This window comes from Haliotis rufescens, unplaced genomic scaffold, assembly GCF_023055435.1.
Source record: "Haliotis rufescens isolate VD_foot unplaced genomic scaffold, xgHalRufe1.0.p SCAF_11, whole genome shotgun sequence".
In the NCBI taxonomy this organism is placed as follows: Eukaryota; Metazoa; Mollusca; class Gastropoda; order Lepetellida; family Haliotidae; genus Haliotis; species Haliotis rufescens.
The window spans coordinates 1,868,985-2,148,544 of NW_025963791.1; the positions used below are offsets into that span (position 1 = coordinate 1,868,985).

The 279,560-nt window shown below is 40.2% G+C and overlaps 11 protein-coding genes, 2 long non-coding RNA genes and 3 other non-coding genes across 29 annotated transcripts; 7 read left to right on the forward strand and 9 right to left on the reverse strand.

Moving 5' to 3' along the window:
• Positions 1-2,463: 2,463 nt before the first annotated feature.
• Positions 2,464-23,649, reverse strand: LOC124144563 (eukaryotic peptide chain release factor GTP-binding subunit ERF3A-like). Its single transcript, XM_046514030.2, has 14 exons — positions 23,348-23,649; positions 18,692-18,766; positions 18,132-18,161; positions 17,614-17,775; positions 16,608-16,719; positions 16,274-16,454; positions 15,366-15,520; positions 14,779-14,925; positions 11,433-11,607; positions 10,098-10,199; positions 7,989-8,060; positions 7,199-7,288; positions 6,157-6,328; positions 2,464-5,884 (listed from the first exon to the last, which is right to left on the reverse strand). Exons 1-14 carry the CDS (start codon positions 23,544-23,546, stop codon positions 5,841-5,843), a joined length of 1,716 nt encoding a protein of 571 aa, XP_046369986.1. The 5' UTR covers positions 23,547-23,649; the 3' UTR covers positions 2,464-5,840.
• On the reverse strand, positions 8,404-8,473 carry LOC124144613. Its single transcript, XR_006862442.1, has one exon. It is a non-coding gene; the product is annotated as a small nucleolar RNA R38 (small nucleolar RNA).
• On the reverse strand, positions 9,732-9,801 carry LOC124144614. The gene has a single exon (XR_006862443.1). It is a non-coding gene; the product is annotated as a small nucleolar RNA R38 (small nucleolar RNA).
• LOC124144615 lies at positions 10,578-10,645 on the reverse strand. The gene has a single exon (XR_006862444.1). It is a non-coding gene; the product is annotated as a small nucleolar RNA R38 (small nucleolar RNA).
• A 209-nt stretch (positions 23,650-23,858) lies between the features above and the next one.
• On the forward strand, positions 23,859-40,148 carry LOC124144564 (luc7-like protein 3). 7 transcript variants are annotated; one of them, XR_006862433.1, is made up of 12 exons: positions 23,859-24,010; positions 25,653-25,719; positions 25,869-25,908; positions 27,481-27,619; positions 28,006-28,083; positions 30,332-30,427; positions 34,761-34,931; positions 35,202-35,464; positions 35,621-35,910; positions 37,776-38,014; positions 39,610-39,712; positions 39,830-40,148. XR_006862433.1 is itself a non-coding variant. In XM_046514034.1 (11 exons), the coding sequence occupies exons 1-10, from the start codon at positions 23,906-23,908 to the stop codon at positions 37,991-37,993; spliced, it is 1,467 nt and encodes a 488-aa protein (XP_046369990.1). In that variant the 5' UTR covers positions 23,859-23,905; the 3' UTR covers positions 37,994-38,014; positions 39,610-40,148. The 7 variants fall into 7 exon arrangements, 5 of the variants coding, with proteins under 5 accessions (XP_046369990.1, XP_046369989.1, XP_046369991.1 ...); XR_006862432.2 differs by having other exon boundaries at positions 37,776-39,712; XM_046514034.1 differs by having other exon boundaries at positions 39,610-40,148.
• Positions 40,149-43,186: 3,038 nt separating this feature from the next.
• LOC124144611 lies at positions 43,187-45,459 on the reverse strand. Its single transcript, XR_006862441.2, has 2 exons — positions 45,336-45,459; positions 43,187-44,508 (listed from the first exon to the last, which is right to left on the reverse strand). It is a non-coding gene; the product is annotated as an uncharacterized LOC124144611 (long non-coding RNA).
• A 16,144-nt stretch (positions 45,460-61,603) lies between these two features.
• Positions 61,604-66,014, forward strand: LOC124144562 (glutamic acid-rich protein-like). The gene is made up of 4 exons (XM_046514029.2): positions 61,604-61,739; positions 62,360-63,113; positions 64,517-64,817; positions 65,885-66,014. Exons 2-4 carry the CDS (start codon positions 62,412-62,414, stop codon positions 65,941-65,943), a joined length of 1,062 nt encoding a protein of 353 aa, XP_046369985.1. The 5' UTR covers positions 61,604-61,739; positions 62,360-62,411; the 3' UTR covers positions 65,944-66,014.
• Positions 66,015-81,065: 15,051 nt separating this feature from the next.
• LOC124144560 (L-threonine ammonia-lyase-like) lies at positions 81,066-88,548 on the forward strand. The gene is made up of 4 exons (XM_046514028.2): positions 81,066-81,369; positions 82,815-82,974; positions 86,263-86,611; positions 87,528-88,548. Exons 2-4 carry the CDS (start codon positions 82,855-82,857, stop codon positions 88,022-88,024), a joined length of 966 nt encoding a protein of 321 aa, XP_046369984.1. The 5' UTR covers positions 81,066-81,369; positions 82,815-82,854; the 3' UTR covers positions 88,025-88,548.
• Positions 88,549-89,774: 1,226 nt separating this feature from the next.
• LOC124144559 lies at positions 89,775-110,203 on the reverse strand. Its single transcript, XM_048392116.1, has 9 exons — positions 110,152-110,203; positions 105,064-105,736; positions 104,309-104,504; positions 103,336-103,362; positions 102,896-102,987; positions 101,489-101,559; positions 100,042-100,144; positions 94,183-94,213; positions 89,775-93,376 (listed from the first exon to the last, which is right to left on the reverse strand). The coding sequence occupies exons 1-9, from the start codon at positions 110,195-110,197 to the stop codon at positions 93,209-93,211; spliced, it is 1,407 nt and encodes a 468-aa protein (XP_048248073.1). The 5' UTR covers positions 110,198-110,203; the 3' UTR covers positions 89,775-93,208.
• A 167-nt stretch (positions 110,204-110,370) lies between these two features.
• Positions 110,371-132,889, forward strand: LOC124144558 (nuclear protein localization protein 4 homolog). The gene is made up of 15 exons (XM_046514026.2): positions 110,371-110,466; positions 111,913-111,996; positions 113,678-113,790; positions 117,742-117,915; positions 118,356-118,404; positions 119,519-119,613; positions 120,453-120,576; positions 120,739-120,918; positions 123,759-123,920; positions 124,592-124,718; positions 125,451-125,611; positions 127,100-127,273; positions 127,714-127,830; positions 128,761-128,872; positions 130,105-132,889. Exons 1-15 carry the CDS (start codon positions 110,452-110,454, stop codon positions 130,263-130,265), a joined length of 1,848 nt encoding a protein of 615 aa, XP_046369982.1. The 5' UTR covers positions 110,371-110,451; the 3' UTR covers positions 130,266-132,889.
• An 11,608-nt stretch (positions 132,890-144,497) lies between these two features.
• On the reverse strand, positions 144,498-152,047 carry LOC124144610. Its single transcript, XM_046514098.2, has 2 exons — positions 151,376-152,047; positions 144,498-144,758 (listed from the first exon to the last, which is right to left on the reverse strand). The coding sequence occupies exons 1-2, from the start codon at positions 151,650-151,652 to the stop codon at positions 144,595-144,597; spliced, it is 441 nt and encodes a 146-aa protein (XP_046370054.1). The 5' UTR covers positions 151,653-152,047; the 3' UTR covers positions 144,498-144,594.
• Positions 152,048-155,535: 3,488 nt separating this feature from the next.
• LOC124144555 (zinc finger CCHC domain-containing protein 7-like) lies at positions 155,536-168,416 on the reverse strand. 2 transcript variants are annotated; one of them, XM_046514021.2, is made up of 9 exons: positions 168,359-168,416; positions 166,699-167,527; positions 161,833-162,038; positions 161,029-161,202; positions 160,699-160,734; positions 159,654-159,752; positions 157,529-157,628; positions 156,508-156,873; positions 155,536-155,726 (listed from the first exon to the last, which is right to left on the reverse strand). In XM_046514021.2, exons 2-9 carry the CDS (start codon positions 167,516-167,518, stop codon positions 155,644-155,646), a joined length of 1,884 nt encoding a protein of 627 aa, XP_046369977.2. In that variant the 5' UTR covers positions 167,519-167,527; positions 168,359-168,416; the 3' UTR covers positions 155,536-155,643. The 2 variants fall into 2 exon arrangements, with proteins under 2 accessions (XP_046369977.2, XP_046369976.2); XM_046514020.2 differs by having other exon boundaries at positions 168,339-168,415.
• On the forward strand, positions 168,328-176,780 carry LOC124144556 (p53 and DNA damage-regulated protein 1-like). 2 transcript variants are annotated; one of them, XM_048392120.1, is made up of 4 exons: positions 168,328-168,487; positions 171,904-172,387; positions 173,098-173,198; positions 175,217-176,780. In XM_048392120.1, exons 2-4 carry the CDS (start codon positions 172,254-172,256, stop codon positions 175,372-175,374), a joined length of 393 nt encoding a protein of 130 aa, XP_048248077.1. In that variant the 5' UTR covers positions 168,328-168,487; positions 171,904-172,253; the 3' UTR covers positions 175,375-176,780. The 2 variants fall into 2 exon arrangements, with proteins under 2 accessions (XP_048248077.1, XP_048248076.1); XM_048392119.1 differs by having other exon boundaries at positions 168,329-168,471.
• LOC124144553 (85/88 kDa calcium-independent phospholipase A2-like) lies at positions 176,777-208,052 on the reverse strand. 2 transcript variants are annotated; one of them, XM_048392118.1, is made up of 17 exons: positions 207,965-208,052; positions 205,040-205,202; positions 203,753-203,851; positions 202,712-202,927; positions 201,589-201,766; positions 199,176-199,366; positions 198,276-198,372; positions 196,166-196,348; positions 195,450-195,565; positions 193,718-193,866; positions 192,920-193,029; positions 191,894-192,047; positions 189,995-190,145; positions 189,679-189,812; positions 188,907-189,061; positions 187,901-188,068; positions 176,777-186,086 (listed from the first exon to the last, which is right to left on the reverse strand). In XM_048392118.1, the coding sequence occupies exons 2-17, from the start codon at positions 205,141-205,143 to the stop codon at positions 185,871-185,873; spliced, it is 2,421 nt and encodes an 806-aa protein (XP_048248075.1). In that variant the 5' UTR covers positions 205,144-205,202; positions 207,965-208,052; the 3' UTR covers positions 176,777-185,870. The 2 variants fall into 2 exon arrangements, with proteins under 2 accessions (XP_048248075.1, XP_048248074.1); XM_048392117.1 differs by having other exon boundaries at positions 207,887-208,021.
• Positions 208,053-209,457: 1,405 nt separating this feature from the next.
• LOC124144609 lies at positions 209,458-214,363 on the forward strand. Its single transcript, XR_006862440.2, has 3 exons — positions 209,458-209,560; positions 212,562-212,647; positions 213,202-214,363. It is a non-coding gene; the product is annotated as an uncharacterized LOC124144609 (long non-coding RNA).
• Positions 214,364-218,625: 4,262 nt separating this feature from the next.
• Positions 218,626-243,207, forward strand: LOC124144552. Of its 5 annotated transcripts, none has more exons than XM_046514011.2 (12): positions 218,626-218,886; positions 230,096-230,197; positions 232,625-233,004; positions 233,534-233,598; positions 233,958-234,014; positions 237,135-237,185; positions 238,055-238,094; positions 238,612-238,649; positions 239,719-239,800; positions 240,194-240,298; positions 240,876-240,923; positions 241,584-243,207. In XM_046514011.2, exons 2-12 carry the CDS (start codon positions 230,101-230,103, stop codon positions 241,731-241,733), a joined length of 1,113 nt encoding a protein of 370 aa, XP_046369967.2. In that variant the 5' UTR covers positions 218,626-218,886; positions 230,096-230,100; the 3' UTR covers positions 241,734-243,207. The 5 variants fall into 5 exon arrangements, with proteins under 5 accessions (XP_046369967.2, XP_046369969.2, XP_046369971.2 ...); XM_046514013.2 differs by having other exon boundaries at positions 232,628-233,004; XM_046514015.2 differs by having other exon boundaries at positions 232,634-233,004.
• The last annotated feature ends 36,353 nt before the right edge of the window (positions 243,208-279,560 follow it).

The following is a 279,560-nucleotide window of genomic DNA, read 5'->3' on the forward strand; positions in this document are numbered from 1 at the left end:
GTCATTGTCGTCTATTCTCACTGGTTTTGTAGCATCACTCCCATTGCAGTTTTTTTTCTTTTTTTGGTGACATATTTATTTTGCTGGGAGACAGAATTTACCCAGAAACATTAGGTTGACCTATCCTGCTGATGTATTTAGTACATGACTAAGTACGGTTGTCTAATAGGGGTGTCCATGACTTGGTATCGTATCAGTTTTACAAACCATTCTGAATAAATCATTTTTGCTGGTCTTCCTTCTGCAAACTTTTTCGCTCATATCTCATTTTGTACTGGTTGTATATTTCCTGGAGTATTTATGCAAAGAAAATGTTCCATTGTGTTTGGGGCAATGATGGCTGCGAAGGGTTTATGTTCTATGTACAGAGCAGTATGAAATTCATGTTGCAATCATAACTGCAGTCATTTTAGTTGTAGGGTGATGTGTGACAAATGATCAGAATAAACACATTTTATAAATGACGGTATTTTATTGTCTTTTCATGTATACTTTTCTGGATCAGTGATAACCAAAAACTCTTTTAGTTGTATGTCATGCAAGAGCTTTGTTTTCAGGCTTGTCAACACCATACCCATGCTCATGGGTTTCACGTAGTGGTAAATGTTGAAGACCTGCATGATCACCTGGAGTACTATTCTAAGCAGCGTTAGAGCAATAAAACTCACTCATGCTAGACCTATTACGGAGAAAGATCTTTATGTATTGTTTTGATGTGAACACTGCCAATCTTATCGCAAAAGAGTAGAGTTCCTTACTCCATCTGTGCTGCTGGAAGTACCCTAGTGGATCAGTAACTCTCGTCATGCTGAATAATAGAGATGGGACTCGGGTCTGGTGGGTCCTGAGTAGGACCTGGGTACCCACAGGACAACCTGGACCCGTGGTTAATCGTGATACATTGTTATTTTCATTAGTCTGTAGTTACACCACAAGTCGCTAAAGTTTGCATTTCTTTATAGTTAATTACTCACTGTGTGCCACTCTCATGAGTATCGTATGCCAAGATAGGCAGGTCATGATTTGGGTGTGGCTGTGCACTAGTATAGTCAGGTCATGGTTTGGTAGTCCAGCCAAAATGTAACTCCATAATACCAGCCTAGTTCGGCAAGGGTGGAAACTGGACTTTTATAGTCAGTGAACTCACTTGCGATGGGTATGGCTGTGCACTAGTATAGCCAGGTCATGGTTTGGGTGTGGCTGTGTCCTGGTATAGCCAGGCCATGGTTTGGGTGTGGCTTTGCACTGGTATAGCCAGGTCATGGTTTGGGTGTGGCTGTGTCCACTGGTATAGCCAGGCCATGGTTTGGGTGTGGCTGTGCACTGGTATAGTCAGGTCTTCACCCCAGGTTGTAGCATACCAACAGTCGAGGTATGAGCGAGAAATCTTGTGTAACGTGAAGATATGTTAAAACATGACTGACATTATTCATAAGGTGCATTTTTTTAAACGTGAATCAGAAAGAGAAAAACGCTTGATAGCTCTGTTTCAGCAAGAGAACATTGCATGCAATTAACACATCTCTTATGAATGTATTCCGAATTATATCCCCTGATAAGCCTGTGCAACCTACAGATGATGTACCTAAGGGGGCACTCCCAAACCAAGTAGGCAAATTTCAACAAGAGGGCATTGAGAAATGAGATGCATAGATTTCTCTGGAAAAATGAACCTATTTCTTCTAGAAAGCTTAAGAAAATCCTGAAATAAGAGCATGACTAGGCAAAATAAGGTTTTCATATGCTAAGATATTTTTCATTATCTCATGTCAAAAATCATTTTAACATGTTTATGTTTTGGAGACATTCCCTCATCATTGGGCTTGATATTAAGTGAGTGAGAATGGCTTTACGCCCGTTTTTAGCAATATCACGGCAGGGGACACCAGAAATGGGCTTCACACATTGTACCCATGTCTGGAATCGAACCCGGGTTTTTGGCATGATGAGCGGTCGCTTTAACCACTAGGCTACCCGACTGCCCCATCTGGATATTAAGACGACCTAGCATTGTGCATTGTCACTGAAGCAAGACGTTAAATCGTCTGTTCTTACCCCCACTACAGGGCCATTTTTGGCGGTCACAAAATTACATAACAATGAAGAATATTTTTTCTTTTGACTTGAAATATTACAAAACTGGTAATTCTAGTTTGGTCAATGATTATTATTTGATAATAAACAACTTTGATCGCGTGATAGTGTGGTTCATGGAACATAGTTGTGAAAAGCTGGGTGCAAAAATGATGGTTGACTGACTATTGGGAGGAAACACTAAGGTGACAAAGGTTGAAGGCATCACCTCATCAAACCCACAAGCACAGGTGTGGCGCCAGCTGACCATAAACGAGGTAGAATCTGGGATTCCGTGAGAACAGTTCCTTGCAAACACAGACAGCTTTACACAGCACCTTTATTTAAACCCCCGAAACAAACTTTGAAACACAAAACTACACACTTCCAAAGGGTGTGGACAGATTCTTTATTCATGATCAATTAAAAATGCTTATAACACTCTTTCAGCAGATTGAGAAGCATTCCATTACAAGAAGGCCAGTGTCAAAGAATCAAACTGGCTGCCAGTTTCATGGCAAAACATGGCCTTGGTTGACACCATTGGAAAGCCTTGACCTGACTGTTGAAAAATGTTCCAGCTAGAATCAAAACATGACCTCACTTTGGTAATATCACTGGATAGTTAATCATGGGGACATCAGTCCGTTCCCAGTGTTGATGTGTACTGGCCAAGGAAAAATAGCTCACCAGGAATTCCATCAGGTCAAAGTCCGCAACAGTAAGCAACATTTTGCCAAAAATGAGTCTATTACAGCATAATGGAAAGACAATAGTTTGTAAATGTTTTGTTTAACGAAAGTCACACAGAATCATACACCCAATGTTAAATAAAATATAATAGATTTGACAATCGTCTCAGTGTCCACTCTAGAAACAGGCTTGCAAATCCAAAAAATTGAACAGCTTAACGTCCAAAATGCCCATTTCACAGAGAAAAGGAATAAATATTGTTCTTGTAAGCTGTCCAGATGTTTCAAGATGTTAATATAATACTTTTCTTAACCGCCTTAAGTTTCAAACCCAACATGAATCGTAAATTCAGCTGGCCTGTTCTGAGGTGGACACTGAAGAGAGAGCATGCAGATTGTGACAGTTACTTCACAATCTGGGCTCAGGGCCTCATATACATAGTAATACTTATAAAATGAATGATGTAACTTGTACACTTTCTCCCTTCTTGAATGATGGAATTCGCTCAATGTGAGCTATTGCCATATTTACTATGCAGAATGTACAAAGCTTCAAAACAAAACAACCAACACCGTTTGAACGTGGCATGTAGAAGGCAATCTATCCAAGTTATATGCACTGAGAGTGAAAAGTGGTAGACAGTGGAATCAAGAGCCAGACGTAACTACTATTGTATTTTTGGCATTTGTGTTTAATTACTTAACACTGCCTGGTAGTGATACCAGTAATAAAAGGTCTGACTAGAGGAAATTGATGCACTGAAATATGGTGTCTTAACACATCTTTCAACACCAAACTTGACTTAAACCCCTTGCTTTCAAGCACAACCATTTTCAGTAAATTAAAAATAAGTACTTGGAATAAAATCCCTGAGAGCTAATTGGTATCTAGATCTAGAATATGTTAATTGTTTACATGAAATGAAAATGGTCCAAATGGTGCCACAGTCTTATTTTCCTTATCTTTAGTTGAATATTTGCTGACTGACATCAAACTATATAAATTCAGTATAACTTCACACAAAAAATGTTACAGCAAAATCAATAATTATTTTGTGATCACATTTAATGTGAGAGAACTAGAAAATTTGGTCAACAGATATAAATGTATATATATCAATGATGGCAACTGTATGACAGTGGGTCATTGGGTAAACAGTTTTGAAGCAAATAGAACATTGTGAAATCAACAGAGCTTTGACTGAACCAATTCTTACTTATGGTTGTATAAAGATAACGGAGCCCATGAAATATTTTGGAGTCATACTGCTAAACATAGTGTTGAGTTATACTTCAAAATTTACAAAAACTGTATGCCCAAGATAAATCTTCAGCTCTTCACAAACTAGGCTGAAAATTCAGGGCTCAATAGAACTCGCAACAATGAGCATTTTTAGACAAAATTACCATCTATGCCCTACAAAATATGGTTTTGATGAATAAGTTTCATGAAACAAATTTGAGTTTACCCGGTATACTTACTAACAACCCTTACTAATCCTCTGTCCTAATGCAAGCAATGTATTAATGCTTTTTACATCAAGATTTCACATGCTATTATTACAAGGCAGGAAAGATTGTTGGAATATTGGTGGCACTTTGTACCTGGCGTAGTGGGAAAAAAAGAGGTTTTAAAACATGGCATCAGAACAAGCGAATAAACGACTAACATTAAATCAGCCACTTCAAAACTGGACAGTAGTTCAAGATATATGAGTATCTGGTCTACATATGGAAGAGGCAAATCTACAGCACATGGTTTAAGAAAAACTCAAAGCCACGTTTGTTCATGGAAATTCTTTTTAATTTGCAATATTCTTTATTTACACTTGCATTTATAAGCAAATTGTAAAGATTTCATGAAGTTTCATACATTGCCCTGTGAATGTACATCAACATAACCCAAGAAGCTTGTAACATTAGATGGGGTATGTACATTATATCCTACAACTGCTTCCCACACTATGAAACTTCAACACCTCATAATGGTTATGTATCAATGGACAGGTCCAAACTTTGCTGTTCAAAGGGGTTGTTGGGCTATAGGACAACTGTATTTCAACAGGTAATTTGAAAATCTGCACTGCTGATGACTGAATCACAGATTACTTAGAATAAAACTTCAAACCATCACCATATAAAAAATCAAAACACTGACTTAATCACACAACAGTCCTCATTCTGTTTTGGTACATTTAGACTGATATATGACAGCAGTTTGGCATTAGTCAACTTAAATTTCTCACTTTTCACCTAGTTCAAATCAACAGAAAAAAACCGGCACAGGAATGTCCTTGAACAAACAGTGGCATGTGACCACCAAAACCCCATATCTACCAGCTCAGAATAATAAACAAAATGTGTAACAACTGTGCACTATTATAGATATACTACTATGCTCTTAGTGTACATATTTTACAGGGCACAAAGAAAACAGCATCAACAGAATCATTATGTACAAGTAGGACTTCTTAAAACAGATTGCAAAAATATATTTTGATTGTACACTTTGTGTGTATCCTTCAGTAGTCAGTCTTTTGCTGTTGTGAAGAACTGTATGGCATCATACAGTCAGATCTCAAAACACATCTGCATCAAACTGTCCCTGGTTCCATTAGAGATGGTCGACCAAGATTGCTCATCTGCTTCAGAAAGGTGTAAGTTTTAACTGTCGCAGTGATCAACATCTGCTATTATCTCGAGATAGAGAGATACTGAAGATATCACTGAATTTATCAAGTTGCAGTTATGAACACGCCTCTGCGATTTTGTACAGCAGACATAAAAATGCATGTATTTCACAGACAACAAATAACCTTTATCATCCATGTGACAAACTTTGGAGTATACTGCAAATACCAAGCTGAGCCAGTCGGGGAACCAAAGTGATGAGGAAGCAATCCAAGTATAGCACAAATTAGCTCAAGAAGTCACAATGGCAGGCCTAGGAGCAGGCTCGGATAGAGAAAGACACGCTTGACATTTCAATGAAACATGTTGCATAATGCAGTGGAGTGTCAGTCTTTGTTTTGGTCACCAATTTCATGGAATATGTCTGGTGTCCTTGGAAACAAATTATTCTCTGATTTTGAGCACCTTTCCAATAGCAATTGTTTTACCTGAAAAGAAAGAAATGTAAAGGTTATTTTTTATGGATCTATCAACATGGCTTGAACAATAATAAACAACTCTAATGATAAGTTTATAATGAACACCTCACTCAACAATATTCCAGATATATGCTGTCCAAAGAAAAGTGATAAATTATAAGACCTGCTTCTAAAGCAGCACCTGCCTCTGTTAATACATCACCGTAAGACAGCTTCAATATTTCAGCCATTCACCATCAGCAAAAACATAAATGAGCCACAATTATTAAGACACAACATACCTTCATCTCTTAGTGTAAATCTCCCCATTTGTGGAAAATCTTTGAAAGACTCTAAGCAAATCATTCCACCATTAACCTCAAATCTAGCAATGCCAACTTGGTCCTGCTTGATGTAGCGTGGTTTTATTTGAGTCTTTTCTCCTGACTTCTTGTCCAAAAGACAAATCAGTGACTGAAACAAGATCACCATAATTAAACATCTAATACAAAAATTGTATTTTTAAGAGTAAAAATATCATTTATACTTATCCTGACTCATACTTATTACTCATGTAATTTTACAAGATAAAATGGGGAATATGTCAGTTTATCTACCTTTTAATATATTGCCTCCCCCACCCCCCGTAATTTTCCCAGCTATATGTTGACAGTCCCTTCACTCAATTTACCACAGTTGACAACATTTTCAAATGACAATCTTTTTAAAATATGTAATGCATCTGCCTCAGTCTGACGTGCGTTATCAACACTGTGTGTTGTCTGACAGGGATAATAATCCTCATTGGCAATGCTGGAGATCATAGAACAAATAGTATCAATTAAGGTCCAAGTTATTGACATGATCATCGAGCTATGCAATTGGGAAACGACATGCATCAACCAAGTCAGTTAGCCTGACAACCAGATCTTGTTAGTCGCCTCTTCCGACAAAACATCCATCAAATTGTAGCTAAGTACATGACAAAATCTCTCAGGCCTTGTTTTCTGAGCACCAAAAGGTAAACTAGTAGTCCTTGCAGTGTTCAAGTGCTTGTCTTCTGTTAAACGCCAGACTCAGCAATATTCCAGCTATATGACAGCAGTCTGTAGATTTTGAGTCTGGAACAGTGATTTACATAACGAGCATCTATCTACGCAATTCGGATACCATGATATGCAGCAACCAAGTCAGCAAACCTGACCAAACGATCCTGTCAGTTGCCTTTTACGACAAGCATAGTCACCTCCTACGGCAAGCATGGATAGCAAAAGACCTATCCTGAACCGGATCTTCACTGGTCAACAAAACATGCAACATGGTGAGTATGATAAGCTGCCTTACTTTGATGGTGACCTCCTCTGACGCTGAGTGGATGTGTAGAACACAGCTGTAGCCTGCACACACAATTGACTTGAGTTCCAGCATTACAATCTGTAAGAGCCAATTTATTTCTGTGACTAGTCATCAAAATGTCCATCACATCAAAATAATGGTGTTTGGATACTGAGTTTGGTTTAACAACTCTTTGCTAGCAGGGGCAGGGGGGAAGGAGAGAATGGGGAAAGTGGAGGAAGCTTGGGGTGACCCATATCTTAGGTATGTACCAGTTTGGTGAAACACACAAGCAAGGGAATGGTACTGTCAAACCAAACCAAACCGAACACAACAATTATCACAGGATTTTGGCACTGGGTGATACAGCCTTGAACAGTGGAATGAGACAACTGGAACACCCACAGTGAGTGAGTTGGGTTTTACAGTATTCCAGTTATATCACGGAGTATTAGCTATAATGTGGCAGGAAAGGCTGAAGTGCTGCAGGTCTTAGAAGTTGACAACTCTGGTTAAACTATTGAGCACAGGTACAGTATTGACAAACTTAATTACATCAGGGTGAACCGGGATTCAAACCCACAATCAGTTTCTGGAGTACCAAACTCTTCATAGCAAATCGCAGAAGATTAGAGGACCGGGCCTACTGTGTCCTCAGACCACCAAAGAGTATAGAAGTAATTAAGGTATTCAACAATTCTGAGTATGATAACCAGGGATATCCCAGGGATAACAATCCTCATTGGCAAACCTGGTGACATATATATTCTCCATAGACCTGAGAGGGACGTGAATTTACCTGAGCATCAAATGTCCTTCCTGTATGACATGGGTTGTCAGGTGGGCACAGGACAAAGCCAGGCGACACATCCTGAAATATTAATAATGCATCATGTTTAAAGGAGTTGTGTTTAGAAACATCCCTTGTTTACAGGCTAGCCTAATTCACTAGATGACAGACACCAGATTTCAATTGAAACCAATTCTAACAGCTTGCGTTTGATCTAATGTTGGAATCAATTCACTGGTTGTCAATATGTAAATATGTTATACTAGTCATAAATTATTCTGAGGTGCCACGGTGTGCGCCTGTGTGAGAAGCATAAATCACTGGCCACTATCCCTTTGAAGCTTTTATATGACATGGGCTGGGAGACAAGCATTCATTTCTAACAGTTTTTCCATGCATGTTGATCTAAGCCTTGATGTCAATATTTTGCCTCAGTTTACCTATTGTCACCAGTCTTAATCTGACAGGGATAACTTTCATCATCATTGGCAAAGTTACACCATACACAAAACTAATCCACAACAAAACTTATACTGACAAAGTTATTACAATATTAGCAAAATAATTGCACATATAATAATATACACAAAATAAAGTTGCAAATAGTGTATTCATGAAACTAATCGTTGCAGAGTTTACAAAATATTTTGCTGATATTAACATAAACATACATACAGAGAAACCTCTTTAAATTGGGATCATATAGAAAACATCAATTATCTTCAGTTTGAGACAAGCACTACAGTCATGGAGAAAATATTAAAACTTCTGGTATGTTTTCAAATCACAATCTTCCAATTTCAAATATCAATATTTACATAGCTAGGTTACTATTTGTAATTTATTATCCTTTTTACCATGTAAACAACATAATATAATTAACAAGTGTTCACATCAAAAAAAGGCTCAGATATGGTAATCCCAATAAAATGATACCATATTTCATAATTTGTTAATTCTACATGGTAGATATTTTAGAATTAGTTCCTTTAATGTCTTAATGACACAATTTTGGTTTTCACTGCCTCAACCTAAAAAATGTTTTGTTCTTTATTATTTTTAATTACCGGACATAGTGCATAATTTTGAAAAAGATATTTGCCTCAGTTTATCATTGTCACCAGTCTAGTCTGACAGGGATAACTTGCATCATCAAAGGCAAACACTCATTAAATGACATAAGTTTATGGGTTTCAAATGAAATAATTTCAAATCATATGCAGGATTTATTGACAAAAAAAAGTAAATTATTGGTGGACAAAACATATACTGGCATGTGAAAATTTGAAATTGCAAATGAGAATCCCCAACCTGACACCAACCTCTTCACCCTCGAGGTAACCAAATGGTCAAATGAACACTTAACACATTTAATTTGTAAAATCACAAGTTGATTTGTATGTAAAATGAGTGAATCAATCTGTGACAGAACAATATGAAAAATCCCACATGAACAGCTCCACACACTGGATAGGATTCACTTTCATGATACAGTAAACTTGGAACTCTGGACACCAGTGTTTACGATTATCTAAGCTGCTTCCCCTTACTTGCTGCATGTTGTGAACAAACATCACACATGCCCCTGAAAAATGTATTGCATTTTTAGATTTATCTCCAAAATGCCCAAAATGGAGACAAAATCCCAGAAATACACAAACTCAAGGAAAATTCACTTCAGGAAAACTTTGAAGAATGCCACAATAAAGGATGTTACGTTAACAGTAAGGCCACAACTGCGCAAATTTGATCATTTGCCTCAGATAAAACATTTCAACAGTCCATAATCTGACAGGGATAACTTTCATCATCACAGGCAAAATTAAATGTTGATGTTATGGTTGCTATTAACATGGGAGTCAAAGCATGTCGAGAGAAATACCAGAGAACTGGTGAAAGACATTAGTCAAAATATGATGCAACACTACTACAACCATGTCACTTTGCAATATGGCTGAAATAATGCTGATAAGACATTAAATGTTTACTCAACCAAGTCACTGTAAACCTCCATTTAACTTCACCTACACACAAAAATATCACCATGGAAGTTCCAGCACAATTGTTCCTGTTTTGAGAAAAGAGAACATTTTTTTTGTTTCTGGCAGAACATCATACCTCTTCTTCCACACCAGCCAACTTCAGTTTGACGTTTTCACCAGGCATTGCATCATCAACATCATATTCGTCCGACCAGATCTGCATTACCTTTACAGTTTGCTGCAAAACAAAGTTTGGAAGTAAGTGAATGTCAGGCAGATTCAATAAAAAATCACAGCAGTGTTTAAATGATCATAACTGGGCAGAAAATCTAGTGCTGTATAGATCTACACTGTCATGGTACCATAAACCACCAGATCTTCACTTCAGGTGATGCTTTAGGGAACCCAACATAGGGTAAATTATAGAACTACTCACACTCCAAAGTATTTAATGGCTGATGGAAAAATATGGGATGACACAGACAGTAAATTTCACTGATATCTCAGAAAAATAACAGGAGTCACCATGGCCAATGTTTACAATGTTTTGTCCTGACCTTTTAAGTGAGTGATTTGTGTGTAATCCTTCTTTCAATGTTATTGAGCTTAGATCATCATTTGCCTCAGATAATCTATGTCAACATCTTTATCTGACAGGGATAACTTTAATCATCACAGGCAAAACTGGAAATATTTAAGGGTTAATACTATTTTAATCATTTGTAGTTTTTAACTTGTTTTAACTTGTTTTCCCCAATCACACTGTTACTCTTAGTAGCATTACAGTAAATGAATCTTGACATGTTGTTCACATAGAAAAATCATATTTTGAACAATAAAACAACGCTATTTATCTAAGAAATATCCAACATGATGCAATTTTAACTCAAGCCACTCGTCAGAAGCCTCAATATGAAAATCTTTCATTACGATAGACTTAATCAATCTACCTGTTCACTAATTATGAGCATTAAATATATTAAATGGTTCAAATCAACATGTTTAACATGTGATATGACTCAATACTACTTTGCATCCATCAGACATTCAATACATTACTCTTAGCAGCTGCTTCCACTAAACCTAGAGCCGTTCATGTTACATTGTAACAATGTCTTATCATAATCTGTTATGCATCTGCCTCAGTCTGACGTGCATTTTCAACACTGTGTGTTGTCTGACAGGGATAACAATCCTCATTGGCAATGCTGGAGATGAAAGACCGTTCATTATCTATACATAAGGTCCATACTCGACCTTTTCCTCTATGTTTCAGGAGGAAGAAAATAACAACTTGTCCCAGGAATCCCTGGACTTGTATCTTTTCAGAAATGTACCACTGGAATGTTACTATCATTAACCAGACCAACTATTTTTGTTGGCTCTTTCACCAACATGGGACGCTGGGGTTGTATTCTGACCCTGAATCACCACAGGGACAGACACAAAAAAGACAGTCTTACTGAAATACCTTATTTGGCATCATGGCTAATGTCATATTCTTCGTTATTGATCCAGATTCAATTTTGCCCAAGACAATAGTTCCCATGTCCCTGTATCTGTCTACAACTGGCAGGCGCAATGGGGCGTCCATTGACCGGTCTAGTGACGGCATGGCATCAAGGTAGTCCAATAATGAGGGACCGCTGAAAACATGAGTACAAACATGTAGTTCATATCCAAAGGAGGTCAATTTCAAAGTCCATATCACAACCAAGCTTCAAACAATGAAACACTATATAGAATTAAACAAGAGTCATCAGAAAGATGACATATCCCCCAGGCAGCTGTCCGTAAAGTAACCACAAGTAAATGTGCTATTCTGTGGGTTTTTTTTAATGCAGACAAATGACAAATTACAAGAAACAATGACTAAACAAGCGTACAGTCACGAAGTCATCTATATCCCCCGCCCGTTTTAACACATTATGGTCCCAAACCAGGTAAGTGACCCAACATTTCTTTTAGCCCATTTCAAAATAGCTGCAATGGAAATTCTAAAATAAATATTTCTAAAACTTATTAACTTCCTTAATATCAAATGGCACCAGTTCAGTATGTGCTTTATATATATATATAGACATGCAATGTTTGGCAAGGAAATATTTAAGATTATTTGTTTTACTCCATAAGTGAACCCACCCTATATTAAAACTTAAATTCATCTTGTTGCCATGGGAACGTAAAAAATAAAAATTTAAAAAATTCCTAAATAGCAAAAGGCGCTAGTTCAGCAAGAGTCTGATAGACATGCAAAGTTTTGTTAGAAAGTTTTGAATAGGTTTTGAGTTATGCTCTGGAAACCAACTCTACCCTATAGAACCTAAGTCCAACTTCATTCCATAAAAATTTCAAAAAATAAAAATTAGAAAAACCCCAAAATATCAAAAGGCACCACTTCAGTATGTGCCTGATATCTTTGCCAAGTTTCGATCAAATACACTGAATGGTTTTCGAATTCTGCCGCGGAAATGAACCACATCCCCAATTGAGTCTATGTCTATGGCATTATATGCCGGGGGGATAAAAAGAATTTATATAAATACAGATCTGTAATTCACATAATTTGTCATTTAGTTGATATAGAAATTGCTATTCATGGCACATCCTAAAAACAAAATCTGAATATAACAGCTGCTTATAGTCAACATTTATCTATAGACACATGAAACTTCTTAATTAAGGCTCCAAGCAAGAATGGCCAAAAGCCCATTTGTAATCGTCATCTATTTATACATGTATTATTATTTTTGTTATTATTATTCCCACTTTTTACCTGAGATAGCTCCAATAACAAGTGGCATGTGTATGTTGTGTGGGTAAAGTAAGGCCATAGGCCCTATGACCAAGGGCAGATAATAAAAACAATAATTCCTTTGAAAGACATATTTTGCCTATTGCCATAGATTACATTATCAGAGTATTTTGTCTATTTTATATACTTATCCTGCATTACATATTGCTTCCTTGGTGTTCAATCTGGGTTTTATGAATGTGTTAGCTTCCATTATATATTTAATTAAGTTGTAAATGCATAATTTAAATAATGTGATAAACATAACTTTCATATTCATAAACAGTAGGATTAGACCTTTCGAATGGTGCAGAAAACTTCGTAGCAAAGCTGTTTTACAAGCAGATGGTTTCCTTGATAAATTTAGGCTTCATCTTTCACCCCAGAGTCTTTAAAGCTTCTGGTTGACTGGTGTTGAAAGAGTTAACTCCTACTTCTCAGCATTGATCAGCATGATTTTTTTTAATTGTTTGTTTGTTGTTTTACGACGAACTCAGCAATATTCCAGCTATATGACGTAGGTCTTTAAATAATCAAGCCTGGACCAGAGAATCCAGTGATTGATATCATGAGCATCGATCCACGCAATTGGGATACGATGACATGCATCAACCAAGTCAGCGAGCCTGACCACCTGGTCCAGTTAGTGTAATGCAGGATAAGTTAAAAATATGACTTCTAAGCTTAGTGATATATATTATTTCTGGATCAAACTTTGCACAAACATCAGTCTAGCCATGAACTGGTGATTTTTTTCTTTTTAGGAAAACTGGGGTAGGGTTTGGTTCCAGAGCATGGTACAAACCAGAAGTACAAATAACTATCTTTAAAAAAGGAACGTGAACCACCAGACTTTCTGGTTTTATCATCTAATAAGCACTTGTGTTTTCGAAAACTGCATGTTAATAAGACAAGATGTATAAATGTCGGAATGTTTAGTGGGCTGAAGCCATGATGTAAATTGGTTCACTGCTTTTCTTTTCTGAAAAGCTAAATGATATACAACATAAATTGACATATGTGAAATGGGATAATTCAAAACATGAAGTACTGCTTGGGGCCCGAAATTGCTGATTGCAGCTGTATTTCAAAATGTAATGCATCTGCCTCAGTCTGACGTGCGTTTTCAACACTGTGTGTTGTCTGACAGGGATAACAATCCTCATTGGCAATGCTTATGATATAATCACATGTAAAATGCATGTTACATAACAGCTATCAGCTTAAAATTTAAAAACTGAGAAATAATAACAGTTAAAAGGATAGCGCCTGCCCCTATTTTCAATCAGTTGCTTATGCACTTTGTCTGCAACCTTAGCCACAAGTCTGGAGCCTTAACATTAAAGTAAAATTACTTGGAGAATAGTTAGTGTCATCATAGAAACCTTTTACATCTAAAATCTGAAAATGACGTCAAAGGACTGACATTGTCTCATGACATTTTTGAGTAGAAGAATGCCTAAGTTCAGACTGAAAGTGCAATTATTAGTTAAATAATGAAAAAGGTATCAGCATGATTAACTATTATCGTCTTGATTGAATGTAGCTGCACCATGATCACCTCAAACAAATAATAAACATAACACTCCTGATAACTCCCTTCACTCAACCTACCACAGCTGAAAACATTTTCATATGACCATCCATTAAATTCAATATGAGATGCATCTGCCTCAGTCTGACGTGCGTTTTCAACACTGTGTGTTGTCTGACAGGGATAACAATCCTCATTGGCAATGCTGGAGATTATAGAACAATATGTATCAATTAAGGTCCAAATTCCGGCGGCAAGAGTGTCCACTAGCCTATATATAAAGTCTGGCCATTCGAAATAAGAAAAGCGATCTGATTCTATTTAAATCTTTTCATAACAGGGGGCACAATTTGCGCTTTTTACTTAGGATGGTGCCAAGCTGATTGTGCCAAAAAAAGTCAGCATGAAAGGGCAAGGGTGAAAACTTGATTTTGATGTAGGCTAGTTGGCATTATTTACCCCATGAGGACTGGTATCTACAGTACTTACCTGTACCATGGACACAAACTGTCATCCACAACATATCTGAGGAAAGCTCCTGTTAAGCCAGAGCAGGGCATAAAATAAATATCAGTCTTTGGGTTGAAGCCACACTTTTTTAAATAGGGCAGTAACTTCTCTTTACATTCATTGTATCTGAAAAAGAACAAAAAAGTATCAACAACATTACAGATCATGTCATGTATCATGAAGTTCAGTTATTGAATGAAGTACACATGTAATGTTTATCTTTCTAGAAGAATCAAAGCAGGGTTTGACATTCCTTGTATGTTAGTGCCACATAAAGTAAGTAACCTTGTGACAGTGTTTATTATATCAAACCACACAAAACTGTGACAGATGGAAAATGATAAACATGCTTAAAGCTTAGGGTATCAATATCAATGAAAAGGAAGGCGGCACAGTTTCAACACGACAACAGCTCACTACCATCCTTTGGTGAAAGGGCACCTGTGTCGCTCTTGAAAATACAAAACTTCCTACACCTGTATGGATAGAGATATGTCAAATGATCTTGAGTAACTGCAACGTAAAACGTAAACTCTAGTACTACTCAAACAATTTAGTGTCCTCACCTTACTTCTGACCATTCCACTGTAGGATCATCCATTTTGTTTATCAGAACCACTAAATGCTTAACACCAGCTGTTTTCACCAACATAGCATGTTCTCTTGTCTGTCCTCCACGTTCAAACCCAGTTTCAAACTCTCCCTTTCTGGCTGATATTACCTGGAGAATTACAAAACATTCCATCACATCCCAGATATTTATTCTATCAATCATGAACAAGAAAGATATAATATGAACATAATACAACTGAATTTTGTTACATGTTTAACTAACAACCAACACATTCGAGAATGTAGACAATATGTACAAGTGAATCACTTCTGTACAACAAAACATCCATCAAATTGTAGCTAACTACATGACAAAATTTCTCAGGCCTTGTTTTCTGAGCACCAAAAGGTAAACCAGTAGTCCTTGCAGTGTTCAAGTGCTTGTCTGTTGTTTAACACCACACTTGGCAATATTCCAGCTATATGACAGCAGTCTGTAAAAGTCTTGAACAGTGATTTACATCATGAGCATCTATCTACGCAATTAGGATACCATGATATGCAGCAACCAAGTCAGCAAGTCTGACCAAACGATCCCGTCAGTTGCCTTTTACGACAAGCATAGTCGCCTCTTATGACCAGCAGGGGTTGCTGAAAACCTATTCTTACCCGATATTCATGGTTAAAGAAACTATAGTGAGTTCAAATACAGCACTGCATCAAGTATTAACATGTATCGTAGATGTTTACCAATTTGGTAAATGCTCATGAGAATGGATGGGATGCTGAAAAACCAAGGATTGTACTTGGGGGATTAGAACCTACCATCAGCATATCCTGGTATGGCTAGGGGACAACTCTTCATGGTGGCCGTCTGATCCCATAGGGTACTAAGAATACTGAGCTTATCTGTTGAACTCACCAATATTGCTAAGTCTGCCTGAGAAGCTCCTCCTATCATGTTGGGAACAAAACTCTTGTGACCTGGGGCATCCAAAACAGTGAAGTGTTTCTTCTCTGTTTCAAAGAAAGCACGTCCAACTTCTACTGTTTTCCCTTTCTCCCTCTCCTCAAGATTAGTGTCTAATGCCCACGACAGATACCTATTGGATGATACAAATAAATTCTTGTCTTAAATATGCTGAATATATATAAAAACATTCAGCTCTCACAAATGTAGAAACTTTGCTGTCCCAGTTCCAGTGGGATATTTATGAATTGTGTTTTACTTTGAAATGACTCTTATGCCTTCCTACCATGTTTCTCTGTTCTTTTCCTTGGCCTCTCTCTCATACTTCTCCAGTGTTCTTTTGTCCACCATACCTGTGAGATACAGTAGATGGCCTCCGATTGTTGACTTGCCAGCATCTGAATAACGCAGTTTTAAGATGTATATGCATGACATCACACCCAGACAAAGACTGTTGCATGAAATAACCTTAGTTGAGGTACTGCTATGTTTAATCAGTTCAGGAAATGATGAACAACACTTTATTTTTACTTCCATATTTAAAACAATATCAAATTCAAAATTTTCCATACTACATACACTACATTTAGGGCTGTCATTCAATGTAAACATCTGTGTTGACAAATGAACTGAAGAATATCCCTATTGTATTTGCCATAACATGTGACCTGGGCACTTAGAAACATTACAATGGGGGATGTAGTTGAGTGGTTGAGAATATATTTAGTTTAAACATCTGTGAAACTAAAACTTTATTCAAACTAGCTTCTAGGCAATTTCGTACCTCTTGTGCTGTTTTCTGTTAAAACAAATCTGTAATATACACCAAGAAAGATCAGCCTGTTAAGTAATTCTCAGGCTTGGTACTGTAGACCACGCTGATTACTTACATTACAAGAGGTTGATCAGGGGTTCTGTTCTGTTCGTTGTTGAACGCGGCACTCAGCAATATTCCAGCTATATGATGGCGGTCTGTAAAGTAATCTAGTCTGGACCAGACAATCCAGTGATTGAAATTATGAGCATCAATCAACGCAATTGGGATCGATGACATGTATCAACCAAGACCACCCAATCCCGTTAGTCGCCTTTTATGGCAAGTATTGGTTGCAGAAGACCTATTCTACTCCAGAATCTTCACGGGTCTGGAGCTCATTGGAGCATGGTCCTTAATACGGCGAATACTGTACACATATTTATTAGTGAATCTCACTGAAAACAGACCCATCACTTTTGTATCAAGATGAAGCTATGTATTTCCTTACATGGCAGTTTCACATGGCACCACTCACCAACATGTCCTATGAATACAACATTGACATGTTCCTTCTTGGGTTCCAGGGAGGACACAGAAGGGGGTTTCTTCTTTGGTTTGGGGGCAACTGGTACCTCAGGTTCCATGTCTTTGTCTGTAGTCTGTTCAGAATCTTCTTCACTATTCTCCCACTCATCAGCTGAATACAAAGACATTCATTGTGAAAATACATCAAGTACTCTCATAAGGTTTTGTGCAGCTTCTGGTAATATTCCCAGAACAAGATCAAGTGACAACAAGATCAAGTGACAACAAGAATAAGCTCCACAAAATGTACCCATGTGATGAAAATAAAGTTTCTCCAAACCATCCCGATCAAAAAAGGTTCGCAATGTACAGATTGTCTGATATCTAGCTTCATAGTATTAAGTCTATGTACAAAAATTACATTCTGAAAAGTGCTGTCAGGTAATCAACTCAAAGTAAATATGAACCATAGAAAAACATAGAAATTCAGATGTCTGATTTTCTAATTCAATATCAACAAAATCATACCTATATTTCCATCAGCATCTGCTCCTTTATCTGAAAAACAAAGAAATTGAATAAACCCAACTGTTACTATGTTGCCACTTGAAGTTAAAATCCTTAATACCACTATGAACAGGACCTATTTTGGAAACAGCTAAACTGGTTCACTTTTCACGTGCATGTTTATACTACAAATGCCTTTGCTTGAACTTATACATAATTGGGAACAAATCACTGATCCACTTGAAGGCTGAAGATGTGCTGGTTGTTTTGCACCAGTCAGAAATATTCAAGTGAGTGAGTGAGTGAGAGAGAGAGTGAGAGAGAGAATGGTTTTACGCCGCTTTTAGCAATATTCCAGCAATATCACGGCGGGGGACACCAGAAATGGGCTTCACACATTGTACCCATGTCGGGAATTGAACACAGGTCTTTCGGCTTGACGAGTGAATGCTTTAACCACTAGGCTATGCGACCGCCCCTCAAGCACAATGACACATGGTCAGGTCGTCAATGTGTCACACATTGTAACTACCCACAAATAATGAACATTCTACCCTGTGATCAATACACATGAGTCTCACCTTGTGCATCTGTCTCCATCTTTTCTGTAACCTCTTCTGCCTCTTCCTCATTCAGGTCTGGGCCCTGGGAGTCACCTGGAAGGTCATTGTAAGATAATAAACTGATGTAAAGAAAAAAAACACCTGACAACCTACTACTTGGTGACACAACTCTCCAAGAATCTTTAACCAAGTATCGCACAAGAATTCATGGGTGACAAATGAGCCCTTTTCTGTGCATGAACTTGGTGCGAATCTGATCATTGCCCGTCATTAGAGCAATGTGTAGTGTAGGCAGACAAGTTGTCAAATCTTTTTTACCAAATCATGACATAGAGGCTAATGATAATCGTTAAAATCCAATCACATTTTTAGTCAAATGAATTTTATTTCGATTCTAGAGTAGTAGTCATTACCCATAGTTAACATGGTCAAGATTCCTTGGAAATTCTAGTAAAATCAAGATTTTTTTTATATTTGTATACTTATCCTGCCTTACTCCTTAATGCAATCACTGATTACCTTTTGACTGTAGTGAAGCTGTGAAGAATGCTGAAGAATTAGTGAGTGTGTATGGTTTTACACCGCTTTTAGCAATATTCCATCAATATCACAGTGGGGGACACCAGAAATGGGCTTCACACAGTGTACCCATGTCGGGAATTGAACCCTGGTCTTCAGCATGACGAGCAACGCTTTAACCACTACGCTACCCCACCTGCTGAAGAATTAAAAAGTGCTGTTCTATTCAGAAGCAGGAACCCCTGCACGTCATACTGGAAATGGTAGATGTATGATGTCTATATATTACCCATGGTCACAAGAAATGTGTCTGAAGATAGTGTTGGGCGGCAGGTCTGTGACAGGTGGGCCCTCAGACCTAGTCATGCAGGATAAGTAGACAAACATAAAAAAACCATCTAGATTTTACTAGAATATATAACTTATCCTGCATTACTCATTAATGCATCTGTATCCGACAGTATAGAGGCAGGAATACCTTCAAATGCGTATTCAATAAAAACTCTACTGACTTAAAGTCATGTTAGCTGCACAGGGCAAATCGTATGCGCAGATTGGGAACTGATCAGCCAATCCTGTTCACGGAAAGGTAACGAGACTAGAGAACATCCAGGTAAACAAACAGTAAAAGACAATAGCATGCACTACGGTCTGAAAGTGGGTAACCAAGCCATGATAGCGGATTGATTACCTGCTGTGCTTCAACCAGCAGTCCAAAACTGTGCATACCCTCGACGTCTTCTGAAGTCACATTCCGCGAAGACTGAGCCAGGCAAGAAATGTCTCTAATAGAACAATTACTGTGTAGAGCCATTGTCAAGGCAAACACCTGAATTTCTTGGGGGTTATTATGTCTCGGTGGCAAAGCCTGAAGGCTGACTTCGGTAGTTGATCTCTCCGAAACAGGGATAAATAACCGTTTCTGCGTACCATGCCTAGTCTTGGAGCGGCGGATGAAAACTTGTAGTGCATACACTGGGTATAGTAAGAGTTCATCCTCGTATTCCCCTCCCACGATGGATGATAATGGTGGGATAGTGAAAGAACAATTGGGTTGTCTTGGCAACTGTTTTTTGTTGCTATAAAATCCCAGCATAACCCGAGGTGGACCCGCTTCATGCATACCCCACTCAAAAGTGCACGAGTGATGTCGAGCACATGAATCTCACTCATTCTTGCCGCCATGGCAAGCGCCAAGAGAAAAATTGTCTTCTTGGTGAGGTTGAAAAACAATGATGTGTGGAGAGGCTCGAATGTTCCACGCAAACATCGAAGTACCACAATCCCATGCAGGGGGTAGAAATTTGGTCTTCAGATTTTCAAGCCAAAATGAGCGTAATAAAGCTTGCAGGTTCGGAATCTTGGTCATTTTATGATCTTCCAGTACTGCCAACACTGATTTAAAGCTACCAAATACACAGTGATGGTGCTGCCTTTGAAGTATCATTTGGTACGCAAGTGTAGGAGATACTCGGCCTAGAATTGAGGCAAGGATTTAGTGGAATCTTGATCCCTTTATTTACAATAGGTCTCAAATGATAACAACTTATCCTAAAGGCCTCGAGTCGAGAGGAAATGTTTTTTTCATGTATTATGTACAGAAAAAAATTACATCATATCTCTTCAGCAAATTCAGGTTAACAACGCAGTCAGTAGAAATTTGAAAGAAAACATCACTAGATATGATTTACTGTTTAAATTGTATTTCCTGTTCTGTAAGGCATTGCTTTACACACACAGATTAAGACAAACTAAGCCAGAAACAGCAATCAGCTGTACACACGTTTTGATCGGAAGAGTTGTATCTCAAACTATTATTTTATCAGGAATACTATTTTGTTTTATTTTAGTTGCAGCTTCTACCATACATGTTAAATTGTGTACTTCAAGGCAGATTTGCTGACATGGTATTTCCATTGTTACGTGCTCACATGTCAAAGCAAAAGTGAATGCTTTTGTGAGGCCAATGGCTGATGTACGAGTTTTTTAATCGAGGACAAGAGAGCATGATTTGATTACAGTTCGGAAAAATGAATTTTTCTCTATAACAGTATGACTAAGTCGCGTGGTTGATGGTTAGACAGCAGTGACAGAATTATTTTGTATTGTCTGTCATAAATATCCTCAACTATCAGATTCAAAGTCTGGACTTGTGATTTGTTAAAAGCATAACTTCAGAAAGAAAGGACTTTAAAAGTAACTTAAGAAAGGAAACATTAAAATTTTCCAGGAAAAGTAGGAAACATGTTAAATGCTTTGAACATGAAAAAAGAAGAAGTTATGTATAAACCTCAGGCAGCACAATATGTAAAAATAATGTATATATTTGTGGTTTGTTTTATTTCATTAACTTCAATTACAAAAGGAAATGTAATAACTGAGAACATAAAATTTATAAAACATTAAAGGAGTGCAAAATATTATCTACTTGCCCTGCAAGGACAAGCTGAGTTTATGAAATTTTTCGAGACCTGGAATAGCCTTTCTTGCTTCATAAATGAACCAGGTGTGTAGATCAAACCTGCCTGGCATAGGTTGTGGTCGCCTGCCGTGTGGATGCACCAGTAGGTTGGGTCACCCCGGTGGAGGTATTGGTTCGCTTCCTGCAAGGTTTCTTAGGTCCATGAACCACCCTATTGCTGACCGCCAAGGCTTGATCAAATTCAGAGTGATGCTCCTGGTTAACCATATCTTTTGTATCACCTTGGGAAGACGTAGTGGGAGGTGGAAAAGCATATGCTCTTAACCCCTCCCAAGGGGCAGGCATCGACTGCCCAGGACTGCGGATCCAGAATCAGAGAAACGTACGTTCGGAACTGTTAATTTTGACACGTGGCAAATAGGTTTAAGTTGGGTTGACCTAGGATCTGACATACAAGATGGAATGCCTCTGGTCGCAGCTTGCACTTTGTGGGCGCTACTCTGTCTGACCTGGATAGGACGTCTGCCTGCACATTCCGACAACTAGGTATGTGATGGACCAGGAAACTTATGGGAGAAAGTGGAGCACAAAAATTACACTTCTGTGTCTAAGTGCAAAGTATAGTACAGTTTAAACACCTCAGCAATTAGTGCACCATGCAAGCATACAAAGCAAGCAAGCCAAATTAAATGAAAATAGTAAACGAGTTGGTTGTCCTTTAATGAAGAGCAAGCCAACAGATTTTATTCCCCACAAAACAAATTTATGTGATAGTAAATTAATGTTTAACAATGTAATAACCGTACAACAGTTTAAAGTGTGTGTAAAAAGCGCTAAAGGTTACATATATTTTAAAAATAAATATAAAAACATATGTAGTAGTATTTATGCTTGTAGATGTTCTCTGCTCGGTGCTTTACCAAAACAATCAATAGTCAATACAGCTAAATCAGTCAAACTCATAACTGTACTTGTAACAACATGTGTTATGCACAACTAATGAATTCCATCTAATAAACCACAGGGTTTCTTCCGGACTGTTGTTTCAAATACAACACATCAAAAGGGTCAGTTTCAATCTCACATGGACTTAAAATCAAGTGAAGGTAATTAAACTTTTAAATGTGTGATATTTTCACAATAAGTTCAGTTGTCTTCAGAGTCTGCAAGGATAATTTCTAATGTAAAACATATTTTTAGGCGATTAATATATCAATTATTTGTGTTCGCTGTGAGTTCAATTTCATTTATAGCTTAAAAAGATTGTTTTTAAAAAACCACAGTAAATATATATGGTGCCGTTTTCACCTTACAATGGTAACCATTTCAGCTTTGGGCAAGGTTTCGTTTTGCCAATCAGCACCATTTTCATTCTGTGACTTTTTGTTGGTGCCGTTTTAGCTATAACCTGTTACAATCAGACAGCTGAGCTGACCATGTGTGCAATAAATTTCAGACATTCTAGTGAAATAAGCATAAAATTCCATTGTTAATAGCCCTCAGTATGTTGAGTTTGCCACAGCTGAAAAGTGTTTTTCATAAAAAGTTCATTATTTGATCATTTGTACAGTATGTTAGGTGGCATTCCTGTGCTATTCGATGAAATGATGAGCCATATGAAATAAAAATTTCATATTAGCTCAAGAAAATTAACGGAGTAACGTTCAATATTTACAACTGAACAAATTGCATGAGATTAAAAGCGGTTTGATATTACACTAAAATTGATATACCTTGTTCGTCTGAACCAGGACCAGTTGGTACAAATGTTGGTGCAAACACATTTTTGCCAGGCACGAATGCAGGTGCGTTAACATTGAGACTTGATAGTGGTTTCGTTAAGTCATTGACGGCATCATTTCCGGAGTCCCCAGCAGCCACGTTTTCATCCCAAGCATCTGGGATACCGTCCTGACCGTTTTGAGAGGCCATGTGGATTTAACTAGACGAAATTATCTGTTTTCTTTACTTATCTTACACCACCGCGTGGAACACCAATCGTGACGTCACACCCTGTTCGCATGCGCTGGTTGAAATCTCGCACTTTCCCGACGCCTTATTTTTGCATATTTCTACAAACAAGCTTTAAATATAGCATTTAAAAAACTATATTTAGCAGTTAATAGTACTAATATATGTTTTTACAAGTATGAAATAAATTAATATTATTAGCTACATTCAGTAACCCGAGCAGTTACTTCCCTTGGAAGAGTCAATCAAAAGTTATAATTCATTGTTAGGACGTGAGGACATTATGCAGGTTGTCTTCATCCTGTAGAAAATATTCAATCATGGCGGCTGGCGCGGCTGCGGCCCTGTTGGATGAATTGATGGGGCGAGATCGGAATCTCGCCCCGTCAGAACAGAGAAGTGAGACACATTGGAGTGATCCTGAGGTATACTTTATCATTTTTATATGTGTTTGAAAACGATTCTAGATCTGTCTTGTGCGTTATCGCATGTCGAAAATAAGCGAGAGTGCCGTAACAACCATAATCACATGACTTGACTACTGCAACAAAAATACAGAGGGTATCAAATAAAGTATATCTACTTGTATGTTTGGTGGTACTGAATACATCTATGTGTGCTATATTTTCTAATGCAACCGTTTATGTCGGTATCAAGTTACTTTCAACAAACTTAGACCCAATGGCGAGCGAGTTTTTGTAATCTAAACACTGAGAACACGTGCTTGCAATAGCCTGATGGCCACACAATCATAAAATGATTGTTTGTATTTCTTAGATATGCAAGTCATTCGTCGTTGAACTTGTGACACAAATTAATATCTTTTGTCAGTAACGTACATTTATGCACATGTGCCTTCTATGTTAACAACAAAGCTAATAATGCAAGAGTAAGGATCAGGAATTGAAAGATTAATAACAAAAAAGGCAATCCAAATAAAGGATGGTAATGTCATTCACAATATATAACAGCTTGTCACCTGTGACAATGGTTATCATCAGTAATGACTTTAGTCATTGTAATGTAATATGTTTTCATCTGTATGAAAACCGTACAAAAGTAATTATGGTGAGAAATAGGATTGTTACTTGAGTGCATATCAGTGTGTATCATGAGCCTAGAATGAGCAACTTCTCTATGCTCATGGAGGAAAATTCCATATGACTTGCTGGCATATTTTGAAAGACCAGTTAAAGCGTGCACATGATCGCATCTCAATTTACTTTTGCGCGTTTTCATTAGAAGAGAGAAATATTTCTTCGAAAATGGTGAACAAGACAGACTCTTTCAAACACCAAAATCACCTTGCTCAAATTACAACTTAAGATAAGACACGCAGGTGGTGACTAATTCATGCAAAAATATAACTCAAACAACATTTTATCAGTATATCATATGATCAGTAACACGTATGACAATATCACTATCATGTCCTATGTTTATGATAGGGGCGGTCGGGTAGAGTAGAGGTTAAGGTGTTAGCTCGTCACATACATGGGTACAAAGTGTGAAGCCTCACTATGTTTATGATACATTAATTAAGAACATTACACCATGTACCATATTGTGAATGTGATATGATTTATAAAAAGACAAATACAATTGTAGCAATCTAGGGCAAATATTGCCCATCATCATTTCTTTCTTTTTGACCCTATGGTTTTCTTTGTTGTGCATATATATGATGTTAACAGTTTGGCAGGACAGTAACACTCTGTGTTCAAATTAAGGAGAAAAGCCCAGTGATCCTGTTCATAAACTTCAATATATATGGTGTAATAGAAATCCTTACGAACACAATGACCCCTCTCTATTTTTATCATTACCCAGTGCTGATCCATAACCACAGAAATGTGTGAACATCCATTTGAAAGCTACAACAAAATAATTTTGGGAGATTATCTTCTTCTGTTGCATGTTACCATGGTTACTTGAACCGAATAGTTCTTCTTTTGTTTGGCCCGTGAATTGTTCTGAATAAGATGATGTGGTGGAGTAAATGTAATGAGATGAATCCAGTAGAGCTGACATACTCTTTCTGTCATAAAATCTATTTCTGTTCCACAGGTATGCAAGTATTTTTTGTGTGGATTTTGCCCACATGAGCTGTTTGTCAACACCCGTGCAGATTTAGGTATGTATTGTTGGTAACATACATTTTTGTGTTGACAAAAAGAAGTCCATGAAGAGATGAATTTATTAGAAACCTTTTTTTTGGCATGTTTGTTTGGAAATTAGTTGTATGGGGAGCATTTCTTGAACATATCATTATCTGTGTTTCAGGTCCCTGTGATAAGATTCATGATGATCTTTTGCGGAAAGAGTAAGTAATGTAAAAGGCAAATAAGCCTAATGTTTATGATGACAGATACTTATGCACACACTGAAAGGAAAGCAGAATGTGTAAAACGCGATGATCAGTACTTGAGAGCTTAAAGGGCAAGTTCACACGGAAATGAAACTATTTTTCTTGTACTTTTTCCACATTAAAAGTGTTAACCTAGAAGTGTCAAAGACAAAAATATAAAAATATCACAATTAATTAACATATTTTTCGCATTAAAACGATTTATATTTTTCACATTTACCAAGTGTTCTATTTCCACAACAAAAACACCATGGCTTATGCCCCTTGCAATATGACGTCATTGGTGCCAATTGATATACATTATGACGTCATCATGCTTTGTTAGAGCCGCTTCACGTGGTGTAGGTCCAGGTGTGTGATTCTAGCGTCTCAGATGCCAGCCAGCATAGTGTTATGCCGAGTCACCACTGCGCCGGAGTGTGTCGTAGGCCATGGTGTTTTACCGCAAACTGGTACTTGATATCTTTTGCGTTGAGAATAGACAGGGACCCAGTTGAATTGGCACCAATTACGTCATAATCTAAGGGGGATAACTCAGGCCTGTTTAGCTCGAAAAACGAAGGCCTCATAACGGCATATCATTTTCACACTATTGTGAGCTTCCTACGTTCACTGTGAAAAAAATGAGTGTATATTTTCAAACACAGATACTAATTAATTCTAAAATTACGTTTTGTTTAGAAAAAGAAAGAAAGTGATTTTTGCGTGTACACTTCCCCTTTAAGGTTACATGTTACTGAATCTATTTCATAACACATTGGATATCAAGTAGAAACATGGTTAAGACAGATGACTGCTGATAAAACAGCTGTATTGTACGAATGTTTCATTCAGATTCTGTCATCTGTTCACATTTACTTTCCTTGCACGATCCAGGGAAATATATAAACTTTGTGAGGAGCCTATTTTAAATCTTGGATAGGATGTCTTGCTGAAAATTTGAAATCATACTTTTTATCAGAGTACACTGTAGTTCATGCTATTTACAAACACATTCATGTCAACATGGTCAAGTCACATGAACTATTCTGCAAGGAAACACATTTTCTAAATCATCTTGCCACAGGCATCAGTCCCACTTCTGCATTAGCTCCTGTGTAGTAACATTCATGCATGAGAATAGTGGAGTCTACTTGCAGTCAATGTTTGAAATATTTATAAACTCAACAAGACAGTTGGCCAGGTGACCAATATGTATTGCCTGCCCATCTTCAAAGTTACCTGCCTACATTCAGACATTATTGATATTGAAAAATAGCAACAACAAAACTTGAGACAAATTAAGTCTTAATTTAGTTGAAATAATGCAAACAATCACTTGAGAATCTACAAGAAGTTAAAATATAACTGAATACATAAGTAGTCTAATGTCATATCCCAGACAGTTGGGCAGGAGGAACATTTCATGCAGCCTGACAGAAAAGTTACCATCCGCAGGCAAGTGGGCAGCCAGTTATTTCACTGTTTCCAGTGGACATGATAAGGGTTCGATAGTAGTTTAACCTGACCCATTGTTCATCCTTCCAGATATGTGAAGAGTACACGGTTTGAGAGGATGGGTTATGAGGATGATTTCATGAGGTTCTTACAAGGTCTTATATCTGATGTTGAGAAGCGAATACGCAGAGGACATATGCGGCTTGCATTGAACAGCACACAGGGATCTGTAAGTGTTTCTGTGAACTTATGACCTGGCAGATTGTTTGTTATCACTCAAAGGCAAGTGTAGTGATCATACTATCACGAATTTGTGTTTGTCCCAGACAAGATCTAAAGGCCATTGTGATACATGGTGATATAGCCTGAATATTGCATGTGGCACAAAACAGCATTCACTCACTCTGTATCCTGTCATATTTGTTGATCAGATAGGAGTATTTTGTAGATATACATATTGTTTGTGAGACCCTTCATGAAATGGAACAATAAAGATTGAAGGGGGGAAATATGTACGTCTTAATTAAATGTTAACCATTGAAATCACAAGAATAAATGGGAGTATTTGAGATTTCTTAGAAAAAACAAGGCCTATTGCTTTTTTTTATCTTTCAGCTCAATGGTAACTTACCATCTCAGAAAGAAGAAAAAATAACCATGCTTACAGAGAAAATAAATGAACTTGTCAATCAGGTAAGTTTGTCATTTTTTATTCATCACACACTCCTGTCATCAGTGCCAGTGTACATGTGACCTTTGTTCTCATAAATATCATGCTGACAACCTCAAAGATGTTAGGTTCACATCTGGGTTATGAGATATCCATGTGATTTAGAGGTATCAGTGTTTGAAACCAGGGAGGAAAATAATGGATCCTTGCCATAACTCTAATGTGTAAAACTGAATATTAAGGGGATCCTTACATCGAGATACTATGACAAAATTTGTCAAATCCCAAGATTACTAACATTAGATACATTCACCCCATCACAAGTGTAATCGCATGATTGGTTCCACTTAGATACTGGAAAATATCATTCCTTCTTCCTTCATTTCGAAGTGTTTTATCATTTATATCTCCATTCTGTTATAACAAATATCCTGTACCCTTTCGGTACAGTTTCATCAAATGACAATTGCCAAAATTAGCTGTCAAAAGAAACAGCATTTTTTTAAATTTCAAATCTATCAACATAAGTCAATGAAAGTTTATAACTCTGAGGCTTGATATGAAAAGACATGATGGAAAATTTCTTTTCAATCTCATTAAAATCATATTTAAGTGCTCGCTTCCAAAACAAAAATCTGAGGACATCCCATTATAGGTCACATCAGAACGCCCTTTCTTCCAACCAATCAGAACGTCGCTTACCACATCAGGGTACCAACAGTTGGAGTGTGACACATGAGACTGTCATCAAAGATCTGAGATTACATTTATTTGGACTAATTTATACATGTATGTTTCAACTTTGATAAATTTTTGGGTCTAGGGGGCAATTGGGTTTAGTTAGGTGCAACTAGCTTTTCACGTCAACATACTCCTGGTACAAGTTAAATCAAGTTCCTTAAATCAAGCCTTGTGATGTCATTTGATTGTGACATCATGGGAACCAATGATGTCACAATGGTCTACAAAGTATTGTGATGCAATTTTATTGTAGCAATATCTCCTAATTTGAGCGATATCACCTGAGGAAGCCAGTTTGGGATGGCAGATTAGATTACATGCTTCTTTCATTATTAACATAAGACAATTGCTTGCCCTGGACTCATATGTTTACATACCGTATATCGCTGTGTATAAGACAAGTATTTTGTACCTAGAATTAGGGGGCTTTCAAGGGGGGTCGTCTTATACACAGAGTGAAGAGTTTTGATGTTTTTTTCCCCCAAACACAAAGACATTACTGTGAGCACGTATGACCGGAAATACCATGGCAACAAATCCGTACTGAAGTATGCAAACTTATGTAACTACACTGTCTTGTTATAAAAAGAGTTCATAATATATCTGGACTTATGTCTGTAATCTATTTTATAGATTTTATTCAAAATTTCATTCAACATTGTTTATATTCATTTTAGTTTACGGGAAAATACACACAGTAATCTTAATCTCTGCATATAAAACAATGCCTATCAGAACAGGAAATACAATTTGATCGGTAAATCATCATGTCTAGTGTTATTTAATCTCAAATTTTAAATTTGTATTGACCAAGTTTAATTGTTATGATCTGTTGGTTTCCCTGAATTCGCTGAAGTGATATGATGTAATTCTTTTCTGCAGAAGACAAACATCTTTTTATTGCAAATGTAGGGATTGTGTATGCGCTGGTGACGTGCTTCATTCCGATTCGCTTTATAGACGGGGTATATAAGTTAGCATCAATTTTAAAGGCTTGTACAGGGAATTCACCTTTTACTTGGGATCGCTTTATTGTCAGACTGCCTATGTGGTCGAGTGGCAGAGCGTCCGCCCAGAGCTGAAGGTCAGGGTTTCGATCCCCAGCCAGGTCAAACCAAAAGATGTCAAAAGATGGTACTTGTTACCCTGCCTGGTGTTCGGCATTAAGGGGCTAAAACAAAGACTGGTCAGCTCAGAGTCAGTATAGTTTGGGGTATTCATGTTAAACTGTGGCATGGTATCTTAGTGGGCTAGCACATATAAAATCGGCCAGACTAGAACAAACAGACAGACGTGCGCACACACATGTGCACATTCTATATAAGCGCAATAATCTTGCTCTTTTCACCTCACACTTGAAACTTGTGGTCAAGAGAAATTCTGTGAAGATGTTTGAATTCATTTCCCAAATAATATCTATGGCGCAAATTTGTTGATTGTATTTATCATAATAGACTGAATATGGATAATAATAACTTTTCAAAAGCCAGCTCCTCTTTTGTCAGAGTAAACAAGTTTGTTATGTTGCAGGCTGAACAGCTGGGCTGTGAGGGAAAGGTGGAAGAGGCACAAGGGGTGATGAAACTCTGTGATCAGCTCAGAGAAGAACGAAGACAGTTGGAAAATGTGAGTACTTTGCTATAGCGTTTCCTACCATTTCCTTTTCCTGTGCAAGCATGCAACATATATTGAAATATGATTTGCATTAATATAATATACATTTATACACATTAATTTCAATCATGCACAAGATGCTAGATTCTGTATTGATACACCGTCTTGTGACTGGCTGGCAGTTGATAACACTTTGGCTATATTATTGATTCAGATATATTGGTATTGACTTTCACTAATATGAATGGTAGGCACAAGTGATTTTTTGAGAGAATAAAATGTCTTTTTTTCCTGTTGTATGACAATTATAATATAATTTAGGTGCATTATTCTGAAATAGTGACCAGGGGTAGAAACTAACATATTTAGTCCACTAGTCCTTATCAATGATAACTTATACTAGCAAAACACTTAAAAATGGCAAATTTCTACTAGTCCTTATGATACCTTAAGTTATGGGCAGTTTGGCAAGGACTACAGCACTAGAACCAATTTCTAACGCTGGTGACATGTGTAAGCTCATGAACAAGATATCAAGATACATATGTCATGACTTAAGCATGTTTAGTAAATCATTTCAACCCAGTGAAACATGTGGTTTTGATGTCATTATAAGGTTTTATCGACTTTTGTCATTTCAAACACATAATCATGGGAATAAATTCTCAATATACTCAATGTCTAATTTGACTTGTGTTAAGTAAGTTGGTCAGGGACCAGTTCAAAGGTTGGATGTGGGGGATAGAAGGGAGGGGTGGGGTTGGGGTCGGATGGCCCTGCAAGTTTTCTCTCTTTCAAAATCCACTTACCTGATTTCTCAATGTCTAATATAGTAACTAAACTAAACTGATTCTTTTTCATTCATATTCTGTTAAGAGTTGTTATTAAATACATCCAGTCTGTCCACAAGGTCGGGGTTTATTACCACCGGCAGTAGTGGTAAGACCCATCTAGTGCAATGTGTAATGTATGATGACCGATTTGATTTGATTTATACACTATATAAATTTTAAAATTCATGGAATAACATAGTGAAAAAATATTGGGCAAAATATGAGAATGGGTGACGAAAAAGGCTACTAAACTAGGAAATTCAACATTTTCACAGATAAGTTTTTTGGTGGGTAGGGGGCATGTCTCTAAGCTTAAGGAATTAATTTGTTTTATCATACATCAAACTTTTGAACTGGTCACTAATTGAATCCACATACTGCTAGTTTCATGAAAAATCTACACTATTAATGTTTAACTGGGGATTTAATTTGTTTTAATCTATTATGTTATCCTGAACCTTTTTGAATATTTTCAGAATTGGAAATTAAGCATTAAATTGAAAGTCAACAGGTCTTTGTCCTTTGTTGAATATTTTAGATTAATGGAGTACTTAACTTCAAATACTAGAGGAGAAAACCTCAAGGATCTCAGCACACCAGGACCCCCTTTAATTTTGAACACTGATTTTTTTAATATCAAAACCATTTTGTCATTAATCTATGTTTTCATATATTTGGGTTTATCCCTAGGAATGGTGTTCTTATACATACAAGTATCCCTGTGTGTTGATCATTGTTGATAGCTAACGAGGCTCAATGTTTTAGCTATATAAAACATCCATCATTGCAACCTTTTCTTGAAAAATGCAACCAAGTACAAGTCACAAACAGCATCAATCTTTGAACAACTCAGTGTAGTTTTATTTACCATACTATGTCACTAATCCCTGTGTGTCAGTTTCATGATATGTAACAGCCATCAGAGATTTTGATATTTTACTTTATATTTAGTCTAGTTTATGCAACTGTGTTTCAACTTTGATAAATTTATGGAACAGAGGTGCAATCTGGTTTAGTCTGGCGCAACTACCTTTTCACGTCAACATGCACCTGGTACAGTTTAAATGGAGTTCCTTAAATCGAGCCCTGGCTGACAAAATTCATGCCATGAATATGACTTGTTTAGTGGTACAAATTATCATGATGCATATATACTAAGTATCCCTTGAAGTTCTACTTTTGGTGATCATGATTTAATCATTTATCATAAATTCGCCATGTGGCTATCTCAAAGCCTATTTATGACCATACTTATTTCATGTTTGGCACGGCGACACGGTTGACCTAGTCATCGTAGGTGTTGCAGTTGGCTGTGCCAATGGAACCATGTTGATCATAGATGCGACCAAATGGATCGGTTGATCATGCCCGGTGACAAGGTTGTGTGTCATCGTACCCTGACAATGTGGATCATTGCTCATACTCAATCATTGGAATGTCTGGTCCAGACTTGTTTATTTACAGACCATCGTCATATAGCTGGAATATTGCGGAGTGTGGCGATAAACAACAAACAAGGAATATTTCTTGAAACTCACTGTGTAGGCATGGAGTCAATTCTCCAGACATGGATACTATCCTCATAATCCATCTTAGCTAGACAATGAAACATGGGTCTTGGAAACTCGGCTCTTGCCTCATTATATACTGCTCAAAAGATGTTAAGGGCCGTCCGATTCATTCATATTACAATAGTTAATAAGTGTGTGCAATATTATCTGTATATCTGTATTTTGAGGTTAATTCCTTCAATGATACATATCCCAATATCATTATTCCATGCCCAATATATCGGGTCATTTGAAATAGCGATTTTTATGATGTATGTAATGTTATGTACTTGCCAAATACCTGTGTCTTGTTTTGTTCCATTTATGAACTTCAATTCATACCTTAATGTATCAGATTGCTTCTGAATTCAAAATTTAGAATTACCCTTGTATACAATATATCTTTAAACATATTGCGATAAGGCCTTGTGCATCCCATAATATTGTGGAACACTTAAACCTCCATTACCCATCCCTCCATGACATTGTTTTCCCTGATGCAGAAATCCTGAAACCCAGAATATATAAGTTTGTGATCAGCATGATCAGTTGGTTTGCTCCAATATTATTTGAATCTATTATTTCCCTAAAATATTAACTTTTAACATTGTTAAACATCACAGTTATGAGAATTACTGCTTCATTCTCAGGCTTAATTTGGAAGACTGGCTTCAAGATATTTTAATAAAATATAAACAGATGAATTCTGTAAATGCTCCCCCATGGTATGTTAGAGAATCCTCTGCTTAATGAGGGCTATTTAGGAGTTTATAAAAGTGTGTGTTTTTTCTCCATTTTCCATGAGACAGGTTGAAATGAGTGTAGGGTCTGTTTCCAGGGCATAATTCAAGACCGATCAATATTTCTTTATCAAACTTTGTGGATATATTAGTCACCATGAACTGGTGCCTGTTTCTATTTAGGAATATTTGAAATATTTATGTTTTTCCAGTTTTCAGGACAACAAATTCAAGTCAGTGAATCACTGAAAACTATTTGTATTTCCTCACTAATCAATGAAGCATTCAAATTCGTATTTCATATTTTTGGACTTCATTCATCTTTCTTATTTTTTTCTAAGTCCACCGAAACAAATTATTGGTCACAGCACTTGCTGGTTTTCCTCTCTCTGTAACCTGGCATCTGCTTGATTCGATGCATAAAACAGCTGCTACACTGCAAAATGGCCATATAGCCACATATGTAAACAACCCCATGGAGTATTGACAATACGTGTTGATGCTGGTCTGTACCTCCATGGAGTTTCCTGGGGCGGTCGGTAAGCCTTGTGGTTAAAGCGTTCACTCGTCAAGCTGAAGACCCAGGTTTGATTCCTGACATGGGTACAATGTGTGAAGCCCATTTCTGGTATCCCCCTCTATGATATTGCTGGAATAGTGCTAAAAGAGGCATAAAACCATACCCACTCACTCACACTCCCATACAGTTTCCTCGAAATAAATTTCAAAGCACATATGCAAATTTAAGATTAATATATTGAAACGGATGACATCAATAGCTTCTTGGATGATTTTGTGCATATTCCTGGCCTATTGGCATTTGGGGGGAGGGGGGGGGGGGGGGTTGTCCTTTGCCTTACAGAAAGCTACAGGATTTCTAAATAAAGAGGTAGTATTTGATGGAAATTGAGTTTGTTTCATCAAGACAACACTGATGATGGTTCCACAGCACAAATGCTCAGTCTTTCCAAAAGAGCTTCTTCAGACAGTGGTGTTGTATTTTTTGACAGAATCCAAATGCAGAGCTGCCTCAGCTCAAACAGATGGAGGTGTGTGACACATGTGGGGCATTCCTCATTGTGGGTGACATGCCACAGCGCCTGGATGAGCACCTGCTGGGGAAGCAGCATGCGGGATATGCACAGGTCCGAGCCACAGTTGACAAGATTAAGGTGAGGGAAAAGTCCGACAGGGCCTAATTGTGTGTCCTTTCATCTTGTAGAACGAGACGGGTGCGTATTACACTGATCCTGAGAAGACCCTGGAAGTGTGTGGATGTTGCTCTGCTTTGTTAGTTGTTGGGGATGCCCAACAGCGCATCGATGAACACTTAATGGGGAAACAACATATGGGGTATGCCAGAATCCGTGCCTTTTTAGAAGAACACAAACAGGTATGCTTTGGCAGACATTGTCTTTCGGTTCTTTCCTTCTGTTTTTTTTTTCCTCACGAAATTTCAAATACTTGAAAAAAAGAGCATTGGTGCCATGTTCTGAGAAGTTTTTAGTCTGGTGTAAATGAAATCAGAATAAATGTATTGATTAAATGAAGATCTTGCTTCTGTACCTGGCATCCCCATATTATAAATAATGCACTTGGTCTTTTTGAGGTTTATTCATTTGTATCATGCTGGATATTTAAAATGAAGATGTTTCACTTTCAGAAAAAAATACAAGCAGATATGGATGAGAGAGAAGCCAAAGAGGCTAAACTGGCACAGGAACGAGAAGAAAGGGAAAAAGAGAGGGAAAAAGAAAGGGAAGATAGACGTAAAAAGGAAAAAGAGAAAGAAGATGAAAAGAAGCGTGAACGGGAAAAGGAGCGAGAGAAAAGGAGGAAGCGAAGCAGGTCTCGCAGTAGGCGGTCACGAAGTAGAGAAAGAAGATCACGTAGCCGTGACAGAAGAAGAAGCTCAAGTCGAGACAGGTTAAATACTTAACGTGTCAATAAACATTACATGATAAGTAAATGACATTGTGATTCACTATGATTACTTTTAAAGTTCTGTTCAAATGCCTGTTAAGTAAGGTGAAGAAATGGCTAGTACCTTAGATTTCATGAGTGATCATTTATTCATTACAGAAAAAGAAGATCTCGTAGTCGTAGCCGACATCGTCACAGGTCTCGAAGTCGAGACCGTCATAAGTCTAGCCGTCACCGATCCAGATCAAGAAGTAGAGGTCGCAGGTCAAGAAGCAGAGATCGGAGGTCAAGGAGTAGAGGCCACAGGTCACGTAGCAGGGATCGCAGGTCACGTAGCAGAGGAAAGAGTCGACGTTCACGAAGTAGAGATAAACGTTCTCGCAGTAGGGACAAGAGCTCGAGGAAACGCTCAAGAAGCCGAGACAAAAACCGTAAGAGCAGAGAAAAAGGTAGGAATACTACCTGCTGTATTTAGTATTTTATGAGTCTGTTCTGAATTACAATAGCAGTTTCCTTGTGTAGCTATATTTCATGTTTGATCGCATATTATTAGCATATTGGAAAAGAGAAACATATCCTTGATTAAATCACTTTAATAATGTCCATATTATAAGATGTGACAGAATAGGTCTATTAACAACGTGGCAAAAACAAGATGACGGATGTAACAACACATGCACAAAGTAAAGTGTGGCAAAAAGCCAAAATCAGGCGTAAATGACGCTATTTGTAAACCTGAAATGACCACAATAACGCACCAGACTATGATAAATACCATTATGAGTGAAAACCCACACCGTTTACATTACTTTTTCCCACATAAAATTAAGCTTTTTTATCACACTTATTTTCCAAAGTGTCAATTAGGGTTGGCACCTCTGTACGGGTTGTATTGCATAAGTTAAATAGCATAGATTTATCACTTAGATGTACATTTCAATATTGTCAACCCAGATAAGTTATATCATTGTGTACTTGATGTGTCGGCATTCTCAAAAGTCATAGATTTAGATGGTATTTTGTACGGGATATATTTGCATACCCGAATTGACATAGGTTGTTATTCATGTTTTCACTCAATGGTTTGTGTGGACCAGTCTTGATTACAAACAATTATGCTACAGCTTGAGTATTGCTGACTATGGTGTAAAATAGGGCTGGGACAATACACAAACTGTTTGATCCAATACGCTTCACGATACCTTGCTCACGATCCAAAACATAGCATGATACTTGCATGTGCTGTCATCTTTGGTTCATAAGCCATCTTTTTCGTAGACCCGATGGCCAAATACCTTGCACTTGGTTGGCAGTGTCAAGTAGGGCACAATGGATGAACATACTTACGTTTTTACACTACTAATTACAGTCAAGTCACGTTAATCAGTTAATCCGACATCGTTGGTTGCATATGATTATGTCAGATGATCGAGTATGTCGGTTAAACGAAATTAAGTAGTATCAACGTTCGTGATCGAAAATCGGACAACTACACGATAGGTAACGATACAAACACGTAATAAAAAATGAAATATTCATATTGTTTTATTACATTGTTAGTGGAATATGTTTTCTAATCATGCAACCTTTAAAGCTTAGCACAAAACAAATGTTACGGACTGTATGACTCTTTTAAAATAATTTTAAAAGGATAGTCTGGAATGGAAGTCGCCTGTTTGAAACTGGTACTGCAAAGCTTGAGAAAGCTGCTTTCTTAGTGGCTAACGTTGACGTCCTGTTAGTCATTTCATTGGTCGGTCATAGTTCACAAAAGGTTTTTCTGTTGTGACTTGTAACGGGATGTCCTCGGCGATAGCGAGAACTTGTATCTGATTTAAATGAGAATGAGGTAATCTAAGCATGTGATTAATCCTGTATTTAAAGCATTAATTGTTTATTGTTAAGCAAGTTTATCTCTGCATCCGTACGCTGATCACTGTGTCGGATCAACGAGACTAATGAGTGATTTCGTTAATTCGTTGCAAATTTGGTGTGTCGGAGTCAGAGTGCGAGACTGTTGGATTAACAGGTCTAAATAGCACTGATTTAATCGGTTCCCATCATTAGTGTCGGATAAAGCCGATTGTAGGATTAACGAGTGTCGGATTAAGGAGACTAGTGAATAAGTTATTAAAGCAAACACTGAAGGTAAGAATCAATATGTTTTGCTTAGTGTGTGCGACTGCAATCGATACTTGTATCGAGAAGTAAAAAAATCGGTGTACCGTCCCACCACTAGTTAAAACAACAATCACTCTCGCACCTCTACCTTATGTATTAGACTGACCTGTTACCCACATCAACTTGTCCCTAGGGAAGAAGAGTGAAGAGAAGGATTACAACGGGAGGCAGTCCACCGAGAAAGACAGGGAGGAAGAGCGGGAGAAGGTGAACGAGAAAGACACTAACACCAAGATCAGTGAAACCAAGACACCGAGTGAAAATGACAAGACAGAGGAGACACCCATGGAGCAGGAGACAAAAACACCAGCAGCCATTGAATCAGAAGGTGACTCAAAATATGATGCTTGAGGTACCTTGAAGACATCACAGGTAAGTGAAAACAATGACGGCATACCTTGCTGCTGTTAGTGTAAACGCCTTTCACTTTCCAGCTCAACAGGTGAGTGAACGTTTGACATAACCTCTCCTTCTATGGAGCCTGCTGAAATTTGTACTGTTATTGAAGATCTTTTCATTCATGTTTGTGAAAGTATTTGATATTTTGTCATTGGAAAAATACAGAACATTGTGATTTTAGCAGGTTTCATTTGTGGTGATATCTTGTGTGCATGTGCCTACACATGTGAATCTGTATGCTTTAAGTCTTTCACAACTTAGTTTAAATATGCATTTTAAATGTGTGAGGCTGCTAACATAAGATTTTACCTCAATAGTAGGAACGAGAGGTTATGAATGTGAACACAAATATTTTCTGGTATGTACAAAATATTAATTAGCATGTTTTCTTCACATATTTTAAAGTGTAAATTAAGAGTCTTATATAATGGTTGAATGGCATAAAGCAGGTCTCATGTACATATAAAATGTAGGCCATATCTTAAAGGACAAAGAAGCACTTAATATCTGCTTTTCTTTCAACCATTTTTATCAACCAGAAAATATTTTATGTTGATTTCTTTGAAATCAAATAATTTTAACGAAAGTTTAACTCAATATCATTTCATTTATTTTGAAGTATGTCTAAACTGGAAAAGATTTTTTTTTTTTTTATCGATTAAAATTTATTTCTAATAATATCAGTTTAAGTATTTTGACATGTAATTGCGCATGAAGTAGTCTGAGTTTGCTTTAATGGCCACCTAAGATGGAGCGCCTGCTACTCTTGTAGCATCAACTATGTAGTGTTAATGCCTCTCTCGCCCCAAGTGATGCCACTAGCGTAAGACGATGTAGCGAGAGCCAGTCAGATGAAGGAACCACATCACCGCTGTTCATTTCACAATTACGGAATAACAAAGTTATATCTCACCAGGTATTTCATGTGGTGACAGATTAATATTTAGAACAATTTGCCTTTAATAACAACTTGTGACCCTTTGTGGTGATTCTAAAAGCTTCATTTTAAAAACACCAAGTTGTTATCATGGGCAATAACATCAATGCATGTTCCTGTTTTGAGCTGAAGTATTGGGTAATTGTATTCCACATTTTGTAGTCACTGCTAATGTTGTTTTATTCAGGGAAGGGGTCATTTCATAATTTGGAGGTGAACAAAATCAAAGGAACAGTTTTCTGTGTAGTGCAAATGTTATTTCTATGACAATTCACATTCATATAAAACCACAGGAAAAAGCTTCCAAGTATAGTCGTCAATGAATAAGTTTTTTACAATATTATCTTTCTTTTGGCAGTGAACTCATCACATAATATACAGTAATTATTTTACTTATTTTAAGACTCAGAGCAAGTTATGCCTCAACAGATCACTGTTCCAAGAATAGGATGTATTTGGCATATAAATATGGGCTTAAAATGATAATTTCATTTATCATTATACCCTTGATCCATTTCAAATTTCAAAATTGAAAAGTCTACAGAAATATGTGGGTAGGCTGACATAAGGAAGCACGAGATACCAAGCTATGTGTGACTGGTTTAAATATAAGGTTTCTGTTGCACTCAAGCCAAGATGGGAGAAATGAGGAGAGTCTGCGCTCATCCTCCATGAGAATAGCCATGGGACATCGGAGCTGCGCTTTCATCTCTCGTCTTATTACGTTCAGAGAGGTGGGTCGTATCTACACTGATTGTACTCTATCACAAGCTATGCATTAGGCTGTAGTAAACCCACAAACAGTTATGAACCGCTTTTCATTTTGTTGTTTTGTCTGGTTGTCTTTGCAGCTTGCTCCAAGATGCCTGTGGAGGACGAAGTCTTTCCAGAGTCGTGGAACTACCTAAAACAGAAAGATTGTACTGGTTACATCTGTTTACAACTTAAATTTGGATTATATGTAATTGGGATTTGAAAGGTTAGATCTTTTCTGTCGATAAGTAGAATGTCCTCGTCTCCATAATTCATTTTATTGCCATTTTCCACTGTAGAGATTCATTTCTTGTACATTTTGTAAGTTTTTAAAGCCCACTATTGCAGGTTCTGGATCAGGCTACTGCATAAAGGATATTATGTTTGCTGTCCATGAATAAATTTGCTGAAGTATGACAAAAGGGTTTGTTTTCTCTTGTTGTTTGTGACCGTGAGTGACGATATTGGGATCAGAAACGGTTCTTTAGATTCTTGTACAATGTATGAATAGAGTTCTGTGTGAAAGAATAATGTTGTCATTATAAAACCTGTTTCTGGATGTTCTGTAAGTAATCAATTATGGATCAAGCAAACCAGTCCACACCATCGGGCTATGATAACACACAATCAGCCAGGTCACACATCATGACCACCTAGTCCTGTTTTTAGTCAACTCTTGTTAACATCCGAGACCTGCAATACTTTGAGATTTCCTTCCATATTTAGCTGATTCCATGATTTAACTGGAATACTGTTCAAAGTTGTGTTAAACCCCACTCACTCAAGTCAAATCTTATAACTGGGCACTCTCCTACCCTGGTATTTTTAAGAATCTCAGAAGCAGAAACTGGAACAGCTGGACTATGGACAAGGATTCTCAATTTCCCTTTGTTTTAGTCAATGCTAAGGTTACTGACAATGCTTATAAAGTGAATCTTTGGAGAAAAATCTACAGAAACAGAGGGAAGGCTTTGTTGTCAATTCTTTTGATTGTCATACAAACCAAATCCACCAGACTCTTGTACATTGTTTGACTGGAATGTTAAAACAACACCCAACTTCTGAAGTAACAGAAGGAAGGTTGTTTTGCACCAGATACAGAAGTATTACATCAATGTTGTCTGTTAACAATGGATTCTGGACCACACAAACTATGGGCTCACAGCACAAGTGAATCTCCAAGCCAGGTCTCATATTGTACGAATGAAACTCTGCACAGCGAATTGAGATACCTCAGACAACAACAGGCCAGAAACCTACAAGTGTGGGTTCACCTCAATTATGTTTCTATATTTGTTAATACCATACTTATGGGTTTCACCAAAGTGGTAAATGTCTCAGACCTGCTTCCCTACCACATTTAGCTAACACACCAACCAACTGGAATGCTGTCAATTCATAATTAGGGCTTGGACGATACACCAACTGTGTGATCAGATATGTATCACGATACCGTGTTCATGATCTGATGACCCGTGAAGATCCGGGGTAGAATATGTCTTCAGCAGCCCATGCTTGCTGTAAAAGGCGACTATGCTTGTCATAAGGCCCGCTGACTTGGTTGATGCACGTCATCGTATCCCAATTGCGTGGATCGATGCTCATGATGTCAAACACTGGATTCTCTGGTCCAGACTTGATTATTTAAAGACTGCCTTCATATGGCTGGAATATTGCGGAGTGCTGACAAACAAACAAACATCATGATCCAATACGTATCCCGATACTTGCAGGTACTCTCTGTGGTGCCTAAGCCATCTTTTTCATGTAGACAAGATGGCCAAATACTTAGCACACTGATGATTTACAGTTGGCAGTGTGAAGTATGGCCCAGTAGATGAAACATATTTACATTTTCCCTGACTAATTTACACTCCTCATTAGTGTTTGGGGTAACAGTTAAGAAAGCAAACATGTAAGGTAAGAATCAATATTTTTTACTATGTGCGACTGTGATCAATACTTGTATCGAGAGGTAAAAAACGCGACCCACCAATGCATCAGTGTATTTTTCCACTACTGTATGAAAATAACAAGTATGCGCAATTTACATCAGCCATGTCAGCATAGCCACCTCATACCTATTTTAATCGGCTCTTGCATGGAGCTTCAGGTAAATAAGAAGATACATGTGAATGGGGATGTTTTAATGTTTGTCTGAATTTGGCAGCCACGGACACTTAGATTTTGAAAGCAGGGTGGTATATCTCTGGAACATTACATGATGTATGTCTCCTTTATTACCCTTGGAAGTCTTTTTGACGACATTGACCAGTTAGGTCCAGGTGACCTTTGAGGTGAAGTGTTTGTTTAAACAATGATTGGCTAACCAAAGAGAACCAGCAGAGAGCAACCAAACTGTGGAATATGTACACACTTATAACAAAAATAGCCACACAAATTACAAACAAGACAATCTCCATAATGCGTGCATCGTAATAATTAAAACCCTGATTTGTTGTATGTGTGATATACTGTTTTTGGTTCCACTGAAAATGTTCATGTGATGAATTTAATTACCATATCCCATAACTTATGGCATGTAATGATTACTCCCTTTGACTGAAGAGTTTGGGAATTAGTAAGGTAGTGAGTGCCAGCATTAAACAGAATAAAATCCAGTGTTTAGCAGATGCTGGGTCCAATAGATGAATAACAGTACCGGTAGCCTTTTTCTGCAGAATTCTTTGAAGTTTCGTGTATGTAGTGATTATATTGTTTGAACCCTGATGTATGGCAAAAAGTGATGACAATCCTTACATATAGGTCGCTCAGTACCAGTTTCATAACCTGGTTATGCACAAAGGATGACATGTAACAAGTGGGCAGTAAACTTGGAGGATGGCCTTGTCCATATGCTATAAGTTTGTTTGCCATTTTCTTTAAATGCTTTGTTCTGTGTGTAGTGGTTATATTGTTTGAATATTTACACTTGTGACCCATCAATGAGTAGAATATGCAATTTCATTTTTGAAAGATGGTTCTTGGATACATTGAGGATATATCATGTAGATGAAGAGATCTTTGGGGTGAGGTATTTAACTCGTAAGCTTTTTTTAACCAGGGTTCACTCTTGGATTTTCGGACATGGGCCTTTATGTAAAAATTTCAAATATTCCAAAGGTACGCCCATACAGCACAATGTTAAAATTCCCCATTGTATTTGAAAATAAGGACTTTTTTCATATTTAGGGGCTAAAAGCACAAGGCCCCATCCTAGAATTATCCCTGTAACTCTTGGCACTCCGCATTAAGGAGATAAAGCAAGGCATGGTCAGGGTTAGAAGCAAAGAGCTGTTACTAATTCCTGCAGGCTAGTTCCAAATTTTCCCATTGTTTTGACATTACAAGGACATTTTACATTGTCTCGGGCTAGTAAAGCGTTTGAGTTTAGTTCTAACTCTGCTGGTCAGTATATGGTGTCTGAGTGGCATATTCATAATGAAACTGCAGCATGGTATCTCAGTATTTATAAAACAAGCATTAGTCCAGACACACACAATTGCACATGCCACTTGAATGCATATCGTTACATAAGTGCAGTAACCCGTAACACAACGTGAAATCATATTTATCCTCGCCTGTTCGACTACTGAACCAACCTGGTGTTTGCACCAGATGTTTGTAACAGCAAGCCCCATGTGGAGTGGGCATACCACCCCAAAACACTAGCAAAATAACTTTCTTACCTAGGTAGCTAAAGGTATGTGCCTTTTTTTTTAAGCCGCACGTCATACAATATGCATTTTCCCCACAACTGGAATCGATAACTTTCAATCAGAATTGTCCACTGTGGGGACTTCTTGCAATGGCAGCAAGGGACTGCTTCTTTTTTTTGCAAGTAGTCAATCTTGGTCATTTTTTGAGTGTTGAGTTGGTACAATAAGTGAGTTAGAATAGTGTTGTTTAATGCTCCAGTCAGCAATATTTGGCTATAACACAGCTGCCTATCAATAATCAGTTCTGGACCTGACTTAACATGAATTTTTACCTGCCTTAGGGCAGTCATATAGCCTCTTGCAACATAATGTAATTAAAAATGTTATATTAAGCATTCAGTTGATAAATTATGAGAACACATAAGGTAGTTTTTCTGTTGTAGTCCAATCATTGCTTATATCACTATGCAGCCTACTTCATTACATTTATTGTATTGGCAGCAAGAATATACATTATACTGTATTGTAATGATCATATAATCTTTTTTTCCCCATCCCATTTGTATATCCCCAGTAACTTGCAAATAAGAATTGAATCACACACACTAGAACAGAAAAAAACTTTTATGAATATAATAACAAAACTTTGAACAAAAAGTCAGATTCATGGACATATTTACTGATATTAGATAATTTCACTTTGCTTCAATCAAAAGGCCAAAAAATCTAAATAGTCAAAATAGGCATATAGTGTTCTTTACATTTTCATTATATTGCAAATGTTCAACTTGTGTTGAGCCACATGAAATGTCCATTTAGTACAGAGTGAACAATCTCTTGATGAAGCTGAATACACTGGAGCTGCAGCATGCTGTCACAAATGACTGTGGTGGCGTTATTTCTTCCAGGTGGCTCATGTCAATGACGGCATATGTATCTGGCTTTACATGCTTCACTGGCTTTACGTGCTGTACTGCAAATGGTTCTGTTGGATCTCCCAAGTCTATCTCGGGGATGTCCTGCTCCAAGTTCATAGAGGAACCACACAGTGACGAAAGGGCAGGGTTGGGGAGAGGGGCCTGGGTTATGGGCAGGGAATCATCTTCAGCAGTTGAGAGCTTAGAGAGGAAAGAAAGAGAGTGTAAATGGTTTTCAGCATAAGTAATGAGAAGGATGTGTGAAGTATGGTTTTGTAATATGAGAGTTTTGCTTTCTTCCAACCAAATTGAGTGAGTTTTTCATAAAATTGCATGTCAAATTCCCCAATTTTTCTTCCTGCTCTGATCAATCATCATGAGCTGAGACTCTTAGCCCATTTTTTTCAATGAAAATAACAGATTCTTGGAATTATGGTTTTTAAAGTAAGTGTGTTTAATATGTTCTAAGTAAAGCTAATGAATGGTTCAACACCTAAGAAAGAGACAAACAACTGTGTATCATCACCGTCGGTTTTTAATCGATGGAAAAACAAAGCAAATTCCCTACATGACCTACTGGGAGAGGGACAGTAAGGTTGGAGAGGGAGGCAGCAATGGTAGGTCGCTGAGATTTTCTCAACTCTTCCTGAGCTGCAGAGGGAAATGATTCATAAATCTATGTAAAGCGTGTTAAAAAGGGATTGATATAGGTGAACAAGATGTATATCTTGAAACAAATATCAGTCAACTTTATTTCCAAACAGTCAGTTATGGGCTTATGCTGCTGCTCGGTGTTATTTACGGCAATGAGGCGAAATGACCTCATAGGACCTTTTATATGATTCGCAATATATATGTTTGGACTGTCTCACGAAAAGCTTGTCAGCAAACTGGCGTTGATAGTCCAATAATTACGGCCGATTAAGAATCCTTGATATATCGAGGATTGTTGATCATAGGCAAAGTCATACACATTAATATGCCGAATACCAGAACCAAATTGAACTAAAAAGACCTAAATATTGTACCTTGGTGGTAAACGCTTGCCACGCTCGTGAACATGGTGCAAAGTTAGTGACAAGAGTGAATCAAATCTCAAAATGTTAGCAGACTTGAAGTTCGCAACAGTGATGCTGAACAACAATGGCGTCGTTCACAGGCAACAGTCACCATGGAGACGTTCTCGCGAGATCACAACGTTTTTTGGTGAACTGGCACCCGGTCACACTCCGGCGCAGTGGCCCGCAAGGAACTCTGGGTAGGAGAGTGGCACCCGGTGTGTGTTGCGTGAAGAACGTTATCTAGTCTGTTTCTCGGGGAGTGGGTTTAACGCTGCTTAAAAAAGACATTATTCCAGTCCAGACGGGTACACAAGGCTTTACACATTGTACCTGTGTATATTCAATTGAGGCTAAGTTATAAACATTACGCCATAGGCAGAGGACTAAGCTGTACTGCATTAGACAACATTTGGGATAAAAGATGAATACAGTCAGATATTGGTGAGATCTTCTTTCAAAATGGTTCATGATACGTCTCTGGTTGGAAAATATGGAACAACCAGAAAAGGTGGTGACGTATCTGGTTCCGTTATTACATGTAAAGCAAACATTATTCCTGTTTGGACGTAATTTGACCAGGCGTATTATTCAGAATAAACAGTCATGGTGTCCACTTATGCACCATTACATAAACAGTATCCCCACAAAGACCAATCCAGTGAAAGGCAGCTATCTTTGATTGTTTTGTCTTTATTGTTTGTTGTTTAACGCCGCACTCAGCAATATTCCAGTTATATGACGATGGTCTAAATAATCGAGTCGGAACCAGACAATCCAGTGTTTGACATCGTGCACATCGATCCACGCAATGTGAATACGATGACATGCATCAATTAAGTCAGCGAGTCGGACCACCCGATCCCGTTAGTAGCCTCTTACGACAAGCATAGGTTGCTGAAGACCTCTAACGGGGATCTTCACGGCTGTTTTATCTTTGAATTAAGGGATGAATATTGTATAGTTATACATATGATAAGGACATTTATATTGCGAAATAGGAATCCCTGACGGAGATGCATCCTCTGTATCTCCCAGGCTAGAATTTCGGTAAACCCACAGTAACCCCTGGATCCATTCCCGCGGTTCTCGCAATCTCAAATTACCCGCCCTTGATTTCCATTTCCAATTTGATTGGAAGTGACGTCACTATCTCCATCTCTATCCCTTAAGGATTTCCCACGCACCTACGCTCATAAGACTATTTGTTGCGTCGTGTCATTCGAAACGTGCTGAAAACGAATCCATGGAAGCGAATGGTTCCAGGATATTTGTCACAGTAGAATGGAGATCGAATACTGTGGTAAATCGAGGATGGCCAGACCATGGAGAACAGTGTTGCTTTGTTCCCCTCGTCTCTGAGACAGAGTGTCACAGAATGCGTTTACTGATCAATAGATCAATAAACGAGATTAATTAGTCAGTAGGAGAGATGAGGTGTGCCCCGGCCAGTGCAAGTACAGTTCCAGTTAGGTTTCAGAAATTAGAACAAGAATTATGACATGACAACTCGCGAGAGCTGACCTCTGCATGCCTGACCGTCTTGAGTATCTGTATAGGCCCACATTTAATCAAAGGTTTTGCGGGATGTTTTGGTGTTGTTGTTAAGCACCGCATTTAGAAGTATTCTCGTTATATGACGGCGGTCTGTAAATAATCGTGTCAGAACCTGACAATGAAGTGGTTGATATGACGAACAACTCCCCACGTCGTCGGGTAACGTAATCAACCAAGTAACCGAGCCTAACCACAGATGATTGCTTCTTGCGACGTGCAGCGGTCGCAAGGGACTTCTTATTACCCCGAATTCACACAAGACACACGTAAGAAACACGCGTGAGAATATGTCAAGAAATAAGTTTTGTGTGCCCTTGATACATCGATGTCTTCTCCCGCGCTATCTCGATATACCACGGACGTGTTTCCTTGATACATCGATGTCTTCTCCCGGGGAAGCTGGATATACCACGGACGTGTGCCCTTGATACATCGAGGTCTTCTCCCGGGGAAGCTGGATATACCACGGACGTGTGCCCTTGATACATCGAGGTCTTCTCCCGGGCTAGCTGGATATACCATGAATGTGTGTCCTTGATACATCGAGGTCTTCTCCCGGGGAAGCTGGATATACCATGAATGTGTGCCCTTTATACATCGATTTCTTCTCCAGGGCAAGCTGGATATACAACGGACGTATGCCCTTGATACATCGATGTCTTCTCCAGGGCTAGCTGGATATACCATGAATGTGTGCCCTTGATACATCGATGTCTTCTCCCGAGCTAGCTGCATATACCACGGACGTGTGCCCTTGATACATCGATGTCTTCTCCCGAGATAGCTGCATATACCACGGACGTGTGCCCTTGATACATCGATGTCTTCTCCAGGGCTATCTCGATATACTACGGACGTGTGCCCTTTATACATCGATGTCTTCTCCCGGGCTAGCTGGATATACCACGAATGTGTGCCCTTTATACATCGATGTCTTCTCCCGGGCTAGCTGCATATACCACGGACGTGTGCCCTTTATACATCGATGTCTTCTCCCGGGCTAGCTGGATATATCATGAAGGTGTGCCCTTTATACATCGATGTCTTCTCCCGGGCTATCTCGATATACCACGGACGTATCCCTTTATACATCGATGTCTTCTCCCGGGCTAGCTGGATTTACCATGAATGTGTGCCCTTGATACATCGATGTCTTCTCCCGAGCTAGCTGCATATACCACGGACGTGTGCCCTTGATACATCGATGTCTTCTCCCGAGATAGCTGCATATACCACGGACGTGTGCCCTTGATACATCGATGTCTTCTCCAGGGCTAGCTGGATATACCACGAATATGTGCCCTTTATACATCGATGTCTTCTCCCGGGCTAGCTGGATATACCTCGAATGTGTGCCCTTTATACATCGATGTCTTCTCCCGGGCTAGCTGGATATACCACGAATGTGTGCCCTTTATACATCGATGTCTTCTCCCGGGCTAGCTGCATATACCACGGACGTGTGCCCTTGATACATCGATGTCTTCTCCCGGGCTAGCTGGATATACCATGAAGGTGTGCCCTTTATACATCGATGTCTTCTCCCGGGCTATCTCGATATACTACGGACGTGTGCCATTTATACATCGATGTCTTCTCCCGGGCTAGCTGGATATACCACGGACGTGTGCCCTTTACATATCGATGTCTTCTCCAGGGCTAGCTGGATATACCATGAATGTGTGCCTTTGATACATCGATGTCTTCTCCCGGGCTAGCTGGATATACCACGGACGTGTGCCCTTGATACATCGAGGTCTTCTCCCGGGCTAGCTGGATATACCACGAATGTGTGCCCTTTATACATCGATGTCTTCTCCAGGGCTAGCTGGATATACCATGAATGTGTGCCTTTGATACATCGATGTCTTCTCCCGGGCTAGCTGGATATACCACGGACGTGTGCCCTTGATACATCGATGTCTTCTCCCGGGCTAGCTGCATATACCACGGACGTGTGCCCTTGATACATCGATGTCTTCTCCCGAGATAGCTGCATATACCACGGACGTGTGCCCTTGATACATCGATGTCTTCTCCAGGGCTATCTCGATATACTACGGACGTGTGCCCTTTATACATCGATGTCTTCTCCCGGGCTAGCTGGATATACCACGAATGTGTGCCCTTTATACATCGATGTCTTCTACCGGGCTAGCTGCATATACCACGGACGTGTGCCCTTTATACATCGATGTCTTCTCCCGGGCTAGCTGGATATATCATGAAGGTGTGCCCTTTATACATCGATGTCTTCTCCCGGGCTATCTCGATATACCACGGACGTATCCCTTTATACATCGATGTCTTCTCCCGGGCTAGCTGGATTTACCATGAATGTGTGCCCTTGATACATCGATGTCTTCTCCCGAGCTAGCTGCATATACCACGGACGTGTGCCCTTGATACATCGATGTCTTCTCCCGAGATAGCTGCATATACCACGGACGTGTGCCCTTGATACATCGATGTCTTCTCCCGGGCTAGCTGCATATACCACGGACGTGTGCCCTTGAAACATCGATGTCTTCTCCCGGGCTAGCTGCATATACCACGGACGTGTGCCCTTGATACATCGATGTCTTCTCCCGGGCTAGCTGCATATACCACGGGCGTGTGCCCTTGATACATCAAGGTCTTCCCCCGGGCTACCTAGATACACTTCAGGTATTGCACGATATACCAAAGGGGAAGCATGGGCTACCATACATTACAGTGTCTGCCTATAAAGAACAACTTGGAGAAGAGTAGATTATATATCCGAGGTTGTGCAAGTGTTTGTGAGCTACAAAGATAACAGTTTATTATAAGAAAAGCTACTGCTGCCAGTGGCAATCAGCAGCTTCTGCTGCCCGGCCCCGGTAGCATACGTGGCAAATACTGGCAACTACCGCAAGTTGAAGCTGGAGTTGCGCATAGTTATTTCCTTCAATAAATAGTCCGATGATCTTTCTGCATGACCACCTCAATTATGAAGTAGGGTCTCGTAAAGAAATGTCGACTTTTGCCCACCACATTTACTATATTTATTATATACATATGAATGAAATACTGGAATTTATCAGTGACGATAGATCAAGTTATCAGTCACTAGTGACACTAAACAAGGTTCCGGAACTACTTTCTCCTGAATCACAACATTAAAGAGTTATCCCCCTTTGTTTACGTCAGATGCCGACTGTACTCAGTCTCAACCGCAGGTGCACAACTTCTCTTCAACTGACCACAGGAACCTTTGACGAGTCTGATGTCTGGAAATAACATCTTTGGCAATGTTAATATCACTCTTGCGCCGGACATGCTTTGCCAGACATTAGGCACAACTGGCGACAGCGAGACGTGCCGCCGAGGCGAGAAGTGCCCGCTTGAATTTTCCGAGAATTGAACTTTCCTAATTTAATTCATGACAGCAAGCAACAATGTTTCAGTTAAAATGTTCGGTGAGGTGAAATGGGATTTAACGTCGCGTCCAAGATTATTGGACTTATATAGCGACGTGCATGTATGTGTGTGTGTGTTTGTGTGGCTGCTTGTACTAGTCCGGACTGATGCCGATTTATAGTGCTGGCTCACTGAGATACCATGCCGCAGTTTAACATGAATACCCCACTCAGACACAGTATACTGACTCCGAGCCGACCAGTCCTTGTTTTAGCCCCTTAATGCCTAGCGCCAGACAGGCTAACAACAAGTACCATCTTTTAACGTCTTTTGGTATGACGCGGCAGGGGATCGAACCCCGGACCTTCCGCTCTACCACTAGACCACGGAGGCGGTCTAAAATGTTCGGGGTTCTATAAATGTGTTTATGTCAACTTTCATACTTATCTGTGAGAAAATTTGATCAAATTTGGCGGATTTTGTCAGCCTTGGAGAGCGCTCAGCTGATCGTTCGACATGGTCACAGTACTAGTTAAAGTATTCCTACGCCAATAAAATAATCGCTGTTTGAAAATGATTTCTGTTTTCATTTTAAACAGGAATGTTTAATTATGACAAACAAAAATGTTCACGGAAATTAATACTCGATATGAAATAATATTTCGGATAACATAGATTAACAAGGCGGCTAGTTTTATTCACGAACTATATTCTTTTCGCAAACCCCCTTGATACGGCGGTGGTAAAGGGGCGACAGGGAGAACTTGGTAATTTATCAGACACTACGTTTTCGAAAAAATATATAAATTGCAAGTAATAAAAATAAAACGTATGTAATAAATAGAAAATTCAATCTGTTTTCTCAAATACCACTTTTATCTCATCTCGTGAAGTGGGGAGAGTCTAATATTTGACTCTCCCCACTTCACTCGATGAGATAAAAGTGGTATTTGAGAAAACACATTAAATATCCTCTATATATTGGATTCTTCGCATTTTACACAGTGCCTATATTGTTCTGTCTTACTCTGATCGGTAAGTGGAAACTGATTTTCAAATGTCACGACCGAAATACTAGATTAATATGTTCTCTATTACCTGTCCATACACCTGCAATTTTAGTATCTTGTAAAATTTTACGCAATTTTCTTACACCTTCTTATTTTTCACTACAACTTGCCAATGATAACGTTATACTTGACGACAATCGCAATGTCAACTGGAACAAGTACAAAAAAATGTTCAAACTGATTGATCCAGCGCGTGTCAGCTGTTTTTGCCCGAGACGGTACTTTTTTGTAAGAAAGATAACTATGATTATTTTCCCCAGCAATGTTCACTTCGGCTTTAAAACACGTGTTAACAGTGGCGGCCGTTTAACCTTGCTATGGACAGTGAAAGTGTTCATAAATCACAACGAAAGCGTAATCACAGATGAGTTAGTAGTTTCCAGCCCCATTATACGTGTCATATATTCAGTGTATACTTTAAATGCATTATTTCATAAGCTTTATAACGGTGTACAATGAATAATCGACAATAAGCAACGTCGGTGTAATTACTGCTAATTAGTGTTTGGTGCAACAGTTAACAAAGCAAACGTTTAAGGTAGGAATGGATATTATTTTTTTTATTTCATGTGTCACTGTGATCTCTACTTCTATCGAGAAGTAAAACAACGCGATCGACCAATGGATCGGTGCACTGCCCCACTACTACTCATTACTGTAGGAAAATAACAAGTATATGCATTTCACATCAGCCATGTCAGCATAGCCACATCATACCTATTTTAATCGGCTCTTGCATAGACCTTCAGGTAAATAAGAAACTAAGTGAGTAGGTGTTTTGAGATTCGACATCACAAATGATGGAGATCTGGAACATAGAACAGGAAACAGAACTTAATTCAACACATAATTGTATAATGTAAGTAATCCTCTATCCCGACCAAGTCATTGGTAGATCTTGCAAAAGGTGGGACAAGGACTAAATAAGACAGTCAAATCTTTACTGAGTGTTAAAATGAACTGAAATGTCTTCAAGTGTGTCCCAATCCTCCATATCTATTGAAGGGAAGGATGACAGGAATGTCATGTAACACATGCATGTCTGATAATCTTTATCAGATTTACAGCCCTACAGTCCAGGGGTTATTCCACCCAAATAGTGTAGGGTTATCTATATTATATTGCACTATGGTTAGGTGCTCTACCGCCTTTTAAAAGATTACTAGCTCTGTTATGCATGACTGTAGAGACGCGAGAGTAATCTCCCTTATATCATTGCCCACGTGGAAGCTGTTATATTCGGCACAATAAACCTACTATCTTCAGACCATATATATGCTGTGTTATATTGAGAAGACATAACATGGTGTCAGACGTGGAATGTGGATATTATTAACCAGGTTAGCAACTACAATAGTCAAAAAGAAGATTTTACTTGTTGAACTTGTTGGTGAGCGAAAACTGAAGGTCTACTTTAAGTCCATGTGCTTTTTGTGAAGCGTTGGAAATTTTCATCTGGTGTAATAAAATGGCAAATAACCACAGTTACCTCAGTAATTACCAGTCAACATACAGGGTGACCCCACCTGAACAGTTTGACTTTACAAAACCAAAATGGTCACGTCGTTTTGAACGATTAAGACAGTCATCTCTTTAGACTTAAGAAGAAGATGAAGTTCAAATCAATTCACACATTTACCATATGGGGGATGAGGCAGAGGGTATCTTGTCATCTCTGAATTTGACAGCTGAAGAAATGAAGTCATATCAAACAGTGATCGATAAGTTTCAGAGACACTCTGTAATTTCTCATAATGTGATATATGAGAGAGCTGTATTTAACAGACATATACAAGAAGATGGTGAGACTGTGGACTCATTCATCAATGCATTGTACTACGTTTTAGCTCGTCATTGTGACTATGTTACACTACATGATGATCTTCTAAGGGACAAAATTGTCGTAGCAATCAGAGACCATGTATTAAGTGCTAAATTCAAGCAAATAATGAACTGACACTAGCCAAAGCTGTACAGATGGCAAGACAACGAGAAATGATTAAGAATCAACAACTTCATAAGACTGACACAAGTATGGCAGCAATCGATGCAGTCAAGTCCAAAAGACCGACAAAACCACACAGACAATCATCAAAGAATAATTCTTCAAAGGCCAATCATGCTTCGAAGAATGAAAAACACAGTTCAGCAAAGTCAAGAAGGCCATATTGTCAACGATGCGAAATGAATCCTGCACACAAATGGCAAGATTGTCCTGTACGGGAGTCTATTTGTCACAAATGTAAGAAAAAGGGACATTACAGTTCTGTTTGTCTTTGTGGCAGAAAAGTAGATGAATGTGTGCTAGACTTTGACTCTGATGAAGATGAAGTTTTCATTGGACAGCTGAGTGATACATCAAGAAATATTGATGAAGGCCCGTGGGTGACAAACATTCAAGTTAATGACACCTTGACGGCTTATCTACGGGGTCGGCTTATCTGCGGTCATATACGGTACCAAACCTCTGAGGTAGTTGCTACATAAAGACAGTACATTCCTATGGAGTGATGTACAACAAGCCTCATTTGACGAAGTCAAATGTCAAATAGGTGATGCACCAACTCTGGCGTTGTATGACTCAGCAAGAGAAACGATTGTATCAGCAGATGCATCATCATATGGTATCGGAGATGAGCTAAAACAGAAACTATCTGATGGATCATGCAAACCAGTAATCTTGGCATCCAGGTCTCTAAGTGACACAGAGCAAAGATACGCACAAATTGAAATAGAAGCTCTGGCGATTTACCTGGGCAACAGAACGGTTCCATGATTCTGTGCTTGAAAAAAACCCCTTCCAAATAGAGACTGACCATAAGCCTCTTGTTTCCATAGATGGATCCAAATGTCTCAGTGATCTGTCTCCAAGACAGAATGAGGTTAATGTGATATAGTTATTCTGTGTTCCACACACCTGGCAAAAATCTGGCAATAGCAGATACACTGTTAAGATCACCGGTGGATGAAATCCTCCTAGCTGAAGACAAACACTTTGAACAAGAGACTGATCTCTATGTTGATCTAGTAGTGTCACAACTACCAGCTTCTGATGCGAAGTTAACAGAAATAGCCTCAGAACAAGAGAAAGTGTATGGCAGAATATTCACATTCCTACAGAACAAGTGGCATGCCCACCATTCCCTGTCAACAGAGAAGCAGCTGTACATAGTGAGACATTACTTGTCTATGGTGAATGATGTGTTGTTAAAAGGCAATAGACTGGCGACAACTCCGACTCTTCGATCTCAAATGCTTGAGAAGATTCATGCAGGACATCAAGGAATCTGTAAGTGTTGAGAGAGGGCAATGACAGCTGTATGGTGGCCAGGATTGAGTGCAGAAATCAGATCTGATGTAGAACACTGCAAAATCTGTTCAAAGCACAGGAGAAATCCAACTGAACCTCTCCTACCAATACCAATTCTTGATCGACCTTGGCAGAGAGTAGGTACAGACCTGTTTGAACTGAACATACTTGCGATTGACTACTTCTCAAGGTACATAGAAGTCACCAAACTGTCTTCTACAACATCAAAGAGTATCATCAACAGTTTGAAATCTTATTCTCTAGACATGGGATACAAGAAGTAGTTATCTCAGATAATGGACCTCAATATTCTTCACAGGACTTCCGTGAGTTTGCTCAACAGTACAACTTTACTCACATCACATCCAGCCCATTGTATCCAAGGAGCAATGGAGAGGCTGAGCGAGCTGTTCAGTCATGCAAGAATATGTTGCGTAAAGCTGATGATCCATATCTTGCAATGTTGGACAACACCTGTATCTGGTGGATTATCTCCAAGTGAGCTTCTAATGGGAAGAAAGCCGAGAACAAGCTTACCATGTCATCCTACACAACTACAATCCAAACATGTGGATGTGAAAAACTTCAAACAAGCTGAATCTGTAAAAAAAACTAATAATGAAAGATCAGTATGATCATCATCATAATGTGCGACCACCATCACTTGGTGATTGTGTTTGGGTAAATCAGTCTGAGTCTAAAGTGGTCGTTAAAGCCGACACCCCACGGTCATATATTGGGTCAACCCCAAAGGGGGAGGTGAGGCACAATAGATGTGATCTCAAGTTAATTCCTGGAACAGAGGATACAAGTGTCAAAAGTGATTCAACCAACTGTCAACAGCAGTCCTGGAAGTGCAAGTCTGTGGTCACAAGACAATTCTAACTCTAAGACTCCAATTAAAGTTAATCCTCTTAGTCCATCATGTGTTCAAACTAAAAGTGGTAGACATTCAAAACCACCAAAACAACTTGATCTTTGAAATGCATATTTCATTGTATTTGAATAGCATTTAACAGTGATGTTGTATCAGTAATTTTGAAGTTTATCATTACTGAGAGTTACAGCAATGTTCGTTATGATGTTCGATTTTAGAATACACTTAAAAAGAGTATTGTTCAACTAGAATGATCTAGGAATGTAGACTAAGTGTTAAGGCTTTATTTTCAATATAATGTTATGCATAATACATATGCTTTGGAGTGTCAAATGTTAATTTTCACTTTAAAAGGTATGATCATTTATTTGCAGTCTTTATTGCATATTTGTGTTTAAATGTGTTAGGCATATATCTGTCTGTAACTAGAACATGTAGAATGCATTAATGTTTACTTTATTTCAATTGCTTAAAGTTTTGCAATTATCTTTCCAAGAAAGGGGGATGTAGGATTATCTATATTGTATATGACTATGGTTAGGTGCTCAACGGTCTAAAGACTTTTAGCTCTGTTATGTATGACAGTAGAGATGCAAGAGTGATCTCCCTTATATCATTGACCATGTGGAGGCTGTATACTCAACACAATACACCTACTATCTTCAAACTATATATACTGTGGTATATTGAGAGACATTGTGATATATACTGTGGTATATCAACAGACATTGTGATATATACTGTGGTATATCGAGAAGACATGAATATAGTCACAAAGCCAAGAGGGTGCAATCTTTCTCCGAGTAGAAAGTCTGGGTTCAATGTCCACTGGGGCAGGACATGGAGGTGGGATCATTTTTATCCCCCGCCCAACAAAGTTGATGGGGGATATAGAAACAGGCTCCGTCCGTCACGTTTCGTTTCCGGAGCATAACTCATAAACCGTTCGATATTTTTTCATGAAACTTTGCATGTCTGCCAGGTACATGCTGAATTGGTGCCTTTTGCTATTTAGAAATTTTAGAAATTTGTATTTTTTACGTTTCCATGGCAACAAGATGGACTTGGGTTCTGTGAGGGTAGGGTTCGTTTCCAGAACTCATAAACCGTTCAATATTTTTTCATGAAACTTTGCATGTATGTCAGGTACATGCTGAACTGGTACCTTTTACTATTTACATTTTTTTTAAATTCATATTTTTTTATTTTTCCATGGCAACAAGTCAAACTTTTAGAAATTTATGAATTCTTCTTTTAAATGCCCAAAACTCAATCAGTATAGGATTGTTATCACTGGGGACTTCAATATGGACCAGTCTGTCCATGACAACAATGCACTATCCAAACTCATGGAGCAGTTTACATTTGCCCAGTATATCAGCAAACCAACCCACACCCTTGGGGGTACACTAGCCTTGATCTTCTGTAATGAGCCCATCTCAACAGGAGTCTCTCCAGTTCCATACACTGACCATCATCTTGTGTGGGGTGTGACGGAATAGGTGTAGTATATTGAAGTGACTATCATTATTTCTTTGTATGTTAATCAATGTGGTAATGAAGTGAACTTTTTGAATCTTAATATTTTGCATTTAATCTACTATGTCCAAAGCAACATCTTGGGTTTGAACTGGTAATGACCAATATCACATATCACAAACTAATACCATTGATGTTTCTTAAAAAATATTCCATGTAGATATTATTACGAGTCAAAATGTGACTTGTAATGTTTTTTTCTTTCTCCCACCCTTATGAATTCAGTAGTAAATGTAGTAACTGGTTTTGTCAGTTTGTACTTCCATCATGTTTTTGTGGAGAAGGTTTCATTTTTTTCTTGAACTTCATAGAAAATTGTGTTTTGTGGCATTATATTTTGTTTCTCCAGGATATTTTGCATTTACATGAAGTAGATGCTCCCCTGCTGCCTTTTACTCCTTACAAAATTTTGAATACATGTATTTTATGTTTGTGTTTGTGTGATCAAATTTCACTATTGTTGACATAATATACACTTCATTTGCTGGGCAGGAGATTTGGCCACGTTAGTGGCACACTCTTCTTTTTTTTATCCCCCCCGGCATATAATGAGGGGGGATATAGTGATGAGCCAGTCTGTCTGTCCGTCCGTAATCATTTCCTTTTCCAAGCAGAACTCAAAAACAATTCAGTGTATTTGATCGAAACTTTGCAAATCTATTAGTCACATACTGAAGTTGTGCCTTTTGCTATTTAGGAATTTTAGAAATTTATATTTTTTACGTTTCCATGACAACAAGTTGGACTTAGGTTCTATAAGAATGGTGTTCATTTCCGGAGCGTAACTCAAAAACAGTTAAATACTTTCTTACAAAACTTTGCATGTCTACCAGGCACATACTGAACTGGTGCCTTTCTCTTTAGAAATTTTTATTTTTTATGTTTCCATGGTAACAAGTTGGACTTAGGTTCTATAGGGTAGAGTTTGTTTCCGGAGCATAACTCAAAACCAATTCAAAACTTTCTAACAAAACTTTGCATGTCTACCAGGCACATACTGAACTGGTGCCTTTTGCTGTTTAGGAATTTTAATTTTTTATATTTTTTATATTTCCATGGCAACAAGTTGGATTTAAGTTTTAATATAGGGTGGGTTCACTTATGGAGTATAACAAATAAACTGTTAAATATTTCCCCTTGCCAAACATTGCATGTCTATATATAAAACACATACTGAACTGGTGCCATTTGATATTAAGAAGTTTTAGAAATGTTTATTTTAGAATTTCCATTGCAGCTATTTTGACATGAGCTATGAGAAATGTTGGGTCAGCTACCTGGTTTTGAACCATAACGTGTTAAAATGGGCGGGGGATATAGATGACTTCGTTGACTATACCGCTTGTTTAGTTATTGTTTTTTGTAATTTGTCATTTGTTTGCATAAAAAACCCACAGAAACACACTTATTTTACTTTCCATTACATATGGATGCGACCATGGTGGATCTTTTGTGGGTAAACAATGTATGCTTCTTCAAGAACATTCAACTCTTGACTCATTACATACAAAATTGCACATTTACTTGTGGTTACTTTACATTTAGCTGCCAGGGGGATATGTCATCTTTCTGATGACTCTTGTTTACAATTTCCATGACAACAAGTTCCACCTCATTTAAAAAAGGTTAGGGTTTGTTTAGATTTAATTATGTCATAAATTCTGCAACAGGGGCGGTGGATATAGCCACGTTAGTGGCAAACTCTTGTTATGGCAGCAAGATTATACATAATACTGTATTGTAATGATCGTATAATCTTTTTTGTCATCCCATTTGTATATCCTCAGTAACTTGCAAATAAGAACTGAATCACACAAACTAGAACAGAAAATAACTTTTATGAATATAATAACAAAACTTTGAACAAAAAGTCAGATTCATGGACATATTTACTGATATTAGATAATTTCACTCTGCTTCAATCAAAAGGCCCAAACTTCAAATAGTCAATATAGGCATATAGTGTTCTTTACATTTTCATTATATTGCAAATGTTCAACTTGTGTTGAGTCACATAAAATGCCCATTTAGTACAGAGTGAACAATCTCTTGATGAAGCTGAATACACTGGAGCTGCAGCATGCTGTCACAAATGACTGTGGTGGCGTTATTTCTTCCAGGTGGCTCATGTCAATGACGGCATATGTATCTGGCTTTACATGCTTCATTGGCTTTACGTGCTGTACTGCAAATGGTTCTGTTGGATCTCCCAAGTCTATCTCGGGGATGTCCTGCTCCAAGTTCATGGAGGAACCACACAGTGACGAAAGGGCAGGGTTGGGGAGAGGGGCCTGGGTTATGGGCAGGGAATCAACTTCAGTGGTTGAGAGCTTAGAGAGGAAAGAAAGAGAGTGTAAATGGTTTTCAGCATAAGTAATGAGAGAAGATGTGTGAAGTATGGTTATTGTAATATGAGGGTTTTGCTTCATTCCAAACATATTTTGTGAGTTTTTCATAAAATTGCATGTCAAATTCCCCATTTTTTCTCCCTCCTCTGATCAATCATCATGAGCTGAGACTCTTAGCCCATTTTTTTCAATGAAAATGACACATTCTTGGCAGTTTGGTTTTTAAAGTAAGTGTGTTTAATATGTTCTACGTAAATCTAATGAATGGTTCAAAACCTAAGAAAGAGACAAACAACTGTGTATCATCACCGTCGGTTTTAAATCGATGGAAAAACAAAGCAAATTCCCTACATGACCTACTGGGAGAGGGACAGTAAGGTTGGAGAGGGAGGCAGCAATGGTAGGTCGCTGAGATTTTCTAAACTCTTCCCGAGCTGCAGAGGGAAAAGATTCATAAATCTATGTAAAAAGGTATTAAAAAGGGATTGATATAAATCTAGAAGGTGAACAAGATGTATAACTTGAAACAAATATCAGTCAACTTTATTTCCATACATGGGCTTATGCTGCTGCTCGGTGTTATTTACGGCAATGAGGCGAAATGACCTCATAGGACCTTTTATATGATTCGCAATATATATGTTTGGACTGTCTCACGAAAAGCTTGTCAGCAAACTGGCGTTGATAGTCCAATAATTACGGCCGATTAAGAATCCTTGATATATCGAGGATTGTTGATCATAGGCAAAGTCATACACATTAATATGCCGAATACCAGAACCAAATTGAACTAAAAAGACCTAAATATTGTACCTTGGTGGTAAACGCTTGCCACGCTCGTGAACATGGTGCAACGTTAGTGACAAGAGTGAATCAAATCTCAAAATGATAACAGAGACTTGAATTCGCAACAGTGATGCTAAACAAGAATGGCGTCGTTCACGTACAACAGTCACCATGGAGACGTTCTCGCGAGATCACAATGATTTTTGGTGAACTGGCACCCGGTGTGTGTTGCGTGAGGAACGTCATCCAGACTGCTTCTCAGGGAGGGAGTTTAACGCTGCTTAAAAAGACATTATTCCAGTCCCGACGGGAACACATTGTACCCGTGTTTATTCAACTGAGGCCAAGTTATAAACATTACGCCTGGGGCATAGGACTAAGCTGTACTGCATTAGACAACATTTGGGATAAAAGATGAATTAATACGGTCAGATATTGGTGAGATCTTCTTTCAACTGATTTAGGGATATAGATGACTTCGTTGACTATACCGCTTGTTTAGTTATTGTTTTTTTGTCATTTGTCATTTGTTTGCACAATAAAACACCACAGAAATACACTTGTTTTACTTTCCATTTCATATGGATGCGACCATGGTGGATCTTTTGTGGGTAAACAATGTATGTTTCTTCAAGAACATTCAACTCTTGACCCATTACATACAGAATTGCACATTTACTTGCGGTTACTTTACATACAGCTGCCGAGTGGATATGTCATCTTTCTGATGACTCTTGTTGTTTAACGCAGCACGAGTTCAGCACTATTCCAGATATATGACGGTGGTCTGTAAATAATCGAGTCGGAACCAGACAATCCGGTGTTCGACATCCTGAACATCGATCCACGCAATTGGAATTGGACTAATTATTTCCTTTAAGAAATCATGTCCGATAATCTTTCTGCATGACCACCCCAATTATGACGTAGTGTCACGTAAAGAAATTTTGCCCACCAGGTTTACTATATATATTGGATTCTTCGCATTTTACACAGTGCCTATATTGTTCTGTCGAGTGCTTGTCTTGTTATGAAACAAAAGAGTTACGAACATGGAGAAGAGGTTTACGACCTGTCCTGGCAACTATATCTCTAGCGTAGGGGTACGGAACCAGGGGTATTCTTATCAAACTGTGCGAAATATTAATGAATTACAGATACCCTCGTCAGCAAGTGGAAACTGTCCATACACCTGCAATTTTAGCATTCTGTAAAAGTTTACGTAATTTTCTTACACCTACTTCCTTTTCACCACAACTTGCCTATGTAATGTTATACAGTCGGAATGTCAACTGGAACAAAATATGGTTCAAACTGGTGTATCCAGCGCGTGTCAGCTGTTTTTGCCCGAGTCGGTACTTGTTTGTAAGGGAGATAACTCTGATTTTTTTGTCCCAGCAATGTTTACTTCCGTTTTAAAACACGTGTGAACATTGACGGCCGTTTTGCCTAGCTGTGGACATTTAAAGTGTTTATACATCACAACGAAAGCGTTATCACAGATGAGTAAGTAGTTTCCAACCCCATTATACGTATCATATTCAATGTATACTTTAAACACAATATTTCATAAGCTTTATTACCTGTGTACAATGAATAATCGACAATAATTATAAGCAATGTCGGTGTAATTACGTTTATGATCACTGATCCGATCAGCTGATAATAGTAGCCTGCAGTACGTACACGGAGTAGATCACAAATTCATAGATATGTGCGTGTTATCAAACGCACATATACTTGAATAGTACAAAGGGGACTTGTTTGTTGTCCCGGGACAGTCCTTGCTAGTCCTCCTGGTAAAGCTGATTTTCAACCTCACCTTTTTTCTGGTTGCTTCAAATTTATTTTGTATATAGCAATGCTTCAGCTTAGCAGTAATGATGTCTCTCACCAGAGACCCTGCTGTAGCTAAGCAGTCATTATTCCTTTCATCAGAGACCATTACAGCTAGCATCTGCCCTATCACACAGAGACAATGTTGCACTTTCACATATGGTCTGAGCATAAAATCAAGGACAGTGGAGCATTAGATCTACATATTTCCATCTTTAATTAAAATAGAAAATTATTAATGGCGTAGATATTTGTTTATTATTATAACTGCGGACATCATTTGGTTTCAGGTATATAATTTTTCCTTGGAGCAACAAACACTATACATATTTATCAAGTAATATGTCCCTTGAAAATACTGTGAAAGAAAGCCAAGAGAGGTCCAAAAAGAAGAAGAAACAAAAACTATCAGAAAGACATGAGGAATCTGATCAGGTTGTAAAAAATAAAAAGGTTAAGAAAAGGAAAGAGAAATTTTCTTCAGAGAATGATGAAAATAATGCTGTGAGTATGAGTCACTCCGAAACAAAGAAGCATAGGACTAAAAGGCATTCTGAGACAGAGACTGTTGAAGAGAGAAAAGAAGATGTTGTGGTCACAGGAGATGTTAGACATAGTAAAGCTAGGAAAAGAAAAGCCCAATCTGAAAGTCAAAATGGAGTTAAACATGTAAAGCAACACCAAGACGATAGTGGTGGGAAAAGGGAGAGAAAGAGAAGAGAACGAAAGGACAAATTTAAAGACAAAGTGCCAGAATTTCTCAAACTTGTGAAATCTAAAAATCTCAAAGAGGAAGAGCAGCCAGAGCCAGTTGCCAAAACACCTGAAGAAATTGCATTGGAAAAAATGAAGGAGGAGAAAAGGGAGAGAATGAAAAAGAAGAGGCAACAAAAGAAAGCTAACAAGGGAAAGAAAATAGAAAGCACTGTTGCTAAAGATGCTGCCTTGGCATACTTGAGTCAGTGGCACTATCACCGAGGTGTGTGGCGGTTCCAGAAGGTTCGTCAGGTCTGGTTGCTAGGACACATGTATGATACCAACATGGTGAGTTGTGAGTGAGTGGATAGGCTTCACTCAGGGTCTACTTCCACACAAATAGCTAACTTTGACATCACTGGGTTTATGAATTCTACTGACTGGAACCAAAGGTGACAGTCAGAAACATAATGGATAAAATTACACATTGTGTCCTTGTTGTCATGGTTGTAGCCACCTATTGGCTGAATGTACCACAAATGTAGCTGACTCGTATAGTGACTTGGCACAATAATAATTACAAGGTGAATGATTTAAAGACACTGAAGGAAGTTAACATGTAACTATACAACAAGTGACATAAGATTGCACATGCACAGAGCCTGTTTGTTGAGAATAGATATCGAGTCCCCCAACTGAAACGAGTCGACAGTGCAAGAAGATCGTGAAGCATTTGTCTATTGTGTTTTTCAAATGATAAAATACGGAAAGACTAGACATGCATTCAAATTTTATGCGTTTCTGTGTATGAAGTGTTTGGTTTTTTTCAAATCATTTCAATTTTATGAGTATAGGATGCAGTATTTCATGTCCAGTAATACCTGGTGTCATGTCCATGCACATTGATTCTGGATGACATTGAAAATATCAAAAATATGCTCAGGTAATGTTCAATGTGCTTCTAATCATGCCAGTGCCATAGGCGCTAGTTGCCCCCCTGGATTTTTTTATAGAAAACAGTTTCATTTGAATCAAGTTGGGGACAAGTGATACTTGTACAAATATTTGCTCCCCCTGTCAAAAAAAGTTAACTATGGCCTTGCATGCTTGTATTTATTGCCCAAAGTTAGCTAAATTGCATATTTTTCTGAAAAGATTATTGAAATTCAGTTTATTCTGACTCTGTAAGTTTTGATAATATATAACATACAAAAAGTGTTACATAGGCAAAGCAATTGTGAAGGTCCTGTTTAGAATTAGTCTTCAGCAACCCGTGGTTGTTGTAAGAGGCAACTTACAGGATCATTGATCAGGCTCGCTGACTTGGTTTATGCATGTCATTGTATCCCAATGGTGTAGATTGATGTTCATGATTCATGATGTCAATCACTGGATTGTCTGGTCCAGACTTGATTGATTACAGACAACCGTCAATATTGCTGGAATATTGCAAAGTATGGTGTTAAACGTCAAATAAACAAACACATATGCAAAGAACCTGGGCTAAGGTATATGCATGTTTGGGAACAAGATGTTACTGTGGGGAGGGTGGAAACTATATGTGACATTGATGTAAACATAGTTAACAGTTGTTAAAAGAATATTTTTGAAATTGAGTGTGAAAATGAATGTTTTTATCTTGTTTCAGTACAATATGTACTGATAAGGTTAGTAAACTCTTTAGAAAAGAACTTGCAGATTTGATGTTTGACTAATAATTAATTCCCTTCTTTACAATTATCATTCTCTAGGTGTCTGATGAAAACTTTGAGAGGTTGCTGAAGTATCTGGAAGATTTGAGGGGCCACAGCAAAACTGAAACCACAAGACAAGCTGAGACAATATTGGCAGAAGCCGAAAAGGAATCTGAGAAAGATGAAGAGGCAGAGGTAGAGGATGAGGATGGTGAAGTGAAAGCAGTAGAGGAGGGAGAAGAAGAGGAGCATGAGGACAAGGAAGAAGATGCCCCTGAAGATGAGAGCGAAGATGAAGATAGTAATACTGATGACAAAAAGACAAAGAAAAAGAAGAAAAGCAAAGACACCACCAAAGGTACACATGGTATATTTTATCCAGCTTCCTTGGATACTGAGGATCATGACATTTTCAAGCATCCAAAGTATTTCACTGACTTGAGAAGAAAGGTCATGCATTGAAAATTTTAACATGTTGAAAATATCATTTATCTCATTTCTGAGCTATTTGTATATTTTTCAATATCAGCAGTAAGTATAATGTAATTGATTTGGCTGTGTAGTATATGTCCATTTATTGTGATAAATACACCATTTGTCACCAAAGTTTTGTTTTTGAAATGATGTCACCTCTCCTGAATCTTTTATCATTTTTATCATCCAACTTCGCATAGAATATCTCTCGCTCCCAGTCTTTCTGATATTTAATCTTGCTTACAGTTGTTACAGTTCATTTTCAGAGTAAAATTGTGACAATAAGTGCTGTTATTTCCTGGCATAAAGTGTAAACAACCTTTAAAACTTGCAGGCCTATAAATCCCTTCACCCCAATGCAAAAGGAATTCAAACTTTATCTGAGATCAAATTTTCAAATTGCCTAATACTACCTAACATGTTCTTCCCCATCTATACACTGTAATATATCCATGAACCAAAACAGGTGCCTGTCAGCTTATTAAGTAGCTATATTGCCCAACAGTTCTTTCTAGTATCATTACGTAGATCGCTGGGTGTCACTTTTGAAAATCCCCTGTGGGGATTCCTGGTCAGAATATGTGCCAAGGAAGAGCAGTTTAAAATTGGTATCAGGAGGTCAGTCTCAGTCATTAGCTAATCAGTGGCTATTAGGACTTACTCTGACATGGAATCCCCATAGGAACAGGGTTGATGTACCGGTAGGGTCATGAGGATGTTCACCCATGGAAAATAAGTAATCTGATGATTGACTGATTGGTTTCAGTTTTTGTTTTGATGGATGTGAGGGATGTTAAACCACAGAGGAAATGATGAAAGCCAAGTAGTGTTTACAAAGATGTCAGTGTCTTCTTTTCCACAGACCTTACTATGAAACTAGTTTACTGAAGCAGACTGCCCGACATGGCTTTCTCCACAGTTAAAATTACAATACAATTTTGTGCTTTTCAGATGTGACATCATCATTGAGGTATCAGAGAGCAAGGCAGATTCTCCAGATTTTAACATAACAACATCTGTAACTATGACATTAAAATTGTTCAGTTGTTAAAATTGTTCAGTGAAATTCCTTTGTTCTGAGGTTACTTGTGTAGCAGGGCTTCTGACAGATGGCATCCTTTCCTTGTCACATTGCTGAAGGGGTTAACTTCTGGTCATGTGGACAAGGTGTGTTTCCTTGGATCAGAAGGGTTAGTTTGAATACCATCACTAGGCTTCCAAAATTATATGTGGAAAATAAGTCTCAGCTCCCAAGTAAGAAGCCCATGATGTGCCTTCTGTTTATGCGTATAGCAGGGAGAGCAGTTGTCCCAAAGATCACATCCTTACTTTTTGTCAGCTTGCTGACAGGGCTAACCTCTCTGGTCATGTGGACAAGGCATCAAGCCCCAGATAAGAAGGTCCGTTTTTTTGCCATGGCAATTTTATGGCTGATACACAGTAGAAGAAAAACACCACCAACCACCTCGAACTCTTACTTTTGTTTTAGTGGGAGTCTATAAAATATGACCCTTTATCCAGTGTGTCTTACAAGAGCTGTTGAGTATTGAGTCATAAGGCTCTGTAGCTCACCTGAAGTTAGATCTGCGAGTGAATAAGTATGTATGCAGTTGGTTTTAAGCTACTTTGAACAGAGTTTCAGGTATTTCATGTGTGTTGAGTCAATGATGGACAAAAGCCCATGATGGATCAGTCAATCGGAAAGATCCCACAAGGGTAAACATGAACATGCAAAGGAAATAACAGAAGTTTTTACAAACAGATCCTCACAGCATGTTCATTTAAGTGCATACTTTTACATGCATAACTGTAGGCTATAATTACATATTCATCATGATTGTGGTGGAAGCTAGTGCAAGCTGTGTCAAATATCAGATACACAGCAAAATATGTCATGTGTTACTGGGCATGGCACATATTGTATATGCCATTTCACATGATGCCTCACCTGGCTGGCAATACCTGACCATTAGAATTGAGTTGAAATCATGTCAAGGGTCTTCTTGACTCCTAAGTGAGCCATGAGAAACAAGCATTATCTCATAAGCAGATCCTTGGGCCACTGCTTGAACAGAGACCTTATCCTTATGTACCGCAGCGGAAGAATACTGCCTGTAAAACATCTCACCTCTCGCACTCTTCTCTACCACCATCTGTCGCACCGATTCCAAGAATACATCTAATGTTTTCGTAGTTCCATAAACTCAATTTTAGGGGTGGTCGGATAGCCTGATGGTTAAAGCGTTTGCTCGTCACTTTGAAGATCCGGTTCGATTCTCGATGTGGATATAATGTGTCAAGCCCATTTCTGGTGTCCCCTGCCATAATATTGCTCATGATGTCAATCACTAGATTGTTTGGTCCAGACACTATAATTTGCAGATCGTCATATAGCTGGAAAATTGCTGAGTGCGGCATTAAACAAAAAAACCCCACATATTGTTCAGAACGTAGGCTCCAACATCACAATTCGGTTGTAATAAGGTGTATTATCAGTGAGTGACTACAGTTTCAAGCCGCCCTTTAGCAATATTCCAGTCGTTTCACGAATGGGAACTCCAAGGATGGGCTTCTCAAACAGTACCCACATACCTGCAGAATCGAACCTCGGTTTTTATGTGGGGAGCATTAACCACATGATTTCTCCACCTCATTATGATAATTATAGGTGATGTAAACAATAACAACAAATAGATTCGTACTAATAATTTTTGCATTTCCGAGCGATCAGTATCTCTGCAAAAGGACTAAATACACTACAGGTAAGGTACACTACAGGGACAGCAAAGCCATGCCATACATATTAACTCGACATTTTCAATGTTAAGCATCGTATTACATTATCAACTATTGGCAGTTGGAAAAACTAGCATAAAATCTGTAAATACCATCAGAAAAAAACATGTATAACCATGTCCTCCACATGAACTGTTGTTTATCGACATTACGATACGACACTCACATTGTGGAATCAAGTATCGCGGTACACCCATATAATTGCAACCCTCTCATACTGTTGAATAAATGCTATAAGGCATTTCAATGACCATGGGAAATCTATTGTACGATTCCGACTATGTCATGAGCATGTGTTTATGAATCAATATGAGCTAGTGAGGGTACCGTGCATGTGTTTCCTGCCCAACCGATGGCATCCATCACAAATACATGCAAAAGCAAGTCAATTGTTCATTTTTGCTGGTGATGCGTCGAAGCAAAGACGTATATACATCCGTGGTCGAAGTAGGGATGACCTCTATAAAACTGTTTGAAAGCTTTGCCGGGGCCTTGAATGTTGTAACCTTGATAAAAAAAAGCGTGTGCACCGCTAACTCGTTGTCAACAGAAATTTTCTAAACCTTTTCATGCTTTTAATCAAGGTGCTCACGTGATTTGATGCACTTCGCGATGTAAGACTCGTTTTATCACAATATAGATCTTGATTATCAATCAGATCGTCTTGACTGGGCGCCACCGTTTTGTTTGAAGCAAATGCAAGTTATACGAGAGGTTGAATCTGATTGGTCAATAGGAGAGGCATAGAAAGGACATAGCTCGTAATAGCCACTGGTGGCGCTACGATCGAGCCCAGGAATTCCAGCCTAGTTCGGCAAGGGTGGAAACTGGACTTTTAAAGTCAGGTAACTCACTTGCCTCGGGAAGATGCATGCCCTCGGCGCGTAGACGGGATTTTTTTCAGCAATCCGTGGCATTGTTTCAGAATATATATTTTTTCATTGAACTTTATTTAAAACACAGTTACTTTTTTCCGTTAGCATAGACATTTCCAGTTGTTTATCTTCTTTAATATGTATATCATGAGGACTACTTGTACTAAGGTAAATTAGCATCATAGTACAAGAGTTTGTCACGTTCTGGCACTTACTATTAGTTTTGTCAACTTTATCTTGTCGGTAGGGTGTTTGTCTGCCGTGTGATTAAATTATATCTCTAAACGTCCCTCCAGTGCACTTTTACAGTGAAAGCACTCGTATAGCTGAACATCCATATGATAAAAAAGGCAGAAAGTACAAATCAGTGATTACAGTGCTGCTCCACGTTAGCTGGTATACATGCCCAGTGGAGTAAACAGCTCATTTTGCGCACAGTTGTTATGTTGCTAATATCTCCCTGACTATTCAGAATAAATGGTTGATTTTTTTAAACATGACTTGGAAATTATATGACTATGTTAACAACCTAATTGAAAGTTTCATAAGTTTATCTTTTAGATGCCTGTTTCACAAAAATAGGCATGTTTCATGCCTTTCGCCATATAAGACGAGAATTCATCATAACATATTATTGTCACCTTAAGTTTAGATGTATATGAAGTTACGCATCTTGCAGATATCCATATTAATAGTGTGTTCCCATCATGTTATGTTCATACCATGTGCTTTGAAAATGCTCCACATCAACAATACAGCTCCGCATCTTTTCATGCTGTGAGCTTCCTATTGGGTGAACTGGTACCCATGGTGATGCTCACTTCTTGCCTAAATATCCTATCCCCCAAAACGACATAGAAGTAAAGCAACCCTCATCCCTAATTCACTCTCTAACTGTAACCACGGTTATATAATTAACTACACAGTAGTTAGAAAATGTTGGATAGTAAAAGTTTTAATCATTACAGATTTCTGTGGCATATTCTTAAATGTTATTCTAAGGGAACTAGTAATTAGTTATACATAACATGGCCAGAACAGATTGATTAATTATATGTTCCTGCACTTACCTTGTTATGTGCAACGTTTCCTCAAAATGAAGAGGACAAGAATAAAACAACGTTTCTTCGTTGACAGCCTTCCAGATTCATAATGCACATCACAAATAGGAAAAAACGTTCATCGTATCGTGTAAATAGTAAAAATATCAGTGTCCGGGCTTATGTTCTCGATTTTAACTAACTTCTTACCAGCTTATTGGCATCAAATCGACATACTCCGTTTCAGTTACTGAAAAAACGTTACTTCTGCTCGATTCATGTCGTCTGGAATTAACGCGCACTGAAAACTAGTGCAACGGAAATGAGCCCTGATTGGTAGACCTCGTAACCATGACATCACGTGACAATGCTGGTGAACACCTGGTGAAATCTGCAAGGTTTTAAACCTGATTTGACATGTGTTTTTAAATAGTCTCAAACGACGTAGCTAACTTGAACAAGGGGACGATGTTCAGCGACCTTTCCCAGGTTAGTGGGTGAGTTGGGTTTAACGCCAAGTCAGCAACCCTGACCACCCAGTCCTGTCTTGTCGCCTACAGCATGTATCTTTATGTAACTTTATTACAAATGCCATTCCACAGACATCCCATCATATTCACCATGGTCATACTGTGTCCAGGGCGGGCGGGTAGCCTAGTGGGTAAAGCGTTCGCTCGTCACGCCGAAGACATTAGTTCGATTCCTGACATGGGGACAATGCGTGAAGCCCATTTCTAGTGTCCCCCGCCGTGATATTGCTGGAATATTGTTAAAAGCGGCGTAAAACCATACTCACTTATACTTACTTACATAGTGTAACTGATGCTGTACATGTTCATGGCTAACATCTGGTGTCTTTTGGATTATTTGAATCAAACGTATTGACTAGCCCGAACCTAGCACTTCAAAAATATCGGCAAAATCCTCCGCCCCTTTAAACACAAATAATGATAATTACCTAATTATACTAAAAATGGTTAATTTAATCCTAATCTTGTTAGTACAACTGAATTAATAATTGATCCTGCCAATCTCTGCCAACCGCTATAAACAAAGATCTGAGGACATCCCATAACGCACTGAAGATAAGATAAGATAAGATCGGTGAGCTTTTTTGACAATTCATCGTAATGACTGAAAGGTCAAAACCTCAACATCGCTCTCGTAATATTCCAGCTTTCCAACTAAGAGATTAAAAACTCAAAATCTCAACCCCCGATTCGGCTTTCTAAATTTGATTTGTTTGGAGTAGGAATGTGCAGATCTAGTATAATGGGTTGGTTATCTGTCATGAATGAAATCACTTGAGACAGAAATAGATCAGGTTCGATTCCCACATAGGTAAAATGTGTGAAGCAGACCGGATGGCGTTATGCGTAGAGCACACAAGATACCAGTTCATCATATATACCGGGTACCAGTTCATCAAAATACGTTGTGATCTCGCGAGAACGTCTCCATGGTGACATTTGTCTGTAAACGACGCCATTGTTGTTTTAGCATCACTGTTGCAAACTTCAAGTCTCCACTCTTAATTTGCGATTTGTTACACACTTCTCGCAAGGTCAGCACCATGTTCACGAGTGTGGCAAGCGTCTTTCATCAAGGTATCATATTTTAGGATGGCGGATTTAGTATTTGGTCTTTTGATACATCTGGCTTTGGATCCGGAGGATTTATGCCCGTTGATCAAACGCGATTTTCCTAGGTCTTAAAATTCTGGATAACTTCCCACACGTAATATGTTACTCAATTTCATTTCAAGGCATAGAGTCAACTTTATTTTAACTGTTAATTTAATTTTCTGATTTGCCTTGAAAGTGAGGCAAACGGTTCATGCACCATTTGTTCATGCTTCATTTCCTTGGGCAGCTCGGGAAGAGTTGAGAAAATCTCGACGACCTACCATTGCTGCCTCCCTCTCCGACCTTCCTGTTCCTCTCCCAGTAGGTCATCTAGGGCATTTTTGCGTGTTTGTGTAAAGTTTTGTTTGTTTGTTTGTTGTTTCGTCGCACTCAGTTTGTGTAAAAGGGGGGTAATGCCTAAACATCGAACATAGAACAGGGAATTATAATATCATTTTTTATAGTCTCCTTACTCAGCTGTAAGAAATTGTTAATGGTGTATATCAGTTTTTGAGTTGAACCATAGATTCACTGAAATTAAAATGCAAAGAAATTAAAATTAGGCATTTTCATTTAAAAGGTCAGAAAAAGGTCATGATAAAAACAAGTGCACATAGATATCTTGTTTAGTTTCTGGAACTTCACAGGTTAAACTGTTCGTTATTTCCAATTTGGTTGTAATCAACTGATAATGATTCACCCCCATATTACATTAACAATATGTTACACTTTTGTCTGCTTAACTCATCCTAAAAACCATCTACATGCTCTTTCTCTTTCCTCTCTAAGCTCTCAACTGCTGAAGTTGATTCCCTGCCCATAACCCAGGCCCCTCTCCCCAACCCTGCCCGTCCGTCACTGTGTGGTTCCTCCATGAACTTGGAGCAGGACATCCCCGAGATAGACTTGGGAGATCCAACAGAACCATTTGCAGTACAGCATGTAAAGCCAGTGAAGCATGTAAAGCCAGATACATATGCCGTCATTGACATGAGCCACCTGGAAGAAATAACGCCACCACAGTCATTTGTGACAGCATGCTGCAGCTCCAGTGTATTCAGCTTCATCAAGAGATTGTTCACTCTGTACTAAATGGACATTTCATGTTGAACATTTGCAATATAATGAAAATGTAAAGAACTCTATATAACTATTTTGACTATTTGAAGTTTGGGCCTTTTGATTGAAGCAAAGTGAAATATCTAATATCAGTAAATATGTCCATGAATCTGACTTTTTGTTCAAAGTTTTGTTATTATATTCATAAAAGTTATTTTCTGTTCTAGTGTGTGTGATTCAATTCTTATTTGCAAGTTACTGAGGATATACAAATGGGATGGGGAAAAAGATTATACGATCATTACAATACAGTATTATGTATAATCTTGCTGCCTATGGCCCAATACAATAAATGTAAGAAAGTAGACTGCATAGTGATACAAGCTACAATAATTGGATTACAACAGAAAAGGGCAAAGAAATAACGCCACCACAGTCATTTGTGACAGCATGCTGCTCCAGTGTATTCAGCTTCATCAAGAGATCGTTCACTCTGTACTAAATGGACATTTCTTGTGGCTCAAAACTGAATATTTTCTGTAAACTGTTCCAAAAGAACACCAGATACCTATTTGGACTATTTGAATAGTGCAAAATTAAATTATCTTATATGAATGAATATTTTCATGACCCTTTTTGTGATTCTAGATTTTATTTTGTTCATAAATGTTGTTTTCCGTTCTGGTGTGTTTGTTTCCCTTGTAATTGCATGTTAGTTTATACCCTAAAATGTTGACAATTGTGTTCTACACCAGATGACTGCCTACATGATTTCATTGACGAGATACTAATTTTCGAACATTCATTACACATATCAGAAATGAGTCGCTCTTAGCAATAACTTACGACCTTGACTTTCATGTTTCAAATGAGAGTACCCTCCCTTTTACTACACTTTACACCACTCAGCCAGTGTAAATCCACATGTTCTGTAACAGATGTGGTGGCCAAACTTTGGTTGCTACAATCTATAGCGCATATTATTTTGTATTGTGTTAAAGTTCAATATTAGTAATTTTATCCAACTAGTTTTAAATGAATATATGTGATGCGATATTAGTTATACTAATATTACCTCACACAAAGCTCTGACACATTGCTAGCTGACACTTCACGTCTAGAACACTGCAACCAACTGACCATTATGAAATAGGAGCAAGATTATCTGTATGGAAACTTGAACATTGGCGTCAGGTTAAACTATGATGTCAGCAATGTTTGGGGGCACACCGCAGCAGAAAAGTTGCAACATTACCTTTTTCTCTATCTTGGCTAAGCAGTAAATTTTACATTTTCAAACAAATATACGATTATTTTGTGCGTGGTGTAAATGGCTTGGAAAATGGGGGTATAAAAATGTCCATAACATTCTTCAATGTGTACCTTGACAGGCTGTAAATTTTACATTTTCAAACAAAATACGATTTGTTTTTCATGGTGTAAATGGCTTAGAAAATGGGGGTATAACACTACCGCTAAACCGCTGAACGAGAACTAAGATTTAATGAGATTGCGAGTTCATCATAACTTCCATGGTAATGATGGCAGCCACAAGGTCACGGTGCAAGTTGGGTCAAATATATAGCAAATAATAAATTGTTATTTTATTGCACAATATCAAATTAAATGATTCATGCAAAAATGACCGAGGAATGGACGAAAATGGCATTGTCAATATGACAGCTATGTTTGAAGTTTTGACACTGCAGGAATCACAAGCATAAAACTCGACCGTATTTACTGCCCCTGTCTCTGTAACTAGATATATTTAAAGAACACAACAAACATTGAGAAATATCGATGTGGTGTGTTTTCCGAAACGTAGCTTTGGACAAAATACCTTTTCAATCGAAATAGTTGATATACGGGTAAATGGGACATAGTGGGTACAAAGCTATGGGAGGGATTCGAAGCTATGTATTTGTGACCAGAAGATATTGGATAGTTACAGCGGTGCAGTACATATCTACAATATCGCAGCTGGCAATATTCCAGTAGCCTGTACATAGAGTCCTGATATAAATAAAAAGTATTAATATTGTTATTATCAACAATGGTCCATGCCATCGAGGTACAATATCATGCAATCAACCAAGACTGTCCACCCGATCCAGTAAGTGGTTTATTACAAGCAGCCAGTTAATGGTAACAGTTTGCTTATTGGGAATTAAGCGGCATACTCCTGCACATTCACTTCGCGAAAGCCTTGACGCTTTTGCATTTTAAACTGTTTATCGTAAAAAAATAAAATGGTTCCTGCGGGAGATTTTCGCTTGGGTGAGATCAAGCGATATCTACATTATAGATATCGCTTTTAAAAATGACTGATTTTTCCCCGCGTATTTCGATTAAAAAATGATATTGGATGATAAATAAAATCTCCCCCTCGTGTCTTTTGACGTGTCTTTATCGTTGATAAAAGTGGAAGAAATCCTCGGCAAGCCTCTGAGTTTTTCCACTTTATCAACTCGTGTTGATACATTTGATATCAAAAGACACTCAAAAGAGATTCTCTTTATATTCATCAATGAAGACACTGAAGAAATAGCTAATTAATGTTTACTCGTACGTAATAAGGGAAATTCTGTTGTTTTTATTTCACTTTCTACTGACAGAAAATAAAAAAGGAATGCGTAATGACCAGCGGAATAAGTCCAGTAAAATGATGTTTAATTCCGCCAAAACATTACCTTCACCTGAACGATCTGTAGTGAGTGAATATTGTGAAACGTCACATAAGCAAATATGCTCCTATGGAGGTACAGAATAAAAAGTGAAAAGCACTTTCACATGTTACTAGTATATATCAGAGAAGACGAAATATTCAGGTTGAATATGTTTTTCCCTTATTTACTACTGTTAGTATAGATGATTAAACAGTTCTACTGGCCTCAGGTGCAGCATGTAACGTTTAGCTTATTGTAGGCTTGCCCAAGTCTGTAGATCGATTATATCACAATGAACACTTCTTCAAATTTGTCCTAGTCCACTTCTCCGAGGGTCTATGCACAAACCTAGATATTGCAATTAGTGCCCCGTTTGCTGCCATTGTTTTTACGCAATAATTGTAATCAGTAACTGTAATACTCTTGTGCATCATAACGTTTGAATACTCAGATGTACACAATAGTTTATTCAATGACATCAATAAAATTTAAGGCACTCAGTCGCCCGACTCGCAGAATATCCCTTTTGTGCCACATCCCTCTCACAAAAATTGCCGCGCTTTTTATGCGGTTTGGTCCGGATAATGTGCAAATCTAGTTAAGGGGTTATTAAGTAAAAATAGTTTGAAAATCCCTGACGGATTGGTTGAAAGATAAATTCTCATGCATACGAGCTCAGACTACATGATCCAGAGTTTATATTATATTGTTGTAAAAATACTGTTCACACTGACAAAGCCTTTGACTGCATTACATTATTTGCCAAAGATTTAATTCATATATGCAAGATGAGGGATATTTCTCTTAACTTAAACCATTTCAAACGAGAATTACACTCTCGTCGTAATATTGAAAAATATATTCATTTATTCGAAATACTCAGAGCAAGTATTTTCACAATGGGCGCTGTATTGTCTTTTTGAGAACCATTAAGATACATTGTATTCATATTTTCACAATGGACGCTGTATTGTCTTTTTGAGAACCATTAAGATACATTGTATTCCTATTTTCACAAAGGACGCTGTATTGTTCTTTTGAGAACCATTAATTTACATTGTATTCTCATGTACCTGACCTGGTACAAACTTGTATACATTTTTCTGTGTGAATTGTGTATGGATGCCATGTGCATGTCCTTTTATTTCATAAAATATTACAAGACCATTGTTTGAAACTATTTTTTCAAATAATTAGGTAATGGAGGTTCATGTTTTACCCTGGGCATGGATCAGCATTTTGTAACAGGGGCTTGTGAATAAAAATAGATAAAACAAAATAATTGTCACTTTTTTGCCAGCTTTTAACATGACCACATGGGTACAAAGTCCAGTTTTAGTCATCATAGCTGTGTCGATTACGAGTTATGTCCCTGCTGCCGCTCCTAGCCAAGCTCCTTCCCAGCGCGTGACACCTTCGTCTCTCGCAGAGACCGTACACGTATATGGTCTCTGACCCTCGATAACATCGCTGCCACCAGCGTGGGTGCTGCCATTGCAAGAATACCCCTTCTAAATTAGTTTCTATCATGTAATTGGTATAGTAAGAATCACAGGCCTGTGAGTAAGAATGTAAGGGGGAAGTTGGTTTATTTTCCGTTCGTCTGCGAAATAACCTGATCACACAAACAAGAGGGTAAATTCTTCGCGGAAATACCGTCAATTGTAAACCTTTTCATAACTAACTGTGATGGCATTCCCAAAGGCATAAACAAAAGTATAAACGTTACTACATTTGGGGTTTAGAGGGTGTATTTCAAGATTCTTGGAATGGTTGCGCCCACACTGGTGGCAGCAATGTTACCGAGAGTGTAACGAAGGTGTTAGCGGTGGGTAGGAGCTTGTCCCTCCTACTGACAAATCAGATTCCTCTTATATCAATTGCAGTTGCTTCAAACAAAATGGCGGTGCCAGATCAAGACGATCTGACCAATAATAATCAAGATCTGTATAGTAATAAAATGGGTGTAACCTCACGAAGTACATCAAATCACTCGAGCATCTTGGTTAAATACATGAAAAGACCAGTGAAGATCTGGGGTAGAATAGGTCTTCAGCAACCCATGCTTGCCGTAAAAGGCGACTATGCTTGTTGTAAGAGGTGACTGACGGGATCGGGTGGTCAGGCTCACTGACTTAGTTGAAGCATGTCATTGTATCAATTGTGTGGATCGATGGTCATGATATCAATAACTGCATTGTCTTGTCCAGACTGGATTATTTACAGACCGCCATCATATAGCTGGAATTTTGCTGAGTGCGACGTAAAACAACAAACCAACCAACCAACCAAATACATGAAAAGATTTGGAAAACATCTGTCAACGCCCACTTGACGTACACATGTTCTGCAAATCCAGCTGTCGAAAATCTGCAATGCAGTCGCCATGTTGTTTATTAACAGGATGTCAAATTCGTTGCGCGACTTTGATTGGACTATGCATAGACCCTTTAGTCGAGCAAAAACGTAACTCTATAAGTCCAGTCTAGTTCGGCAACGGTGAAAACTGAACTTTCATGGTCACTTAACTCCCTTGCATCCACTTAACTCCCTTGCCTCGGGAAGATGATTTTTAGTGTACCATAAAATATGTCTAGAATGAGACTCAAAACTATGAAAAACATCTTTCCTAGGCAGTGTCCACCAGCCTATATTAAAGTCTTGTTAAAACTAGACCTTGATATACATGACACAGGCTACTGGACACTTTGCCTCTGGAAGATGTATAAAACCAAACTCACTCACCCAGGAACAAACTGGATACAGTTCTGCACCCAACATACACCATCAATCTTCATCAAGAGATTGTTCACTATGTACCAAATGGATCTGGCCTAAAACTAGTGGAACTTTTACAGCATTAATGAATCTTAAAAATATCTATTCCAAAGGGAATTCAAAACCAATATTTAGGACCTGTTTGAACGTTTGGCCTTTTGAATGACATTATCCCATACAATTAAATATTTTGAAGATCCTTGATTGTGACTTTTTCAAGGTTTTGTGTTATATCTATGGAAGTTATGTTCTATTCTGATGTGTGCCAATACAACAAGCACGAAATACTCATACCCCATGACAATGGCATGTTCTGTTGAGCTCAAGACTCAAGCCCCTGACCTCAGAAGCCCCCCTTTGCCTTGTTCTAAAGAGTCAATGACAATCAAAACCTGATTAATATGCTGATAGCTGACTGGTACCATTAGCAGCTCAACAGGATGATGTTTCTATGAGAGGCTCATCAGGAGCTTGGTTGTCACTGGACACACATTTCATTATTTGATAAAAGATAAAGAATTCCAAGAACATAAAACTAAGTGCAGCAGTAGCTGGAATGTGATCTGGACTGGTATCTGTACAAAGTTTGATCAAGAAATATTGGAGTGTGAGTTATGATCTGGAAACAAGGTAACAATTGGAAAGATGGATGGCAGCACCAATTCCGCTAATCAAATCCTCACTCACTATATTTACAATCTGATATTCATCTATTCTGATGAAGTATTAAACATATTGCATATAATTAGTATGAAAATAGCTTAAGGGAACCTTCCCTATAATCAAATGGTGCTGTGGGACTTTGGGTCAGAATTGGTCCCCAGAAACCTATGCTTGTGGTATGAGGCGACAAAAGACATTGAGACATTATTATTTGGTTGAATGGGTGCCATGGTACTATGATAGTGTGGATCATTGCTCATAACATCAAACACTGGATTGTCTAGTCCACACTTAATTACTTATAGGCTGACAGCTATAATATTGCTGACTGGGGTGTTGGCAACAAACAAGTTCCAGCTGGCTAGTACAAATTTCCAAATTCCCCATTGTTTTAACATTACAAGGGAATTTTATCTTCACCCAGGCTAGTAATGCTTTTCAGTTTAACTATAACCCTAATCACCAGAAACCTATGATTGTGGGTTCGAATCGTGCTTCGCCCCGATTATGTTTCTAGGTCTGTCAGCACCATACCCGTACTCGTGGGTTTCATCAAAGAGGTAAACGTCTAAGACCTGCATGACTTCAGGCTTTATTCCCACATTAAGCTGACATGCTGTGATATAACTTGAATAATGTTAAAAGTGGCATTAAACCCAACTCACTCACTACAGTACTAGCTATGGTTTGTTTCTTTTGGAGGTGAGTATACACATTAATACAGGATTAAGTATATACATGATATACTGGAGTATAAGTGCTAAGTGAATTGTATTATTGTTTTAATGTTTGTCTAACGAACATTCACTCAATCCCACAGGAAGCTACAAAAACTTTTATTTCAAAGATCCTAGAATATTCTGTAACTTGCTAATGTCTGTTATACGACCATGACGGACAAACAGATTCAGGTCAGTATTGGTCGAGTATCTCTTGAGTTTTACATATACATGAGTCGGACTTTCTGACATATCCGCTAATGGAACTATATCAGACACATCACACAGAATATCCTTCCGCTTTCCCCAGAAGCTCAGGTGAGATATCTTCACATTCATATTATCATCACTCATAGCTAGTATCCCGACAACTTTTCGAATACTAAAACTCATGACATACAACATAATGCATGCCAGACTTGCTAAGCCAGCACTGGCATACAACATTTGTGTTGACAGGTCTCCGCTGCTGTGAAGATAGAACGCCTGTGGTACTGCCACTAATGTAAACACTGTCTGGTATATCTTCAGCCGAGCTAGCACTTTGAGGTGGACGATATAGTTGAACCTATACACTGTAGTGAAGGAGGCAGCACTTGCATGTCCTTCTACTGGTTTTGCCTCAGTTGACACTGTCCTCGTTAATCTGTTGTGAGCACTGTATATACATGGTATACAAGAATTAAGTGTCCAGGTCTTGTTTAGAAAATTGTTTCTTGTGATGGACCTATTCTGGACAAACCTGATGTAGGGTTTTGAACCTCCACACAAATATCTCAGTGGAGCAAGGTACATTTCACTGGTTGTAAGCTGTTGTGCTGAAATGCAAGAGATAAACTTTATCCTCACAGACATGTACAAACATCTGACAATAACTGTTACCTATAGGTATTGTGTGTTCCACTGTCCTTTTTTCCACAATATCCTTATTAATAATCTTAATTCGGGACAACTCAGATGAGAATGAGCTAAACATATTTATGGGTTCTTTCATAAAAACACTATTTGAGTAATATGACAGTGGCCTGTAAATAATTGAGTCTGGACCAGACAATCTCGCAATTGAAATAAAGAACAATGATCATTGTTGTTTAAGTATGTGGACATGCCATCAACACAACCAAATCAACGATCATGACCAACCAATCCAATCCAATCAAGTCAAAAGACAAGTATTGGTTGCTGGGAACATAACCTGAGAATTTTAAACATGCAACCCCAAGTGGGATTAAAATAAGAAAGTTTTGACAAAGTGTCCCCATAAACATTATAAACCATTACCTACAAACAGTTAAGTTCTAATTTGTTAACATTTAATTTTGTTTGACTTATTTAAATGTTCCAATTCTTGTAATGAGTTATTGTTCCTTGGACATTAACATTAACAAAAAAAACAAGGCTATGGCATTTGTAAACTTGGGAATAAACGAGTCTATGTTCCATGATCAAACAAAAGTGCAAACTGGCTTTTTTAAAAGTAGGTCTAAATTGTGAAAGGTAAAAAAGCACATTTAGCCTCTTCCTTAGACTTAATTGTAAAAATACCAATCCTGACTGGGGACACTGGTTATTAGCATTTAACACTTTGGACAACAACAGGGAATCCTTGATGAATGATAATAGATCTCTCGATCACAAAACCCTGAGTGAACCTGGGGTTCGAACCCAGGACAAGTGAACCTACGGAGGCTTAGCTACCTTAGGGATGCAACACCTTGGTTTGAGGCTGATTCACCGTGCCTTCTAGTCAATGTGTTTAAAACTGTCAACTTAGGAAAATAAATACCTCGATTGCAGAATAGCACTTCGAACTTCTCTTGCCCGCAACACGGCGGTGATTGAAAATGAAAAGCTCTACCCCAACACGTGCTACGGTTCACTCAAAGTCGTCGACGAGATATCAGTGCAGGGAGCTTAACATAATGTCTGGTTTGTTTATTTCAATGCGCAAGCGTATTGGCAGACATGTGATGGATCAAAAACCCCACAGTTTACGTGCCCCAGACAAGCACTTTGTTAGACTGAACATAGCATCAGGGCCAAGCAGCTGATCTTTCATTCCGGAAACGACAACAGGATCACAAAGTTGTCATCCCTGCTGGAAAAGTGTTCATACAAACTTGACCTTGGCCGTTGTTGGGCGATTGTTTTTCCTTGTACCAAGAACGTTTGTTCCGCGATATCGCCAAACGCACAGAACGCATTTGCAGAAACGGTAAAATGACAATTTGAGTAGTGCGATTTCCCATGTTTCATGTCATTCCTGTTACATGATAACATTGTATTGATCCATTACCATGTGAATGATTGTCTTATTTGAGTGTTTCCAATTTTGAGGTCTTATTTCTGAACGTTTCGCCAAACGACGGCTCCTCTGGCTGTTGGTGACGTGACAAAATTCTGAAAATCTAAAATGTGTATGAGTAAGGCATACACACGATGGGGTTATGGTGCCTTAGTTTAGTCTAGCACACTAGAGTAGACCATGTGTTCTGCTGCGATAACAGTAAATACAGTACAATACGTGCAAAAGTAATCATAGTATAAGTGTATTAAGCTAGCGTATGTCTGTTTTTAATTCATGTCGCGTTCCTTTCGTTATATGACAAAATATATATATGTATTAAAAAACACAGAAAAATGTCCGTGTACAATTTGACACCTAACATTCATTTGTGAAGTTTTCTCTTTCTCTATTATTGCTGAGTGTGGCGTTAAACAACAAACAAAAGTTTATTAAGTTTTATCGTTTTTATCTTTTCACAAAAACCGAAACATTTTGTATCTAGAATGGTCAAATATTTATTTGATCCCTGTACTATAAAAAACCCTCATTTTTACTTTATTAGTATTTTGTCGAAGATTACATTACCCGTTTGCATTCATTTTCAAAGACCCATTTAAAGTTTCATTGCGTGTAACTTTATGCAGATTGTGTGGCGGGTGCTAACGGTAGAGCAGGGGATATACCCATTTCGTTAACACCTAGTGCCATCTCGAATTTTTAGCGATCCATTCGTATAATTTTCACCACTATTTAGCCTTTCACACCCGATGGAATATGTTTCGGCAGGTAATCGAGACAGGTTATTCTCTGGTGTTGATGGTTTATATTTAATTAGCAAGTGACTTGTTAATTAATAGAACTGCCAGAGGTTGCGCAAGTCCCTTGTCTTTTTTATTCGAATAATTACGTCGCTCCGCGTGTACATTTGCCAGATTGGCTACAGTGCATTGACGCTATCTGCACCTATATCGGATTACTGATGTTCAAACTAGTTTGCACCAGATATTCGGATTATTCACTTAATACAAATGCAATGTATATGTGCATGTATATGAAAAGTAGTATCAGGGGTCTACGCGATCGACCCATGACCTTGAAGTTGTTAATCTTGAAGGAAAATTGAATATATTATTATACAGTTTTTTCAAGGCCAAAGTTCAAGAGGTCAGACCGAGTGTAGTATGACTGCATATATATATATATATATCTATATATATACATGGGCGGATACAGCTTTTTTTAAAAGGGGTGTGGGGGGGGGGGGGGGGGGGGGGGGGGGTGCGCACTCCCGCACCCTCCCTCTGTATCCGCCCATGTATAGATAGATAGATAGATAGATAGGTAGATCTGTCAGCACTTTTCATTGTCACAAGAGCGCCGCAACATCCCACTGTGACAAACGGACCTGCTGTTATGTCGCTCGACACGGTGTGTCTGCAAGAGGTGGAGGAGGCGAGATCCAGACTACGAACCAGCATAAGAAAGACTCCCCTTGTCCCTTTGAACAATGGCGAAACAGACTCACAGACAAAGGTGAGTCGCGGTCCCCGAGCTGAAATCATTGATAGTTTTCATGAATATTCACATGTGCGGTGCATTCACACGAAGGCGGCTTTTTATCGGGTGCAAGTAACAACATCGTACACTGGTGGAAGTCGCTGTCCGGCAATTTCTCCCCTGTCCAACTGACTTAAACAATGAGAGGTGCAAGTGTGTTCGCAAGTTAAGCCTTGCGTTTGGGTAGGGTCGTATTAAAAGTAGACAACGGCAGAAAATATGTTTTCCAGGTTATATTTCATTCCCGTTTTTTATTCAACCCATACATTATATGTTACAATGAAGATTGCAACGCAGAGGTGCACTTGGTTTAAACTAGCACCTCTTCTGCCTTTCTCTTGCCGATTTTATTCATACAACCTCCAAGACACAAATGTCTGGACGTGGGGAGAAATTTGTAGTGTAGCTGTGTGTTTGCCATATCGAATGCGATGCACATATCTTTCACAAGTTATATGTACATAAAGGTTAAGGTGAACGAAGTTCAGTAATCATAGTACTATCATGTCAGTTGGGCGGAGGTCACTTTTTCACACGGCTTCATAACCCCTTATATAAACAATACACTTCAAAGCGAACCGCGATTCGCCTTCTTGCGAGAACATATGTGTACAAATACATTTAGCTATATTTGTAAATATATATCCGTGTTGGAGAATGGTTGGTTGTTGGTTTGTTGTTTAACGCCGCATTCAGCAATATTCCAGCTATATGACGGCGCTCTGTAAGTAATCGAGTCTGGACCAGACAATCCTGTGATTAATATCATGAGTATCGATAAATGCAATTGGGATCGATGACATGCATCAACCAAGTCAGCGAGCCTGACCACCCGATCCCGTTAGTCGCCTTTTACGACAAGCATATAGTCGACTTTTACGGCAAGCATGGGTTGCTGAAGACCTATTCTACCCCGGAATCTCGTGTTGGAGATGATTTGTACTGTTTGTCCCCGCAATACTGCACCAGCTATGCTATTTCAGAGTTGTTCTACGTGCATGCGGAACCTCCCGCTTGACGTGCATTATCACAGGAGGTTTTGTGGGGGATATAGAAACGGGAACCGTCCGTCACGTTTCGTTTCCGGAGCAAAACTCACGAACCGTTAAATATTTCTTCATGAAACTTTGTATATACATCAGGCATGCACAGAACTGATGCCTTTTGCTTTTTTATCCCCCGCCGCGCGAAGCGGGGGATATAGTATTCACGACCGTCCGTCCGTACGTCCGTACGTCTGTACGTCCGTACGTCCGTCCGTACGTCCCACCTGTTTGTTGCCGCGATATCTCAAGAACTAAACACTGGATTGTCTTCATATTTGGAACTATGGTGTATATACAGACTCCGCAGACACCAGTCAGTTTTGGTGACCTTGACCCCATTTTCAAGGTCACAGCAGGCATATCTGCTTTTGGATTTGGAAAACGGTGTTGCCGCGATATCTCAAGAACTAAACACTGGATTGTCTTCATATTTGGAGCTATGGTGTATATACAGACTCCGCAGACACCAGTCGGTTTTGGTGACCTTGATCCCATTTTCAAGGTCACAGCAGACAAATCTGCTTTTAGAGTTGGAAAACGGTGTTGCCGCGATATCTCAAGAACTAAACACTGGATTGTCTTCATATTTGGAACTATGGTGTATATACAGACTCCGCAGACACCAGTCGGTTTTGGTGACCTTGATCCGATTTTTAAGGTCACAGCAGACAAATCTGCTTTTGGAGTTGGAAAACGGTGTTGCCGCGATATCTCAAGAACTAAACACTGGATTGTCTTCATATTTGGAACTATGGTGTATATACAGACTCCGCAGACACCAGTCGGTTTTGGTGACCTTGATCCCATTGTCAAGGTCACAGCAGGCAAATCTGCTTTTGGAGTTAGAAAACGGTGTTGCCGCGATATCTCAAGAACTAATCGCTGGATTGTCTTCATATTTGGAACTATAGTGTATATACAGACACCGCATACACCTGTCAGATTTGGTGACCTTGACCCCATTTTCAAGGTCACAGCAGGCAAATCTGTTTTTGGAGTTGGAAAACGGTGTTGCCACAATATCTCAAGAACTAATCGCTGGATTGTCTTCATATTTGGTACTATGGTGTACAGGCGGGGGATATTTCGTCACTCTGTGACAAATACTTGTTTGAACTTTGGAAAAAACATCATTTTTGCGTTTCAATGGCAAGAAGCTGGATTTCAAATGAGACGAAGCACGATCACTTCCGGAGCATAACTCTAACTTTGTGACATTTGGTATGCATCAAGAAAGTGCTGAAGTTGTGCCTTTTGCGAGTAATGTGTTTTGTTAAACTTTTAGAGTTTGTATTTCTAAGGAATAGATCTAATAGCAGGTTGGGCTTTCGGTTCAAATAAGGGCTTCATTCTATGGAGCATACATAATTCATAAACTATTCATATTTTTTATGCCACTTTGTAAGCAGATCGAATATCATACAACCCTGTTGGAATTCCGTGTTTATATAGGTTTCAAGTAACCTATGCTTATTTTGAGAGGCGACTAAATGGATCGGGTAGTCAGGCTTGGCGACTTGGTGGAGTGTGTGACATGTACCCTGATAGAGTGAAAGGTTGCTCATATTGTAGTATTTAGTGAAAGACAAGCACATCATCATATAATCCATGCATTCAGGAATTGTTTAAAATGTTATTAGTATTTAGAAAATTTGAAATTTGAAACAGTGTCACTCCTCATTCACATATTGAAAAGATTCAATGAATAGAGAGAATCGTTTGGTTTTAGTCATCAATCAAAATGTCAGATGTTCTCACTAGCTTTAGGATTAACCTTTGTTTGTATAATGAGATATATGACATGTGTTATTGGTTATTTTATGAACATGCTTAAACGAATGGGACTGTCAATGACTTTGTCGTCATGTTTTATTTGGTATCGCGTCTGGGTGTTTACTGCTATATATTGGTCAAAGATCGGATCAGATTTACTCCTCACCACAAAACAAATAAAACAAACTGCATATGGCATGCATAAATAAGTGTACATGGTTTTGGTATTATTTAACCATATCCTTATGAAATTACCTATAACCAAATCTTGATAAAAGATGAAATCTTACACCGGATTCTGAAAAACGTGATACACGCAGCTGGCATAAGTTAAATTGTAATACACATGTATACAATACTATATATTCGTGAACTGAATCGGTTGTGTGTATTAGTTTGACGTTTTAGGGATGAAATATAAGAATTATTATACTATTATTTACAGATCTTCCTGAAACTAGAGAATCTTCATCCGATAGGATCCTTCAAGATACGCGGTGCCTGCAATGCTGTAGAACTGTTGCCCAAAGCCAAGCTTCAGAGTGGAGTCTACACTGCCAGTGCCGGAAACTTCTCCCAAGGACTGGCATGGAACGCGCAAAGGCTCGGAGTTCCTTGTGAAATCATTGTTCCCGAACACGCCCCTAGAGCCAAACTGGAACCAACAGAAAGACTTGGAGGCAAGGTGACTCGGGTAGCGTACGACAGGTGGTGGCAGGTGATCATGGAACATCACTATGAAGATGCCTCTGGGACCTTTATACACCCAGTATGTGACAGGGCGGTCATCGCTGGTGGGTATTATTTATATTATAAATATCAGATGGAATTATTTGTAAAGGTTAATTCAGTTTATTGTTAAATACCTATTTGACATCACAATAACTAATTATAAACGTTATTCTCCAGAGAGGTCTGTGTAAATTTACTTACTTCCATTATTTAATTTCCAGCAGTTTTTCACTCATGTTTGCCTGTATGTGTATTCATTATTTGTGCCTTTTCTTATATTTTCCATTTACGCTGATACCCTTGAAGATCCGGGATAGAATAGGTCTTTAGCAACCAATGCTTGTCATAAAAGGAGACTATGCTTGTCGTACGAGGGGACTAACGAGATCGGGTGGACAGGCTCGCTGACTTGGTTGATGCATGTCATCGTATCCCAATTGCGTGGATCGATGTTCATGATGTAAATCACTTGATTGTCTGGTCCAGACTCGATTATTTACAGACCGCCGTCATATAGCTGGAATATTGCTGAGTGCGGCGTAAAACAACAAACCAAACCATTTACGCTGACCATTTCACATTATAGAACCGCAAACAAACGCACAGGTGTCCATGCCCTTGGTTTTATTTATTGGGACACATCTTTAAGCATGTACGTGATATACACGGGTGTGACGGGTTCTGATTTCATATCTCCTGTACATGCTCGGACATACGTTTTTGAAATGCGATGTGTAAACCAGGGAGTCTGTACATGCAATGCCCCATGTCATCTCCTGTGTAAACTGACATGTACTACTCTTGATACGAATGGGGGCGGTGAAGTAGCCTACTGGTTAAAGCGTTGGCCGGTTTGATTCCCCAATGAGTGAAGCCCATTTCTGGTGTTCCCCGCCATGGTATTGTTAGAATATTACTAAAAACGGATAAAACAATTTACTCACTCACTCACTCACTGATGTTTACGAAATGTTTCAGGCAATGGCACCATTGGTTTGGAAATTTTGGAAGACCTTCAAGAAGTTGATTCCATTATTGTCCCTTATGGGGGTGGTGGGTTGTCAAGTGGAATAGCCCTGACTGTGAAAGCAATACGTCCTCAGACCAAAGTGTATGCAGTCGAAGTTGACACAGCGGCGCCATTGTCCGCTGCCCTTGCGGCAGGAAAACCTGTACCATGTTCTTACACTCCTACTTTTGTGGACGGAATGGGATCCAAATCAGTTCTGGATGAAATGTGGCCGTTGGTCAGCAAAGTACTTGACGGTTCTATAGTTGTCTCCCTTGAAGACATTGCTAATGCTGTGAGACTATTGGCTGAGAGGAATCACGTGATTGCTGAAGGGGCGGGGGCTGCAGCAGTGGCGGCTGCTCTGACAGGGCGGGCAGGGGAGGGAAATATTGTATGCATTATTTCAGGGGGCAATATTGACATTGATGTTCTCATAAATATTTTACAAGGGAAAACTCCATAACCCATAAGACTTTGTACAGAAATAATGTGTATTTTCCATTTGGCATATTATATCATACCAAGTTATGACAGTAGCAGTTATCTTTGGAATCTTTATTCCCAGTACTCACCTGTATGAAATTAACATAAGGGTACCTTGAAACCCGCTATTAGGTAGTCTTGATTGACATTCTTTGTTTATACTATAAACAGTTAACCAAAGGTAAGCTCTGACCATACAACATTCTTCTGAAATTCCTTACACATGTCTTTTTGATTTTCTGAAAAGTGTGTTTTCTCCCTATGACTTTGCCAGTGTGAGCTTATATTAGCACTGAAACTTAATATCCCTTGTCCTAATTTATTGAACATATCAATATCATTTTCACATAATGTTTTACATGTGTAGCAGCCATAAAACTTTGATGGGATTCGAACCATGGACCTTCTAATCCGAGGCCGGACGCCTTGTCCACATGACCAAAGAGGTTAACCCCGTCAGCAAGCTGACATGGTAAGGATGTCATCTGTGGGATGACTCCATGCCCTGCTATACTGACAAGGTAAGGATGTCGTCTGTGGGATGACTCCATGCCCTGCTACACTGACAAGGTAAGGATGTCGTCTGTGGGATGACTCCATGCCCTGCTACACTGACAAGGTAAGGATGTCGTCTGTGGGATGACTCCATGCCCTGCTACACTGACAAGGTAAGGATGTCGTCTGTGGGATGACTCCATGCCCTGCTACACTGACAAGGTAAGGATGTCGTCTGTGGGATGACTCCATGCCCTGCTACACTGACATGGTAAGGATGTCGTCTGTCACTCTGTGGGATGACTCCATGCATGGGCTACACATTTCAATGACAACAATGGAAAGTATTCTCGATATTGAAAATTGAGAAAATCAGCTCATTTAATCAAAATTATAGCCTTTGCATCAACCTCATCTCAGAAACTACCACTCTATTACGTTCAAATGTATAGAGGCCAGTTATTACATCTTGCTTACAATGAAGTATGAAGGTTTTAATTTTGGATAAATCAAATATGTTGTGGCATGTGTCATAGCATCTAGTCTTTGATAGGTTATCCTACATGTCAACCACAGGCTCACTACATACATAGGTAAAAGTTTACCTACACAACATGTGACCCAGGAAGATTATTTGGTAGCCGATCTTCATCACGACCCACAGAAGACGACATCTAAAAAGTAAAACACGCTGAAAACAACGCGCCCATGTATTTACTTCTATTATGTATTTTGTGTCCTGTATGAGATAAATAAACATAGTACATACAGTGCACACTGTTGTTATTGAGTAACGTGATGTGGTCACGTGACTTGATCCAAGTCAGTATGCTTATAACAAACTATGGTTAAAACGAACTAAACTTAATGATCTCTCTCAGGTTGTTATAACCATAGTTTACTGTACTTGTTTAGGTGACCATGCTGTCATACTTTGAAAGACAAGGTCTCAATTTTTAATCTAGGTCCCTCTTCGAATAACTGACAAACCCCAGGCGATGGGGCACAGGTGGTCCACTTGCCTAAAGCGCGGCAATTTGCTGTGCAGAGTTTTGTCCCTTTTGCATGGTATAAACCTATGATCATGGGTTATTATCCTGAATTATGTTTTTAAGTTTGTCAGCACCATACCCATACTCTGGGGTTCACCAGGCCTGCATCACCTGGGGCTTTCTTCCCTCATCGACATTAATTTGTGGTGGCTTCAACTCAATGTCATAAAATACAAAACAAAATCATTTTTCACAATGTTTATTCATCAAGGATGATGTATAACAATAGAAAGTTAAACTGATTCCCTTTTATAATATCTAACTTGTGTAAAACATAATAAGGTAAAAAACATGGATTCAGGGACTACAGGCGGTTTATGATAACGTCACAATGAATAAATTATTCGATTTTCATCCCAATCTTGAAAAATATAAGCCAGGAGGCCTTTTAATTTTTGTATGTTATTTTTTAAAGACCAACTATTCAATGCATCTGCATATATCAAGTGCTAACTGATGGGATTCACATGAAGCAGGCATGTTGGTAGGACTACATATATACAGTGTAGTTAATCAGTACACACACTGCAAATGTTATTATGTTCATAAGTACTTGAGAAAAATATATTGAATAATTAATTTATTATGGCCTGATCTAAGTGGGTATCAAGAACATATTTGGTGTCCAATATTCAACCAAACAATTCCTAAGTGATAACTAGTCTACCAGTAATGCAACTATGGTACTATATGTCTCATGACTAGACTGGTTTTCTGCATCTTTGGCAGTGGCAAGAACTGTACAAGCTAAAGCAGTTAATAAAGAATCCATGCTACTCTCAGCTGTAGGTTATACATCTTCATCAGCCTCAAGATTTCCTATTTCTTTCTGAAGTACTTCAGTGTAGCAACACAAATTTAAATAACTAATATTCTTTCCTATTTTTCATGACGTGATATAGCAGTGTGTTTGTTACATGTGTGAATGCACTTTGTGAAGTAATTTTGTTGTGCACTTGTATTTTTCTATTTCTTATTTGGATTCAGAATTAATTGCATTGACTTTTGTTTCAATAACCTACTTGCTGATTTTGTTTCAGTTGGCATGAAAGTACATTAAGAAAATTATGTATGCTCCTCGAAAATAAGTTTCAAGTATAGAAAATCAATTTATTGATTATTGTTGATATAATTGCTCATGCCCAAATATCTTGTTAATAACTTGACCTTGGAATAATTGTAAAGGAAGAAACCAATTTCTGATTGATCTCATTAAAATCAGATCTTATTGCCAAAGCTACCAATGGACCAATGATTTCTGTTAAGTTAAAATACTTTTGTATTTCTATCCAATCAAATGTTAGGAAAGCATTAGTTAGACAATTTCATTGGTTATATATTTTTACTTTGGGAAAACTATGCAGCTGTTAATTTGCTGATGTTGTAACATATACAATCACTACATTGATACTCAACTGGTAGGATTCCCTGTTCGATTTAAAACTCTTATTTAAATTGAAAATCATGTATTTCATATAACAGACAATATACTAGATAGGCTGAACAGCAAAGTCGGACAATTATGCTGGCCCAAAAGACAAACGCCAGTAAAAAATAAATGTGTGTGTGTGTGTGAACACCTCCAATGTTACAGCTGTATAACATCCGCCAACAACCTGAACAAGACAAACCAACATCGCGGTGTATGTAATTGCTAGTTGCCTAGGTAACACAGCTTGTTATTCCTCAACCATCTGAATGTACTAATCATATTCAGCAGCCATACTGACTATCTAATCCACAATTGTCTATATTTATATATCAAGAGCATGAAAACAAACATAATATGCTCCACCCATTTGGAATAGGTAGACATTATGATGATGACTATAATTCAGTATAAAATAGTCATGTCAAAATAGGGTTCAAATAAAATCATTACAAAATATTTCTGTTTGCACTGAGTATTCATCTACTAAAAATCAAGTAGAAAACATTTGTATCAAATATCATATATAACATGAGCTACAAGCAATAAGCACTCTTTACTATTCAAGCACCATAAAATCAATAAGTTAACATTCTAATGAAACTCTCAGAGACCTGATCTCTGAAACTAGAACATTTGGGACCAACACAAAAGGTATCTCATCTTTCCATTACTGTCTTTGTTGGATACAAATACAATCCATCACTACCCAGTCATATTTAAAAAAATATGAGTAACAAGATATTTTGAAACTGACTTTACGTGGGATACCAGTTGCCACAGGTGACCTTCAGAAACATATGCTCTGTTGGATAATGAATGTTGGAGGGGCTACTCCCTGGTTCTATACTTATCAACTTTAGATAGTGACACTGGGATATGCCCATACTATTTCTATATGTACATGTCATATACATACGTAATCAGTTTGGTGTGTTATGGAATAAGAGCTTGAATGTTTCTAAGCTCCACAATGAACAACAAACAAACATGACATACCACTCCATTCCATTACATTTACTGTATGTTATTTAACCACAGTAGGTCCCAATAAACTGGTAATTAGATTTCTTTATTCATTTGACCTGACTGTCAAAACAAGCAATCTTTGCTTCAACTACCTTCAAATTAACACCTAGGAAACAACATCTACATTACAATGGAGCTTGGGGTATCAATTGTGCAAAATCATGCAATCAGCACTAGTGTAGTGACAAATCATGCCACCCAATGACATACCGCTCCTCTCTATGACACACCACTCCACTTCAGGACATACCACTCCTCTCCATGACACGCCGTTCCACTCCATGACATACCACTCCACTCAATGACATACCGCTCCTCTCTATGACACACCACTCCACTTCAGGACATACCACTCCTCTCCATGACACACCGTTCCACTCCATGACATACCACTCCACTCAATGACATACCACTCCTCTCCATGACACACCGTTCCACTCCATGACATACCACTCCACTCAATGACATACCACTCCTCTCCATGACACACCGTTCCACTCCATGACATACCACTCCACTCAATGACATACCACTCCTCTTCATGACACACCGTTCCACTCCATGACATACCACTCCACTCAATGACATACCACTCCTCTCCATGACACACAACTCAAATTCAGGACATACCACTCCTCTCCATGAAACACCGTTCCACTCCATGACATACCTCTCCTCTCCCCTCCCCATGACATACCACTCAACTTCATGACATACTGCTCTACCCCACTCCATGACATACCTCTCCTCTCCCCTCCCCATGACATACCACTCCACTTCATGACATACCTCTCCCCCCCTGACACACCACTCCTGTTCATGACATACTGCTCTGCCCCATGACATACCACTACACTCCATGACATACCTCTCCACTCCATGACATACCACTACACTCCATGACATACCACTCCACTCCATGACATACCACTCCACTCCATGACATACCACTTCACGTTCCACCATGGTGACCAGGTGGACCAGCAACTACAAATGCTTAGATTAACGTTTGTAAAAAGATGTATCACTCCTTTAAGTTCCAACATGGTGAGAAGGGTACAAGTTGTGATTAAAGCGCTGAGATCTTTGTTTTGTGTTGTGACATGCAACATCTCTGCAATTTCCAACATCAGGGTGAAAGGCCACAAGCTGTATCAGATCAGGAGGGAACTTGGACATAGAGACCATGGTTTGAGAAATATTTCTGAGTCTCCTCTAGATCCATGCCACTCTCCAGCATGGCAAGCTCCTGTATACAGAGTCTATGCTGGTCTTTGATCTGCTGTACAATCTTGTCATGCTCCTTACAAAACTTCCGTAACCCAAACTGGAACAAACCAAGATGCTTATTGAAAAACATAACAGATCCGGACAATATGAACAACGTCAGGTAGATTCTGCCCCTTGTGTGGAGCTGAAGCAACATGTGACCACAGAATATCCTTTCTAACTTCAGGCTGTATGGAACCAGAAAGGCAGGGCAACCATAAATATGCATATCATAATGTCTTATTGTACCTTTGTTTCATTTTTCTCTTACCTGCTGAGATTCCACTGTAACTTAAAACTGTCTCCCCACCCATAGATTTAATTAATTGAAGAATGCATAGCCCTGTAAGTGTTCTGCTGCATCCTCCTGAGGCAAGGGTGTTAAATGACTACACAAGTCCAGTTTCCACCCTTGCCGGAACTAGGCTGGAATTTCATGGCTCGATCGTAGTGCCACCAGTGGCTAGTATGAGTTATATTCCTCCTATTGACCAAGCAGATTCCGGCACTCATATCACCTGCATTTGCTTCAAAGAAATGGCGGCGCAATCTATATTGTAATTAAATGGGTCTTACCTCGCGAAGTGCATCAAAGAATTTGGAAAATATCTGACGACGCCCAGTTGATGGCACATATGCTTTGCAAATCCTGCAGTCGACCGAAATCCATGTTGTTTACGAAATGGATGTCCAAGTTAGTTACGCGATTTTAATTGAACTATTCATAGACCTGTTAGTCCAGCCAAAATGTCACTCTTGAATTCCAGCCTAGTTCGGCAAGGGTAGAAACTTGACTTTTATAGTCAGTTAACTCCCTTGCCCAGGATGGTGTTCTGTTACATGAATTTCTAGGTGTAAACTCACCGTGTCGGGTGGTTCCGGTGGATTCTTGATCCTGCAAGACAAAATACATCATTACAACAAGTGGAACTTTTAGAGTCTAAACAGCTCTTCTGTATCTCATCTGCTGAGTGAGAGACTATGCTTTTTGTATGTCAGCACTTTCACAATGGCCTATAGGTCTGGACAAGACAAACCAGCAGTTAAAGCAACATTCGGTTCTCCCCACTCACCACCTACAGGGGACACAACTCTGCACTCAGCAATATTCCAGCTATATGACAGCAGCCTGTGAATAATCAAGTTTGAACCAGACAGTCCAGGAATTGAAATTATGAGCAATGATACAGGCAGTTGGGGTACAATGATACACCATCAACTAAGTTAGCCGATGCATTAAGTCACCTCTTTTGACCCGCATGGGTTGCTGGGACCTATTCTAACATGGAATCATGATAAGGATTAGATCTTGTGATCAAATGAACAATGGTATGAAAATCTTTTTGAACTGACAATTCATACAGAATTTCTGTCAAAACGTCCCCTCGGGTGATGACACACTTCTAGTGACCTTTTTTATTGGCAATATCAGTAATTCAAATAAATCTCTATAACAAAAATAACACATCTATATAATATTATTGGATAGGCCTAACTAAAAATCTATCACTAAAATATCTACACGCTAATGGTAATGTTTATATCTTCAAGAAAAGTATCATCTGGATAACATACCCCATCGGTACTGGGATCTAAATCTAATTTAGGACAAATGAGTAAGTAAGCAAATCAAATAGTATACATTCAAGGTGCAATATCAGACTTGCATTTGTTTTGTAAAGCTTGTGTTTTCGCATACCAGTATTTTGATTCTTTTGTAAGTATCCTACATCTTCCCACAGTGTGGAAATAAAGATTTGAGGATTAGTTTTCACATATACAACAACAACCAAACTAAAAATAACTTGATATTGCACCTTCAAGCAGCAATCAGTGTAAATTGTTGACCTCTATTTTGCTATTGAGCATTGAGAAACATATCTCTTGATACGTACACACATGGAACCATCCAGGATAGGAGAGATTGATTCCTGGTGTCTATACATTCATATAATATTGATATACCATCCATCAACCATCAATGTACCATCAACCATCCATGTACCATCAACCATCCACGTACAATCAACCATCCATGTACCATCAACCACCCATGTACCATAAACCATTCACGTACCATCAACCATCCACATTTAATCAACCATCCACCTACCATCGACCATCCACATACCATCAACCATCCATGTACCTTCAACAAAACATGTACCATCGACCATCCATGTACCATCAACCATCCATGTACCATCAATCATCCATATACCATCAACCATCCACATACCATCAACCATCCATGTGTCATCAACCATCCATGTACCATCAACCATCAATCATCAACCATCCATGTACCATCAACCATCCATGTACCATCAACCATCCATGTACCTTCAACAAAACATGTACCATCAATTATCCATGTACCATCAACCATCCATGTGTCATCAACCATCCATGTACCATCAACCATCCATGTACCATCAACCATCAATCATCAACCATCCATGTACCATCAACCATCCATGTACCATCAACAAAACATGTACCATCAATTATCCATGTACCATCAACCATCCATGTACCATCAACCATCCATGTACCATCAACCACCCATGTACCATAAACCATTCACGTACCATCAACCATCCATGTACCATCAACCATCCACATACCATCGACCATCCACATACCATCAACCATCCATGTACCATCAACCATCCACATACCATCAACCATCCATGTACAATCAACCATCCACGTACCATCAATCATCCATGTACCATCAACCATCCACATACCATCAACCATCCATGTGTCATCAACCATCCATGTGTCATCAACCATCCATGTACCATCAACCATCAATCATCAACCATCCATGTACCATCAACCATCCATGTACCATCAACAAAACATGTACCATCAATTATCCATGTACCATCAACCATCCATGTACCATCAACCATCCATGTACCATATCCATCCACATATCATCAACCATCCATGTACCATCAACAAAACATGTACCATCAACAAAACATGTACCATCAACAAAACATGTACCATCAACCATCCATGTACCATCAACCATCCATGTACCATCAACTAAACATGTACCATCAATTATCCATGTTCCATCAACCATCCATGTACCATCAACAAAACATGTACCATCAATCATCCATGTACCATCAACCACCCATGTACCATCAACAAAACATGTACCATCAATTATCCATGTACCATCAACCATCCATGTACCATCAACCATCCATGTACCATCAACCATCCATGTACCATCAACCATCCATGTACCATCAACCACCAATGTACCATCAATCATCCATGTACCATCAACCATCCATGTACCATCAACCATCCACGTACCATCAACCATCCATGTACCATCAACCACCCATGTACCATCAATCATCTATGTACCATCAACCATCCATGTACCATCAACCATCCAAGTACCATCAACCATCCACGTACCATCAACCACCCACGTACCATCAACCATCCATGTACAATCAACCATCCATGTACCATCAACCACCCATGTACCATAAACCATCCACGTACCATCAACCATCCACATTCAATCAACCATCCACATGCCATCGACCATCCACATACCATCAACCATCCACGTACCATCAACCATCCACATACCATCAACCATCCATGTACCGTCAACCATCCTTGTACCATCAATCATCCATGTACCATCAACCATCCACATACCATCAACCATCCATGTACCATCAACCATCCATGTACCATCAACCATCCATGTACCATAACTATCCACATATCATCAACCATCCATGTACCATCAACAAAACATGTACCATCAATTATCCACGTACCATCAACCATCCACGTACCATCAACCATCCATGTACCATCAACCATCCATGTACCATCAACCATCCATGTACCATCAACCATCAACCATCCATGTACCATCAACCATCAATCATCAACCATCCATGTACCATCAACCATCCATGTACCATCAACAAAACATGTACCATCAATTATCCATGTACCATCAACCATCCATGTACCATCAACCATCCATGTACCATCAACCACCCATGTACCATAAACCATTCACGTACCATCAACCATCCACATTTAATTAACCATCCACATACCATCGACCATCCACATACCATCAACCATCCATGTACCATCAACCATCCACATACCATCAATTATCCATGTACCATCAACCATCCATGTACCATCAATCATCCATGTACCATCAACCATCCACATACCATCAACCATCCATGTGTCATCAACCATCCTTGTGTCATCAACCATCCATGTACCATCAACCATCCATGTACCATCAACCATCAATCATCAACCATCCATGTACCATCAACCATCCATGTACCATCAATCATCCATGTACCATCAACCATCCACATACCATCAACCATCCATGTGTCATCAACCATCCATGTACCATCAATCATCCATGTACCATCAACCATCAATCATCCATGTACCATCAACAAAACATGTACCATCAATTATCCATGTACCATCAACCATCCATGTACCATCAACCATCCATGTACCATCAACCATCCATGTACCATAACTATCCACATATCATCAACCATCCATGTACCATCAACAAAACATGTACCATCAATTATCCACGTACCATCAACCATCCACGTACCATCAACCATCCATGTACCATCAACCATCCATGTACCATCAACCATCCATGTACCATCAACCATCCATGTACAATCTATGTACTATCAACCATCCATGTACCATCAATCATCCATCTACCACCAACCATACAACTACCATAAACAAAGCCATTCTGGCAAACTGTTCCCACCCTCACAAATCAATCTTGGTTAAAATACAGGTGTGGGTCTTTGCGGTGTGACTGGGCCCAGCTGTAGTCATGATTTTGCACAGGTGTTCACGTTGGTTCAGGGAATGTAAGCAAATGTAACAGTCAATGGCTCTAATCTTAAAGCAGTAATGTTCAGGGAATATTATACTTGCCGCAGGAGAGACCACATTCTATCACTGGAAGAAATATCGCTAATTGAATTACATCTTTTCAAAATTGCTATAGAATAATTAAACCATGAATAAATTGTGGTGTCATAGGTGTGATGTCCCCCAAACTCACATCATATGACAGAAATATGAAGTGATTGTCATGACAACGGCCAAAGCCACTGTTTCATATCATCAATGATGATGATGATGATAGTAATATGATGTACATTTGTCTCGTGCTAGATCTGCACAACGCATGATCGTATTATGTACACTTATTACCCTGACAACTGATGAGATATATATATATATTTATATTAGTATTCTCAGCTCCCTGGGGAATATACAAGCTAAGCAGACATTTAGGTGCAAGATGGTTCTGCTGCATTCACATTTCCGTCTGCTGGGGTAATTCTCCACACTGTTTATCAAGTAGGACCCCAGCTTATACTAGTAGTGTTTAGGGGTGTCACATTAAATCGTAATATTGATATATTGCTATTGGCAAGCACTTAAAGTCAATATATCGATTGTTAAATCAGTTTCCAATCAATAGTATCGATTACAGTTAGGAATATCGATAGTTTTGATTGTATTTACCATATCAATAAAATACATGCAATGCTGTTCAAATTTGTTTTTCTTTTGATCATGAGTGGCAGTAATTTACACATGGGAATGAGGAAGTTTCTTTTTCTTAAGTTATTAGGGTAAAGAAAAAACAAATCAGTCAAATCAAACAAATCTCAAACTTAACTTTATATTTGTTGTTATGGTTATCACATTCAAAGGAAACTTCAGTTTCAAGGTTTAATTCAACTCTAAAATCCATTTAAAATGATACACTGAAAACTATTGATATTTATTGCAACAATTGCTTGCAATATCAATAGTTATCACAATAGTTTCTTTCAATATCAATAGTTATCACAATAGTTTCTTTCAATATCAATAGTTATCACAATAGTTTCTTTCAATATCAATAGTTATCACAATAGTTTCTTTCAATATCAATAGTTATCACAATAGTTTCTTTCAATATCAATAGTTATCGCAGTAGTGATTTCCAGACCAATAGTCACCCCTAGTAGTGTTACTGCAAACTGGAATAGAATGCATGAATAATATTCTGGATTAAAGAGCATTTGAAATAAAAACATTTTTTGGGAAAACTCAGAAACAAAATTTTAGTACAGTGCATGATATGCCTGAATCAGTTACTTGACCACAAATGACAGCAAGCATCATGAGTTCTCAGGGAGTTGGGCTAAACGCTGATTTGAACAGTATTATATTTGTATCATGGCATGTCAGCTTGACATGGGAGAAGTGAGTTAAAAATAATGTCGCATCAGCAAATTTCAGCCATATAACAACAAAAACAAGTTATGAATTTTAAAAAAAACATGTAAAGTGTCAGGAAAGGAAGGAAGGGACACAGGTCTTAAACATTTACCACTTTGATGAAACCAATGGGCATAGGTATGGTCCTGACAAACCAATGACATAATGATACGACAGAGTGAATCTGCTTTATAGGATCCTTTCACGACTAAGGGATGCAACTCTTTGGCAAACTAACGAAGTGAACATATATATTCCTATTTGATAAGAGTTCAAATATACACTGTAAAGAGAGGGTACACTGTACTAGTAATTGTGTTAAACTTCCCAGTCATGTTATGTGGTAATTGTGAGTTTGCAAAGGTCATGACTTACCTATCTGGGACCTTTGAAAGAGTGGTGTCCACCATTTCTCTCAGTCGGGTGATGTCGGCCTGGTACTGCACCATCATGCACTCACTGTCATAGCTGCCAATTCCTGCAGACATAAACATTTTGTTACACACAGACACTTTGTTACACACATAGACACTTTGTTACACAAACAGACACTTTTTGACACACACACACTTTGTTACACACAGACACTGTTACACACATAGACATTTTGTTACACACAGACACTGTTACACACACAGGCACATTGTAACACAGACACGTTGTTACACACACAGACACTGTTACACAGACAGACACTTTGTAACTCACACAGACACTGTTACACAAACACTTTGTTACATACAGACACTTTGTAACACACAGATACTTTGTAACATACAGACAATTTGTTACACACAGAGACAATTTGTTACACACAGACACTGTTACACACACAGACATTTTGTAACACACACAGACACTGTGACACACAGACACTTTGTTACACACAGAGACACTGCTACACACAGACATTTTGTAACTCACAGACACTTTGTAACATGCAGACACTTTGTAACACAGACACTGTGTTACACACAGAGACAATTTGTTACACACAGACAATGTTACACACACAGGCACTTTGGTACACACACAAAAACTTTTTTACATACACTGTTACACACACTGACACTTTGTAACACAGACACGTTACACACACAGATACTGTTATACACACAGACACTTTGTTACACACACAGACACTTGGCTACACACAGAGACAGTGTTACATACACATACTTTTTTACACACACAGACACTGTTACACACACAGACATTTTTTTACACACACAGACACTGTTACATACATGGACACTTTGTTACACACACAGATACTGTGACACACAAACACCTTTTAACACACAGACACTGTTACACACACAGACACTTTGTTACACACTTTGTTGTTTGACTGTTTGGCTAGACTAACGAGTCTATGCATAGTCCAATCAAATCACGTAACAAAATCGACGTCTGGTTCGTAAACTGCTGTGCAATTTGCAGATTTGCAAAGCATGTGTACCGATAACTTTGCATCAACAGATATTTTCCAAATCTTTTCATGTTTTTAATCAAGGAGCCCACATGATTTGGTGCACTTCACGAAGATTTATAGCAAAATAGATCTTGATTATCGATCAGTCTTCACTGGGCGATGCCATTATATTTGAAGCAAAAGCAAGATATATGTGAGGTGGAATCTGATTGGTCAATAGGAAGGACTAACTCATACTAGCCATTGATAGCACTACAATCGAGCCCCCAAATTCCTGCCTAGATCGGCAAGGATGGAAACTGGACTTTTACAGTCAGTTCACTCCCTTGCCTCAGGAAGAGGGAATTCTGACAAATGTGAACGGCTCTACAATTAAAGATAGTTTACCAAGCAGGAGATTTTCCAGTTCTTGAACTTCCTTTCTGACAACATCAGCTGTTCTGCTGCCTTCGTACCTCCTGTAGAAAAACATAAGTAACATGTCATATATATATCATGTATATATCATAAAATAAAAATATAACAGTTAGTAAGGCCATTATTTATTCATTTGTCGCATCATGGATCAGCCAACAAGGTCACGATACGATACTTACCATGATACATGGGTCACGATATGATACATTTACGCATATTTACGATGCACTGGTACACCGATGTATCATTTTACCCTGACTACAGCCAACCAACCCTATTTTCATCAAGTATGGAAACAAATTAACATCAAAGTGAACATATATTTTTTCAGCGGAAAAGTAATCCAAACATTTGTGACTAAACACACGTAAAAACCCTATTAACATCACTAATAGTATGCAAGACTTGACATTCCTATTTTTTCAAATCAACCAACTGAGCTCTGTCCCTTGGAGGGCTGAGACGGGTTACTTGGGTACCCGCGTCGGGGGAGTCCTGAGTAGGACCCGGGTACCCACAGGACTACCCGGACCCATGGTTATCACATGTGATATATTGCTTAATGGCAAAAATTATCCAGAACTCTATGGTTACACTACAAGAGACTAATGTTCACATTTCTTTCTGATGATGCACCCATTCCTTCTGATTTTTCATATGGATGAATAAAGATATAACTTCAGTGTATGCATGGCCAGATTGTTTAATACATGTATCTAAATACGTTTTGCCAGGGCTAAGGTAAAAAAATTCCCAATCAGACATTTTGTACCTATCTCTTGAGACCTACAGTGGGTACCCGGATAGAGTCAGGTAATAGGGGGGTGGGTAATAGGGGGGTGGGTACCCGGGTAGTAAATTTGGACTCATCCCTGCCCAAGTCCCTTTGCTTCCTTCGTCTGTTAGTCTGCAGAGAAAAGCTATTTCGCATACTTATAGATAACAGGTACCATAGGTTGATGCTGATGTGATTGTTTTTGCCTTCTTCAACTTCTGATTTGGGCACATCAATTTGTGATCCAACAAAAACATAAAGAAATTAATGGCCAAAGCATCCCAAAATTGCATGGATGAGCAGCCTCTTGTTTTTAGTGTGACAATGTTTACAACATCAGGTGTAAGATTTCTGTATTGTTGTCTTAGAGACCGAGTAAGATTGGGTCAAGCGGCCATCCTACAAAGATGGATTCAAGTCATTATAAAACCAACTTTGTCTGCCAACACAATTTTTATAATGTAGATCCAAGAAGTTACTGATTACCCTAAATATTAATAATACAGAGATAATGTTTTAGTTTCACACACTGCGCTAAAAACAACTTGTTGACCAAAACTGGAAAACACTGACTCTTCTAAAACTAGAAAAGCAATTCTTACACATGTAGAACAGTGCCATCTTCAGTACAGATCTTCGTGAGCAGTCGACATCTGTGATTACACTCCCACTCTGCAGGCAGTTTCCTGTTGTACTGGAATAAAACACTGATCAAGTGAGGCAAGCCTAGCGATATCGTGGGTAGACAGGTAAAACATCATGAACTTTATGTCAAAATTAACCATATTGTGTCCCTGAAACTCACAAGTTGCTGGTCAGAATCTACACCCTCTAATTCATAACACGGAACAACTAAGTCTTTCAACAAAGCACATAATTATTCAATAAACATGTTGAACAAGTCAAATGTCAAATAAGCAGAAAGTTCATGCTTTGGTGTGATTAACTGCATTAACATAGGTATCTATTTAAAACTCAAGATGGCTCCAACCTTTAGCATGTTGATCAGGTGGAATACATGACAAGTTAATAATATACTCACAAAAGGATGACTGTATTTCTTATGCGGCTGAAATACACAATGACAAAATATAATACCCAGTAACTGTTTATTCTGGACACACTGAGAAGTCTTCTCTAAATGCTGCAATTTAAGTAAAATTAGTAACTGTAAAATGCCGTTTGAAAATATGCCCCGTTAAACATCCTTTTCTTTGAAAACTTTATTAAGGATTGACTGTGTATTTTTTTCGGTTCATTGAGGTATGAACTGAAAAACCAATGTGCAAACTGTATGAATCAGCTTATCAGAATACATGAATTTCAATGAACACAACGAAAATTTAATTATTATTAAATAATCCTCAAAACCAAAATATTTTTGTTTTTGTTTTTGGCTCCACCTTGGCAATATTGCCTAAAAAACAATAAGTTATTGACCTTATTTGATTTAAATTAATAATAAACAGAAGGACAGAACGTTTTGATGAATCTGGAGCCAATTACATCCTACTGAAACTCTTCATATCTGATCAACTTTAATTTTTATGACCAAGATGGTGAATAATGAAATGAATTTGGTGTTACAATCTGTTTATTTATATTCAAGACTGGGTTATGTTCTGCCATGTTTGACAGCAAGGCTATTAACGGTAATATAGCACCAGTACATTTTGCCTTTGAGACACTGATGCAAACTGTAGATTCAGTGTGTTTTCCTAACTTCCTAACTGTGAATACATCACATGGTGACAATGTTAATATTGATAGTTTCATAAACATAATGCAACTGATTATTAATATTTTTAAACAAAGAATACAAAAACTGGTTTGCACAATTTAACTGGTTTGGAATTACAATCAAACCATAACCGGCTATCTGAGTAATCTCTAAAACAAAAATCTCCTCCCTCACTTCAAAAATAAGAATCAGATGAAAATCTCACAATCCTTGATGTTACGTAGTGTTTCAGAGTGTACCAGTATGTTCATGTGTATAACGTTAAGGAACTCACCGCAGGGTTTTCCAGTGGGAGTTGACCATGACAAGCCAGTACATCCTCAGCACCCTGGGGTGGTGGTACTTCTGGGAGATCGTCAAAACAGCCCGCAAGAAATACCAGACAAGTTGCTGGGTCCACACCAATCACATCTTTCGATATATTTGTATTCAGCCAGGGCCTCAGTGGCTCTAAACACGCAGGCATGGACCTAGCACAGGAATTTAATGTTACATTTTCTTCCACAAGAACTGCAAAAACATCATGGTCAAGCGTCTTTGTTACAATTACTATATTTATGGATCTTTTTCAATAACTGTAGGATCAGTGTTTAAAATGAAGAATTTGAAAACATGTTTTTAAAGTTATGTCAGAAAATCATTGTTGGGTTTATGAAACAAAGAAAACATGTTAAAGTTAGAGGTTTACTTCACAACTGTATTCAATAACATTGAAATTCTATTCATTTATCACTTGAAATTACTATCATTTTTCAAAATTAGTTAACACACTAAGCAAGAAGAAAAAATCTGTCTTCAAAATTCTATTCTAATTCTGTTCCACCTTTGAGAACAAAAACATTCACCCATATGTGCGACCACCTCCAGCCCTCCTCCAACCCCAAACTGTTTGAAATGTCATAATAAATCCAAGAAGCAATGTTCCCTTTTTCCTCTGCCCTTTATTCACAGTGAATTACCAAACTGTAAATGTAAAATAAGAATCGCAGTAATTTGTTTCAAAATCATTCATTCAAATATCTAACACACCTGATGTTTTTATCAGGATCCTTGTTCGTCTTGCCACTGTCACCGGACAGTACGTATGGAAAACCTTTGCTCGTCAGATCTTCAGTACTGGAGAAAATACCTGGGTCACTACCAAACACCTGTCTCTTAAACTTCAACCCAAACACTGAAGGCTTGACTCCATCATTGTCGACAGTTTCTCCTGAGACCTGTTGACCAAGGGCTGATTTAGCAGAACAAGGTCTACTGGAACATGTTGAAGATGGTCCAGATCTGTCACTTTTGGGGGGACTTACAAACGAAGCACTTTGTGGACGCTTTGGTTTAGTTTTTTTTGGAATGTGTACATTTAGGTTCATGTCGACTACCGATACTTGACTTCCAGACTTTTCTAAACATGGTGAATCTGTCTCTTCACAGTCTTGTCGCTTCTCTAGTCTGCCCTTGGCGCTCTGTATCCTACGAGGCCTGCTAGGTTTTGAGGAGGTTTGTGGTCTATAAACCGATCTACTGGATAGTTCATCTGATATTATGTCTTCATCCCTCATAAAGGATTCAGTGAAAGCATCCCTTCTTGGTTGTTGACACAGATTTCTGAGTCGATTAGCTGTTGAACAGAATAGCTTCCCTCGGTAATGAAATTCCTTTTGATATTCATTGTTATACTTTGGGCCTGATGGTGGCAAATGATCAACTGGAAAAACAATTGTGTTTTGTGATTATGATTTACTAATGACAATGTTGAGGACTCTAAAAGGACATCTTAAAGGACATCTTATCAAAGGAAAATGCATTCATAGTAATCTAGCTCCTTTAAAATGAACACAAATCAACCAGCGACCTGTTATCTGTGGAACGCAAACCACACTGAGGTGGTCATGTTTAGCAGTAAACTAAACATACCATGGGTCATAAAAGAAAATATAAAACACAATGTAGATCTTGAAGAAATTTGAAAATTTTATAATAAATTGTATATTTATATACTTATCTCACACTATGTATTTCTTCTTTCTTCTTCGGTCCTATGTGGAAGCATGCTTGAACAGTTTCCAGCCTCTAAAAAACAATTCACCTGAACACATCCCAGCACCACCATGGTCACCACCCATACAAATGGGTCACGTACTGTAATCACGTCAGAGCTAACAGGCTAGAGAAGCTTTGTCTCTACAGATGAGAGAATCCACGCTCCACATGGGTACTCAGTCTGGGAGCTCGAATAATAAAAAACAATCAACACAGGAGCTCTAGTTCCAAGATTTATCCTGTATATACACGAAGTGTTATACAAAAGAGCAGGTGCAAGGTACAGGCATCGGTTATCTGCACTGATGTGCAGTCGACAGCTGCTGTGCCAAGACCATGAGATCGAATTGATGATGGCCCTGGACGCCTGTAACAAAGATGTCATAGAAATAGTGGTGACCGTATCTGACTTCCAAAAGCACCCTTTCATAATGGCGGACTGGGTGCAATTGCTGTGAAAGGCCATGGTAGAGGCGATGGCTCGAGTTTTGTGAGGATTGCATGTGATCAGAGTAACCACCTAACAGTAGAGAGGAGATATAAGCCAGGTGATCCTCCACAGTCAATACAGTCAACGAATGCTTAGGGCTAAGAGTCAAGAGATCGCATCAAGTTCTGGAACTGAAACAAACTTCTACGTGCCATGGGTGCCGGAATCCTCTTCAGGGACTGCAAGCGACGGAAACGACAGAAAAACGCAAAAGCCCTGTCGACGATGCAGGAGACGGTTGATGATCCATATCTTTGTCAGCCGGCACATGATCCACAACCAGAGGAACCGGAACAGCTGTGCCAGGAGAAGTGCGCTGTATGGGAGTTGGAGAGGAAGTCAAGCTATCCAGACCAGGAGCTGCTGGTAGCCTGCAACAATGCTGGAGGGCAGTGGTGACCACTTGTTGAAACGATTTAATGTTCGGTGCCAGCTTGTTAGCCTGGTCTTTATGGTGCCATGAGTTTGGGAGCATCACTAGTGGGGCCGGAAACAAGGGGCTGGAAGGAACCCGAACCAGAAGTGGAGAAGCAGATCGGGAGTGACTCGGAGAAATGGTGATCTTTGTGCGTGGCTGTCGGTGATGAACATCGATGAGAGGGAGAGGAATGACAAGGCTCTTCATGCTGAAGGCTACCGAAAGGTGGATTCAGAGTGGTAATATCTAGTGCCGGAGCGGAAGTCAGGATGGGACTAGGCAATAGGATATTCCAACCAGTGAGGATACGAGCCAAAGCAGAGTGGGTAGGTCTCCCATCCACGTTGGTGGTCCAAGGAATCCCAAGAGGAATCTGAAGCTTGAAATTTCTGTCATTGATGCCGATAATCATAAGAGCAGGAGTGATCTGATGATGATGGTGATCCACATAACCAGAGACAGGGAGCGACCCAAAGTTGAAGAGCGCTCAACCGAATCCAAATAGTAGTCATCCTCAGAGTCCAGATGAACAGGAGTGGAACGTGAAGATTTGGAACACTTCTTGTGTGATCCACGATCCTGAGCCAGTCAATCCTCTGAGCGCCGATCCTGAGAGCGATATAGTCACTGTAACAGTGGAAGGGTCAGTTGGCTTGATAAACCTCAACTTTTTGGTACTTGATGACTTGTGCTTAACGACGTCATTTGAGTTCTTGCCTTGGGCTTTGAACGGCGATCCACTTGTGAACATATACGCTGAATGATTCGTCTGTAAAGATGATTACATAAAGAACATCTCTTGTCAAAACTACACCAGCCCTGGCATTCACAGCATAAATCGTGAGGGTCTGATGTAGAAAAATTATGCCTGCACTCCAGACAGGCCGGGCGAAGAGGATCTTTCTTGCTCATATTCCCAGATGTTATATGTAAATCATCATGATGTAGTAGGGAAATCAGTCAAAAAATATATATCTATATATATATATATTCTCTAACACTGACAGTACACCTCTCCCCTATGTGGAAATAACAAAGAGAATGATATGGCGGGATAATCACGTGATTAGGTCATGTAGGTCGCGATGCACAGGATTACATTTGTTTGGGTGGTAACCATGGTGATACTGGGATATCTTCGGGTGAATTGTTATTTAGAGGCTTGAAACTCTGTTCAAGCAACGTTTCCACATAGGATCAAAGAAGAAAGAAGAAATGCATAGTGTGAGATAGGATAAGTTTAAAAATTGATTATATGCAGACAAAAGCGAGAATATATGGATGTCAACTTCTTTATTATGAAGAACATTGTGTTCCTCATAATAAAGAAGTTGACATCCATAAATATTTTCTCTCTCATGTGGGGTAAAAGCTATCAGAAACTCAGCAAGACATCACCGAGCAAAACGGAACCTTGTCTTCAGCAAAAATGTCTACTCTTGCCAACAAATATGGAACCTTTCTTTTTTTCACCTTGGTTTTTTTAGCAATATTCCAGCAATATCACGGCGGGGGACACCTGAAATGGGCTTCACACATTGTACCCATGTCGGGAATCCAACCCGGGTCCTCGGCGTGACGAGCGAACGCTTTAACCACTAGGCTAAATTTATTGTGAAAACATCACATGCTTTGAAGTCCTAAGTACCCTTATTCAATTTATTTCAATGTCATTTTGTGAAATGGGCTTCACACATTGTACCCATGTCGGGAACTAAATTTATTGTGAAAACATCACATGCTTTGAAGTCCTAAGTACCCTTATTCAATTTATTTCAATGTCATTTTGTGAAATGGGCTTCACACATTGTACCCATGTCGGGAATCCAACCCGGGTCTTCGGCGTGACGAGCGAACGCTTTAACCACTAGGCTACCCGACCGCCCCAAAACATGTTTAGATTTGCAATTAGCCAATCTGCTCCAATTTACTCGCCATGCCGACTCAGATTGGGAGGCACAACTAAATTTATTGTGAAAACATCACATGCTTTGAAGTCCTAAGTACCCTTATTCAATTTATTTCAATGTCATTTTGTGAAATGGGCTTCACACATTGTACCCATGTCGGGAATCCAACCCGGGTCTTCGGCGTGACGAGCGAACGCTTTAACCACTAGGCTACCCGACCGCCACAAAACATGTTTAGATTTGCAATTAGCCAATCTGCTCCAATTTACTCGCCATGCCGACTCAGATTGGGAGGCACAACTAAATTTATTGTGAAAACATCACATGCTTTGAAGTCCTAAGTACCCTTATTCAATTTATTTCAATGTCATTTTGTGGCACTGGTACGTCTGTCTATGGACTGGCATGGTGAGATTTGCTAGAGCGAAGAAGAATTCTCCTTCCATTGTGCAAAATGCGTAGGCCCCGTTACAGAAGAGGTGAACGATTACATGAACTTTCACATCAGTTTACAATCTGAAGACACAGAAGAAACCAGACAGATGAAGCAGAAGTACTAAGGAAGGATAAGAGGGTTGTGAGAGGCAACTATTTCATTTCAAAGTATTTGCAAAAGAAACATATAGGTTTTACAATAAAAATAGTTCAAGTAAAAAAAATTAATATATAAAAAAAGGTTTTTCGTATTCATGGACCAGTGTGTGTTGTAATACTGTGGAATGTGACAATATATGAGACATTGACAGATGACAATGATATTTGTGGATGATCAATGAAAATGATAATTACAATAGAAATTAGGAATAAAAGCATATCACCAATGAATATTTACATTTCCTACTATAGAAATCGTTCTTATCATTATTAAAATATGAGGTGGTGTTTCCGCTAGAGTAAATCGGTGACGTATAGTTGAGGTGCCGCTTTCGCCTGCACCCCTTATGTGCATCACTTCTAAATTCTCTACCTTTTCCTTTACTAAGAATATGTAAAATACAAATCCAAAATACATATGACAAAACAAATAAATTTAAACAATATTTTAAAATAATATGAAAGTGGTGGTTTGGTTGCCTCCTGGTTGAAGCTTAGGCCTAATAAATATGAAACAATATTCACTTTCGGACACTACAGGAGTCAAATGCATTGTTTACATGTGTATCCTTTTCATGTCAGTTTAAAAATTCATATTGCAAGCCTTTATGGAAGCATATATTTGGCAAAGTTAGCTGCCATATAGAAGAATTGTCAGTGTTCTCCACCTTTAGCTTCCGGCATATCATGCCCAAGATCTATTTTGGTCGCCATGTTGTTTACACATGTTGCTGCCTGTCAACAGACTTTCGATTTTGGCTAAACTTATGTATATTTTATGTTACTACTGATCATATCGGAAAGCTTTTTAAAAGAAATTATATCTAAATAGAAATAATAATTTCTAACTATAAAATCTAAATCTCGTGGTAAATTGTAGACACGAGAGCACCTGTCATGGCCGCTTTGTGATTGCTGCAGTATCACACTTAGAACGCTTCACAAGCTGGCAAAATATACGTATCGTCATGTCGAAATCAATGGTAAGTATGGGAAAAATTGGTCAGTGTGTAGTAACCGATCTGTGAGTTGATTGTTCCTAACAGAAACCGTAGAGATGTTGAATACACAAAACTTGGCAAAATGTTTGGATATGACGAGTCATTTTCAGGTTTCCTTTTCACGTCGTCAGCTGCTAATTTTATACACATTGATGAAAACGTGATTTGGCATTCATACAAGACTGCCACGTACATCATTTCAATGACATGATATTCCGTTGATATTTCAAGGTTTCGTTTCTCGCAAACCTTCAGACAAGTATTTTTTTCCTGACCAAGTTGCCCAGTGAGATCAGCTGTCGAGTATCACGAATATACGATACATTTTCTCCGCTCTACCGTTGTGTATCATGAATTTGTTTCAATGAAGACACAATGGAAGGTAATACCACACTTGGAATGCCCCCTTATGTAGATTGATTTCATCCACTGTAATCATTTCTTTGTTTCAGGATATTGAAGAAAAGTTGAGGGTTAAAAAAATTTATTTGTATAGGCCTAGTCTGACTATATTATTGCAGACTCAATATTATCGCCATATCGGAAAATCTTGTAATCCACAAACCCTGTCGACTGTTTACTTATGCAAATCAAAGCACAATGTTTCATCACTTGATCAAATACAGGACTTGTTGCGGAATGTCACGGCTATTGTTAACTTTTTGATAATAGTTTGTGGAATGTTTTTGAAGTGGCATTACCACTACCTCCATTCAAAATTGGTTAGAAAAGAACCCATCTGGACGATGTCCATTGACACTATCCAGGTCTTATGCATAATGATTATGTATAATTCATAACAAGAAGTGATGTAAAGCACATATTCCACACGTATCATTCTATAAAATAGCAATAGATAAAATAGAATTTCCCCCCCCCCCCTTGATAATCAGCATCGATCAATCCGCTTCTCAATGTGGACAAATTTTCTCAAATGCTATTCAAGTTAGAAAAATTAAATTCACGATGTCAAACGAGTACAAAAATTGGTGTACATTTATTTTTTACAGTTATGGCCCTTGCTCCATGCTTTTATACTTAGTAAATACTATGTGAAATTGTGGACATGTTTTCTCAGCAAGTACTGATATTACATGAATGAAAGTTTGTATTAATTTCACATTTAATCAATTTTTCTCATGACTTAAAGCGACCTTAGTGGCTGTCTCTTTTTAAGGCTTTATAGGACTTTTTTTTGTAGTTTATATTAACTACCATATGATGAAACAAAATTCTAATGTGTCCAATGGTGGGGGATAATGATAAGGCTCCAAACCTGATTTAGGAATCACCCACATTACAATATCATCATTGCTATTAACAGAGCTCAAACCTGTGAGTTGGACCCTCAGTTTCATTTAGAGTGGGACCATCAGTGTAATTGACATCACATTCTTCATGTACATTAAGTATATTTCCTCTTTTCAGATTGTGCGTGTGCAGTCTGCCCAGCATGGCACCAAACGAGTAGATACAAAGGGATCAGAATCTGTCGCAATCCTACTTGATAAGGTATTGGTGCTGTTTGAAATATTGTATTAAAACTTTGTAAAGCTTCTAATATATCTGTTAATTCAACATGGTATAGCCATTATCAATAGCATCTTCTGTTTTACCATGATCATATTGAAATTACGTACACTCAATTTGGCTACAAATGACATTGATGAACTGCAATAAAGCTAAGAAAATAGAAATATCTTGTATGTCTGGTAATAGCTAATATTGTAGATGTTAATGAACTTTGTACTTTGTTGTTTCAACAATAATCACTCAAAATATTATAAAAGAATTTTTTTCCGGATATATGTCACTTTCCACAGAAGGGAGTAAGACAGTAGATCTGTAGACATGGTTTGAAGAATTGCTGTGTCCTGAACTTGCTTGTGTAGCATGATGTGCGAGGGAACCTTATTATGTATACCCAATCAAAGATCAGAGTCCACAGCTTGTTAAAAAATATTACAGAAAAGATGACCAACACTGTAAGTGGGAACTGTAAGTCAGACAATGCAATTCACATTGATCACATTTAAAATAATTGGATGCATGTCAGATTTGAAGGGCTTTGGCTACCTACAAATATGTGGAAACAGCTGGTAAAACAAAGGTGTTGCAATGAGGAGGTTACAAAGGTAGGGAACTTCTCAAAATACAATAGGATTGATGAACATGACAACTTTGAAAAAAGACAAGGTCAGACAAGCATTTAGAAAGCTTTATTCTGAGTCTGATATATTGGGATGTCACTGAGAATCTTACAGCAATATGTGGAAAGCAGACATTAACTTGAAGCATCCCATTGCATACATGTGGCTACAGGTACAAAGGAAGGATGGATTTCAGCCATTATTCCTTAATAGAATGCTTAATACAGTTAGATATCAGTGGATACCTAATCTGGGTATTTTGGAGTCAGGGCAGAAGTTGGCTCTAGATAGGGGTGAGAGACATACTCACGTGTACGCTGGATGTCATAGTCATTTGCTCTAACATTTAGAGCAAAGGTTATTACAAAAGGGGACAAACACAGAGAATTGAAGGAAAACATATTTCTGCAGTGGGTCAAGGACAAACTTGTAATCCTAATGGACAGGGCAGTGGGGTAGCCACACATGGGTACAATGTGTGAAGCCTATTTCTGCTGTCCCTGCCATGATATTGCTAAACCACTCACTCACTCACTCACTCACTCACTCACTCACTCACTCACTCACTCACTCACTCACTCACTCACTCACTCACTCACTCACTCACTCACTCACTCACTCACTCACTCACTCAAATAATATGGAGCATTGTTAATGGTGATGTTGCTTGATCAAACACCACCCAACACTTCCCTTGATGAGGTATTGTTTGTGATGGCAAAAATGGGTGAAAATAACAGATGCTGAATATGTTTGGGGATGTATTTATGAAATAGTGTGCTCAGTCTTAATCGCAAGAAAATATCCCCAAAAATATTCATGATCCCTAACTTTTTTGTTCAGTATATTAGTTTTAACAAGATATATCTATTTTCCTTGATGTATTGTTATTCATTGGTTTCATTTGTAAGCAAACAGTTTATTGCTATGTCTTCAAATTTGAGGTTTGAACTATTTGTATGTGTATATATACTGCTGTCAATGTGATGGAATTGATATCTGACCATGCTTTTATCATTCAAGCATTTACTGTCTTCTTTCAGATCCAGAAGGAATTTCAGCTTGGGGATACAGGATGGAATGTTTTTCAGAATAGAAACAAAACTGGCATTGTTCGCAATTCACGAGCGAAAACTGTTGATTCATACAAGATAAAGTGAGTGAATATGAATCACTGAATTTGACTACTCATACTACATATTATAGTTACAACATTATTTGAAACAGGACCATTTGGTGAGATAAAGAGGACACATATCTGTATCTTCAACATCTGTCTTCTAATTCTGCCATTTTAGGATTAATTTTGGCTAGGCAGAGATATGTACTGTAGAGCCTTTTCAGTGCAAGTTCTGTTGTGCTGCTTATTTACTGTTTTGGGTATGCTGATGATAATATTAGTAACTAGATTTTGACCTTTTTCGATTGGTTAACAGACAAATTTGGTAGCCACTTATATGGAAATCACATGAATGACTTGCAGTTTTATTGCTATGGGACCTGTGGGATGGTGATAAATATTCATTAATCTTAACCATTGTGAAATTGTGTACATGCTGTATGTAAACACACATGACAGATCAAGTTAGAAGATGAGTCAACTTGGTCAATATTTACGTGGTAAAATGTCACATGCCCATGGCTACAGCTGGGTTGGGGCTGGTTTGCAGCAATTATCATAGACTTGAACCAAATACAATTTGAATTCCTGTTATCTCATGCTGTCATATTATCACCGATAATTAGAATTATTATATGTTTTAATATCCAACCACATATCCACCCTAAATTCCATAAGGTGTCTCCGAATGATATGGGGTATGATATGAAAACAGTCCTATGTGGAAACGTGTTTGAACAAAGTTTCTCGCTTATAAAAACAATTCACCCAAACAAACCCAAGCGTCCTTTTCACTTTGATGAATCCTTCAGTATCTTCCTTCCTATATGTTGGCGTTGAGAAATGGACAGTCGAAGGATTAGGAGAGTAATCCTAAAGGCTCCTCCGGGCCAAGAAATCCAAAAAGTCAGTCAAAAGCCTGTCTCCTCTATTGTATTGAACCCTACCTGCGCCCTCCGTCGAAAACGATTGTGTGTCAGATAATTTTCTGCAGAATGTCATCCCGGCCATCCTTGACAAGCAGTCCATTCCAGAGGATTCAGGATCAACATCGGTTCCACAAGTTGTTACAGATATGCACCAGGTCCAAGAAAAAGAAATCTTGGTTTCCGATCCTACCCTGCCTTCACATTCGGTCGTTTCCTTTCCCGCTCCCATGAGTTCTGCAATTGGTTGTTTGTCGTCTTCTTCTCCTGCATAATATTGCTGATACTGCTGACCCCCCCCCCCTTTGGGTCGCGTCCTTCCATCTGCAATGATAACCAAGGCTTCCCCTGGTGCTGTTTGTAATCCTCTTCCATACAGTGATTACAAAAACCTCCCACGTGATTGGGAACGCTTCTCTTGCATATAGAGTCATTTCCTCCTTGGCGTGGGTACTCTTTATGAGTCACCTTATCCATATTACCGCTCCCATGCTGGACATTATTGCAAGTGTCTATCTTCTGTTCATTGTCGCTGGGATTACCCTCACCGTCCTAGTTCCCGTAGATGTCTGTCGCCGATAGCCATGCCTTTTTGTTCTTGATCTCCCTCTCCACTTCCAGTTCGGGTCCCTTCCACCTCGTCTGTACGGTATCCTCCTTTGGCACTCCCTTCATCCACACAGCTGCTTCCACCTTCATGGGATCCTAACGATTGCCTACTATTCCGGCACAGCATTTCCAGTCTATACTACACAGCAGGTCCCGTGACTCCCATTTTGGCTTAGATACACTCTGCTCCTACTGGACTAGCCCAGCTGTCTCGTGGATCCCGTACCAGTTGAAGTTGCAGTAGATTGTCATACTTCCCCCACTTCTTCTTCAGGAAACCTTGAGACTGCCGATCCAGTTATGGTTCTCAAACTGATTGCAGACAAGCTCCAACTTCCATGCAATACATCAGCCATTCCCTTTGCTACGTCTCCGAACATCAGGCTTCTTCTCCAGATCCGTATTGTAGGATATCTTGCAGTCCCCTCGGTTTGTTTCAAGATGCTGGCTCGCATGACTTGTCCAAGTCTATAGTGCACCTGACTTAGATGGTTACTTGGCGACCTTGTGTCCCAAGCGTACATTGACTTCAACAATCGGGATTTGACACAATTAGATACTACCATTCACTGGACTTTACCTTGGTTTTCGACTATCCTCTTGCTAACGGAGGCTCTTCTATTGTTGATGGTTCATGCTACTCCTGCTGAAGAGTCTTGGAGCACTAGTGTTGATCCAGGACAAGATCATGGACCTCACTTATCGTGGGGGACCGGTCACTGCGTTATAATGCTGTGCAGTGCTCCAGCATTGTTCATGGGACGATCCATTTAAGACTTGTTTATACCAGTTTCCCTGGTCCACTAATTCATTCTTTGTGGATCACGGGGCGGTCGGGTAGTCTAGTGGTTAAAGCGTTCGCTTGTCACGCCGAAGACCCGGGTTCGAATCCCGACATGGGTACAATGTGTGAAGCCCATTTCTGGTGTCCCCCGCCGTGATATTGCTGGAATATTGCTAAAAGCGGCGTAAAACCAAACTCACTCACTCACTCACTTTGTGGATCACATTCAAGAGATAGCTCAAGATGTTCAGCAGGACACTCATTTGCAAGTGACAGTTGAATTGATTAGCTGGAGTCCTTCCGAATTGATTGCAACTCGTATGCTGTATTGCTTGTCCTATATAGCTACCTAGTCATTTATATATAATGATGGCATTATTGAAAATATTCCATGCGTTTCGTTTGTTTCGTCAGGTTCATATCACTTTTTTATTGTGTTTTTCTGCTTGAGTCCTTGTCTTACAACTCTAGGCAGTGTTATTCATAATTTGTTTATTTCACTGTGTAGCACCAGCTTCCAGGTGTATGTCTAACGTTTGTAGTCTCTTACAGGCAGGGTATCTGCCCCCAACCATCCAACCGTGGGATAAATGCATAGTGTGAGATAGACTAAATGTAAAAATATTGTAAATTTTACGGTAATTTGTATATTTATGAACAGCTGAACATGGATATAACCAACTACAAGGGACCAGAGCAATCAGTTTGTTATATACGTTGTTTGTAATATATGTTTTCGCTCGGATACAGTTCGTTGTATCCGTTTGTGGGGGCGCGGGTGGCCCAGTTGTCTAAGGCGCTGCAATTCGCTTTGCAGACTTGCATCCCTTGGGCCAGCCAGAAACCTATGATTGTGGGTTCGAATCCTGGATCTCCCTGATTATGTTTCCAGGTTTGTCAGCACCATACCTGTGCTTGTGGGTATCACTGAAGTGGTAAACGTTTGAGACCTGCATCAATTTGGGCTTTCCTCCCACATTAAGCTGACACGCCGCGGTATAACTGGAATAGTGTTAGAAGCACCGTTTAACCAAACTCACTCATTCACTGTATCCGTTTGTTCGCTCTGTCTGTGTTTGTTATATCCGTGTTCTACTGGACTTATCTTTTCTCACACGCTATATGCCCATCTAACCATCGTTGGACAGTTCCTCTAGCCTGTTAGGTCTAGAAAGAGAATTGAGGTAGCTAGGTGTTCATGTGTTCAGTGCATGTAGGTTGCTTGGCACATGTGTAGGTCTTGGTGGTGACCATGGGGATGCTGGGTGTGTTTGGGTTAATTGTTTTTTAGAAGGTAGAAACTTTGTCCAAGAACGTTTCCACATAGGATCGATAGAAGACAGAAACAAATGCTTTTCTAATTCAAATCTTGTTGTCTTGCCTTTTCCTGTTGATATTTCTTTTAGTCACAAAAATGACTTTAAACATGTTAAAAACACAACTGCTATGACCTCTGCGAGTAAATACAGTTACTGGTGAGAGAAGATTTGGAGGCATTTTATGTATCAAATGTGAAATAAGATTAAAACATTGAGAATCATACCAAAATGTTGCCAAGAAAAAGCTTCATCCATAAAACTTGTATTACTCAGAACATAGACTAGCACTATTTGTTTATTTGTTTAACTGATATCTGAATTGTTGATGTAAACAATATGAATCTTTCAGACATGGTGACATGCTGTACTTGTTGTCGGATGAGAAGTCACTATCATCAGGAGACCAGGCCGAGCCGATGGACACTGCGAGACCACCCTCCTCCAATTCTGTCCGTGAGGATGAGGTTGATGTCATCCTAAGTAAAGAAGATGGCAAAATATACAGGAATAGAAATGAACAGCTGTAAGAATGATATTGTGTCTATTTCTATACTTTGTGAAGTCAGTCTTTGCACTTTGACTGACCTACCTGCCAGGGTTCGGGCAGAATATCTATGATTTATGGTGTATGCCAAATGGATGTATTTTCTTGTTGGTTGATTCTTTGTAATATCCTGTGGTTATGAAGCTTGCAAATTATTTATGAGAGAAATGAACAGCAGTAATTTGAGTATTAATTTACACAATGGTGATCAGCTGGTCAGACTGTAGTGTATGTCATTAGATGCCGTAATTACTTAACTTTTCTTCAGGATTTTATACAGCCACTAGTCATGCTAGTCAGCTAGCCTGAGACTAGTGGAAATTGTTAAAGACGAGTACATCATGTACATGGTATTTTTTGGTCAAAATGTAGCATGATGTCATTGTATACTGTACATGAAATGGTATGTTCTCTTGTAGATGTCATCATGGTCCTAAAGGGAAGTGTCTTCACTGTGTCCCTCTTGAAGTAAGTGAATTGTGGTGACTGTTATTTCAATGGGAGTTCAATTACATTGAACATGTTGAAGCCTAGTTAACCAAACAGGCTGTTTTATATCATGGATAAAGAGTTCTCCTTTGTGTGTATGTAGACATTCCAAAGAAAACTCCCCAGATTTGTTTGTTTGTTTGTTGTTGAATGCCAAACTCAGCAGTATTCCAGCTATATATGACTGTGGCCAGTGAATAATCCAGTCTGGTATTGACAATCCAGTCACTGAGATTAATCCTGTAACGTCATCAGGGCATGATGGCAGGTATTCACCTGCTATGCGATGTAATAGTGATGCAGCCTGTTTTTAGTATCCTAATGAAATGATGCTGTTTATGACTCTTCAGTGTTTGTGTAAACCTTACCATTGCTGACCTGTGAAAATCAGGGTTAAAATTGGTCTTCAGCAAGCCATGCTTGTTGGAGGAGGCGACTAACGGCCTGACTAACTGACATGTTAATGCATCACAACTGAGTTGTCATTTATCCCAACTGTGTAGATCGATGCCCTTGATGACAATCACTGATGTATGGCCCAGATTCTGTCATCATATAGCTGGAATATTGCTGAGTTAGGCGTTAAACTCTGAGTAGCATTATTGGAGTATGAATCTGGCCTTGGTGGCAGTGAGCCAGAACCCCTATTCCCTATGCTACTTCATACAAACAAAACAATACTTACCATTGTCTGACATTAAAACAATGTGTAGAGCAGGCAGCCACAAGGCTATGGCACATGTTGTCCTTAGAAAAAAAATGCTGTTTGTGTGATGCAAACTGAGCATTCGTTGGCTTCCCCCTTGCTGGAAGCAGGCCTTTGCTATGTTGGTTAAATATAGTGACTACACCTGTATGTACTCATTGGTGATGGAGAAACACAGTGTATGCAAACATAGGAAGTATAGAACATGTATACATGTTATTGGTATGACTTAACCTATTATAATTGGTTAGCCACACAATATTTACAAGAATGGCATTTCAGGCTACTTGTAAAGGTGCAGACTGGATATGTATGTTTGAAAAGAGTTGCTTCGAGAGTTTCATCAATCGTCAATTAATCGTCACATTTTGACTCTTTTCCTTCCAGCCTTATGATGAAGAATTTCTAAAGAGCTGTGAACCACCTATCAAGTTTTTGTCTTTCCACTCTTACATCAGGAAGCTGACTGGAGGTGCCGACCGGTAAGTCATCATCATGATCATGTATGTGTTGGGGTTTGGAATGTTGTCAACATTTGTTCACCAACTCTATCTTGTAATTTGCCATAATTTTAAGTACATTTTAGTGTTAATATGTTCACTGTTAGTAGTGGACTGTTGGGTTGCTGAGCGGTGAAAGGGTTCGCTTGTCATGCCAAATGCGCTGGTTTGATTCCCAACATGGGTACAATGAGTAAATCCTGTTTCTGGTGCCCCCTTCTTTGATCAGGCGTTACAGCTGGAATATTGCTAAAATCTGCATAAACCTGTACTCACTGACTAACTGACTGTCATTAGCACAGGCGACAATACAGAATGTAAGGATGTTTGCTGGTATTGTTGTTGAACTATAATAATGTAGGGTACTTATATTGTGCTAGCCTCCATACACTCAGTGCATGCTCCAAGCGCTCACATTATTACCCCGTCATTTCGATCAGTTTGCACTCGATTTTCATTCTCATCTCCCTGGGAAGTATACAACCCAAACTGCCTTGTCAGGTGCTAGAAGGTTAACAGTCACATTTCCACCGGGTAGCCATTTTTACTGCTGGGTGAACAGGAGCACATTTCGAACAGTCACTTGCCCAAGGAGACACCACATGTGTAATCTTTGAATCACACAGACATTATTTCATTGTTTGTTTATCTTCTGTTGAGCACAGTCTGGCTCCGAAATTCAAAGTTCAAATTTGTTTAAAAGTTGAAAATGTCCCTGTTTTTACAAAAAAATAAGTAATGAGTTTCTGGAACTCAATTGTATATTTTCCCTGGCAATATCTGGAATAATATTATTCTATATCTTTCTTGTTCTGTTTCAGGGGAAAGTTTGTTAATTTGGAAAACTTAAGTTGTAAGATAAAATCAGGTTGCAAGGAACATCCCCCATGGCCAGGAGGGATATGTACAAAGTGCCAGCCAAATGCTGTTACCCTTAACAGACAGGTAAATATACATCATATATGTGTTTTCAGTCCATGCCTTTAGGTTCAATCGCAAATAAATAGTGACATGCAGTACATCAGTACCAGTTGTTTCCACGAGTCTATTGTGTCTACCAGTATGCCCAAATCATCTCATCATTGTTTCTTTTGTCCTGTATTACAGATATATCGTCATATTGACAATATCATGTTTGAGAACCCTGTTGTTGCTGACCGCTTCCTCAACTACTGGAGGAGCACGGGTAACCAGAGACTAGGCATCCTGTACGGCAGATACGAACCTCACAAGGATGTCCCACTGGGCATCAAGGCAACAGTTGCGGCTATATATGAACCCCCACAAGTAAGTGTATTTGTATCCTAATGGAACCCTGTGTGCATCCTGAGACAGAATGTGTTCCCAGTGCCCCATCCTTGTTGCAAGAGCTAATTTTTACGAATACTGATTACAGGATTAGAAATGTATTTTTGTTTTCACTGGGCTAGATGTATCGGCTGTAGCATTGTCACCTACCTCATTGTAAAAGTGGCAGTCCATAGTGAAATGTCATTTACCCATCATTAATTTTTATCCCAGTTCCATGTTATTGTTTTGAGAGCTCAATAACTACTCTTGTATATGGACAGACAGATCAGATAGAAATTCTCTCATCAAAGTTGGACTTAAAGTAACTTGCTACTTAGGGATGTTTAGCATTTATATTTTTTCCACTCTGTTCATTTTGGTGTGTTTATGAGGACCATATCTCCAAAACTAATAGGTATTCTTGCTTGAAATTGTGCACACACAAAGTCCAGGTTGTCAACTGATGCCCTTTAGCTATTAAGGGATTTTTAGAATTTATATTTTTTTCTGTTTCCATGGCAACAAATTTGCTTTTGACCCTGTTCATAGTACCCGACACAGATATACAAAATTCCGAATCCTAATCCCATAGGATTGTTTTGATAGCTCAATAACTACTCTTGTATATGGACAGATAAGATGGAAATTCTCTCATCAAGTTGGACTTAAAGTAACTGTCAGATGATTTGTTCTTTCATATTTGTGGGGTCAGGGTGATTTGTCATCTTCTAATGACTCTTGTTAGACTAGTCTAGGACTTGCCGACTTATGGTAATCTTACAACTAGCAGTTCCTATTCTGTCAGAGTAGTAAGCCACACGATCAGCTTGGTTTCCACGGGATTCCCAAACTGTCAGGGTAGTGTGCCACACGATCAGCTGGGTTTCCACGGGATTCCCAAACTGTCAGGGTAGTGTGCCACACAACCAGCTGGGTTTCCACAGGATTCCCAAACTGTCAGGGTAGTGTGCCACACAACCAGCTTGGTTTACACAGGATTCCAAAACTGTCAGGGTAGTGTGCCACACAACCAGCTTGGTTTACACAGGATTCCAAAACTGTCAGGGTAGTGTGCCACACAACCAGCTTGGTTTACACAGGATTCCCAAACTGTCAGAGTAGTGTGCCACACAACCAGCTGGGTTTCCACAGGATTCCCAAACTGTCAGGGTAGTGTGCCACACGTTCAGCTTGGTTTACACAGGATTCCCAAACTGTCAGAGTAGTGTGCCACACAAACAGCTTGGTTTCCACAGGATTCCCAAACTGTCAGGGTAGTGTGCCACACAATCAGCTGGGTTTCCACGGGATTCCCAAACTGTCAGGGTAGTGTGCCACACGATCAGCTGGGTTTTCAGAGGATTCCCAAACTGTCAGGGTAGTGTGCCACACGATCAGCTTGGTTTCCATGGGATTCCCAAACTGTCAGGGTAGTGTGCCACACGATCAGCGTGGTTTCCATGGTATTCTCAAACTGTCAGGGTAGTGTGCCACACAATCAGCTGGGTTTCCACGAGATTCCCAAACTGTCAGGGTAGTGTGCCACATGATCAGTTTGGTTTCCACAGGATTCCCAAACTGGCAGGGTAGTGTGCCATATGATCAGCTGGGTTTCCATTGGATTCCCAAACTGTCAGGGTAGTGTGCCACACGATCAGCTGGGTTTCCATGGGATTCCCAAACTGTCAGGGTAGTGTGCCACACAATCAGCTGGGTTTCCATGGGATTCCCAAACTGTCGGGGTAGTGTGCAACACGATCAGCTTGGTTCCCTTGGAATTCCCAAACTGTCAGGGTAGTGTGCCACACGATCAGCTGGGTTTCCATGGGATTCCCAAACTGTCAGGGTAGTGTGCCACATGATCAGTTTGGTTTCCACAGGATTCCCAAACTGTCAGAGAAGGGTGCCACACGTTCAGCTGGGTTTCCATGGGATTCCCAAACTGTCAGGGTAGTGTGCCACACAATCAGCTGGGTTTCCATGGGATTCCCAAACTGTCAGGGTAGTGTGCAACACGATCAGCTTGGTTCCCTTGGGATTCCCAAACTGTCAGGGTAGTGTGCCACACGATCAGCTGGGTTTCCATGGGATTCCCAAACTGTCAGGGTAGTGTGCCACATGATCAGTTTGGTTTCCACAGGATTCCCAAACTGTCAGAGAAGGGTGCCACACGATCAGCTGGGTTTCCATGGGATTCCCAAACTGTCAGGGTAGTGTGCCACACGATCAGCTTGGTTTCCATGGGATTCCCAAACTGTCAGGGTAGTGTGCCACACGATCAGCTGGGTTTACACAGGATTCCCAAACTGTCAGGGTAGTGTGCCACACAATCAGCTTGGTGCCCATGGGATTCCCAAACTGTCAGGGTAGTGTGCCACACGATCAGCTGGGTTTTAAGAGGATTCCCAAACTGTCAGGGTAGTGTGCCACACGATCAGCGTGGTTTCCATGGGATTCCCAAACTGTCAGGGTAGTGTGCCACACGTTCAGCTTGGTTTCCATGGGATTCCCAAACTGTCAGGGTAGTGTGCCACACGATCAGCTGGGTTTCCATGGGATTCCCAAACTGGCAGGGTAGTGTGCCATATGATCAGCTGGGTTTCCACGGGATTCCCAAATTGTCAGGGTAGTGTGCCACACAATCAGATTCGTCCTCAAGGGGTTCCTAAGGTCATAACGCCGTGATATAACTGGAATACTGTTAAAAGCGGCAATAAAACCAACTCACTCACTCACTCCTAAGGTCATACCTACAGAAAATAATAGAATATTAAGCTCTTAATCTGCATGAAACTGAGGTAAATATTTATCATTGTACCTATTGCAAACTATTTCAGCAAAGTTCCAAGAACAAGATTGAGCTACTGCCTGATGAGAATGAAGCTGTTGTAAATGAGGTTGCAGAAAAGCTGGGAGTGATGCCAGTGGGATGGATATTCTCTGATCTTGTAGCTGAAGATCTCACCAAGGGCACAGTTAAAAACTTCAGAGGAAACATGGTAAGGTTATTTCTAAAAAGTGTACCTGTTACCTAACTCTGTGACATGACATGTCAATATTTTCATTAAATTTATTTCTGTTATAACATGTACAAATGATATCCTAATAACATTTACTTGTTTATTTCGTTGTTTATCGTACAGTAAAACGCTGCATGGAGACTGAACCATGAGGGGTACAATAGTTTATTCCCCCTGCAGTGTTTTATTGGCAATTTCAGACAAGTCCAGTTTATGAACAGGGGGATTACTACTGGTATTTCAAAGATATTCTCACAATTTTCTTGTTGATTATCTGTACCTTTTCTCCCAATACCTATTGTCATATCTCTCCCACTTTTGAATGTGATTGGGAATTGCATTTATGTACGTTGCCCAGCTTCATCTATGGGCAACAACTGACAGACACCTCCCTCAAAAAAATAATGCCCAATTTACAACGTCATCCATTTGCGAGCGTATGTTCAAATCTCCAGGAATGACTGCATGATAGAACAATGTTTTGTCGTTAAATAAACCACGCTTCATTCTTCATTGTCCTTTGCAGTTTATCGCACAGCTATCTTTTATTTCTTAATTGTGCCTGTTTACTGCCAATTATTGTGATTATAACCTTTGACTTTCTTACCAAGGATCATGAAGATAATGATATATTTTCTGTTTCCCCCAAGGATGCCCACTTTCTGAGCTCAGAGGAATGCATTATGGCAGCAGACTTTCAAAATAAGTTTCCAAACCCATGTAAACTTTCCTCTAATGGACACTTTGGGTCGAAGTTTGTCACTGTAGTAGTCACAGGTAAGCCCCAGTTATCTGGCTTTGTAACCAACACAAACAGGCCTAGTTGTCTCTTGAGTGCTCCATCACTCGCAGACACAAACACTTGATCAATAGCTATGTATTGTACAGTAAACTAGTTCAAAATGATGGCGTCAATGTTTAATGCCTACTTGTTAGTTATTGAACAGCTTAGAATCAGCAGTTTCCTAGCATGATGCCATGATACTTTGCAGATTGCTAACACACATTCTAAGGAGTCTGCTGGTCAGAAATTATTGCATGGCATTACATGTATTATTTATAAATTGTAACTTGTTATTGTATAGACTATTGTTAACTGAGCATTCTAGGTAAAACAGAATTTTACTGGACTCATGCTTCAGACTAGTGGCTGAAGTTGTAGAATTAGTAGATTGCCATGGTGATGTGATGACACTATAGATTGTCATGGTGAGATTGTCATGGTGAATAGGTGATATCATTGTACCTTGTAGATTGCCATGGTGATGTCATGACACTGTTGTAGATTACCATGGTGATGTTACAACACATTTGTAGATTGCCATGGTGAGGTAATGACACTTTGTAGATTACCATGGGGTTCTCATGGCACTTTGTAGATTGCCATGGTGATGTCATGGCACTTTTTAAATTGCCACAGTGATGTCATGACTTTTTGCAGATTGCCATGGTGATGTCATGACACTGTTGTAGAATGCCATGATGAAGTATGTATCATGTTTTTTTCAGGTGACAACAACAACCAGATCCACTTCGACGGCTACCAGGTTTCCAATCAGTGCATGGCATTAGTGAGAGATGACTGCCTTATTCCCACAAAAGATGTCCCTGAGTTGGGCTATGTCAAAGAGTCAACGAATGAGCAATATGTCCCTGATGTCTTTTATAAAGTAATGTTTCAACATTTTAGTTGTTGTATTCTTGTATTTGTACCTTGCTCTGCATTAATGATTGAGATTAGTTTGTTATACCCCCGACCGAAAAGGGAAGGGGTATATAGTTATATCAAGAAATTCTGTCCTTCCTTCCAAGGACCTTTTTCTATGTGACCTGTAACTTGCAAACCACTTCAATGATTATTTTCAAATTGGTTTACACTTTTTATACCTATAGGAGAGGTGCAGTGAGAAGTTTGATTTCAACATTAGGATTTTTTTAAAATTACAGTTATTTTTCATGCTTTTACTTAGAATTTTTTTACTGGAACTTTTGTGCAACCTATAACTTAAAAACTACTTCATGGATTCATTTCATATTGGGGAAACAGTTCCTATACCAATAGGAGAGGTGCAGTGCAAAATTTGATTTCAATAAGTGGATTTTCTGAGAAATTATTCCTTTGTCATGTTTTGAACTTAAAAATATGTCTAAGTTGGGGGTATTAGCGAGTCCTGTTCACTATTTGTCTTGTTTCACATGGTCATGGCTAATCTCAAAAGGACAACTTGTTTTCCCCATAGCTGTAATTACATGTAGCTAATGCTCACCATGGATCTCCTTAATTGTAGAAGTGGAAGAACGTGTTTGTGATGAGGTGACATGTTATCACTATTTGAGCTAATAGATTTTCAAGGTTATTTACTACAGTCGTGCCTCGTTTATACGGACACTTGCGTCATTTCACAATTCGTCCGTATAAACGAATTTCCGTATAACTGAAACCAGCTTCTTACTGGAAGAGTTACTTCCCTTCAATTATGCAGCTCATGACAGATGACAGAGCAAACAGATACATCCATTTTCCAGGAGATTTAGCCACTTCTGCTTGTCTTTTAAAATGTCACCAATTGTCGATTTTCCTATGGTATGTCCAAATTCAGTGCCATAAAGCTTACTGATGGTTTCTAAACTTGCTAAAGGGTGTTTTTCTTTAAACAGACATTTTTTTCCCTTTTTTCGCGTGCTGTAACTGCGTGTCGCTTACGTTTCGCTGGTTGACAGGCCATACTTACACAACTTTGACCTCTGACCTCCACAGACGCCATATTTATCAAAGGGGATTACATGTAGAATAAACAAGCTCGTCTCAAACGTAACTCAGTGTCACTTGGTTAATTGACTTCTCACGAATCATAGGATTGCCCCCAGCGGAAGGATTACCACCAGCGGAAGTGTATTGTCCGGATAAGTGAGACAATTTTGTGTGCATTTCAGTGTTTTGTGTATGAAAATGACCGTCCGGTTCCGGAAACTGAATTCCGGATATACGGGTAAATTTATATAGTAATTATTTCGTTTTGAATGAAAATCGTCCGGGAACCGAGGTTTCCGGATATCTGAAGTCCGTATAAACGAGGCACGACTGTATCTCTTGAATTTGAATGATTGCTATCTTAGTTATTACTAATTGACTGTTATAAATGTTTTTTGTTTTACAGAACAAAGATAACTATGGGAATGAAGTAACTCAGCTTGCTCGCCCCCTCCCAGTGGAGTACCTCCTGGCAGACCTCCCGGCAGCCTTCCCGGTCGAGCCCCAATACACTTTCCAGACAAACAATGGCCTGAAACCCTTCCCTGTAGAAAACCGTGCCAACATTGGGGAGTGTCAGGTAGAGATCGCCTTTGAAATTCCTCCATATTCTGATTGTGACAGTCACATTGTGTACAATGTTATGCATTTTTAGATGCTGATCAGTGCATTGTTATGATGTTTGCAAGATCTTCCATCATCCTAGCATTATAAGTAAGAATTTAATTAAGTAATGCCATTGTGTACATAGGGCAAGATTAATTCTTTTTTAACACAGCCTGCCTTTTGTATTTAACACTTGAGTTTAATTTTGTTTTTCATCTCTAGCTTCCTCAGAAATATTTCTAGGAATTGGCTGCTAATCTTAATGAAAATTCATGAACATGATGACATGACCAGTGGTACTCAACTCACAACAATAGATTAATAGATTATAAGACAGGGCCAGATTATTCACTTTTGTATGTGGAGTCAACACTTTCTGTGTCCACCTGTAGTGACTTGCTACTTTGTCTTCAGGACTTCACCAGCTTAGTGAAGTACATGGAACAGTTTCCACCTAACCGCTTCCTGGATGCTATGTCTGACTTTCACCTCCTGCTGTTCTTGGCAACATCCGATCTGCTGCCTCTCAAGGTAAGGGGGAACTACACTTCCTGGTGATGTGTATATGTCAGGAAAGGCAGCATACACTACGCTCTTGTCCCCGAAACCCGGAAAGAGATCACCTGACTTTTTAACCTATTATCCCTGTATGAAATAATTCATATCTGCAAATGTTCGGATGGATCAGTTGTACTTCAGTAGTACTATCAGGAACAGCTCATGATGATTTGGATGACAGGTCAAAACTGTCTTTGATATGAATATGCATTGTACTAGTGTATGTTCAAATACCTTGAGGGCGGTGGGGTAGTCTAGTCGTTAAAGTGTTTGCTCATCATCCTATGACCAGGGATAGATTCCCCACATGAGTACAATACGTGAAGCCCATTTCTGGTGTCCCGTGGTCTAGTGGTAGAGTGTCCGCCCGGGGAGCAGAAGGTCAGGGGTTCGATACTCGGCTGCGTCATACCAAAAGAAGTTAAAAGACGGTACTTGTTGCTACCCTGACTGGTGTGCTCGGCATAAAGGGGATAAAACAGGGACTGGTGCAGTAATCTTGAACACACTATATATATAAGTGCAGTATTCTTGAACGAGAGGTTAAACCCCATCACCTCACCTCAAATACCTTGAATACTAAGTGTTTGCTCTTGGACATTTCATGTCGACACAGGCTGAACATCTACAAATAGTATTGGCAACAGGATAATGAGCAGCAAGACGCTTCTGATTATGTGACATTGCGCTCTGAAGGTATTGATTGGTACTCACACCATTGTTTAGTCTGCAGGTTCTCGGAAAGCAGCTACATGTGACTGTGGCTTTAAACTTACTCTCTAAACATAATATGTATGACCAAGAATGATTTTCTGTAGTTTTTAACATGTTTAAAGAAGTGAATTCTCTGATTCTATCAAGTTATGCCTCAAAAATAATATGCTGTGCCTCTGCATGTCTCAGGAAAGGATGAGTGTGCTTCTCGAAGCAGTTAAGACAAGGAGTGAAGAAAAGGCTTTAGAGTTCAAGAGGATTGAGGAATGGGCAACTGTTGAAGAAATGATGTCTGCACATGGTATGTATATGTTTAGACTCAATTCAGGAATCAAAATGAATTATGATGCCTTCTGACTGAAAAGATATCACAAATTGTGTGTCGTTGTCACAACACCTCAAGAAGTGTTCCATGTTATCATTTCAACAGTAGAATATGTGAAGCCGGTTCTCTAACTGCTTGTGGTATACCGATTGCTCCAGTTCTGTAATCATGAACAGCCAGACCTATATGATCATGTACATTGCACATACAGTACGCCTACAAGGATTTATTGGCTTGAAGTAAGATAAGGCCCAAATGTTATTGTCAATGTTACCTATCAAGTTAAATGGTTCAGTTATCAGTTATGTTTATGGTTCTCAGTGTCAGATACATCTGAGACCCAGGTCTATATTTTGTGTTTCTTCATGTGATCCAAGAAGCATGGAACGTGTATCCCCATGGAGTTTCCAGGGCAGAAGAGGTCCTTGATTGAATAATAAGTAACAGTTGGGTGGTTACAATGTGTGACTGAATAATTATGTGTCTTTTAGGGCTGGGACGGGTAACTCGGGTACTCAGGTCGGGTGGGTACTGAGTAGGACACGGGTACCCACAGAACTACCCGGACCCATGGTTAGTCACGTGATATATTGCTAAATGGCAAAAATTATCTGGACCTCTATGGTTACACTATAAGTGACAAATGTTTGCATTCCTTTCTGACTATGCACACATTCCTTCTGTCTTCATATGTTTGAATAAAGATAAAACTTCAGTCAACTTCAGCGTATGCATGACCAGATCATTTCATATGTGTATCTAAGTACATTTTGCCAGGGGTACGGTCAAGCTTTTCCCAATCGGACATTTTGTACCCATCTCTTGAGACATACAGCGGGTACCCAGGTAGGTTGAGTAATAGGGGGGCTGGGTACCCAGATAGTAAATTTGGACTCGTCACAACCCTAGCGTCTTTGTGCCCCAATGGTTTGGATTGTTGACCTAACACTGGTTTCCATGTTTAATTATTCAAAGGCCACATTGCTAACTGGAATATTTCTGATTGTGGCATAAAACAACATTCAGAATGGGATTATCCTGATCTCAGGAATCCAGCATTATGACATCAACATCACGTGACTGAGAGATAAATAACATCATGTTTGGGCAAACTATCAAAACTAATACATTTTTATTACAGAAGACTTATTTGTAAAATATGACTGTGTGTATCCGACATGCAGTGACTGACTGTTTGTCTGTTTCAGCACCGTCCCCACCGATGTCCCGCCAGGCCTCTTATGTTGGGCCTGGTGCAGCCCCTCTGCCACCAATCGGCAGCACTGCTAGTTCATGGACTTGTGATCACTGTACATACATCAACAAGCCCGAACATACAGCCTGTGATATCTGCTCTCTACCACGATGAACGCCTGGCTAGGTTCCACTAGGTTTATATGCAGGAAGAAAGACTGTCCAGATTTCATGAACCCAAGTCAACACACACCTTGCTCATGTCTTACGGTTGTGGGAATAAGATGGAAATACAGTCCTCCATGTCAATGCATGTTTCATGTTCGTATATAACCAGACACATTTATGCATATGAAGAAGTACAGCAAGCAGAGGGTTGCACAGTGGTACTGTGTTTCCTCGTCATGCAGAAGGCTTGGGTTTGATTCCATATGGGGATCATGTGAAGTCCATTCTTGTGTCCTTTGCTGTGATATTGCTTCAAGACTGACAAAAGACTTCACAAGACCAAAATCACCCTGACTGACAAGATGTGAAAGGAATGTTACTGACTTGGGCTGATGAGCCTTTGATGAATACTGTCACATATGTAAGATGTAACAGAAGAATTTGTGATGACATTATAAGTGCTATCAATAATGCGAGTTCATGTAAAGAAATATGTCCGGCTCATTGTGGCTGTGTGGATGTGCTGTTAACTTGTATAGAATGTTTAAGAAAAAAAGAGGAAGTTTAACATGAAAGGAGACGGTTTGTACTGTTGCATGCTTGGTTGGATAATATTAATGCCAGTATCACACCTGTTATCTTGATACATGTAGTAAATGTTTGGACGTGCCAGTGTTCAAAGCATATCTTGAAATGCTAGGTCTTACATCAATATTCAAAGCATTTAAGTGGGGAAAATCTTGAGAAAAATATATCATTCCTGCTGGGAAAAATGGAAATAATCTTAAAACTTTGTTAGCCCTGACAGGAAAAATGCAAATGTTCAGAAAGTGATGGGGTTTTTTTTCACAATAGTGAACAAGTTCTGTTTTTCTCTCACTGATGTAGCTCAAAGGAAAAAGAAATATTTACTGCTGTTATGGCTTGGTTAGACTCCCATTATCTGTCTGCCCTCTATATATGATAAAAACAGTTTTGTTTAAAGTCTTGGTTTTTCCCTATAAAGTTAGCAAGTAAGAATGCCTTCATGTTGTAAGGTATTTGCTTGTCACAAAATTAAGTCATAATTGAAGGCTATAAGCTTCCAAGGCCTATCATATAAATATAATCTATAATGTTTGCAGTTCTTATGAATATTTCCATCTGAATTGTATTCAACACATATCAAGGCATGATACCATTTTTAACAAAACATTAGTCAGTATTGGCAAGTGTACTTATCAACAACTTATGAGGATGCTAAAGATTTAAGATCAGAGTACAAATTTTGATATATATTTTAGCTATTACATCTGGGAGTACAAATCCAAAACGATGTTTTATCATTTATTACTGGGGAGATGACACATAAGTATAGGTTTCTACATGTCATATAGATGCTGCAGTGCTAAGAGACCTTGAAACCAGACTGAATTCATTATACTTTAAATAGGGAATAAAACATTGCAAGGTCCCTGCCCGCAGGACCCCGATCCACAAAGCAATTTTGATGCTAAGGTGATCGTTGCTCCAATACTTTAAAAAGGGTTATGGTAGTCATAATGCTATGGTCGCTGTGGTACAGGACCCTGATCAGATCCAGAAGCAGCTAGTTCTAAGGGGGATCCACATTTTGGGATAACAGGGATCTATACATACCTGATCACAGATGGACATACATGTGGGCTCAACATTGGCCCACCTCATCAAATTTGTATTTATGTTTTGAACTAAAATTAAAATGTTTTTGTGGGGTGGGTGGAATTTGGAATGGAGGCTAAATATTTTAAACAGATTATGCAAACTAGGCTAAAGACAGCTCTGATCACTGTCCCTAAAAATGGCCTGAATAGCAAACAGTTTTCTGGAGGTGTGAACATTCATATAGTTTATTTAATATCTTTTTTTTTAATTGTTCATATAAATATTCAATTAAAATCGATGCTGATAACATTTTTCTTTCTTCTTTTTCTTTTTATTTAACAAGAGATACAGAGATACTGTTTGTTTCTTCAACCAGTACTGATTTAAGGAGGTTGCCATCTGCAAAATCTTGGCAGAGAGTAGAATTTGATGTCTTGTCCATTACTCTGGACAGTATGTTCTGTGTGGACTTATGTACTAGTGGGCCCATGGTTTCTGAACTATAATAGTTTGAAATTCTGCAGTGCCTATGGTTGTTGCAGAGTGTTTGTAGTCCAGGGAAACTGACTGGAAGTGAATGTAACACATTATACACTGGTATCATCGAATACCTCAGTCTTTCTGGGAGCACCTTATTTTACAGCCTGGAGTTCTTGCTTCATTTTATTGCGATCAGTTGACATGGAAATGAAGAAGATGTTTCATCTTCAGACAAATGTCAAGGGATAAGTAGATATTTGTTGGCAGGTTTAATTTATTGTGCATTTATTTCCTTGTTCAATAATTGCAAATGTATTTTAACTTTAAGCAAGCAGTATTTGGGGCTAAAGGTGCCAAGTTTAAGACATACAAGGGCTACTCTTTCTAAATGTTCTATGAGACAAGAAATTAGGCTTGATGAACCAAGTATACGTATTTGTTAATTGAAAGCATAATTTATTTTCTTGTGTGTATATTATGCCTTTATCAAAAGGCAAAGCCATCCATGTTAATAAACATCATCACTCATTTCCTCTTCTGTAATTATGTTATGACCTGGATTTCCTGGATGTAGATGTATCTACAAACCAGAGTGAAATGAAGGCAACACCATTTAACTCACATTGGCATGTAATTGTGAAGTTATTATTTCTATATTTTAAAGCTGTTTTTGCTTTTGATTATGATGTACTCATTAAACTGTCATTTGGAATTCTAGAAGATATTGTTCTAGATGAAAAGAAAAGAAAAGGGTAAAAAAAATGGGAACCTAACTAAATAAAATGCTTTGCTTACTTACAGAAATGTTTGAAAATTCTCCAGCACACATCTCTCCATTATGATTTAGTCTCCATGCTTCCCATTTGGGGACTGCCTTGATGCTCTAATGGATAACTCGTCCGTCGGAGTGTGGAAGGTCGGGAGAGGTTTGGAAGACGGTACTGGATCCTACTTGTTGTTACCCTGCCTGGCTTGTACGTTGATTGGATAAAACAAGAACTGGACGGCATGGAGTCAGTATACTGTGTTTGAGTGGTGTATCCATGTTAGACTTTGGCATGGTATCTCAGTGGGCTAGAACTTAGTCTAGATTATTACAAGCAGCCACACACTCACATACACCTCCTGTATAAGTGAAGTAATAATGAACGCAACCTTACACACATTTAACCCCATCACCCAACTGGGATCCTTTCAGAATATACAGAACCCCATGCTTGTGATAAGCAGTGACAAAATGATGAGTGCGTAGTTACAAGGGTATGACGTAGGTGTTTGGGTGTTGTATATCTGGCCAGATGTCTCGAAACTGTTACATGTAGATTCCCAAATTCCCAAGTGTCGATTCCCAAATTGAAACAATATGTTAACCCAGAATTCTGAAGTAAAGAACCTAGGGTGAATCCAACAAACAACCGACAAATGGTATACAATTTACAATTGTATTTCAAAATTAACTAGGTTTACAAACCAACATTGCAATTGCAATGGCAGTACACAATAGAGTGGTATATATATATGATAGCAGCGGTCAGTATACAACAAATACAGTGGGGATAGCAAAAGTCAGTGATAATAATATATACTGAACAGCATTGAAAACGCACCAGCAATAAATCTTGAAATATTACAAAAACAACTTGAGCAATGACCGATTTTGATTAGAACAGACAGACAGATTTTTAAGAAAGACGACAAAGGAAACAGGAATACCACACTTATTACAATTACGTCATCAGTGTAAGGAAGACACATAGGGTTAAAATGAAAATCTGGTTTGTCCGCCATTGACAGCAACACAGGCCATGCAACGTCTTCTCATTGATCGAATAAGTCTGCGAATAGTGTTCTTGGGCATTCCACTCTTGACGTAGTGTATCTTCAAGTTATCTCAGGTTCTGTACTTGCAGAGGACGTGAGAGGCGTTGACCCAGGTAATCCCATAGATGTTCAATTGGCGATAGATCGGGTGACAGGGCTGGCGATGGAAGCAGAGGCACATTATTGTTCGCTAGGTACTGTGTTGAAACACGTGCTGTATGCGCTCTTGCATTATCTTGCTGGAAGGTGTGCATATCCTGGTGCTGATGAAAGAATGGGATGACGTGATTTGCAAATATGTTATTCCTGTAGTAAAGGGCATTAACTCTTCCACGACAAACATGGAGCTCTGTTCGATGGTTATGACTGATGCCGCCCCACACAATTTAGGAATGTGTTTTGACGAGCTGTTCTTCTTCATGCTTCGTCCAGAACGTCGTATATTACTCATTCACTTATATATTTTCATATGACTTAAGCCCGGATAAAAATACATCCATTTTCATGGTGGTGCGTTTTCAATGCTGTTCAGTATATATTCACCCTGCTGCACAAGCTTCCGAGATGGGCACAGGCAGAGAATCAGGAGCGACGAGCGATCCACACACGAAAGCTGGACTTGATGTGATGAAATGTGTGAGAGATACGTAAACACGCTATTGTCCCCTTATATACAACCTCCCCACCCTCTGGAAAGTTCCAGACAGTGCCCTCATAACATAGAACATTACAGAAATTTCGGTTACATACTATCACCGTCCGCGGTATACCAAATCGGTTTACACACCACACTAGCAAAGCTCCTTCCCAGCGCGTGACATCCTCGTTATACTCTCGGTATCTCCGAGAGTGTAACGAAGGTGTCACGGGCTGGGAAAGGAGCTTGGCACACTAGCATCTAAATATAGCAACTTCCAGACGACTGGTCACAGTCGAAAACACAATGTAATGATCGTCTACCGAATCTCTACAGAAACAACGCAACGCAGCTGCAGTCTTCTCTGAACAATAAAAGATACCGCCATAGAATCTATAACAAAACAAACTTACGTTTATACTAAAATCTCAATAGCATTTCTCGAGTCAAACTCAGCAAAAGCTCAACTGTACAATGTAACAATGTACAGAATCGTTTCCGCCCGAAATGTAAATTTCAAGAAAAGATCTTCGTCCCAGTATTCCAGTGGGTTTTCACGATCGGTATCCCCCTACAAATAACATGTCTCCGCCTCGATTTCCGCTTACGTGTAGTAGCAATCGCCATTTGTGTCCACGTACATGTAGGCTAACTTTAGCTTTACGTGGATTCGAACTCAGTTTGAGTCAATATTGAACTCAGTTTTGTTTCAGAAATGTTTTTTTTGTGCTCCGTTTTCTCAAATTTGAGTAAAACCCCAGACTTAAGTCAGTTTTTTAACTTAAGTTTGTTTCGAGAAATCGGGGTTTGGGTGGCTTGGGCCATTGCTTTTGCTCTCTGTTGTCTATAGGACTGAAATAACTACGAAGGGGCACATCCCTGAAAAGTGATGATTAGTGAAAGGTCAAGGTTAGAGCTTTTGTGACGCCTTGATATTATTGTTACTTTCTTAGACATTTGCATGTCTCGTAACACATCCTTCCACATCAGATGTTGATGGCATTTATGTTAAGGCCAAGATCCAATTACGATAAGTGTGAAATGTGGTTGTATCCTGCTTGAATACTGAGACATCTTTGGTAAGTTTCAGTTCTATAATAGGCCAGCTGGAGCATGTCACTTTCCTGGGTTATAAATGGCATCCAACTTTATCAGGATTCTGCTGATAACTGGAGAAAAGGTCCCTGGATATGTTTATGCAAGTCAGTTTTTGAGTTCCCATCTTGAACCCATCTTCTGTGATACTTCTGCTAATGTTAAACAGTCCATTTCGTAACAGCCGAATATTGAAAGCAATTATCCCTAAGCGGGATTTTTATATCTTCAAGTATTTCCATTGACATGCCTTTTTTTATGTTTTCATGACAAGCTGGACTCCACTGTAAATGAGGGTACTGCTCGTTTCTGGAGCAGAACTCCAAAACCGTTGGATATATCTGGATAAAACTTGCTCGACAGATCAGGCTCGTGGTGAACTGGTGCCATTTCATGATTTGGGATGTTGAAAAAGACTGAACAGTTTTTATCTCCCCTGCCAAATTCTCTAGTTGAGCTCCCCGCCGTGGTCTTACAGAGCGTCTGCCTGTGGAGTGGAAGGTTGGAGATTCGATCCCCGGCCGCGTCATACCAAAAGATGTTAAAAGATAGTACTTGTTACCCTACCTGGCGCTCGGCATGATGGGGCTAAAACAAACACTGGTCGGCTTGGAGTCAGTATACTGTGTCTGATTGGGGTATTCAAGTTAAAACTGCTGCATGGTATCTCATTGGGCTAGACTATAATATCAGCATTAGTCCCGACTAGTATACGCACGCAAGCACGCACCTGCATGCACGTCGCTATATAAGTGCAATAATCTCCCTTCACATAACCTCCCTATTTGATATCTCGAACATAGATGCACTTATCAGTCTGTAAGTTGATGCTCATCTTCCCGAGGCAAGAGAGTTAACTGACTATAAAAGTGTGGAAACTAGCCTCGGGAAGATGGTTGATGCTATGTCAAAGTAACCGTCAACGATCCCGGTCAAGTATCTATGTGACCGTCAACGATGCTGATGTGATCTTCAACGGTGCTTATGTGACCGTCAAGGATGCTTATGTGACCGTCAAAGATGCCGATGCGTCTGTCAACGATGCCAATGTAACCGCCAAGGATACCGATGTGACCATCAGTGATGATGATGTGACCGTCAACGATGCCGACGTGACAGTCAACGATGCCAACGGTGTCGATGTGACCGTCAGTGGTTGCGATGTGACAGTCAGCGTTGCCGATTTAACCATCAAGGATACCGTTGTGACCGTCAACGACGCCGATGCGACCGTAAAGATGTGACTCGCAACCTCCCGCGGGGTAATTGCCCACCACTCCGACCGACGTGTAGTGAGAAGTGGTGGAGACACGCGGTATTTGTGGAAAGTGTTCAGAAAAATCACTTAATCCCTTGACAGAGGCCACTTCCACCAAATGTCACACCACAGGGGCAATAAGCTGCGCTCAATCAAAGGCAGGTCGATACTACCTGATTCAAATTCTGGACATTTCCTAACTCAAGACGAATATTTTAGGAACGTGGCAATTGCTCTGGCAAAATTAACTCAACTCCGATTGATGTGGACTCGGTAAGAATGCCATTTATTCTTTGCCTGTTGAGTTCTGTATGATCCTGTCCAGAACTGAGAGAATCAAATTACCGGAATATTTGGTTTGAGGAACAACTGATTTCATATCTTATTGATTTCTTTATATAATATAAGTTTTATTTGGAACTGCTTTTTGAAATAGCAAACAAGGACGCGAGGAGCCGCGCCTCAATACTTCTACCACACATGAATCAAGAGCTAACAAAAACTTGGTGTATTAAAATGTCCACTGTTTTCCGAATAACAATTTGATTCAATTCGAACGTTGCATTTACAAATACATCTTCTATAAAACACAACCCAGTCTCTGAGCGGCACGGTGAGCAGCGAGTTCAACACAAACGTCGGATAGAGACAGATGACTTAAAGGCTAACGGGTGGTACACTGGCTGTCCTATAGCAAGTTTGAGTCAAGTTGTTGAAACAGATTTCTTTTTCTGATAATATGTTATTACGTTGAGTGAGAGAGTTGGGTTAAATTCCACTTTGAACAGAATTCCAGTCACATCACGGCTTAATGTGACAGGTAAGCCTGAAGTGATGCAGGTCTCAGAAGTTTAACACTTTGTTGAAACCCACGAGCACGGGTACGGTGCTGACAAACCTAGAAACATAATCGGGGCGAACCAGGATTCGAACCCACGATCATATGTTTCTGGTGTGCCCAAGGGACGCAACTCTTCACAGCGGATACAGTGTAGATAGCTGTAGCAGTTGATGATGACTCTGATAACATGGAAATGATCATTTCACACATTGTATACTATAGCTACGACGTCTAAATTATGTTTCAGACTTTTAGGGCCTTTTGTTGCAATCAGAGATAGACTGTTCCAGTCTCTACTTCATGGATGCAGTTCGATACCACAGCCCTGTGTCACGAGACTTGTAGGGCTTATTGAATGTCAATCTAAAATATGTTGTTTTCAAATTAATATACAGTCGACTTTTGTTAAGTGGCAAATCAAGCGCCTGAGACAAAAGTAGCTTCTTATCCGACAGATATTTCTAGCAACTTTAGATATAACGAGTTGATCACCTACTATACTTCTATTGACACTGGAAAGTTTTACAAATATTTATTCAAGATACATGCCAAATATTAAAGATTGGAAATAGGGGATATCACAAACTAACATTCCACGCTCCAATATCTTAAACAATGTACATCTGACATAATCCCGGAGCAGTATCTTTCTCATTCTGCTGGTCGCATAGAGCTAGGCAAACAAAGGCGTTAATAACTTTATTTGCATCTACAGCTGTTTATCATCCACCCTTATTAAATCCCATATACCTGGGCCCACTTTCACAAAGCGATCTTAGCGCTAAGATGATCGTAACTCCCATACATTAACATAGGCTTACAATAGTCGTAGCGCTAAGATCGCTTTGTGCAAGTGGGCCCAGGTATACATTTGTGGCATGCTAGCAACAGGTAAGCTATTATTCTTACTAAACATCACTCAAAAACACCTTTGCCATCAGTGCTTCAGTCAAACTAAATTATATATACTTCTCCTTTCATCAGTAAATGAGATTATCTGTAGTAGCTAGAATAAATACGGAAGACAGACAGTCACAAATCATTCTGTGGCTGTCAAATAAAGTGACTGTTTCACTCAGGTAAGGAACGTCACAGTCTTGCACTGTTAAAAAATGACCTACATGCTATTACCCTTGGTAATGCCTGCATGCAAGTCTATAGTGGGTAATTGAAAATGTCATACTTGGCTGTATATCTTAGATGTTCCCATTGTACTACTGCGGTAAATAGATAATGCCAATTCTGGTAACCTTATTACGTTGATTACCTTCTGGAATATGTATTGTAGCTGAACTAGAATGTATCTTGTGCGAATGCCCACTCGGGTAATTTATTAGTTAGAGTGTATCGGGTCTACTATATTCAATCATATGTAAACCGCTGCATAACGCTGTGTACCTAGGAATATGTATCGTGACTAAAGTATGTATCTGTATCATGTTCATCTGATGTTCTCCGCTTATATACCACCTCCGTGATGGAGTGGCTGCACACAGAAATTGGCTTCACACAGTGTACCTATGTGAGGAATAGAACACGGGCCTTCGGCATGACAAGCGAGTCGTTTAACCATAAGGTTACCCAACAGTCCCGCTAACAATAGTCAACATGTTTAAAATGTATGTAATATGACAACGTCACCACATGTCGATGCTGCATCACTGAACACATACAACCTGGCCCAGTATGCTGCCACCGAACATCACCGGAAGGCCTCGGGAAAAGACAGGATGTTCCGGATCACCCCCGTCATCATTACTGGTGAAGAATCCGAGCCCTTCCTGGCGACTGTCGAATAGCTCTGTCGTAAAGGATGGCACTAGTGGACACATCTAGATTAATCACAGAAAAATCAATGCTGGCACTGGATTTGAAAAGCCATATCAGTCACGCCGAGCGTCAATAAAGTGATAAGAGCAAAACGTTAACAGTAATTAATTGCTAAATAGTGAGTTTGGGGTTTAACCCTGCTTTAACAGTGCTTCCCTTGTTTTGTGGCATGTCAGCTGCCTGTGTGGGGAATAACTAGCGACGTAGAACGCGGTCCCTCAGAACTGACTCTCAGAGTACACGTATGGTGATGCGAACCTGTGATCAGCGGATCCAGGCTCGGCTAAGAGACGTAACTCTGCACAGCGAATTGCGGATCTTTCGACCACTTGGCCAATACTGTCCCCTTGTTTAAAGATATTTTTGTATTCACACAATTCTTCTGTAGCTTTTAGGATAACCTTTTAAAGACAAAGGATCAAATGAGATGTGTAAGTTTCTCAACCTTTCTTTTGCACATTGGAAATCACATTTTACATTAAACGTTTCGCAAAGCCAACACTACCAAGAACTATCCTTCCTATTAAGGATTTCATAGGCGCACGTTGTGGTGGCCCAGCGGTTAGCTCGTTATACCGAAGACCTGGGTTAGCTTCCCCATGAGTACAACTCGTGAAGCTGGAATATTGCTAAAAGCGCCGTTAAACCATACTCATTAAGTCATTTCAGCAAGTGAAATATCCACTACGCTCATCATATATAAGTAGTGATACACCTTACCACGGGATACATAGAGCTTGAGTAGAATCGGCGCACACGAGCAGCAGTGGCGTTCGGCACTAAATGCGATGCTTGCACTAGTGTACACACGTTAACGTCAACAGTCAAAAGTGTTTGAAAACACTACAGTATTGATGGTGAGAAAGAACACATGACACTCTGGATATACATAACATGGTTCAAAGTGCTCAGGATTCTAGAAGAGGTAATATAAATACGAGAGAACATATCGCAATGTTTTGGTTTATAGGTCTCGCGGGAAAGAAAGTTGAACACGTCACTGAAAGCAAGACTTGCTGGGAATTATTCCAAAATATAATCCATTCCGATCCTATGCCTATAAACCTTTATATGACACACCGAAGCAACAACAGAATGGCGTGTACATAATACTTTCAACGCGGTCTTCAATCAATAGGGGAGAATAAAGAAGTGATATTGCTCCACCTCTGAATAATGCACAACAGATAAAGGATGTGATATACACCAATACAAGGGAATTGTTTTACAACTGCAGACTACATGAGTTAAAAGAGAAACTATTGGCACTAGCATAAAACCAATCTTAGCAATCAGACTGAAAAAAATAGGCTTACATTTGTCGTAGTGCTAAGATCGCTTTGCGCAAATATAGAAATATAGTTAAACCTCGTTAATATAGAGAGCTGACTATAGTGTCCACTGGTTATATACACATTAATAGTGTTACAGTAAAACTTCTTTAATATAAAACGGTGACTATACCGTACAGTTATAATCAGTAACTTCGTTAATATAGACAGCTCATTATAGCGTTCAATAGTTATAATCAGTGGAACTTCTTTAATATGGACAACTCATTATAGCGTTCAATGATTATAGTCAGTGGAACTTCTTTAATATAGACAACTCATTATAGCGTTCAATGGTTATAATCAGTGGAACTTCTTTAATATAGACAACTCATTAAAGCGTTCAATAGTTATAATCAGTGGAACTTCTTTAATATGGACAACTCATTATAGCGTTCAATGGATATAGTCAGTGGAACTTCTTTAATATAGACAACTCATTATAGCGTTCAATGGTTATAATCAGTGGAACTTCTTTAATATAGACAACTCATTATAGCATTCAATAGTTATAATCAGTGGAACTTCTTTAATATGGACAACTCATTATAGCGTTCAATGGATATAGTCAGTGGAACTTCTTTAATATAGACAACTCATTATGGCGTTCAATGGTTATAATCAGTGGAACTTCTTTAATATGGACAACTCATTATAGCGTTCAATGGTTATAATCAGTGGAACTTCTTTAATACGGACAACTCATTATAGCGTTCAATGGTTATAGTCAGTGGAACTTCTTTAATATTGACAACTCATTATAGCGTTCAATAGTTATAATTAGTTGAGCTTCTTTAATATAGACAACTCGTTATAGCGTTCAATGGTTATAATTAGTGGAACATCTTTAATATTGACAACTCATTATAGCGTTCAATAGTTATAATCAGTGGAACTTCTTTAATATGGACAACTCATTATAGCGTTCAATGGTTATAGTCAGTGGAACTTCTTTAATATTGACAACTCATTATAGCGTTCAATAGTTATAATTAGTTGAGCTTCTTTAATATAGACAACTCATTTTAGCGTTCAATGGTTATAATCAGTGGAACATCTTTAATATGGACAACTCATTATAGCGTTCAATAGTTATAATTAATGGAGCTTCATTAATATAGACAACTCATTATAGCGGTCAATGGTTATAATCAGTGGAACTTCTTTAATATGGACAACTCATTATAGCGTTCAATAGTTATAATTAATGGAGCTTCATTAATATAGACAACTCATTATAGCATTCAATGGTTATAATCAGTGGAACTTCTTTAATATGGACAGCTCATTATAGCGTTTAATAGTAATAATCAGTGGAACTTCTTTAATATTGACAACTCATTATAGCGTTCAATTGTTATAATCAGTGGAACTTCTTTAATATAGACAACTCATTATAGCGTTCAATAGTTATAATCAATAGAAGTTCGTTGATTTAGACAGCTCATTATGGCGTAAAAAAGTTATAATTTGGCTATGAAATAAAGTTACAATGGAATATCGTTCATATAGACAGCCTTACGCCATAATTACAGGAAATTGTATACATATCCACAAGGAACTTGATAAATAAAGACAGAAGGACTATGTATAACACATCCACGAGGATCTGACATACATACAGCCTCGTTAATAAAGAACACATGGAAACTCGTTTATACAGACATAGACCGCAATTATCTAGAAACATGAGAGAAAATCAACTGTACATCAATGATGTCAATAGGGCCCATTTGTAACACAAAGCAATTTTCAAATACAAGGCGAATCACATCAACACAGACTTACAATATAGTCTTAGTGCTCAGTTCGCTTTGAGCAAGTGGGCCCTGTTATCCACCCAGCTGTTCAAACCTCGTTAGACGACGACGACCACTGTACTCGCGGTGACAGGTGAAATATCCACTTCCTGGTCGTTCAGACACGATGCAGACAGTTGCTGTCACAGGCCGTCGTGTGTCGTATGGTGCTATTCACAGGCTTGTTTTGCGTAGTCGCTTTTTTGACATTATATTGGATCTCGCTTGAGCCTTCATTTGTGATTATGTTTTTTTACTTGTTAACCGTCCGATGACGGAATAATACACATATACTGAAACGTGTCAATGTTCCCAACGAATAACAGGACAGCCAGTCACTAATTTTGGTCACATGTTAACCTCCCTACGAGGGATAACCAATTATACACGGTTTAATTGGTCTCACATGACCGTCCGATAGCAGGATAACCGTCATTTGTAACATCAGCTTTTGATGACGTTATAACAAAACGTGCCATTTATTACTTGCCCGTGAAGAGATGACCCGTTTAATAAACATACAGCTTTATTACACATTGTGTAATACCAAAACGCGTGCTTATGTACTCTCGGAACACGTTTCACGAACAAATATTGAACGCTCTCAACATCCCTTGGCTTATTCAACGGCATTGTGTGTGGAGATGATAGATCACTGGGAGGAACGTATGCACACTCGATGACCCCAGCAACCTTGTTGCTAGGCTGACGTCACATGGCATTGTTTCGCCGATGGATCTTGCAACAAATTCAACAAATTACGTCATCGGGTATTGTGACGTGATTGTAAACTTTGAGGTGCAAGGCCCCGTTCCACAAGGCGATCGTACTCTAGCGCAACGACAGTCGTTACCCTTAGAAGTTAAATTATGTGAGTAGTGACAGCCTTAGCGCTACAATGATTTTGTGGGACGAACGCCTGAATTCTAAAGGTGGACCATTGTATGATATTAAATTCATACGTTTCAACTTTTGACGTGTTTGAAGTATTATTCTGTTAAACTCAATTGGATTATGCCATGGATCGTGTAGGTGTCAGCCTATTTACACTCAACAGTATAATTCTAAAAACATTATAAATGACAAGTAATAAATAAAATACTAAACTCGCTCTCGTGTAAAACCAATTTTATGAAACTCGTGAATAGTTGTGGTATCTGAATCGCTTTCACTCGTCAGATACCAGAACTATTCACTCGTTTCATTAAATTGGTATTACACGGGAGCTCGTTTAGTATTCTATATGTATCTCATGGCCTTCTACCCACTCACTTTGACATGAACCCGCGAAGATCCGGGGTAGAATAGGTCTTTGGCAACCCATGTTTGCCGTAACAGGCGACTATGCTTGTCATAAGAGGCGACTTACGGGATTGGGTGGTCAGGCTCGCTGCCTTGGTTAATGCATGTCATCGTATCCCAATTGCGCGGATCGATGCACATGATGTCAATCACTGGATTGTCTGGTTCAGATTCGATTATTTACAGACCGCCGTCATATAGCTGGAATATTTCTGAGTGCGGAGTTACACAACAAACCAACAAGCAACAAACAACTTGATCATGATGTCGGAGACAGGGTGTATTAACATCCCGTGCAAAAGTATAACAACTTTGTACGTCATGTACTGACGTCGACAGTCGGAGGTGGTACAAAGAAGCTGGAGACGATGATGAGGATGAGGATGGTGGCAGCAATGGAGACGACGCAGATGATCTTCACGGCACGCCCAAGACATCGAGCTCGTTCACAGTTATTGCGCATGTACTCTCCATCCGCCTGCACTGAAAGACAACAACAGAAAACTCTTTACTCTGTGCGTGCGTGCGTACGTGCGTGCGTGCGTGCGTGCGTGTTTTGACCTGGGCTGGAGACCCCAGGGCCCAAGGGAACGGAGGAGTCAGATTACACCCTTTTAACGACACCACAAGGCTTTAAATTGAAGCCCTGATTTCGCGCGCAATTTGCCTAGAAATGTAGGCTGTAAATATATGTATATATATATACGCACGAAGGAGTCAGATTATATCGGTCTGGCATAACCTGTTTTTTGAAAGGAGGACGCTTTGTTAAAGTAATGGGAAAGTTTGACACCAGCGCAGCCGTTTTGAAATTGCTGAGTGAGGCTGACAAAGATCGTGGTTCGGATGGCTGTCGCTCACACTCGACATGAATAACGAGCAATGACAGTTTGCCACAGGCGGACTAAATCAATAATCTCCAAGTCATTGAAACTGTGTCGGGTAAAGATACATTTGCCCTGGTCTATTGAAATAGTTGTATGTGCATGTAGACCTTTTATGTTGATGGTACCTCTCGGTCACTCTGCATGTCATATAACATCGCTTCCAGGTTAAAACGACAGTCTAATTTCCATGGGCGTTACAAATATCCGAGTAACAAGTGACAAAATATTGATATTTCTTAGGAATTGCATTCCTATGAAACCCTTAGGCAAAAAGGTCGGGGTATATGAAGACACAATAAAGAAGTTTGCCATTGCTGAAAATGTTTTTTGCTACCATTTTTATGCTAATGCCACCATGAAAATCGAACCATCCAATTGTACGTCAAAAAGATGTAATATGTTGGGTTGCTGAATCTACCATATCTTTATTGATCAATCGCTGCAGCTGGACCGTCGTGTTTAAATCGGTCGCCTTCGCCTTCAATATTTACAAGAGATTACTGTAATGGAATATCACTCATTGATTGCGTGGACATAGATTATGTTCTATAACCATGCATGCTGTTAAATTTTCGAGAAGGAGGGACACATGCAGGTGGCCGAATTCACGGTACAGAGTTGCATCCATGGCCAGAAGCCAATGAGTTTGTTTTTTTGTCTGTCTTTTAACGCCCCACTCAGCAATATTTCAGATATATGACGGCGTTCTGTAAAAAAAAATCGAGTCTGGACTGGACAATCCAGTGATTAACATCATGAGCATCGATCTACTCAATTGGCATACGATCCCGACCCCGTTAATCTCCTCTTTCGACGAGCATAGTCGCCCTTTACGGCAAGAGTGGGTTGCTGAAGACCTATTTATCACAACAGAATGGACAAATAATAGCCTGGATAATCGAGGGTGTTCCAGTGAAGGACTAAGTCGGGTTTACCATCTACCCCAATAACCCGCATCGTATATGCATTACAGAGGGACTGTGTTAACAGTTCGAGCAACGCCTTAAGCTATCAACCAAGACTCTTGATCACCAATGCATTTTGTCACCTCGTTCGACAAGGATTTGTTATTGGGGACCGGTTCGCACCCGGAATCACCAAGGTATCCGGGGTTTTTTTGTCGGGGACGTAGGGGTCCAGATAAAACGTGGTGTCACGTCGCGTTCACAATCATTGCACTTTTATAGCTCACGTGTGTGCGTGCGCGAGTGTGTGTGTCCAGGGTCGTAAGGACACTAATTAAATGTTAAAATTGAATTCACTGTGCAGAATCGTGTCCCATAGCCGTGCCAGGATCCGCTGTGGTTTCCAGTCTAACATTTTGCCCTCTTGGTCCTATATTTGTTAACATCATATCTGTGTTAGTGGGTTTCCCAAAGTGGTATATGTCAACAACTGTATATCTAATTTTTATCTAGCAGTTAATTATTAAGTTAATTTCGTGAAGATGACGTATCAGATGATACAAAGGGCACAAAGCACGGAGCACTGACACCCACCCCTATAGAGAGTCCAACGGTTATACAAAGCAACAGACCCGTGAAGATCCGGGGTAGAATAGGTCTTCAGCAACCCATGCTTGCCGTAAAAAGACGACTATGCTTGTCGTAAGAGGCGACTAGCGGGATCGGGTGGTCAGGCTCGCTGCCTTGGTTGATGCATGTCATCGTATCCCAATTGCGTGGATCGATGCTCATGATATCAATCACTGGCTTGTCTGGTCCAGACTTTATTATTTACAGATCGCCATCATATAGCTGGAATATTGCTGAGAGCGGCGTTAAACAACAAATAAACCAAGCAACAACACTATACCCGTGTTTGTGGGTTTCACAAACTGGTAAACGTCTCTTTGGGCGTTCCTCCTAAATGAAGCCAACCCGTCTGGGAATAAATCAGGTTCAAAACCGCGTTAACCCAACTCACTCAATCGTACAAAACCAAACAATTTTCAACCGTACAATTTTATTACATTGCACTCTGCATATCACATTATACATAACAAAATAGAAAACATCCAGTTGCGGTCAGCCTAGTGCAAATGCTTGAATAATGTGCCGGTGTTAGCCGGATCACAACAAAGTGCAATCCAGGCGATGCCATCCCCATCACGCGGGGAACAACCTGGACTTCAGCGATACGGAGTCCTAGATAGTCAGAATGATATTATCTCATAAAGGTGACAAATTAACTGACTCAGTGTCTGTCATCCCATCCACTACACACAGAGTGATGGGGGTAATGTAGGACTTAATCCCCCATCAGGTCACAAGCCGGCGGCGAGAGCGACGGCCGCGTGTGACTCGGCATGTACAAACTGCTGACTTAATACGCCTGGCCTAATAATGATATGTGATGGTTGTGGTTAGTTCTCACTTCCACGCAACCTGTCTTGTCTTGACTTGCATATTGCAGGTTTGCGTAATGTGTGACTGGATGTGATTTACCGTATTTCCTCTATTGGGCACCTTTTAAGGGGCTGGTTTGGGGGTAAAACATTAAAATTAGAACCGACTTTTAATAAGAACCGGGTCAGCTACGGCCAGTCATCTATCCAAATTTCAACAGTTTCAGAAATAAATGCTTTAGATTTTTATAGTCCTTGTTACTTTTGGAAATTGTTTGTTTGTTTGTTTTTTGATGCCGCACTCAGCAATATTCCAGCTATATAACGGCGGTCTGTAAATAATCGACTCTGGACCAGACAATCCAATTATTGACACCATGAGCATCGATCCACGCAATTGGGATACGATGACATGCATCAAACAAGTCAGTGATCCTGACCACCCGATCCCGTCAGTCGCCTCTTCTTGCTATATAGCGATGCAGGTATACCAGTGAAACATGATAACTGTCTATTCTTCTACAGATTCCATGGCCGTCTGTAATCGTAGCATACCAAAGTAATTAATAATACTCTTCTGTTAAAAATGACATTTTACCATTCCCATATACGACAAAATAGTGCGTTTGCCTTTACCAGTAGAATGCATTCAGATAAAATATACATTATATTGTGCATGTCGCGCCCTTCTATGCATGATTTAGTTGTAGTTGTATTGACTGTTAAATGGATGCATAGAGGTTATCACGCGAGTGTGTTTGGGGATGGTAAATATCATGCAATAGGAATACAAAGTGTTTATTCCTAATACAGGATATTTACCATCCCCAAACACACAAGCGTGATAACCTCTTTATCATAAAATGTAATTCTTTAATTCAGTGCTTGAAAATCGCTTTCCCTCTCTCACAAACATTACCGAAACATTGCGAGTTTTCCTGGAATGTGCGCATTAATATTTATTACGTCACAGGGTAGGTGATATGTCAGTCGGACAGTGACAGTGGCCAATATAGTTCCAACTGCAATTGTTTTTTCTTGACTTTGGCTGCAATCCATCGGTCGGTCCGCTAAAGTAACTGCCATTTCTCAAAGGGAAGCTACTCTAACCCTAGTCTATCAGACGTCACGGCCACGTTCAGATGTTGTTATCACGTTAAGAAGTGTGGTCAGATGTACACACAGCGACGAAACGAAACAAGGTAACAATTCAAACATATTTCGGCCAAATCCAACTATTTTAATTTGTGGAAAAGGTTTCAAGAGGTCTACAAGCACAGATATGGCTACTGATCCCGCTTGGCTAGGCCTAGTGCCCTTGCAAAATTGTTTCGAAATTTATATCTCCAAAGTTGCCAAAACTTATTAAATGCCGTTAGCTACGTCACAGTTAGACACTGATATTCAGTATATTAGACTGTTCTTTTGATAATGATAGCAATGATCCCTGCAGTTTCTCCAGATTCCCGATGGTTAATTCTGACTCGATCGCCGAATGACAAGGGCGACGCATGTTTGTTTATAAACACTGAAAGTAGTCCCTACTTGACCTTTGATATTTGCATCTCTATCCGCATATGACCCAAACGGATATCGTTTTTATCCGTCGGCTTTATCCTGCCGAGAAACCTGCCCATTATATAATAAAAAGGTTTACCTAGTATATTTTGTAATACTGAAGAATTTATCATTATTACATTTAGTTCGAGTGGCTAAATGTTTTTATTGCAGGTATTTCATCTTATGTTTTCAATTTTACCTACTTCCGTTGCGTCATTGCACACGCGTGCCCTCGGAAGTTACGTAATCATCTCGTGCTAACGTCATCACTACTTCTTCAATGGCGTCACTGTCTCTATCACTTTCGCACAGCCGTTCTTCGCGTTGTACATCGCATTATCGCTTTCCGCATTTACCCTCCTATTTAGACCCGTAGCTGCGGTCGGGGAGCGACGTTTCTGCCATTTGGGCCTTAGCATTAATTATCTATACTCAACAACAAAAGTTCCTGTAACACCAATATTTTAGTGTATTTTTCAAACAAGTAAAGTTTGGTTTTCAGTATTGTAGAACATGTATGGAATCAAGTCACAAAAACGCAGCTGCTACAGAAAAGCATGCATTCCATGCAAAGGTTGACTTTTATGCAAGCCCCATGCATTTCACTACCCATGAATGGGTATAAAAACATGTGCGTTAACGGGATTCCATATGCATTGTTTAGTATCGTGCTGACAACAACCACTCAGAAAAACATCGAAATTACGCAATTATTCAACATTACGAATGCCACGCCTGTCCGAAAATGAACGTCTGCGAGCCATTGGTATGCTTGAAGCAGGATCGAGTCAACGTGATGTTGCAAGACAATTTAACGTCCACAGAAACACCATTTGGTTTTTATGGCAACGTTGGCAACAGACGAATGCAGTCAAGAGACCATCGTCGGAGTGGCAGGCCACCCGTAACCAATAAACGACAAGACAACTGGATTCGAACAACATACCTATGCAAGAAGCATCCCTAGCCTTCGACGAATATCTTCACAAATCGTACGTCGTCGCCTCAGATGTGCAGGGATTGTCGCCAGAAGACCCGCCCGACGTCCTATTTTGACAGGAAACCACCGTCAAGCACGTCTACAGTGGTGCAGACAGCGTCTACGCTGGACGACCATGCAGTAGGGGACAAGATCTATTCACTGACGAGACCTCGTTTTCACCTCATGCGATGAACGGATTCGTGTGTACCGACGTCGAGGTGAACGTTACGTCAATCATTGTGTCTTGGAAGAAGATCGGTTCGGGGGCGGCAGCGTTATGGTATGGGGGGATTACAGCAAGATAGTGGTAGAGGGAAATCTCAATGGACAGCGCTACCGCGACGAGATCATCGGCCCTGTTTTTCTATCGTTTTTGCGTCGTCATGGCCCAGGCATTACCTTTCAAAATGACAACGCCCGGCCTCATATTGCTCGACTTACTCAGGACTCTCTTCAACAAAACAACGTGAATGTACCCCCTGGCCGGCTCGCTCCCCTGATCTCTCACAAATCGAGCACATGTGGTATGAAATGGATCGGCGCCTTCGACGTCAACCACGTGTTCCACAGACACTCCAGAAACTTCGAAACATGCTCCAGCAGATATGGACAGATATCCCACAGGATTTGTGCGACGCCTGGTCCATTCCATGAGACGAAGATGTGTTGCTTGCATCGCAACCAGAGTTGGACACACACGTTATTGATTTGTAAATTGACATTTTGGCATGTTCATGTTTTTTTTTATGAAATCACGCATTTTCTGAAGTCAGTATGGCAAATTAAACCATTTGAACACTTACAAGAGTCTTTTATCTGTTGCAAACCGAAATTGTTTCAGATTTGGTAAAAAACATAACTTTGCATTAAATCTTATTCAATGTCACAGGAACTTTTGTTGTTCAGTATATTTCTAAATTGGGGTAGCACTTTAGAACCTCCACACCCTATCATGCAATAATTGGTCAATTTACATGTATAGATTGATCAATTTCGAATTTGAAATAAAAGAATTTGATTTCGGTTTGTTTTAAGACAGACATTTCATGTGAATAACACATTGGTTCAATTATCCTTATCGGAAAAAAACCACTATGCATTCTAAACATTTCTCCGGCGCTCAGGTCTCTTAGTGGTTATTCGATTACCATAAAGACGCATGGATTCACCAGGCCCATATAGCTGATAATGTACAAAAACAAGACATCGGAAATATGCTGCAGGTCACATAAGCTCACATTTATCCTTATTTCGAGGATAACTAGAATGTATGAGTTTTCTAACACGACAGTATCACCACAGAAGATTAGACAAGGGTACTTACTGGCTAACACCAAGGCGATTATGCCCGAGAGGGGATTGAAGAATACGGTTGTGCACAGCGCTAGCCACATGTAGTTTGGAGGTTTAGTCTCTAGAACCGGGATATTGTAGACTTCGGAGTTGGGGCTATTTTCACCCCCCTCCACAGCGTTCCCAGACCTTAGGGGGTCTGTTTCCCCTGCTAGTTCCACTTCAGAAAATATGCCACCATTGGCATTCTTGAAATACCCATTGGGATCAAATGATTCACTCGTCTCTGCATCTGCTGCGACTGCCATTATGCAAGGAATTGGTAAACTAATATTCAATCAGTGAAACTAGTTGGTAGTTGGTTAATGTGGTAACCGTACCTTATTGCAAATATATCCCATCCGTGTGTTTCATACCAATCTTTACGAGCGTGTAAAAGGCACAGTGTCGTGTAGATGGTGCTTAACTCGTTTCCGTTGATTGATGGTTGGAATCAAATTACAAATCCGTTGGCTAACTGAAATCCTTTGTTACTACCGAGTTGGCAAAATCCACATATTGAAATCTTGTAACCATGGTTAGCAGTGTAAACCTAAAGACGAATTATCACCTACTTCCACGCACCACAACTGTCATTCAACATGCCACAAGCAGTAATTCAAACTGTTTGCAACGGATAACGTCAGCTCACGAAGTCTTCCAATCTAGGGCGAGCAGACGACAGCATAAGGACCAACCCGAATCATAAAGAGGCTGAGAGTGACTGATCATTATTAGAGCAGCGATGAGAGCTAAGACTTTGTCGTCTTCACCCACTCAGAATCGATCTTACATCTACGTTGACACTAAATGACAGAAATCGGACGTAGATGTGCCAATTGTGAGGCATATCGCGGCAGTGGCGGAGTACGGCACAGAAAGGAAAGGCGCAATACTTCTCATTCTGTTGTCTAGTCTTTTCCACCCTTGAATGTCGTGACAGTATGAAGACGGCATAAATAATCTTATTCATTCATGTCTCAGCACTTTAGATATAAAATATTAGAGTCGCAACAACGTAGCTTTAGTTTACATTTGAATCCGTGAAAAGCGGGGGAGGGGGAGAGGGAGAGGGGCGGGTTGGTGGTGGTGGGGTGAAGGGCGCATCAAGGGAGGATCCAGCATTTTATAATATAAATATAATTCTACTGCCTACAACATACTTTTTGGGTTTTCAAAAGGACACCCCCGTAACACTTCGCCTCAGATGAAGCGGGGCATCACTTGGATACAGAATGATTGAGAAACATCTGACAACTTCAGTCAAATGTGCATCTTTGGAGACTTCAAAAATCCTTTCAGGAAGGGCACTATAGTGGTTTATTCTCACTATCTTTGGGACAAAGGATTCACAGCATAATAAAGGAATACCATAAATTGCTCGACTAGTTAGCTATATAAACTAATTTAATCGCATGGGACACTTTGTGTTGCAGTAATATATGCAATTTCAGCCCTTTGAAGAAATGTATAGGGAACATGTTCAAACCCCACTAAGCTGAACAATAATGGCCCTGGCAACACGTTTGTATTTACATTACGTAAAATAGACACATTTTCAATTTGAAAATTCTGAAACTTTAAAACTTGATCTGATGTTTCAGTAGGATATTTGCCCACATTGTTTGTTTACTGCACACAGCTGGTTGCCATGCTTTACTGTGGCATAGAGTAAAACTATTGAAATTCCTAGTTCATTTTGCAATCGAATTTTGAATCAAACTCCCGAGCAATGATTTGGTACATTTTAGTATTTATCTCTACCAACTGGTTTCAAACGGTAACTAATTAATAAACAGTATGTTATGAAATTCCCACATTGTTATTGGCATCATGAAGTATTCATAGTGAACTTGCCCCTTCGAAGTCAAATTATTGTCTCGGTACATTCGCTTCCTGTCGTTTACAGCCAGTGTCGGCAGCATGGCATTGTCAACAAACGAACTTGATGATGTATGAAATCATTCTCATAAATAAACACCCTTTTATTCTTCTTGGGTAGATTTGCATACGAAGGGATTTATTTCATCATTCTTGAAACGATGAGGTTGTGGCAGAGGCAATTGTATAGCAGGGTCTGACGGTGTTCTCGTAGTATAACTGTGTCTGACAGTGTTCCCGTAGTATAGCTGTGTCTGACAGTGTTCTGGTAGTAAAACTGTGTCTGGATTGTATAGCAGGGTCTGACGGTGTTCTCGTAGTATAACTGTGTCTGACAGTGTTCCCGTAGTATAGCTGTGTCTGACAGTGTTCTGGTAGTAAAACTGTGTCTGGATTTGTTCCTGTGGAATAACTGTCTCTGATAGTGTCTCCTTTAATATTGCCGTATCTCTGTCATTGTTCTGTAAGTGTTGGTGTATATAACTAGTAGTATTCCTGTGAATAGCCGTATCTCTGTCATTGTTCTGTTAGTGTAGGTGTATAACTAGAAGTATTCCTGTGAATACCCGTATCTCTGTCATTGTTCTGTTAGTGTTGGTGTATAACTAGTAGTATTCCTGTGAATAACCGTATCTCTGTCATTGTTCTGTTAGTGTTGGTGTATAACTAGTAGTATTCCTGAGAATAGGTGTGTCTGTCATTGTTCTGTTAGTGTTGGTGAATAACTGGTAGTATTCCTGTGAATTGCCGTGTCTGTCATTGTTCTGTTAGTGTTGGTGAATAACTGGTAGTATTCCTGTGAATAGCCGTGTCTGTCATTGTTCTGTTAGTGTTGGTGTATAACTGGTAGTATTCCTGAGAATAGGTGTGTCTGTCATTGTTCTGTTAGTGTTGGTGAATAACTGGTAGTATTCCTGTGAATAGCCGTGTCTGTCATTGTTCTGTTAGTGTTGGTGAATAACTGGTAGTATTCCTGTGAATAGCCGTGTCTGTCATTGTTCTGTTAGTGTTGGTGTATAACTAGTAGTATCCCTGTGAATAGCCGTGTCTGTCATTGTTCTGTTACTGTTGGTGTATAACTGGTAGTATTCCTGAGAATAGGTGTGTCTGTCATTGTTGTCTTAGTGTAGGTGTATGTCTAGTTGTGTTCCTGCAGTATAGCAGTCTATGGTAGTGTTCCCGTCGTGTGGCGAGGCGAGGTGGAGTTCACGTACAGGAGTATTTTACTCACATAGTGGTTTGCACGCATGCGTGTGGCAGCTTGTACTAGTTCAGTTTATCCAGTTTTGTAGCACTAGCCAACTGACATACCATGGCGCAGTTTAACATAGATATCTCACTCAGACACAGTATAGTTATATCTTGACTTTACAGACCTTGTTTTATGCCTTAATGCCAAGAATATACAAGAACCATCAGAAAACATTTTTGGTATGCCGGGGTAGGGTATGGAACGGTGCTGTACAATGGCTGCCTCTGGGAGTGTCCAATAGTATAGTTGTATACCTTCGCATCTATATGATTTCTAGTTCATGTATACCACGAACACTGGCAGTGTATTTCCTGGTATATCACTGACACTGGCAGGTGTGTTTCCTGGTATACCCCCGACACTGTGAGGTGTGTTTCGTGGTATATCACTGACACTGGCAGGTGTGTTTCCTGGTATACCCCCGACACTGTGAGGTGTGTTTCCTGGTATATCCCCGACAGTCAGGTGTTTCCTTGTATACCCCCGACACTGTGAGGTGTGTTTCGTGGTATATCCCCAACAGTCAGGTGTTTCCTTGTATATCCCCGACACTGTGAGGTGTGTTTCGTGGTATATCCCCAACAGTCAGGTGTTTCCTGGTATATCCCCGACACTGTGAGGTGTGTTTCATGGTATATCCCCGACAGTCAGGTGTTTCGTGGTATATCCCCGACACTGTGAGGTGTGTTTCGTGGTATATCCCCGACAGTCAGGTGTTTCCTGGTATATCCCCAAGACTGTGAGGTGTGTTTCATGGTATATCCCCGATAGACACATTACTCAGCACAATTCAGGTGGCTTGTAAATAATGATCCACATCATTTAGATGTGGTGATCCACACCAAATTTAAGTCAGCACCAAGACAAACATGGATGACTTGGAACCCGCTCTGCCCCTAATCCCACAGGAGGTGTTTCCTAGTGACTGCACCAGAATGCTGCAGGGTGTGCTTGGAGGTTAAACATTAAACGGAAGATGATGATTGTTGAAGACTTAACATATACGACAAACAATGACGAATCTTCATACTGTACAATTAAATTAGCGTACATAATCATAACAACTGACTCATCAGATGATAAAGTTGAAAGACATGGACAATGAATCATTTAGATTTTCATCTGTTTCACTTCCTCATCCTTGCTCTGACAGATTTTGACAGTTTGAACCCATTCCTGTTTGGAGTGATCCTGCTTGATGACCCAGGTGCTGTGGAGGAAGATCAAGAACAAATTAGTTTACACGATATACAGCTTTCCCATTGGACGAGAGGTTGGTTACATGACTGCTAAACTGAAGTTCATAAGTGTATGAACGACACAGTTTGATGTTCATATGTTTTTCACGACGCTGCTTTCTTTCTCTGCTACGTCCCTAGTTTGAATAAATACAGGAATGTTGTTTCTCATCATTTAGACCTTTTTGTCTTAGGGTCTTAGATTATCCATGAAGTAGTTCTCACTGATATGTCGCACAAATGTTGAACTACAACAAACATTCTACGTTCAAAACATGTAAAAATTTGAATTTTCTCAGAAAATCAACATATCACAATCAAACTTTGCGCTGCACCCCTTCTATTTGTATGGAAACTGTTCCCAAATTTGAAAAGAATCCAGGCAGTAGTTTTTAAGTAATAGGTTGCACAAATTTTTAAGGAAAGAGATTCTAAGTAGAAAAATGCAAAATACATGTAGCTTTATTTCTACTGAAAATCCAAATATTGAAATCACACTTTGCACTGCACCTCTCCCATTGACATAAAAAGTGTTCACCAAGTTAGAAAAAACCCTACACAGTAGTTTTAATGTAGGTCACACACAATGGGTCACACACAAAATGTGTCCTCGAAGGGACGGACGGACTGACAGACGGACAGAATTCCTTGGTATAACTATATACCCCTGCTCTTTCAGGTCAGGGGTATAAAAATTATTATGCAAGCTTGTGTCTCAAATTTTATGTCCAATGAGACAAGGCTACAACTTACTTTGTTTATTTCTCCAGTTGTCAGCCTTCTTTCGCTTCTTCTTGCCCATCTTGAAAGGTTTACCAGTGTCGGAGAAGGTGGTATAGCTGCCTTCAGACTTCCTCAATGTCCTACTTTTCAAACTGTTCTTGTTTTTCTTTGCTGACTTGGCAGTTCTCCACTCCACAGGTACATGGGCAGACACCTTCCTTGATATGAATGTATGTACACTGTTTAATTTGGCTGACTCAGTCGTCTTCAGGTTCACACAGTGATATTCAGACGAATTCATTGATTTTGATTTTTTCTGTTCAAGTTTCTTTCGTCGTTTATTTTCCAGTTTTGTTTGTTTTGCTGCTGCAGATGGGGAATGAACATCATCTGGGTCTGTTGAAACAAATACATGATGAGACAGGGACATAACATTTGTTGTTCAATATCGATCTCAGCAATATCACAGCTGAATGATGGCACCCAGCAAATAATAAACTCTGGTCCAGATAATTCAGTGATTGATATGAGCAACGATCTCTGTGTCTGGGCAGGTGGACCTGACATCAACCAAGTCACTGAATCTGATCACCCAACCCATTAAGTTGAGTAATACGACCTGCATAAGATGCTGAGGACCTATTCTAACCTGGAATCCCTACAGGGCGGACATCGTACAAAAAGACATGGCCATTTGATGCCTTCCGCTCATAATAATTAGGTAATTACACTTACCTTTTACATTTTAGATACATTCAATTTTTTCATATATCAGCACAGTATTAGAATATGCTCCTTCATTTTTGAGTTTTACAAACAAGCAAACCCTAATGTCAACAGCTAAAACAGAAATTCTGTTCGTGATATGCTTTTCGTAATCATAATTTAAGGATATTTTTTTCAAAATTTTGTCTCAAAAGTGTTTTTTGGGGAAAATTAACCTAAAAACATGTGAGAAATGCTATTTCTATCTTCTTCTTGTCTCTTGGCAAAATACTTTGGTCTTGCTCATGTCACACCTTTCAGATTTTTTATGTTCAATAAAACCTACCTCCAAACATTAATGGCTTCAAGACTTTCCTCTTGTCATACCGGGCAACTAAAGGGTAGGTGGCCATTGAGTGACTATCAATCCTACTCCGTCCGCATTCCTGCAAAAACAAACAAGTCTACAGAAGATGACAAATTCCCCAGTCAGCACAAATTCGAAAGAACAGATCATCTACTGTTACTTTAAGTCCAACTTGATGAGAGAATTTCCATCTAATCTGTCTGTCTGTATACAAGAGTAGTTATTGAGCTATCAAAACAATACCATGGAATTGGGATTCAAAACTTTGTATTACTACGTCGGGTACTATGAACAGAGTCGAAAGCAAACTTGTCACAATGGACACAGAAAAAATACTGATTGTAAAAATCCCTAAATAGCAAAAGGCACCAGATGACAACCTGGTCTTTGTGTGTGTTTCAAGCAAGAGTACCTATTATTTTTAGAGATATGATCCTCAGAAACACACCACTATGAACACAGCCGAAGTCAAAATGCTTGCCATGGAAACGGAAAAAATATAAATTCTTCACACCCCTAAGTAGCAAAAGGCACCATTTGACAACCAGGTCTGTGTGCGTGCAAACTGTCATGAAAGAATACCTATTAGTTTCAGAGATATGGTCCGGACAAACACACCACTATGAACAGACTCAACATCAAACTTGTTGTCTTGGAAACTGATTTTTTTTCTAAATTCCTAAATAACAAAAGGCACCACTTCAGCCCTTGATTAATACAATCATGTACCAAATTAGGATGAAAAATACTGAACAATGCTGTGCTCCTACCTCCGTTTCAGCTAAGTCTAACTTGTTTCGATCAAATTTTGAAAAATTCCCAAATAGCAAAAGGCACCACTTCAGCCCTTTCAGTATAGATCCTTATACCCTTGTCAAGCAGGACTGAATGAGATCTATACCGAAACATAGCCTTTACAGTATTAAAGAAGTTGTTATCCATAAATTGTGTCTTCTTTGTAAGTCCAAATTGTTTTCATGGAAATTGAGAAAAATAAAAATGGCAAAAATCTGTAAATAGCTAAAGGCACCACTTCTCGGTTGTGCCCCGGAAACGGAATGATTACAGATGGATTGACAGACAGACGAGGTATCGACTACATGCACCCGCGTTATATGCCAGGGAAAATAGGGGGGGGAGTTCAGTGCTATGTGCATCCAACAAATCACAACAGAGGGAATCAGAGTGTTCCCCTATTTACATACCTATCATGACAACAGTATGCAATATTCCTTCTTGCTTCGATCTTATAACAGTGAAGATCACTGTGAAAACAATTATTACCGGACAACACTCCGACCACCTCGCTCCCAGCATGCTTCTGTACTACTCATCACTTTTTCCCACGATCGCTCATAGACAGGTGACAAGTGGATCCAAGCATTGAGGGGGTGGATGAGCAGGCAGTCATGACTTGTTGTGTCAGGGTAAGTATATAAATAAGGGGAATACTCTGATTCCCAAACATTAACCGAAATGCAGGGGTTCTCGTTAAAACAAGGGAAGTATAAAAACATGAGAAACGGAAACCAAAACAGAGTTTTCATGTGCCGTGACTTATGATAATAATGGTGGGGAAAGAAAAGTGTGTGGTGAAGGAAAAAGTGATGAGTAGTACAGGAGCATGCTGGGAGCGAGGTGGTCGCAGGGTGTGTTCTGGTGATAGTTGTTTTCACAGTGTTCTGCACTACAATATGATCAAAGCAGGGAGGAATATTGCATGCCGTTGTGGAGGGATAAGTATATAAATATGATAAATATAAACATGATCACTGTTACCATGGTTACGTGTGCCTGTAAGTTTAGTTGGTATAGACACCTTTGTATCTACTGGAACAGCTGGGGAAACTTATGGTTTACCCACTTTGAGTCTGGTTAAACTATGCCACCTACACCAGTGACTCGATTCCCCTCATGTGTGGAATATGTGAATCACATTTCTGGTGCCCTTCATCTTGACATTGCAGAAAATCTGACTTGCTCACTCACAATGGTAACAATCCAAGGATAAGATAGCAGTAGGTACCAGTAATGGAATGACTGCCTTGGCTATACACCACATTCAGGTGTCAGACTAATGTGTTGAAGAGGTAACACAACTTACAAAGCCATAGTGTTTGTTGCTCCCGCAGTTGTAGCAGAACCTTCTCTTGTTGGTGTGGTCAGACTGACCCCTCACTGGACACGGCTGCTTCACCGTTGTCTGCAATACAACAGTGACCACAATGACAGGTTACTCTGAAGCCAGGAGCCTGGATACAGCACCACATCAGATGTTCATCTTTATTGCCATGATTTCCAGAGTGACTTTCACAATTTCACTACTCATGCTTCTTATTCACAAGCATGAAAAAAAAGGACAAAAACTATAAGTTACTCTAGTTTTCAAATCTTAGACTAGCTTTTGTTTTCTATCTGGATTCCTTTTTCAAAGTTCATGTTTGATGAAATAAATGATACATATTTGGTTTGTTTGTTGTTTAACACAGCACTCAGCAATATTCCAGTTATATGATGGTGGACGGTAAATAATTGAGTCTGGACCAGACAACCCAGTGATTGACATCATGAGCATCGATCCATGCAATTGAGATACGATGACATTCATAAACCAAGTCAGCGAGCCCGACCTTCCGATCCCGTTAGTTGCCTCTTACAACAAGCATAATCGCCTCTTACAGCAAGCATGGGTTGCTGAAGACCTATTCTACCCCAGATCTTCATGAGTGCAGGAGGTAAATGACAATGGAAGAGATAAGTAAATAGGTTTTCAAAACAGTTTATGATTTGTAACCTGTTGGAGATGTAGAATCCTTCAGAGCACATTGGCACACTTTTCCAATGAGTCAATCAGTAGCCCTGATACATATTGAATAGCCGTATAACGATGAATGGATGGGAAGACACAGTAATCAAAGCAATACCTAGAGGTATGATGCTGACAAACTGAAGATTATTATCAGGGAGAATATGGACTGTGAACAACCACTGGATCCTGGCACAATTGAGGGGAGCAACTCTGTATAGCAAATTGCAGCATCTTGGACTGTTGCGAGAACCATGCCTCCAACTCAGGTGCATGAATTTATTTTTGGGTTTTCATCCTGACTGATGACATAACGTGGCTAGATTATTGTGATCATAATTACCGTCAGGTGAAACTGCCTCCAGTGGTCAGGGCAATTCTACAACAATAAAGTTCATCATCAGTACCAATAACAGACAATCATAACGGATACAGCAGTGAGCATTTAAGTTCAAGCTACCAATCAATTGAATACATGCATGCTTGCCATGACAGCCATCTGAAAGAATGATATATGCATCCTGATCAAAATACATGGGCAATGTCACAGTATCAGCTTGATCATGTTAATGCTTGCCATGAAGTGATACATTACCTAACTAAGGTGGAGATAGATCCAAAACTTTCAATAATGTATAGCATGTGTTGTGTTTGTCGGAGTTGAGTGTGGTACCTCGTGAGAGTGGCCTAACATGTCACAGCGGAAACACTTCCAGTGCAGCTTGTGTCTTGGAGCCTCACACAACCGGGCCGTGTGACCTGGCTGGTTACAGTTGTAACACAGGGACTGAGGGCAGTTGCGGTAGAAGTGTCCTGTGTAACCACAAAATATACAGATCTGGGATTTCTGAAATAAAGTGGATATTTTAGATGTTTTATGAAAGAGAGTAAAATGGATTGGTGCAAATGGTCTTTTAATGAAGAAACACTAGATAAAAATGGCTATGTGAAGGTCAAAGGATGCAGCTGGTTCCAAAATTAAAAAGCAAACAAAAAAGCATATAATCATGATCATGATAATAATATATTCTGATGTTCCTCATACTGCATTCTTGGTGTACATAACATTTCATAATGATAAATGTGGAAATGGTTGAATTGGGGCAAAAGTGACATTTTCAATATGGCAGCTATAGTGGCCATGTTGAAAGTTGGCTGTGAGAAATTATTGGAGACAGCATAGCTGGGATCTTTCATGTGAGAATTTTCAGCTATGTTTTGAGTTTCAGTGCAGACAAAGTTTGTAGCTGGATCAATAATCGATGTTACAATGGTAACTTCCATTCAAATGATTCCAGGGGGATTAGATTTAGTTAGTATAAGATAAAAAGTATGATTTACTTCTTGGATAACATTACCACAAACAAATAACATTTATAAATTCTGCCTACAACATCATCCATTAGTTTTTAAGACATGAGAAATTGCATATGACATTGTCACTTGTTGTTTTAGACACGTAAAAACATTATCCCACCTTTGGTCTTGGACAGTCTTTGGATAGATGGCCAACTTCATTACAGTTCACACATCTAACCGCAGATGGCCGGTAGTATCTTCCCCCAAGCCCTGCACCACCGAATCTTCCACGTGATGAACCTCGACCTCCTGAGATGCCAACAACATGACCCAGGCGATCTTGCTGGTTGATTTTCCAGTTGTCTGGATCATGTTGTCTGTCTCCTGAAATAATAGTTGCATTCATCAAATCCATGCATCTTGTATCAAATCTTTATTAAATCTTGTTAATTACAGTCAGAATAGTTCCCGATGTCATAACAGAGTAGTTCCCGATGTCATAACAGAGTTGGGGAACTACGCTGTTATGACATGGGGAACTACGCTGTTATGACATGGGGAACTGCTCTGACAGTTATGACATGAGGAGCTACACTGTTATGACATGGGGAACTACGCTGTTATGACATGAGGAACTGCTCTGACAGTTATGACATGGGGAACTACGCTGTTATGACATGGGGAACTACACTGTTATGACATGGGGAACTACACTGTTATGACATGGGGAACTACACTGTTATGACATGGGGAACTACACTGTTATGACATGAGGAACTACACTATCATGGCATGGGGAACTACGCTGTTATGACATGGGGAACTACACTGTTTTGACATGGGGAACTACACTGTTTTGACATGGGGAACTACACTGTTATGACATGGGGAACTACACTGTTATGACATGGGGAACTACGCTGTTATGACATGGGGAACTACACTGTTATGACATGGGGAACTACACTGTTATGACATGGGGAACTACACTGTTATGACATGGGGAACTACACTGTTATGGCATGGGGAACTACACTGTTATGACATGAGGAACTACACTATCATGGCATGGGGAACTACGCTGTTATGACATTGGGAACTACACTGTTTTGACATGGGGAACTACACTGTTTTGACATGGGGAACTACACTGTTATGACATGGGGAACTACACTGTTATGACATGGGGAACTACACTGTTATGACATGGGGAACTACACTGTTATGACATGGGGAACTACACTGTTATGACATGGGGAACTACACTGTTATGACATGGGGAACTACACTGTTATGACATGGGGAACTACACTGTTATGACATGGGGAACTACACTGTTATGACATGGGGAACTACGCTGTTATGACATGGGGAACTACACTGTTATGACATGGGGAACTACACTATTATGACATGGGGAACTACACTGTTATGACATGGGGAACTACACTGTTATGACATGAGGAACTACACTATCATGGCATGGGGAACTAACTACACTGTTATGACATGGGGAACTACACTATCATGGCATGGGGAACTAACTACACTGTTATGACATGGGGAACTATACTATCATGGCATGGGGAACTACACTATTATGACATGGGGAACTACACTATTAGTTCCCGATGTCATAACAGAGTTAGGGAACTACGCTGTTATGACATTGGTAACTACACTGTTATGACATGGGGAACTACACTGTTATGACATGGGGAACTACGCTGTTATGACATGGGGAACTACACTGTTATGACATGGGGAACTACACTATTATGACATGGGGAACTACACTGTTATGACATAAGGAACTACACTGTTATGACATGGGGAACTACACTGTTATGACATGGGGAACTACACTGTTATGACATGGGGAACTACACTGTTATGACATGGGGAACTACACTGTTATGACATGGGGAACTAACTACACTGTTATGACATGAGGAACTAACTACACTGTTATGACATGAGGAACTACACTATCATGGCATGGGGAACTACACTATTAGTTCCCGATGTCATAACAGAGTTAGGGAACTACGCTGTTATGACATTGGTAACTACACTGTTATGACATGAGGAACTACACTATCATGGCATGGGGAACTAACTACACTGTTATGACATGGGGAACTACACTGTTATGACATGGGGAACTACACTGTTATGACATGAGGAACTACACTGTTATGACATGGGGAACTACACTATTAGTTCCCGATGTCATAACAGAGTTAGGGAACTAAGCTGTTATGACATTGGTATCTACACTGTTATGACATGAGGAACTACACTATCATGGCATGGGGAACTAACTACACTGTTATGACATGGGGAACTACACTATCATGGCATGGGGAACTAACTACACTGTTATGACATGGGGAACTATACTATCATGGCATGGGGAACTACACTATTATGACATGGGGAACTACACTATTAGTTCCCGATGTCATAACAGAGTTAGGGAACTACGCTGTTATGACATTGGTAACTACACTGTTATGACATGGGGAACTACACTGTTATGACATGGGGAACTACGCTGTTATGACATGGGGAACTACACTGTTATGACATGGGGAACTACACTATTATGACATGGGGAACTACACTGTTATGACATGGGGAACTACACTGTTATGACATGGGGAACTACACTGTTATGAGATGGGGAACTACACTGTTATGACATGGGGAACTAACTACACTGTTATGACATGAGGAACTACACTATCATGGCATGGGGAACTACACTATTATGACATGGGGAACTACACTATTAGTTCCCGATGTCATAACAGAGTTAGGGAACTACGCTGTTATGACATTGGTAACTACACTGTTATGACATGAGGAACTACACTATCATGGCATGGGGAACTAACTACACTGTTATGACATGGGGAACTACACTGTTATGACATGGGGAACTACACTATCATGGCATGGGGAACTACACTATTATGACATGGGGAACTACACTATTAGCTCCCGATGTCATAACAGAGTTAGGGAACTACGCTGTTATGACATTGGTAACTACACTGTTATGACATGGGGAACTACGCTGTTATGACATGGGGAACTACACTGTTATGACATGGGGAACTACACTATTATGACATGGGGAACTACACTATTAGTTCCCAATGTCATAACAGAGTTAGGGAACTACGCTGTTATGACATTGGTAACTACACTGTTATGACATGGGGAACTACGCTGTTATGACATGGGGAACTACACTGTTATGACATGGGGAACTACACTGTTATGACATGGGGAACTACGCTGTTATGACATAAGGAACTACACTGTTATGACATGGGGAACTACACTGTTATGACATGGGGAACTTCACTGTTATGACATGGGGAACTACACTGTTATGACATGGGGAACTACACTGTTATGACATGGGGAACTACACTGTTATGACATGGGGAACTACACTATCATGACATGGGGAACTACACTGTTATGACATGGGGAACTACACTGTCATGACATGGGGAACTACACTGTTATGACATGGGGAACTACACTGTTATGACATGAAGAACTACACTGTTATGACTTTGGGAACTACGCTGTTATGACATGGGGAACTACGCTGTTATGACATGGGGAACTATGCTGTTATGACATGAGGAACTACACTGTTATGACATGAGGAACTACACTGTTATGACATGGGGAACTGCTGTGACAGTTATGACATGGGGAACTACACTGTTATCACATGGGGAACTACGCTGTTATGACATGGGGAGTTAGGCTGTTTTGACATGAGGAACTGCTCTGACAGTTATGACATGGGGAACTACACTGTTATGACATGGGGAACTACGCTGTTATGACATGAGGAACTACACTGTTCTGACATGAGGAACTACAATGTTATGACATGGGGAACTGCTCTGACAGTTATGACATGAGGAACTACACTGTTATGACATGGGGAACAACGCTGTTATGACACAGGGAACTGCTCTGACAGTTATGACATGGGGAACTACGCTGTTATGACATGGGGAACTACACTGTTATGACATGGGGAACTAACTACACTGTTATGACATGGGGAACTACGCTGTTATGACATGGGGAACTACGCTGTTATGACATGGGGAACTTCACTGTTATGACATGGGGAACTAAGCTGTTATGACATGGGGAACTACGCTGTTATGACATGGGGAACTACACTGTTATGACATGGGGAACTACACTGTTATGACATGGGGAACTACGCTGTAATGACATGGGGAACTACACTGTTATGACATGGGGAACTACACTGTTATGACATGGGGAACTACACTGTTATGACATGGGGAACTACAGTATCATGACATGGGGAACTACACTATTATGACATGGGGAGTGAGTTAGTGAGTTTGGTTTAACGCCGCTTTTAACAGTAATCCAGTTATATCGCGGCGTGTCAGCTTAATGTGGGAGGAAAGCCCGAAGTGATGCAGGTCTCAGACGTTTATCACTTCGATGAAACCCACATGCACGGGTATGGTGCTGACAAACTTAGAAACATAATTGGGGCGAACCGGGAATCGAACCCACAATCATAGGTTTCTGGCGTGCCCAAGGGACGCAACTTATGACATGGGGAACTACACTGTTATGACATGGGGAACTACACTCTTATGACATTGGGAACTACACTGTTATGACATGGGGAACTACACTATCATGACATGGGGAACTACACTGTTATGACATGGGGAACTACGCTGTTATGACATAAGGAACTACACTGTTATGACATGAGGAACTACACTGTTATGACATGGGGAACTACACTGTTATGACATGGGGAATTACGCTGTTATGACATGGGGAACTACACTGTTATGACATGGGGAACTACACAGTATAGTTCCCAATGTCATAACAGTGTAGTTCCCATGTCATAACAGTCAGCCATTGACTCAGTCATTGACAGACTGCCATAATATAGGTGTAATACTGCTGACTGTGGCGTAAAACATACACCCACCCACTCACTGACCTTGTAACTTATTACCATCCTTCAACCTCTGAGGGAGGCCATCTTGTCTGAAGTTGACCTGTATGTTCGGTACATCAGTGCTGGAGTTGGTGTCACTGGAAGCCATGTCATCCCAGCTGTCACTCTCGGATGAACTCAGACTGATAACACTTGAATTTGGTTCAAGAACACTATCCGTTTCAATGACAACTGTTTCTCCATAATACGGCCTTGTCTGCGTGTCATCGACACTACTTTCAGAATCTACAGTAATTGCATCTCGAGAAGATTTTCCAAATGCTCTAGTCCTGCTACCATGACGACCACTTGAACTGTCACTACTGATTACAATAGTCTTCTCAATGGCAACACTATTCCGTTCTGTTTTCTCCCTTTTAGCCGACTTCCCATGGTTACAAGCTGAAATGCTTACAGTGTCCTCTGAGGCATGATTTGGGGAGACAGTTTTCAATTTTCTTTTCCTTGATTTACTTTTATCAACTAAACAGGTACAGCTTGACCCCTCATCCTTGTTTCTGTAGATCATGTGTTGAATAGCACTTGTAGGCAAACCAAGGGGGTAAGACATAGGTGTGGAGGAAGCAGTTTTTGTTGGCTTGTCATTCTTATGAACTGTTTCAATATTTACATCTAACCCATTTGAAGTGACATCTTCTACATCCATCAAAAACTGGGTATTATCATCTTCAATGATGTGTGAGTCGGTGGCTTGTTCATAATGCAACTGACTGTACAGCATACATTCAATTTCAAATTCATCTAGATCCTCTTCATCTGCCTCATCCTGTTCATCCTGAAGTTCAAAGGCTTGACACTGCATCTTTGTATTCTAAATAAAATCAAAGAAAAATGGTGATTGAATATTACCTCAAATATTGATATCATTATGATCCATGACACTATGATACATGACACCGTGATCCATGACCCATGACACCATGACCCATGACACCATGACCCATGACGCCATGACACCATGATCCATGACACCATGATACATGACATAGAGGTATGAGTAATAGTATATTATCAATAGCCCATCAATATTTATATAATTAGTGTTTTACATTAAGTACACTTAAGAAGAAGAACACTCGTCTGAACTTTTCTCTGGCATCAGGGTTAGACAAGGCCACAATATTTAATAGTCTGCTGGAACAATACTACCCGAAACCTGTGAGGTTTGTCTATTTGATTTGTTCTTAAACCTAGTTTCATACGTTGCAGGAAACATGTGCCTGAATTAGTCAGTGGCTTATATAGATCCAGCTCTGAGTGTAGGCTTGGAAAACAACAAGAAGCATTATCAGATCTACTGTCAGAAGTAAAGAATCTTGAATTTGTGACATTAATACAAGGAGAACATAATACAAAACTAATAAATAGGTTTAGGCTGTATGATTAAATAGGCTTTATGTTTGTGTACGTATGTGCCCAGAACGATTCCATCGCCATCGATCCGTTTTCGTTTTAGAAATTACATTCTAACATTGGATTGTCCATAAACTCATAGCCTCAGCTTGTCACATATGTCCATATTCAGCTACTTCTGGTCGCATTTCGCTTACGATCATTATTTCGCTATTCTTAAAAAGAGAACAGTAGTATGATTTGTTCTACGCCTCTGATTGCTTGCTTACTAATCGCAGAAACCTTGTACCGATGGGTCCTGTGCTAGTCGTCAATCTTTTCACGTGTTGTTGAAATATCGAAGGGAGAGCACTCACAACTAAAACGTTACCTTCCGGTGCAGGTTCCCATCAAAATTACGAGGTGTGCTAAACTGCTGGTATAGAAATATGGTTTTGTAACACTGTCTCTTCAATATGATTATTATGTTTTTGCGATGTAAGGTTTGCACATAAATGTCCATCTTAGAATTTTGAATCGGTTGCCTCTATCATAGGACGTGTACACCTTGGTGTCATCGGTTTTCGCTCATCTAAGCCAAAGACGTACACAGATCTAAGGGGCAAAACAATACACCCCCCCCCCCCCCCCCCTTCCCCCTCGATTACAATTTACATGGTTTTATAGTGCCGCTAAAATTCAAATCGTTTTTCTTGACCATAGGACCATGTAACTAAACGAATAGTAATAACAAAAAAACTCCGAGAGGAGGCCTCGTCTACGAGTTGTGTCATTATTATTAGTTACATGGTCCAGTGGCTGGGCATACTGTTGATGCGGTGTTATGATGATGTTTCTTGAATTTCAAACCTTAGAACGGCCTAAACTGTCAAAACATCTGTGTAATATTTTTAGCCACTGGGCCATTATCTTTAGGCAAATTTGGTATTTCAGTTTTGCTTAAGGTATTTAAAGTTTGTTGCCAAGAGACATTTGCAAAACATTGGGAATATATATATAGCAGGATGTCCAGGAGTGGGCACTTGGTAGTTGATTTTCATAAAAGTAGACTGCATGCATATGTGTGCATCAGAAACTAATCCCATATGGCAATGTTTCTGTCTTGGTGTGCCAAACACAATTCATAGAGTTGACGATCTAAGTAAGATCACCAACAAGTTGGACAATTATCCTGTGTGTGTTGGCAACTGGGAGGAGACATTTGTGGACCTAAAACCAGTTGTGACGAGTTCAAAGTCAACATCCAGTGCCTACAGGGAACACTATTATGGAGCATGTTTTGGTTACAAAAAGCATTCAACGACTATCCGCAGTCCCAGGAGTAGTTTCGTCGCACTAAATGGGGATGTGTGTCCGCCATGCAACGTGTACAGAGGAACTACGAGGAAAAGGGCACATTGCCAGGATGCTTTACCAAACAGTACCCCAGAAAACTGTATTCAGTGGAAACAACCCCATTCATGTATGTCACGAACTGATCTTGTGAACAAAATAGAACAACTTAAAGATCAAGTTGGGTCCCTCAAAAAGGATGTTTCCAAACTTGGACGCTCAACAATTATCGTAAAGTTGATCTGCTTAATGGGTCAGGAGTACCAACAAACCACAATTTAGAAACTTCTGCAGCTTGTGTATTCTGTACATGCGGGAACCGCCTCTGTGGTCCAGTGGTAAAGCGGTTGCCCGGAGAGCTTAAGGTCCGGGTTTAATTCCTGGCTGTGTCATACCAATGGACGTTAAAAGATGGTACTTGTTGTTGCCCTGCCTGGTGCTTGACAATAAGGGGCTAAAACAAGGATTGGTTGGCTTTTAGTCAAGATACTAAGCCTGAGTGGGGTATTCATGTTAAACTGCGGTCTGGTATCTCATTTGGCTAGCACTATAAAATCGGCATCTGTCTGGACCAGTACAAGCAGACACACACCCAGATACACACCCAGACAGACACACACACACACACACCTAAGTTAAACCCCATTTCACCTCACCTACACATGCAGGATTACTGAGGTCATCGGGTCTGTGATGTATCATCTCTACATACATGCAATATTTATTGAATAAACCCAGTGATGTTGAGAGTTTTCAATATTTGATTAATGGCAGGCACTTCTTGAGGCTGCCAACCCACTTTTGGTACGTGAGAGTCACTCAGTCTGTACTGGGTCTATTTAGAGGGTATTTGCAGGAATAAAACAAAAAAACATGCAGATTCAACAGTTAAAAAATATGGTGTACATAACACATCTTCAATATATAAAAACGTTTTTTGATATTTTTATCAGTAATTTAACTTCAAATTAAACCCTTTTATGACCAGGACTGTGTTCCATACTTTTTTGGTGCTGCCTTTGCAGAGTGAATTAGCCACCTCGTTTATAGTAAGTTACAGTGTATGAAAACACTTATATTTTCAAAATACTTTTGTTTTTCAGCATGTTCAGTTTCAGTTGAATGTGTGGGTCTAATAAGGTTATACATGGGAAGTAATATACAGATATTATGTTCTTGATTCAGTGAGTTTGTTATGCACTGGAGTGCATTTTATTAGGTATATATTTAGTGAGGAACACTAGGACATCGTTTCATTTTTTTGTAATGACAAGGATGGTAAGATGGTCTGATGGTGTCTCCTGCCTTTTACGGCATGGGAGATGAAGCGTCGCGTTATGTAAATAAATTCACCCATCAAGGTATTCTTGTTATGTCTCCCCTCCCTTTAGGGAAGGGATGGGGAGGAGAGGGAAGGGGTGGGGAGGAGGGAGAAGGAGGGATGACATAATGGCTCGGTCCGTTGGCAGTGTTCCCATCCTATTCTGAGCAATATTTTGAAAACTGCTCCATGTTTTTCAACAAAACTTGCCATATGCATTGCTCTTCAGCTTTACTGGTGCCTTATGTTAAATATTTGAAACAATTATTTTGTTTCAATGGAAACAATTTGGACTTAGTACATTTATAGTAACTTAAACAAAAGTATAAAATAGATGGGAGTCTGTTTTTGTGCGTTAAACCTCATTCTAGTTCATGTTATTGTTTACAAATTTTCAGTTGATTTTGATTTTCACACAAGATCATCAAGAAAGCAGGATGAAGTGGTTTGGTGTCACATATACTGGCTAGAGGAAACTGCCGTTGAACTTTCACCCAAGCCACTTTCACTCTGCAGCTGCTCAGATATGATCCAAAAGCTATTCACAGTAGCCATGCGTATACCTTCCTTGTTCCTTGCTATCATCTTGCGATATCCTTACAATATTCACTCCCACACATTTTTGTCAGAAAACCACCCAACAAATTATTAAGTACCCTGACCTTCATGTGTACTCATGAACATCTGGGAACATTTTCAGTTCACTTGCAAGTGTCTAGACAGATGTCACACGACACCATGGCTTCCCATAACCTTCATAGGTGTCGGTCATCACTTGTACCTTTCCATTTATTTCAATAGCCTTTTAGGCAGGACTAGGTGAATTTGCACACACATGGGAACAATCCAAAGGTTGCGTGATTCAGTCCGAAGGATTCTCACAAAGACTGGTTACATGTGTCCGTGACTTGACCTACAGCAGAGATATCCTTACAGATGTTTTGGTACTGATATCTGAGAGAAGCTTAAAAATATATAAATTTGGGACATGTGGGATGGTCATGAGAAACAACAGTTTATTTAATCCTGCGGGAAGTATGTGATGCCTTCATTTGATAACTAAGGAAATATGCAACATGAGAAAGGTGCATTGAGCACACAGTGCTAAAAAAATAGTCTTGGTTCTCAGGCACCTCTTTGTTAAGATAATGGAGATCATCTATTTGTAAATTTGTTTTCAGCTCCCTGTGTGGTGATTGTCTGGAGGTTGACAGTACCTGTGTTGTCTGGACGATCAGCGTGGTGGCTACATCGTGGTGATTGTCTGGAGGTTGACAGTACCTGTGTTGTCTGGACGACCAGCGTGGTGGCTACATCGTGGTGATTGTCTGGAGGTTGACAGTACCTGTGTTGTCTGGACGACCAGCGTGGTGGCTACATTGTGGTGATTGTCTGGAGGTTGACAGTACCTGTGTTGTCTGGACGACCAGCGTGGTGGCTACATTGTGGTGATTGTCTGGAGGTTGACAGTACCTGTGTTGTCTGGACGACCAGCGTGGTGGCTACGTTGTGGTGATTGTCTGGAGACATCATGTCAGTGCCGGACACCTCGGATCTGTTGAGCCAGGTGGCGTTAGTGGAAGAAGCTGCTGAGGACATATTGGCAGATCGGAGACAAATAATTGATCTGGATAAAAAGAGGAACAAGACACGAGAGGCCATCAGGTTCCAAATTCATTTCTTTCAATACCTTGCAGGTTGTTTATCATGAAAATCTCCTAGGAACAGTCATCTAAAGTACTGTGGCTCACTGAATAGCATCCCTTAGTTGTGCCTGAATCTGGTGATTGTGAGCCTAAAACCAAGATTGGGCCTGTTTATGATGCTTGGGTACTGGTCATTTCATGCCCCCCTCCTATAATACTTGACAAGTCCCTTGGCCTTGGTTTGTCAGCATCAAATTTGTCCTCTTGTATTTCACCAAGTGGTAAACTTTGATGACCTGCTTCAGTTTGGGTTAACTGCCACATTAAACTGACACAAATGTCCCACGTACAGCTCGCACATACCTTGGGGAACGGCTCTGGAAATACCCTGATTGCTGAATCCAATGTGTCTGGAAAACAACTGAACATCAAAATGCTCTCAACAGGCCTGAGAACACAAGGCTTCCCCAAATTGCATCAAAGAAACAATAGCACTATCTGGACTTGTTGGGTCGGGCAGAACTGAGACTTGTCTCTGTGTAATTAATAATCTGGTAATGATGATAAAGAGTTTGAGCTGGCAGAGCTAGCAGATTAAGTAGTATTTGAGAGACTCACACCCAACTTGTGGGGGAACTGCCATGTTAAAGTTAGTAACTGAATGATATAAGTCAATGCACGTACAGGTTTTAACATGTAGTTCTACAGCTATATTTTGTTCCCTTTCAGAGCCCTACAGAAGAACAAGGAGAGTGATAAATCCTGGGTGTGCTTCGGAAATATGTTCATCAAACTGCCAAACAAGAAAGCTGTTAATCTTCTCGAGAAAGGTTTGGATATGGAACTTCAGTGTTAGAATTAGGAGGAGCCAGAGCATGCTGATAGTTTGTGTGCTGTGTTGTATTGCATACGAAGGACCCCTTAAATTATACATTTATAATATGAGCATATTGACAAGGGCCTTTTGGACATTTGTCACTGATCTCGGAAATGGAACTTGAACAATTCAATTTTCATACCAAAAGACGTTAAAAGATGGTACTTGTTGTTACCCTGTCTGGCACTCGGCATTAAGGGGCTAAAACAAGGACTGGTCGGCTCGGAGTCAGTATACTGTGTCTGAGTGGGGTATTCATGTTAAACTGCAGCATGGTTTCTCAGTGTGCTAGCACTATAAATCGGCATCAGTCCGGACTAGTACAAGCAGCCAAACACACATGTGCATGCACGTCGCTATATAAGTGCAGTAATCTTGGACGCGACGTTAAACCCCATTTCACCTCACCTCACCTTGGAGTAGTAACTTTATTATGTAGGGTGTCCCTTGTAGCAGTAACTTTATTATGTGGGGTGTCCCTTGTAGCAGTAACTTTATTATGTGGGGTGTCCCTTGTAGCGGTAACTTTATTATGTGGGGTGTCCCTTGTAGCAGTAACTTTATTATGTAGGGTGTCCCTTGTAGCAGTAACTTTATTATGTAGGGTGTCCCTTGTAGCTGTAACTTTATTATGTGGGGTGTCCGCAGTAACTTTATTATGTAGGGTGTCCCTTGTAGCAGTAACTTTATTATGTAGGGTGTTCCTTGTAGCGGTAACTTTATTATGTGGGGTGTCCGCAGTAACTTTATTATGTAGGGTGTCCCTTGTAGCAGTAACTTTATTATGTAGGGTGTTCCTTGTAGCAGTAACTTTATTATGTAGGGTGTCCCTTGTAGCGGTAACTTTATTATGTGGGGTGTCCCTTGTAGCAGTAACTTTATTATGTGGGGTGTCCCTTGTAGCGGTAACTTTATTATGTAGGGTGTCCCTTGTAGCAGTAACTTTATTATGTGGGGTGTCCCTTGTAGCAGTAACTTTATTATGTAGGATGTCCCTTGTAGCAGTAACTTTATTATGTAGGGTGTCCCTTGTAGCAGTAACTTTATTATGTGGGGTGTCCCTTGTAGCAGTAACTTTATTATGTAGGATGTCCCTTGTAGCAGTAACTTTATTATGTAGGGTGTCCCTTGTAGCAGTAACTTTATTATGTAGGGTGTCCCTTGTAGCAGTAACTTTATTATGTAGGGTGTCCCTTGTAGCGGTAACTTTATTATGTAGGGTGTCCCTTGTAGCAGTAACTTTATTATGTGGGGTGTCTGCAGTAACTTTATTATGTAGGGTGTCCCTTGTAGCAGTAACTTTATTATGTAGGGTGTCCCTTGTAGCGGTAACTTTATTATGTGGGGTGTCTGCAGTAACTTTATTATGTAGGGTGTCCCTTGTAGCGGTAACTTTATTATGTGGGGTGTCCCTTGTAGCGGTAACTTTATTATGTGGGGTGTCCGCAGTAACTTTATTATGTAGGGTGTCCCTTGTAGCAGTAACTTTATTATGTAGGGTGTCCCTTGTAGCAGTAACTTTATTATGTAGGGTGTCCCTTGTAGCGGTAACTTTATTATGTAGGGTGTCCCTTGTAGCAGTAACTTTATTATGTAGGGTATCCCTTGTAGCAGTAACTTTATTATGTAGGGTGTCCCTTGTAGCGGTAACTTTATTATGTAGGGTGTCCCTTGTAGCAGTAACTTTATTATGTAGGGTGTCCCTTGTAGCAGTAACTTTATTATGTAGGGTGTCCCTTGTAGCAGTAACTTTATTATGTAGGGTGTCCCTTGTAGCAGTAACTTTATTATGTAGGGTATCCCTTGTAGCAGTAACTTTATTATGTAGGGTATCCCTTGTAGCGGTAACTTTATTATGTAGGGTGTCCCTTGTAGCAGTAACTTTATTATGTAGGGTGTCCCTTGAAGCAACGACTTTATGTAGGGTGTCCCTAGGAGCAAGAGCTGAACCATTTTGCTCAACTCTTTCAGATTATAATCAACTTGATGAAGAACTGACTGATATCAGGAATAAATTAAAACCTAAAGTCAACAATCTGCGGAACTTGGAAAATAAGGAGGATATGAAAGGCTTTGGCCTCAACCCTCTCAGCAAAGAAGAACTCAGAGCTGTGGAAAAGATGTTATGAAAAAACCTTGTGGTACTGGGAAACCCCTTGTATGATCTGAGAAGGGAATGAATAAACAGTATGTTTGGTTGCTGGCAACAATAGACACATTGCTGGTTCCTCTAGATCAAAAGAGGAGAATCATTTATGGCTTCATGACAGAAAGGGGTACACCTGTCACCTCAGGGTGTGAAGCAACATGCTTTTATCTGAAAAATAGCAAGTCTTTGTTGTGAGACTACCAATTGTTCAACAAGTATACGTCTCAAAATTATTGGCATGAGTTTTAAGCACAATCAGGAATATCACACGACTGTTGGTGATCAATTCTGGACCGATAAACCAGTGCAAGGGTTGTGCAGGTCATGAAATCCTGGAGAAGCCATGGATATTTTAATGGAGTTTCCCAGGCCTGGAATAGTAATGGCAACTAGAAAATTGTTATCAACTTCTGAAAGGGTCATAGAAAAATGGATCTTTTTTGGTGACGGGCAAATATCTAAAACTCAACCATCGGCTGTTTTCCATGTTCACTGTGTTGTGAGTTTTATTGATACAATATCATGGAACACTGTCATAATACCCCGGAAAACACCAGGAAAGTTGTCCTGCTAATTGTGCCTGAACCCTTCCCGTGATGCAAGGATTGATCAATATTATCTGGGTACGGAAACAAGAAACCAGGCAGGTCACATCATACATAGTGGTATTCGCTGATGGTATTCCCTGATGGTATTCTCTGATGGTATTCTCTGATGGCCAGCTATCCAAGTGGCTCTGAATACTGTATATGAATGACCCATCTCCTCATACCAACATTTGTTAAATGTTGCATTTGTTATGGCCAGATAAGTGTAAGTTTGGTTTGGTTGAACTGCCTCTGAATACTGCTATTAATACAGACATTTCAGGTGTTGTGGGGAGTGAGTTGTTTAACTACACACTCGGCATGACACCGTGGCCTATACGTGTTTGAGTCAGGACCCAACAAACCAGTGACTGGAAGCATGAGTGAGTGAGTATGGTTTTACGCCGCTTTTAGCAATATTCCAGCAGTATCACGGCGGGGGACACAAGAAATGGGCTTCACACATTGTGCCCATGTTGGGAATCGAACCTGGGTCTTCAGCAGGACGAGTGAACGCTTTAACCACTGGGCTACCCGACCGCCCCTGACTGGAAGCATGAGCCATGAGCCATGCAGTCCATGGTATTGTGGGAACCTTTTCATCCTTGGATTCTGCATAGTGCCAGTTGTCATGGATGCATGCCACAGTCATCATCATCATCATCATAATCATCATCATAACTGAAGTGTAGTCATCTGTGCTGTGTTGAAATGACAAAACAAGACATTTCCAGTTTCAGAGGATGCAGACTCACTATGTGTTGATGTAAGTTGTACACAATAAAGAAGTAGAAATATTTTTTCAGGTGAGATTTATTCAGGTGTCACAGTTTGGTACCAGCAGATGCTCGGGAAAATCATTTTGAATAACATTGATAAAAACAGGTAATCATTATGTACCTCTTAATGTCATGAGACAATTTCTGCACAAGCAGTTGGTTCTTGTTATATTCCATTTGTCAGCTGGATATCAGTGAGTGAGTTTCGTTTAGTGCCTCTTTGAACAGTATTTCAGTTATGCCACAGTGTGTCAGCTTGATACACCAGAAAGCCGCAACTGATGCTGGTCTTAGACGATTATATTTTGAAACCAGTGCATGGATAAGGTGCTGACACACCTAGAAATATAATCACGACAATTATGTGAGGTGAATGCATCATCATTGGTGTCTGGTACACCAAAGGCCCAGAACTCTGAAAGCCAGGAGTGCCCCAGTCTAGGACAAACTCTAGCAGCAGACCATGCATGATGCCTGTATATCTTTTAAAGAACAACACAGGTGCCAAGTCCTCAATAGACATTTTTAATTTAATTTAATTTTCCAAGGAGCCTCTCAAGTGTAAAATTCTAAACCTTTTTCTCATCAAGTTTGTTTGTCTGTTGTTTACACCACACGCAGCAATATTCCAGCTATATGGCAGCAGGTTGTAAACAATCTAGTCTTGACCGGACAATCCAATGGTTGATATTATAAGTAACAATCCATGCTTTCACCTTACAATGTCTTGCCTAGATCCCTATAGAAAGATGAAATACAGCTTTACATCTTGAAAGTTTACTTTAGCTATAGAAAATAGGGCTTGACTAACTGGAAAGACAATAAGATATCTGGTGGCACACTCAGATCATCAGATTAACGGTATCACTTCTGAAATCATTCAAACAACATATCAATGTACAAGGTAAGTAATACAAGGTAAGTAATACAAAATAAGTATCAACAAACTTGATAAACTCAATAAATATTTTATGGTATAACAGAAATAAGAACATTGATCAGGTCCTGTTTAACAAGATGTCCTGAAAACAGTGTGTGTTTTGTTGTTGGCTACAGAAAGATCCCCGGTTCTTTGTAAGTGTTGACCAGGTAAGGAGACCTGACATCCAGGCCATTTGTAAGCCACTGACTGGACATGTATAGTTTTACATGTGCCAGGTCTTTATGTGCACACATTACCTACACATGTCACTATATCAGGACCTTACAATCATTCCTTATATATGTCAACATGGTCAAGTGAAACTATTTTATTACATGTACAATGTCGTTGCATATTTCTGATGACTGCATTATGTTAAGTGAGGCCATTTTTATCCATTATCATTAAATTAAATAAAAAGGCAGTTTGATGGTGACTGAAAAGATGAATATGTTTTGAAACATGTTTTTGTTTATACGGCTTATTTCAAGAAAAGTGTTTTCGAATTAGGAAAAAGAAAGACTTGTATCTATCAATCTAACCAATAAATCTGGAAAAAAGAATCACATTGGATTGGCCTAGAGTATACATGGTACAGATTTCCAAAATGAAGTTGAACATTTGCAATAGACATAAAATATCAATGTAGTACTTTTCTCCACAACCTATTTTTATTGCATGTTTGTTTTTAACATTACTTAGCGATCTTTCCAGCTGTAAATAATGGAGTCTGGACCAGACTCCAGTGAGATATTGTGAGGAACGATCCACTTAAACAGGGTTCGATGACACACAATCAACCAAGTCACAGCATTTACACCTGATCCATTTTGTCGGCACTTATGACCAGCATCACAATCAATCAATCAATCACACTGACAATAGCTTGCATCAGTGTGTAGGGTCATAACAAACAGCATAGGACATCACCATTATGTGTTCCACTCAGAGTTTCATCCTACTGTACATCAAAGCTAATTGCAACGGTACAAACATTGTCGGTGAAAGATTCCATGCATGGACAACACTCACGGAAGTGCAGAATAGCATGTGTGGACAACACTCCTGGAAGTACACAAATGTAACAGCCTCAGCATTCACGTGGAATGAAACAACATTCAAAGGAATGATACATATTCACAACACAGCAAATAAGTGTTTACCTTCACTGTATAACATGATTAAAGCCAAGCAATTCAGACAAAGACAGCTAAGGGACTGACAATTTATTATAGCGGTGGGTCACCCAAAAATATGACAGTCTCTAAGGGAAGTTCATGAAAACAAAACACACATATTTGGGGAGGGTCATGAAAAAATGGGCAGTTTATAATACAATATAGTACTTTTGCATTTTGTTTGTTTGTTTGTTGTTTAATGCCGCACTCAACAATATTCCAGCGATATGACTGGTCTGTAAGTAATAGAGTCTAGGCCAGACAATCTAGTGTTTGACATCATGGGCATCGATCCACGCAATTGGGATACGATGACATGTATCAACCAAGTCAGCGAGCCTGACCACCCGATCCCATTAATAGGCTCTTATGACAAGCAGCAAGCATTGGTTGCTGAAAACCTATTCTACTCCGGATCTTCACGGGCATTTTGTCTTCTCATGGAGGGCTACTAGGTGAAAAATGGGACATGGGAGAGTCATCCAAAACATGACAAGCATTTGGGGAGGGTCCTTATTTTCTGTACAATAGTGCATCAAAAACCTCTGACATACCCAGCTCTGTAATAAAAGGCCGGACCCTCAACTTGGTGATATGGTCTGATCACCTTGCCACTGAATACTACATGTACACTCTTCTGAAAACACACATTTCATCAATTTCATATTGTAGAAAAAACAACTGTTGTTTATCCCTTCCTCCCCATTAGTTCCCACCTGGTCATTCTACCTGGAAGTAAAGGCAAGGGGAGGTAACTCTAATACACACTGCCTTCTTGCAGCATCAAGAACCAAAAAAGAGAACCGGGTAACGTGTCACTCATTAATCAATTTCTGTAATCACTTGTACGCCATTGGTTATTTAATATATGCATATGCCCCAATAACCCCCACCCCCAAGACCATGGATTCAAATGTTTGTTGGAGTTAAGTCATGAATTCCTTTTGTTTCATATCTTTAAATCAAACTTGATCGAATCTCAACATCAGCTGGAACCAAACACATTGAAAACTAGTGTCCTATCTATGAGCATGCTATAAATAGCAGAATTATTATACCAATTCTGATGGCACAGGTGTGGTTTCAAGCATACAGTCATGTACAGCCGGCGAGACATTAGCGTAAGGCAACATCTAAATATTTTGGTTATTAGATTAAAGCCACGTACAATCATAAAACATAATAAAATACTTGACATCCATATAGATTCAGCATTTCTTTTCCCCCACTAAACTGAATGAAACAACTTTCTGCCAAATGAAAGAAAAAATATATTAAATTTGTGAACCATAGACTAAAACAGTGTGTCCCAATGAGACAAACAACATGCATATTTCAAAGAGCTACACAACACGTCACCATGGTAACACAGTTAAAGAAAATATTCGGGAAGCATGGTTGACATTGTCAATTTATGAAATGTACCGATACATGATTAGGTACTCATCTGCTCATCGGTACACATGTTCTGGTCCCAGAGCATTCATCTGTTGTCATACTTTGGTTTATTGAAGAGTGGTTTAACAGTAACCGTGGAAACATAACATTCTGACACACACATTAAATAAATGGACAGCAAAAAGAGCTCTTGGTAAAGGTCGAAGGTATCCAGAGCTCCAATGTAAACAACAGATCTCAGACAACAGCCATTCCACAGAGAATCATTCCCTCATAGCTCTTGGAATATAACACTTCCAAGTCTTAACATATCTCGTGCCATCAGCCTTACCAGAGAGAATCACTGAAACATAGTTTGTGAAATAAAACACGCCCAGAGTTGGTAAATCTATGAACAGCTGGCCAGCCATACTGCAGGGAATTATTCAAACACGGTCCTTGTATAAAATTCTCCTATAATGATAGTATGAGCCACTACCACTTATCTCCGGCCAACAAACATACTCACTGAATGATAGTACAAGCCACTACCACCTATATCCTGCCAACACACATACTCACAGAATGATAGTATGAGCTACTACCACCTATATCCTGCCAACAGACATACTCAGAGAATGATAGTACGAGCCACTACCACCTATCTCCTGCCATCAGACATACTCACAGAATGATAGTACGAGCCACTACCACCTTTCTCCTGCCAACAGACATACAGAATGATAGTACAAGCCACTACCACCTTTCTCCTGCCAACAGACACACTCACAGAATGATAGTACGAGCCACTACCACCTTTCTCCTGCCAACAGACATACTCAGAGAATGATAGTACAAGCCACTACCACCTATCTCCTGCCAACAGACATACTCACAGAATGATAGTACGAGCCACTACCACCTTTCTCCTGCCAACAGACATACTCACAGAATGATAGTACGAGCCACTACCACCTATCTCCTGCCAACAGACATACAGAATGATAGTACGAGCCACTACCACCTTTCTCCTGCCAACAGACATACAGAATGATAGTACGAGCCACTACCACCTTTCTCCTGCCAACAGACATACAGAATGATAGTACGAGCCACTACCACCTTTCTCCTGCCAACAGACATACAGAATGATAGTACGAGCCACTACCACCTTTCTCCTGCCAACAGACATACAGAATGATAGTACGAGCCACTACCACCTTTCTCCTGCCAACAGACATACAGAATGATAGTACGAGCCACTACCACCTTTCTCCTGCCAACAGACATACAGAATGATAGTACGAGCCACTACCACCTTTCTCCTGCCAACAGACATACTCACAGAATGAAAGTACGAGCCACTACCACCTTTCTCCTGCCAACAGACATACTCAGAGAATGATAGTACGAGCCACTACCACCTTTCTCCTGCCAACAGACATACTCAGAGAATGATAGTACGAGCCACTACCACCTTTCTCCTGCCAACAGACATACAGAATGATAGTACGAGCCACTACCACCTATCTCCTGCCAACAGACATACTCACTGAATGATAGTACAAGCCACTACCACCTATATCCTGCCAACACACATACTCACAGAATGATAGTATGAGCTACTACGACCTATATCCTGCCAACAGACATACTCACAGAATGATAGTACGAGCCACTACCACCTTTCTCCTGCCAACAGACATACTCACAGAATGATAGTACGAGCCACTACCACCTTTCTCCTGCCAACAGACATACTCACAGAATGATAGTACAAGCCACTACCACCTATATCCTGCCAACACACATACTCACAGAATGATAGTACGAGCCACTACCACCTTTCTCCTGCCAACAGACATACAGAATGATAGTACGAGCCACTACCACCTTTCTCCTGCCAACAGACATACAGAATGATAGTACGAGCCACTACCACCTTTCTCCTGCCAACAGACATACAGAATGATAGTACGAGCCACTACCACCTATCTCCTGCCAACAGACATACTCACAGAATGATAGTACGAGCCACTACCACCTTTCTCCTGCCAACAGACATACAGAATGATAGTACGAGCCACTACCACCTTTCTCCTGCCAACAGACATACAGAATGATAGTACGAGCCACTACCACCTTTCTCCTGCCAGCAGACATACAGAATGATAGTACGAGCCACTACCACCTTTCTCCTGCCAACAGACATACTCACAGAATGATAGTACCAGCCACTACCACCTTTCTCCTGCCAACAGACATACAGAATGATAGTACGAGCCACTACTACCTATCTCCTGCCAACAGACATACAGAATGATAGTACGAGCCACTACCACCTATCTCCTGCCAACAGACATACAGAATGATAGTACGAGCCACTACCACTTATCTCCGGCCAACAGACATTCTCACATAGTCATTCATTAATGGATCCAGGAATAAATAACTTCCCCGTAAGCTATCAGTATCATCAACAGCAACATCTTTGGGAATCAGTTAAGCAAGGCTTCCTTAGTCTCCGCAGGAATGTGAAATGTGTACTGGCCATGATGAGACAGAGCCCCTTTAAGGAAACCAATCAAACAGTCACTATATTTGATTACAAGCCATGGGTTTTCACAACTATGATTGTATGCAAAGCTTTATGTAAATATTGCCTCGACATGAAATGACACCTTTAAATTGTAAGGTCATTAAACAGTTCCTATACAAGTGGTTCACAAATACAACAACAGTACAGCTTAAACACATGCTAATGTAACCAGCTGGGATATTTACACTGATATAGAGAAAACAAACACTGACAATAGTCACTATCAACACAGATGACAATGGCTTGGGTTGGAATTGGAAGAAATAATCCAGTTGAATTGAAAATCTGTGGAATTACACTGAAACAGCATTATCCTTCTATTGATCCAATATCATGTAATATAAACACAATAAAACAGACATCAAAAACATTCTAAAAGTACTTTTGCCCTTTAAATAGTTTGGACATCATAACATGTATAAATGTTTCACTTATTTTCACAAAACTACAATCAAACCAAAAAGTAAAAGGCAAGAATAAATATCCTGAGAAATTATTCACGTTTATCATCCCTTAATTTGAGGAAGAAAATGTTTGTCTTCAATCAGCATTCATTAATGGCCAGGAGTTATCATACCTATAACAATGGTACTGCAATAGTTCAAAACACTCTTGCAATGTCACACCGCTATTGAAGGAGTACACTCTTGCAATGTCACACCGCTATTGAAGGAGTACACTCTTGCAATGTCACACCGCTATTGAAGGAGTACACTCTTGCAATGTCACACCGCTATTGAAGGAGTACACTCTTGCAATGTCACACCGCTATTGAAGGAGTACACTCTTGCAATGTCACACCGCTATTGAAGGAGTACACTCTTGCAATGTCACACCGCTATTGAAGGAGTACACTCTTGCAATGTCACACCACAATTGAAGGAGTACACTCTTGCAATGTCACACCGCTATTGAAGGAGTACACTCTTGTAATGTCACACCACAATTGAAGGAGTACACTCTTGCAATGTCACACCACTATTGAAGGAGTACACTCTTGCAATGTCACACCGCTATTAAAGGAGTACACTCTTGCAATGTCACACCGCTGTTGAAGGAGTACACTCTTGCAATGTCACACCGCTATTGAAGGAGTACACTCTTGCAATGTCACACCGCTATTGAAGGAGTACACTCTTGCAATGTCACACCGCTATTGAAGGAGTACACTCTTGCAATGTCACACCGCTATTGAAGGAGTACACTCTTGCAATGTCACACCGCTATTGAAGGAGTACACTCTTGCAATGTCACACCGCTATTGAAGGAGTACACTCTTGCAATGTCACACCACAATTGAAGGAGTACACTCTTGTAATGTCACACCACAATTGAAGGAGTACACTCTTGCAATGTCACACCACTATTGAAGGAGTACACTCTTGCAATGTCACACCACTATTGAAGGAGTACACTCTTGCAATGTCACACCGCTATTAAAGGAGTACACTCTTGCAATGTCACACCGCTATTGAAGGAGTACACTCTTGCAATGTCACACCGCTATTGAAGGAGTACACTCTTGCAATGTCACACCGCTATTAAAGGAGTACACTCTTGCAATGTCACACCGCTATTGAAGGAGTACACTCTTGCAATGTCACACCGCTATTGAAGGAGTACACTCTTGCAATGTCACACCGCTATTGAAGGAGTACACTCTTGCAATGTCACACCGCTATTGAAGGAGTACACTCTTGCAATGTCACACAGCTATTGAAGGAGTACACTCTTGTAATGTCACACCACAATTGAAGGAGTACACTCTTGCAATGTCACACCACGATTGAAGGAGTACACTCTTGTAATGTCACACCACAATTGAAGGAGTACACTCTTGCAATGTCACACCACTATTGAAGGAGTACACTCTTGCAATGTCACACCACTATTGAAGGAGTACACTCTTGCAATGTCACACCGCTGTTGAAGGAGTACACTCTTGCAATGTCATACCGCTATTGAAGGAGTACACTCTTGCAATGTCACACCACAATTGAAGGAGTACACTCTTGCAATGTCACACCGCTGTTGAAGGAGTAACATGATGACCTCTACCTTTCTACAGTCAATATCCTTGTATTACTTAACATGAGGTCAAAGTCCAACATGTCTGCCCTTTTCCATGTTAAGTAGACTCATTGGAGAGAATGAGAGGGCTCCACGAGCTGTCCCCATATGTTTGATGTTTAATGCCGCACTAGCAATATTCCAGCTACATGACAGCGCCCTGTAAATAATCTGGACCAGACAATCCATTCAATGATATTGTAAACGATGATCCAAGTTGTCGGGGTACGATAACACCTCAGCAGCCAGGATACCAACCTTGGCCATCTGATCCATTTGGTCGCATCTTACGACCAGCATAGGTTGTTTGGGACCTGTTGAAACCAGGAATACCCATGGGGGATTATGTAGAAATGAACTTGAGGTTTGCATTGTGAGCAAACACTTTAATCACTGGCTACCTAATCATCGAGAATTTAACACAGAAGGACCTATAACATTATATACTTGAAGTATTTTGGGTGTCTACTGCTTTTAGAAATACAACTTGTTAGACTGAGAAAGCTATTAGTAGGACAACTTATTAACAACAAGTATCGTCTAACACATACTTTGAAATAAGTTACAACATCAGATTATCGAATACAGTTGGCACAGATGGATTTGAGGTTGGGTGGGTCATATTTCATACTGGTAACCATAGTAACATTCTTGAGACAGCTGACACATTAAATGTTCATAAGATGGTACCGGCTGAGGTTCACAGGTGTGACAACCAGAAACACTAGATTGATGGTTTTATACAATTAGGATCACATTAGGTCATACATGGTTTTGTTGAAATCTGTGAGTTAGGATAAACAGGTCTTAAACAACATCACAATTCTACAAAAATCTCCTTTGTTATCAATTCCTTAAACATAACTTGAAACACCAAGAGTTTTCAGTGTTCGACATTTTAAAGGTGTTCCTGTTCCAAACAGTATCACTATTTCAAAGTGTTTAATCAAAACTTCTACCGAGTCTACACATTAAGCATGGTGGCCAGTTCTTCAATCCGGTGTCGGTTGGCAACCATGTAACAGTGAGATTCCCACATCATGTTGATCAGTTTGGAGTTGTCATGGCAATCAAGGGCTACATTTTCCGAGAGCTGTGGGCTGTAGCGGTAGAAGGGGACGTTGATCATGCTGCACCATGCACGCGCTCGGTCCACGGGTCTCCCCTCCGACACAGTAGCCTGTAGGAAGGCAATTTTAAACTTACAGAAAACTTACATTGTTAGTGTAAGATATTAGACATTTTCATATAACTGACATGTAGCTTTGTTTCTTTCAATCACATGGAAGTAGTGAGGTGAGGTGAGGTGAAATAGAGTTTAACGTTGTGTCCAAGATTATTGCTCTCATATTGCATGTACATGTGTGTGGCTGCTTGTACTAGTCACTGAGATACCATGCCACAGTTTAACATGAATGCCCCACTCAGAAACAGAATACTGAATCTGAGCTGACCAGTCCTTGTTTTAGCCCGGTGACAACAAGTACCACCTTTTAACGTCTTTTGGCATGATGCGGCTGGGGATCAAACCCCCCATCTTCCGCTCTTTTGGCACTGACTGACAGGTGACATAAGTAATGAAGTTTAACAATATATCTATGAATGTATTGCAACTGTTTGCCTTATGATTGTAGTATATTGATAGGAATCTAAAACACTGATGGCATTGTCGATTGTATGCCTAACAATCGATAGTTTCAATAGTCGCAATTAGCATGATTAGTTTTAAATAAAAAAGAAATTATGTACCCCAAAACTCAAACTTTGAAGTCAAATTTCAACCTTCCATGTGTTGATTAGCAAGGATTATATTCATTTCAGATTAGAGATACTACACTTTAGTTTGAGTAGCGACAGGTAGGATAATGGCTGACTTTGACACGTCGACAATGCTTTATTAATTTCTATAACATTGATTAATATAATTATCAAGCCTTAACTCTGGTTTAGTTCTATCGCAATAACACTGTAATGGTGTGGGAACTATTGCAATACTATACTAACAGTGAAAATATCCCCAGTAGTAGAGACACCTCAGTTATTTAGGTGATAAACATGAAGTGTTTCCTGATGTGGTGTTTTGGAGTATTTCATGCCTGAAAGTTGCATATGGAACTGAGCTGCATGCTACAACTGAACTAGTTCTAATGATTCAATCAATGAATTTTATTTGTGTCCAATTTTAATTTTAATATACAAAGGATGCAGTAGTCTGATGTGCCTACTTGTTTGCTTGTATAGCCTTCCCATAAGAGACCAGTTCAAAAGTTGGATGTCGGATAAAATACTTTATAAAACGCATTAATTCTGAAGTTTTGAGTCTCGTGGTCTCTTTTGTCACATATTCTTGTGTTTTGACCTTTTTTTTTCGAATGTTTATCGAATGAAGTTTATTTACTAGTTGTTGACAATCATTTGTATTGTTTTAATAGATCACATCTGTCATCATATATTACACACTGCGCTAGACTATTGCCCACGATGATACACTCCGACCTTGTGGATAGACTGGATGTATTTAATAACAACTTCTAACAGAATATGAATGAAAATAGGATCAGTTTAGTTTAGTTACTATATAAAACATTGAGAAATCAGGTAAGATGATTTTGTCGGATGGAAAACTTGCCTTTAAGCTTTTGAATTGGTCCCCAATACATTCTGTTTCTTATTCAATCATACTACCAACTAACTGGACAACTAACTTAAATGAAACTATAACACATTATCAGGCACAACAACAATTTTTTTTACAAACTTTGAAAACACTTCTTTGAAAGGCATTTAGAAGTGATACACATAAGGAAGAGAATACTGGATGTCAACTTCTTTATTATGAGGAACACAATGTTTCGGAGTATATGCTTACTCCATCAGGTGAATGATGAAGGAGTAAGCATACTCCGAAATGTTGTGTTTCTCATAATAAAGAAGTTGACATCCAATATTCTCTTCCTTTTGGAAACACTGTCAGCATATTTTACTGTATGTTACCTGGTCAATTACAAGATTGCCAAGTGATGAGACACCCATAACAGCTTTTGCTGCGTCAAACAGTCCTTCAGGTCTGAAGACATCCACATTCTGTACCACATTCTGGGGGACACGCCCTGTACCCAACGACACCACACACCCAAGTGGTCGTACTTGGTGACCTTCATTCTGAAGAAAACAATCAGAAAACTATTTCTTTGTAATGAATTAGTGAGTGTGTTTCAAGTTGCTTTGAACAGTACCTTAGTTAATCTGCTAAAAAATAACAAAAGCATGCACGCAATCATAAAGTGATGTACTTGCAAGCAGGGATCAACTTCTACCAAATTATTATTTATTACACCAAAACAAGTTTATTGTTACTGATATTTGTTGCAGGCTCTCTCAATACCTTTGAAAGCAAGTCTTAGTGCTCTCTTAGGCTACACAAGATCTGAGGACATCCAATTACATGTCATGTCAGAACAAACTTCTCCTACTTTGACCAATCAATAAAGTGAGTGACAGGAAGTCAATATTAGCCAAACAGCTTTCTCAGCTTTACAGCACTAGCTTAAGAAATATCTTGACAAATTTCTTGACTCAAACTTTGCAGACTAAATTCTGTCAATGTCTACTAGCTGGCCAAGATCTTTTCTGTTTCAAATATTTATCCTATTAAAACGGGAGACAGACAATGTCTAGCAATTGGAATCAGTTGTACAGTCCGTAACTCTCGTTCAGAATTACGCTGTGTTAACTTTTTCAAGGTTGCATGATTAGAAAACACATTCAGACTTTCTTTTCCATGACCTTGTAAGAAACTTTCTGATATGTTGGATGAAACATTGTTCTTACATGATTTATTTTATCAATATGCTTAGAAGCTGAAAGCAAAATTATTTATTTGAAATGTCTGGGGCAGCAAAAAATCTTGAAATCAAGGTATGACCCAAAAAAAAGAATTAAAAAAAAATGTGTCTCTATCCTGCCCAACCCTTACTGAAACTGATGGTGCAAGTCTCACGTTTTGTTTGAGTCCTAGGTTGTATTCATGGATCTCCGTCAGCACGTCCAGAGTGGGGTTGTTGGCGATGAGCCCGCCATCCAGAAACTTGCCGTATGCCCTAAAGTAGGTCGGTGCTGCCCCACTGCACCTCGCTGCTAGCCATATTGGCTGTTCTGGAGGAGAGTCAATCCATGGCTCTTATTCTCATGTCATTACAAGGCTATAACAGTGACCTACACTGTTCAATCATATCTGGAGGAGGCAATTTCCCTCTCTTCATATGGGTCACACAAAAAGTGCACAGTTTGAAAACCATTTTTTCAAACACAAAGGATGATGTGTGGTAATAGTTTAAGAATTGAGCACAACTCAAAATTGTTATGAAAGTACTCAGATGTGTTCATCTGACTGAGAACAAATATATTTTCTTTTCAAACTATTCAAGTTAGGGATGTATGATACAAACACAAGAAACAAACACACGCCACGAGGAAGTGTTTCTCTGATATTTGATAGGAGCAAGTCTTGCTGGTTCCCAAAGAGATGCAAGATATAGCCAGACATTTTCAATTTGAGTCATTGCTTGATTTTCTCCTGATGTTGAATTAATCCCACTTTTGTACTAATCTCATTATAATTTCAAAACTGTCAAGGGACAGAAAGAATAAACATTGATAAAGACTAGTTGACAGTCCAAAAAAAATATCAGATGACTAGCATCATAACTTTTTGTCTTTAACTTTGATATTAGTCATTTTCTGAGGGCTCCTTCTCTCTGTCCTGGACTTACTCTCGGGGTCTGGAACCTCCACCAGTTTGACGTCCCTGTCGTCTCTGTGGGGGGTCTTCAGGTGCTTCCTGTAGGTGCGGAACATGTGCAGCTCTGCTGGGTTCCGGTCTGCCAGGACAGCGGTCACTAGCACTCTGAAACACCACATGTACACAATCCATAATGGAAGATATTGTCTCACACATCGATTACTCTATTCACTAGAGTATAAAAGCAAGACATATTGTAGCCATACAATCCACCTTCTGGTTGCCAGTGTCTACATGCATGCAGTGGTAATGGATCTGCCCCAGTTCCCAGTGCAGGTAATACTTACTTGGGATGTTTGATGTCAGTCATCACAGCCTCCTCGCCAAACTCTCTCTTCAACATGGCCTCGAACGGCTCTGATGAGTAAGGTCGTCTCCCCTTAAAAACTTCGTCTTTCAAACGGAAATACACACCCTTTAGATACTGTAGAGAAAACCCTGAAAAATTAAAATTATCATTGAGGAGTTTAGTTTTTTGTTTTTTGTTTAATGCTGCACTTAGTTATATTCAGCCATGTTATATCATCCTTAAAAATTTCATGTTTAAAAAGATATTGCGAAAAAAACATTAATTATGACCTTGCTAGTTTTCAGCTGGCTCATATCTACACTTTAGGTGCCAGTTTGCACAAGAATTGGGAAATTGTAAATCCTTTCTGGGAAGATACCCTTATAGCCTGGAGTGACTTTATGCATTCATATGACTTTGAAGACTTAGAAAAAGCAGAAATTGCTTCCCAACCCATATGGTTAAACCATTATTTTAGAGAACCAGTATTAATTTTTAATGACTGGTTTAAAAAAGGTATAGTTACGATAAAAGACTTGTATGATGAAAACGGATGGATCCGTTTCCCACGTTTACAACAACTTTATGATCTTAAAGGAACTTTTCTCGACTATAACCGTATGTTCTTTAATATTCCAAGAAGTTGGAGACAAAATATTGATAAAAATCTACATTCCTCTTCTTATCTCACAGTATCTCCTTGGATTTATGATCTTGCACGTTCTATTAAAGGAACAAAAGTGTTTTATAATAAACTGATTGGGAATTCCCTCCCTCTCCCTAAATCTTGTTTGAAATGGGAAAATCAGCTGGGATGTTCTTTTCCATGGAATCAAATATTCAGTGTATATTGCCATGGGTTAAGGGACACAAAACTCAGGGATTTCCAGTTTAGATTTATTCATAAAGTAATATTTACTAAACGTGAGTTATTAAGAATGAAACATTGATAACGATGAGTGTTCTATGTGTCATACTCACAAAGAAAATGTTTTTCATGTTTATATCGAATGTCATGTTGTTAAGAATTTCTGGTCAGATTTCTGTATTTACTTGACTCATATCTTGCATAGAAAAATCCTTATAACTGACAACGAGCTCCTGTTTGGTACCTCTGATGTAATAATTAACCATTTGATTGTAGCTGCTAAAAGATTTATCTTTGTCCAGTGTATTAAGAATGAAAATGTTGACTTTGTTGCTTTTAAGAACACATAATTAACCATTTGATTGTAGCTGCTAAAAGATTTATCTTTGTCCAGTGTATTAAGAATGAAAATGTTGACTTTGTTGCTTTTAAGAACACAATAAGAAGTATCTATGACGTTGAATATCATATTGCACGTAGAAATAACGACTTCTCTGCCTTTAACAGAAAATGGGCTTTGTTTACTCAAACTGCAAAATAACTTATTCACTTGAAGTTTGCAACATAATTTGATGTACCATAAATACTGCATCTTCTTAATTGTATACATAAATATGCCTTCATCTGTACCATGATGTGGATTATGCATTCATCTGTACCATGATGTGGATTATGCCTTAGGCCTCCTCTATACCATATCCTTTTGAGAAGTACCTGTATTCATAAAGCTGTATTGCTTTCCGAGCGCATATGTATCCTGTGTATATGACTGAATAAAAATTTATAAAAAAAATAAAAAAATATTCAGCTATGTGATGGTAGCCTGTAGATCATCGAGTCTGGGCCAGACAATCCAGTGATTGATATTAAGAGTAACAATCCACGTTATCAGGATACAATGACACGCAATCAACCAAGTCACCAGTTCTGACCACCTGATCCATTATTGATACGTCAACATAAATTGCAGGCAGCGAGTCAAGGGACATAACTCTAATTTGTCCCCCCGAGTACAGACAAGCCACTTACCCCTGGCAATGCCAAGAGCGAGGATGCCGCCAGTGCTGGTCCCACCTATCCAGTCAAAGCAGTCTTTGATTGGTCGGCCCGAGGCAGCCTCGATCTCCATCAGCATCTGTATGAGCACCAAACCTCGGATACCGCCTCCATCCAGGCACAACACCTGTACGGATAACAACAACTTTCGAATCTCCACTGGTGGTAGACGTACAATGTCTCTCATTTAGGGCAGACTTTATTACCTCATGGTTTTCACATTTAAATCTCCTTGCCAGTAGGTTGAGAAAATAGAAAAATACCAATATTGACATTTTTGATTATGTTATGTTGTTTTGCAAAACATTTTCAGAATCGGTTGCCTAGGTAGGCTTATTACATCATTTAACCTTTGTCTTGCAGTTTAACTGATTGTATGCATAACTAAATTTGTGGTGAAGGCTTTTGGAGGAATAACAAAAGTTCTTTTAAGATATTCATTTTGGGGGGTCAGTGGAATCCTTGAACCACTTTAACAAAAGTCATGAATTACTGAAGATGTGAAATTTCTGGAAAAACAATTCCAATCTGTATTTTCTGTCTTTGAAAACTGTTGTTTACCTCATGTACTGATGGCCGCTGATAGACGATTCTTGGTCAACCCGACAGTTCTGATATTTGTTCATAATAAAGATAGGCTTTGTCACTTATGTTTTCCAAAAGACACTGTACTGTCTAATATTGTAAATTAGGGCCTGACTAGTTTTATGTTATGGATTACATAGATGTAAGAAACCAACTAGTTTGGGTATGCTGAAATTAAAATACAAATAAAATTCATGTAGCTTAATATCTTTTTTTTAGGTATACCCCCTGTAGTTTAGTGGGAAAAATATATGTGCTAATTCTGTGAAATAAAAATAAACTTTCTTTATCTTATTTTCTTATTTGTAAAATATGAGAGTGTCAGCCGATGATTCCTGTCACTGTTTTGTCAGACATCACACTGGATCACAGATTTCAACACAAACAGCAGCACCATGTTCCCATGGAACTCACCCGATCACCGATGTGAGAGGGAGCGTCCACCATGTCCAGTACTGACCCTGCCTTGTGGACAATGGTGGCGTCAGTCGGGACGTGCGCAGACAACATCTCATCAAACAGAGCTGGACAGAGTAAACATGCACTGTATTATTACCATGTTCCCTAAAGGACTCTCATTGAGGAACACGGGCGCTGATGGGAAAAAGTAGTGAAGGTTCATATACCATGACCTGTGTCAAGTATTGTTGTGTGTAAGTGAAAAGTCCTTAATGGTACTTAAGGCAAATGACTCAGAAAAGGAAGTCACAAATAATGCCACTAACAAAATCGGAAGTGGATCCAGGTGCACATAATGGCTGGGACGCGTAACTCGGGTTGGGTGGGTCAGAGTAGGACCTTGGTACCCACAGGACCCATGGCTAATTATGTGATCTGTTGTTTAATGACAGAAACCACTGGTGGTGGTGGGGTGGCGGGCACTTAACATGTAAGGTGTCTGTAACAAAGTGGGGTGTGCACAACCCCTGTACCCCTTCTCTGCATCTGCCAGTGATAATGCTAAGGCTTCCATCCAATCAGAATGTTCAAAATGTTATGGCCGCAACATTGGAGCAAACTAAGTTTAGTACCCTACTAAGTGGCCTGGGATGTGAGTGTTCAATTGGGGAGTATGTAGCAGGGCATGGTCAGTCCACAGATGACATCCTCTCCTTGTCCGAAACTGAGAAAAACAACCTGGTTGTCTGGCATGACTTTTGAACAATGGTGGGTATGTGATCGTAAGAATATCTGACAATGAAAGGTCCTTACCTACGCTATCCACCCTCAGAAGGCCCCTCATGACTGGGTCGGGGATGCCGTTGTGGGTACCCTCGGGCACACAGCCAACTAGACAGCCCTTGACATCCACGCCACAACGCTTGGCTCCCGACACATGCAGGAAGTACAGGATGAGATCCCTGGAAAAGCAAACTCAAAGGTTAACTTGATGTGAAGGGTCACTTGATACTAACTGTAAAGCCACGTGATGCTTAGAGCCTGATGCAAAGTCACGTGATGCTTAGAGCCTGATGTAAAGTCACGTGATGCTTAGAGCTTGATGTAAAGTCTCGTGATGCTTAGAGCGTGATGTAAAGTCATGTGATGCCTAATGCTGAATGCAAAGAGTCACTCGATGCATAGTGCTTGATGTAAACAGTCACTCGATGTATCTTGCTTGAAATAAAGGTTCATGTGATGCTCAGTGCTTGATGTAAAGAGTCATGTAGCTCAGTGTTTGATGAAAAGAATAGCATAGCTCAGTGCTTGATGTAAAGAATAGCATAGCTTGATGCAAAGAATCATGGAGCTCAGTGCCTGATGTAAAGAGTCACGTAGCTCAGTGCTTGATGTAAGAGTCACGTAGCTCAGTGTTTGATGAAAAGAATAGCATAGCTCAGTGCTTGATGTAAAGAATAGCATAGCTTGATGCAAAGAATCATGGAGCTCAGTGCCTGATGTAAAGAGTCACGTAGCTCAGTGCTTGATGTAAAGAGTCTCATAGCTCAGTGCTTGATGTAAAGAGTCACATAGCTCAGTGCTTGATGTAAAGAGTCACGTAGCTCAGTGCCTGATGTAAAGAGTCACGTAGCTCAGTGCTTGATGTAAAGAGTCACGTAGCTCAGTGCTTGATGTAAAGAGTCACGTAGCTCAGTGCTTGATGTAAAGAGTCACATAGCTCAGTGCCTGATGTAAAGAGTCACGTAGCTCAGTGCTTGATGTAAAGAGTCACATAGCTCAGTGCCTGATGTAAAGAGTCACGTAGCTCAGTGCTTGATGTAAGAGTCACGTAGCTCAGTGTTTGATGAAAAGAATAGCATAGCTCAGTGCTTGATGTAAAGAATAGCATAGCTTGATGCAAAGAATCATGGAGCTCAGAGCTTGATGTAAAGAGTTTAGTAGCTCAGTGCTTGATGTAAAGAGTCACATAGCTCAGTGCTTGATGTAAAGAGTCACATAGCTCAGTGCTTGATGTAAAGAATAGCATAGCTTGATGCAATGAATCATGGAGCTCAGTGCCTGATGTAAAGAGTCACGTAGCTCAGCGCTTGATGTAAAGAGTCTCATAGCTCAGCGCTTGATGTAAAGAGTCACATAGCTCAGCGCTTGATGTAAAGAGTCACATAGCTCAGTGCTTGATGTAAAGAGTCACGTAGCTCAGTTCTTGATGTAAAAGGTCACATAGCTCAGTGCTTGATGTAAAGAGTCACGTAGCTCAGTGCTTGATGTAAAAGGTCACATAGCTCAGTGCTTGATGTAAAGAGTCACGTAGCTCAGTGCTTGATGTAAAGAGTCACGTAGCTCAGTGCTTGAAACACTGGATATGAAAGTCAGTTAGGAGATAAACATGCTGTATTCAGAAATATCGGTTTCTAGAAGTGTTATTGTAGATAAGATATCACTCATTATAATTTTGAATCTAGTGCTGTAGTGTTAGGTTTCAAATGTACAAATAGGAGGTATTTGATTCAGACTGATATATTTCTAAAGATTGTCCACTCACTTGTTCTTTCCTTTAGACACGGCTGCTAGATGTCGAGATGTGTGTCGGTTTTTGTTCCTCAAGTTAACACTGGCCCCAAACACAACAAATGTCCGTACAAACTCAACATCATCTCGCTGGCAGAAAAAATAAAAGCACTTATATATTTGTGTCGAGAAATACGAATCAATTTCTACAGACAATGGATCCTTAACAAGAGTCATCAGGAGATGACATATCCCCCCGGTCTGGTACATTTTGTAAATGGAGTTTGGCTACTTACACCCCACTTTTGATTCATTGCCATTGGATACCTTCAGTTCAGTGAAGTAAAAAATAATGCTGTTAATCATTTTCAGTATTTTCCAATATCCCAAATCATCAAAAGGCACAAGTTCACCACTAGACTGATCTGTATAGCTATTGTCATCAAGAAATATGTTTTTGGAATTCTGCTAGGGAAACAAGCACTTCCCTCATTTTCATGTATAAGTCAAACTTGTCATCATAAAAAAATAAAAATATAAAAAAATCATAAAAAGGCTCCAGTACACCACTAGACTGATCTGTATAGCAAGTTCCAACATGAAATATCCAATGGTTTTGGAGTTCTGCTCCGAAATGGAAAACAGAGAGAGGATAGACGGTCGGATGGACAGACATGCTGATCGCAATATCCCCACATATTTCAAAACAAGTGGATAACAATGAGAGGTCACACTTCAACATTCACTTACCTGCACTGCCCAGTGTAGTGGCGTCTCTGCATTCTTGTCGGCCATGTTGCAGTCGGCGCCATAGCACAGCATTGTCATGAGGCAGTCAAGGCGCTGGGTGGAGATCATCACGTGTAGAGCGGTGTCGCGCGTGTTGCTGAGGGAGTTCATGTCACATCCAGCCAGGGCCAGGAACTCTATCACCTACACACATAGACGTTACGTCAGAAGTCAATCACATACTGAATAGTGTGAGCGATGCCATAAACCAGTCTGATAACACTCGTATCATACTCTGTATAAATATGCAAATGAAGTGACCTTGGATGAACTACTTTTTATAAGATCCACTTGTCAATGCAATGCCTACTTGATCAATACATAATTACCTAATGTCCCATATAAGTTTAGAGAGGAACTTCCTGATGAGTGTGTGTTTTTGCACTCTATAAAAAATTAGGCAATTCACTCCAGCATTGTATTCATACAGTTTCTATCGTTACTTCAATACCCAAACATGTACCAATAACAGGGATGTGAATCATTCTCAAGTGTGCATAATGCATAAGAAAATGTGTTACAGACACCAACAGAACGCAAGTGTCTTCTGAGATTGTAGAGGATTGATCTGTAGAGGTTGTAAGAACAGCAACACCTCGTCTTAACTCTTAAAATACCAGGTTGTAAGAACATTTTTTCAGAAAGATATTAGATCTTTATATTAAAATTCTTATCCATCCTTGCCAAAATAAGTTTCACAAGTGACTGGTGACCTCATTGACCTCTGACCTCCCCTGAGACAGTGCTAAGTGTGAGACCCCTCCCCTGAGTCAGTGCTAAGTGTGAGACCCCTCCCCTGAGACAGTGCTAAGTGTGAGACCCCTCCCCTGAGTCAGTGCTAAGTGTGAGACCCCTCCCCTGAGACAGTGCTAAGTGTGAGACCCCTCCCCTGAGACAGTGCTAAGTGTGAGACCCCTCCCCTGAGTCAGTGCTAAGTGTGAGACCCCTCCCCTGAGACAGTGCTAAGTGTGAGACCCCTCCCCTGAGACAGTGCTAAGTGTGAGACCCCTCCCCTGAGACAGTGCTAAGTGTGAGACCCCTCCCCTGAGTCAGTGCTAAGTGTAAGACCCCTCCCCTGAGACAGTGCTAAGTGTGAGACCCCTCCGCTGAGACAGTGCTAAGTGTGAGACCCCTCCCCTGAGTCAGTGCTAAGTGTGAGACCCCTCCCCTGAGTCAGTGCTAAGTGTGAGACCCCTCCCCTGAGACAGTGCTAAGTGTGAGACCCCTCCCCTGAGACAGTGCTAAGTGTGAGACCCCTCCCCTGAGACAGTGCTAAGTGTGAGACCCCTCCCCTGAGACAGTGCTAAGTGTGAGACCCCTCCCCTGAGACAGTGCTAAGTGTGAGACCCCTCCCCTGAGTCAGTGCTAAGTGTGAGACCCCTCCCCTGAGACAGTGCTAAGTGTGAGACCCCTCCCCTGAGACAGTGCTAAGTGTGAGACCCCTCCCCTGAGACAGTGCTAAGTGTGAGACCCCTCCCCTGAGACAGTGCTAAGTGTGAGACCCCTCCCCTGAGACAGTGCTAAGTGTGAGACCCCTCCCCTGAGACAGTGCTAAGTGTGAGACCCCTCCCCTGAGACAGTGCTAAGTGTGAGACCCCTCCCCTGAGACAGTGCTAAGTGTGAGACCCCTCCCCTGAGTCAGTGCTAAGTGTGAGACCCCTCCCCTGAGACAGTGCTAAGTGTGAGACCCCTCCCCTGAGTCAGTGCTAAGTGTGAGACCCCTCCCCTGAGACAGTGCTAAGTGTGAGACCCCTCCCCTGAGTCAGTGCTAAGTGTGAGACCCCTCCCATGAGACAGTGCTAAGTGTGAGACCCCTCCCCTGAGACAGTGCTAAGTGTGAGACCCCTCCCCTGAGACAGTGCTAAGTGTGAGACCCCTCCCCTGAGTCAGTGCTAAGTGTGAGACCCCTCCCCTGAGACAGTGCTAAGTGTGAGACCCCTCCCCTGAGATAGTGCTAAGTGTGAGACCCTTCCCCTGAGACAGTGCTAAGTGTGAGACCCCTCCCCTGAGTCAGTGCTAAGTGTGAGACCCCTCCCCTGAGACAGTGCTAAGTGTGAGACCCCTCCCCTACCTCCTTTGTCTTTGCCCAGTGAAGTGGGGTACCCCCGTACTTGTGATCTCGAGCCCCCAGCTGGTCAGGGTGGTTCCGGCAGATCAGCTCCAGTGACCTGTTGAGTACATCACAGACATCAAGACAGACTGAATGAGTGAGTGAGTGAACACAATATTACATATACAACACACAAGGCAAATACACAAAGCACTATAGGGCCTTTATTATTTTTTATTAGTTGCTTTACAGATTTTTTCGGTGGTTGGTAGGATGTAAAAACAAAAAAATTCAAATTCTGTATTTTTCATTCTGTCTTTTTTTTGTGAAATATGTGACAGACATGTGATTATGTTAATACTGTATTAAAGCAAAATGTAGAGCATTACAACAACCTAAACTTTATCAGGCAGAGTGCACGGCACTGTTACTTCACAAACCCTTATCTGCCTTATGACGTGCCATTATCAATCATGTTGCCATATGATGGATCATAAGGATAACACTATTTTTCCAGTATTATCACTACCTTCTTGTGACAGCTAATGAGAGACCTCGGGATTCTGCAAATGAATAGCACTGCCCTTGTAATAGAATTTACATGGGACTCAAGCCACACACTGCTGGTGTACCAGTGAGGCTATACAATAGTACTCTCATGGCTTCATCTAAAGCTACAACTAAAGGTCACTGAACATTGTCCGAGTCATCCAGAGAAGGGAATATTTGTTGATTATTTGTCCGTAAGTGTGATTATCAGCCTCGGTGTTGATAAAAATATTTAAACTGCAATTCATTTTCCCCAAATTTCATCTTTTTAGTGTGGATGGATCCTTAAACCAAGTAATAAAAAATATAACACATTATCAGTTCTGAGGTGATCCATTCACACTTATTTTACATATTTAACAGATTACCCACCTGACATCGCCAGCGTCAACAGCCGCGTGTACAGGCAGACAGGAAGTGGCTGATATCTTGGGGTCTGCACAGACGTGCAGCAACATCTCCGTTGCTTCTGGTAATTTTTTCTTACACGCCATCAACAATGGTGTCTCTCCTCGCCCGTCTAACCAGTTCATCACTCCTTCCTTGTCATAACTGGCCACCATCTGTGTGAAGCAGGTCACTTTATTAAAGGGGCACTTCTCTCCAGGTTTGGGTACCATTTCCAATGTAACCTAGATCTTATAATATGAGTGGCACTGCCGTGTGTGAGACTGAGACATGGTGATTAGGGTCATCATTAACTGCGAGACTGACACATACATCAGCAGAAGACACTAACTGTTTATTAATGACAACTGTTACATTGCTTCATTGGCTGCTTGAAAGGACAGCTATTGTTCTGGGTGCCATGATCATTGGGGAAACAATAGAAGGCAATGCGTGAATGAATGAATGGCAACAGTGAGTGAGTGAGTTGGGTTTAACCCCGTTTTTAACAGTATTCCAGTTATATCACGGCGTGCCAGTTTAATGTGGGAGGAAAGCCCGAAGTGATACAGGTCTCAGATGTTTAAACGGGTGAAATGGTGCTGACAAACCTAGAAACATAATTGAGTAGAACTGGGATTCGAACCCGCAATCATAAGTTTCTGGAGTGCCCAAGGGACGCAACTCTGCACATCGAATCGTGGCCTCTTAGACGACGGGGCCACCCGTGCCCCCGATTGGCAACAGCCTCAAACTCAGCTAACATGGCTGTTTGTTGTTGTTTAATGCTGCACTCAGCAATATTCCAGCTATATGAAGTCAGTCAGTAAATAATTAAGTCTGGACCAAACAATCCAGTGATTGACATCATGAGCATCAATCTACACAACTGGGATACAATGACATACAGTCTTATGACAAGCTGTCCCCTCTTGTGACATAATGGGTCGCTGAAGACCACAGTTATTTGAGAAGGATTGATGTTTGGAGTATATTTGAAACAAAAAAAGAAGAAATTTGACCATGGTCTTATTTAGCAGAAGTACGAAGAACTACTGTTTTCTGCTTGGCTGATTCCAGGACCGAAACACTTACCTACCTCTGTCTTGGACTAAGTAAAGCATCTTTTCCAAGTAAAAGTTGATTTTAAGCAGTCTTCCAATTTGACTTTAGGTACACATCTCACTTGGATGATGCCACAATTTTGAATCACTTTCAGCGGTGGCATTTTGATTGTTGATTTAAGCTCAAGAGAGAAATTTTGGGCTAAGTATGAGATAACACACATGAAAATGGAATGTCACTTTGAAGACTGAGCCATGATGGTGAACGGGTCCAGGATATATGTCATAACAGAACGGAGATACGATACACTGGCTAGCAAGGGATGGAACTACCTGGGTATCGATGCTCGGGAGCAGGGAATCAAACCTGACCTGTCTCACTGGCGAGTTTGTGCTTGTGCTATAGAAGATCCAGTGAACTACTTCCTCACTGGTCCCAGAGATTAATTCAAGGGATGTTTCGATATCAGTGAGTGAGTGAGTATGGTTTTACGCCGCTTTTAGCAATATTCCAGCAATATCACGGCGGGGGACACCAGAAATGGGCTTCACACATTGTACCCATGTCGGGAATCGAACCCGGGTCTTTCGCGTGACGAGCGAACGCTTTAACCACTAGGCTACCCGACCGCCCCTGTTTCGATATCAAGGATTAATATTTGATTTTGATGTATCGATTTAAGTCCTGTTGTAAATACCAATATTCTTTCTTCAGTCCACTCTCATCACACTTTCTCACACATTTGAATTGTAAATTGTTTAACAACTTTGTAATTGTCCATCCACATCATATTATTTTCAGACAAGGGAAAACGTTTTCACCTCAACTGTTCACTTAATTAGATTAACAATCTTCAAGATGTCGACATTAAGATTCCTACTCATGAACAATTTTACCACGTTTACCACTTCGGTGAAACCCACGAGCACGGGTATGGTGCTGACAAACCTAGAAACATAATTGAGGCGAACCGGGACTCGAACCCACAATCATAGGTTTATGACATGCCCAAGGGATGCAACTCTGCACAGCGAATCACTTTGCATCATGAAACATCATGAGAGTTCAGAGAACAGTTCAGGGAATGGCTCCTCCTCGCTATTCCACTAATCCCCTGCAAGAATTACAAGAACAAACCGGTTTGGGTTAGCCTGCTCATGGTTTATAGAGCTGTTTTATATGTTAGGGTGGGCTTCTAAACTACAAGACAATTTTCTTCAACCATCAAAAATTGTGGGTGGGCTAGTACTCAAAGAAGGACCAATGCAGGAGTAAAAAGATTAGTGTTTTCAGGAACACATCAACTTCTCTTCTCCCAATTTAGCTTACTTACAGAGAGGCATGATGGGTTGTTGAGGACAGCGTGGTGGTACACGGTGAGGCCGTACTTGTCGCTGACATCGATCCTGGCTCCCAACATGAGTAGCTCCTGTATACACTGTATCTGCTTGCCCTGCACACTGGCCATCAGGGGAGACAACCCTGTCGCAGGACACACCGTGTTGATGGCACTGCAGCCACAACAGACATGTCATGTTTACTATGTGCACACCCATCATTGGAAACTGATTAATGATACTTGGAAATTTAATTTAGAACTGATGGTGCAAAATGTAAAAATTTCAGGCATCAAATACAAATATGAGTGAGTGAGTGAGTATGGTTTTTAAAGCCAGTGTTAGCAATATTCCAGCAATATCAGTGTGGGAGATACCAGAAATGGGCTTTAATCACATTGTAACCATGTCTGGAACTGAACCTGGATCTTTGGCGTGATAAGCAAATGCCTTAACCACTAGGCTAGCCCATCGCCCTAAATCTGTAATCTGACTTTGTCAAATACGAAATTTATTAGCAATCTCAAAGTAAACTCTCACAGACAGTCATGACATCATGTTGGAATGCTATGATGTCACAATACAAAGGATGAAATAAGCTGCTTCCGTGATAACTCAATCTGCCTTGTTTGCAGAGCATGGAACAAAAATCAAAGTTGTTCTGATAAATACTGATTTAGCATCATATATAAATATGTTGTCCATTTGGGGCAATTTGGGATTGGACAGACCGCCAGGACCCAATCCCATGTTACAAAGTTTTTCAACCAATCATACTGCAGCACATATTTCCATTCATTTTACTATGACAGCTGAGATCTATCACAGATCCATTAGACCCATCACAGACTGTCACAGATTGTCACTGACTCACAGATTGTCTAACCAGACAGACATCAGGACTAATCAGAGACCACCTGCGATTGTCTGCTGCAAGTAAACGATTGTAAGGAACCCACTAGCTTTAGTCTTGTCAGCAACAAAAACCTCAGCATGTTCCATTACCTTTAAGCTATCTCTTACAGTATCCAATTCCTTCTTTTAAGAAACATTCCCCTCTTACTGAGTCTAATCCCTTCTTCTATAACTGAAGTGCAAGTGATCACTTGTTGCTCCTACCTTCTGATAATTTCATGTCTGAAGCACTCATAGAGGCCGATGTAGGCGGCGATGTGGCACGCGGTCCAGGTGGGGTGTTCGCGGATGCAGTCGCTGACCTTCTGCAGCACGTCCTCCTGGTTCAGGCTGCTGCTGCTGGTCACAAGGCACACCATCTTCGGGGCCAGGATGTTGAACTGGGACAATGCCTCAGCCTCCATCATGATGCGGAAGATGCTGAAATGGATGTTTATGGAGGATTACATTCTGCCACTGGCCACAAGCCAAATAGTCCCCCCCCCACACACACACACACACTTTTGAAAACCAAATGTAGTAGGATAGAGAGGATATTGATATTTTGGACCCCTCCCTTTTAAATATGCTGTATCCGCCCTTGAAAAGTTATTCTGCAGGACATATTCTGTAGGCTAAAAGACTTGCCAGGCTTTCATGCAGACTGAGGTTATCTTTCCTTTATCCATAAAAGTGTGAATGAATAATGTTTTATGCCAGCATCAGCAACAATCAGTTGTCGAGTGATAGGCAACGCTCCACATCATCAGGGTAGGTTGTAACACAGTCGTCCCGCCCACATGTTGGTGGTGGTGATGCATAGTGTTATAGCCAAACATTAGCATGATTAGTCAATTAATAGTTATATTTGCTGAGAACATGTCACCAAATGATTTAGTTACATGTTTTTTAATAACAGGATTTTGAAAATTTTACAATAAGTAGTATATATATATATACTTATCCTATCTCATACTATGCATTAATGTGTGACATAGGAAAAGTTAAAAAAGTTGAAATTTTACAATAAATTGTATCTTCATATACTTATCCTATCTCACACGTTATATGCATCATGTGAGATAGAATAAGTTTAAAACTTTGCATGTTTCTTAAAGGTGTTGTGTACACCCAAGTGCCCTCCCTCTGGATCTGTGTTTGTGTAACCACTTTAGTGAGCACGGGAATGGTGAGAGAATCAGAGAGAATTGGGGAATATAACAGCCAGCCCATTGGCCACCCATGCGGCTGCATGAAGCACCTCACCTGAAGCACTTGCTGGTGACCGTCATCATCAGTACACACTCGTAGCATCCGGGGCGCTTGTACAGAAACAGCCATTCCTCACGATTTATCACTTGGAAGCTGAAATAGTCAGTACTGCGGTTATTCAAGTCAGCTATAATACTGAACATGTAAGATAAGGTTACAGACTTACATTCTTATCAGAGCTCTACATGATATAAAAATAATGTCAAAAGAAAATGATGTATATCTGACACTGTGTAGAGATATGAGGCTGAAGATCGATTCATCAGAATAGATTGCAAAAGGGTCCACCTCTGAACAACACAACGGCATTGCAGCCCACAGAGATGGGTGAGCCAGTCAAGCAGGGATGGAGCTAGACATCCCAGTGGATCAAGGACATCTTGGCACACACAAACACAGACTGACTGACACTCTTCAGAATGCAGCACCAGTCTAAGGGTTAACCAATGGCAGGTTAAACTAAGAATGGCATGGTTAAAAAATGTTCCTGGTACACTTATGGCACACTCAGAAATTAGGGGTGGAACGACACAGCAAGGTCACGATACATAGGTCACACTTGTAGACGGCCACAAATACACAAAATACAAAGTTGAAATTAAGGACAAACATACACAATAAGTCAAATGTTATGAATAAAGGTCATTATTTACATATGAATAATGAATTCAAAATACAAAACAATACCAATGAACAAGTTCCAAACAAGAGAAAGAACAATGTGTACTGAAGAACGTCTGTGTACTGCAATTTGTAAAGCATTCCAAGTTTAATCGGCTTGTATATGACGTCACACGCTGATTGCATGATGAATGACCTGAATTCATTATTTGTGTGACCTTTATTCTTTCATTCTTTATTCGTAACATTTGATTATTATTGTGTACGTCTGTCTTTTATTTCAACTTTGTATTTTTGGACCGTATGGTCACCCACACACAATACCACATGCAGTAAACAGTGGTTATAACCAACTCAAAGGGATCACTAATTTTAGTTCGTTATAACCGTAGTTCATTATAAGCATATATACAGCAAATATACAACAAATGTCCAGGACTAAAAAATAAGTTTGTTACATTGGTCAGTTCGTTTTATGTGTTAGTTTACTGTTTATCGCAATACTCATATTTATATGAAATTGAATGGGAATTTCTTGACAAAGTTTTCAGAGCAGGTTGAAAAGGAAAAGCTAGCCGTAGACACATGTTAGTAGCGGCTATAATCTACCTAGCTAAAGTTTGGTGTGCTTGATATATTAACTATACTATACCAACATACCCCCTGTATGTATCAGCATTGCTGGCCTGAACCTTGTATGGGTTGATGTTGGCCGAGGCAGCATTGATAATGCCACCCACAAAATTCTTCAGCAAGCCAGCCATTGTGTCAGGTCAGTCTGTTATCATAGACTTACTTGGAGAGAGTAGACAGTAGACATATCCTGAAAACAGCAACATACAGTTTACGCCCAGTGCTTCACATAAAACAAGCATTTACACAATTTAAGAAGTTATAAAAGCCTAGGTCAATCCCGTGCAAACGAGATGACTCCTCATATTGAGGGATCTATTGGAAAAGACTGAAAATAACATAACTTAACACACAGACACCTTAACATGAAATGTATACAGACACCTTAACATGAAATGTATACAGACACCTTAACATGACACATGTGTACACCTCACTGTGTACATGGCCAGATTGTTTTGGAAACACTTCCGCCTGTATCCCCCCTCCAAAAGTTTTATGTGTATGCATTGCCGCTGAATCCTTTTATTTATACATATATTTTTAGGGGGGATACAGGTGGAAGTTTTACCATTCTTCTTACGTTTACTAACTACTTTTCGCCAGGGCTCTGGTAAATCAATTCCCAATTGGACATTTTGTACCCATCTCTTGTGACCTACTGGTAGGTACCCAGGTAGGTTCATGTAAAAGGGAGGTGGATATCTTGATAGAAAAATTTGGACTTGTCCAAGCCCTAATAGGACCATCTGAGAACTGAGACACTCTCTACATCATAACAAGCAGCACCATTTGAGAACTAGACACTGTCTGAGAAAAGCATGTAGGACCATATGACAACTGAGACACTGTCTACATCATAACAAGCATTCAGGACATCTAAAAACTAGACACTGTCTACATCATAACAAGTAGCACCAACTGAGAACTAGACACTGTCTACATCATAACAAGTAGCACCAACTGAGAACAAGACACTGTCTACGCCATAACAAGTAGCACCAACTGAGAACTAGACACTGTCTGAGAAAAGCATGTAGGTCCATATGACAACTGAGACACTGTCTACATCATAACAAGCATTCAGGACATCTAAAAACTAGACACTGTCTACATCATAACAAGTAGCACCAACTGAGAACTAGACACTGTCTACGTCATAACAAGTAGCACCAACTGAGAACTAGACACTGTCTACGCCATAACAAGTAGCACCAACTGAGAACTAGACACTGTCTGAGAAAAGCATGTAGGACCATATGACAACTGAGACACTGTCTACATCATAACAAGCAGCACCATCTGAGAACTACACACTGTCTACATCATAACAAGTAGGACCAACTGAGAACTAGACACTGTCTGAGAAAAGCATGTAGGACCATACGACAACTGAGACACTGTCTACATCATAACAAGCAGCACCAACTGAGAACTGAGTCACTACATCATAACATGCATTCAGAACCACCTAAGAACTAGACACTGTCTACATCATAACAAGCAGCACCAACTGAGAACTAGACACTGTCTACATCATAACAAGCATTCAGGACCATCTAAAAACTAGACACTGTCTACATCGTAACAAGCACCACCATCTAAGAACTAGACACTGTCTACATCATAACAAGTAGCACCAACTGAGAACTAGACACTGTCTACATAGTAACAAGCAGCACCATCTGAGAACTAGACACTGTCTACATCATAACAAGCACCACCATCTAAGAACTAGACACTGTCTACATCATAACAAGTAGCACCAACTGAGAACTAGACACTGTCTACATCATAACAAGTAGCACCAACTGAGAACTAGACACTGTCTACATCATAACAAGCATTCAGGACCATCTAAGAACTAGACACTGTCTACATCATAACAAGTAGCACCAACTGAGAACTAGACACTGTCTACATCATAACAAGCACCACCATCTAAGAACTAGACACTGTCTACATCGTAACAAGCAGCAGCATCTGAGAACTAGACACTGTCTACATAATAACAAGCATTCAGGACCATCTGAGAACTAGACACTGTCTACATCATAACAAGCAGCACCATCTAAGAACTAGACACTGTCTACACCGTAACAAGCACCACCATCTGAGAACTAGACACTGTCTACATCATAACAAGCAGCACCATCTAAGAATTAGACACTGTCTACATCGTAACAAGCACCACCATCTGAGAACTAGACACTGTCTACATCGTAACAAGCAGCACCAACAGAGAACTAGACACTGTCTACGTCATAACAAGCACCACCATCTGAGAACTAGACACTGTCTACATCATAACAAGCAGTACCATCTGAGAACTAGACACTGTCTACATCATAACAAGTAGCACCAACTGAGAACTAGACACTGTCTACATCATAAAAATCAGCACCATCTGAGAACTAGACACTGTCTACATCATAACAAGTAGCACCAACTGAGAACTAGACACTGTCTACATCATAAAAAGCAGCATCAACTGAGAACTAGACACTGTCTAGATCATAACAAGTAGCACCAACAGAGAACTAGACACTGTCTACATCATAACAAGTAGCACCAACTGAGAACTAGACACTGTCTACATGATAACAAGCAGCACGATCTAAGAACTAGACACTGTCTAATTATTAATTGACGTTTATAATCATTATTACTTGAGTGAACAAAAATATGAAATATTACACTCGCGGTTGTTTAAAGGACCTATGTCAAACTTGGGCCCAGTGGATTTGAAAATATTCAAACAGTGTTTAGGCCTATATGCTCATAAATAGAGAAAATGTCTGTTTTGTGTTATGCGGTATGTCTATTGCCTAATTATCCTACTTAGCGATGTGATTATTCGTGCGTCATGTTCACCTCAATACAGTAGCTCAACAGTGCTCAACGCATTAAGCTGTCATTTCCTAGTAAATGATGCTTGTCCACAAAACGTACTTGAGTGAATATGACGCTACAATGCGGAAGTCGCATGACCGTGCATAGGTTTCTTTTCTGTCACCTCAAACGACAGAAGAGTGCAGACGTGAGAGTTACCTCCCTTAGACCATAGTCCCAGCTCCTTCCCGGCGCGTGACACTCTCGGTGTTAGAGAGCTCCGCGAACGGGCTAGCGCTGTGAGGAGCTTGATCACTGTCGTGGATCGATGCTCTCTGCTCGCGGCATTTTTCATTTGTTGATATTTTTATGAGGAGCGAGAAAAGAATTGTTACGCATCCCCGATGTATATGAATGTTAAGATACCATGCAAAGAATCGCAAAAACAATAACATATGTTTATCAAAAATGTTAAAATCAAATGGCTTCTCCCGAACATTAGTTAGTCAAACTTTTATGGCTACTTACTAGTTTTATATTTATAGTTGTGATACTCTAATTCTTTTACTGTCCTTCGTCCACAGGTTTTACAGTCTATATTTATGCATTATTCCTGTACAACCTGATTTAGTCACGATATGGCTGAAATATTGCCGATGTGACAGCACATCTTAACTCACTCACTCACTCACTGTAAAGCGTCTTAGCGGGAGTTACCGTATGCCTATGTCGACACTCAAGACATATTCAATGGTCGAAGGTACTTCGAGTTTACAAGGTTTCACACTAGGAGGCGCTGAGTAAATTTGCAGTTTTAGAGCCAATAGTCCTCGCCACTTGAAATATAGAATCACGAAACACCGCGATGATTAATTAGAGGGTAACTGCATGTGTGCTAAAACTTATAAAGTGAAAACAAGTCATTCCGCCGATAAAGAATATTACTTACAGTACTGATGACAAAAATTGTGCACTTTTCAAGAGATATCCATTTTGCTAGGGACAAACATAATAGTTTGACTTTTGATTACGTGGTTAGTATCCGGGTACCCTTCGGCAGTCAGGTGACTATATGTAGGCTAAATATAGCAGCATCTGCAGCGAACGCACATTACTGGCACGATGCCGATGTAGTGTTTAAAGCGCTGTTCACCAAGTTCACTGCTATATATATAGCCGCTTGCAGTCACCTGACTGTCAGTTCTTACCCGGATTGTAACCACGTGATCAAAACGCAATGATGATGTTTATGCAAGCAGCATGGCTATTCCTTGAAAGGCGTCAATTCTTCAATGGCACAATTAATGGTTTGTAGTGTAAAATCACACATGTCCAAACTTTCTGGAAGTTATTTTCAGACTTGAGCTGGTTATTTTTGGCCTCAAAGAGAATATATAAGTTAATTGTAAGTTTACTTATTGTAAGTTAAGTGCAGCGTATATGAATATCTGACACCATGACAGTGAAAACAGAAAAGAAATCGTAAAACGCGGGCATAATATTATTCAGTTTACTGAGGCAACAGGCTTTTTTTGTTTTTATTTGTATCCCAAAACAGAGAAGCTACGTCAAACTCTCGCCGCACGAGAGCCAAACGCATGTCGTCGCCACTGGCAACGCCCTCATCTTGCCGCCCCATCAGCACGTGGAAATAGTTTTGAGAGCGCTGGATTTTGAAGCCGTGTTGTTGCTGTCGACTTCAAGAAACCATTCGTAGTAAAATAACATTTATTTGACTTTCAGTGACTTTCCTTATTGATATCTTTAATATCTCTATATATCACTATATATCATTTATGTAGAAGGTATTTATGCCGGCAAGATTCCTCTAAGACTCGCCAAATACACGCGACAATCACGGAGTCCGTTGTACATGTCGTTGAGGGAAACGTGTATTTTGCCGGTCCTTCTCCATGACACAGGGGCTTGTAACGCAGAAAAATACAAGCTATATGATCACACCCAGTGTCAATATACTAAATATAAGGAAAGGATGTAACGAGGCCAAGTCACTAAGTTCGTTCGAGGACGAATTCAACAATGTCCACTGTAAATACCCCTATACAACTTACACTCATTTCATGCCAATATATTTAGCTACACAATGAGACATTGCTGAAGATAATAGAAGCCGTAATTTTGGAGCTAGGGTCTTCAGAAGCTCAAAATATCGCGATTTTAAAATTTCGAGCCAAAATACCTAGACAGAGTTTGTACCGCTAACCTACCTATTTTTCTGTTGATTGTTCAAGGCCCGTTCAGGTACATTTATATAAGCATGGGGCCAATTTGATTTTGTTATTGGACCTCTCCCTTGAAAAATTCTGGATCCGCCCTTGAATCTAATACTCCCCCATCCCCACCCCACCCCCGCAGTTTGTACTCCAAAACTCCATTATGTTTTATTTCGAAAGAGGAATAATGAAATGTTAAAGATTTATTAACATGCATCAAATACGCACTTTTCCGAGAATGTTTTATAAATATACCAGTATATATTGCTCTCTATGGTATGGTATTCACGTATTCATGCTCGCTCATATTATACATCTCCTTATATGATCTTAATTGACTGATGTAGCTGTTCTCTGTAGTTATGTGGTCAGATAAGAAAACAATGGGCACGCCACATGTTATCACTTATGTATTATAAATATATAACTTCTACGAAGTCTTTGACATGTCTGGTCCAGACTCGATTATTTCTCAGACCGCCGTCATATAGCTGGAATATTGCTGAGTGCGGCGTTAAACAACCAACCAACCAACCAATCCTTGACATACATGCATTAGCTTTAAACCTTCGCATATGTTTGTTCTACCGTGTCTGTTTATTTTTCCATTTATCATTTACTCGGTATATATTTCATATCTATTGTAACAATGTGTGACTGGGACAAGTCGGCATGTGGATCACATTTTATCCCTGCGTGTGCTGTGTATTGCGTGGGTTCGAATACTATATTCACCCTGAAGTTGGACCTTGTCCGTCCACACTGGCATGCAGGCTCAGGAGCGACACTTTTGGTTTACCTACCTCTTTAATTTGACACACCGTGCCATATATAATAACGAACATCTTGACTTTTTTCCTTGATGTCTTGCACTGTCGAGTTCTTGGGGACTTCCTCCCACAATTAAGAAAACAGGCTGTAATATAGATACGATACTGTTAACTATCCCAACTTATATCATTTCAGTCTTACCTTATACTATCTCTTCAGGTACCCAGAGCTGTTTCATTTTGCTTTAATTTGATTGCAAACATATACTTTTTACACACATTACGCACGTTGCTTTTAATTGAAAAAAATGGAATTTTGATGACACAAAGTAAAATCTTGTATAACCTATCATGACACACCAGGCAGGCTTACCCACGGTATTTTCTTTTTGTCGTACATGTCAGGTTTCTTCTGCGAGGTATTTGGAAATTTTCTGTGTTGGTTAGATAAAAGGACTGAGAAGCGTTGTAGCATTAATATAAGAGTGAGTGAGTATGTTTTTAACATTGTTCCAGCAATATGACGGCAAGGGACTCCAGAAAAGGAGTTCACACTTGGTACCCATGTGGAGAATCGAACCCGGGGTTTCGACTTGACTAGGCTACCCCACCGTCTCTGTAGGAATTAGAATGCATGATGTGATATAATAGGCCAAAACGAATAGGGCAAATATAAGGGTAAATTAACATTATTGATCATGAAGTTCACATATATATGTTTCAAAACAGCAAGCACACGATGACACCATATGTTCATGAATGTGTTTTACAAGTTTTGTAGATTTAGTCCCGGAGACAAAGTAAGTGATGTGTTGGCGTGTAATGTCGAGATTACAGCTGTGCTGTTAATGTGCAGTATCACCCGTTTCCCGCGTCCTTGAAACACCCGGGACTTTAAAGATACCCAGCTCCCTATGTTTGTCTTAAAATACTTGAAATGGGGATCGGGTGGTCGACATGTCTGCTGAGCAGGAAATGTGTCACCGTAACCCAGAGGTGTGGATCGGTGTTCACACTGTTGATCACTGGATTGTTTTGAACATGTTTTGTTACATATTTTATTTTATTCACAATAATGTGATCAGAACTTTGAAGAGTGTCCATGTTCTTTGATCGAACATGTCCTATATGAGGTCGTCAAGATAAGAGGGTGCTTTTAAGTTATCAATTCATTTCATAAAATCGACAAACTCTTTCACCTTCGTTGATAACATTTTCAAACCCGTACAGAAACAAAACACATCACATAATCTCTTTTTTTTCAGTTGACCAACCTGTTCTGGTGTCCGTCTTTTCTTTCATTGCAGGCAGACTATTCCTTTTGTCGTAAGGGGCTCGGGTGGTCAGGCTCGCTGACTTGGTTGATGCATGTCATCGTATCCCACTTGCGGGGATCGATGCTCATGATGTCAATCACTGGATTGTCTGATCCAGACTCGATTATTACAAACCCCCGTCATACAGCTTGAATATTGCTGTGTGCGGCGTTACGAAACAAACATACAAACAAACAAACAATATCGTATACGGATTGCACAGGACATAGCTTATCGCAACTGACAAGGCTATTGATGCAACTTATTACACTGAATAGCCCTTCAAGCATCGTTTCTTACACCAAATGTCAATATTTCTAGAACTTCACACCTTTAAGGTGTCTATAGAAAGTTATGTCGATAAATATTTGAAGTGAAGTATATGTTTCTCCGACAGGAATTGCCCAGATGGATTTGGATGAGGATGTGTGGGTTGGAAGACTCATCACGACGACCCTTGATAACATCGCGAGGGAGTTGAAGGTAAGGGGCTATATGGGGTCCATCTAATGGATCCGGCACAACTATTCATTTGGTCATTATCCTCATCTTTCCAGTTTGCTCATGTCTATCACATAGATCAGCGCGTTGAAGGGTTTTCATTTCGTTTGGAAATGTTATTCATATTCGTGCAATTTCTTGTCGCTCATGAACCCTTCATTTTCATTGACAAAGAACATAACATGTAATCGTCAGTTATATTGGTCAGCGACTGTGGCCGTGTACTTACCGTTCCAGTGTTTGTTGCACAGTGTAGTGTTTGACTCTTAGACTATCTCTATTGTTACATACCTTTTACATTAACTCCAGGCAGAGCAGGGTCCGGAAGGAGTTGTCAGAAGCTCAGGCATTGAATCGGCGATTCTGGCCAACTTACCCACATATGAAGAATTCCTCAATTGAACATACATAAAATGCTAGCCTTATGATATGAAAACAGTAAAACGAAACAGTTACTGTACAAGGCAGGATATATTCTGTTTTATATTAAATTAAATTTTATTTTGTTATATTTATTTTATAAATTTGATATCCAGGCCAAGAAGGCAGCAGGCGGAAGTCTCCAGACACAGATGTATCAACATCCAAGAAGATAGGGCGTTTCTCGAGATTCCGAGCACTGCTCTCCAGGCTGTGCTGTTGCTGATAGATCTGTGAAGGCATGGTCTTTCTCAAGTTCAATGTCATTTTTGTCACCCTCAGGATGATATATAAAGTCTTTACATGGTTTTTATTATTAATAACTGGGTGGCTCAGTCGTTTAAGGTACCGCAATTCGCTGAGCAAAGTTGCGTCCCTTGGGCGCACCGGAAAGCTATAATTGTGGGTTCGAATCCCGATTATGTTTCTAGGTTTGTTAGCACCATACCCATGCTCTTGGGTTTCACCAAAGAGGAGACTTGTATTACTTCGGGCGTTCCTCCCACACAAAGCTGACACGTCGTGATATACGTGGAAAACTGTTCAAAGCCCCGTTAAACCAAACTCACTCCGTTTCTACGATGATCTGTTTCGTTTGTCAGATTTTACAGATATAAGGGCACATGGTGCCCAGTTTCTTTTAATAGTTCTCAGATTTTTGTTTTTGTACATGAAGAAAATATGATAGAGAAAAAAGGGTGAATGATATCAGGGATCAATGTATGAAATGTGAGCACCTGTTGTGTTATGTACACTCAGTGCGTTGTGCTTTTATTTGAACGAATAACTGATATCTTTAAAGGTTTCAATACACATGTCTTCTTATATAAATATACCAAAATCTATTACACTATAAACATTTGTTGTTTGTTGGATTTTAAAAATACAATAAAAATGGTATATAGTTTAGTCGGGGAACCCTTTAGAAGTATTTTATATGAAGGATATAGTACGTCCGTTTTAATGTTTTATTTGGTGATACTTAATTCCCAACTGAATCCAATAGCTTTATTCAGAAGTTGAGGGTTTTAAATCTCATAAAACCTGCTTATCTTGTGTGCATGTAGTATTGTAACCTGCTTGTTTAGATGTGGTATTGTCATATAACCTGCTTGTTTAGTAGTACTATGCTGTCATTAACGTTTGTGATTTATACTCCCATATGCAATCAGCCATGAAGCAGTTTAGGCTGCAATAAACCTAGAGAGAGAGTCTCCTAGGACCAACAAGGGGCATTTGAAGCAAGTTCTGCCTCGGGATTCAGTCTGTAGGACACAATGGCAACAGTGAACGGGGTATATGGTAAGTATATACACAAGATTAGAGTGTGTAACACATGGAGGCGACCGACCAGGCTATTTCTTGTTGTTTTGCTAAAACGAAAATCGTCTCTTGAAGTATTCTCCTCATAAAGGATTACGCATAAAATATTCTTAGTGTAACATATGTAACAAAGCAGTTGGGAGATTCATCACGACGATCCTTGACAGCATCGTGAGGGAACTGGAGGTTAGGGGGGAATATGGGTCCCTTGTGGATCGTAAAAGGCATGACAGGAGACACATAAGAACACTATCCATTTGGTCATTGTCATAATCTATTCATCAGGAATTTCTCACAAATGTGACGAGTGTTAACGAGACCAGAGCTTATTGGTAGCAAGTATGATAACCGCATTAAAAGATTGGACATGTTTTCGCTTTGACATTTCTGTGAACATTACATAACACGGGATGGAATGTACACCCACCACGGCATTGATAGTAAGAGGCGACTAATTGTCCTAGCTAGCAACCTATGCTAGTATTAAGAGGTGACTTAATAGATTGGTTGGTCATGCAAGGCGACTTGGTTGTCGACGACGTGGGTCGTTGCTCATAATATCAACCACTGGATATGCTGGTCCATACTAGATTATTTACAGGCTATCTTCATAAGCTATTATATTGCGGACTGCGGCGTTAAACACATACAAATGGGAAGAGGGTCATTTTAATGTCTCAAATGATGTTTTTTGTGTGTTGTTTAACGCCGCACTCAGCATTATTGCAGCTATATGACGACAACCTGTAAATAATCGTGTCTGGACCAGTCAATGAAGAGATTGATATAAATCATCAAGCCTTACCAAGCTATTCATTTGGTCGCCTCTTACGAACAGTAAGTGTCATACGACGGTGTGAGAAAAAGGGTCCTACGTTTTATGTCACGTCTGTAAAGGGACGCAACTCACGTTCCCTCGGTTGATTGGACGTACCAACAGTGGAACAGTTCAGAATGACATCATCTGATGAAGAAGTTATCACGCGAATGTGTTTTGGGGTGGTAAATATCCTGTATAAGGAATAAACGCAATGTATTAAACTCGCTAAATAAAAAATCTGTTTCTAATACAGGTTATCCGAAAACTCACTCGCGTGAAAAGCCCTACATATTGTCGATGGTACCTACGATTTCAACAACTAATTTTCCACTGCATTTTATTGTGAAAAGAACTCATATTACCAAGATCGTCTTGGGTCCTTACTTGCATATTTCCATAAATCTTTGTGATCTGGGCCACATTCCGATCTAACATATTAGTGACTCGGGGTCGAGTGGTCAGGCTCGCTGACTTGGTTGATGCATGTCATCGATCCCAATTGCGTGGATCGATGATCATGTTGTTAATCACTGGATTGTCTGGTCCAGACTCGATTACTTACAGACCGCCGTCGTATAGCTGGAATATTGCTGAGTCCAGCGTTAAAAAACAAACAAACAAACCATTATTTACTTACATGAATACAGAGATACTAAAAGACCTAACTGTGGCTAACTGCATCGCCACCAGGAGGAGGTAAAGCTGAAAATGTGTTGGTCAACAACAAATTAACCACAATTAGAATATCTTCGCTGTATGGAAGTACTCGTGCATATCGGGGTATACAAGGCCGTAGTTAACTGTTTTTGACGGGGGGGGGGGGGGGGGGGGGGGGGGGCAAATAAGATTATTCATTTCTTATTCAAGTTAACTTTCACAAGGACAAATGTTTTCTATAACGCACGGGCGTTTTCATGCTGAAACTCGTGGTTGCGGGGACGTGCCAAATGAGGTATGGCGTGTGGTCTCAAGACTTGATTAATGTACCGAGCTGCTGTGACACCATTGCCTCTCCCTGGACCGATGTTCTGGAAGACCAGGGCCGACCCTCTAAGACCAATTCCACCCCACACCATGATGCTCGGACCACCCCACGAGCCTCTCTCAACAACACAAGCATCCGAATAACGTTCCCCACGGCGTCTCCAGACTCTCTCTCTACCATCTGCTGTTGAGATACAGTAACGGCCCTCGTCTGAGAAGAGGACACTTCTCCACTGCTGGTGGCGCCAATGCTGGTGTTGTGTTGCCCACTGAAGACGGTCCCGGCGATGACGTGGTGTCAGAATGGGTCCTCGGTGTGGCCTGTGACAGTGGAGGTGTCTGCTCGTCAATCGTCGACGCACGGTGTCCGCACTAATGTGTCGCTGGTGTGTCCCCATGGTCTGTCGAGCAGTTTTGGCAGCAGTCACAAAGCAATCTTGTAGACGCTGTCGCACAATCTGACGATCCTGACTTCAGGGGGTGACCCTTGGTCTTCCACTACGTGGTCGGTCATCTGTAGTGTTGGTGGTCTGGTACCGTTGCTGGACTTGAAATGCATTCGCTACTTGCCGGTCAATCTTGGCATGTGGTAGCAATTCAATAACAAATGAATGTTATCCGATCTGGGTGGATTTTTATAGGGCAAGAAATGGGGGAACGCATGTGCATTTCAATTTGCACGCAAGTCACGTGCATCGGGTTACCATGGCCGTTGCCGTGATGCGTTTGGGCGATCGGTTTTATTTTCATCTGCTTTTGGTTTTTTTATCATCAAATTTCATTTTTCCGGACAAGATAAAGTTAAATTTTAGAAACTTTAACAAAAATTACCCAGTTATTTAAATGACAACTGTTCATGTAATGTTACTTGGGGTGACGTTTCTTTTGCGGTTCAGTATACATTGCTCACTGAATGTGTATTGTATTGGTGGCATGTTCATCACCAGTATTTCAGTCGGTTGACTGGGTTCGTTCTTAAAAGCAATGGAAGAATACCTGACGTCACGCATGTATGTGGATAGGCATGAATGTGAACGAGCGTGTCCAGACGGCAGTGAAACCCCAGTGGTTGCAGTATGTACTTGTGTGTATAGAATCACATGGAAGTCTTCTTCCACTCACTTACAATAATGGATATAAAATGATTTAAATTTGTCCTTGACATGTGATCTGCCAAACGACGCTTTTTGTGCCACCATTAAGCGTGTAAACAGAAAGTATGTCGTGCCTGTACATTTGTCACATCGTTCGTCACAGGTGTTTAGCAATGCTTGGAACATTATTTCAGTAATATAACTGCGTGTCGGGTATTGTGAGGAGAACGTTGGATGTGTTGCAGGCATTATTGCACAACTTCATGAAATCCAAGAACACAGGCTTGGTACTTCCAAACTGAAGATCTTTTAAGGACGATACCGAAATTCGAAGCAAGCCAGCAGAGATTGACAGTGCCGGGACTTGAACTGCCTGGCTGTCAGTGCCCCGATATTAGTGTGTCAACATGTGTATTAGGGAACATGGCAACATTTACTTAAAATACAACTTATAAAATAATAATGTTCTAAGGGTGTTATTATCAAGGTGATAACAATGAGGTATACATGTGACGTCTCGGAATCCTTCGCCATTGTTGGGCTATTGCAACAGACAATTCACCCGGCTGTGGCGATTCAATACAGGACTACACGAAGCGTGTCCAACCCGATTTCCAAACAATTCGTTCAATACATACACACACACACACACATTAAACCTGAGCCATACTCATTCACCCTGTACAAAATCAATTTAACAGATCGATCTGTGCGAGGAGGAACGTATCGAGTGTCTGTGTGTAGCAGGTTGCATATCGCTGTGATTGCCTACTGGGGAGTTTAATACTATTTACAAAATACAGTGCGAGCTGCTGGGGATAATAACTATGAGTTACTACTGGGACACTTTAAATATTGAAATGTTAGGGTAATAATAGTGATATGTGTAATTTACAGTCACAAACTGTCAACAAAGCAGTTTGGTATTTGTATGCAGAGTCAACAGAAGTCACACTTGTTTATTTTCAAACAGCGGACTTATGCAGCAGAATATATTAATTCAAGCATGTAAGTTAACAAGGTTTATTATTATTATTATTATTATAATTTACAGATTAAAATAGAAAATGCAGCAAAGAGGGTTTGGGTGATCCTGGCAATAGTATTATTGCTATTATTTTTATTTTTATTATTAATGTTTTTATGTTTCTGCATTTTTTGGAATGATTGTCACCAACATCATTAAAATCGTCATTATTATGAATCTTCTATTTAATGTTTGTGTCTATACTATCGTCATTATAATAAATTTAGTTGTTTTTTTCTCTGTCATCAGCGTCATCATTATTGTCATTCATATTCATATACAGTCCGCCGCCAACTCACACTCGCGTCCATACAGTCCGCCGCCAACTCACACTCGCGTCCTTGAGACTTTGTTTTCTATCACAGACAGCTGACCGCCTAATTAGAAGTATTGAGCTGGAGGACATCGATAAGTCTACCTGTAATGTACTAGTGGTTTGGTAGCGAGGCAACCAGTGTTGTTTACACTCTACAGCCACGCTTCACCGATCTCGTATCACAATACTGACACACGCAGAACAGACAAGACTGTGAAGGGAATATATAAGAACAAGGTAAGGATGACATTGTCTCACCTGGTTAATATGGAACTGTCTCTGCTCTCGTGGAGTATTAACGTATCTACCAGTCTCAATGTGGAGAGTGTGGGAGCTACAGCGAAACTGGGCTAGTGCAACACGAAATTTGTTAATAGTGATAGCAGACAAATACAACTCTAGACTAAATGAATTTTTGAAAAGTGTACAATGGAACATTTTAGAACTATTTGCTAAAGACCAATGCCAATCCTGTTCGTAAGCAAATTTTAACCGATCTTCACATTCGGAAATAAATGATTCGGGGCAAATAACATATTCGTTCTCCCATATATATCCAAATCCAAGGCTGTATAAAAGAGTTTTGATTTTTGTAGCCCAATTAGTTTTACCATGTGTGGCTAGCTGAAATAACATATCATAATTTTTCTTAGGATATCGTGAATTTGGGAGGGACATAAGTTTACACCAATATTTTATACAGCGTTTATACGCAGAAATGTACAGTGGGTATCTTCCACACTCTCCTCGCACAACATGATTGGGAGTAGACGTTTTAACACCTAGCAGACGTTTACAAGCAAGTACATGGATACTTTCTATCTCTTTACAGTTTTCAAAACTCCACATTTCAGCCCCATATAACATAATTGGAGCAATTTTAGTATCGAATATTTTTTAAAATAGTTTCAGTGGAATAGGTTTAAGTGATGAAAGGGATTTTAGAACCGAGAACAATACCCGTTTAGCCAGTAATGAAGCATTGTAAGTTTGTTTCGACCATGATAAATTCTTTGAAAATACAACTCCCAAATATTTGTACGATGATACACATTCCAACTGACAACCACTGAAATACCATTTCTCAGATCTAGAAAGTACTCCACTATTCTTAAAAACTACTATTTTCGATTTATCAAGATTTACCTTTAGGAGTATATCATTTGATATACTACCCTCCCCAGTATATCAAATGGTCTCTAAGGGATCATGAAATATATATGTTAATACCAAGTATGAGAACAGATACAAACATCCTATGTCGTTGAACGTCACGCCAACACTTCCCATAGGTTGCATGCGCCACATGCAGTTGCGCAGCACACGTGCGTTTGGTGTCATTCTTGATTTTGAAAATTTTAAGGAAGGTCGATTATTCTCTTTGGACCATTATTTCTGTCAATCTTACTGATGTTGGTTATCATTAAGTTGTGATCTACTTGATTTCATTCATTGTTTGTGGATAAACAAGCGATGTCGCGTCTTTAACGCGGGAGCGTCTACGAGCTACTAGCATGCTGGAAACTGGCAGACGTCAGCTTGTAGTGGCCACTACGTTTAATGTTTCACAGTCTGTGATCAACAGACAATGGAACATGTACCAAGAGACCTACAATGTTGACTATCGCCCCGTTCAGGGCGTCCCAGGTAAACGACAAGAGTACAGGATCGATTTATCCAAAAACCAGGCTCTACGACATCTAGCTCAAACGGCGTATCAAATTGCTGCTAGCTTTCATCAGACTACTGGAGTACCGATCAGACGATTAGAAATCGTCTACATGCAGCTCATCTCCATGCTCGACGGCCACGTGTTGTGCCGCCCCTTACAAATCGTCATATTGCGTAGGTACACCGTTACGCTGTGTACGTTTCCAGTTTGGAGTGATGAAAATGGCGGAAAAACGGGATTAGCGTTTGGCTGAATATTGGCCAGGAACCCGTTTATACCTGTGTAACAATGACCTTTCTGGATACCTTACAGTGAACATGACTTTAGATGTAGGCAATGATCAGCATAACGGTGTACCTAATTCAATACCTAATGCAATACTAGTACTTGATGGGTTAAAAGGACGTTACCATGACTTACCCTTTTCGCGAACAACTGGTGTCATCACTGATTTTAAATGATCCATCCATATCATTTCCACCCTGTTTTGCTTTTTACGGTCAATAGAATCTGTATCGATGGATAATCGACACTGATTATTCTGTGGCGTTGACGTTATATAAGTAATCAAATAACCCACCTGAAAGTGATGAATCTATGACATGTATGTTCAATATTAGTGAACGATTCAGCTGTATTTTAAGCCTGATATCGGAAAAAGTATCCTGTAAAAGTATGCAGACATTTGAACCAGTTGAGTTCGATACATGCTAATGAATATATGTGGGCAATGTAGTACAATATTTAATTTGGCATGTACCTATCAAACGTTCCGATCACAGAAAGCACGGACATTGCCCTGTTAACACATTTAGTCAACATACAAATCTATGATAACAAATATGGAACAAGGGCGCTGAGAAAAATGTCCAGTGAATTCTACTTACTTATTGACTAACAGCGACCAGAATTTCCGTAAACAGCCAATTTCCTAGAAGGTGTGTCCTTTTGAGATTTGAACGTCCAAGTACGTGTCAGGTTCGCCGTTTTGAGATGATTGCAAATCAGTGGGTTAGGTATATATTGGCATTGTAACGTTGTTAATGTAAATTGTTTCATGACGGACAAAATGTAAAAGTTTATAGCATGTACTCAATGAAGAAGGGATGTTTCCTCACTTTGCCAGTGTAAAATAATATTTGTTTAGTTTATTTACCTGTCAATTACTTTTTCGTAGTCTTGTGTAAATAAACTTAAAATGCCACTTAAAAATCATTAAACGTTATCTTTCACCTGTATTGCTTATCTAATTTACTTGTTGTTTTGTAAAATGTATTCAGCAGCTATCAATGGGATCGCAAAATGACAAAGAAACGAGCATTTGTTAAAGTGTAGTAAAACATACAATCTTAGTAAATATACTATTGCAGCTTGTAAATTATGAGAAGAAGATTCTTTGAAAAATGGATAGTAATCTCCAGTAACTGATTGGTGGTACTAGTCTACGATAGGCCACCTATACTAGTCTAATTAGCATATATTTACTAACTGGTTAGTAAAATCTCCTGACAAGTTAGTGTCTGAGTGGACAGTGAAATTCACTTAGTAAGTATGTTAACTTCACTAGCTGTTTCTGCAGTGATGATAAAGTCACGTATTACCTGTGAAGTATGACATGATTTTGCTGATATACCGTCTTTTTTGTCCTTTAATTTGCTCAACGAGATGTAATGCTATATGTGTGTTGTCTGATATACACTTGGCCCGGGTGAACGGGTGACAACGAGTGATGCTTTACCTTGTGTTCGAATCCCAGATTCGCCCTGTGTATGGTTCTCATGTGTGCTACCTTTTCCCTCCCACATTAGCTGACACGCCGCGATATAACCGAAATGCTGTTAAAGTCGCCTCATTTACCCATGTTTTCAACTATCGCTGACATTGCGAGTAACATTACGAATTAATATGCGCATGCGTGACAGCGTGCGCACACACCCTTTTATGTTCATGTCAATATACGGTCAATAGCGTACTGAGGGGTTGTTTGACATAATTAAGAGTATTCCATTAAGGATGGAGTTTATGATCTAAGACGAATGGAAGAGTTCGTCGCATCAGCTGCAATGAATAATGGGGACATCGATTCTTGCAGAAGTTGGTGTCGTCTCCTAGGTTTGGATAACACTCACAGAGATACAGACACACTGACGCACACCATAGATATCACAGCTTAGCTCAAGTCCTTCCTGACAATCAAACATCACATCATCAGTCTCATTCTGCGGTCATCTTGGCCACCCAGTCAGTAGCTAATGTCCACCAGTATCACATGCTTAATTCAGAGCCCCGTGAAGATCCGGGCTAGAATAGGTCTCTAGCAACCCATACATGCCGTAAGAGGCGACTATGCATGTCGCAAGAGGCGAATAGCGGGATCGAGTGGCCAGGCTCGCTGACTTGGTTGATGAATGTCATCGTATCCCAGTTGCGTGGATCGTTGCTCATGACATCAATCACTGGATTGTCTTGTCCAGATTCGATAATTACAAACCGCCGTCATATAGCTGGAATATTGCTGAGTGCGGTGTTAAACAACAAACAAACATAGCTGTGGTTATCTGTGTGAGCATATTTATGTGGCTGCCTGTGGTTAATGCGGCTATCTTAGGGCAATGCCTGACAGTAACTGTAGATCATTTCATGAAGATGGAAGGATGTTAGGGACCAACCAGTTGATAGTCTAGCATTTAATGTTTGTCTGAAAAATTGTTCGTTGGGCGCTTGTTGCGGGGCGTTATCATGCATTCAGCTGTTTACGAAAGGCACACCCCTACTGTTTCCTGACGCATCAACGGTCAACCTTTGCCAGTCGACTATCACGTGTTTTGTCCACTACATTACCAGTGTAGCGTGCACTGCCCCAGATCCACCTATGTTGTTAGCTGAGCTGAATCAACACTATATATCTAGATTAATTGAGAAAGTATCGCTGTAGTTCCCGCTATTCTGTATCACAGCTAACATCTGATATTGACGTCAGTCCCACAGCATGTGATAATGTGCCCACGTAGGAATGAACCATCATTATTCACAACAGGCGGCTAGTGCGTCTCAGGTTCCAATTAGTGTATACCCTTATGTCCCTCAATGTACGACTGTTATAGAGGGATACGCTTGTATACTTCTATCTACAGTGTTACCTGATATTTCCTTCGTGACTGAATGTCATGTCAATCTGCCGGTTTCTGATGAAGCACGTGGTCAACTGAGGGTTGGGTTATACATTGTGAGCCTCACATAGAAAGACTTGACCCGAAGGCATTAAAATTATTTAGTTTTTAACATAATCCACTTCCACATTGATACACTAGTGCCAACGATGTCGGAGGGAATTTATCGTAGACGTCATACTCTTGGTTGTCCAAACAGGTCTCCACACCTGCTATGACGTCATCGTTCGAGTCGAAATGGGTTCTGGTCAGATCTTTCTTCATGTTTGAGAACAGATAGAAATCTGACGGCGACAGATCAGGAGAATAAGTGCCGAAGGAGTTCAGTTAGTGGAAGCTACGGCACTGACTGATTTGTGCATTGGCGCATTGTCTTGAAGGAAGATATCACCTTTTTCAGGTGCCTCAGACGTGCACCATAATAAGCACCGTTTATTGTCTGGCCTTGTGGGATATAGTCCACCTGTCAACCTCGGTATCCCAGAACACGGATGCGAACCCTATTCAGATGAGGGGACATTCTTTGCCTCCTTTGGTGGTGATGATGCAACATAGTTCCACTGATCTCATTGTTGTTTGGACTCTGGAAGTGGTGAACCCACTTTGAGGCTCAGCTTCAAACAGAGCTAAATTGTCACGTGACATGTTATGCCTGGTGCGTTTTTTATCAGATATCAGAGGTTTTGGAACCTATCTAGCTGATATTTTCTTCATTGCCAGTTTCTGTGATAATGGAATGAATGCATTCTCTCCAGAGAAATGCTTACTGAACCATCAATGCGATGTCCAGTCAGTCATCATCACAGTGTGGATTCTCTGGATCATTTCTGGTGTTCCAGGACGTCAAGGCTTTTCCTGCCACACTAAAACTCTGCTGTCCACCTCCTTACAGTGGCATAGGAAGGGGCATCCTTCCCTAGTATTGAACTTATATTTCATTGATGGCGATTTTGGTGTTAATCCATGTCTCTGTGGGTACTTGATCACTGTACGTTCCTCAAGTTCCATTATTCCAAGTCACAGACCTGTGCGTATTTACTGACTTGTCACCGACTCAGGTTTTGTGGATATACCTCTATGACATCATGTGATGTCCGCAACAAAAGGATTTCACTATAACGCAATTCGTCCTATGTGAGGCTCAGAACTCAATCAACTCTCGTATCTGTCTGTAAACCGTGCACATCGTCCACTGTTAAATCCAAAACAAAAAGAAAATGTAACACTGTCATTCCAGATTCTGCTGGTTGGATTGCCAGATTCGATGCCTGATTATGATCCTCGGTCTGTTAGCACCAAACCCGTGCTCGTTGCAGTCACCAAATTGGTAAGCGGCTGTTGCATGCAGCACTTGAGTTTTTACTCCAACATTAAGCTGACACTCGTGATAAAGCGGCTCTGAAGCCTTTCTACTCACAAAATAATGAACAATTCTGGGGTTGTGGTGGTAGTGGTAGTGGTGGTGGTGGTGGCGAGGGCGTGTGTGTGTGTTTATGTGTGTGTCTATGGTGTGTTGTACCCTCCAGTTTTCTACATACAGTGGAAATACACAACATACACAACGGAACAGCGTTAATGTTGAATGCCAATTGCTGATCCCTTCAGCTTGGCGAGTGGACGGGATTAATCCGTTCGCGAACAAAGTTTCTTCGCCTTTGTGCCTGAGCGCGTTAAGGGACGATCATGTAGCCTTGACCCTTTGGCGATAATTAAACGTACCACAACAACATAATTACACAAGACACGTGAACGGGTATTTGCACCTGTATGCCTAACTAACAGAACTGATCGATAGGGCTCCCGCACCTTGTCATACATATTCTATCACTACCGCTTTGCATCTAGGAAACGAACTTGCTTTGTGGCTACAGTTACGCTTGACCAATCGGTCTTACGCCACCATATCAAAGGACATCAATCAGCGGTATCTCGGAACACGGTATGAATTAATATTGTCCATTATTTTTTCTCTTTAAAGCTGTTCAAATTTAGGAACTTAATGAATTGTGTCAAGTTATTAAGAAATTTGTAAACAAAAATATTAAATCCTTTGGGAATACTTTATCATATCGCTCTTACATGACATCACTGCAAAAAAGATTCAGAATCCTGTGACTTTGGCGAATATACTTCAGTCTGTTTTTGCTTCTCATACACATGCAGGGACACCTCGTCAATCCGGACATATTTAATCCAGACACCCGCCTTCCTGGACGCATACACTGTATATGACATATTTTCCTATGGCTCGTTAAGCAGGAAATATGTTTCTCCGGGATATTTCTCTATAACGATACTATCGGGTTGAACGGGGCTCGCTTGCCGCCCTGTTTGGTTCTGAAATATAGGTAATGAAGGATCTGGTCTCGCGATGGCCTTAGTGCCTTAGAACGATGGCCTTAGAACGTTATATTTATCTAAATTTTAATTAATTCTTTATTTATAACATTATTTATTAGACAATGTTACGAAGCTACTTTCGATGTGGGTTACGAAATATGTCAATTTTCGCGTTACGAACTCGTTTGGGTTACGAAATTACTGTGGTCAGGCTCGCTGACTTGGTTGATGCATGTCATCGTATCCAAATTCATGGATCGATGCTCATGATGTCAATCACTGGATGGTCTGGTCCAGACTCGATTATTTACAGACCGCCATCATATAGGTGTAATATTGCTGAGTGCGGCGTTGAACAAGCGAAAAGAACATACCTGTGTGAGCACATACCCTTGTCTATCTGTGTGAGCACATACCTGTGGCTGTGTGTGTGAGCACATACCCTTGGTTATCTGTGTGAACACATACCTGCGGCTACCTGTGTGAGGTGTGGATGTCTGTGTGTGCACATACCTGTGGTTGTGTGTGTGAGCACATACCTGTGGCTGTGTGTGTGAGCACATACCCTTGGTTATCTGTGTGAACACATACCTGCGGCTACCTGTGTGAGGTGTGGATGTCTGTGTGTGCACATACCTGTGGTTGTGTGTGTGTGCACATGACTGTGGTTGTGTGTGTGCACATACCTGTGGCTGTCTGTGTGTGCACATACCTGTGGTTGTGTATGTGCACATACCTGTGGATGTCTGTGTGTGCACATACCTGTGGCTGTCTGTGTGTGCACATACCTGTGGTTGTGTGTGTGTGCACATACCAGTGGCTGTCTGTGTGTGCACATACCTGTGGCTGTCTGTGTGTGCACACACCTGTGGCTGTCTGTGTCTGCACATACCTGTGGCTGTCTGTGTGTGCACATACCTGTGGCTGTCTGGGTGTGCACATACCTGTGGCTGTCTGTGTGTGCATGTGGCTGTCTGTGTGTGCATGTGGCTGTCTGTGTGTGCACATACCTGTGGTTGTGTGTGTGCACATACCTGTGGCTGTCTGTGCACATACCTGCGGCTACCTGTGTGAGGTGTGGATGTCTGTGTGTTCACATACCTGTTGCTGTCTGTGTGCACATACCTGTGGCTGTGTGTGTGCACATACCTGTGGCTGTCTCTGTGTGCTTATACCTGTAGTTGTCTGTGTGCACATACCTGTGGCTGTCTGTGTGTGCACATACCTGTGGCTGTGTGTGTGTGCACATACCTGTGGCTTTCTGTGTGTGCATGTGGCTGTCTGTGTGTGCACATACTTGTGGTTGTGTGTGTGCACATACCTGTTGGTGTGTGTGTGCACATACCTGTGGCTGTCTGTGTGTGCATGTGGCTGTCTGTGTGTGCACATACTTGTGGTTGTGTGTGTGCACATACCTGTTGGTGTGTGTGTGCACATACCTGTGGTTGTGTGTGTGCACATACCTGTGGCTGTCTGTGTGTGCACATACCTGTGGTTGTGTGTGTGCACATACCTGTGCATGTCTGTGTGTGCACATACCAGTGGCTGTCTGTGTGTGCACATACCTGTGACTGTCTGTGTGTGCACATACCTGTGGTTGTGTGTGTGTGCACATACCTGTGGCTGTCTGTGTGTGCACATACCTGTGGCTGTCTGTGTGTGCACATACCTGTGGTTGTGTGTGTGTGCACATACCTGTGGCTGTCTGTGTATGCACATACCTGTGGCTGTCTGTGTGTGCACATACCTGTGGCTGTCTGTGTGTGCATGTGTCTGTCTGTGTGTGCACATACCTGTGGTTTATGTGTGTGCACATACCTGTGGCTGTCTCTGTGTGCACATACCTGTGGCTGTCTGAGTGTGCATGTGGCTGTCTGTGTGTGCACATACCTGTGGCTATTCGTGTGAGCTCATACCTGTGGTTATCCGTGTAAGCACATACCTGTGATTGGTTATCTGTGTGAGCACATGCGGTTATTTTTTGTGTGTACAAATTTCTGTCGATGTTCGCCCAATGTCTGTGGTTATTGGGTTCGCAGAATCCAGGGATTGTCGTAAAGTCTTGAAAATAGTGTTTGACACCTGCTTATATCACATTCACCTGTAATGCTTAATGCTGGATCATCTACCATGTCAAACTGACTCATGCACGTGGCTGAATAAAGTATCCAATCGTGGTACTGTACTAATAAGGGCTCTTTCAAATTGTTGAAAGCCATTCAAAGAAAGGCTGTCAGGTATAGAATGGAGGCGGTTTTATAAGGATAGCGTGTCCTGTGTGATTGGCTAGCAACATACCTCGGGAGATCTCGCAGGCCGAATTATGGGCCTTTGTTCAGAAAACTGTTTGAATGGCATTCTAGAAGTAGGTGAGTAAGTAAGAAAACGTACAACTTTGTGGATAACAACTTCTTGGTTATTGCACATAGCGGCGTTTCGATGTAGATTCTTACAACGTTATCAAGCTGGAGTGACAACAATCAAGTGATGAGAGTTACTGTATATATGCATGACATGTTATCCCGTTGGTCGTCTCCTACGACAAGCATGCACACCTTCTACAGCACTCATGAGTTGCTGAAGACCTATTCTACCCCGGATGTTCACGAATTTTACTTATTGTAGTCAGTGGTAAACATCACACGAATCACCACATAAGGTGAAGATCCGTGAAAGGTGACTGTGCTTGTCGTAAGAGGTGACTAGCGGGATCGGGTGGTCAGGCTCGCTGACTTGGTTGAAGCATGTCATCGTATCCCAATTGCGTGGATCGATTCTCATGATGTGAATCACTGGATTGTCTGGTCAAGACTCGATTATTTACAGACCACCTCCATATAGCTGGAACATTGCTAAGTGCGGAGATAAACAACAAACAAACAAATAAAAAATAGGCTAGGTGAAATGGGGTTTAACGTGGACTTGGTTGAAAAACACAGTTGCCTGATTTTGAACCCGAGTATTTCAGCTCTGTGCCCGTGCTCGTGATAAACAGACAAGACGATATTTACAATATCTTTGTCAAATTAGGGGAAAGAATATTTAGACAAGTGTTAGGTATCCCCATGGAAACTATGTGTTCCCCTCCTAGCAGCTGTTTCTCTTTGCATACTAGTGGGATTTGTTGACTACATTAGTTAAATGAAAGAAAGGAACGTTGCCAAATGTTAAACCTCAGATGTACAGATGACTTCATTTCTTTCATCATTGCCTAGATAAATACATATCTTCCTCTACCTCATTTACCTACCAATGGAATCGGGGGCACGGGTGGCCCAGTCGTCTAAGGCGCCGCGATTCGCTGTGTTGAGTTGCGTCCCTTGGGCACGCCAGAAACCTATGATTTTGGTTCGAATCCCCAATTATGTTTCTAGGTTTGTCAGCACCATACCCGTGCTCGTGGGTTTCACCGAAGTGGTAAACGTCTGAGACCTGCATCACTTAGGGCTTTCCTCCCACATTAAGCTGACACGCTGTGATATAACTGTTAAAAGCGGCGTTAAACCAAACTCACTCACTCACTACCAATGGAATCCTAGAAGGGACATTGTCGGCTTTGGTTTATTTTCACACTCTTTGCTTGTTTTTGCAAGGTCGACAACGTGACAATGTCCCTTCTATCTATCTATCTATCTATCTATCTATCTATCTATCTATCTATCTATCTATCTATCTATCTATCTATCTATCTATCTATCTATCTATCATGTCGAACAATATACAATCAGCTCAGGCTTATGTTGTCTATATTTCCGAGCTGTTTAAGTACTTAAGGGCATGCACGTATTATTCCCATTACATATAGAGACACGTTATATGGATCGGGTGTTAAGGCTTGGTGACTTGATTAACAACGTTGGACTTTGCTCATGACATTGATCACTGGATTGTCTGGCTCAGACTTGAGTGTTGTCAGGTCACCGACCTATGACAGGAGTACTGCTGGGTGCGGCGTTTGGCAACAAACAAACAGTTCCCTTTTTATGAAGACTTTGTGAGTGGCGGGTACTACCGATAGACCAGGACAGGCTTACCCTTTCCGCGAACGCCCATGTCATCACTGATTTTCAGAGAGCCATTCATATACCTTCTATCGGTAGTTTGCCTGGGACACCCGATGGAATCTGTTTCGAAAGATAATCGAGACTGATTATACTCGGGCGTTGATGTTTTGAATTTACACAAGATAACGATTTTGTTGTAAGCTGAATAGTTCAGCTCAAGCCTAAAGTGTCTTTGTTTATGTTCAGTTGTTGTTTTTCAGACACGATGTCTGCACAACCAACTCCTCCACCCTCCTACGAGCAGGTCTTATTAGAGAGCCAGGGTGATGCCAATATGGAAATATTCACAGTGCAAAACCCCAGTAAGATTTCTTTTATGTTTAATTATTTTCAATATTTCTGTTTTCCTTTCCGTGTGTATTCGAGAACAAAGTACTTACAAACTATGATATAATACAAATGCAGGTAGAGGGAAAACGATGACTAAATGAGATTTAACTGGGTAATTCCTTCTGCTGAAAGAATGAAACTATAAACTGTCTGCCCAAAGAAACTGTACCATAGATTTAAATCACTTTAGTTTATAAACCACAAAAGAAAGATGCATGAAGTAAAAGTATTGAAAATCAACATTTAAAATGACAGACATACAGTATCCGATATCATGACAGTTGCCCGAATTGAGAAGGGGTAGCAAAAACAAGCTTTCAACGTAATGGACACTCACATCTAAAATAGTTCAATGACGCGTAACATTAATAGCGTGTATGACCTCCCCCTGCTGCAAGAGACGCAAAAACTTTCCGGCGTCAGCCGTCACGTGGGATTCTTGGAGGGTTCAGTTCTTGTTGACGGCTGCTATCGAACACGACGATCCATTACGTCCCAGAGGTGTTCTGTGGGGGACATGCCTGGGGAGAGTTCAGGCCACGGCAACCCATTGACGTTGTTGGCTGCAAGAAAGTTCTGTACGATTCGCGCTGTATTGGGTCTGGCGTTGTCATGCAGATAAAGGACACCATGATGCAGCTGGTGTAGAAATGGTAGGACAATCGGACGAAGAACGTCATCAGTGTAACACTGAGCTGTCAATTTTCTGTTAACGATGACCAGTGGTTTTCTCTAGTGCCCACACATTCCTTCCCACACAACAACGCCCCCTCCACATACGGCACGACCTCCTGAACGCATCATGCCGCCGTTCGTTCTCATTTTCGGCGGTAAACACGATGTCTTCCATCAGCTCTGAACAGACAGAACCATCTTTCATCAGTGAGGACGACCCTCTGCCAGTCACGTCGCTGCCAACCACGTACAGTCCGGGCCATCTGTAACGACGATGTTTTGCTGTCAATAACTGTCCTCTGGTAGGTCTGCGGCTCTAATTCCTTGAGCCCTGAGTCGCCTGGCCACTGTCTGTCGACTTTCCATATTACCTAAGGCATTCGTCGAATATGACGTCACTGTCAGGAATCGATTCCGAAGATGCAAAATAAGCAAGTACCAGTCTTCATTGGGCGTAGTTACCCTGGGTCTTGGCCTGCCGTATGCACCGGTCTGTCTGTAACGTTGCATCAGGTTAGTTAGAGCAACAAGGGAGCAACCAAAAATTCTGGCAATGTGGGCATGGGTGGCCCCAATTTGTATCATACCCAGGATCTGCTCGCGTTGTTTGGGTGTCAGTCGTCAGTGTGAGTGTCTGACCCACACTCCTTGTCATATATATATATGCCCTCATTGCACGTGCATTGAACTTGCGTTTTTAAAATTTTGCAATTTCACTTTTCACTTTCTTTTTGCCATCCGTCATAAAACTACGATATATGAAGCTACATGAAATAAACTATTGATAATTAAAAGAATGTGTTAATAAAAAAATATAAATAAAGTTGAACCCTGTAAATATGGAAACCTCGCTTTCTGCGCGATTGCGATTTCTACACTGAAATATCCGAATCATTCAAGTGAATCAAGTAACGTATAGCAGATATATCTTTCTCGATAGAACTGACATTGAAAGAACACTCAATAAAACAGGTATGTACCTCACGGTTCTGATGTCGGAGAGGGACTTTTGCAAGCAGCTGTAATCCCTTCTCTCGCATTTCTTCTAGTCTGTTCTCTGCAAATATTGCTCTGGCATTACAAAGGCAGTACAAGTATCACATGCAGTATACAGTATTTCAAGTGATATACAGTATACCACATGCAGTAATATACAGTGGACCGCTAGCAGAGTGCACTGGGCAGTAGCTCACATTACCTCCCCCTCTCCCTCAAGCAAACCCCTCGTGGGGGAGTGACCAGGTCACAGGTCAGGTGTGCACTGGTCAACTGTTTCACTGATGGCTAGTGAGGGGTGCTGGAGGCCAGCCATACATACTCTTGGAGTTATGGGACTGCAACTTGATACTGATGTCTTATAAGACCAAGAGTAAGATCATCCGGACGACTACTGCACGAGAGGCATGTGGGTTGTGGACGAGATACTACTAGGCATAGCTGTATTACCTTATATAGAATAGTATGACTGTTAGAAAGTGCATCTTGACCGATACGAGCTGGCAGTTGAGAACACGACACAGCCAGTGAAGCTCCCATGCACAATAAAACGTTGTGGACCCGCAGACGGACTTCTGTTGTACATTGAAGAAGTATCGCCGTGAACAACAACCCATTTCTACGGCGGATATATGTACCAAAAAACGAACTCTATAATAATAGCATGTTCTATATTATCCTTACATTGAAGCAGATGTTTGCGTTATCCTGTACATTCTGTGTTTCCGGAGTCACAGACCTGGACTACAATGCCTACACAGCAGATGATCAAGGGCCGCCCCTACCCCGAGAAGCCTTTGTAGCATCATCATCAGCACAACCAGCTCCGTCCTTACCTCGAAAGGGCACACCACCAGTTTCAACGGCCAACACTCCAGCCTTAACCCTTCAGCCAGTATCCCTAGCACCAGCACCGGCACAGGCACCAGCACCAGCACCAGCACCAGCACCAGCACCAGCACCGACAGCAGCAGCAGCAGCAGCACCAGCAGCACCAGCGCCGAAGCCAGCGCCAAAGCCAAAGCCAGCAAGAACATCGACAGTTGCGCCCGATCCTTCTTTGAAAGGCTTCAAATGCAAGGAAGACCGAAGAACCTTGATTAGAAAGGTTTGTTATCTGTATGTCAAGATGCACGTGTGTGATTATATAAACATATTGTATTATTGCATGGTAGCTAAATATATTACGTTAAAATGGCAAGGAAATACACGGACGTTGTTTCAGAAAATTAATAATTGGAAAAGGTTGGATGATTATCGCATCCAGTGAAGAACCGGTATGGAATTGGTCTTCGACAACCCATGCTTGTCGTACGAGGCGACTAACGAGATCTGGTTGATACATGTCATCGTATCCCGATTGCGTAGATCGATGCTCATGATGTCAATTTATCAATTGTTTCATCCTGATTCGATTATTTACAGACCGCCCTTGAATATTGCTGAGTGCGGGGTTAAACAACAATCAATCAATCATTCAACAATACTTATGGTAGCTGATCTCTGGTGAACTCTAAATAACACCACAACATTCTCCCCAGTGCCTACGAGACAGATTGGCTTCTTTGTATAGCTACAGCATACCGCCTTATAATGGTAGTTGAACTTATGGACCAATACTACCAATACATTTTCAGCTTTACCTCCTCATGGCGGCGATGCAGTTAGCCACGGTTGGATCTGTCAGTATCTTCGTTTTCATGTAAGTAAACAATGCATTCTTTAGGGAAATAACAAAATATAATTTAGTGCAAAATTTAGTGTTCAAATCTTTAGTACCATCAAACATAATTTGATTTATCCGCCCTTGAACAAGCGGAATGGATATAGGCAGATCATTGTAGGGATGAAGATTGCACCTGAAATATAACACGGCACGGCATTCAGCGATGTATACAGCTGTTGGAGATTTCACTGCATTATGTAAATCATTATGACAAATTTAAATCGTTCGGATGGTCAATGTGTCTAAAGAGTTGTGTCCCTTAGCTATGCAGAATCAACCGCGCTCACACCCGGGGAATGATGTCCAGCTCAATGTTGGGTTTTGTGTTTTTGCAGCACGCCGATCAAACACTGGATGAAGAAGGACGGGCTGCCTCTGTTATACGCTTCTATGTAAGTGTACTGACTGTCAACATACGTACAATCAGCTCTTTATAGCCGTTTCAAGGAACCCGGGTATTCGTGAGCAGCCATAATTGGTTGCGTTTGTATACAACATAATTTAAGGTATATTATCAAATTTTAAAACCTTGGCTTGGAGTTCGTCGCGCATGGAGGTGTGGTGTTTCCAGTCCTTTTAGCCACTGGAGGGAGAAAAATCTAACTAAATTATTCGTTCTTATATACCCCTCAGTCGGTATCATTTCGCTATAACCAAAATCAATTATTCACACGAAATGTAATTTTATTTGTCTTCAATAATTGGAACTGGCTACGTTTATCCGACTTAGTCTTGTCCGGAGTGGAGAGTACTATCAGTAATGGTGTCTTTAGTTGCCGTATACGGTGTCATATTAGAAAACAAATATTGGGTCAATCTCACTTTGAGGCATAATAATGTCAAATACACTCTCCAAAAAGAAACGCACAGGTAGCTTTTTAGTAAATTTATTGTACCTAATAAAGTCGATATATTTAATTTGATATCATAGATACAAATATGAAACTTTGGAACTCGATAGTCAGATGCTGTCGTACAAAGGCACTGAAAACTGCTCATTGTCATGCCATATAAGGCCACAAGATGGCGTTGAACTCAGTATCTCGTGTGACCGCTCCGGGTAGCAATCACGGCTCTGCATCTCCTCGGCACTGACTGGATAAGTGTACGAATTCTGTCCCGCGGAATTCTGCGCCATTCTGCTTGTAACGCGTTGGCCAGTTGTGGGAGTGTCTGCGGTGTGTTCTAACGTTGACGTACACGTCGATCGAGTTCATCCCAGAGGAGTTCGATTGGGTTGAGATCTGGAGACCTCGATATCCAGGACAAGACGTTGATGTTGGCATTATGGGGTAGTCTACCGTGACACGAGCTGTGTGCGATGGAGCGTTGTCCTGTTGAAACAGCTCCCTCTTGGAAGAAGGTGAGGTTGAAGAATTTGATTCGTGCAGCGATGTGCTGTCAAATGCCCCTGAACCACAACCAAGTCAGATCTCTTGGTGTAGGATATGACAGCCTGGTCCGATACCCTTCTAAAACCAGGGAAGCGTCCTGTAGTCTCCGAAGCTGTGGCATTGCGATGACGTAGGTGGAATAGTCGAATGTAGCGATCCTGTGCAGGGATAGTAACTCTTGGTCGGCCAGTTCTCGGGCGGTCTGTGGTGGAATTGAACTGTATGTATCGGTCAAGGCGACAAATGGTGCTGTGGTGGACGTTGAAGTGACGTGCAACAGAAGACTGCGATTCCCCTCTTTGGAAACGTCCTGTGGCGATGTTCCGATTGGCAGCGCTTAGTCTCGGCATTTTCGAACTTGAAAAATATTGACAATTGAATGACAAATTATTGGCTTATGCATGCCTTTTTATAGCCACTACAACGAGTTACGAATGTCATAACTGCACGTGCATTTTGCTTTACTGTTTTCCTCCATGATATTTTTGAACTAGTGTGAAAACTAGTTTTGCCGTTTAAGACATCGCAAATCGACAATGGCTGCGTTTTGACGCACTGTTTGTCGAATATCAGGCCACGAACATTTCCCAAAAACATATACTCACACGCAAAAGAAACGCAAGTGGTTTTAAGCAAATAGGTAACAAACACGGAACCATAAATTGATACGAGTTTTAGCATGTAGTGAAGCCTGAAGGTGTTAACAGTATTTTTGGTTGCATTTTGGAAGCCCCGAGTAAAAACGCAACATATAAAACGAATCGCCAAAACGCACCATTTCAATGAATATGTGGGTATCATGCACCCATTTCTCCCGAAATCGAAAATGCACGAACTGTCACGAACTGTAGTGGGTATAAAACTGTGGCCGATACTTGGACCTACCACTCCTTGGTCAACAATGCCACGCCTAACTCAAATTCAGAGAAACCAGGCTGTGGGACGTTTGGAAGCTGGAGAGTCTGTCCAAGATGTCATTTCAACGTTAACATAACCACAATTTACCGTCTCCTGCATCGATACAATGCTACACAGACCACAGATGACCTTCCTCGGAGCGGTCGTCAAAGGTTCACCACACCTCGACAAGATCGGCAGATTACCCGTCAACACCAGCGACATCCGTTCCTAACTGCAAGTGAAAGTGCTCGACAGACCATAGGAACACATAATCGACACATTAGCCGGGACACTGTGATCCCACGTCTCCGTTCCAACAACCTCAGATGTCGCCGACCAGCTCGTCGTCCTGTCCTCCAACCACGGCATCGACAAGCACGACTTCAGTGGGCACAGGGTCATCGCAATTGGCGTCATCGTGAGTAGAGGTGTGTCATCTTCTCTGATGAAAGTCGCTTTTGTGTCTCCCATGCAGACGGAAGAGTCAGAATTTGGCGGCGTCTAGGTGATCGTTTCGCTGACAGAAACGTTGTGGAAAGGGATCCATGGGGTGGACCTAGCGTCATGATATGGGCAGGGATTGGACTTAATGCGAGATTTTGATCCATGTGCTTTCTGAATATTGGTCAAGGTCGGGGACACGGCGTCACTGCTCAGTGGTATATCGACCAAGTGATCAGACCCCACGTTGTTCCATTTTTTGCACAACGTCAACAACACATTTTCCAGCAGGACAACGCTCGTCCCCATGTTGCCAGAGCTACCATGGCCTTCCTACAACAACACAACATCCGTGTTCTACCGTGGCCAGCCCTCAGCCCTGATCTGAACCCCATCCAACACTTGTGGGATGAGGTTCAAAGGCGCCTGCACAATGTGCGCCCAGTCCCTACAACTGCCGATGAACTACGCACAGCTGCTCTGGATGTGTGCAGGAGGATCCCTAGGGCCTCCACAAATCGTCTGATCCACTCAATGTACAGATGTGTGGCAGTGTATACTGCATACTCGACTTGCGTTTCTTTTGCGTGTGAGTATATATCCAATTCATATACCGGATGTTTTGTGTAGTCAGGTTCAATGAACTACATACTACCTGTGCGTTTCATTTTTTGAAGAGTGTAAATGTAGTTGCTGGCATATATTGTAAGGTCATGTCAGTTAGATCGCATGCCCATTAAACATCATATGACAGATATTCCACCATTTGTTTTGCAGTGGGACATTTGTGTGGTGCTTTTTTGTGCTGGCTGTTATCCTCCCCAGCAAGTAAGTACATCTGGATGCAATGTTCTGTATGGCCCGAGTCATCTTCCCGCGGCAACAGTGTCTACTAGACTGTGTCAAAGTCGGCTTGCCCTTGCCATTTGAAGCCTACTTTTCTTGGCTCGAACGTGTAGAACACGAGTTGTGTCCCTTGTGATGAAAAGCGATCTCCAATCAGATCCCTCTTGTTATTTCGAATGGCTTCACAAAGATGACGTCCTGGTCAGTCTGATAACGAAAAAACATGAGATTTCATACCTGAGTGACAAACAAAATGACTAGTTACCACAGTAGAGCTATTAAATTGCTACTACCGCATGTGGCTCTTACAATAACGGAGGCATACAGAATAATGAGACAGTATCAAGTAACATAACACATCGTGGGTCGTCTAAAATAGCATTGCATTTCATTCACTGCGATGAGCGTTCATAGTTTGATTTGAAAAAACAAAACAATGACGTTTGCACACACACATTTAAAAACATAAAGTTCACTGCAAACTTTGAATCGCTTCGAAAACAGTTGCCTTGGTTTCATTTTTGGAATAATTTCGGCGCAAATTCGATGACTGTGGCCATAGCAGCGACCACGTTTTCGGAACACGGATATTGATTTTGTCGGCGTGGCAGATTCACACACCCAAACCCACACCCAAACCCACACCCAAACCCAAACCCAAACCCAAACCCAAACCAAAACCCACACCCACACCCACACTCACACCCACACCCACACCCACAATATAGTATACTTTAAAATGAAATGATTTTGTTGTCTTGGAAGGTGGGGCTAAGATCCGGTTTCAACCTACTTTCAATGCTAATATTGAAGAAGCACAATACTTCATGCATGTTTGTCTTGTTTGACAGGAAGAAAGTTAACGGGAACAGCATTCGCTTTGTCATATTTGTAAGTATCTTAAGTAGACTACAATTATGTCTCGAATCTAGTCATATTTACCTTGTCTTAGAGAGAACTGAAAAGAGGATTGGGTGGTCATAATGGCGGCTGGGATGACCAATTCCTGCATTTAGAATAAATCTGTAGACATATTTGCTGTTGAGGCGCGAACTCTTCATTCAGTTACTTGTGATTTACGGCAATACTTCACACTGTGGCTGTGCGTCGTCTACAAGTCAGGCCACATACCTAGCCACAGATGTCTTGTATGTTATGCGTTAAAAATGAAAAATAGATTGGAGGTTGCAATGGATGCCGGGATGTCTCGATCGTGTCTCGTTGAAAATCATGTTAAATGCTGGCTGTGATATTGACTTGTGCATCGTCGAACCTCGATGCCTCGGCTAGGTTATTTACAATGCTTATAAACAGTGAGTGTGTTGGGTTTTAACGCCGCTTTAATTTTATAGGAATTACATGTAAAGACGTGTTAGCACCATGCATTGCTGTAGCTGCTGTGTTTCAGACGATCTCCTACGCCTTGCTTATTGGAGCTGTGTCTGGGTAAGGTTGGGCTTATTTGTTTGTTTGTTTGTTTGTTTAACGCCGCACTCAGCAATATCCCATATGACGGCGGTTTGTAATAATCGAGTCCGGACCACAAAATCCAGTGATTGTCATCATGGACATCGATCTACGCAGTTGGGATACGATGACATGCATCAACCAAGTCAGTGAACGTGAAAACCCGATCCCGTTAGTCGCCTCTAACGACAAGCATGGTCTCCTCTTACAGCAAGCATGGGTTGGTGAAGACGTATTCTAACCCGGATCTTCACGGGGCCCTTGGGCTTATTGTTCGTGACATTTTCATATTTTTAATTGTTAAATTATACAAACTAACATTACGATCTAATTGGCCTCTACCCGCCAGTGGTATCCATATATCGTTATTGGCAACTGTCATGTGATCGACGTGATCACTACCAGTCAACAGTGTTATCCGTGTATATATCGTTAATGGCCTCTAGCATTTGAGCATCAGGGGTAGAATAGGTCTTTAGCAACGCATGTTTGCTGCAAGAAGCGACTATGCTTGTCGTAAGAGGCGACTAACGGGATCGGGTGGTCAGGTTCGCTGACTTGGTTGAAGCATGTCATCGATCCCAATTGCGCGGATCGATGCTCATGATGTGAATCACTGGATTGTCTGGTCCAGATTCGATTATTTACAGACCGCCATCATATAGTTGAAATATTGCTGTGTGTTAGAGAACAACCAAACAAAAAAATGTAGCATTTGATCTGATTGGCCTCTGTCAGGCAACACCGTTATCCACGAGCTGTTAATACAAATAACATGCAACGTCAACAGTGTTAAACATATATCGTTCAATGAAAATGTTCAAGAGGCGCATGGATGTTATATTTTGCGGTTTAGTCAAAATCTACTGCTAGTTAGAACATGATTACTTTACTGGAAAAACCCGTCTTGTTTCACATTCCTTTGGAAAAGTTTGCAGTCAATGGGCGTTGAACACGTGAAAACCGATCAATGCTGTATTTCACTCCAGTGTAACGAATTTCTTTCTTCGAGATAAGCAATGTTCAGTTTTATTGTTTTCAATTCCAGACATTTTGCAACCTACATTCTGCTGGCAGCTGCTGTTGTCATTGGACTTACATTCTTGGCTGCTGCCATTATTTCCATAAAGGTAGGGACTATCACTGGAAGAAAAACTGTCTTTCAAAACTTTAATTTGAAAGATAATGGAATGGGCTAACTTTCTAACCTTACAATTCACGGAGTCACCGCAATTCAGACATTAACTATTGATTAGGCAATATAGAAAGTAAATTTCATTATTAAAATGATTGTAAAGTTTCGATGTAGATTCTAAAAACATTATTAAAACTGTTAGAATATGAAGGCGGTTACTTAAAGCCATAATTCATGTATAAAGATGTCTTTTGCAAAATCAACACGGACTAAATTGACTTTAACGACCTATTGTAATCAATGAAAGGTGCATGAAGATCTTGGTCATGTTATTAGCACTTTTCAAAATCTGTCTTCTTATTAATGTAATATACCCGTCATGTTTAAGTCTGACATCAACATGAAGAAGGGATTGATCATTGTCTCCGTCGTGGTGCCGTTCCTCGTTGGCCTGACCTGCATCGGCTCGTACTTCGCCTTTGGAGTCGATGAGGTGAGCTCAACTGAAGGCCTTAGTGAAGGCCTCAGTGAAGGCCTTAGTGAAGGCCTCTACCACACATCGTGCTATCTATGTCAAACAACCCAAGCAAAGAAGATATTATTTGGAGTCTTTGAAGTCTTTCAAAGTTTAAAAAGATTTAAGTCATTCATTCAAGACCTTCTTTAAGATATTCAGTATCACAATATGTCCAGTTCTGCTCCATGGATCAGAGGTATAGAGTTTCTACGAATCTCATATGCCAAATATCTTATAAACGCAGGGAATTAAAACGATTCAATTACATATCAAACGGTAAGCTTTTATGTGGACACCCGTCACAAACACTAAGTCATGTCTCTGAACAAACGCGGGAACGTATGGAAAAAACACGGGATCAAAATTGGGAATTGCATTGCACATGTTTGGTCACTGGCACATTTTCCGTTCCGTAAGTACTTTGTTCTTTGTCTTTTAAACACATACTTGTTTGTATAGACTTCTGATGTATATGGGCCGGGGGCCTTTGTAAAATAAAGTATTGAATTGAAAAATACTTATTTTATATAATAATGACTGGTTATATATTCAGCTCCGAGACTGTGGCTTTGGCGGACTTATTGCATTGGGCGTCAGTGAGGTAGGTGTCTTGTGAGATGGGGCGAAGGAAGTGATAAGCGGAAATGCATATGTGAATTGCCCAGTGAAAGCAGAAATGAAAACACGAATTTTTTATATGTTATGGAGAAAAGACAGAAATGTTGATGTATAAGTGTGCAGAATACAGTGATGTTTAACATTGTGGTGGTCGTATTTATTCTACATAGTTTCCGGGGTGGTGGGGTAGCCTACTGGTTCGCTCTTCTCGCCGAAGACCCGGGTTCGATTCCCCACACGGGTACAATGTGTGAAGCCCATTTCTTGTGTCCCCCGCCGTGATATTGCTAAAGGCGGCGTAAAACTACACTCACTAACTCACTAAATAGTTTCTATACATATTATGTGTTTACTAACAACGATTGAGGATGTTTTGCCTGAACAAAAACGCCGATTTTTTCATGAGTTGTAAGTACACTAACAGTGTTATAAAAAATAACTAAGTTATTTTCAGTGCTAAAACAACCAATCTTGATGTGTCCTAAATATACATGTAAATATAACACAGGTTCTGAATGTATTGTGAGTCCCAGGTCCCCCGACGCCATGTGATTAAAAATACTGCGAATATTAAAACATGGTAAAAAATACGTGAACTGTTACACGATAATAATAATCAGTGATGCAATATGTTCTCTTTCAGCTGATGACGGCATGCATTCAGCTGATGTTATCTAAAGACAACCACGGTTTCACCAAAGAGAGCCCCTGTCTGGCTTTCTTCAATCTGTTCTCACATATCCGGGATGTTGTGATTATGTGCATCCATAAGATTCTGTGTTGCGCATTGTAACCTGCGGGATGGATGTGGTTTAGAGTTATAGATCCCGTATCCATCATGGCAACGACGCGAACCGCCGTCATCTTAACATAAACATATTTTCTATTTTTCGCCATACAGGTTGTAAATGTGCACACAGTTAAAGTACCATGGAAAAAATGGTGTGCAGTTAGTTTGGATTTGGTACGATGGTAGAATATTAATTGTAACTTTTGTTAGTTCGATTTCACTCGATCACGAACGGAATATAGAGTTCAGCTGAATGTACAATTTCGAAATGGACAATAAGTTTAAGAAGCACCAAAGTTAAGCATGCAACATAATATTATAAACACGTTGCGATACGTCGGTGATGAGACGCTGTAGGACGATGATGCTCTATGTGGCCTTAGCTTGACTAAAGAAAACCAAAATGACTGCTACACACCACGAGTGAACAGTGTCACTCGTAACGGGGATTGGTATTATCCCCCAAGTGAACACTATTAAGTAAAAACATGGACCTATCCTCAGTGTTTGATATAGCCCTTAAACGTTCTACGGACTTATCACATTTCCAAATTTGACGCTTCAGTCACAAGAATGATGTCCGATACAAATCCGTATTTTGACTAGTATCATATGTTCCCGTGTGTTTTCATGTGAACAGTTGACTTGTCTTTGCATGTGTTTGTTACATGTGCCTCCGGTGGGACAGGTTACGCTCACCTTTCGGCCAACACCTGGTATCATCACTATTTGATAGTGATTCATAAACACGTGCTTTTGATATCGTTTTTGTTATTTATTGAAATTCGTCCACGGAATTCCCCGGAAAAATAAAATTTAAAAATCACTCTTATTTAGTTGACAGATGCTCATGATAAAGTGGGAATAGCTAATCAAACAGTAACACTAGTGAAACTATATTTTGCCTGTAGAGCACATGCAGCACACAATCCTCGCGGTACACGTATTGGGCTATAAAAGTACGCCACGTGTTTAATGGCGATCTCGCATTAGACGTCGCACTGCAAATTCACCGTGACATTACTGTGAGTAACAATATTTGAGACCCAACAGAAGAAAATGGACCTTATGGCTGCTTTGATACATTTGTTCTGCAGTAATTACATACACAGTTATAATCTGAAAACGGGACTTTGCACAAAATGAGTCCAAATGTTTGATACTATGTCTCTCTGTAATTAATATGAAATGAAGATTATGAATTGTGTGTTTGTGGTCATAAGATTCTGCAGTTTTAAAACATAATGAGAAGTTAAGAAGTCCCTTATTTCATGGTGGGTCACATTTCATCAATATGTGACATTAACTATCCCAACTAGCCATGTCACATGTTTTTACTGTGAAATGAGGAGTACGGGTGGCCCAGTCGTCTAAGGCGCTGCGATTCGCTGTGCAGAGTTGCGTCCCTTAGGCACGCCTGAAATCCAGGTTCGCCCCGATTATGTTTCTAGGTTTGTCAGCACCATACCCGTGCTCGTGGGTTTCACCGAAGTGGTAAACGTCTGGGACCTGCATCACTTCGGTATTTCCTCCCACATTAGGCTGACACGCCGCGATATAACTGGAATACTGTTAAAAGCGGCGTTAAACCCAACTCACTCACTACTGTGAAATGTTTACTTGTTGATTAATTTGTTCATGGAAAACTTGTTGTATATCTAGAACATGTTGACCTATCAACTATCATGAATATAAAATCGTTTTTCAAAAAGATACTCTCTGTGTTTTTCATCACACGCGTCTCTAAGATGGAAGGGGCACGGGTGGCCCAGTCGTCTAAGGCGCCGCGATTCGCTGTACAGAGTTGCGTCCCTTGTGCACGCCAGAAACCTATGATTGTGGGTTCGAATCCCGGGTTCGCCCCGATTAACTTTCTAGGTTTGTCAGCACCATACCGTGCTCGTGGGTTTCACCGAAGTGGTAAACGTCTGAGACCTGCATCACTTCGGGCTTTCCTCTCTCATTAAGCTGACACGCCGTGATATAACTGTAATACTGTTAAAAGAGGTGTTAAACTTAACTCACACACTCACACTCTAAGATGGAACACGCTCTAATGAGATCCACGGATACAGGCCAGGTGGCGTGAGTTTATCTTTGATCTATGACTCGTAGCCTATCTGGGAATAATAAAACATTATATATTTACGCGAATGGGTCGGTGAATGGCGCTTTCGGGCCCTCGTCAGTGGGAAAAACTCATTCCAGATTTACAAAGGGACATTACTCAATGTAAATGATACGTTAACAGGGAACAGCCCTATCGGGATAACGGAGTCGCTTCACTGTATACGTTTCGTCATTACCAACTCCAAGGACAATATCTATGTCTTCGTTAAATAGCATCGTCTACCAGTAAACCTATAAACGATTCGACAATCTCAGTCATCACTTTGCTAATATAAGTTACAGTTCTTGGTAAACGTGGCTGCTGATTGTCACTCCTTGTGCTTCACATATGAAAGTATTTGGTGCGTGACATGACAGAACGGCTTCACGAACACTTTGCGGAAGAACCGATTGTCAGAAGTCGGATTTTCTTTAAGATTTTATCAGAAAATTCAGCCCAGACAAAACAAACAAGCGAATTAACAACAGCTGATTTTATATGATTTAGAAAAGGCAGACGCGTTGTTCTCAATTAATTCATTGGGGAAGCGGCCGTAAAATCAGAGTTCATGCGGGCGTGATCAGTTTCGACTACTCACGGTAGAATACACTGTAGCCTCGCTGCGATAACCCTATCCTTGGAACCTGTTCCGCAAAGCGATCTGAGTGCTAAGTTGGTCGTAACTCCCATACTTTATCATAGGATTACGATCAACGTAGCACAAAGATCGCTGTGTGGAACAGGGCCCTGGTCCCTTTAAACGAATTTGATTTTGACTTGTCGCTACACAGAGCTACGGACTGTCTCATAGTGTTTTCCTAATAGATTCGTGGTGAAAGATCCTGCGTGAATGTCTAACCATGATGCGGTGTGTTGTACTCCCATGTGAATCGTCTCACGCACAACCGTTGTATTATGTCACGCTAGTTTCCCATACAAATAGTTTAAGAACGCCAACAACTGCTGTTGTATTGAATGGCTTCATAACGGAGCAACCTTTTCACGATTGTATGAATTTTTTATGAAGTTTATATTTACAAATTAAGGCAGTCAAAGAGAATATTTGCTAATAACACCCTATACGGGATGATTTATTAATCAACTCGTCACATTAAACAAACGCCGTCGGCCATCTGTTCACTAGACTAGTGCGCGTGCAGTCTCAAACCCTTCCGCGCATTCCCTCCAAACAGGTATTACGAATAACCGAATAGGAAAGCTACCGTACCTGTTCTCATTAACTATAACCCTCGATAAGGGCGCAGTAGTTTATCCTATTGGCCGTGAATATGTATATAAAGACCATCTGGTGTATCAAGTTGCTTGCATGACGAGCATTGTTCAATACACGCTGTACGTGTTGCGTGTCAGTGCGCAAGACCCTGCAGAAGTTCTGACGACGAAATACGTATTAAGTTACATACAGTTGGCATACATTGTATTTGACTAACGTTTTTTCAGAACAGGTGGTGTTTGCCAAAAATAATTACAACACAAACAATATATAAAGCCCATACTGAAATTATAGTAATGACTACCTGTGGGACCTGTTGTCCCTTTGAATTTATAACAGTAATCACATAACGGGATTAACGGTTTCCGGATTAACGGTGGTTCCGGGGTAAAGGTTTTCGGATTAACGGTTTTCGGACTAAAGGGGTCGCGCTGAATCTTTAACTGCAATCTTTAAAGATGAAACACTCAATGAAACAGATTTGAATCATCGAATGTTTCTTGGCGATATTTTGCAAGTCCCTCGCCCAACAGCAGAACCGTTTGTAAATGTCAAGACTTGACTGTGTCCGACTTGTAGTGAAGTGTCTGATAAACGATGTCCCTGACGAAGTGAGCGGTGTTGAAGCAGCAGCATCACCGTCGAGGTATAAAGATGGCATTAACCCAAAGGCATCCATTTGGAGGAACGGTAAAACGTGTCTCCACGGATGATTTGTATACACGGTGTCTCGCTGTGCTTTTAATTGATTACCTCCCTTCAACGCTATGGGATCTCATCCTCGGGCAAACCTGATTCTGTGCTACACAACTGTATTATGTACAAGGACTCATGGGAAAGACAGGTTTTACTGTGGTCATCTTCAACGCACGTTATCTTAAATCTTATTGTGATTCTTTAGAAAAACTAAACGTTAAACTCCTCTCATTCTCTTTGTGTATTTAAGTGTATTGGTGTTTATTTGGGCGCAAGAGAGACCCCAAAGGCTTTCTAAAGATTTTTCATTTAGTTTTCGATTAAAATTTCAACAAATAAAAATGTGAATTTGTTTTGGTGAAAAGTTGGTTGTTTTCACCAACAGTTGAAAAAGGAAAGAAAATGTGCGGTGTGACTTTCTTTTGAAAGCAATACACATTAAACGGCTTAAGGATATACCAAGGTCTTTCTTGTCCGTTACAGTCCCCGAATGGATTCCTCATCTTCCCGAGTCAAGGGATTTAACTGAATGTAAAAGTCCAATTTCCACTTTTATAGTCAGTTAAATCCCTTGCCTTGGGAAGACTGGATACCGGCGTAGAACTTGTGCTTGTCGTAATGGGCGACTGAATGTATCGGTATCGGTGACTTGGTTGAATGTGTGTCATCACACCCGTTTCAACCTCTAGTGTGTCTTACCAAGACTCGATGCTTTACAGGATACGCGTCATAACTGGATTATTGGTGAGTGCGGCGTTAAACAATATTTCCTCCCCGACTTACCATCTCGACAAGCCATTTGTATACATATACGTATGTAAGCCTTAAAGTCTATTTATTAAGATAGTGTTTTATTTTCATTTCAATTTATTTGGCCACTGTTTTAATTTGTGCCGTTGTGTATAATAATAAAATACAATATATTATTCATACTTTATAATTATAAAAGATTCGAGGCGCACTAGCATCAATAACACATATTCTCATTTCCTACATATCATTCACATGCCGGTGTTTTTTGTCCCCCTCATCATTGCTTGAGTATCTGTGCATTACTGTTCTGTGAATATTTAACAAGGTATGTCAATTAACCTATCAACAACAAGCGACACTGAGGCGCCCGTAAAAGATGAGAACTGATCAAGCTGGCGGCAGAAGCGCCCACATCATTATTCCGACAGTAGAACTGACCCAATACACAACACTGAAATACAAATTTAAATTTAAATCTAAATTCCTTGATAACCATTGAACTGTCCGATGAAGGATGTGTTAATTTGGTGTTTGTTGAGCTTGTTGTATGTAGTTTTATATTGTGTCAAGAATAATAACCATAGTTGGGATATAATGTTAAAACACAACCTGCTCATCTTAGGAATCAGCTTTATCATGTTCACGTTTGTCGGTGACGTAGCCTAGTGGGGAACGCGTTGGCTTGTCACGCTGGAGACCCGAGTTCGATTACCCGCCTAGGTACAACATGTGAAGCCCTTTCTCCCCGGTGATATAGCTGGGACACTTTTAAACATCATACAACGCCACAACTCACTCTGTGTGATCAATACCACTGTAGAGAAATACAGCTAATATCAACTCCTGGTCCCACTTGCACAAAGCGATCTTAGCGCTAAGATGATCGTAACTCTCATACTTCAACATAGGTTTACAATAGTTGTAGCGCTAAGATCGCTTTGTGCAAGTAGGCCCTGGTCTGATTGCAATGCAATTGCGTTCTAAATAATGAATTGATGAAGCTACCAGTTTGCTTAAGCCAAGTCCACTTATAAGCCATGTTCGGCAAATTCATTGCAAGGTTAACCGAAGCTCAAACATAGCATCACATCTCCCAAGCAAGTTTACATTACTTTGGTAAACCTAGATATCAGTTTCAAGAGGAGATTCTCTTTCCTCAGTTTTTATTATATATCAAAAGACAATTTAACAAACTAAATCTTTGAATAATTTCATTCCAGAGACTTAATGTCTGTCTATTTAAAACATGAAACATTCTTAATGAATTTAATATATATTCCGTGGGTATATCTTTCGCTGGTTGTTGGAGTGGGGTGAGTGAGTGAGTATGGTTTTACGCCGCTTTTAGCAATATTCCAGCAATATCACGGCGGGTTGTTGGAACAAACAACACTGGGATCGGGTGGACACGTATGTATGTGCGTATCATTAGTTCTAGGGTGATAAACCATGCAAACGTTTGGTCGATGAAGTCCTACGACTTCACACATGTTTGTCTGACCCAAGTCTCATTCTGTGATGTGGTTGTTTCTGGTCATATTTCTGTCTGCGGTTGCGCTAAAATTCTAAACAACAATAGTATCCTTCGAACTTCCTTTGAGTACGAAGTACGAAATATCGTTCAAAGCGGGGTTAATCTTAATTCACCCACTAGTATCATACAAGCGTAAGTTAAAGTATAATTATGTGTTTAAACACATTCTTTGTGCTAGAGCTGTCACAAGTGTAAGTTACAGTATATGAGTTAAAACAATCTTAGTGCTTGAGCTGCAACACGCGTAAGTTAAGGTATATGAGTTAAAGCAATCCTCGTGACAGGGCTGTCATAAGTTTGAGTTAAGGTATATGCGCTATAGCGATCTTAGTGTTAGAGCTGTCATAAGTTTAAGTTAAGGTATATGAGCTAAAGCAATCTTAGTGTTAGAGCTGTCATAAGTTTGAGTTAAGGTATATGCGTTATAGCAATCTTAGTGTTAGAGCTGTCATAAGTTTGAGTTGAGGTATATGCGTTACAGCAATTTTAGTGTTAGAGATGTCATAAGTTTGAGTTAAGGTATATGAGCTAAAGCAATCTTAGTGCTAGGGCTGTCATAAGCGTAAGTTAAGGTATATAAGTTAAAGCAAACTTAGTACTAGGGTTGTCATAAGCGTAAGTTAAGGTATATGAGCTAAAGCAATCTTAGTACTAGGGCTGTCATGTGTAAGTTAAGGTGTATGAGCTAAAGCAATCTTAGCAGCATACTTTAATACTTTGTGAAACATTCTTTGGTCATTCATCACAAGACAGTGTAATGGGTAGGAGATATTTTAAACACGAGTGAGTGTCATAGAAAAGGCAAACCCTTGTCTTTATTCGCAAACCTTCTTAAATATTCTTGTAAACTCAGGCACATTTAACTTCCTATTACCTACACACACTAAGACGTGTTTTTTTAATGATGTACACAGATAACAGAGAAATATACAGTCGTATTCAAATGTCGTGCTGCATTGAAGTCTAAAGCCCCCATTAGAATAACCCCCTGTCAGGGTCCACTGCCCCTGCATACAAACAACAGACTTGAGGTTTGACTTCGTGGGAAGAAACTTTTATTATCGTTACCAGTTGACTCAACAAGGTCACTTGAGTATAAACGCAGATGGGGGCCTTACTATTCAACTGTGTAAGCTTGAGTTCGTAAACATGGAAATCATTAACATTATGCTAACTTCTATCATTGCTAAGCACTGTATTAACAGAGACCCTTACAGTGTACGAACTCGACTGTGAATATTCACTCCACAGAGACGATGTCGTTCAGTGTGTCAGCAATATAAAAGTTATATCAAGACTGCCTGTACGTGACCGATCCTGTACCACACAAACCAGTGGTCGATAGCGTTACCATCAATCGGTAAAGTTACAGGTAAATAAGGGCTACCCGGGTGTCTCACATAAAATAGTTCATTGTACGTCCATTGTAACCACTCGATCTCCATTATCGTCTCCGACCAACATAGAAGCAGTGGATACACGTGAAGATCCGGGTTAGAATAGGTCTTCAGCAGCCCACGCTTGCCGTAAAAGGGGACTATGTTTGTCGTAAGAGGCGACTTACGGGATCGGACGGTGAGATTCGGTGACTTTGTTAATGCATGTCACCGTATCCCAAATGCGTAGATAGATGATCATGATGTCAACCACTAGGTTGTCTGTTCCAGACTCGATTATTTGCAGACCGCCGACATGTAGGTGGAATATTGCTAACAAACAAACAAACACACAAACAAGAAGCAGTGAACATATGTATTATTTTAGGATCAAGGCTGTGGTCCGCTCTTCAGACGCGTCTGTTAATGGGGATGACAACACGAAACAAACATTAGCATAATATTCACCAATTTTAGTCCACAAAACAACGTACACATCTTTAAAAATGTAAAGCATAGCTCACGATATATTTTCGTACAATTTACACTAAATGAGTGAAACACAGAACCGAAATGTTTTATCTAATGACATGTTTCACACTTCCTTAGTCATGGCTGCCTATTAAAGTAAAGTTTCGACTCGATCTTAACGCCACATGTAAATATCCCTTCTATGTCCTTCCTATTGACCAATCAGATTCCGCCTCTTATATCACTTGCATTTGCTTCAAATAAAATGGCGGCGCCCAGTGAAGACGATCTGATAGATAATCAAGATCTATGTTGTAATAAAACGGGTCTTACCCCGTGAAGTGCATCAAATCACTGTAGAACCTTGATAAAAAACGTTTAAAAAAATGGAAAATATGTCGACACACTGTTGACAGTACACATGCTTTGCAAATCCTGCAATCGACTAAAATCTGCACGGCAGAGTTGCGCCCCTTAAGCGTGCAAAATATGTATGGTCGTGGGTTCGAATCCCAGATCCCATTATAAATACTGTTCAAAGCGACGTTAAACCCAACTCGCTCACTCACTCATTCGTTACATCGAATGACTCGGTACTATGACATGTCTGGAAAAACTATGTATCAACACGCGGTCCTCTGTGCCAGTGTCTCAGCAGGTTTCGTGGTACCTCTGGTATTTGTCAAAACAGACAATCTCATGATATTTAAAATATATTGAATAACATAATATGAAAATAAATAATTAACCTTTTTCCAGGTGTGGTCATGTATTCAGTGCCCATCAAACCGAAACCCCTCTCGGGTTTCTCCCACCATTTCTGAACACGGAAACCCGAACTGCCTAAGACGCCACAATTCACTGCACAGAGTTGCGACCCTCTTCTGTACATAGATCCGATGGTCGTGGGTTCGAATCCCAAATGTACCCCAACTATGATCCAAAGTTTAACGCTAACCCTGTTGTTGTGTAAAGCGTCTACGATGTGCATCATGTTGGCTTTTTTCCCACATTAGGTCGACACACCGTCATGAAACTAAAATACTGCTTCATTGAATTACTCAACCATGTCACACCGCGATCTTTGTGTCTACTGTAAGTCAGGGTTGGGGAAGAGATTTACGGTAAGTCATGGCTAAGAAAGAAAGTGTCGACAGCCCTAGCGCCAGTTGTTGCTAAATGACACTCCGGACTTGTCTGCTAAGCCGTATATACACTAAATCATTACTTGCGGATCGAAACCTTTTAGAACGTTCAGATAATGGTATTTGTTGTGTAAATGGTAAGAAGATAAATCCAAAGACAAAAGCGGATTCCGTTAAGAAAGGTTTTTTTTCCCCAAAGAAACTAACGTAAGAAGTACAATGTATGGTCCATTATTACATCGTCGTAGACAGGGCTTTGCGTCACTAGGTAAAACATTAATATACTTTAAACACGCGTTAAATGTATTTTTCACATTACAACCTTTAAGTGACATAGAGTGAGTGAGTGTTTTACGGCACATTCAGGCAGATCAAAGATTAGACAAATGCCTCAACCACCTCTACTATTACTGCTACCACCACCAGTACTATCACCACCACAACAGTACTAACTACTACTAATAATACTGCTACCACTACTACCTACTACTGCTGCTACTGCTACCACCACTACTACTGCTACTACTACTACTACTACCACCACCACCACTACTACTACTGCTACTACTACCACCACCATCACTACTACTACTTCTACCACCACTACTACTATTGCTGCTGCTGCTACTACTACTACTACTACTGCTACTATTATTATTACTATTACTACTATTACTACTATTGCTACTACTACTACTATTGCTGCTGCTACTACTACTATTGCTACTGCTGCTGCTACTACTACTAATAATACTGCTCCCACTACTACCGCTACTACTACTGCTACCACCACTAATGTTACAACTACTACCTTTACTACTACTAGTCGTAATTTGGGTAATAAAGAAGAACAATTAGTGGTATATATATATATGGTTTATATGAATACTGAAAAAAACCAGTTAGGTAAAATGAACATTTTTGAGGATATTTTCGAAATTGTGTTCTCAGTCTTCACTGCAAGAGAAATATCCCCCAAATACTCATGATTACTTACTTTTTTGTTCAGTATATCTGACCTCTAAGCATACATACTATATCACATAGCAATAACTGCTCTCTCACTCATTTTGAAAATGGGGCCCAGTGCGATGATGGCTAACGAGAACACCCAATGAGGAAGATGAATTCTTTAACAATCAAACAACAGTAGTTCCAATTAAACACACTCAATGGTCAATGTTTTCAGAAGAAACAATCAGCATCTCCTCGGGTCTAATTGATGTGGTTCCGCAGCTGCACTTGAGTCCGGCCCTTAATTCCTTCCAGCTGACAAAGACGTGACTATCTCTTGACCAATGGCCAGCGGGTTCATGGATCGACGCGCTTCCCCGTCCCCTTGACCTTGCCTGACCTCGGCCCCCTCATACCACGATAGCGTCTGTTGGCGTAGAACGCTAAGACAACACAGATTATGCCGCGTTGCAAGGATCAACCGCCACTTGCTGGTGTTGATCTAACCAGCTTCATCCCCGCCAACTGATAAAAGAAACATCACCCCGTCATCACATGTCGGTCTTGTGTGGACTCCAATGCAACGGTATTGGTTGTTTACTTTAATAACAATCAAACCCCCTTGACTATTTCATTTGAAACGCATCGACAAGTCACGCTGGACGTTGGCAACACAGAGGTGGAGGGGGACATATATTTAAAACATGTTGCCAGGACGACGTCTTCACCATCGAACAACTTGTTGCACAGTGCAGGCGAGCAAATAATCATGTTGTTCGCACAAACACACGGCTGGAGTACTTGGTGCACTATTCAGCCTATGATAATATTCCACAAGGATCTTAACAGTCAACACCGTCTCGTCAAATCTAGGCCACAATTTTTTGTTTGGGCAACAACAACGTACGGGCTTCAACATGTGGAAAACAGCACAAAGGCGATTTTCTAGGCCATATATTCTAATCATGTAAATAACATAAGGCGATGTGGTACGGCAGGTGATTTTTGAGAATGCGAGGATAAACTCCATATTTTATACTAGTGAAGATTCTTACATACAATGGACACGACAAAGCAGTGTTTGTAATAAATTGAATGATTTCAGAATGTGGCGATATTTGTTTGCGATTTGTAACAAGAAGCATTCTACTAGAGATATGGGCACCTACGTAATTTAAAGGACAACAGTGAGTGAGTATGGTTTTACGCTGCTGTTAACAATATTCCAGCAATATCATGTCGGGGTTTCACACATTGTACCCATGTGGGGAGTCGAACCCGGGACTTCGGCCCGAGGAGCGAACGCTTTAACCACTTGGCTACTCTACCGCTCCTTTAAAGACAACAATGCTTGTCTGAATAGTTTGGCGTATAGTGTAGCGATAATAATGTCAAATGTATAGACGTAACATGTACAAAATATGAATATAGTAGTATATTAATATATAAAGTTTAAAGTATAATTAAAACTATGAAGGTATAACGTACATCGATCACGTAGATGTACACTGTATCACGAACAATCGTACAACGTATGATCGCCAAAGCTCTAAAAGAAAACGTGTAAAGTCTAACGTACAACGTAAATTCGTACAATGTATGACGTTATAACAAGAACGTATGCCGTATTTACTTACGACGTATAACGTACAACGTATGAGGTATTAACTTAACGTTTTACAAGCAGCATTATTTACAAGCATTAACGCTGTGTTTGTAGAGAGCGTTTTTTATATATCAAGCGTCTTTATAAATAGTGTTTGATTTACAAAGCATAGGAGCGTGAAGCTCTGAGATCAGCGAAGATGCTAGCCGGACCACCGCTTACAGTCTCAATTTATTTATGTCATTCACAGAATATCGACACCTATTTGTGAGACAAGACAGGCTACGAGTGGAATCAGAGGATCGCGTATCCCCGCGGCCATTACTTAAATCCCGAAGTCCGTGTTACGACCTGTGGCTGAAATACCATCACGTTTCAGAGGTATACCCGCCGACCTAGATGAGAAAGTAATGTTAATCAAATAATCCTCTATTACTTTACAAAGCTTAATGCAGCATAGTAATTTCAATAAACATAAAGATTCCTATTTAAAAGTGTACGGTGGGCATGTCTACATGATTTCGTTGGGAACAGATGTAACAGTAGCTTGGCAACAGTAACTAAAGAACCCGAACATGTCTAGCGATATGCGAGTTCTGGTAAGAACAACAAAAGAAAATCGACGTGAATCGACTTTACAGCGGCGTCCAGGACCCCCTCCCCACCTCCCTGTACACCCCCCTCTCCTACACACACACACACCTCTCTCCCTGGTATGTCGTCTCTCTTTATCAACTGCCTGCACACCTGTTAGTCTACCGGGGCTGTTTGCTTACCCGGGACTGCCGAAGGGCCTTGTTTGACGACCCACATCTGCAAACCTTCTGCTAAAACTTAAGCATAATTCAAAAAGGCCATGACTTCATTTGAACAGACTCTTCACTTGTGATTCATTTAGTTTAAATCTTATCTTAACCTTAGGGGGATACCATATTCATTTCATTATGGAAAATACACAATGTTTACTAAGGTAATTTTCCTATAGAACGACGATTGTTTCTGTATGGCAAACATATGGTGCAGGGGTTGTGTTTGGCAAATCTCGGAACTTCTTCACATATATGTGGGCCTTGAGGTGAGATTTGGGCACTATATAGAACCGTGATGTAAGTCAAGTGAAGAATATATTGCCTACCTCGGATAGTGGTATACAAATAGTAACAAGTATCATCGACTCGATTATACGGTCAAAGAGTCTGTAAAATTGAACGGAGACAGTTGACTATTTCCACACCACAGCCAACTCAATATAAGGAAGGAAAGTACAATATTTGTGATATTAAAACAAAATACTGGCTTAAGCCTTTTGCCACATACAATATATTCCTGGAATGAGTACAGTATTGATAAGACTTATCACGAAGCATGTTTTCGCTATCTACGAAATTAATATGATATTATTTCAGTAAAACTCCGTGAATCCGTACGAATGCTAAATCATGAACTAATTCCCCAGTGTGTCTACCTCATACCTTTCGTCACACGCTACATCGATTAATGAGAAAAACAAAAAAATGTAATTGTTGTCACAACCTTATCGTTTCAAGACTGACAAACCTCTGGTTGCTCTGTGAGCACAATGACCAGGTGATCTTTTGAAACTATTTTAGCCTGCTCTAATGACTGCAATACTTAAAATATAATGGAAACTCACTTTCTTGCCTGACGACCACAGCCTATGTTTGTCCCGTCTTCCGAGCAACATTAATAATCATTCCATCCCCAACCGTCCGGGTTAGAACAGGTCCCCGGGATCTAGACAAATGAAGATCGGATGGTCATAACGTGTGACTAGGCTGATGACGTGATCGCCTGCCTCGATGACATGACTCCTTTTCAACCGCATGTCTGCCTGACCCATATTCTATAATTAAGAGCCGCCGTGATATACATTCATTCTACCATTAAATTTAAGAAAATGTTACTTACGCGTGTATACACTTTGTCCATGTGCGTGTGTATTTACCTGGTCTCTTGCATGTGCATGTGCACTTCCGTTTCTGAATGTATGCATGTGTGCATGTGCGCATGCATGTGCATATGTGCGTGAATGCGTGCGTGTGGTACCTGTTTCTAGATAAATGATAAGACCCGTGAAGATCCGGGTTATAATAGGTCTTCAGAAATCCATGCCTGCCGTAAAAGGCGACTATGCTTGTCGTAAGGGGCGACTAGCGGGATCGGGTGGTCAGGCTCTGTGACTTGGTTGATGCGTGTCATCGTATTCCAATAGCGTAGATCGATGCTCATGATGTCAATCACAGGGTTGTCACAGGGTTGTCGATTATTTTCAGCCCGCCGTCATAAAGGTGGAATATGTGTGCGACGTTAAGCAGACAATAAGAAAGAAAGATAAAAGATAAACATTTCATGCGTTCGGCTGAATGGCATTATCACTCTAAATCTATGCATAAAACTGAAAAACGAGAAAAAAATTCACTAGACAGTAATCTCCAGGCAGCCATTCCCTACTCACTGCACAAGTCGTCCAGTCATATACCCGAACAATGATACCAGCATGTCAGATAGAAAGTGATAACCCTGCCCGTGTGCCCTACCACCATTCTGGGCCGATCAGCGGTTTCCTGGCCATACAATGATGTTATAGAGGGCTGAAGTAGATCCATGGGGCTGACAGCTGACATATATACTGCCTCAAGTCATAGATGATGAAGTACTTGGCCTAGTTCTGAAGTCCTGAATAGTCTGTAGTGATGTAGCTATGTATAGGTGTCACGTGTAAATGGCTGATGTCATCACTAAGGAAGGATTTGCTCCGGGGTGCGGCTAGGTGAGGTGGGTGAGGAGGGGCTTACGGGGAAACATGACGTAGGTAAATTATATGGCCATGGTGTTATTATCCCTGTCTTGTTGTACGTGTACGGTGTTTGTTTGTTTATTTGTTGTTTAATGCCGCACACAGCAATATTCCAGCTATATGACGGCGGTCTGTAAATAATCGTGTCTGGACCAGACGATCCAGTGATTGATATCATGAGCATCGATCCACCCAATGGTGATACGATGACACGTATGTCATCCCGTTAGTCGCCTTTTACAACAAGCGTGGGTTGCTGAAGACCTAGTTCTGCCCCGGATCTTCACGGGTGGCCTGTGCGATGAATTGATTGATTGAGTTGTGTTGTGTAATGCTGTTATCAGCATAAATCACGGTGTTTTGTCATTAATGTGTCGGGCTCAAGAAAACCAGTGGTTGATAGCAAAAGCAACGGTCCGCGGCGTCGGGGTACGATGGCACACAATCAGCCAGGTCATCCATTGAAACCAGCGTATCGTCATTTTAGCAGGCTCTCACTGTAAGCACGGGGTACTGAGGACACAACCTGGTCTCTCACGTAACTAACTGTGCAGTGCTCTATACATCTCCATTATGATAAATATCCTGGATTCATTCTACACCATTCTTAGCTTCGTTCTTATTCGAAAAATTGATGCTAAAAATAGTCGTCCAATCAAATTACACTCATGTGCGAGAGAAATTCTGTGGAAAGTTACTGATGAAAGATGGTGACGTCTGAACGAAACTAGGGCATCTACTGGGCCCAGGTTATGTATCAAGAAGGGTACAGATATAATACACCGGATACCCTAGGGTGCGAGAGTTTACCGTGTGAGGAATTGTGAAAACAGTCGGTGGGACGGCTTTAAGAGATTGAAATACGTTGTGAGAAGAAGGATTTGCCTGTATTTATACCAAAGTTATTCTATTCGCAATAGTCCTCGAGTGAATCCAGTGAATGATTTAACCACTATGCTAAGCTATGAGTCAGTGGAAGCAAGATGGTGAAGCAGTGATCTGGTGGGAGAAGCACCCATGTGTGTGTGTGTGTGTGTGTGTGTGTGGGTGGGGGGTGGGGGTGTCGAACTAAACATTTTCACCAGCGGTACCACTAACCGCAAGACTACCCAACGTCGCCTCATTTGGGAATGAGTGCTTAGCCTTGGAATATGATCAATGTAGCGCCCATGAACTCATGGCGTAATGGATGGTAACATGCGTGTCCTGTGAATACATTGAAGGTCTAAGTGATACTCAGCCCCCACGCTCTGTCATGTACAGGAAGACGGTGTCACTGTGTCAGGTCTAGGGCCGTGTCCATGACTGTATTAGAAACTGACGGTGCAGGACTGTGTTTATATCGGCTGTCGTGGACGGTAGACCGATCAGTTGAGAGCGTCACCATGAAATTCCACCCGTCACTCATGGTTCTTGACAGCCGCGATAGAGATGCAGATATAGGCCGTAGAGTGAAAGGACTTACGGGGACCACATGGTGCCGCAGATCGCTGTGCGGAGATACATATACTTAGATGTGTCCGGATCCGCTGGCTGTGGTTTGAATTCCTGATTCACTATGGGTATGATCCTTGGTCGTTCAGAACCATACCCTTGCTCGTAAGTTTCAACATCAGGTAAACATCCTAGTGTTCCCTCACATCAAGCTGATGACTGAAATACTGCTCAGAGCGGCGTCAAACCAAAATAACGCACTATTTACTGTTCTCTTACAAACACTGCCACTTCCGACTCGTGTTTAGGATACTAGCCTCGGAAATGAAATACTGTTAAACTCGCTAAGTTCTGTGGATGGTGAAGGCTACTCAGTACTAAGAATAACACTGGCTACCTGAACTGCAAGTAATTTCGAGTGAGTGCGTGATTGCGTGAGTGCGTGAGTGCGCTAGTGATCAAGTGAGTGGAACTTTAAACCGTTTTTAGCACTATTCCAGGAAAATCACGACTAGGGACACCAGAAAGGGTCATCACACATTGTATCCATGTGGGGAATCGAGCCAGGATCTTCGGCGTGACGAGCGTACGCTTCAACCACCTGGCTTACCTATCGCATCTATGACGTTTCTGAACTGATACTAGTCTAATAGAATGAAGAGGGCTGTACAGACATTGAAATTAGATACAAATATATTAATATTAAGGCCTCTTGAATTTTCTCAACTGTAAATATATTAAACTTCCTGTTACCTATCGGTCGCTAACATCGTGACGTTGTATAACCGAGCAATGCGGTTACGAAAGGTGAACCAGAGTTGACATATCACTGGTTAGCAACAGTGGTGTCTTATCAGTCAGCGCCTCGGGGTCAGTTCGTTAAATGTCATAAGGGGGCGTGGTTAGGCTTAGTAACGGTAGCGTTCAGCACTTAAATAGCTTGACATTGCCCTGACAATGAAAACCGGTACACGGCTGATCAGTTTGTGAGTCAAGTGAAGTGTTGAGCACCATCCCGAGGAAAGGGAGTTAACTGACTGTAAAAGTCCAGTTTCCACCTTTGCCGACCTTAGCTGGAATTATGGAGTTATACATTGGCTGGACTAACGAGTCTATGCATTGTCCAATCAAAATCTCGTAACGAAATCGACATCCGGTTGGTAAACTGCCGTGCAGAGTATGTGTACCGTCAACTTGGCGTCAACAGATATTTTACAAATCTTTTCATGTTTTAATCAAGGTGCTCTCGTGATTTAATGCACTTACCGAAGTAAGACCCATTTTATTACAAAATAAATATCCATTATCGATCAGATCGTCTTCACTAGGCGAAGTCATTTTATTTGAAGCAAATGCAAGTGATGTGACAGGTGGAATCTGATTGGTCAGTAGGAGGGACATAGAAGGGACGTTACTCGTAATATCCACTGGTGGCGCTACGGTCGAGCCCAGAAATTCCAGTCCAATTCGGCAAGGGTGGAAACTGGACTTTTACAGTCAGTTAACTCCCTTGTCTCGATAACATGGTTTTGAATCGAAGTATGCATTTCACTATATACATGGGAGTTATACATGGGAATAAAATTTGATTCTGCGAGTGTGTCTTGGTCTGCGATGCGATGCCATGCGGTGCGATACGATGCGATGCGATGCGATGCGATGCGATTTAAACCAGACATCAGATGACACTTCATGCTCCAACTAGAATGAGAACGTGTGAAGACGCAAACGATTGCAGCCAACAACCAAGCTACTCAAAAGAAGTTGACATGACAGATTAACTATAGTAATTTGAAAGAATAAGGTATTCGTTCACTACTTTCAAGTAGTGTATATCAAAACAGGTTCAAACTGTCTAGACAGGCACATAGGTGGTTGATAAATAGAAAAATGATCTACACCACCTGTTTTAATATGTCAGACACAAACTGCATGAGAGTTCCGATGGTCACCACTCAAGTGCTATCCATACACTTCAGCCATTGTTACCATCAAATCCCACTTCAGTCGCGACACCACACGTCTCATTAAACACAGGACACTTGAATGACAAAGTGAGGACGTGTAAAGAACCTGTCCAACAGTCTACTATACATATATTGGTCGTCAATTACGCCACATAACCGAACCGTCTCCTAATTACTCGAAGAGGGCACGTCTGGCTAATGTAGCGAAGACATCTTTTCGCGCAGCAGTCTAACTTCTATTTCCACATACCATTATAACCATAGGAAATGATAGACAAGGGTATCATATGTCTAGCCGCGTTTATAATACGGCTTCCTTCTTAATGCTAGGGGACATGTGGTTATAGCATACATACATGCAGTAATTTGTTTATTTATGGACTATATGTGAGAAGGGTAATGGCAGTTTGACGGCGGTCCCTATGCATGCCTAAAGTTTGGGAAATATTTTACTTAATATGCTGGGCCACGTTGTAGTTGCTGTTGTGTAATTTTGGGTATTCGATAAATAGGCTTGTTCGCGCGTATTATGGCTTCTTATTATTTAAAGGGACACTGTCATTCAGATGTTTCTATATCTGCGTGAGTTGTATTTCAACCTTGTACATCTTCCCGAGGCAAGGGAATTAACTGACTTAACTGACTCACTCCCTTGCCTCGTCAGTGAGATACCTGCTTGAGGCATACAAGACCCCACAACTCGTTATATACTACTGCTGCTGCTGCTGCTACTACTACTACTACTACTACTACTACTACTACTACTACTACTACTACTACTACTACTACTACTACTATCACTACTACTACTACTAATACTACTGGGGCGGTGGGGTAGCCGAGTGAGTAAAACGTTCGCTCGTCACGCCCAAGATCCGGGTTCGATTCCCCACATGGGTACGATGTGTGAAGCCCATTTCTGGTGTCCCCCGCCGTGATTTTGCTGGAATATTGCTAAAGGCGGCGTAAACGCACACTCACTCACTCACTCACTCACTCACTCACTCACTCACTCACTCACTCACTCACTCACTCACTCACTCACTCACTCACTCACTCACTCACTCACTCACTCACTCACTCACTCACTCACCCACTCACTCACTCACTCAGACCAGTCCTTGTTTCATCACCATAAGCGCCAGGCAGGGTAACAACATATTCCTTCATTTAATTTCTTTTGCTATGACGCGGCCAGGGGATCGAACCACCAACCTTCCGGCAGACGCCGCGGACAACGACAATCATCTTCTAACTGATAAAAGCACTTCTTAAATGTCCCGTGACAGGCTCGATGCGTCTAGACAGAGATTTGATGACGACGACAGTGACGTCCGAATAAGCCGTTGTTACCCCGTGACCAGTAATATTTTAGGGGAGTTTCGGGGATTATTCTGGTATTCCATCCTGCTGGTCGAGGGGTGTATGTCACACATCCTCCACATAGTTTATCTCCATATTTGTTAGCTTCTCTAAATTCCAGTTTTTATTTTCGCAGTTTGAATTCCTTAGAACTGACGATCAATAACATCAGACCTAACGTTTCCAGAACCTTTCACCTTTCTTAGCACTGTCGCATACAAGATGTGCCTCTCGCCTGGTGGCGATTCCGGGTTCGAATTGGTTCCCAGCAGCCAATGTTGGTCGTAAACGGCGACTTAACGGATCGGGTGGTCAGACTCGGTGACTTTGTTGACTGCTTGCCATCGTTCCCAGACAGCGTGGATGGCTGCTCATAACGTCAGTAATATTCCTTGTTGGCATAACGTGTCATAAAACTAGTTTTTCCCGCTTTGTCAGGTACCCTAAATTTAACTTACGGGTATACACAAGCGTAAATCTTCCTCATTTGATGATGATAATTTCATATTAATCTGATACATTTACTGATATCGGATTTCGTTCAGGATCAGCGCCCATTCTCACTGTTCAGAATCAGCGCCCATTTCCTTCGTTGATGATCAGCGCACATGGTGTTCCATTCATTATGATCATCGCCCATTCCCTTCGTTCATTATCAGTGCCCATTCCCTTACTAATTCAAGATCAGCGCCCATTCCCTTACTAATTCAAGATCAGCGCCCTTTCTCTTAGTTCAAGATCAGCGCCCATTCCCTTTACTAATTCAAGATCAGCGCCCTCTCTCTTAGTTCAAGATCAGCGCTCATTCCATTCGTTCAAGATCAGCGCCCATTCCCTTACTAATTCAAGATCAGCGCCCTTTCTCTTAGTTCAAGATCAGCGCTCATTCCCTTAATTGAAGATCAGCGCCCTTTCTCTCAGTTCAAGATCAGCGCTCATTCCATTCGTTTAAGGTCAGCGCTCATTCCCTTAATTCAAGATCAGCGCTCATTCCCTTAATTCAAGATCAGGGCCCATTCCCTTAATTCAAGATCAGCGCCCATTCCCTTAATTCAAGATCTGCGCCCATTCCCTTAATTCAAGATCAGCGCCCATTCCCTTAATTCAAGATCAGCGCTCATTCCCTTAATTCAAGATCAGCACCCATTCCCTTAATTCAAGATCTGCGCCCATTCCCTTAATTCAAGATCAGCGCTCATTCCCTTAATTCAAGATCAGCGCCCAATCCCTTAATTCGAGATCAGCGCTCATTCCCTTAATTCAAGATCAGCGCCCATTCCCTTAATTCAAGATCAGCGCCCATTCCCTTAATTCAAGATCAGCGCCCAATCCATTAATTCAAGATCAGCGCCCATTCCCTTAATTCAAGATCAGCGCTCATTCCCTTAATTCAAGATCAGCGCCCATTCCCTTAATTCAAGATCAGCGCCCATTCTCTTAGTTCAAGATCAGCGTCCTTTCCCTTAGTTCAAGACTAGCGCCCTTTCCCTTCGTTCAATATCAGCGCCCATTTACTTCCTTCAGCGCCTCACCCATTTGGCTCATAATGGTCCACTGTAAACTGAGAATGGTTGATGGTGGCTAGAATTGAACTAACATGCAATGGTTGGTGATGTACATGTAATTGATAAGGGTGTCATATTTATGTTTTGGGCCTTAAGTTTTCAGTGTTGCGGAGACTGTTTTCAGCCCAGTGACGTTTTGATAACGTTTGTAATTTGTTGCGTATACATGCTCTTGCTCGGCAGTTATGTTAATGGGCGTGAATAGGGAAAATGTCACTCTGGAATACGGATGACTCAATGTTAAGAAGTTATGAATGAGCAGGGATTTTTAGAAACATCCCCCAAATTGCTGGAAAATATGGCCAGGGACCAAACAAGGAACCCAGTTAAGGTCACTAAATAGGCAAATTAACATAAAATATAGATATAACCATGAATATTGTAACCAGAATTAAACAAGAATACACAAAATAACTATTTCAGACCATAATAAATATTATTTTGTTAATAATGTTCGTTTTTCTGTCTCTTCTCTTTTGAAAATGGATCACAGAAGAACGAACCATTAATTCATTTTGGCCTAACAAGGATTATATTGATCTGGGCGTGTTGAGGTAAACCTGTACTGATCAATACGAAACAGAAGGCAGTGACGACACACGCAATTAAATTTAAAATCTTGTTATCGCGTTTGAAACAGGAACAGATCTAGTTATTTGTGTCTAATCATCAGGGGAAACTATCATAATGGGCTCCCCGCGGCTATAATTTATTTATCAATAAGGAACTGATATATCAAAGGGACTCTGGAGTTCAAAGAAGCCTATGATGACTTATCTTAATTTTCAGGACCCCCTTAAGAATTCATGTTCCGGTTCTTAAAGTGGCAGAATTGGCATCAACGTAAAGATACGGATCACGAAAGAGGTTCTGATAAAGAACCAGATCTCAGTCACTGCTTAGTCAGCTTAATTTCCGGCAACATGTCTGAGGGAGTATAATATTAGTTCCCAAAAAATCAAGGGTACGTTTTCGATACTGCAGGTGAATTGGGTTTATTTCACGACGTGTCAGTTTACCGGTATTTTTGGAGGACAGTCCAAAATGGCGCAGATTGTTTTCAGTTTTAAGGCTTCATGAAACCTCTAGCAGGGGCATGGTGTTGACAGACCGAGGATTATAATCCCACAAATCTCGGATTCAAACCTACGCCTAGTGGCTCCTGGTAAAGCTAAGGGACGCAACTCTGACATATATGGGAGGAATATCTTGGGACATAACATATAATTGGGGAACGTATATTATTTTTTTTGCACTCACAGACTGTTTCCAGCAACGCTACACACTCAAAAATGTAATGAAACTGTTAACACATTCAAGGCATGTTTGGATCTGAACATGTTTAGGAATGTGTGTGCTACGGGTGTTTCCTACATGTAGACCCTAAACCATTGCTGTTAAACACAATCCTAAACATATTTTTAACCTGAACCTAAACATTTATGGGACAAGGAACGCGCTGTGGTTTGTGTTGTGGTTGGTTGTTTTACACCACTCAGCAATATTCCAGGTATATGACGGCGGTCTGTAAATAATCGAGTCTGGACCAGACAATCCAGTGATTGACATCGTGAGCATCGATCCACGCAATTGGGATCGATGACATGCTTCAACCAAGTCAGCGAGCCTGACCACCCGATCCCGTTAGTCGCCTCTTACGACAAGCATAGTCGCCTTTTACGGCCAACATTGGTGGCTGAAGACCTATTCTACCCCTCTTCACGGGTCGCTTGGTTACGTAGTACAATTTACATGTATACATATATACAACCAAGTGATCGATATCATGAGTAACGACCCACGGGGTTTGATGACACGCAATCAACCAAGTCACCTCGCCTCTTACGACCAGCATAGGTTACTGGGGACATGCAGTAACCCGGAAACCCCATGCAGACATAGACATAGAGACACGTCAGCAAAGAAGTTTCTTCACACTGGAACGCTGAAATTACTTCTTTGAAAGAAAACATTGCGTGGACCAACGATGACGTCACCAGTCACCCCCGAAGCTGCCTGGGGGGATATGGAAGAAGGATTCTAAAATAACGCCTGACCCCCACTAGGGCAGTCTGGGTAGCTGTTTGCAATGTACTTGTGTTTTCAAGCATTTGCCATATCGATCTAAATCCGGTTATAAATAAAACTCTGTTTTAGCATCAACCACGGGCATCTTCTAGCCTGTCCCATGCACATAGCTGACAGCTCACATAAAGACGAGAGTTTAGTATGATGAACAGATAAAGAGACCACGCATAAAAAAAGAGGCGACTGTGTTTGAAGTGATAAAAAACGTCTTGGTTGGCATTAAAACTGGATCTGGTCCCATTTCATTACGGTAAATGTCTTACTGTCATTACGAAATATAGATATATTGTCCAAAGGAAAAGGGAATGAAATATTGACAAGTTATAGCGATCTGGTTTTGGATGCTTTATTTTCACCCAATTTGCCTTGATCTGTAAAGACCGGTTACAGTCTAGCAGTGGTGTTGTTTTTAAACAGTGTGTGAGTGAGTAGAGGTTTACGCCGCTGTTAGTAATATTCTGGTAACTTCACGACAGGGAACATCACTTAATGTTTTCACACACTATGTTTGGAATCGAACCCGGTTTTCGCTTCCTGTCAAAGACTACTCCCTGTTAGTACACCAGATGCCGAGCCCTGTAAAGTGGTATTCCCGATGCCGCAATAAAGTATTCTGCAACCACGAAATGTTTACCTGGTACGTGGACGCCAATATTTCTATGCGGAAATATTTCGTCACTTTTTCTTGCACATATCAAGTTAACATATCAATTTGATATTTAGTCCTAAACGCACGAACTCGCACTGTCTAATTTACTTGTACCAGCTGTGTACACTGATATGAGTCACAAGTTCTCAAACTAGATGCCAAGAGAAATAATTTGGTATGCCGGATGCCTAGAGTTGGGTCTTGACACCCTCAGTTGTGCTACCTTATCGTCCCTTGTTTCACAATCATGTCAAAGTTTGCACTTACCGCTATCACACCGTTAACATTGTGCGATATTTTCATCGCGCCCGTCATTTTCAACACAAAAAGATTACAACAGGATTTGAATTATTTAAGTTGTACTTAAATTGACCCTGCATTAGTAAGTCCGAAAACCCGCGGGACCCTATCAAGCAGTCATGTGACGTCAAATCCTTTTTGTGTATTGAAATCTTTAATAGCCCAAGAAATGAGTCTTAAAAAAAATCATAATCGAACTTCCGCTTGAATAAGTAACTTGAAAGACGGCAAGGCGAGTGTAGCGGTTTCGCATCACTTAACGTGTCACGTGACACGACCGTCATGCTTCACTTGTGACATCCGGGCATGCCAGCAATTACTCGACATTCCCCGTGGACAGCAGACACCTGCTCCGGGGTGTATTGTGTGGGATTGTTAGTTGCAGGTAGAATTATAGCCCTTCGACTGTTGGCGGGGTAAGATACTCTGGTGTAAGGTCACCAGACGGACAGATCGGTACTCAGGTCTGGTGAACAACCGATTGTTTGAAGCACAAGGTCGGCTTTATATTCATTGTCGGAGATGTGACGTGTGTATTCAAGCGGCGGATTGGCATTGATAAGTGCTTGGAGCTACGGTCCTAAAAACATATAACTAGCTTTGAATCTTGTCGTTTGTATCTAGTGTTTATTGATCACTAACAATTGATCATTTCAAAATAGTAATTAGGCCTGCAAAAAATGTTTTTCGAAATACCATCAATCATCCGGCAAAAAAACATATGTTGCTATACATAGCTACTTAATTTCCCAACGTTGTCAACTGTTTGAAACCCATCTCTTGGGTTCCGCTTCATGATCTATAAAAGAACCTTAAAATACTACTGAATCACTCACTCACAACAATGGACGTGCCCAAGTAGTCGGCCATACAGACACTGAAATAAATATACAGCCCATGCAAGTCTATAATATTTGGCAAGTAGATTACTGCAGTTTCATTCTGAAAATATCTTGGCCCCTTTTTAATATATTTAGCTATGATTTAACAACTTTTTCTGTAAAATATGTTCATTTCAGAGATTGGTGTTAGTCTCGTGTCCCCATCTATTGCCCAGCTTCAAATGCCAAGAGTAGCGACCATCCCACAGAATACAGACTTATAAATGCGTCCAGTCCAGCCCCCACGTGTTGGTATACATCGAACCTCGTTAATCCAGAGATGTTATTTCTGGTTTGTCTGTACATGTATATGGTAATTTTGGTCCAGATTATTCTCAGTACACAATCTACAGGTGGGACAATAACAACGGAGTTTGAAGTATGATAATAACGATAACATAGATGCATGTTAATCAGCGCTGCCAGTGATCACATCAAACAAGGAACACTCCATAGTCTACCAATCACGACTTCTTCTGTGGAAGAAATATTGACGTTTTTGTTGCACTTGACGTAAGCAATTGATATCGTTATACCTGTGTATCACCGGTTGCTTCGACCTTCGTCCTTCTAAAGCAGATTAATCATCAACGTGCGTATCAGTTACACCACAGCATTCCATGTAATTGAGGCAGGCGTACCAGCGAATTCAAAGGCAAAACATATAATGTTTTACTGTGAACAAAAACGAAATAAGTGTTGAAACAATTTTAATTTAATGTTAAAAACCTCCAACAACGAACAAAATATTATATTCGATACAGATACTCGTTAAATTCGATAAAATTCCCCTCGTTTGATTTTATTTGCCATGGTCAATCGGGTAAGTGTGTTTTCTATAACGACTTATAGGGCAATCAATAGACACTGCGAACAACGAGGCTGGCCTGTCCTAATAACGACACGATGTCTGTCGTCAAGAAGTGTTCCATGCCATGCTTTCATCAATTCTGTGTTATTGGTTTTCGGTGTAGGACATATCCTATTGCAATATTAATGAATCTGTACAAGTCAAAATTGTAGACATATTGTTTAGGTAGGGCCGACAGTGATTTCATGAGTTCCACAACACTAGGCTTACATTACAATGGCCATTGGAGAACAAGATGCATATGAAGAGCATGATACGTCTTCTATTATGCTGAAGTCTTCTGTCCTGCTGCCGTTTAAGTCTTCTCTCACGCTGTCTTCTGTGTTCATCCACACAAAGGAAGGGGGAATTCACATGGACTACTCATTTCTTACATTTATTCTTTCCAGTATTGATTTGTCTTGATATGGTTTAGGCGGGATGTTGGCAACGTGCAATTATTCCTGACAAATTCCAAGTCTATAATTGTTTGGCAATCTTTGCCCAAATTGCTGTGCACATTTCGACAGCTCACTCAGTGATGCTTTGATCACGTACATTTGAAATGTCTAGATATGATTAATTCCTATTGTCTTCAAATTATTTTGAATTAATAATTAGTATAAAAACAAGTCGTAATGTTTTGGTTTGGTTTAGGATTTAGGTTTTGGTTAACAGGTTTAATAAAATAAGGTTGTCAATGATAATAAGTACGTTGAAAACCCTCACATAAGCGCAACACTAAGGTATGCATTATGTGTGTGTTTGTGTGTGTATGCGCGCGCGCGCGCGTGTGTATGTGTGTGTGCGTGTGTGTGTGTAACGATTGGGGAGCTAAACATTGTAAGTCATGTGAATAATTGGCTCACCTCATCGTTGAAGAGAAACATAAGTGGAAATAATTTTGTTTGTTTGTTGTTGGCCCCACTTTATTTCTGCTAAACGGAAATAAGCTTCGCACATATTGAAAACATCATTGTAAAGGCAAATCCCACTGTTGAAAATTATGTTTGTTTGTTTGTTATTTAACGCCGCACTCAGCAATGTCCCAGCTATATGACGGCGGTCTGTAAATAATCGAGTCTGGACTAGACAATCCAGTGATTAACATCATGAGAATCGAGCCACCGAATTGGACATACGTTGACATGTATCAACCAAGTAAGCGAGCCTGACCACCCGATCCCGTTAGCCGCCTCTTACGACAAGGATAGTCGCCTTTTGTAGCATGGGTTGCTGAAGGTACTTTACCCTGGTTTATCAAAACCGGCAGATATGCAAAACCTTTAATACCACTTGCCGAGAGGCATTGTAAATTTTGCATTTTATCTAACAATATACATATATTAATATGGCGGAAGGTGAATGCAACTTCTTAACCCAATGTAACTTATATGATAACTTGCGTTTTAATCTTTTTGATGCAACATCAATTTACAAAACCCTAGACACGAGTTGGCAACGAATGATGAATGGGGAGACCCAGAAAGGTCAACAGGTCAGGTTAGATATCATTAGTAGAAATACACCCATCGCTACCAAAGAGGCTTCATGTCAGAATATAACGTGCTGGATATGATGAAAACAGGCAAGAAAATATGAAAAATGTCACTGATAACAGATCACCTCCATGGTCCCACAAGGTCAAGGTGAGGATGACAACGACGCTCAACGTCATCGCAGGAGATAACAGCGGACAAAATAAGCCCACGTGTCTTGAAGCACACATCGTAGCCAAATCAATGGAGAACTATTTCGGGCTAATGGCTTTTACGGCATTATTAGTTGATTTCACAGATGGTATCTTACCAGTAACCCACACTAAATGAAGCAATGACACCATATGACTGCTTCACCATCACGGCGATGTGGGCCATTTAGTCCGATTGCTCTTGCGCTTGGCTGAAATAATGAGAATGTGGTTGGATGTGTTCATCCAAACCTGTTTTGAAATTGTAAACTGAAAAAATCTTTGAATAGAATCATAATCAATACGTGTATAAATTTAATTATTTCTTCTTCGCCAGAAGCAAATATTGTTTTTTATTTAGGTGTTACTAAGCTGAGAAGACGCAGCGAGAATCCACCGTGATGTACACACGCGACATGATGTATAGATGGTTTGGAGAGTCCTAAAATACCTATCCATTACACTAAGTGGGGTCTATTCACAGACTTTAAAAGGCTATCCTACGAAATATATGAATACGGCCACAGACATAGTGTTGGGATGTAGCCAATCTTAACATCCCATAAACAAAATTATCGTGGAATGCTAGCCGATGGTTTCTGTCTTGACCCCCCAAGGGCTTAGGAAAATGAATAACCCGTTCTGTGTTTAAGATGGTAAGCTTTCACATTTAAACAGCCAACAAATTAAACTCAAAACGACGGGAAAATACTATGCACAAATACATAATTGTCACAAATAATCAAACTTACCCAATACGAAACTCAAAATTAAAAGATCAATAATTGATTACACGTATAAACCAAGTAACATAAAACATCCCAACCTCATCAAATATACAATTCGTCATTTTAACCGTGCGCATCTTCAGCATCAATCTCTGTGGTTAAGTGTGCATATTAGATTTACAGGCATGATAAGCAATATCTCTGATTGACAAAATTACTTTATCCAGTCAAGATCGCGATAGTCCTGCAGTAAAGTGGAATTGATCCATACGATATTAAGACCAAACCACGACATCCTCTAATTCATGAAACAGCCAACCCACCCTACAACTTTTCACAGACATATTTTTTCATAATAATTACGAGAGGGCTGGCTCCACCTTGGGTCATAATGACAAAGCATCACGCGATCGTTTCTTTGGTGCATTGAACACTGGTTCTCTGCATTGTTCCTCCCAAGAGCGTTTTGCCAATTATCGAATATAAATACTTCATTATTCGAGTCATTGGATACGTCTACCTCTCTCTTAAAGCCGGCCTTTGTTGTTTCCTATAGAGACGGTACAATTGAAAGGTGTCAATAATGCAAATGGACTTATAAAACAATAGGACCCAACACCAGCTAGCAGAAAAGAACCGGCTTGGCTAAAAGTAGAACGGTGGGATATGGAGAGGTGTTTAAAGCTCGAAGGGCCAAATGTTACTTCTCGAGGTATGTCACCGAACCTTTTAACTGAGAAGCATCTCAGCGTCCATTGGGACGGACATGAAAGTAGAATGGCGAATGTCCAACCTCCGCAATCAATGCAATGCAAATAAGGCGTCGAGTCGTATGGCAACCCCTGCATCAAAACGTGTACTGTATTGCACCAACAGCCCTAGTTTGTCTTACGTACCCAAGAGTATTCATTTCATGAAACAATCCCTTTCACACCATAATTCTAGTCACATCCCCTCTCAGCTTCAGCACCCGATTCTCAACTTCCTCTCGGCTCTAACATAACATTTTCGCCCACTTTTATCTCTAGCATCCTATTCTCATCCCCTTCCAGCTATGGCATATTATTCCCATCCTCTCCCAATTCTGGCATCCTATTCTCAACCCCTAGCTCCAGCATCACATTGGTTGTATGCAACACGAATACCAAGTACCTTTACTGTATGCTATACGAATAGCAAGCCCCATGATGTATGGTATACCAATACCAAACCCCTTGGTAAGTATGCTATAACGAATACCAAGCCTCTTTGTTGTATGGTATACGAATACCATATCCTTTGCCTGTATGGTATACCAATATCAAGTCCCTTGTTAGTATGCTATATGAATACCAAGTCCCTTGGTAGTATGCTATATGAAAACCAATTAAACCTTTGGTAGTATGCTATAACGAATACCAAGCCTCTTTGTTGTATGGTATACGAATACCAAATCCTTTGTCTGTATCGTATACCAATACCAAGTCCCTTGGTAGTATGCTATATGAAAACCAATTAAACCTTTGGTAGTATGCTATAACGAATACCAAGCCTCTTGGTTGTATGGTATACGAATACCATATCCTTTGCCTGTATGGTATACCAATATCAAGTCCCTTGTTAGTATGCTATATGAATACCAAGTCCCTTGGTAGTATGCTATATGAAAACCAATTAAACCTTTGGTAGTATGCTATAACGAATACCAAGCCTCTTTGTTGTATGGTATACGAATACCAAATCCTTTGTCTGTATCGTATACCAATACCAAGTCCCTTGGTAGTATGCTATATGAAAACCAATTAAACCTTTGGTAGTATGCTATAACGAATACCAAGCCTCTTGGTTGTATGGTATACGAATACCATATCCTTTGCCTGTATGGTATACCAATACCAAGTCCCTTGTTAGTATGCTATATGAATACCAAGTCCCTTGGTAGTATGCTATATGAAAACCAATTAAACCTTTGGTAGTATGCTATAACGAATACCAAGCCTCTTGGTTGTATGGTATACGAATACCAAATCCTTTGTCTGTATCGTATACCAATACCAAGCCCCTTGTTCTAATGCTACATACCAATACCAAGACCTTTGGTAGTATGCTATACGAATACCAAGCTCCACGGTCGTATACTATACAAATATCAATCCTTGGCCCTATATGCTATACCAATAGTAAGTCCCTTTGTTTCAAGAATGCTGTAACATAAGCGACGAAAACCCTTTCCGTGATCGTAAGAAATCTGTGAGGTCTTGTAGGATTCCGACTATATGTTGCGCTTGTCCTTCTGAAGCACTATCAAACAGTGATGATATCAGGTGTTCACGAAAAGATGTGCGTAACCGCCCCACTACCAAGTCAAGTCAATTGTTCACCTGAAAACAACACCGGGTTATATGGCCAAAGTCAAAAGAGGGAATTGCATCAGACACCTTTTTGGTCACTTCAAAAGGTGCGAATTGTAGACACCAAGGGCTTGGGCTGCTAGGACATTGCTCGACATACGTCAGTTGACTATTGGAAAGTTGAAGTCACCTCTCTTGTCTTGTGGATAGATTTGTGTCACTCTGAATCTTTGTACATAGATCTAAACATGAAACACATGAGGCGGTTACATTTCACTTGTCACCTTTATTTCTAGTTCAGGTGGGTAGATCGGTGAGTGGGCATGGTTTTACGCCGCTTTTAGCAATATTCCAGCAATATCACGTCGGGGGACACCAGAAAATAGGCTTCACACATTGTATCCATGTTGGGAATCGAACCAGGGTCTTCGGCGTGACGAGCGAAAGCTTTAACCACTAGGCTACCCGGTAGATCGGTGAAAGTGAATTGGATGTTTGACTATTATTGAACGATATCAGATCCTCGATATCTGAAGCTTACTGTAAGTTAAACTTCATGACCCAGTTCCCTTGTTTTAACTTTGCCAATCCAAGAAGTAATTCTGACTTGTAGGCATACAGAAAAACAGATCAGGAACTGGGGAGCAGAATTGGTGCCCATGGGAATGCCTACATCTTGCTTAAATGTATTATTCCCAAATTTCATATAGCAAGCAATAAGCAATCCTGCTTTCCATATTATCAGAGAGTATATTCCTGACATAAATGACAGGTCTATTCAATCTTCAGTCGTGTATACAGGACAGATACGCCGGTCCTTCTTCCACGCAAGAGTATTTTATCAGGGTTTATCTGATTAAGGCGTATGTGTCTGATTCGCATGTGAGAGGAATTGTTCTCTTGTCAGATTAAGAGAAGCGATATATCCCTGTGCATGAGTTATACTTCCCGCTGCAAGATATCAAATGACCTTTGAGGGTGTGGGGTCATAGGGGAATAGTTCCTGGTCGCCGAGAAAATGTCATGAAGGTAAAGCTGTACATGACTAACAACAACACACATACGTAGTCCTACCTTGATTTATTGTGTGTAGAAGTGCGCCGTGGCACTATTCTGCTCATATATATATATCGATTGTATCCTGTATATCATCGGCAAGCAATACAAGTGTCTTTTGAAAATACGAATGAGTACAAGGCTTTACAAATGTTTTTCGTTGACGTTGAATTGCGATCATTCATGTTGATTTACTTGTTCTGACGTCTTCACGATCAACCCTCAGCAACAACAGCAATAGCTCAAGAAACTGTTGAAGGTCCAGGGCTGACGTCTAACATTGTTTGAAAAGTTAGTATAAAGAAAGTGAATTTGTTTGTGTGTGTAGTGATAGGTAAGATGGGTTGAACACGATAAAAAACCTTAGGTTACAATATGTACCCTGGCTGGTTGTGTGTTATCAAAATCTGATGATGTGGTACGTTGATCATGCTGTCACTCATTTGTTTGTCTGGAACAGACTTTATTATTTACAGGCAACTTTGGTATATTGGATTATTGCTGGCTATCACTCACGTTAAACCCGTCGAGATTCGGGTTACAATTGGTCTTCGGCAACCATGCTTGTCGTAAGAGGCGACTAACGGGATCGGGTGGTCACTGTCGCTGACTCGGTTGATAATGTCATGGTACCCCCTTTGCGTATATCGATGTTTATTATGCCAATCACTGGATTGTCTGGTCCAGACTCGATTATTTACAGCCCGCCGTCATGTACCTGGAATATTGCTGTTTGCGGCGTTAAACAACAAACAAACAAACGACCACTGTTAACACATCAGAGCAAAACAAGAGAATTTAATTTTGCTCAGGTGAGAGCATCAGCTTATGAAATACGCTGTACCTGTACATGATTGATAGACATTGGATATCTGGGCAATTGTACAGTGTTTATATCACTTTCACAGACATAACATTAATTTCTTCGAACTCGAATTTTCTTCCCTTGAAATTGTAACTCGTTCAGTATTTTGGTATGTTAAAATTCGATGTATTTAATAACCAACATCGTTTTAGTTACACAAACCGGATTTAGTTTGTTTACAACAACCAATGCCAATTAGAACATGTTATCGTGACTCCAACATGGTCAGTGATGGTTGTACTGGACTGAGGAGAACAATTATCCGAGCCTTAACATGGACCCTACAGTTGGGTGTAGCAAAACACACTTGCCAACACCGGTGATGTCTAATGAGAGCACCAAGCCACACAGACAATTTTGTATACGACCGTTGAAGGTGTGTGCCATCCCGGAGTCACACTGGCGACTGTGGTGTATTGCTTTGTCCAAGTGGGACCAGTGGCTAGTAGCAGACTGATCATGATTTATAAATATCGACGGTCTGTGCGCCTCGTGTAGCATCCCCAGTCTTACATCTCAAGCTGCCGCTGTAGCATTTGTGTTTGAAGATATATCGAATTTACCTCACATAAACCACATAAAAGAATGAACCGATATATTTTCGATGCGTGTACTTTTAACCATGCCATAGATTAACAGTATGTATCAATTTAGCAGTCGTAAGTCCTAAAGTCGGTGGTATTTATTCTTTTATGTGTCCGATACTGTATCTATGTATATAGGTTTTTAATATATATATTTACATAAAAAAGAAATATGCGTCCTTCGAGAAATATACTTAGCCGTTGCAATGAGCGCTAATATATGTCCAGTGGGTTTTATATCCCTTTGCCAAAGCTGCTCAAAAGTGTGCACTTTGTAATACTTGCGTTCTGTATCTGTGTACACAGATTTCTTTTATATACCATTAAAAAAACTATTGCTGCAACATATATAACCTTTTGTGCATAAACTATAGAATTATATGTCTTTTAAACGACGGTTAGGCTATATAAATGTTTACATAAACTAGAACTACATATGTGTTTTGCCAGCCCAGGTCATGTATAATTGTCAAAGATTGTCCACTAAGCATGTATTTCCTTGTTGTGTTTTACCATAGATCTTAGTTCTTTGATGTGACAGATACATGAGATTTCTATCATATCGGAACCGTTACATTTAATTGCATGCAAAATGTCAGGTTAATTCTTGGATATGGTTTCCTCAGCATGTGCTTTAGGCTATTCAGCTTCATCCATCAATAACCAAGTGCTTTCGGTCCTTATTGGCCAACAGAATCCACTCTTCCAAATAGTTTCTGATATTTCATCGTTTCTTAAACGATTCTAAAACTACAGTTGGCGCCTGGAGGTTTTGTATATTCCGCTACTACCCTTTCGTGTATATGTTAGTATATATTTCCACATGTATAATGGTATCAAATGAAACAAGCAAGGCATTGATTAATACAACGTCTTTGTTTCAGTTCACTACCACTAGACCGGTGGCTCGGAGATGAGTGCTCATGTGTAAAATGAGATTTCTGTCTTATTGGTATCGTTACATTACATTGCAATACAAAAAGGCAACTAAGATGTATCAAATGGTTTCTTCAGGCTGCGTCTTTGGATGAGATCGTCCAGCTACACCATCAATAGTCGATTGCCTGATTTGGTTTCTTATTGCCCTAACAGAACGCAATCTCTCAATTTCTTTCCGTCCTTTAATGTTTTCTTAAACTCTTCTAAACTAACGAATTCGATTGGAATTACCCCTAGCATAAGATCGTCCACAAGTGGTGTGGGAAGGCAAAAGAAATAGCGTAAACACACTAAAGGTACTCATTGAAAGCACTAATTTGTGAATATAACCGATAACCTTTTGTCTCTTGCTATTGGGGGGAGTCAATCTTGAAAAGAAGACCAAAAATCATAATACTGCTTGCTTGAATTTTTTTAAAAGGTTGAGTACAACATAGGGATCAATCTGTCGCCTGAAAAGTTGCTGTCTAAGTCCTCGACTCATCTTTTGCCAAGCGAGTTGAACGATTAGCCTTTTCCTAGCTTGTTAACCGTGAATCAATATGCCGCTTATTTCATCACAAGAACGTGCGTTTTAAGTCAACGATTTACGATTGGAACAGGAAAAAATGTTACGGTAGTGCTTCAACATTGTGATTAGACCGGTGCCGTATCTTTCGGCTCTGTTAGATAATCGATCAGCTCGAGTCTTTGTCGGACAAAAACCATTAACTGATAATTAAGTAATTGTAATTAACGAATCCCAACAAAGCTAACATGCAACTCCTGCCCTGGTAAGTTCACACACGCAATGCATGCAGGGATATTTGTGTAGAATCAATATCGCTTTGATATACGTGGTCATTGGGATATATAGAAGCCTCACCATCACCCACTGGCGTGATGCGTAGTTAAACCAGCATCTGTTTAATTAAAGCACTGTGTACTGATATGTTTGAATGTATAACAAATTGAATGAATTTGAAATTGATTTTATCGCTGAGGATATTAGATATTATATGTTGTGTTTTATATCCTGTGGTTGGATGTGAAGAGGTTGTAAGGCCATTATTAAAAGCATGTGTCCTGGTGTAATCCATCAGCAGCTATGGAGTTACTGATGTCGAGATAGCGTAATGTGATACGTAACGAGATGGTGATCACACAAACTGTTCGATATTTTTTAGGTTCCGCCTGTTTGTAAAACACGTCATTGCACATCCGGGTAATTGGGAAACGTTAGGGGTCATTTACTCGCAAACGAGAACAAAACAAATAAGCCCCGCTAAACCTCTAGACAAATACAACTATATCAACAAGTCTTGCTGGTGAAGAAACTATAAAATGCCATTGCAAGAGGATATTTTTAAAGCAGTCTTGTTTATCCGCCGAAACGGATTCCATTTGGCGTAAAGGACAAAATAGCTGAGAAACATATGAATGGCCCACTGAACATCAGTGATGTCACCAGGTGTCCGGGAAAAGGGGAAACAAATAAGTCCAGTCCACCCCTGACGTGATATTTATCCACCATGTGTTTTATTCAATAACAACACGACAGGCATTTGTTTTCCCCCGCTTCTCCACCTTCAGAACGTCTTGGCAACGACGCCGTCCCTCTTACCCAATCTGTTCAGGCAATCGCCAGAATCCCCACGCATAGTCCCACGTAGTTGAACATTATCGATCATGTTTAGTTTAACTTTTTTCGACATGTTGAGTTGGGTAGGGGTGAGTGTTGGGTGTGTGGTGGGGTGTGGGGGGGGTGTATGTGTGGGGGTGGGGTTGGGGTTGGGGGGTGGTGGGGGGTCAGTGGGTACGCCTGGGTTCGAGTGTTACACGTTGACGGCATGCGTGAGTGAGTTGGGTTTGACGTCGCTTTGCACAGTATTTCAGTTAGTATACATCACGGCGTGTCCGTTTGATGTTTGGGAAACCCCAGGGATTTACGTTTACCACTGTTGTGAAACCTGCGTGCTCGGGTATGGTCCTGACAAACCTGGAACCCTGATCAGGGCGAATGTGGGATTCGAACAATATAGATTTCTGGCACAAATGAGGGCTGCAACTCTGTACAACAGATTGCGGCGCCGTGGACGACCAGGGAATGTGTCAAGCCGCCTCTTGGTGACATGGCAAGAATATCACTGAGAGTTCAGTTTTTTAACCAGACAATCCAGTGATTGACACCATGAGCATCGATCTACGAAATTGGGATACGATTACATGCATCAACCAAGTCAGCGAGCCTGATCACCCGATCACGTTAGTTGCACGTTAGACAAGCATACAATCGCCTTTTACGGCTAGCATGCATTGCTGAAGACCTATTTTAGCCCGATCTTCACGGTTCTTTAATGCTATGGTTAATTCGTGTGTAATATCAGAACATGTACATAAACAGAGAGACAGTCATCGGCATGTCACTTTATATTGTAACAGGAAAGTGTGGTAGTAAGAAGTTACGGGTCCTGCTTGCTCACATGCTCCATATCGTCAACCCGGGAGGATATTCCGGATAAGGATAGATGTCCCCAGCAATCTATGTTTGTCGTAAGAGGCGACTGGGTGGTAAGGCCCAATGGCTTGGTTGACTCATGTCATCATATCCCAATTACGTGAATCGATGCTTATGATGTCAATCTCTGCATTTTCTGGTCCGGATGCAATAGCAATAGCCATAGCTGGAATATTGCTGAGTGCGCCGTGAAGCAACAAATAAGCGTCTGATATCTTTAACTGTGTTCGTGTCAAACCGAATGATCGCGGAAGGAATCGAAATGAGCAGGACAAACCGTTTTTGTTTTCCAGCTCGAACTTTCAAGTGTAACAATAGCTCATGACTGTACATTTTCTAACTTCTTCAACTGCGTTCGTGATCACTCGTGCCATCCAGTGTCAACCAGAAGTAATTTCGTGCTGCACACGAATAATGTCGAGATGTGACGAATAATAAAAATTCTGATCAAACTCCAACTTCCAACGGCTTATAATTCTAGAAACAGAGCGAATCAGATTACAACTTTCCATCGAACCGTTCGTTCGTGAATGGTGGATAACCACATAGATATTGTGTAAACATGTTCTTGCTTTTGCTTCCCGAATCTTACACTTAGACAATTTCAATTAATCCAAAAACTTTTGTCGCGATAGCAGCGCAAATGGCACTTGGTCAAATCAACTGAAAAAGATATCCATTTCGGAGATTGGAGTATATATGGTGAAGGAGCCTTTCTATACACGAACGCATGTCTGGTCGTATAGTTAGATGCTGAGACCAGTTAACACTGACCGGTATCGTATCCGTAATCAGCACATACAGATATCGATATATCGATCACCACCTCGTCATGACAGTGATGGGACAAGCTAACTTTTGTTTATTTTTTCCAGTTACATTTGCAGTAATCGTGATTGAAATAGATCTGTATTTACCTAAGCGTCGGGCTGACCGATAAGGAGTATTAAAGAAGGATATTATTTACGCTGAGGAGCTGGACAGCGAGTGAAGCCGCTTGAGGGGACATGCACACTGTTTACATCAGGTTTAAGCGTGTATTTGTGGTTGAGAATAGTGCCCCATGTGATATGTATACAGAGACAGATGTCCATTGCATCCCAAACAACACGCTTATTTCCGGGGAAGGAGATATAGATGCCTATTCCGTTTGAAGAAATCCACGATCGAAATCACGCATTTGGCATTTCAAGCTTTCTTGGTATTACACATGCTAAACAGGTATAGCAAGTTTTTTAACTTTGAGGAGATGGTGTGGTTTTTTCGTGTTGTGACCCATTGCCCATGTCACATCCATGTCATGTCCACCGATCTGTCTTGTTGGGATGGGAGGGTGTGAAGTGATATG

Excerpts from the sequence above, each read along its gene's own strand:
- LOC124144563 (XM_046514030.2), bottom strand. The coding sequence starts at position 23,546 with ATGGCCTCTCAAAACGGTCAGGACGGTATCCCAGATGCTTGGGATGAA. Across the intron at positions 17,776-18,131 it reads AGATGCTGATGGAAATATAG|CTGATGAGTGGGAGAATAGT; the intron begins GTATGATTTTGT and ends CTTTGTATTCAG. Across the intron at positions 5,885-6,156 it reads ATTTACACTAAGAGATGAAG|GTAAAACAATTGCTATTGGA; the intron begins GTATGTTGTGTC and ends CTTTCTTTTCAG.
- LOC124144564 (XM_046514032.2), top strand. The coding sequence starts at position 23,906 with ATGGCGGCTGGCGCGGCTGCGGCCCTGTTGGATGAATTGATGGGGCGA. Across the intron at positions 24,011-25,652 it reads CACATTGGAGTGATCCTGAG|GTATGCAAGTATTTTTTGTG; the intron begins GTATACTTTATC and ends TCTGTTCCACAG. Across the intron at positions 35,465-35,620 it reads AGAAGCTCAAGTCGAGACAG|AAAAAGAAGATCTCGTAGTC; the intron begins GTTAAATACTTA and ends TATTCATTACAG.
- LOC124144562 (XM_046514029.2), top strand. The coding sequence starts at position 62,412 with ATGTCCCTTGAAAATACTGTGAAAGAAAGCCAAGAGAGGTCCAAAAAG. Across the intron at positions 63,114-64,516 it reads ACATGTATGATACCAACATG|GTGTCTGATGAAAACTTTGA; the intron begins GTGAGTTGTGAG and ends ATCATTCTCTAG. Across the intron at positions 64,818-65,884 it reads AAGCAAAGACACCACCAAAG|ATGTGACATCATCATTGAGG; the intron begins GTACACATGGTA and ends TGTGCTTTTCAG.
- LOC124144560 (XM_046514028.2), top strand. The coding sequence starts at position 82,855 with ATGTCGCTCGACACGGTGTGTCTGCAAGAGGTGGAGGAGGCGAGATCC. Across the intron at positions 82,975-86,262 it reads AAACAGACTCACAGACAAAG|ATCTTCCTGAAACTAGAGAA; the intron begins GTGAGTCGCGGT and ends TATTATTTACAG. Across the intron at positions 86,612-87,527 it reads TGACAGGGCGGTCATCGCTG|GCAATGGCACCATTGGTTTG; the intron begins GTGGGTATTATT and ends GAAATGTTTCAG.
- LOC124144559 (XM_048392116.1), bottom strand. The coding sequence starts at position 110,197 with ATGGCGACCAAAATAGATCTTGGGCATGATATGCCGGAAGCTAAAG. Across the intron at positions 103,363-104,308 it reads TCCCACTGGAAAACCCTGCG|CCGCATAAGAAATACAGTCA; the intron begins GTGAGTTCCTTA and ends TGTGTATTTCAG. Across the intron at positions 100,145-101,488 it reads ACTGGAAAATCTCCTGCTTG|GAATTGGCAGCTATGACAGT; the intron begins GTAAACTATCTT and ends TTATGTCTGCAG.
- LOC124144558 (XM_046514026.2), top strand. Across the intron at positions 113,791-117,741 it reads GTTGATTCATACAAGATAAA|ACATGGTGACATGCTGTACT; the intron begins GTGAGTGAATAT and ends TGAATCTTTCAG. Across the intron at positions 117,916-118,355 it reads AGGAATAGAAATGAACAGCT|ATGTCATCATGGTCCTAAAG; the intron begins GTAAGAATGATA and ends GTTCTCTTGTAG.
- LOC124144610 (XM_046514098.2), bottom strand. The coding sequence starts at position 151,652 with ATGGCAGTCGCAGCAGATGCAGAGACGAGTGAATCATTTGATCCCAAT. Across the intron at positions 144,759-151,375 it reads AATCGCCTTGGTGTTAGCCA|TGCAGGCGGATGGAGAGTAC; the intron begins GTAAGTACCCTT and ends GTTGTCTTTCAG.
- LOC124144555 (XM_046514021.2), bottom strand. The coding sequence starts at position 167,518 with ATGCAGTGTCAAGCCTTTGAACTTCAGGATGAACAGGATGAGGCAGAT. Across the intron at positions 159,753-160,698 it reads GGAGGCAGTTTCACCTGACG|ACAACGGTGAAGCAGCCGTG; the intron begins GTAATTATGATC and ends GTTGTATTGCAG. Across the intron at positions 157,629-159,653 it reads GCAACAAACACTATGGCTTT|GAATGCGGACGGAGTAGGAT; the intron begins GTAAGTTGTGTT and ends TTGTTTTTGCAG.
- LOC124144556 (XM_048392120.1), top strand. The coding sequence starts at position 172,254 with ATGTCAGTGCCGGACACCTCGGATCTGTTGAGCCAGGTGGCGTTAGTG. Across the intron at positions 172,388-173,097 it reads AAGACACGAGAGGCCATCAG|AGCCCTACAGAAGAACAAGG; the intron begins GTTCCAAATTCA and ends GTTCCCTTTCAG. Across the intron at positions 173,199-175,216 it reads TGTTAATCTTCTCGAGAAAG|ATTATAATCAACTTGATGAA; the intron begins GTTTGGATATGG and ends CAACTCTTTCAG.
- LOC124144553 (XM_048392118.1), bottom strand. The coding sequence starts at position 205,143 with ATGGCTGGCTTGCTGAAGAATTTTGTGGGTGGCATTATCAATGCTGCC. Across the intron at positions 201,767-202,711 it reads AGACATGAAATTATCAGAAG|TGCCATCAACACGGTGTGTC; the intron begins GTAGGAGCAACA and ends TTGTGGCTGCAG. Across the intron at positions 192,048-192,919 it reads CCTCTCACATCGGTGATCGG|GTGTTGTGCCTGGATGGAGG; the intron begins GTGAGTTCCATG and ends TTATCCGTACAG.
- LOC124144552 (XM_046514011.2), top strand. The coding sequence starts at position 230,101 with ATGTCTGCACAACCAACTCCTCCACCCTCCTACGAGCAGGTCTTATTA. Across the intron at positions 239,801-240,193 it reads CTGCCATTATTTCCATAAAG|TCTGACATCAACATGAAGAA; the intron begins GTAGGGACTATC and ends GTCATGTTTAAG. Across the intron at positions 240,299-240,875 it reads TCGCCTTTGGAGTCGATGAG|CTCCGAGACTGTGGCTTTGG; the intron begins GTGAGCTCAACT and ends TTATATATTCAG.